Consider the following 288,358-nt stretch of genomic DNA (forward strand, 5'->3'; position numbering starts at 1 on the left):
TGGAAGTGGAGCTGTGGGTCAAACTGGAGAATTTCAGCTATGAGTAGAAAAACTAAGCAAGAGAATGAGGCCCTGAGTTGAAGCCCCAATGCCAGCACAAAAAATACAAAATTAAGATTAATAACAAATTTGCTCCCCAGAAGGTTTGCTAGTGTATTGTTCTCAATTTAAGAAATGGCTTTCTCTGTAACATAACAGGCATGAAAGACATTGATATTTATGGTGATAAATGGATGGTATCCTTACTTTATGCCTGTCTCTTATTATAAGTTGTATAAACTGTATTGACCTCTGAGAAAGTGGACCCATAGTGGAAGCTAACCTAGGTAACGAGATACTTGGTATTTCCATTTTCTAGACGCTATGTTAACACTACATGGATAATGTATCTAATTTTTCTGGCTTTAGCCATACTATATATACAAGTCATGCTGACTAAATGTTATACTTTTATTTTCTAGCTAAGATGGCTTCACTTATATAGAAATGGTACAGGGGGAAAAAAGATGAGTTAGTACCTCTTCTCAGTGGGGACCTGATAGTCCATTTCCTGTCCTTTCTAATCCTTCCTGCAAAACACATACTATATTAAAATTTAAAATCCTAACAGTTGTATTGTTCTTCCTCTAGCAATTTGCTTCTTCCCTTTGTCAGCTTAGTCACTGTGATTCTAGATTTTTCTCATTTGTAAAATAAAGAAATTATACCAAAGAATATTCAGGGTGTTTCTCACTGAAAACCCCAAAGAATTGCTTATACTTGTATTAAGATTGGGCAAATAGGCAAATATTTTAAGGATAAAAAGAATTGAGTTTGTTACTTTTTTAGGAAAACAAGGCAAAATAAGGAAAAGGAGGAAAGCAGAATGACTAAAGAAATTAACACAAATTAATAGTTTTAATATATGTACAAACAGATAGATGAAGTCCTAGAGATATGTGCATGCAAACATTTTTCCTAGCTCTATCTACTAAGGAGGCTAGAAAAAATGACAACCCAGTAGCAATTAACAAACCTATAGACCAGATATTGTTTCAAAATTTCAGTCTTACCTGATGTGGGAGAAAACATTTAAGATGAGCTTAGAAAGCCATGTGATACCAAAAAGATGTGAGTGTGTGTATGTGTGTGTGTGTGTGTGTAAAACAAAGTAACCAGATTGCCCAGAATACATAATCCAGGATGCCAGTGGCTCATACCTACAAATCTAGCTAGTCAGAAGGCTGAGATCTGAAGAACTCAGTTGAAAATAAGCCCAGGCAAGAAATATTATGAGATTCTTATTTCCAATTAACCACCAGAGGGTAGAAGTAGAAATGTGGTTCAAGTGGTAGCGTGCTAGCCTTGAGTGAAAAAACTAAGAGAGAGTGCCTAGGATGTGGAGTTATGCCTACTACTGGCACAAAGAAAACAAGAGAAGAAGGAAGAAGAGGAAGAAAAGGTGGGGAAGGGGGAGGAGAAGGGGAGGAGGAGGGGAGGAAGAAGACAAAGAGGAAAAGTGGGAGGAGGAGGGGGGAAGGCAAGGGAAGGGAAGAGAAGGAAGGGCGGGAAGGAGGGAGGGAGGGAGAAGGAAGGAAGGAAGGAAGGAAGGAAGGAAGGAAGCAAGGAAGGAAGGAAAGAAGGAAGTCAGGCAGGCAGGCAGGAAGGAAGGAAGGAAGGAAGTCAGGAAGGATGGAAGGAAGGAAGGAAGGAAGATGAGCCAGTAAGGAGGAGCTCTCACCCCATTGGCCAAAGCTGGGGAAAATGTGAGTGATGAATGAAGCACCAAATTGTAGCCCATTACATGAAATAGGCATCCATACATCCACATTTAATAAATAAATGGGAAGAAAAAATTGCTCTTCCTTAAGATAGAATCTCAATTAATAAATGTGAGAGAAGTGAGGGAGATAGAAAGTAACCTTAGGACAACCGAAGAACAATTTAAGAATTTGCTTACATTAGTGGCTAAACCTTAATAAGAAACTAAGATGTATGTTTGCATAGATTTAAAGTATCTCTACACAGAAGCTCATTAATTGAAGAATGAGAAACCCCAAGTTTATAATGGAGAACTTGAGTGACACCAATTTAACCAAATCATCAAGGTGAATATTAACCTGACACCTGAGCTTCTGGACCCAGTGCACTAGAAAGGATACAACATCACTTTATTCATTCCACAATTAGATGCTGATGAATTATCATATGAAGCTAAATAAGGAGCAGTCTATGAAAAGACTGAATGCCCACAGAGTCAAGGTGTGTCTGAGGATGTGAGGGTACAATTCAGAGACAGAACATCTATCAAAGATGTACGATGCCCTAAGTTCCAATCCCAGTACCACACTCACACAGAAAAGAGTCAAGCACATCAACTGTGACAAATTGAAAAAGATTCAGAAAGCATGATAATTAAAGCTGCTATGGTTCCAGGTTTGGAGCCTAGTGGAATAAACTGGTGACAAAATTCATGAAGTAATCAACTACACCATACCATCATTGACTTACTCTGACCAATAATTATACTATGGTTACATAAGACCTTTATATAAGGAGAAGCTGGGTAAAGGTATACAGGGACACTGAAGTATTTTTACAGTCCTTTTCTAAAAGCATATAGTTGTAATTGTAAGGTCCGCTCCTGGATGGTGAGCAGACTCCACCCTCCTCGCAGCAAAGTCTCCACCCAGTACCTGCGTTACCTAGGCAACTGGAACACCTGGAAGAGGTCACATCTGCATCCGCTGAGGTCACATCTGAATTTGATGTGGCCACACCTTTCTCCGCCCATACCCTACATAAGGCCTAGCCCAGGCCCAGACGCGCTCTTTTTTCTCGCTCTGTTCTTTTCTAGCTCTGGCTCTTCTTTTCTAGCTCTCTCTCTGCTCTAGCTCTTCCCTTTGTCTTTCCCAGCCACGTGGAGTGCCAACCTTGCCTGGTCCCAGCAGGTCTACTGGATAAACCTACCCCTTACCCGAATACCACGTGAGTGCTACTGTTCTTACCCCTCTCTCTGCTCTTTTCTAGCTCTTTCCTCTCTTTCCCAGCTCTCTCCTTCCCAGGCCTTTCCCAGCCACGTGGAGTGCCAACCTTGCCTGGTCCCAGCAGGTCTACTGAATAAACCTACCCCTTACCTGAATACCACGTGCGTGCTGGTGCAGTTCTTACTCGGACACCTCTTTTTAAAAACCTAACATAAATGGTGCCGTGACTCGGATAAAGGCTTATAGTCAGGAAAGCTGGGATTTCTGTTTTTTTCCTCTTTTTTCTTTTTTTGTTCTTCCCTTTTTGCTCTGAGGAATACCCGCAGTTCTGACGGCCTTTTGCGAACCAGTCTGTCTGCGGCGGAATCAGCGCATCGATACCATTGCTACAGTTTTTGCTACTGCAATGGTAAATGGTAATTTCAGGCTCTCTTTGCTCTCTCTCTGCCATTCATGTGCAACTTTCTACACTTTTTTTCTACAACTTTTTGGCTTGTGCCTTGAAGAGTGCGACGCAGGCTGGGTCCCAGGGACCGCCCTCTAGGTTCCCTCTCAAAGGCTAGCCAATGTAGGCTTAATCTATTCAGGCTTTCTTTGCATTTTTTCAGAAATTCGCCATCTTGAATTCGCCATCTTGGCCACGTGGTGGGTTAAGGGTTTGGCCCCATCTGGCCCTTAACCTTCCACTAAGTTTACTACTCCATCTATTCTAAGGTGCCTTGCTAACAAGTTGCTCTTTTCACAGGCCCTGGTAACAGAGGCCCAACCAGCTGAAATGCTTTGTTAGCAAAGATGTCTAAACGTTGTCGAAATTTTAGGTTTTAAGTTTTGCCTTTTTTGTTTTGTGTTGTGTATTCTACTACTGACTATGTGGTTCTAAAATACTGGGTATATCTGTGCTAAAATTCTCATCACATCTAATGAGTTTCATCATTTCAGAATATTTGTTGGCAATTCTTGATAAGAACCAGGTAAGCTCTACTTATTCTACTTGATCTCCTTGTTGCCTTAATTGGAAATAATAAAGGGCTTTTGTGGCAAAGATTTCAGTTCAAAGCCAGCTCGGGCTAAAAAATCTCTAAGACTCCGCCTCCCAGCTGAACTCTGCAAGTGGTACTATAACTCAAAGTGGTTCAGTGCTAGCCTTGAGCAGAAGTGCTCAGGGACAGTGCCCAGGCCTTGAGTTCAAACCTCCTTGAATATTAGTGGTACTATAACTCAAAGTGGTTCAGTGCTAGCCTTGAGCAGAAGTGCTCAGGGACAGTACCTAGGCCTTGAGTTCAAATCTTGAATACCAACTGGGACAAGCCATCCCAGCAATGAGCACCTAGACTCAGCCAGTCTGGGGAACAAGGGAACATGGAGAAGAGTAAGAGGAGATAATGTCACATCAGCTACTTTGTGCCTGCCCTTTCAAAATTAACCAGAGCCGGGAGGTCAGTGGAAGTAAGAAGCCTACCCAGCCAATGTCTATACCTGTGTAGCTATTAACTGAACAGGAATTTATATTCTTGCCTTTGTCCCCTGACTTCTCTACCTAGTCGCCAGATGTCAGAAGTATCTAGGGACATTTCTACCAACATTTTCAGCCCCAAGTCCTTCCTCTTGCCATTTATTTGCTGTTTAGTATTTTTTTTTCCAGCCCCTCAATGCTCATGAGACTTCTCCAGACTTCACCTAAGGACTCACGCCACCAAGGGACAGCTGCTGCTCACTGCCTTCTCTGGGAGGGGACCAAATTCCAGCCTTTTACCCCCATTGTCGACGCCCCTTGTCAGCAGGAAGTAGCCAGAGAGAATCCGCGCCCTATTTCATGATTATTAAAAGGCTGGAATGTAAGGTCCGCTCCTGGATGGTGAGCAGACTCCACCCTCCTCGCAGCAAAGTCTCCACCCAGTACCTGCGTTACCTAGGCAACTGGAACACCTGGAAGAGGTCACATCTGCATCCGCTGAGGTCACATCTGAATTTGATGTGGCCACACCTTTCTCCGCCCATACCCTACATAAGGCCTAGCCCAGGCCCAGACTCTCTCTTTTTTCTCGCTCTGTTCTTTTCTAGCTCTGGCTCTTCTTTTCTAGCTCTCTCTCTGCTCTAGCTCTTCCCTTTGTCTTTCCCAGCCACGTGGAGTGCCAACCTTGCCTGGTCCCAGCAGGTCTACTGGATAAACCTACCCCTTACCCGAATACCACGTGAGTGCTACTGTTCTTACCCCTCTCTCTGCTCTTTTCTAGCTCTTTCCTCTCTTTCCCAGCTCTCTCCTTCCCAGGCCTTTCCCAGCCACGTGGAGTGCCAACCTTGCCTGGTCCCAGCAGGTCTACTGAATAAACCTACCCCTTACCTGAATACCACGTGCGTGCTGGTGCAGTTCTTACTCGGACACCTCTTTTTAAAAACCTAACAGTAATAATTTACATGTTTTATTTATGAAAGTATGTATATATGTCAGTAGGTATGTATACATGTATTCGGATGTGTTATATAGCCTGGATTGGCATTGTAGTTGTGAACCTCCTTCCTCAGCCTCTCCAGTTCAGAGATTAAATGTTTCACCACCACACAAATTTATAGATTTTAAATGGTACTTATATTGACTAAGAAATAGTTATTGAATTACCTCTCTATGCCCGGCACCATGCTAAGAGACATTTAAAGCTTGAATACACACATTTCTAGTTTTTTAATACGTATACCTTAATCACAAATATTAAGACTAGAAATCTTACTTTTTCGAGAAATAGAGGTCAAACATTGCTATTTATAATGGTGGAATGACACCAAAAGTAATAATGAGTTAACATATTTCAAGTTAATCTATATATGCTATGCCTTTTCAGTGTAACAAATATCCCACAGAACTCTTTGGGACTTCATCAGTTAGTTATAAAGTGTACATGGAAGATAAAATACATACAAAAACCTAAAGGAATTTTGATAATGGACCTTCACAAGCATAACAATGTACTCTAAATCTGTAGTGAGTAAAATGGAATTAGAAAAGTATAAGAAGAAATCAATGGGACATGACAAAGAGCCATGCACATTCATCCATTGCTCATTGGCATTACAATGCCGCCTTATTTTACAATAAAAGTATAATTATCAAGTCTGCCTGATGTTCAATCAGCTCAATTGCTCCCTACAGGAGAGTCATAAATAACTAAATCATATCCATATGGACTCAGACAAATTACTTAGGTGGCTGAGATATCATTACTTTAAGCCACTGTGGTCTGGTGCCTGGATTCTTAATTGCCTCCAGACTGTCCTTGCTCCTTCCCCTTCACAAGTCCATAAAGCACATCGTAGAAAAACTGTTCCCTTCAAAGATCTCATCATGCCTCTCCTCTCATCAAAGGTCTTCAATAGCTCCCCCTTACACTAGAAGTAAATCCAGCTCCCAACTTGACCACAAGTTTCTGCATGATGAGGCTGCCCCAACCTCTCCAACTTCATCAGGAATCCCCTCACCCTAACACTCCGGATTCCCCAAAGACAGCAGTGTATTTTAAGACCAAGAGACTGAGTGCAGAAAGAGACAATAGCCAGACCATATTTAAAATAAAAATTCTTCCCTACTGCCTGAAGTAATTGCCTCAGGAAACCCACCTATGTCTAGAGTTACTGACTTAGAAAGCCAAGCTACTATCTACAAGTCAGACTTAAGAAAGCCCGCTCACTCTCTCTGGCAACTGATCTGATGATTCAGCAGCCAAAAAAGACCTCTCAATCAATGGGACAAAAACTGTCTAGGACTTGATTAATAATTGACAATGGCTCTAATTTTTGTCCCTACTTCCAACTAAGGACAAGCCATTGGAAGTAAAATACACATGCTAGCTAATCAAAGAGGGTGTTTTTTTTCTCCTAGTTAAGATTATCAATCAAGATATGAAAAACTAGACAGCAAGTCAGCTTCGTAGTTAGTATTAGAAATTCATTTAGGGGAATGTTGGTTTCAGCATCAAAGTGGTGAAGCCAAGCAGAAATTTGTGATAATTTGTCTCTAAATAACTAAGAGCCATAAGCCTGAAGAGAAAGCCATGAAATTGTATGAGATCAAGAGTGAGTACTGATAAAGGAGAGAGAGAGTTGAGATTTGAGCCTTGGCTATTCCAGTAGCAAGAGTTCAGAAGAAGAATAAGAGCCATCAAAGAAGGAGGGTTTGAAATCTGAGGATCTCCCTTCCAAGCCAGCCAGGGCAGAACAATCTGTGAGAATCTTATCTCCAATTAGGCCACCAAAGAGCCAGAAGTAGAAGTGTCGCTTGAGTGGTAGAAAAAAAAAAGCCAAATAAGAGTGTAAGGGCCTGAGTTCAAGCCACACTACAAACACACAAGAAAAAGAGGGTGGAAGGCAAAAATAAGATTGCGGAGTTCTGAGGTCAGATGCAGCGATGCATAACTGTAATTCCAGCTAGGTAGGAAGATCATATCGTCTAAAAGGGAACTAAAGGTGAATATGCCAGTGGTAGAGCCCTTGCTGAGTAAGGGCAAGGATGTGAGTTCAGTCCCCAGTATCACCAACAAAAATGTGTAATCCTGGATTGCAAGAGAGTAAAGTATATCAAGATGGAGGGGGTCCAGTGAAAATATGCTGGGATATCAAGGCAAACAAGTTCTGAGAAGTTTTCTCTGTGTGTACTTAATGTAGAGACCCCTGGTGACTTCAGTAAAGGGAATGTGGGTGTGGCAGCCTGGATGAATGGGTTAACGAAAAGCAACTGGAGGAGTAGAATGGAAAACAGAATATCAATAGCTCTTCCAAAGGATTCTGGTGCCAAAGGAGCAGAGAGTGGAATAATAGATGAGAGGAACGGTCCTCTTGTTCAGCAAGAGGAATTGCCTGGAAGTTGGGAGATGAGAAAGGAGTAAGGGAGAATTTGCTGGAGCTCATCCCAACAGACAGTGCCGGAGAGAAGGGTCATCACACACAAAACCTGGGCAAAGGGCAGCAGCCTCTGGGGTACTCTATATGAAGCTGCGAGGCTAAGGGCTGGTTAGCTTTATGGGCCAGGACAATCAGAAAACGGTGCTGTGTAGCTTATTCATGTGGTCAGAGATGTTCTCTGTGTGGTGGTTCCCTTCATGAGCTGGCTGAAAGCATGTACGTTTCTACCTAGGCTCCCCAAACAAAGACATCTCAGTGGCACACAAAGGACCGGGGCCTTCCCTGTGCTTAGCTTCTTACCTGCTCTTCCATTTTCATGCTTCCCAGCTCCTGCCCTCTGATACGATCTCAAATTCTGGGTTTTGTTTCCTGGACCCTTGGAATGTGCATTTGGATTATGGGTTTTAGGTTGAATTTCAGTCCTTCTGCCGAGGTCTTGTCTGTCTTGAGCTGAGTGTTTTTCTCTAATTCTAGCTCTTTGGGGCTCAGTCCTTAACCCTGCATGGAAGGCTAAAATCTAGATGTCAACCAGAGTTCTTACCTGGTATTCCATGAACAATCTCATGATTAACAGAGTTCAGGTTCTGGTAATTATAGGACCAAGGCCCCACTTCTTGTTGGTTGTTACCTGGGATCACACACAACAACTTGTGGCTGTCTGGCTTTCTGAGAATGGCCCTCATGTGCAAGCCAGCGTATCTATGGAATCTTTGTGTGTTCATTCTCTGCCTATGCCAATTTCCTAGCTCTTATTGCTCTGGGATAAAGCCTGTAGCAATTTCAAGAGTGGTCTTAAATGATCCAGTGATTATTAAGTAAGCTGTCTTAAGTCTGTGCTCTCATCTAGAGTGAAAGTAGACCAATTGGCTCAGATGGGATCAGCAGAAACCAGCCAAGAAATTTCCAGTAAATACATGGCTGGAGAATTTGAGCAAGATCCTAGTCCAAAAAGACTGTCTCAACGTCATCTGAAGAAAACAGGGAAAGAACATGATTTTTAACTAAGAAAGCTGGAGCCTAGTCAAGGTACCCCGTCTGGAAAGATGTGTTTGTTAAAGAAGTAGATGATCTGACTGGAGCTTCAGAAGGGGACAATTAATTAGTGTTATCCTAATAACTTTCAACTCAAGTGAGATAGGTCACCAGACTTAGCTACTGGAAGACAAAGATACGTTTTCCTGGTTTGTATTAATTTCTCTTAAAATTACCTCACTTTTCTTTCTAATTTCACGTACATGGAGGTAAGTTGTTTTCCGATTACTATCTCAACTTCGGCAATAGTACTTAGGATCTAGATTGCAGACAAGATATTAAACTGGAAATCTCATGTATGCATCAATCAAAAAGCTTGATTAATATTTGCTCAGAGAAATTAATTGATCACCAATGTACATACCTGGTCTTGGTCATGTCTTTTGAGTCCAGTCCTTAGATTTGCCAGATGTGAAAGGTATAGAAAGTAGATTTTGAGGTCAGGAATGGGAATGGGAACTACACCCAGGTACTGCCAGCTCAAAGGACATTTGCAGAGCAAGTTCTGCCCCTTTCTTCGTCATGTTGTTAATTGCAAACATCCCTGCAGGGGGAAGACATGAGGGCAGGACAAGAGAAGGAAGAACTAAGAATCATGGGTGGGCTTGATTAAAAGTACAATATAGTAAAGAAACATCACAGTGAACCCCACTGGTTTGTATTGATGTGTTGATAATTATAATACAAATCCTTAAGGGAAAAAAACTGTTTAAAAGTGGAATTATTAGCAAATAATGAACCATGACTTAAATTTACTTTTTTCCTAACCACACCAAGGTTCTGAAGGATCACTAAGCTTCTTGTCCGCCAATCTATAGGTAGAATACAACTCCTGGGGCTTCACTGGTCTGCACTGCTTGGGTAGTGGTGAACTTTATTTCTGGTTGATTTCATACAAGCAAGTGCTTCACTATCATACAGGTAGTAATGTGAAAGTTAGTGTTCATGGACAATCAGACCCGGACCTGAGCCCACTAAATCTTAACCCCTAGATCCCTCTGCTTTTCACCAATGTCTGTGATTTGTCTGGAATGTGATGTTCATTTTCAAGTTGGTTAGACATATCTTATACATGAACTATGGTGAAAGTGACTTCCAATTCTGCAATATCTTCGAAACATTCATCCTTAGAACCTCCCAAGGCAAACCCAGGTTTCTGCAAAGAAGCTCTATGCTCTTAATGTAGCCTACACTGTACCTGAGTTTGCCTGTATTCACACTGAACAGTGACATGTTGTCTCTCTCTCTGCTGCTCTGCTTGGGTCTTTATCAAATGCCCAAATAATGTCATCTGGCCCAGACAGCACACCAGGCAGCTGGAAATACTGAGAATATGACATCCCTGGGGTTTGTAGTAAGGGGAAAAAGGCCTTAGCTACTCTGGCCTTGTTCTCCCTTTTGCATTCTTTCCTAACTGTCACCCTCTCTTTCCCCATGTCCTCATTTGTATGTCCTGAGATGACTCAGGAAAGTACTTTCCCAAGTCTTTCTCTCCAGTCCACCAAGGAACCCAATCTAAGACAGTCAACAAACAGCAAAATGGAATTCTAATGGCAGCTACTCCTCAGTTTGTTCTTAATAGATTTACATCCTCAACCAAATGGCTATTGGAGGGTCAAGGAATACATCAACTTACCAGTGCCACATTGGGTAAATATGACTGCGCTAATTTACCAAGCACAGGAATTATCAAGCGCAGGAATTCAAAGGAAACTTGCTAGCCTCATTCTACAATCCCCTGGTTAAAAGGGAATGGGTACTGGATCATTTTATACAACAAACAGCATAAATTCATTTGGAACAGCAGTGTACATGTCATTGTGGGCTGTTTGAAGAATAAAGGCAAGCTGAGCCGATGTAAAAGGCAAGTCATTTCCTCTGTTTCTGAGGAAGCCACCTGTGGGTCTCTGTTTACTGGTGCTAAGCTTTGCCTTCCGAGCATGGTAAGTAGTTGTACAATGGGTCTCCATGTATTTCCCATTCATACCACTATTGAGATAAATGAAGCATTCAAGGGAAAATAAAACACTAAATGCATGTTACACATTGATTTTATGAAAGAAACATTGCACTTCATCCAAAGAGCAATAACCACGTTGAACTCATTATAAAATGATGAAAACATCATTTTGTCACAGTCCTAAGCAGCTGGTTCTAGTCTGAGTGATTAAGTGGAAGTTAATCAATCATAAACAATCAAGCAAAGGCCCTGTTGGACATTTCCTCTTAATGAGCAGTAGCCTGCAGTGTACCTAAAGAAACATGGCAGACTGACTTCACATAGCTTAAGAGGGAAGCAGCTTTTATGTTTCAGAAGTCCTGCCTGGAAACCATGCCAGGCACAGGAAGTTTGGCTCAAGAAACTCACAAGTGAAAAGCAAGGACACAAACCAAATACTGCACAATAAAATAATTCCAAAATGAAAATTAGGGCTTTCAATTTCTCAAACAGGTTTATTTCAGGGGGGAAATAAGAACAAAAGAAAGAAGACAAACACGATTAAAACAGAGGATAGTTCTAAGTGATAAACAAGGTTTTTTTGTAATGTCAAAATTGGTTGCAAAATTACCACCCTATCCTTTGTACTGAGAAATTTTGCTAAATCTCATCTTGTCAGAACAACAATGGAAGAAAAATAGACATGAGGGAGGAAGGCATGGGAGAAATCAAAGTTGAAATCAAAAAGTCAGATTATCTTCTCTCCCAATCAAAAGAAGGAAGCTTGAGAAAGGAGAGAGCTGGGAGCTTCTTAAGTTAGTTTGGAATGCTTCCATTGGAACAAAATCAGAACTCCTCATTCTGTTTGTCTACATTCTTATCTGTCTCTAGGTGTGTCAGTCTTATCTATTTTTAGAATAAAACATCCTGGAGGATACATGTTATGATTTATTTATGTGTCATACAATGAAATGGGAGGGGAAAAAATAGGAACGACTCTGAGTCTTGCTGTGAGTGTATTCAGGTAATTTTTTTTAACACCCTAAATGTGGTATTAGTGTTCTGTAAGAATGGAAATGGAACTTGAATGGCATCTTGAGGTCTCGAGAATGTCAGAACCTCCAGGAAAGCAGGAAAGGCCAGCAGAACTGCAGTCAGTTAGGGAGGAAACATTAGGGAAAAAACAAATATGCATACAGAAGATAGGCCAAATAGATAGATAGATATAGACAATGGATGTAAGAATGTGTGTATGAATGGATGAATAGATGGATGGATGGATAAATAAATACTGGGGTTATATTATTTCAGTATTAACATTTTAAAATTGTATATGTTAGTTTAAAGCAATATGAAAATATTCAAATACTTACATAGAGTGTGCGATTATATAATTAAACCTCTTTAGGATATAAAAGTATTATTTCAGCTTACTTGTTCTGTGTTCAGAGTAGTGCGTGAAGCCCTGGACATATAAAAATAGGAAGAAGGCTTTTTCACAGAAAGCTTACACTCCTGTAATATAGAAAGCATTTTTTTTTTGCAGAAAACAGTAAAGATAAAAAGATTGCTAATAAATCAAGATATGTGTTTCTCTATATACAGCTATATTATAGAAAAGTTGTAAAAATATAAATACCTATATCTTTATTTCAAACGCAAACATGCTTGTTTCAATAGTTATACTGCATGAACAAGGGAAAAACTTATCAACTACATCTCAGGGAATACATATGTATTTCTTAATTACATACTTTATGTTAAATTTTATATTTCTGGTCTATCAGAGGATAAGCTAACTGAGAGAAAGCTTTAGTCTCATCTTGAAGAATTTTTGTTGGCTTGTTAGCTTGGAGGATAAAAAACATTAAAGATACACCAAGAAAGCCAAGAAATAGTAGTTCATACATGTAATTCTAGCTACTCAGGAGACCATGTATATAATCAACTATTAAGCTTTTGTGACTATAATAAATACATGAGATAATCAACCTTTTTTAAGGCAAGGTTTATTTTTGACTCCAAGTTTGGAGGTTTTGGTGGATGATTGAGAGATTTCTTCACTTTGGGGTCTCTGATGATATTATACACTGGGGTGTGAGCTCTTGGCCAAGGAAACTGCTTGCTTCGTGGCAGCTAGGAGCCAAGGACAGAGGAAGGGACCAGGTTCCAAATCCTCTTCAAAGTTAGCGTCCCAAGTAACCTCATTTCTTGCCACTCAGCTGTACTTCCTAAAGCTTCTGTCACCTGCCAATAGTGCCAAGTGGAAGACAAGCTTTTAGCCCTTGTGCCTTTGGGAGATCTTGCAGATCCAAAGGATTGCCCACAATATGACCTAGAGATTAGAGAAGACACAAGAAGGAAATGAGATCTAGAATAACTCTTGGGTTTCTGGTCCAAGCTGCTTTGTGATTGTGGATCCCTTTGCTGAAGTGGGGATGCAAATGCCCTGCAAAGGGTAAGAACTAAGGAAGATAGCAGGGAGCTCACCGGGAGTTGTGAGTGACCATGATGAAGATGGCAATGGGGTGGAGTGAGTCTACACCTGACTTCTGATGTAAGTCATTTGAACAGCATCTGGGTTATTGTTATAAGAAGAGTTCCATGGAGGTGGTAGTTTACACCCTCAGAGTACACAGCAGCTGCTCTAGCTTCTGTGTGTTTGTCAAAGCTTGACTTCTCTGTGGTCAGAGCAGCACCTATTTAGTCCTCCTCCAACCATAGTTGATTTGCTGCCAGAGCTGAAGTAGACACTTAGTACTTGGTCTGTTTGTGGAGTTACTTTTAACTTGCTTCTTGGTAAATCTTTAATGTTCCTTTATCTCCAAGCTACCAAGCCAATAAAATTTGGATCTCTCAATATCAGCATCTATTCTTAGAGGCCCAAGGACCAGTCCCATCCACAGGAGCCATGTATGTTCCATGGGTTGAGAGTCATGAGTCACAAGGCTCAGCCTTCTTGCCTCCAGAAAGAGGAGGGTAGCCAATTATGTCCCAACTTCAGTTATTTCACAAGACTTAGATGACCAAGAGCTTCAACCTTTGAAAACCATGTCTTTATTACATGTTAATCCCGACTTTAGTGTTATTATAGAAGACAAGCATATTCAAATATAAAAGTTATTTTTTTACCTTCATTTCTGCCAAGAAGTTCTTCAAAGTAATGATTCTCTTGCCAAAATAAATCTGAAAAGAAATTGCAAATAAATTCTATACTAGCTTCATATTATGAGGGGCCTTGTATGCTTGTACGTAGTGGAGGCTGAACTAAGTTTAGAAAGTAAGAACAAACTTTAGAAGATTTTGAAGGAACAGGAATGGGGGTCTTCCTCATTCCCTGGCTCCCCTTTCTCTTCTCAACATAAAAGAAACTGACTCAGGACAATGCAGCTGAGAAAGAGACACCTATATTTCACTGAAAGTGGCTCCAAGGAGCCACTGGTTTCTGCAGAAAAGTCAAGAGAATGAACACTGCAGGCAGCAGTGAGATTAGCCAGAAGTTCTTTGCCATACCCACATCAGGTCATCCCCTGGCTGAATTGTGATTATCCTCTATCTCTGTGTTTCCTGCTGTTGGAGCCACTTGCCCTGAGCCCATCTCCTTCCTAGCTGATAGGTGATGTCTTGTTGTTCCCACTCAGCACAACTATAGACCTTTGGGAAGACTCCACGTTTCTCATCTGCATTGAATATCATTGGCTAGCCATCGCCAATACAATTTCTCACCATACAATAGTGTGGTCATCATCTGTAGCCATCTCTTCAGGGACACTTGCTCTATGTATTCCTCCAAGCCACCTAAAGGCCTAGCCCTTCTTACGTGCAATAGGCTTTGGTTGACTTGAATGTGATTGATGGAACTGAAGAAGGATAGCTTGATCAGCACTTTTCTTTCTTGGCCCATTTCCACATCACGCAGAGTGATAACCTCAGCATTTTCAGACCAGAAAGTATGGAAGACAATGAGACATTACAGAAGCATACCCCTGCTTTCTGACCTTTCATATTTGTGCTCCCAGTCTTGTAGGGAGCAAATAATACTATACTATCTACCAAATGGTATATAGTAGGAAAAAAATAAGAAAAAGGACCAGGAAAAGGAATGACTCACATATCCTTGAAAGGCTAAAGCTTATCACTAGCTACCCCTTCCCCCAGCTCATGCCCAACTTTTCCACCCAAAATTGCCTTTTGGTTTTTGCATGAGTCCCTTTCTCTCAAAGTTTCTCATGCAAGTATTGGAGTGGTCTACCCCTCTCTCTGATGACAGAATGTCAGCTCTGTTCAAGCCTTGACTAGCACAGGGATGAGTTAGGTTAACATACATCTCTCTTCCTTCAGTTCTGGTTCTATGATAATCTTTTCTTCTTGTCCTGAAATGTATTGCCTAAGCCTCCTTTATGTGACTATGTCAGCTTGTTTTTTGCTGAGGTACTGGTGATTGAATGAGTGTGTGTGTGTGTGTGTGTGTGTGTGTGTGTGTGTGTGTGTGTGTGTGTATCTATATATGTAATTGACTATTTTTTTCTCTTTTATTCTTTCCTTCTTTCTCCCTCTCTCTTTTTTTCTTTTTCTTTTTTTTGGTCAGTCATGGGGCTTGAACTCTGAGTCTGAGCGCTGTCCCTCAGCTCTTCAGCTCAAGGCTAGCACTCTACCACTTGAGCTACTGAGCCACTTCCGGTTTTCTGGTGATTTATTGGAGATAAGAGTTTCGTGGACTTTTCTTCCCAGGCTGGCTTTGAACAGTGATCCTCAGATCTCAGCCTCCTGAGTAGCTAGGATTATAGGGGTGAGCTACCAGCTCCGGACTCTTTCTTTTTTTGCCAGTCCTGGGCCTTTAACTCAGGGCCTGGACTCTGTCCCGGAGCCTCTCTGTGCTCAAGGCTAGAGCTCTTACCACTTAAGCCACAGCACCACTTCTGGTTTTTTCTGCTGAGCAATCGAACCCAGGGCTTCATGCATGCTATGCAAGCACTCTACCACTAAGACCCATGCCTAGCCTCAATTTAGCATCTTCTATATAAGCTTTTTCTTTTTTTTTCTTTTTTTAAAAAAAATTTTGTACCTGTACTGGGGCTTGAACTTAGAGATCAGGCACTCTCTTTTAGCCTTTTTGTTCAAGGTTGGTGCTACCAATTGAGCTACACCTCCACCGCTGACTTTTTTATTGTTATTCTAAAGGTGATGTACAGAGGGCTTTCCATTTCATAAGTCAGGTAATGAGTGCATTTCTTTTTGGACAATGTCACCCCTTTCTTCATTCTCTCCCAGTTTTCCCTCCTGTCTGCAGCCCAAAAGTTTTGTAGTTCATCTTCAACATAGTTTCTACTGAGTGCCACAGCTGTACCTCATTGCCCTATGTCCCTTGCTTTCTGTGCCCCACTCAAGCCTGCAAAGACAGATAAACAAACAAGACCAAAAGAAAATTAAAAAAAAAAAAACAAGAACCACCTCTTGTTTCCATTTCCTGGAATTCATTTTGATAAATATTATTTAATATGATCAGAGGCACAGACGCATTGTGCATTTATATCCCTCCCTGAGAGTATTCTCCTCTGGTCTCACTCTGCCTAGAGTCCTGTATTTCTGAATTGCTGCAGATCTAACTCTCACAGAATTTGTTGAGAAGGCTGGCTTTTTCAATAGCAATCCTCATATCATAGCCTTCTGAGTAGCTAGGATGACACACATAAACCCCTGGCACCAACTCTTTATGTCTTTTTTACTTCTAGTTTTATTGCTTTTTATTATATATTTTTTATTGTAAAGATGCTGTACCGAGGGGTTAGAGTTACATGAGCAAGGTAATGAGTCCATTTCCTGTCAAGCCTTGTTACCCCCTCCTTTGTTTTTAAACACTGGGTTCAAACACAAGTACTGCAGGATTTATCGATCATTTTATATATGCTGCTTGAGACGAAATGCAAATTAGTCATTTTTCAAGTTATTTTAAAATTCAAACTAAAGTATCTTAGCTCTTTCGTTGTTGTTGTTGGTGGTGGTGGTGGTCATGAGATTTGAACTCATGACCTGGATGCTGTCCCTGAGCTCTTTTGCTCAAAGATAGCACTCAATCACTTTGAGCCACAGCAGCACTTCTAGTTTTCTGATGGTTCATTAGAGATAAGAGTCTCATGGACTTTCCTGCCCTGGCTGAAGAGCTAGGATAAGTGTGAGCCACCAGTGCCCGGCTATCTTAGCATTTAAAAAGAAACAGATAGTTGTAAATAATTTTCATCCTTTTTGGTGCCAAAGGCCTCTGAAAATTCCAACACATTTTCCACAGACATATTTACATACAGGTTGGCTTTCTGTATCTTTTGATGAGCCAACTAAAGTTCAAAAAAAATGTAATTGCATCTGCTGAAAATATTCAATTTTCTTGTCATGATTCCCTAAATAGTAAAGTATAATAACTATTTACACAATGTTTGGGGAGAATTAGGTAGTACAAGTCATGCAAAGATGGTGTAAGGCCTCAGAGAAGATGTATGAAAGGCATCTGCAAATCCTATGCCATTTACACAAGGGACTGGAGATCCAAGCTTTTTGGTGTTTGCTGTGGATCCCGGAACCAGTCTCTGTGGACACCAAGGGCCAACTGTGATCACACTGGAGAAAGCAACTGCCTATGTTTTGTTGCTATGTTTTCTTCTGAATTATATTATCCATATCCAAAACTAAGATATTGACATGAATTGCTATTTTTTAATCTTTCTGACAAGAAATTTCCCGAATCATTATTTTAACTTGAAAGGCATACTGTGTTGTAATTGTTCATCATATTTGTGCTATTTAACTGAACAACATTATTCTTTATCATCTTGCTTTGTGTTTTTGGAAAGGATTTAGAAGCTTTCAGGCCTAGGACTCCTGACGTATAATGGATTCTTTCCAGTGTTTTGGGAGGAACCTTGGTGATGTGTTACTCTGGCCATGAAACTTGGAGGTATCACATGCATGAATTACATTGCATATATTTTTCATTCTCACTCTCAGTCTTTCTCCGTTGCACACAACTTCATGTTAAATAATATAAAAATTATGGGCAGTTAAAGAAGCTAAGGAAAGTTGAGCTCAAGTCTAGTACAATAAGTTTATCTGGATGAATGTATTTATGTAGTTTCTTCTCATTTCTGAGTACAGCTCAGGTGTTGCTAACATCTCTCTAGAAATGCCTTCCAGGAGTAGTACAATACACAGAGTGAGGAACGTGGCTACAAAAGTATAAGTAGAGGGTCTAGTTCTCATCAATGCATAGTCCTAACAGAATTCTTATGATAATGCATTTGTGACACTAAATAATGAAGAGAAAAAAAATTAAAAAAAGAAGAAAGGCCGGGTTAAGAGGCGGGACTCAGGAAGTAGCACACCAGCCAATGAGAGAAAGCAAGCATCAGATAGAGAGGTCTAATCGCCATCTGGGGAAATAAAAATAAAAAAAAAGAAAGAGGAGAAAGGTTGCTGGCAATAGAGGTCAGTACCAGATTGGTTGTTAGAATGTCCAATAATAAAAAAAAGTGTAATGTACATAATATCAAACATTAAGAAGTAAACTCTAAGAAAAAACTTAATACTACAAATATAATTCATTAAAAGAAAGATAAACATTAAATACAAGTAGGGAATAAACACTGGAACCATTCAATTTTCCAGTTAATGAAGAGGAAGTTATATTGTCAAATGGGAAGAGAAAATGACTTTTTTCCTTGCTAGTTTTCAGGAAATGCAAATGTCAAGGAAGAAAACATAATATTTCCATATCATTGAGCACAGTTAAAAGAATGAAGCCAATACCCAGGGTGTTTTAAGGCTAGACAATACAGAAGAGAACTTGAAATGCTCCAAGGTCTCCAATTGATACACGAAAGAAACTTATTAGAGGCTTCCTCAATTCGACAATGCTAAAAATCTGTGTGCTATCTTCCATTAGGAAGTGTGAAGCAATAAGAAACTTACTTTAGTCTATCCATTTTTTAATCAAAGATTCACTCATAGTACAAGGGAAGTTTCATTGTATTTCCATACATATAAACAATAGATCCAGATCAATCTCTCCCCCTCTCTCAATCTCTCCCATCCTACTTTCCCTCTTAAAATAATTCCACCGTGTTCCAATGCTCCAGTTCACATGCTAAAATAAGCCATGACCACCAAAATCATCCTTATTCATCCTCTTCCTTAACCCTCCATCTTGTACCCACAGCCCATACAAGCCTGTTTCTTAGTCTATCCACTTAAAGAAAGTTCTTTAATCAGACAGAAAGGATGTTTTATCTTTTTATTTTCTCCCTAGGGGGAGTCAACCATATAAACCATGTAGGAAATGTAGAATATGTTCTTATAAATCTTCATTGGGGGGATTTTGTGATGTCTATGGTGTTAACTGGCTTCATTTTCTATTCTAAACAGATACTTTGTGTCTAATTTTACATTCATATTTTGACATTGTATTTAATAACATTTATAAAATTTATTAAACTAGGTTTCCACAAAATCTGTATCCAAACATTCTCTCCTTCTTAAAGTCTTCTTGAGTCATGTTTCTAATATGATTCATTTTTTCATATTTGAAAGCTTTAATTGTATTTATGAATTAGGTGAAGAATTGCATTCTTGGAAGTGGGGCAGTTGTTTCAGTATTATTATTATATTAAGTAATATAATAAATGCTATAAATAATATTATTGATGTTATTATTATGTATTATTAAATAATTATATAATATACGCAATACTTTATTAAATAATACAGACAATATTGCTGACAAAAATCACTTGAGCATTTATGAAACTCTGGTTTCTTTCCTATCCTTCTAGAAGTTTTTATTTTCTGTTTCACAGATCTAGCTTTCCCAATACTACTGTTCTAATTATTATACTTTGAAAACCATTAGCGAAAATCTCTTCTCCTGTTAGTTTTAAAAATATTCTAGATTATTACAATCTATCCGTTTTAGTTGAACTTCAAAATTACACTGTTGAGGGGCTGGGAAGGTGGCTCAGTGGTAGAGCACTTGCCTTGCATGCTCGAGGCCCTGGGTTCGATTCCTCAACCCCACATAAGCAAAAAGAAAAAAGCCGGAAGTGGCTCTGTGGCTCAAGTGGTAGAGTGCTAGCCTTGAGCTGAAGAGCTGAGGGACAGCGCCCAGGCCCAGAGTTCAGGCCCCAGGACCGGACCAAAAAAAAAAAAAAATTACACTGTTGATTCTAGAATTTTGGTTGGTAATTTGCAATTAATTTAGAAAGAACTGATATTTTAATATTGAATCATTTTTCCTATAGCATTGTTTTTCTGTAATACTCTATGACCCTTGAAAAATATTTTTGTATGGATTTTTTTGCATTTCTAATTAAGTTTATAGATAGGAAGTTTGTTGTTGGAAAACTATCTTATAATATATGTGTGAGTTGTAAATGACCATTAATCTAACTTTCTTACCTAAAGAAAAATCCGATATTCCATTTTCCTTGAAATATTGTGAAACAAATTTAGCTTTTTCCGTTATATAACTGTTGACACCATATATGATTTTTTGTTTGGTTTTGGTTGTATTTGGGTTTGAAGCTGGTTTCATAACTAATCTTCTTGCATTTTCAGCTAGTGCTCTATGATTTGAATCATGTTTTCAGTCCTGTTTTTTTGCTGGTTAATCAGAGATGGAGTATCACAGACTTTTCTGTTCTGGCTTTGAACCGGAATCCTCCAAGTCTTAGACTCCTGAGCAGCTAGAATTACTAGCTTTTGTAAGCTAATGGCAATTCCATGAATGTCAAACTAAGCTGTATAATTAATTGATATAATAATGCTTTTAGAATGATTTAGACCTATTGCATTGACAGATTTATTTGTACTAAGTCAGACTTAATTCCAGAATAAATCCTTCTATGGTAGTAATTCATCGATCCAATAACACTTCTGGGTTGATTATTTTATTTAGGATTTTTTTTCATCCTCTACAATCATAAGTGAAATTTAGCTGAAGTTTTCTTTCATTGTGATAATTTTATCAGGTTTTTTGGTATGGGATTAAAATAAACTGGGAAGATTTCCATGTTTCTTTATACTCTGGGATATTTTAAATTGCAAAAGAAATCTATAATTTCAGAGTCTAAATTACATCCATAAAATCATCTGGCTTTGGCAAATTTTGAGGGGGGATAATTATCATCTTTTTCAATTTTATTCAGGGTGGATCTTCTACATATTGAGCCAATTGGGGTTATTTATATATTCTGTGCAGAACCATATATTTCATGGAGATACTTTAACTCAGTTGCATGAAGTTATATAGAGAAATGGCTTTGTTCTTGTATCTCACCAGCTAGGATAGGAGCTGCTTGAGTAAGTGAGTGTGTGTGTGTGTGTGTGTGTGTGTGTGTGTGTGTGTGTGTGTGTGTGTGTGTGTTATTTACTGGTGTTGGGGCTTAAACCCAGGCCCTGGGCACCTTTTCACTCAATGCTGATGTTCTATCACTTGAGCCATACCTCTACTTCTAGCTTTTTGTTGGCTAATAGGAGATAAGAATCTCATTGGGGTTTTTTGTTTGTTTTTGTTTGGTTTTGGTTTGGGGTTTGGGTTTTTTTATTATTTATTATTTTTATTTTTATTTTTTTGCCTTGGCTGGCTTCAAATCATGATCCTTAAGTCTCAGCCTAATTACAGTTGTGAGCCACTAATGTCCCACAAATGTTCATATATTTTCAATGAGTTTATAAGCCACTGGGACTATATATTGCAAGTTACAATGCAGATTATTATATTTTGTGCCCAAGCTTTTACAGAAACAAATTCTACAAGTGACACATATATTTTTCAGCAACAAAATTGTGTAATGATGGAAACATTGCTGAAGCCTAATTTTCAAAATTCTATCTCTGTAACATAAGCTTCATTCAAATCCAGTGGTTTTCTATTTCCTTCTAAAACATATATTCTTTATTTCCTAATACAGATTTTTGACCGCTGGGTTGGTGCCTTTGACAGTTACTCACAAAATGGTCAGTAACTGTAGATCTATGTGTCTAAAGGAAACATCCCAATTCACTGATAGCTTAAATATGTAAAGTCAAATTAGAAAAACTGAAACGATACTTCAGATTTAAAACAGATATTCTGTAAGAGGAAATACAATCTCCTATACTTCCTTGTTTTATTTTTGAAGTTGCATTTTGTTTTTATTTGCCACATATATGGGCACAGTGTACTATCTCAGTACTAGCATGTATTGTGTAATGATCCAGTCTGGGTAATTAGCATATACATCACCTCAAACATTCATCATTTCTTTGTGGTGAGAATATTCAAAACCTCTCTTGTAGTAACTCTGAAATGTACAATGCATGGCTAACTACAGTCACCCTGCTGTGTAACAGCACACCAGAACTAATTCCTCCTATCTGACTGCAGAGGTATGCCCTTTCCCATGGTCTCTCCATCCTCTTCCCCTCCTTGCCTTTCACTGACCCTTCCCAGACTGTCCGAACTTCTGAACGATCACTTCTTCTGTGGTGTCAGACTTCACAGGCTCTGCAAGTGCAAGAATAAAACCAAGGAGTAGTTCTCTTTCTATACCCAACTCATTTCACTTAGCACAAAGTCCTCTGTGCTCATTCATGTTGCCATAAATGGCAAGTATTTTTCCCTTTTAAATGAATGAAGAGTATTTCACTCTGTGTGTATATAGCTAAAAAAATTATCTATTTTCTCATTTGTGTATGAGCACACAGGTTGATTGTATATTTTGGTGACTGAAGAGTACTGAATGAGAATGCAGATAGTTCTTAGACACTGGTTTTCTTTCTTCTTGAGAAACATGCAGGAGTAGGATTACTTGAGGCATGCAGTAGTGGTACTGGTAGTTTTTTTTTTAAGGAATTTCCATTCTAACTATAGTAAATTATCCCCAACAACACTGTATGTCCTGACATTTCTCCTCTTATTTGAATCCCATAATTTTCACCAAGTTTGTAAATTTATAAATATTTAATTTGCCAAAGCTGTTAAATATAAAGTTGATGGTTTTTTTAAAAGTGAACTTTCATGCCATATTTGGCAATCGATTCTATCCACTATTCATTCTTAAAATGATGAATCTTTTATTGATCACTGAGAAATTGTTCTTTGTCCCTTTTGCTCCTTAGACTTTAATTTCTATTCCAATTCAGGTCTTCCTCCCCTCAGAATTAATTCTAGTCTAGATTTATTCATGGAACTCTATGTTAATGATCATTTTTTCTACAATAAAAATGCATATAAATTGAAAGTTTAATTTTTAATTACCTGTGAGCATAAGGCTCTTGGTGTTAATTGCCTCTTGGCTATAACAATCATTGTAATTGTTAGTAGTACATAATTAGTCACAACAACATATAACTGTATTACACCATTTCATAAATAATTATTAAACAAAACTTTTAAGTTATTGGAAATAAGGCTCATGAATGGAGGCACATTTTTAATGTTTCCATGGGTAATTATTATTCATGTTTGATTCAGACACAGCTCACATCAATTCTATTCATATATTTCATGCTCCTAGATATAGGTTCTGAGAAGGCTTATCTATGTAAATAGAAACAGAATGTTTTATAGCAATATTTTCTGGTCAGTATAACCACTTCTAGATCATGTGCCAAGATGCTAGCCAATGACAAAATTGGTTTTAATCATCCATCTTTGGACAGCTCTCATTTATTTTTTAATGTTGTTAAACAAAAGATTAGTATGTTTCCCAGTCATTAGAGTTCATTCATTTGGGTTTTATTGAGACTTATGAAATTGTTTTTTCATAAGCCTTTGCAAAATCTCAGTGACCCATAACACAAAGCTTTTGTTTCAGAGATATGACTGTGGTTTGAAAATACAATAGCAAATAGTTTTCTTCTTCACTCTTAGTGAATTGGGAAATATTTTGGTCTATATAGACTTAGTTAAATGCTACTTAGACCAATTATTTAAAATAATAAAATTTGGGATCTGGTGGAATGTTTGCCTAGCAAGTGCAAGGCCCTCAGTTCAAAACTTATTACTGCCAAGAACTAGTGGCTCGTGCCTAGCTACTCAGAAGGCTGAGATCTGAGGATCATAGTTTGAAGCCAGCCTGCATACACAAATCTAAGGGATTCTTATCTCTAATTAACCAACAAAAAGCTGGAAGTAAAGCTGTGGCTCAAGTGATATATCACCAGCCTTGAGGGAAAGCCAAGGCACAATGTCCAATCCCTGAGTTCAAGCTTCAGTAGTGGCACAAAACAAAACAGAAACCAGCACTATCAAATAGTAGTAGTAGTAGTAGTAGTAGTAGTAGTAGTAGTAGTAGTGGTGGTGGTGGTAGTAGTAGTAATGGAACCTTTACAATCCCCTGAAATAAAATGAAGTATTATCATAAGATTCCTTAGATACCTTTTGGTAAGAATATTAAAGATTTTTTTTTCAAAACTAGTCATCTTCAAACTGAATTAGGTAAACTTTCTTTTCGTTATTGTTGTCAGTTGTGGGGCTTGAAACCAGGGATAGCGCACTGTCCCTGAGCTTTTTCGCTCAAGGCCTGCACTCTACCACTTGAAGCCACAGCACCACTTGCAGTTTTCTGATAGTTAATTGGAGATAAGAGTCTCACAGACTTTCCTACTCGTTCTGGTTTTGAACAGTGATCTTCAAACCTCAGCTTCCTGAGCAAGTATGATTACAGGCATGAGCCACCAGCACCTGGCAGGTAAAGACTTTTTAAAAGGTATGTAAAGACTTTTATTTGGAAATGTGATTTGGATAATATAAAGGACTCGACATGCAGATGTTCTCCAGCTTCTAGTAAGATTGCATCCTGATCCTGTTTTTTCTTGTTTTTCCCCTAGCAGGCAGAAAAATAAACGGAAGCATGTTTGGTCCAGGCTTCAGGTCAATTCTGGTATGTTTCATGTGTATAATTTTGGAGTCAAAAGTGAAGTTGCAGGGGCACCCATAGTACATTCTTGGGTCGGAGGAAGAAGCAAACAGTGATCCTCAGTCTATGCCAAGGCACTTCTCCCCACATCTCATTGGCCAAAGAAAGTCAGACGACCAAGCTTAGGAGCCATGGGGCAGGATGAGTATACTTTCTATGAATGTGTGAGGGTTAGGGGAGTAAATGCTTCCTCAATCTATTGCACCATACCTACAGGCTCTTCTAACCAAGGCTGACCTAATGTCACAATGTCCATGTCTGCCCCTTCCAGGTCTCCCTCTGACTCCTATTTTCCTCCACCATGATGATTAAGTACTTCCATCCAACAGCAATCCTGAGTCATTCAACAAGGGCCACACTACCAAATCAACCTTCCCTGGTGATATAAGGGAGATTTTTTAAATGTACATTTTAACCCACAAAGATGCTGAGATAGTTTCATTCCCCGATAATCTCGAACAATGCAAAAAAATTTTTGGTCAAGTACTTTATTATCCTTTTGGGATTTAGTTATTTTTCCAATAGCATCTTGCTCTTTTTACCTGGAGCTCGGTTTCAACAGTAATCTTACTTGTAGATGCCTACATAGATCTGGGACCACAAGTGCACATGCCTACCATATTGATTGACATGGGAGTCTCACTAACTTTTTGTCCCCGTTGACCTTGAACCATAATCCTCTGGGACTCCACCTCCCAAGTAGCTAAGCTTATAGGCATGAGCCACTTTGCCAAGCTCTGTACCCCCAACCTTTTTTTTTTCTTTTTAAGTGGGACAAGGCCTATTTTGAAGAGAAAGAAAAACAAACAATAGCCAGGATTACACTAGGGAAGAGTAAGTTTTCCTCTTTATAATGATGAGACTTACAATTTCCCAACTTGACAATGGTATGACAGAAGTATGCATTTGGTAGATAATATATAATTTGGATACTGAATTTTTATCTTTGCCTGACTAGCAAGACAGACTCTGACATGTAGTTGGTTAGGTATGACAAATGCATTTTTATATAGTTATATGTATGATATTTTTGAATTACAATAGGATTTCTGGGGTTATAGCTCAGTGGTAGAGCACTTGCACCAGCATAAGCAAGGCCCTTGATCCATCTCAAGAACTGTCAAACAAAAAATATAATGAGTATTTGGGACTTTGCAATTAAAGAAACATCTGGGTGGCAGAGTTGAACTGTTCATCTTGAGTTCTTCCAACTATTTATGGTATTGTTTTGTTTTAACTATATAATCTTTAGAAAGAATCTACCTAACCTAGTTTGAAGATCACTAGTTTAGATAAAGATTAAATTCTTAGCCTGGAAACACCTAGGGAATGAATCTCTTGTTAAAAATAAAATCAGTGAGGGGCTGGGAAGGTGGCTCAGTGGTAGAGCGCTTGCCTTGAATGCCTGAGGCCCTGGGTTTGATTCCTCAGCACCACATAAGCAAAAAAAGCCAGAAGTGGCACTAAGGCTCAAGTGGTAGAGCGCTAGCCTTGAGCTGAAGAGCTGAGGAACAGCGCCCAGGTCCAGAGTTCAGGCCCCACGACTGGACCCCCCCCAAAAAAAAAATCAGTGATACTAAGGTATGGATAATGATAAGTGATAATGATAAAGATAAGGATAGCAAGACAGATATTCATGATAATTCCTGATATCTTGTCGGGGAACTGTAAAGATTCTATTATTTTAAATAAGCTGGGCCAGAGTTAGTAAGGCATTCATAATTCCAGTGAGATGTAAAGATGCTATTATTTTTAATAATCTCATCTGAATAGCATTAAGCTAAGTATGTATTGAACACAAATTTCCCAGCCAAGGAAAGTGAAGAAGAATCAGTAATGACCTATTTTCCCTTCTGCCTTACACAAAGGTCACAGGACAGGCCTATGAACCATGTGAGCACTCACTGAGACAGTAATAGGAATGAATATTTTCAGCTTTTCAAATAAAAAGTGATATGTCAATCATTTATTTATTTATAATTCCACTATGGATTATCCTTGACTCATTTCAGAGGAAAGGAAGAGACCATTGTCTTCTAAACTCCAATGAACTATTCTTGACCCTCCCACATCTGAAGTATTTATGGCTTCAATTTTGTTTCACTTAATTGAATTTGGCAGGTTATTTGTCAGTTTTATTGGGCCGTTGTGCTTATTAATTTCTTTATTCTTCTAATATTTACTAATAACATTAATTACTAGTAATTACTTCCTCTTCTTTTTCTTAGGTTTGCTTTGTTGTTATATTGTTTCTTCAGTGAAATACTTTCGCATCAGAATAATTGTTAGCTTTATTATTTCTAATTTAGTGATTTGAAAAGTATTTAATGTGATTGTGTGTGTATGGGAGAGAGAGAGTGCTGAGAGCAAAGTTTGAGCCCAGGCTCTTGCATTCGCACTCTAATTTTTCACTCGAGGATGGTTCTTTACCACTTGAGTCTGACTCCAGTTTAGCACTTTTGCTGATTAATTGGAAAGAGTCTTGGACACTGCTAATCAAGCTGGCGTTGAACTCAATCCTGGAACTTTTTAGCCTTCTGAGTAGCTACTAGCCCCCAGGTAAAATGATTTTTTTTTTTTTGGTGGTAAGGTATAAATGTACAGGGGATAAGCAATTATTTTACATACATACATACACACACAAACACACAAATACAGTAAAATTGCTAATCAATGTACTATCTCACTTACTTATTTGGGGGATATTTAAGCTCTCTCTTAGTCCTTGTCATCATTGTCACTATCTTATCAACTAGAGCCATCATGATTTTAGTAGTTCTCCAAAACTTGTTCAATGGGTAGCTGAAATTCTCCTCTGTGACCTAAGATGGTTATTTTTTCCCCTTAAGTATAGCTTTTGTTAGAGTGACATGTTTCCTTTATACCAGTGTCTGAATATATGCATATTTATTGACAGCTGTAACTGCATATCTGATTTCTTTCCTCACTCAATTCTTACTTAGACAGGTGTTTTATTATTTCCAAGTGGTTGGATTTAGTGAAGAGGGGGGTTTCTTATCACCTTTGTAAATCTTTGGCTGTGTTTATAGCACTGTGAGAAAAAAATATATATCCATATCTTTTTTTTGGTGGGGGGGGGTCCAGTCGTGGGGCCTGAACTCTGGGCCTGGGTGCTGTCCCTCAGCTCTTCAGCTCAAAGCACTCTACCACTTGAGCCACAACGCCACTTCTGGCTTTTTTCTTTTTGTTTATGTGGTGCTGAGGAATTGAACCCAGGGCCTCAGGCATGCAAGGCAAGCGCTCTACCACTGAGCCACCTTCCCAGCCCCTCCATATCTTTTCTATTTAAGGATTTCATTCATTTCCTTTCTCTGTATTTATTTGCTATATCTATTGTCATACGGTCCCTGGCTTTCAGGTTGAATTTCTAGTTTGTTTTTTCAGCAGGTTTAGATGTATCATAGTTCATCAAAATATTTGTATTATCTTTTAGTAGTCCTACAAAGGAATTGCCTTTCAACAATTCAGTTTAGGAATACAATGTGTCTTGATTAGTGTCACATCTTTCAACATCAGGAACAGTACAATTCTGAACTAAGGAGTGTCTTCTAACCTATACAAAATTATCTTCATGGTGACACAGAGCCTATCTTCTCTCAGGGTGGCCCTGAAGGAGTGTAAATTTAGGTGCATGGCCCCAGCAGCAGTGATGTCTAGGGAGCCTCTGTATCTTGGATCAATATGAGATGATCTCTTTACTATCACTCTGACTGACAAACCCAGAAAAGCCACAGTTATAGATGTTCTCTCCTGGGTTTCAAGTTATTAAAAGTCTATTGGTAACACATGTGATAGAATCCACATTTTAACCAGGTACCAATGCCCATGCCCATAATTCTAGTTGTTCAGTAGGCTAAGTTTTGAGGATTGAGGTTTGACACCAGCCCAGGCAGGAAAATCAAAGAGACACTTATTGCCAATGAACCAAATCACAACCAGAAGTGTTACTGTAGCACAACTGGTAGAGTGCCAGCCTTGAGCTAAAAGAAAACCTGAGACTCTGTTCAAGCCCCAGTACAGATACTTCCTGCTTCCCTTCCCCCAACCCCCTGCAAACTGACTATTCTAATTAGTTGTCTGACCCACTCTTTAATGGCATTTTCTCAGCTGGTCCTAGGACTGGAGTATCCTGGCCCTGGGAATGGCACCCTCTGCAATGCAGTCTATATGGAACAACACAGGGGTTACAGTTACATGGGTAAGGTAGTGAGTACATTTCCTATCAAGCATTGTTACCTCCTCTTTTGACTTTCCCCTAACACCCCTTCCCTCCCCATCTCCACAACTCCTCCCTCCCCACCCTGAAGTTGTAAAGTTCGTTTTCAACACAGTGTCTTGTACATCTCATTGTTACAATGGGTCAACCTGTATCTGTATTTCAGCATTTTGTTATTTCCTTTCCCTTCCCCAAATTAGAAAAATGTACAAGATACAGGGCATCAGAATCAAATCAAATACAGTGAAAATGGGTTATACCATGGAGGAAGAACATTCAGAAGAAACAAAAAAATCACATAGTACATTATAAATACATTAACAACAATAGCAAGAAAGAGAAAACCACTTGTGTCCTTATCTTGGGGTTCATTTCACTTAACATCATCTTATATGGTCATGTGTACATAGCTTTTGACCTTTTCTGCTTATCCTAGACATATACTAGTTATTGCAAATAAGGGAAACCATGGGACCTAGGTTTCTTTGGGCCTGGCTTACTTCACTTAATATAATTTTTTCCAAGTCTTCCCATCTCCTAACAAATGGGGTGGTGTCATTCTTTCTGATGGAGGCATAGAATTCCATTGTATATACATACCACATTTTCTTGATCCATTCATCTACTGAGGGTCATCTGGGTTGGTTCCATATCTTAGCCATGGTAAATAATGCTGCAGTAAACATAGTTGTGCTGGTAGCTTTAGTGTGGTCTTGTTTGTAAACATTTGGGTAAATGCCAAAAGTGGGATTGCTGGGTCATAGGGGAGCTCTATGTGGAGTCTTTTGAGGAACCTCCATACTGCTTTCCAAAGTGGTTGAACAAGTTTACACTCTTACCAACAATGCAGTAGGTGGAACACGAATATTTGAAGGTACTGTCATACTCCAGTTAGAATGTCTACTACCAAAAACAAAAACAGGCAACAAAAATACCCTGGCAAAGGATATTGAGGAAATGAAGCTTTTGCTCACTCTTGGTGAGTATATAAATGAGTGCAGCCACTATGGAAAGTGGAATGAAAGCCTCTCAAGAAGGGAATGTAAGCTGGTTCAAACACTCTGGAAAGCAGCATGGAGGTTCCTCAAAAGACTAAACATAGAACTTCCCTTGAGCATCCCACTCCTGGGCATTTACCCAAATGATCACAAATAAGGCCACACTAAAGCTACTAGCACAACTATGTTCATTGCAACATCATTTAAAAGACATGGAACCAACCCAGATGCCCCTCAATAGATGAAGGGTCAAGAAAATGTGTTTTATATATATATATATATATATATATATATATATATATAACATATATATATAGAGAGAGAGAGAGAGAGAGAATGGAATTCTATGCCTCCATCAGAAAGAATGACATCACTCCATTTGTTAGGAAATGGAAAGACTTGGAAAGCATTATATTACATGAAGACAGACAGACCCAAAGAGGGCTGGGAAGGTGGCTCAGTGGTAGAGTGCTTGCCTTGCATGCATGAGGCCCTGGGCTCGATTCCTCAGCACCACATAAACAGAAAAAGCCGGAAGTGGTGCTGTGGCTCAAGTGGTAGAGCGCTAACCTTGAGCTGAAGAGCTGAGCGTCAGCGTCCAGGCCCAGAGTTCAGGCCTCACGACCAGACCCCAATAAAAAAATTTAAAAAAAAATACAGACCCAAAGAAACATAGGCCCCATGGTTTCACCCATTTGTAATAATTAGTATGTGTATAGGACAGCATTAGCATAGGATCACAATAGCTTAATAGCTATGTACATATGACCATATAAAATGATGCTACTCACAATGAACTCCAAGATGTGTAAAAAGAGGTATTTTGTGGTTGTTGACCTTGTCATCAATGTATTGTATTGTTATTTCTTTCTACTTTATTTTTTTTCTTTTTCCCTTTGGCTTATCCCTGGTAGTCATTGTTTTGGATTCTGGTACTTTGCACTTTGTGTATGCGTTTTTCTGATTTGGGGAAAGGAAGGGGAATAATGAAGTGATAAAACAAGGACAAAGGGCGACCTAATGCAACAATGATTACTCACAAGGCACCAGTGTTGGAAATGAATGTTACACCTTCAGGAGGAGGGGGAGAAGGAGTGGGTAACAATGTTGGTTACAGTTACTTACGTAACTGTATAGCACCTTTACAGCAACATAAAAGGTAACTTAAAAAGAAGAAAGAAAGCTAAAAAGAAAAAAGAAACATAAAAATAAGTTTCCATAAAACCTAACAATTCAACTTCTGGGCATATGTCCTGTATATGTTTATTACCTGCTTGGTATTATTAAGACTTGATCAATTTAAACTTCATGTTCCTTTTTTTGTAATTATTGGAGTTTTTTCTTATGGGAAAGATTTTAATTGTGGATTCACTATCTTGAATAGAGAAGAGGACTTACATAGATGTGCTATTTCTTCTAATGCTCATATAATATTTTCTCTAGACATTTATCTATTTCATCTTGGTTTTCAAAAGTGTTGGGGTAATGTTTGTCCTAATGCTGTCATAACTGTAGTTATTTTACAGAGCTGAATTACACTGCCATGTTTTATGCTTGAGATTGGTTATGTCTGCATCTTTGTTTTATTCGTCATCAAAGAACTTACTTTTGACTTTGTTAACCTTTCTCATATGATAGTTTTCTGTGAATATCTGCTTTATCTTTTATTTCACTAATTTAAAAAGTAACTTAAGCAGGAGATATAGCAAAGTGGTAAAGCGCATGCGTGTCATGCACAAGGCCCTGGGATTGATCCCTAGCACCTCCACATTTTTTTCCCTGACTGTTACCTTTGCCAGGTACCACTAGGTCATGCCTGTAATTCTAGCTACTCTGCTGGAAGATCAGAGAACCTCTAAGCTAGGCACTAGTGACTCATACCTATAATCCTAGCTACTCAAGATTCTGAGATCTTAGGATTGCAGTTTGAAGCCAGCCCAGGCAGAAAAGTCCCCTTGGGAGTCTTATTTCCAATAAACCACTCAGAAAAAGCCAGAAGTAGCACTATGGTTCAAGTGGTAGAGCAATAGCCTTGAGCACAAAGAAGCACAAGGACAGCACCCAGGCCCTGAGTTCAAGCTCCAGGATGGGCAAAAATAAATACATAAATAGAAAAAGGAAAAAGAAAGTCTAGCCTTCTATGTAATCATCCACAGCAGGCTGTCACAGGATGTCACACTGAGAGCAGTGTTTCAGAAGAGAGCTAGGTCTGAATCCTGTTTGGACAGCAGGTGACCTAATCAAGAGAAGAAGGGAACCATTTCCTATTTATTTATTTACTGACTTGTTTTTATTCATATTTATTTTTATTAGCCCCATTAGTTATGGGAGGAAGATTCCATTGCTAATTTCCCCACATATTTACAATGTATTCCAATCAATCTCACCCCCCTCTATCACTGTCCCTTAATAAATTATTTATTGGTAAAGATATCAAAGACAGTATTATAGAATAATTATCATTACCAGTTTTCTAATGGAAGGTCACACATCATTTACTTGATTTATGATCCTAGTGAGATCAAAGGAATGCAAGAACATGAAACGCTCCAACCCAAAAAAAAAACAAAAACAAATATGATCAACTTTGAAGATAATAGTTTTTTGTGTTAACTCTCCTTAATGCTGCGTTATTTCTACAGTGCAACCCAGAAAGATGGTCTGCCAGGTAATGCTTTGGAGCCACTCATTTAACAAGTTTTATCAAGTGTCTAATATTTGTGAGTGATTATGAGAAGAATAGAGATAATCACAATAAATTAGAAATAGGAACTTTCTTCAAAGAATAAATAGACTAGTGGAGGAGTAAGACCAGGATGTTAGTGATGGTAATTCATCCTTCACAGTGATATTCACTGTGTTAAGGAGGGATTATGGGTAGGAGGAAGGCATCCCTTGTAAAGGATTCCCTATAATGACCCAAGGGCTTCCAGCTAAACCCCATCTTGTCAAAGGCTCATTACTTCACCATAGTGCTACCCTGGCCATTCAACATCCTAACAGACGGTTGATATCTTGTCAAGAATCGCACAGGAACTTGGCAGGCCAGGAATCAGCAATGATTCATCACAAGAGCCTCAGCTGATCTTCAAGAAAAGGTGGAATTTGGATAGGAGGGACTCTGATTGGGGCAGAGACAGACCACTTTTGGGCGCGCTCATGCATGTGTGCATGTGTGCATGTGGGGGGGGGGGCGGGGCGCACGCACACTGGTACTGGGGCTTACATTCAGGGCCTAGGCACTATTCCTTAGATTTTTTTGCTCAAAGCTGACACTCTACCACTTGAGCCACAGCTTATTTTGTGGCTTTTTTGCTGGTTCATTGGAGATAAGAATCTCAGAGACTTTTCTTGCCCATGCTGGTTTTGAACAGCAATCCTCAGCTCTCAGCCTCCTGAGAAGCTAGAAATACAGGCATGACACATCACCAGCCCTGGGGGTCTGAGGCCACTTTTAAGTGGTGACTTTAGCCCAGGCCCCGAATCAGTCAGCAGTCAACAGTAGTAGACAAAATGCAGTAAACCTTCCTTATTACAGGTTGGTTACAAGTCATTTTGACCAAGAACGGCCAAAATAATAATAATAAAATAAAAAGCCAAGAAAAAAATTTAGAACCTAAAACATTTAATTTCCACTATGTATCTCTTACTCAGCTGCTGGAAGAAATTCTCAGTATGCCCTGCAGGACCGACTGCTGTGTTTTCGATCTTTGTGTGATCTTCCAGATGTTTCTCTGCTATTAATAGCTTCTGTGAAAATAGTCCTCTCAAAAAATAAATGGTGCCCTCAGAAAGCAAGGTCATATTTACGTGATTAGTGAAAATGTGAGATCTGTTGAAAGGCAGAAGGTCTTTCGGAGAAGCTGTGTGGCCTTATAGAAAAATCACGCAGGCATCCGCAGTGCAGTGCTGAGCATGCGCAGATCTTCTTCAATGGCTGTCTCCTTAGCCCAAAAAGCCATGAACATCAATGGTCCACTGCACCATGCAGCTGGATACTAGCTACATAACACAGGAAATTCTCCCTGTCTAGATCTCCCTTTCCTCACCTGGGAAATACACACATTAAACTCCCTGGTCTCTAAGATTCTCCCTGACAGCTGTAAACTTCTGTAGAACTTGGAATAAAGCACTGTAGTGTTTGTAATTATTTTTTTAAAAAAAGAGTTGTAGGATTAATTTCATTTTCATGGCCTTTTGTGAGCCATATCCTTGCTTTATTTAACATCAGGTTCTTGTCTGAGAATGCAATAGTTAATGATAACACAAAAACTGCAGAAAAATATGGTTTATTTACAACTACACTCTTGACAGGAGCTCCCTGCGGGCCCTGGGGAAGAGAAACAGACTTTATGCGTTAGTAGCACATATAGAAGGAACGTGGAAGATGCACTAACTGGAGGACCTATGTGTTAGATGTGCCTTCAAAATGGGAACTAAATGCTCTAGGAGGTTGTGTTGTGCAATTGCAGGGCAGGGGGGTGGGGGTGGTATGATTTAAGGTAGAAGGACAAGGGAGGGGAAATAAAATAAAATAGGTTTTAAAATTACACAAGCTAGGGGCTGGGAAGGTGGCTAAGTGGTAGAGTGCTTGCCTAGCATGCATGAAGCCCTGGGTTTGATTCCTCAGTTCCACATACACAGAAGTGGCACTGTGGTTCAAGTGGTAGAGTGCTAGCCTTGAGCAAAAGAAGCTCAGGGACAGTACCCAGGCCCTGAGTTCAAGCCCCAGAACTGGAAAAAAAAGAAAGAAAGAAAGAAAATTACACAAGTAGTTCAGAGCTGTATTCCTAGCTACTCTGGAGGATCTGAGGATCACAGCTTGAAGCCAGTCTGGGTAGGAAAGTCTGTGAGACTTATCTCCAATGAACCACCAAAAAGCCAGAAGTGGAGCTGTGATTCCAATAGTAGAGTGCTAGCCTTGAGGAAAAAAGTTCATGGACTATGCCCAGACCCTAAATTCAAGCCCCAGTACTGGCATCTCTCTCCCCCCACACACCAAAAAAAAAACTCCAACAACCAAAGTGAAACTTTAAGTGTACAAATGAGAGAGAACAGAAAGAAAAATGGGAGAAATAACATCTTGGTTGGCATTGGCTAATAGTTTGGTTGTACTGAAAAAGGGGGAAGTTTGGGAATTTGTAAAACATCTTCATTTTTGCCTGGATAAAAAGAACATTAGAAAGACTCCACATAGAGCTCCCCAATGACCCAGCAATCCCACTTTTGGGCATTTACCCAAATGATCACAAACAAGGCCACACTAAAGCTACCAGCACAACTATGTTTATTGCAGCATTATTTACCATAGCTAAGACATGGAACCAACCCAGATGCCCCTCAGTAGATGAATGGATCAAGAAGATGTGGCATATATACACAATGGAATTCTATGCCTCCATCAGAAAGAATGACATTTCCCCATTTGTTAGGAAATGGAAAGGCTTGGAAAAAATTATATTAAGTGAAGTAAGCCAGGCCCAAAGAAACATAGGTCCCATGGTTTCCCTTATTTGCAATATCTAGTATAGGTATGAGTCAAGCGGAAAAAGTCAGATAATGTGATGTTAGGAAAACGAAACCTCAAATATGTATTTTAATGTTTTTGTTTCTTTCATGCATGTATTTCTAACGCATTTATAAGATTATTTCTTTGTTGCTTTGTATGTCCCTCCCCCACAGTGTAACCCCCGCTTTCACTATATTTGATGTCAGTATAACATGTGGAGGAGATGGGGACAAACAAGTCGTTTAAGGATTCAGGTGGACCTGTTGCAACAATGAGAAGTACAAAATGTCATGTCAAAACCAGCTTTACAATGTCGGTGGGGGGGGGGGGTGGGGGGGTATGATTGGGTGGGAGGGAGGGGGGAGGCTGGGAAGGGAGGTGAAGGGTAAACAAAGGAGGAGGCTGCAATGCTTGGTAAGAAATGTATGCATTATCCTGCCCATGTAATTGTAACCCCTCTGTACAGTATGTTCTCAAATAAAATAAAATAAAATTTAAAAAAAAAAAAAAAAAAAGAACATTAGAAAGAAGAGAAACATTTCTGAGATCAAACACACACAGAGGGAAAAAAAAATTAAAAATGTCAGGCAGAGTGGCTTAGCCATATAACTACAGCTATTTTAAAGCAGTGGTCAGGAGGACCACAGTTTGAGGATAGCCTGGGAGGGAAAACAAACAAACAAAAAGACGAGACTCCTACATGTGATGACACTCACCTGATATCACAGGTGAGTGATACCTGTGGGCATACCACCTATGTGGGATGTAGATCACCCTGCAAAAAGCAGAAGACCCTATTTGAAAAGCAAAGTTAAAATGGCTTGTAAGCATGGCTTAAGGAGTAGAGTATCTACCAAGTAAGCATGAGTTTCTTAGTTCAAACCCCAGTACAAACCAAAAAGATTTTAAGAAGGAAGAGAACCTTTGAAATTGCACTGAGTTAGAACCAAGGATAATTGCATTTATGATTTGATAATCTGCAGCAATAGTACTAAGCTATAAAAACACTGCTCTATAAAATCACAATTGCACAACCTGTCATTATTGTTCAGTACAAATAATTCTAAATCTTTAAAAGATCCTTTGGAGGTTATAATACTGGGGGTGGAACTCAAGTCCTCATGGTTATTAGACAGGTGTTCTTACCACTAACCTATACCCCAGCCCTACTTTTTAGTGAGTATTTTTGAGATATGATCTCGCTTCCTGCCCACATGCAGCCCTAGGTGCCATCCAGCTGTGTTGGTCTTCCACAAAGATAGAGTAATAGACACACACCACAGTGTGTGTCTCGAGAACTTTTCTGCCCAATATAACTTCAAACCATGATTCTCCCAATTTTGGCTTCCTGAATAACTAGAATTATAGGTGTGAGCCACTGGCACCCAGCTTTAAAAGTATTTTGATGATATTTTTGATATTTCTAAAAGTATAGCCTCAATATTTAAATTCAAAATGTTTATGATTTCTCTAAAGAAAACAACATAATGATCAGCATCATAACTTTCTCCAGAGATCATATCTAGTATATAAAATATCACCAAAGGCCATGTGTTTATTGAAATAAGAGTTTGATGTGATTTTACATGTTCTCACCCTGTTCTTTTAATAAACTGGCTGGTCTGTTACCAAAGAATCTCAAGTTTATGTCATTTTATATTAAAATGTGAATTCTCTGATATTTCTTATTTTTTCCCTCATTATCATGTCCCAGTATCCTGCAGGAGAAAAAAAAAAATTCTAACATCAGACATAGCGGAGGAATCTCTCATGTTTAGAAATTCGGTACGGGAAAAGAAATGGATTAAGGACAATAATCGGTTAAAAAAAAAAAAAAAGTCCCAGGTTGAATAACTTAGAATCTCACTCAGACACAAGCCACAAAGCAGATGGGCTTATTTTAAAGGGAAAAAAATTCAGACACGCAGTCTTCTCTCCTAAAGTATCTTTGCTGTGGCTGGTAGACAAGTACAGGTAATTACCTCCAGGTGTTTGCCTGCAGGAAGTTGCTGGAATTCCGTGCTGATGATAGCAGTTTCCTTAGCAGCAAAAAATCTAACCTGGGGCAACCTCATAGGCACGAGTATATTTGAGAATAACAATGCCAGCCAGCTGGAAGGCCCTTCAGTTGGGATCTTTAGACTGCCCAGTTTAACAGCCGGTGGAGACCCAAGAGTGAGCACATTTATCAACTCAATATGTATTCTAATCTTGCCCAATATAGTAACTCATATTTAATATGATAGAAATACTTATTTAAATGATCCAATTAACATAAACACTTGATTTTAAGGCATTCTGTATAGTAAGGAATTAATTTATTGTAGATTAAATTATAAACCTGCTTAACTATGAAATCTGTACCTAAATTCATTTTTGCACAGTGTATCCAAATAAAGTTGTCATGAAGTAAATTTTCAGAAAAAAAAATTGAAGTGTTAAAGATCTTTTCCCTGGCTTATAAAAAAAAAAGCTTTGAAAAATTCTATGATTTCTTTCTCCCAGAGGAAGCATAAATCATAAGCATAAGCATAATTACACTTTTCTTCATGTGAGGTCATAGTTAGAAATAAGGTATTGTAAAACATTGACCCCGATTTTTTTTCCATTGTGAATATAGACTCTAGGACATTTAATTTGAGATAGCAGGCTAGCTATCAACCTCTAGCTCACTTCTATCTCTCAAATGACGAAGAGTTTCTTGAAAGGCAAAAAACACCTAAGACAAATTAAGTAGGAGTGGAGAAAACAGCATCAAACGCTTGGAAGTAAAGCGTAGTTCCATGAACAGCTGAAAATTAGCCTGATTTCTTTTCCTTTTTTAAATTTTTTTGGTGGTGGCACTGGGGATTGAACTCAGGACCTTGTACTTGCTAGCCAAGTGCTTTCCCCATAGCTGGGATAACAGATCTACCCCACCATACCCTACTATTGGTTGAAATGGAGTCTCAAGAATTCCTTTTTACAGAAATGTACTCCTTATCTGACTTATGTAACTGTGACCCCTCTGTACATTACCTTTACAATAACAATAAAGAAATTAAATTTTTAAAAAGTAATTTCTTTTTGCCTGGGCTTGCCTCAAATTGTGATCCCCCTGATATTTGTCTCCCAGGTAGCTAGGATTACAGATTTGAGCCACCATAACTAGGTGCTATGGTTATCTTTGAGAAGTTCTTACTTTTTTCTAGAGCTAGCATGGACTTAAAGCCACCTTTTTGCTTCCTGACATAGCTGAGATGATATCACATCTTGCTTTTTCTGTTGAATTGAGTTGCATAAATATTTTTGCGTAGGTTATCATGGAACTGTGATACTCCTGGTCTCAGTACCACAGGTAGATGAAATGACAAGCATATGTCTTTGCTCCTGGGTATTGGTTGAGATGGAGGTCTTACAAACTTTGTCTAGACTGGCCTTGATCTACAATCTTCCTGATTTCTGCCTCCCAAGTAGCTAGGATTATAAGCATATTCATCAGTGACTGGACATTCTTTTGAAATTTAAGAACATTTGGATAAGGAAAGTTTACCATGAGTTTCTAAAACAGAATACATTTCACAAGAAGGATCTGCATTGGATGATATGAAATTTCATAGGGGCAGTATTAGAAGCTAGAGGAGCACAAATTAATCGCCAACAAAAATTATATAGACGGCTGGGAAGGTGGCTCAGTGGTAGAGTGCTTGCTTTGCATGTATGAGACCCTGGTTTCGACTCCTCAGTACCACATAAGCAGAAAAAGCCAGAAGTGGCTCTGCGGCTCAAGTGGTAGAGCGCTGCTAGCCTTGAGCTGAAGAGCTGAGGGACAGCACCCAGGCCCAGAGTTCAGGCCCTACGATCGACCCCACCAAAAAAAATATTCTATAGAAAAGTTCTATCCTAGAATTCTCTATCCTACTGAAGTATAAATTAAGCATAAAGACAGAATGAAGACACTCTTATATTTACAAAGTCTCAAACACTTTTGCTTTCCAGGAACCCCTTCCCAGAAATCCTTTTGAGAGCATGAGCACTCCTTGAATTGAGTGAATAAGCTCAGAAAGAGGAGAGCACAACATATGGGAAATCATAATCCCATCCAGAAAGAAAAACAGGAGAAGACACCCCCAGAGTGATAGTAAAAGGATTCCATGAAAAGAACTCAAAAGCTCTGACAGAGCCTGGTAGGGCAGCATTTGCTGTCATCCCAGTACTGGAGAGTCTGATGAAGGAGGATCTTGACTTTGAAGCCAGATTGGGCTACAGGGAAAGGCTGTGTTTTGGGAGAGAGGGAGAGAGAAAAATGGAGTGGGGCGAGAAATAAATAGTATTAATATATTCAAAACTTGAATATATTGATAACAAGTTGAATTTGTACGTATATATAAAAGCAACCAAATACACACTCTGAAACAATTACTTCCTTTAGGAAATTGCAAATAGGAAAAACACTCATATTTGACTACACAGTTAAAGTGTTCACTGCATTCCCCATAAAACCCCCAGCCAGGGTCATGAATTATCATGCACCTGGAAACTCAGGCTGTTGGCTTCATCAGAATTCCAACCTACATAGTACTGGTAGGAGGATGGGCAAGATAACCATGCATGTTGGAAATGAGGGAATGGTGTCAAAAGACAGCTAAAACTCCACGTTTCAGACTGAGAAGCCAACAGGTAATGTTGAAAATAGAAAGGACAAAAATTAGACACATACATAGGTCACTTTGAGATAAAAGTGTCAATATTTTAAAAATCATTTGCAAAACATGAGAAAGGTTTACATTTAAAGAATAGGAACAGATGAGAAGAGAGATATTCAGAGATAGGTTTCCAGAGCATTCCTTGCGTTGATCTAAGACTTTAAATTGTATCCTAAGGATAAGAGACATGTAAAGCACAGTTGATGGATGCTGACCTTCTCAGAAGTAACGCCATCTAAGCTGAACCAGTTCAGCTGAATACTCTTTCAGTTTAAATGCATTTACAAGAAAGTATTTGTGTTGGAAAGTTTAGAACAAAACAAGGGATTCCCTCTCAGATTCAATAGGGAGTGAAAGGCACAAAGGTGTGTAGTAAATGCAGAGAAAACTAGTGTTCTCTATCTTGGGGTGAAACTACACAGAGAAGACAATTTTTTTTAAATTGTGCACAACAGGAAATCAGAATCCATTACTTTCCTTAACATGCAAAGTTTCCTTTTTAGATTAGTTTCAGATTTACGGGAAGTTCCCACACACTCTCTTTTCTCCAGGTCCTATTTCTTCCTGTTATGAACACTTGTTGCATTGACATGACATGTTTTAGCAATTGAGAAACTAACATGGATCTGTTGTTATTAACTAACCTCTACAGTTTACACTAGTTTACTCCACCTTATAGAGTTCTATGGACCCCACTGATAAACTATTTACCTTTTGTTAAAAAGTTGAGATGTAGTTCACATGGTAGAAAAACTTGAACTTTCACAAAGCTAAGTGAGAACTCAAGGATCTGACTTCAAGCCCTATTACTCACACACACACACACACACACACACACACACACACACACACACACACACAAACAGTCAGTTCAATCATGTCATTTAGAAAAGAGTTTTTATTCCCAGGCAAGATGGCACATGCCTGTAATCCCAACTATTCAGGAGGTGGTGGAGATCAGCAAGACTGGACCAAGGTTTGAGGCCAGTGTAGGCAAAAAGTTAGCTACTCAGAAAGCCAAAAGTTAGAGGAACACAGTTTGAGTCTGGCAAAAGCTTAAGAACCAGCTTGAAAAAGTTAGTCAAAAAGGACTAAGACTTAAATGGTACAATGCCTGCCTAGGAAGCACCAACCCTCTGAATTCAAACACAGTATCACCAGAAAATAGTTCTAATTTATTAAATTGAGAAGCATTGGAATGCAAAAGATTAAATGTTAAACTTTGGATTTAGGATAGTGTTTCTAGCCTGGATTCAAAGAAATCACGAAGACTTTTTGGTGTTTTCAATGTTTTCCAATATACAATCTCTAATCATCTAAATATCCCTCAAAAAGTAATGTAAGATTTGTGTGGGGGGAGGGGTACTTAGACGTGTTCTGGCACTATGGCTTGCACTCAGGATCTCATGTTTCCATTCATCTTGCTTGCTCACAGCTGGTGCTCTACAATTTGAGTCATACCTCCAGTCTAGGTTTTCTAGTCCTGGGACTTGAATTCAGGACCTAAGTGCTGTCCTTGAGCTTTTGTATTCAAGGCTGGTGCTCTTCGACTTGAGCCACAGCTCCACTTCCGGCTTTTTTGGACATAATGAGTCTCCTTATCTTCCCTACCCAGGCTGGCTTTGATCCACGAGTCTCAGATCTCAGCCTCCTGAGTAGCTAGAATTACAGGTATGGGCCAACAGCATCTGGCTTGGTTTTGGTTTTGGTTTTTAAGCTAGCTAATTGGAGATGGAGTTTTGAGAGCTTTTCTGTGTGACTACTTTTGAAAAGTGATTCTCCAAATCTTAGCCTCTGTATAGCTAGGATTACAAATATGAGCCACTAGTACCTAATGATATGAACTTTTAAAAATTATATTTATTAAAATGCAGTAAAGTTTGAAGAAACTATAATACGATTCTTGTAGCCATGACAAAATTATATAATACAGAGAAAGGGGCAAATTGTCCACAGCAATTTGTTTTAAAGGGATAGTTTAGAGCAAATGCAAATGCATCAAGGTTGTTATCACAGATCAGAAAGAGCCCAGAATATGTCATTTAAAATTGGAACTGAAGATTGTAGAAGGTTTGTCTAGGTCAGAAATATGTGATTTTCAATATACCATCCCAAATAGGTCACAATGAAACAAGAAAGAAAAGATTAAAGGCAGTATAAAAAGATGAGACTCGTGATTCATTATTTTAGTATTACCCTGAGATTGATTAGAAAATTTGCTAGTCTTTAAAATAGTCTTTTACCTAGAACTGACTTCAGTGAGCAAGTCCAACATACTCCCTTTTCAGGTCAAAGCTAAAGTTCAAAGAGATTTCAATATCAACTACTCCTATTTCTCACCAATACTCCAAAATTAGATACAATAATCAATGGAATATGAATCTCATGTCTCTGGACTGATGGTTCATGTTCAACATGGATATTGGCTATTAATTAATTGCTAAGAAAGACCTATTGGGAGATGTCGCTCTAATGATGATCCAAGTTGTCTAGTCTCAGCATTTTAAAATGGAAAACAGAGTAATCAAAAGGACAGCACTTGAAGTGACATACTTTTTAAATTTATTGTTATTGTAAACATGATGTACAGAGAGGTTACAGTTACATGAGACAGGTAATGAGTACATTTCTTTTTAAATAATGTACCCCCTTTCCCTTGCTTTCTCCCAGTTTTTTACTGCCACAAGTTAAATAGTTGATTTTCAACAAAGTGTCCCACCCTTTCTATGCCCCCCCTTACCCTCCCAAAGACAGATAAAGGAACAAATACAGCAAACGGGAAGGAAAACAAAACCAGGAACAAAGAACAATTTTAAAACCCTCTTGATTAATTACTACTGTAGTTTAGACCTGGAATTTCCTCACATTCATACATATTAAACGATTTGGTCCTCAGCTTGGAGATATTGGAAGGTAGTAGAATCTTTAAGAGGTGGAGCCTAGTACTCTCCTCCTCCCCCTCCCCCTCCCTCCTCCTCCTTCTCCTCCTCCTCTTCCTCCTCTTCTTCTTCTTCTTCTCTTCTCCCCCCCAGCCCTCCTTCTAAACTGTCATGAGGCTAGCAGCTTGTTCCACTATATGTCCTTAACAATGATATTCTGCTTTGCCACAGGCCACAAACAACAGTGCCAATCAATCACAGTTGCAAAACTATGAGCCAAAAAGAATCTTACTCTTAACAAGCTAATTGTCTGACTCAAATATTTCTCTCCCTTTATGTCTCCTTTAGCAATGGATAGCCAACTCTAGATGTTAACCATGGGCCATTATTCAAGGAAATGAGATCTGTGGTCTATTAATAAATGCATCTATTTTTATTCTTTGTGAGAATTATGGGTAAATGGTACCTTCTACTATTCACTTTGATCTTGTACTGTGCTTGAGTTCCTACCAGCAAAGTGACAGTGTTGGACTAGCTCCCTACAGTCCATTCTAGATGAAAGAATCTACGGTTTGTTGGTTCTGCCTCAAAGATTAGCAGTAACAGTAACTGAACACTGACTAACACAAGCATTTTCTGAGAGGATGTCAGTTTTATATGAGCTTGTGGAATATGGAGGGAGGGGCGCACCTAGCTGGTTGCAGGAGCAGTGTGCTGACCATTTTGTGGAATGAAGGTATCACTAGAGAGGCAGCTGGAAGCTAAGGTTGGCAATGAACACTCGGATCACATTGAGGTGTGAATACCATCTAGAGAACATAGACTTTGTAGTTAGAGGGAAGTTTCTTGGTTTCCTCAGTAAGGGAGTTCCATGATCAAAGCATTACTTGAGGAGATAATTAGGGTGGTGTGTCTGATTAAAAGAAGCAAGGCATGTTTGGACTCTGAGCCCTCTTTACCAAGCTGATATCATGGGGGACAACTGCCTTCTCTCCTGATACTCTCAGATGCCAATATTGGCAACACTCAAGTTGCGACTGGAATAATCTACTATTGAGTCATTTTAATTAAATATATTAAAGAAGCACTTGCTCCTTGTTTGGTAATCTTCTGAAGACAAGTGAGAAAAATGTAAATATATCCTATTAGATCTGTGTGCCTGTGTTCTAAATGTGAGAACAAGGCAGGGGGTTGGGTTGAGAAAATGGTTGAGAGGGTGTTGGTTATGAGAAAAAAACTGAAGGGTGTAGAGAAATGTTGGAAATGATGTCACAGTTATGAAATGTTTGTGGCTATAAGGAAGTATTTCTGATTTTAAATAGTCTGAAGATTTATATTCAAAAAGTCAGGTGTAGGGGACAATATACTAGAAGAAAGTATACTTTTATTCATAGATATGTTTATATATTTAATACATATATTAATATACTTAATTTAATATGTAATATGCATAATATATCATAATATGCTCCTGTGTGTAAAAATAAGAATTCACTTCAAATTAAGGAACAAAACAAGAAAAAGAAAACAGAGCAGTAGAAAGATAACATAGCTGCAAGTATGGAACTAAATATTTTTGTAATAAAAAGGGATGCATGGGCTGGGGAGGTGTAGCTCAGTGAATGGTAGAGCTCATGCTTAATATACATGAGGTCCTAGATTTTTATTTTCAGCAAAATGAAAAATGAAGGGAAGGAGTGAAAGAGGGAGGAAAAAGACAAGGGAAAGGATATTAAAGACAGAATAAAAGAAACAAGAAAGGGGAAGATAATTAAATAAAGGAACTATTCCATGCACAGGTAGTGGAATGATAAAGGAAAGGAGGTACTCTGTTGGATATATTTAGAAGTAAGTATGTCCTTATTACTGTGAGTTCCCTAATACTCTAGTATATCAATCATAGGTGGCAATTTTTATTACACTGGGAATTTTACCATAGTAGAAAACATACACATGTCTTCCTTTCCCTAAGAAAACCTTTAGTTTAACCTAGAAGGATGATCTCTTTGGCTTAACTGCTACTCAATGGGTCGGTATTGCATGGCCATGTCTCAATATTGTCATTCACTTGAGATTACTAGGAAAAATCAAGAAGTCTCATGGAAAATTTAGTAGCAAGAAATTCACACTATTCAACATCTGTTAATATTTGTACATCATTCCAAATTTTCTTATTTTTACTTTTGCAGTATTAGGGATAGAACTCAGGGGACTTAGGCAGCCTAGGCAAGCATGTCCTAACTTCCTCAGACTGCCCATGGATTTGTGAAATCAGGCACAGTAAAATATTTCACCATCATTTGTTATAGAATACCAGCTTGTTCTTTTGTGGTTATGAGTCCTGAGCACCTATCATAGAATAACTTACAAATTTATAATGTAAACATACTCTTTTGTATAGTAGTGTGTTCAGGAAAAGGAAAAGTGTTGGGGGAGGACTTAAACTCAGGGCCTGAGCACTGTCCCTGAGCATTTTCCGATCAAGCCTAGCACTCTACCACTTGAGCCACAGCTCCAGGTCCAGCTTTTAGGTGGTTAACTAGAGATAAGAATTTTATGAACTTTCTTGCCTGGCTTGCTTCAAACTACAATCTCAGATCTCAGGCTCCTGAGTAGTTAGGATTATAGTCAAATACTTTTTCTAAAAAATAAAAAATGGAGATCTTAATAATATATCTCATTGATCTGAATTTTTTAAAGTTGTATATATGTTTTAATTGAGTTAAAAATGAATGCAAAATTATGTGTTGCTCAGAATTGTCATTGAGACAGTAGAAAAATATTTAGGAAGAAAATTCACAAGCCAACTAATTCTCCTTCCCCAAATTTAAAGAAAATGAAGTTTTTAGAATTATAAAAATAGGAGCAAAGGCCACTGTTAGACAACATCTGATTTACTTTTCTGGAAATCACTGTGTTTTGTTCCAAGGGGTGGACTATGGAACTTTGAGAGAACATGGTTACGAAACTGCTGTGTGATCATTGCCCAGGAAGTGGCAGGGACTGTTTTGACTCCTCTGTTACTATGTGAAGGATGGAATTTTGCAACCAGAAGGTTCCACAGCAGTTGGGAATGACAGTTGTATGAGTAGCAAGCCGAAGACAAATGTGTGTGTCCTGTTACTCCTGCTCTGAGCACTACATACCGTGACTGTGCCAAGATTTTCTGCTTGCATCAATATTTTTTATAATTACCAACCCTCGTGTGTGTAATCCATTAATAGCAATTAAAGAAAAAAAACTTACAGATAATATCTACAGTGTCTTTAGGTTAGGCAGCCATCTGGCTAGCTGACATGCAATGCACACACACACACACACACACACACACCAGCCTTAGTGAGATGCCATATTATAACACTTTGTCATTTTCAACTACCATAAATTAAGCTCTACCTCCTCTTGCAGAAATTGAAATCACTGAATTTTAGAAAGCATTTGAGATAGATAAAAGCTCACCAAGAGCTATCATTGTCCTGCTATAAGTTGCAGCTCGCTCTAGTTCTCCATTTTCTTGCTTGTCACTAGTGCATTAATACAACATCCATTTTCCTTAGCTTTTGTGAAGTCCACTCCCTCTTCTGCCTTTCCCAAGTTGGACTGACTTTTCTCTCTTGGGGTCTTGTATAATTGCTATCTGTATATATTTTGTCATAATAGGAGCTACCTTTAAGAGGATGCCATTCAATTCAAAATCACAAATTTATGGACAGAAAATTAACCAAAAGGGTGCAGAACAGTACAGTCTGGAGAATTTAGGAAAGGGGGTAGTGGATGTTTTAAGAAGTTATTTTTCTTTGTTTTGTTTTTCCAGAAATAATTCAGCAGAAAAATGTGATTCAATGAGCAGGCATCTGGGGAAAGTTTCTTAGAGCCCAACAACAACATATTTACAGAGACAGAAGCTGGTGAGTTTGGAATCTGGTAAGGTTTGGGGAAACAGAGATGTTAGTGTGAGAAATAAACATTGGGACTCTAACCAATGGGTGTATTCTTTTCCAGAGTAGTAACAGCATTACCACATACACTCTTGTTTTTCTATTCCTAAGAATATGCCTATTTGGGTTTTTTTTTCCACTCTCTTTAATTCAGCAACTGGAACAACTCAGAAAGAAATGGTAAAGAATGTGGGTTGAAGCACATTAGTTGATACAAAACTTTTGTTATACATCACTTTTCAAAGCCCTTACATTGTCATGTTTTTTTTTTTTTAATGTACATATACAGTATCTTTTCCTCCTTTCCAAACAAAGAACTGGTAAGCCACAAAACTTCTCTCAAAACTGCACGAGAAGAGCAAATGTGGTAACCCACGGTTGTAAGTAATCCCAGCACCTAGGAAGCAGTGGCGGAAGGATTATGAATTCAAGGCCAACCAGCGCTATAGCATGGAAACATGTCTCAAAATGCCAGAAACTACAACAACAATAAAAATTGGAGCAGAGGAGAAACTTTTTAAATACAATTATAAGTGAAGATTATTTGCAAGCAATAGGCAGTGGAGTTTCTTGTGGGAATGAGAGGAGGACACTGGGAGCTATAGGAAGAGGTAGAAAGGAAGGACTGAGCGCTCTCTAGTCATGCTCTGCCAGTAGTCAGCCAGTAAAGTCAGACAATGCACCTGAACAATCATACTTCCACTTTCCAGCCTATATACCCAGTAGATCCCTTTTAACTACCTTATATATCTTTGATTCCACAAATAAAAATAAAAAAAATATTGAAAGTAACATAAAACAAACACAAAGAAGATATTGAAAAGGAAGAAAACAAATGTTGACATAAAAGGCTGAGGAACTAATATGGAAGATGAGCAGCACTCAAACTCTTAACATTCAACTTAAAATTCAACACCGTTCTTGATGCTAGGGATACAATGAATCACAAAACAGTTGAGGATTGGGGAAATAATAAACATGGAAGCCACTAAGACAATTCTAGAATAGTCGGTTTTACAAAAGGAATTTTGGTGTTCTGAGACCCAGCATTAATGACAGGGAAGGGGATATGCACACTGTAGACAGGATACTATATGATTTTCATAGGTTCCGGAGAATGACATCCTCCATTCCTTATGCCTTTGTTGAAATGGTTTTAGTTACAGCACAGTAACTGTGTATCCCAAGATAGCTTTCCATAAGAGGTTTAATATCACTTTTCCAAAGACTAAAAGCAAAGGATTAGAGTTGTGGTTCAAGTGACAGAGCAGTTCAATGTCTAATGTCACCAAAGTAAAAGGCATTTCCCAGTTACTTGATGGCAATCATATCAGCCAATTGCATTGTTTAAGAAAAATATTTTGTTGTGTATATAAAAGTAATTTTCACAAATGACTCACTAGCCAATTCAGTATTATCTCTTTATGGGATAAATTCATAATGTTATCTATGACATTAACTGTAAACTCCATTGCAAATATATCGTTTGTAATTCGTGGGGAAAAAATGAGATTTCTTTTCGTAAAAGTTTTAAAGAGCAGAACACACAGCAGTTATTTAAAAAATATATATATTTAGGAGCAATTCTTCCTGGGTAGTAAGAGTGAGTAGAATAAAATCCCTTTGGACTACTCCTTACATTTTTCAAGCCCCTTTCTAGATTGTTATGATATCGTACATACTTAGTTCCATGTGAAGAGTTTTGGTTTCTATTGTGGACTTATTGTGATACTTCTATACTCATTCATACATTGAGAGCTAACCCTTAATGTAGCAGTATCTGGAGGAAAGGTCTTTAAGAGTAATTAGAGGCCAGGTGTCAGTGGCTCAAGCCTGTAATCCTAACTACAGGAGACTGAGAGCTGAGGGTCATGGGTTTCAAAGCCAACCTGGGCAGGGAAAACCCCTGAGACTTTTATCTGCCAAAACAAAGCCAGAAATAGACCTGTGGCTCAAGTGATAGAATGATAGCCTTGAGCAAATAAATTCAGGGACAGCACTCAGGCCCTGAGTTCAAGCCCCAGGACTGGCACACGCCAAAAAAGACAACCCCACACACATAAAATAAAAAAGAACAACATAAAACCCAAACCTAAAGAGACTAATAAGGTTAAAATTAGCATATATATATATTTATAAACTAATTCTACCTTCCACATAGGAGAGAAAAGTAAGCAGTTCAGGTGGGATGCAAGTGTACACAAAAGTATTAAATGAAATACGGTAGATTCATTCAGGGGAGGATTCAGAATAATTCTTTAGAAAGGCTAAGTGAAAGTTAAACAAAATAAATACCAAGAAATGGGTGTTTGAAAGGGGTGGAGTGAGGTCAAGGGGAGAAGAGTAGATGGTAGGTGGATGAATGACGAGAAGAAGGGGGAAGAATGTAGCCAAAACTAAATGCATATTCTACAAAATTAAGAAAAGTAAGGAGTAGGTTGGGAGGGATGGGTGAAAATGCTAAAAGGAATGACACTGATCAAGATGCATTGTATTTATAATCTGCTTGGTGAAATGGTAGCTCCTTTGGACAACTATTTAAAAGATAATTTATTCATTTATATAAGATAGAATGCTGATTTCATAGGTTAAGTCTTTATAAGAGACACACACAGAGATTCTTCCTCCTCAGGCTCCATACACAACACAACACTCAGAGGAAAAGTTACTTGGAAACTCACCCAGTGGGTGGATATCTGCAGACCAGGAAGAGTTAGCCCTAAGTAGAAACTGAATCTGCTGGAAACTTGATCTTGGGCTTCCAACTTCCAGGACTGTGAGGACATAAATGCAAAGTTCTTTAAGACACGGTGTTTTCTTACAACAGTTGGGGATGACTTAATAAAGTGTCTTAGGCTGCTGTATTTGCTTCCACAGTTTTAGATAATGGACAAGGTTGCATTAGTTTTGTAGAATGCTGCTCATTCCATTTCTAGTGTTCCTCAGTATGTTACATTATGGACATAGCAAAGTAGGAAATTCAATAGAACATCTGCATAGCAAGCATGAGGCCTTTAGTTCAAACTCCAGGACAAAAAACAAACAACAATGAAAGATCTTGAGACTCCATCTTGCCACTGGACATGGTGGCTAGTGACATGAAAACGCTTGAGTAGAATTGCAGACTAGGCTAACTGGAGCATAAAACAAGAATTATCTAAAAAATAACCAACCCCCAAATGACCTGACAGTGCCATCAGAAAAAATGTTTTAAAAAAATCTGCATGTTTCCCTTTTGTCTTTTCTCTTTTAACAGGTGGTGAACCAATATTAGCTATTTCATTGTTTTATCTGAAATGGCACTTTTCAGCAAAGTTAGAGCTTTGTCTCCCTTTAGTTATTATGTATCCTATAAGATTAACATTGGCAAAAGTGTGAAATGAAATCATTCTTCTTAACCTAAATTCACTTACTCTTCTCTCTGTAGGCATCATACCATCCTAACAGCTCCATTTTCATGACACAATCTTCCAAGTTCTCAAAAACTTGAAACTGCTGATTAAAAAACAAACTGGGAGCCAGGAGCTGGTGGCTCACACCTAACTATAATCCTAACTATTCAGGAGGCTGAGATCTGAGAGGTGCTGCTTGAAGCCAGCCCAGGCAGGAAAGCCCATGAGATTTTTAATCACCAATTAACTACAAAAAAAAGAAAGAAAGAAAGAAAGAAAAAAGCCAGAAGTTGGAGTTGAAGCTCCAGTGGTACAGTGCTAGCCTTGAGAAAAAAAAAAAAAAAAAAAAGCTAAATAACAGTGCCCAGGTCTCAAGTTCAAGCCCAGGACCAGCAAAAACAAAACAAAACAAAAACAACAACAACAACAACAAAAAACCCCAAAACAAACCAATATATTTCCATTTACCCTCTCTTTTCCACAACTGTTGAAGAGTTAAAACAAGTTATTTTAATCTGTTAAAAAGTCTAAACATCGGATCTGGTTTTCTATCATGGATTTACTATTTGACTAGCTTTATGACTTCTGGCAGATTAGCATTTTGGAACTGCTGAATAATTTTGGTCTCTGTATCTTAATGTGTAGGATGGGCTTGTGGTTGAGATGAAGAAAGTTCACAGAGATCATGCTGGCTATAAACTCTCAGCAATCCTTAATCATGACCAGCAGGCCTGTTACTACTACACTGCAGTTTTTGTATCCAGCTTCTATCTCTATTCTAAATCTATCAGCGATAATAACTTTCCTTTAAAAATAAAAAAAAAAAGACCATTCTCAGTCCAGATGTCTCCAAACCACTACCAACTGTTTGCATTATCATGTCTTAATCCCTTCCAAATGAAGAGTTGGCTCTTCTTTGGCTGTGTGGTGCCTGCCCATTCTGTCTTCAAAACTCATTTTCCCACAGAAAGGGACCCCGTTCAGGTGGATCTCTCTCATCTGGGTAAAATTAATAATAGCTTGCTTTTCACTTTCAGAATTGTCATAATTTGGGTGTTCCTTGTTTCACCTTTGCCTGGACTTTCTACTCTGGTCAGAAAAATCACCACACACAGTTCTCTTGTTCTTACCTTAAAGCTATTTTCCTCCTCTGGAATGCTGTTCTGGTACCACTGCCAAATCCCAAAGAACTTTCCTAAATCCTACTGAGAACTCACCCTCAGAAGGAACTCTGAGGACTCATCCAGACTCTGATAGTCCTGCCCTTCACAAAACCAGAAACTTCTCAACAAACACATAAATAATTCTGTATTACTTACATTAGCTCTGTTTATAAGTTGCTGCTTCTATCTCTCTCTTTTTTGCCCCTCTAGATATTTTTCCTTGTGTTTATGCTGTCTCCTTTAATTTGTAAACTCCCACAGACAAGGCCTGACAAGGCTACTGCTGTGGGTTTAAGGGTAAGGAGCTTTGTGTTTTTCGGTCAAAGTATCTTTTAGTAGTGCTTAGTTTGTGATGGTCCTGAGACTGTTAACATAAAAATATACCCAGCCTCTTCTAGTGTCCAGATGATAAAAATAAAGTCAACAGTCAAAAGCTTTCCATCATGCGAGTGGAGAGGTGTGCAGGTGGAGAAAGTAAGGAGTCCCAAGCACTCCAGTTTCTTCAAGGTTGCAGGGTTATCCCAGAAAACAAATAATATTTACTTTGCAGAAATGAGATCTAAAAACGGAACGGAGCCCCAGGAAACATTCAATGCCATCCGATTCCTCGTTTGTGTCAGGAGTCCAAGGACAACGAATCTAATTCAGGAGGTCTCTTTCCAAGTGTTTGAACAAAAAATGCACCGCAGGACCCCACTCTGCCAGGTGGATCTCTCTAGACGGTCGGATCTCTCCTTTCTGGGCAGGTAACAAAGGGCAGCGTTCCCCAGCCGCCGGGGTCAGGCGTGGGGATCCGTCACCTTGACCACCTGCTGCCCCGGCTGCCCGGGGCGGCCCCGGGCTCCGCGCTCCGGGGCTCGAAGCCCGCCCCGAGGTGTAGACCCACGGAGGCGGTGCACCAGATAACATCAAAGCCCCGGGCAGGGGCCAGAAAAGGGGGGGCAAAAGCAGCGAGAGAATGAAGCGCCTCCTCCGAGCATTTCCTCCCACGCCCACTTCCAACCGAGGAGGCTTTGCGTTTCTGCTTTTGTTGTTTTTAAAATTAAAAGTTAAACCCAGGAAGCTCTGGAGGCGACTTTGGCGTCGCAGTTCGGGTAAGTTCTTCTCCCCTCCCCCCCCCCCCCCCGGTTCTTTTGTCTGGCTCCAAGCTCGGGGAGCCCGGGCATGGCGGGGAGGGGGGCCGGAGTTGGCAGGGTGTGCGGGGAAGGTTTTGTCGCCGGGTCGCCGCGAGCACCAGGAGGAGGAGGAGGGGGTGGAGGAGGAGGAGGGGATCGGCGGCGGCGGACGGGAAAGCCCGGGCGCGCGGAGGGCGGAGGGGAGGGCCCGGCCGTGTGACCCGGCGGGCCGGCGGGGAGGAACCTCCGGGATCTCCGCGTGGCGACGGCGGTGCTGGTGGCGCTGCCTGGCCGCTCCCTGGGCGGAGGGCCGGGACCGCGGGGCCGCGCCAGGGGGGAGCCCGACCGGGGAAGGCCGGGCCCTGCGTGGGAACCCGGGAGAGGTGGGGCACGGGAGGGGGAATGAAGTGGGGATGGCGGGGGGACGCGGCTCGGGGGTGGGTTTGCGCGGTTCCCAAACTGCTCAGGAAAGTAGATGCTCGCACAGCTCCCCTCGAACCCCACTTCCTTCAAGGGGTGCATCATGGTTGCTCACTGAGCCGGTTTGGATGGAGAGAAATGGGCCCAAGAAGCCCCTCTGTCTTGGACAGTGGGCACCCCTACCCCATTGTTCCTAGATTTTTGACAGTTCCAGCTGCGTTTTATCATCCATGTTAATTCTCGGGCTCGGAAACCCACCTCTCATTCATTTATTTGATATATTTTGATGACCTGCATTGAATTGGCTACAATGTTTTGTGGCCAAACAGGACAGAAAGCATTTTATATTTTTATAACCTCGCTGCATTTCCTTGTATCCTCTTCATCTAGGAAGTCAGAATTGTAGGCAAAGAAAGTGCAGTTGGGAAATCATATAAACTTAACTGGGATTGTTCTGTATTCTATCAGTTTCAAAGAAAAGTTTCACGTCGTGCTTCTGGCCCAGAAAACACGTTGGAATGACAAAATACATCCATTACAATGAAAAAAAAACCCGCATGTGTATTTTGTTCAAAAGTGCATCGCAACCCTAATTCCTAAATTGGCGCTGTGTTGTTGGTAATATTAACGCAGTTACCCTTTTGCTTTTTTACTCCCCAAGTGTCAACACAAACTCATTTTCATGGCAGTCTATCCTGACAAATTATTAGCTATATTCTCACATTTAATGGCGTGTTTTTGGCTAAATGACCCTGTTGGGGAATTAGCCAACAGATAGATGAATTTCAACTGATTGGGTATCCCTTCATTTCCTAAAGGAGATGGTTATATATTTTTAAAAAATTAAAAATCGCAGTATTTCATTGTAAGGTTAGCACAGCATGCTAAACATTATAAAGATTGATGCTTTTTCCTCCTTCGACCAAATACACCCTCGTTTTGGTAACGCAAATTTTCCCCTTTGCATAACATTATTTTTGGCTCTAACTCCCCATTACTGAGTGTTCCATTTTTAATCAACCCCATTCTGGAGCTTTTGAGTTTTTCTTAGCTCCATTGAAACTAAAGGTAGGATTTCCTTAGGGGAATTCGGGGGCCAACCCTCTCTGGAGAGACCCCGACGTCTTTATACAAGCCCAAGGGAACAGAGTCATTCCTGTTTGCACAGATGGTCAGCTGCCTCGGTGGGCGTGTGGTCGGTCGTTTAGTGCTTCTCTTCCATAAAAGGGGAAAACGGTTTGGTTTTGATCAGTTTTTTTTTTTTTAGCATTAATTTCTTTGTTTTACCTTATTCCTCCCAAGTTAGAGGTAGCTCATTAAAGTTCTGTCTGCTATTTTGTTTTATTGAGCTTCAGTGATCCCTAAACGGATAAAGTTCTTTAGGGAGTCACCGAAAACCTTCCAGTCCCCTAAAACCTTCCAGTCCCCTCTTAATTCTTTTCAGTCGATTTGTCTAAAGCTTAGCGACTCTTAAGCTTGCTCCCCTGGCTTTCCAGCAGCCAAGGGGCAAACCCTAGCATATGGTAATTACCTCTACCCCTTTCTCCTCGCCCTGGCTTTCCGTAGGCCTAGTCTGCTGCCCAGCCCTGAACCCCTTTTTCGACCCCAACCAAGCTGTCAAGCGGGCAGGCAGGGGTTAATCGCGCTCCCAGCTTAGGCTCTGGGAAGCACCGGCCAGCTTTGGAGCGGCCTCTGGAATAACCTTGGCTTCCCTCGCTCTTTTAATAGAACATCCGCCACCAAAAAAGTGGTTTCAGTTCAGGGTTAGTAATAAGTCCCTTTCTACCCTCCAGACACCCCCCCCCTCCCAACACGCGTTTTTTTTTTTTAAAGTTGTTTTTCAGAGTTAATGAGTTTCAAGTTTCACAATGATTTTTTTTTCCCCCTTTCAATGCGTTGCTGAGGAAACCCCCTTGGGGTCCCCCCCCCTCCTCTTGTGGGCCTTCCCCCCTCCCCCCCCCTCCCCACCGGCCCGGGCGAGGGGCGGGGCTGGGAGACCCCATGACGTCACCGGGCCGGCCCACATCCTGCTTCAGAAAGTAAAGAGACGGTAAAGAGAAACTCCGGCCCCGCCCGGCCCCGCCCCTCTCCGCACGCCAACCGCCCTCAACTGCGCAGCCGGCGGGGCCTCCCCCGGGCCGCCCCACCTGCGGGGCCCGCCCGCCGCTCCCTCCCGGCGCCCTCCCCGGGGTCGGCCGGACCCCGAGCTGCGGTCTCCGCGTCTCTAACCGCCCCTCCCCCTCGGGCCGCGCCACCGCCTCCTTCCGCGTCCCCCCTGCTCGCGGAGCCCGGCGGGGCGGGGCGGGGCGGGGCGGGCGGCCCGGGCAAGGCGGGGTCCGGGGCAGCCCTGCCAGGGAGACCCGAGGCACCGGCTTCCTGCGATTGCAGGGCCGGCCCGGGCCACCTAGCCCGGCCCCTCAGCCTGGGCTTTGCGGGCGACTCCACGCTGGTCACTGGTGTCCCCCCCCCACCTCCGCCTACCCTGCCGCCCAGCTCGCCCCCCCCCCTCTTCGGGACGCCCCCCCTCCCCGCGCCCGCGTGTCGCAGCCTCCCCGCCTCCCGCCCCCGGGGATCCCCTGCCGCCCCGCCCACCCGCGGGAAAGCCTCCGACCTTCGGCCTCCCCCGCCCCCCGCGCCGCCGGCCCGCGCGCCTCCCGCCCGCCCCAAAGACGCTAAACGTGCCTTACTCTGCCCGGGGGGAGAGGTAAAGCCCGCGCCCCCACCCCGCCCGGGCCCCGAGGTCCGTCCCGCAGCCCCGCCGGGGTGCGCGCCCCGGCCCCCCCCCTCCCCGGGACGCCCCCTCCCGGGCCGGCGGGAGCCCTCGACCATGCCTCGGCCCCGGGCGCCGCGGAGCGCCGCCGCCTCCCCCGCCCGGCGCCCGCGGCCCCCGCCCGCGCGCCCCGCGCTCCCCCCCCCGCCCCCCGGCCCGCTCCCCTGTTTAATATTTCAGCGCCGGGCGGTGTGAGCGCCAGTCTCCAGCCTTGGCTGTGCCTGGTGCCGGAGAGGCGGCGGCGGCGGCGGGGTCGGGGCCGGAGCCCGGGGACCCGGGAAGCCGCGGCGGCTGCTGGAAAGAGGTTCTGTTTGTGTTTTGAGGTTGTCAAGTAGAGGCGGGGTGGGGGCGGGGGGCATCCCAGGCCCCGCCGCCGCCGCGGCACCGGGGGTCGCCGGAGATCCCGAGCCGCGGCTGCCGCCATCAGCAGCGCAGCTCCAGGGCCGGCTGCGGCGGCGGCGGCCGCGGCTCCGCCGGGCGGGCGTCCTGGCGGCAGGTTCGGCGCGGGCTCCGCGGCGCGGGCGCTGCAGCTGGGGAGGCGGCGCGGCGGAGCGGGTGTGTGTGTGTTGGCGGGGGGGGGGGGGGATTTGGGGGGGTGGTAAAGGGGAGGGTGAGGACCACCTCCCCCCTCGGCGTGCGGGGGGCGTGCGGGCGCGCGTGTGTGTGTGTGCAAACCGGCGACCTTGCAGAGGGGATGGCTGCGTGCGGGAGCCACTTGCCACTTCTGGGCGCCCTGGCTGCGCGCGGGCGGGCGGCCGGGGCCGCGGTCCTGGGAACCCAGCAGGTACCGAGGGATCCAGCCTGCCACACTCAGATGCGTGCTGCGGGGAGGATGGACGGGTGGCGAGGGAGACCAGGCCTCGGCTCCGCAACCTCCCGGCTTTGTGGCTTTTTTTTTTTTTCTTCTTCCTTCCTCCCTTTTGGTTCTTTGCTCCAAGTGCTTATTTACTCCTGACCACCTGGGTAGTTTCTTTCCGGGTTGCGAGTGTGCGCCAGCAGCTGTTGGGCCGGGGGTGGTGGGTGGGGGGACTGGGGTTTGCCTTGGAGGGGGGGTGAGGTCAGGTTGGGGAAAGGAGTTGGGTGGTTTGGAGAGGGGAGGGGGGGGCGTTTGCGGAGCTGGGGTGAGGAGGAGTCTCCCCTCATCTCGTCCTCCTCCTCCGCCTCCTCCCCTCTCTCCTCCTCTAGCTTCCCGCATCCACTCCGAGCTCCTTCCCGAGCTGGCACTTCCATCCCCCCCCTCCTTCTGGCATGCAAAGCGCTTTGTTCAGTGCAGCGTTGCAGAGGGGTTTTCCCAGGCTCCGCCCTCCACATTCATTCATGGTTTTTTTTTTTTCCTCCTTGCAACTGTCTTTCCGCTTTTTTGATCGTGTCCCTGGGTTTGCTCTATGTAGTATTTATTTCTTTCCCGTAAAGGAACCAGTGGATCGCGCGTCTTAGTCTGTAGTGCTGTTGTCTCTGAAAAATACCCACCTCTCTCCTCCCCCCCACATGGGCCTGAACGCGGGATGGACAGCTGAGGACAGCGGGTAGGCTGTGAGCGAGGTTGCAGAAAGCTGTTAGAGACTGGGAATTTGCATATTTTACATTTAGGCTCTGGATCCGGTGGCGGTCACATGGTTGGATTACAATCTGAGTTCACGCTTTAAAAACTTAGCCATGTCGTGGTGTGTCCCATTTAATAAAGCTTTAACCGGGAACGGAGCTAAGCATGCCTACGATTTATTTGGCTCTCGTGCCTCTGAATTCTCTGTGGAACCAGAACCTTCCTGAATCCAATGGTAGAGAGAATTTGAGGAGACCTATCTTTTATGGCTCGTTTAGTAAGATGCCACGTGAAATAAATGGCCCTGATGGTCACAATTCATACCCTTCGCTAGTGCAGTTAAAAATGGGGGACAGGGGGTAGCTTGTGCTATTCTACCAGAGAAACTACCAGGAGCAAAACACTTGAGGTTAATTGAGGCTCTTTCCCGTATTTCTTAGCTAAAAGGAAACCTTTCTCTTAAGAATATTAGCTACATTCTTTTCCACAGCGTTTAGTTAAGGGGAATGTGTCTATCAACATTGTTTGTGACAGGCAAAGTATTTACATTGTTGTTAGTTTTATAACAACCTTCTTAGGTGGATAATGTTTCCTACATTTACAGTTGGGAAATCGGATCTTAAGGGATGTTAAGTACCTTGACCTAGGCCACACAGTATGGGGTAAAGCCTGACCTTGACCCCAGTTTGGTTAGACTAAAGCATGTAGTCATGACTGGCTGTGCTAGGCCTCCTCTTGAAAAGCAAAACAAAAAGAAACAAAGTAGACATCGTCTCCTTTGAAGCAAAGAGCAACTGATCATGGAGTGCCATATTTTTTAGTTACTAATCTTAGGTTTCTTAAACTACTCGCCAAACTTTGGTCTCAGTTCTTGTTAGGGTTAAATTAGAGAATAAATAGTAGGTGCTTATTATTTGTACTGCAACAGATACAACAGCACGTTTAAAAAAAACATTCCTATCCCATTCTGTTGTGTGATTAAACACTGTTTTGGGTGTAGTATCCATATTTTCTTAATGGACTTTTCTTATCTACTTTGTTGCAGTAAGCTAAAACTAAAATTCTGGCTCTGGGATCCTTGGGAGAATCTAGTAGAATAAAGGATCACGGTGGCCACTTTGGGGGAGATAGGGGATTAAGGTTTTGATAATTATTTTTGCAGTACCTAGGGCTTTTTTTTTTCCCCTTTGAGTTTAGAGTCAAGCTATGCTAAACTTTAAATTTTGAAGTACTTTTTTCTCTTGATTGAAGGTGGTCAAATATGTTTCTTGTTTTCTTTATTGTTTCCTTTTTACAGCACATGGATTAACTGATGTACACTGAGTTTATGGAGCCATCTTTTCGTGACCTGCTCTTTCTAAGTTTTCTAAGAAGAAAAAGCTCCTGAGCCCAAAAAGATGCCTCGAACAAAACAGATCCATCCTAGAAATCTACGAGGTAAGGCCGTATGTCTTCAGTAAAAACAAGACATACAAAAAAGAAATCTTTTAATAAACTACAACTTTGAAGTCAGAAATGGTATGTTAGTTACTTACTGTTTGTTGGGGACTTGGCTTAAATGGTTGAGGATTTGCTTAAAATGAGCGATGTGTCCGCTTCAGCACTGCAACAGTCAAACATGGCTAGCTCGTTTTCTTCAGTTCCATTTGCCCTAGGCAGTTCTCGTCTCTCAGGAGATAAAAGTATATGTTAAAAGAATTAGTTGTGTTTGATGAAGTTAGAATCTTTCCCAACCCATCATTGGATATTGAAAGCTAAGAATAAATTTTTCTTAGCAAGAACCTTATTGGGATCAAGGAAATCTAAAATGAGTGGTTGATAACTTTTCCCAACTGGATCACCATGAACGTTATGTATGTGTTTCATTGCTCCTTCTTCCTTTAGACCTTTAAAAAATCAAACTCAGACCTCATGCATTCTAGGGAAGGGCTCTACTATTTAGCCACATCTCCTCCCCACCCATACTTTTTTTTTTTTTGAGATTTATTTATGTACTACTCTATAATTTAGATTAGTAAGATGAGTTATAGTTGATATTTACCTAGAAATTTACTTGCAGAACCTAGAAGAGACTAGCTTCTACATATATACATATAGGCATATAGTCGTACACATATGTATGCCTATATGTATATATGTGTATATATACAGACATACATATGCATATGTATATATGTATGTACATATATGTATATGTTATATATGTATGTACACGTATATACGCATATATGCATCCATGTCTATAGGTATACGTATATGTATGTATATGTACAGATATATGTATATACATACAATGCACATAGATTTCATACTAAGACTGTATTTTATCTTAACTGTAAACAGATACTTTAATATTAGGAAAGTAAGCATAATTTAGTTTATTGTGTTAGAAGATTTGTATTCTTGTAATGTGTTTTGCCCACTGGGAATAATAGCTATTTTTTACATTTAACTCAAGCAGATGAGAATGTACTAGTGTTAGTGAAAGAATTTTTAGTGGAATAAAGTATTTTACATAGTATAGTCTGAATCATTTAACAACAGAGCTACATAATGAGAAGGTACTGTTAGGGGCTTTCATTGCACAAACATACAATATATCTACATAAACCCAGATGGTCTAGCCTACCACACATTTAGCTGTATGGTCTAGCCTAGTGCCGCTAGGCTGTAGACCTGCTGTGTGTTACTATGCTAAACATGGAGGCATTTGTAACACATGGTAAGCATAATTGTATCCAGACACAGAAAAGGTAGAGTAAAAATGCAGTCTAAAAGATTAAAAATGGTATACTGTCCAGACACGTACTGTGAGTAGGAGTTGCAGTGCTGGAAGTTACTTTGGGTGAGTAGAGAAGTAGGGTAAATGAATGCCTAGGGCGTTGCTTCAGTGCTGCTGTCGGCTTCTCTAACAGCACTGCACACTGAGGCTACACTCATTTTATATAGTTTTTTTTTGTTTCCTTCAAGACTAAATTAACCTTGGCTGACTAAGGTTATGTTTTTTTTTACTTGATAAACTAAGCACAAAATTTAAGAACCTTTTTGACTCAGATAACGCTTAGCTTAAAATGAAAACCCATTGTCCTGCTCTACAGAAGTAGTTTTTATGTTCTTAATCTCTTTTTTTTTTTTTTTGGTCGGGTCGTGGGGCTTGAACTCTGGGTTTGGGCACTGTCCCTCAGCTCTTCAGCTCAAGGCAGCGCTCTACCACTTGAGCTACAGTGCCACTTCCGGTTTCCTAGAGGTTTATTGGAGATAAGAGTCTCACAGACTTTCCTGCCTGGGCTGGCCTTGAACCACAATTCTCAGATCTCAGCCTCCTGAGTAACTAGGATTACAGGCGTGAGCCACTGGCGCCCGGCTTATGTCCTTATTCTCTTAAGTCATGTTCTATTTTCCTTGTTAATTTTTTTTTTTTCTTAAACATTCAGAACCACACACATTAGCTTTGGCCTTGGGAGGATCAAGAGTTCAGGGTCCATCTTATACCTTCATATATTGTCCTGCTAGCAGCTGTTCAAGAACGGTGACATGCTGTTCCTTCTGGGAACAGCAGTGCTTTCCCCTGGAATCTGTTCTGAAGAACCCGCCTCTGCTTTTTCGAAGTTGGTTTTTTTCTCCCAGTTTGGGGGTTTGAAGTTAGGGCTTTACTCTTGATACTGGTGTTCGGCCATTGAGTCACACTTCTAGTCCTGGATTTTACTGATTATTTTTTATGATAAAGTCTTGTTTCCTGACCACGCATGTGCATAGACCACCCATTTTAGGCTTCCCATTGTAGCTAAGATCAGAAATGTGAAATGTCCTGTGAAATCTCATGTTCTGCCTGGGCTAGGTGGACTTTGCAGTTCTTCCCATCTTAGCCTCCCTCAGAGCTTGGGGTAACAGGTGTGCACCATGGCACTCAGCTATGGATTGAAAATGGGTCTGTCAAATTTTTCTTCTGAAATTGGCCTTGAACTTTCTTCGTCCTCCTGATGTTGGTATCTCAAGTAGCTTGGATTATAGGTGTGAGCCACTGGCATCAAGCTAATAGTTTATTTTTAAATAAGTACAGGGATTAAGCTCTGAAATAATGATGAAAAACTATAGCATAGTAAATAAGCCAGTACATGCTCATTTATTATCAGAATCTAGCATATTTCATACATTATTGTATGTTCTTTATGGTTACATTACTGGCAGTGTAGTGTTTGTTTCAGCCAACATTATCATACCCATGTGAATGATGCTTTGTGCTAAAGTGTTACTAGGCAATAGGAGCTTTTTAGCTTCATTAAATTATTTTTCATTTATTTATTGTTATTGTAAAGGTGGTATACAGAGGATTGCAGTTATATAAGTCAGATAAACTATATTTTGCTTGGACAGTGTCACTCTTCTCCCTCTCTCCCAGTTTTTCCCTCCCATCTCCACCCACAATTTGTAGAGTGCATTTTCAACATAGTGTCTAGTGAGCACCACAGCTACATTTGTTCACCCTTTGTCCTCTGTGTTCCCTCCCCCATTACCCTCCCAAAGACAGATAAATGAACACACAAGATAAACAAAAACAATGGCAAAGAACAAACACCTCTTATTTCCATTTCCTGGAGTTCATTTTGAAAAGTTATTTTATTGCGCCTATGTGATCCTTTCCAAAGAATATCGTCCTTTGGTCTCTGTGTGAATGCCTAGAGACCTGTATAATTTATCATGTCCCAGTGTATTTTTTTTCTTTTACCATCCAGTGTGTTTACTTGTAGTGTTAATGGTACATTAGTTAACACATATGAGGGAAATCATGCAACCTATGTTTCTTTGGGTCTGGCTTACTTTGATTAATAAATTTTTCCCCTTACAAATGGTATAATATCTTTCTTTCTGATGGATGAGTAGAATTCCATTGTATATATTTACCACATTTTTCTTGATCCACTGAGGGGCATCTGGGTTGATTCCATATCATGGCTATGGTAAACAGTGTTGCAAGGAACATGCTTGTGCTGGTAGCTTTACTGTGGCCTGGTTTGTATAATAAGACCACTGTCATATATGTGGATTATTGATTCCTGAAACCTAGTTATGCAGTGCATGACTGCATTTATTACCATTAGAGGAAGAAATACTTGAAGCACAATGCATACCTGTTAAGAAATAATTTAAAATCAAGTAGATTAGTTGAAAATGTTTCTTGGACAGATAAATCTGGCCAGATGTGATGCCATAAGGTGGCATTGGGAGATTTGGTCAGCTTCACAACCTGTTTGAATCTGGAAGCAGTGTTTGTTTCCCACCTAAAAAAAAAGCATTAGCTCTTGGTGACAGAGGTAAAGGCCTTGGGCCCAAATTGGAACTGCTGATTTTTTTTTACCAATGTTTAATGAGATGGGATTTAGAGAGAGAATATTCAGTGTAATATTTCGGTCTGATTTTTCAGTCATATCAAAAATGCCTGTCTCTGTCACTTAGAATATGAATTTAATAAAGAAGGGCCCTTTTCTCTCAGTGCCTACTGCTCAAGTGAGCATTTGTATCTCTATCCCTTCTTTTAAGGTTTCTTTATCTAGAGGGAGCACCCTGTTCTATTTTTCCTTGTCCTAGCTAGCTGATGGTGGCTCAGACATTCGCCAGTGTATATCAACAGTCCTAGAATCTTGATGTTTTAATTTAGGATTTATCAATTGTACAATGATGTAAAAGCAATACACATCCAGTAGATACTTCAGATTTAGACAATTTCCCAGGATAATGATTTTTTATCCTACCCAGTCTTTTTTTAAAATTTCCCTTTCATATTTATTTTTTGTTCATTTGTGAATAGACAAGTTTTTTTTACCCATAAGCTACACCCCCAGCCCCCCTTTCTTATTTTCTATCTTTTCATCCACTGTGCTGAAATTCTAATACATTTTACCAATTCTATTCCTATCCAGTCTTGATGCTGAGTGGGAGCAGGGAAGAAGTCCCTCAGCCTTTCATCATGAGAGCAACAGCTGACCTGCCCCTGTGTGCTGTGTTGCCAAGCTAGGATGGTTGTAGGTTAGGATTCAATTTAGGATGTTTTCACTTCAGAATAGACTAATGGGACATAAATCGTAAGTCAGGGTGCCATTCTCACATTGATCTGGAAATATTAGTTATTGCATCAAATAGTAAACATATATCCTATAAAATATTCTTTTCCAAAATTATGAGTTTTCTAAGAAGACCTGAAATATTTGGGTTCTAGTCCATTATAGTTGCCTAAGGTGGGCTCTTACTATTAAAGAAAGGTCAGAGTATATAAGTACATAGGCAGCAAGAGACACAAAGAAGCCATGTTGATAGGTCTTGAGGGAGGGGGCTTTCTGATGGGGCATAGGGTAGACTTCTGGAGGAGGTGATCTGAGCCATGTTAGTTCACTCAGCAGGCTAAATGAGAAGAACCTTCCAGTTCCAGCGGGGAAAGCACTAAGCTGGAGTGCCTTCAATGGACCAATTTCTCCCTACCTTCTGAAGTACACTAGGATGCTGTTCTTGGGAAGAGTTTGGGGTGAAAGCAGCCTAATCACAGCCTACTTATAAGCATATTTTATATCTCACTGTGACAGTTTGGATATTGAGCTTCTATGATCCTCTGTACCAGCTTACAGAGACATCTCTTATACAAAGTAGATATGGAATGAAGAGAAAGGAACTCACAACCAGACCAGGAGTCCCTGTCTAGCTAGGGTATGCTACTGCTGTCCATGTGACGTGATTGCTGAACTCACTTGGCTTCTTTGGAATACAATCTGTATTTGTCTTGAATTTGATATTCCATAGTAAAAGATTAACACCTTAAACAAATCTCAGATTATATGTGTATGATGCTTTCATGCCAGTTTTCACTGAGGTTAATGTGTTGTCATGGGTTTCCCCAGAGAAGTCTCTCTGGACTGCGATGAGATCAGTACCCAGGCATGAGCTCCCACACATGGCCCTGGGGCATTGGCAAGAGAGATGTGCTGTGTTGCTTGCTGATTTTTCATCTGGGGAAGGATCATCCCTCCCACCTTCATAGGTCTTTACTTGGACTCTTAGATAATGCAGTCGAGGGGATTATGGTCCAGTCTTCTTAAGAGAAAGGGCTTTCTTTTTTGGGGCCCAAACAGTCATTATCATGAGTATGTTTCAAAGCTTTGGAGAAAAGAAATGAGGTCCTTTTTTGTGTGTTTTTTTTTTTTTTAAATCTGGGCCAAAGGTTTCAAAGTTTCATCTACTTTAAGATTGGAAGTCATTGTAGGAAACACTAAGTCTTAACCTTTGCAAGATATTTTTTGAGATTTGGTGGCTGTTTTTTTTATGTGTATTGGCTGACTACATTTGGCTTTGAACACACTGCAAGAAAACCCTCTTCCTCCCCTATGAGCCCACTTACTATGGCGTGAGAGATGACCCATGGGGGTGATCAGGTTATGAGTACCAGTGGCACCTGACTTTATGGATGGCCACACATTACAAGATGGAGTTCAGCATTCCAAGTTTGGCAAGAGGGATGTTGCAGTTCAGCTTTCTTTTGTGTCTGATGAGTAGCCATTTGCCATTCCAAGAGTTCAGGAGGCAAATTCAGCCTTTCTGTGCCTTCTTTCTTTCTGGAACATACCTCTTACTCCTCACCTTCTTGTGTGGGAGTAGCTTTCCCAAAGACTTACTTATTTTTTTCTTCCCTTATCTCTTCTCCCTCCCTCTGCAAATCCACAGCAGGCCCCCATTGCTGTATGATGTGTGTCTTGTTGCACTTACGGTATTGCATCCTAATTGTTCTTCATGGGTCTATCATCTCTATCAACTATATCAGAAGACACTATTTTGGTCATCTGTGTTCAACAGAGGAATATTTGAATGTGTTCACTTTTTAGTAAACTGGAGGGTTAAGATGATTTGTACTCATGAAATTTATTATACTTTTGAAGCTTGGTAGGAAATGCTTCTTCTGATACTTGGAAGTTTCTGATTAAGAAACTTGTAGTAAAACAAAATTTTAATCAACTGAGCAGTTAACCAGGTTGAATTCTTTTTTTTTTTTTTTCCTTTTTGGTGAGTCATGGGTCTTGAACTCTGGGCCTGAGTGCTGTCCCTCAGCTCTTCAGCTCAAGGCTAGCACTCTACCACTTGAGCTACAGCGCCATTTCTGGTTTTCTGGTAGTTTATTGGAGATAAGAGTTTCACAGACTTTCTTGCCCGGGGGCTGGCTTTGAACCGTGATCCTCAGATCTCAGCCTCCTGAGTAGCTAGGATTACAGGTCTGAGCCACTGGTGCCTGGCTTAGGTTGAATTCTTAACTATGGGATTCATAAAATTTATGCATTTAGTATATTTAGTAGGCATGAAGCTGAAGAGTTTGGCCTCATGTTAGAACTGCCATGCTGTGTGGTCTTGGATGAACGTGGAATGACAGTTTCTTGCCTGTAAAGCCCAGATAGTGGGTATGAACAGATAGTACAGCAACTGCAGGCATTTGCCCAAATGATGGCCATGGGGAAAACACTCAGGACGAGCGCTGTTACTTCCCTCAAATTCTGCTCTTTGTGTCATACTCTGGTTGTACGTGCTTCACTCTTTATGTAGCACAGAGAAAGCAGAATTTCTGCTCATTTATTGGTTCTCCCACCCTCTTTTCTCGTCCCGGATCTGGAAGAGGGAGGTCAGGGCAGAAAATAATGTGGAAAGGAAAATCCATGCTCAGTGTGCCACCCCTTTGATTTTTCTATTGAACTTCATTCAGACTTTACCTTTTAAAAAAATTGTTATTTTTTGACATGTTAAATGAGGTTACATTGAACATCTGTCTTTTCCATCTAATTCTCAGGAAACTGATTGTGAGCTCTTCTGTTTTATTTTACTGAACTGTTGTAAAATATGTTGACTTCTTAGATCATTCAGGATCTAAGTAAAGTGTTCTATTTAAATTCTGAGTGGGTGTCTCTTCTTTTGTCCCCTGCCCCACTTCTAGGTGAGGCAAGGGAAACCCAATCTGATTTTCAGGATTTGTCTGACTGGGATGCTTTCATTTGCTTTCAGTTTATTGGATTTCTATAAAGTCTTCTACCATGAATATATAATCCATATACTTGTTCATATAGCAAGTATCTTTTTGAGCTTTTAAGAATATGTGCAATTTTGATGAATGTTGCGTGGAAGTCTAGCTGTTTTTACATTATGCTTCACATAGGAATCTTTGACCAGCCATCCCATGTTGACAGCTTTATGATTTGAGAGGTCAGAAATTTTGTAAGGAAAATAGCCCCATAGCTTATTTTTAAGAAGTTCTATAGATGACTATAGTTAAAAGGATATAAATAATAATTTAAAGAATAGATTTTTCTGATTCTGGTGGAAAAGCCATTGATGTTATAGCTGACATTATTTATGATGTTGGACTAGGATAAAAATTGAGAATAGATTTAAGAAGATAGCAAACCACTGGTTTTTTTTTTTTTGTAGATAATTACTTTTTAGCTCATGATGAGAGCTTATTTGATGCCTTTGGAATGCTTATTAACATTAGCAAAATACATTTTTCTCCTTGAAAGCAAATATAAAATATAATAATATGATTAACCAGAGTAATGATTTTATTTAGAACATCTTTGTACAAAATATGCTCTGATGGGGTATAATTTTATCTTGCTGTAGAGTACGAAAATGAATAATATGCATAAAACCTCCTATCATATACAAATATTTTTAACCTCCAGAGTTAGAATGTAGTAATTTGAACATGTCTGGGCTAAACTTGGTTCTTGTGTTATTTATAAAATGTTTTATGAATAAATTAAGTGCCTTTTTATTAATATTTAGTATTTTCCAAACATTTTTGTATTTTCAAACATTTTTGCAGTATTCTTCTGTGGACTAACTAGTGATACCATTCTGCATATTAATAGCAATGCTCTTTTGCATATTAATAAAAAACCAGTTATAAAACATGCCACTATGTTGCATTGTTCATTAAGCAGAAAAAGTTACAACCAAATGTGGTCTTTTTCACTTAGTATTCAAATTATTCTTATGAAGGAAATGCTTTTCTTTTTATTGCTTAAAATTATCTTCTTTTAAAAAAAATTATTGTTGCTTGGTAAGAAATGTACGCATTATCCTGCCCATGTAATTGTAACCCCTCTGTACAGTATGTTCACAAATAAAATAAAATTAAATTAAAAAAAATAAAAAAAATTATTGTAAAGATGCTGTACAGAGGGGTTACAGTTATGTGAGTAAGGTAATGAGTACATTTCTTGTCAAACATTATCCCCGCCTTTGTTTTTCTCCTACTATTGCTTCCCTCCCCCATTCCTCCCCTCCCCCCTTGCCAGAAGTTGTAAAGTTCATTTGCAACATAGTGTCTTGTGAGTATCATTGTTTCAATGGGTCATCCTGTGTCCTTGTTTCAGCATTTTGTTATTCCCCTTCCCCTCCCCAAATTAGATAAATATAGATACAAGATGCAGGGTACCAAAATCAAATACAGTGACAACAGGGGATATACCATAGGGGGAAGAACATACACATGATTTACTTTTTAAATGTATTTTTTAGTAGCATTATTGTGAAAAGTTTTGAGAAGGTCCTTAGAGATTTTCTATGACAAATTCATTCTAGAAAGTACTCAAAGATTCTACTGCTGTGCAAAATGTATTAAAAATACAAAACATCACAAAGTTGTTGGGATACCATCTAACTATAATTACTGTGTAATTAACTTCAAAGTCCCTGAGCATGATATGGAAACATAGTAGTATAACAGTTATACCTTTCTGATTGATACAAAGCAAAATTCTATGGTGCTTAGTTATTTCTTTGTCTCAATGGTTAGAGTATGAGTTTAACCAAAATACTAATATTTTTGAAGTATACTTACATTTACTTATTATCCAACCCTTCCAGATTTGCCAGTGTAACAAAAAATAAGACTTAATAGTTTCACTAGTCAAATAAAAGTAGGCTAAGCATACAATTAGGGCAGTGTGTGATCCGATAAAAATAAATGAAAAAGAAGGCTGACACATTGAGACCTGGAAGGTGGCTGCCCAGGGCCAGCAGGGCGCCAGGGCAAGCTCTGTGGTAGCCCCCATGTATCTCCTACCTGAGTTTTAGTGTGTATGTGTGGGAGAACTTTGGAGGTTGGTTGTTTCATTCAGCCTTCTTTACTGACGAAATAAAGGCGGATGGAGAATGTGTATGTGAAACTCTTGGAGCAGCTTATTTGTATCTTGATGGAGACAGCACATATGTAGTGTTTTTTCTAGCTTGTTTTTGTGTAGAAAAAAGATGATACTCTTTCTCAATCTCCAGCTTCAGGACTCAAGCAATTTTCCTGCCTCATCCCTGTTAGGAGAGATGATACCACCTTGCCTGATTTGAATATCTATCTATCTATCTATCTATCTATCTATCTATCTATCTATCTATCTATCTATCTATCTATCTATCTATCTATCTATCTATCTATCTATCTATCTATCTATCTATCTATCTATCTATCTATCTATCTATCTATCTATCTATCTATCTATCTATCTATCTATCTATCTATCTATCTATCTATCTATCTATCTATCTATCTATCTATCTATCTATCTATCTATCTATCTATCTATCTATCTATCTATCTATCTATCTATCTATCTATCTATCTATCTATCTATCTATCTATCTATTATTGCCAGTCCTGGGGCTTGAACTCAGGGCTTGGACACTGCCCCTGAGCTTCTTTGTGCTCAAGGCTAGTGCTCTACCAGTTGAGCCATATCTCTCCTTCTGGCTTTTTGGTGGTTAATTGCAGATAAGAGTCTCAGGGACTTTCCTGCTCAGACTGGCTTGGAGCCACGAACCTCAGATCTTGGCCTCCTGAGTAGTTAGGATTACTAGTGTGGAGCCACTGGTGTCTGCTTTTAGGTAGTTTTAATAAGTGTTAAGAAGATCTACCCTTTCATGGGCCCCTTTATCAGGCCGTACTCCGTGTTTTTTACATGTTTGATAATGAGACTATTACTGCAATTCCCATTTTGTACACAGGAGAGTGAAGTTCACAGACTGTGCCCACCCAGGGTCATACAGCTGCAGGCTCCAGCTCCCAGCCACCACGTTATGCTCACACTTGCTTGATAGCATTGAGGGCTGGGAGCTCTTTCGTCATAATCGAGGCTGCAAATGCTCCCCAGTTAAGAACAACACACATGGCTGAGGTGATTGAGTAGGTTACAATTAGAAGGATGTTTTTTTTTTCCCCCTCTTAAGTCTAAGAGTTGAAAATCTTTAGAGTTGTGTTTGTATATACCACTCCAAGTTGTATTTGCTAGCACAAACAGCCAAGGGAATTTCCAAGCTCTTCACAAAAATGCTCTGGTCCATTAAAGATGTTTGCTTACATGATTTGCTTAGTTAGGTGCAGTTGAAATGAAGATGTCTTATTTAAAATGGAGAAGAGTATACATTAAAGTAAGTCCTTGGTATCCATAGGAGTGCCATGGCAAACCTCTATTGAGGAAAACACAGATATGCACAGGACGCACTTGAATATTCCTTATAGTGGCCCCATTCTTTCTGCATAGCCCCCTTCTCCTCTCCCTCTCTCTTTCTCCCTCTCTTTCTGCTTTTCCCTCTCTCTCTCTCCCTTTCTCTTCGCCCTTTTCCCTCTCCTACCCCACCTCCTTTTTTCCCCCCTTTTTTTGCCTGGGTCAAGCTGGACCACATTTTCCCTATGTATGCTTCCCATGTGACTGGAATGACAGGTATACAATACTATACCTGGCTATTGGTTGAGATGGATTCACCAAGTTTTTGTTCAGGCTGGCCTCTCATTGTTACCCTTCTAATAATCTGTCTCCTGAGTAGTTGGTATCACAGGTATGAGCCACAGCGCCTGGGCTGAGCAGCGGTTTTGAGATGCATTTAAAAAGAAATTGTAAAAAAATGCATTGTTTTGATACTGGTAAAATGGGAAGGATCGTGTGGAAATGACCATTGGCCTAGTTTTCAATGAACTTTGAAACTTACAGGATCAGAAGGGAACATAAGACTTCTTAGATTTGATGCATATAGTTTGTGTTTGGAAATGATAAAATTACTAAGTTTTATATTGCTAGGTAGATGTAGTATTTAAAGAAGATATATCAGAGCCCAGGCACTACATTGTAAGAAACTTCAAATGAAAAGATCCCTTCTATGGATGGTCAGTATGATTTATTGACATCCAGGAAATAGAGTGACATGTAAAAAGAATTGTTTTCAATTTTTTTTCAGTTCAGAAAATAATCATGTATATAAAAAAGAAAATAAAAGAGTAATATTGATAACTTTAGTTTCTTTATGAACAGAACATACCGAGCTATTGCTCGGCTTGTAATTTACCCTTTATTCTAAATAGCTGTGCTTGTACGGCAGGGATCAGAAAAATAGTCTGTTGGCCAAATCCAGTCTCCTCCTGTTTCTATAAATAAAGTTTTATTGACTCATACCTATGTTCACTTTATATGTGGCTGTTTCCATGCAGCAGGGGTGAAGCTGAGTAGTTAAATATGGCTGACAGCTGAAAATATTTACTCTTCAAAATAGAGACTTGGCTTTTATTTATGAACCCTTTTATGCGGGGGAATAAATATGAATGCCCATCTTTCTATGGAGGATTGCTGTGGGAATGAATTATGGGGAAGCCTAGAGCCGCTGATTTAGTATGTTGAGAGTCTGCTGCCTGCTGGGTGTTTTCAGAAAATTCCCCCTTGTGTGGGAGCAAGGGGTTCTAAAGAGGAGAGAGAACTGCTCTTGATCTTCTGATGCCAAGATCATGGTCTCCACCCAAAAGGCTTTGCTTGCTGGTGAGTCAGCTCTTCTAGAGTACTGTCCTCCTACCTGTGTTGTCTTCATTGGTCATCTACATATTCAACTTAGTTGTACAAAAACACTGAAAGCGTGTATACGCATATTTTCAGCATGTACATCAAACACCCTGTAAAGACTTACTTTTCACCAAAGGGTAAAAAGAGTGTTTTCATTTCCTTCTCTCTCTCTCTCTGTCTCCTTAAGTGGGTTTGAATCAGAACCTTGTCCTTGCTACCACTTAAGCCACTCTTCCAATCCCTTTTGGTTTATTTTTCAGGTAGGGTTTCACACTTTCTGGTGCTGGCACTTGATTATAATCTTCCTGTCTTTGCCTCCCATGGCTGGGATTACAGGCATATGACCTACCACCCCCAGGTTGTTTCTTGAGATAGGCTCTCACTAACTTCTGCCTGCTCCAGTCTCAAACCATGATCCTTCTGTCTTCACCTCCCTCTAGAGGATCATAAGTGTGTATCTCCATGCCTGGCCCCCAAGCACTTTCTGAGAAGTGAACCCTAAGAGGAAGTTTTTCCTCTATGACTGAGAACTGGATTTTGAGCATGAGACCAGATCATATGTATAGTTGCTACCAGCACAGCAATTACTGTCTTTCTGTGGTTTTGAGGTAGTGAGATGGGAGTAAGTAGAGAAAATGATAGTTTTGTGTGCTTCATTTTGCCTAAGTTTAAGTATGTAGGTTTAAGGATAAGCTCAAATGAGTTTGTGATAACTATTTGAGTAATTTGATGAATGGCTTTGGAAAGCCATATGAATTCTCCTCAGACATGTTGAATCATCAGCCTCTTTATTTTCATACCTGCCAGGGTCAACATGGGGCTAAAAATAAAATGAGAATCGTTAATTTACCATGTTTCTCTTCTCAGCTACTGGAAGAGGTTTGATAGGAAGAAGATCTAGTTGTCATGGAGTACAAAGGACTACATTGCTCACTACTGCTCTGAAGCCCATGTCTGCCCTTGTGTGGCCCAGCTGTCTGTGATGTGATGGACATATTTGTAGAGTTTAGCAGCATGGCCCTGTTCTCTAGAAAATTTATAGTTGAGGACATAAAAGACCATAATGGCATACATGTGAAAGTCCGGGCAGCTGTGCAAATATTGATTGAGTGAACGTAGAAGTAAATATTTCACTAACATAACAGTAAACGGATTGCATACATTCTTTGGCTTTCTAGACATGGATAGTTTTAAGTTCATCTGCTCTGCGTTGATGGAATTAATGCCAGATACTCGATGAGTTACACATTCCTCATCCATATAGTACCTATAGAGGGGCTAGAGTTTGCATGAGGGATGTACTTCGTGATTGGCTCTTCCATGCAGTATCATTTCAGTCTCAGAGAGAAGCTACTGATTCACTCATATTACTGTATACTCTATTTCTTCCCAGCTTTATAAGACATAAAAAACAGGTAATAAAAGTCATTCAGTGTAAGTGGGCAATTCAGTGATGCTTGGTAAATTTACCGAGGTGGCCAGCTTTTTTTTTTTTTTTTTTGAGCCACAATCTAGTTTTAGAACGTGTCTCCATCCCTTGAATTGCCTTGAGCTGATTTGCAGTGAGTCCTAGCTCTCAACCCCAGCTAAGGCAACACTTGGTCTGCTTTCTGGCTTTTTTAGTGCCTTTTCTGGATATTCACTTACTGTTTTTCTCAGTGTGTTTGAGGCTCATCGATATTGTAGCATGTGTCAGGATCTTCATTACATCTTTTGGTAGTTTTCATCTTTGACTTTCTATTTACTGCTTCTTTCCACTCCCACCCTCCCCCCCCCCCCCCCAAACACAGTTCCAATTATATTTATGTAGCTAATGCTGACTAGTCACTTTTTTTTCCCTGCTTATGTGGTGCTGAGGAATTGAACCCAGGGCCTCATGCATGCAAGGCAAGCGCTCTACCACTGAGCCACCTCCCCAGCCCTTCATTACATCTTTTATATAACTATACCGCGTTGTCTTTGTCCGTTCCTGACTGGATGGGCATTGGAGTTGGGCAGTTTGAACGGTGTTGATCTGGGCAGATCTCTTCAAGTCTACAGTTGGGTGGAGCATTTGAAACCCCAGTTTTAGGTCTACTTAGTTGGTAATGTCTTTTTTTTTTTTTTTGTCGGTCATGGGGCTTGAAATCTGGGCCTGGGTGCTGTCCCTCAGCTCTTCAGCTCAAGGCTAGCCCTCTACCATTTGAGCCACAGTCCCACTTCCGGTTTTCTGAGTGGTTTATTGGAGATAAGAGTCTCATGGACTTTCCTGTCCAGGCTGGCTTTGAACTGTGATCCTCAGATCTCAGCCTCCTGAGGAGCTAGGATTACAGGCGTGAGCCACCAGTGCCTGGCAATGTCTATTTTATGTGATATTACCGGAGAGACTCCAGCTGTCTTAGGTGATTGTTTTCTGTACATTTCCTGACTTTCTTCTTTGAACTTGTTTTCTTCTTAATTTAATGGACCTATATTATATCTCTTATGGACAGTGCACTGTGGATGTGGTTATATGTAGTAGTGTTTAGGTCCATCATATTTATATAATTGTTGTTTGCATTCTTATCTGCCATTTTGCTATTTTCTAGTGACATCATGCTTTTTTCTTTGACCTCATTTATTGCCTTATTTTACTGTAAATTTTGACTTTTTAATTATTCTTTTGAATAATTTCCTACATATATGCCCTAGACTAGTAATAATTGCACTTGAGTAAATGACAGAGGCTTTGTTCCAGACCACCACCACCACTACCACCATCACCGTCACCGTCACCATCATCATCATCATTTGTGATAGAATCTTGCTCTGTGGTCCAGGTTGTCCTCTCAGCCCTAAAGTCCCGAGATTACAGATGTGCATCATGGTGCCAGGCTCTCTCCCTTGCTTTTATGTCATTTTTATTTATTTTTGATCCCTAAGTATTATAAAGCCAGTTATGCTTTATATGTTTTATATTTGTTCCTCAGACTGAGAAATTTCCATTAAGCCATCTTCAAGTATAATGATTCTTTCTGGTTTCAGCTCAGAGATGATTTTGATGTCCTCTGTTAGTTCTTTTATTTCCATTTGATTCTCTTCGTAATGATTTCTCTTTCTTGAGATTCTTTTACTTGCTATTATAAGTTCTGTTCCCCACCTTGTCCAGCCCCTGCAGGGCTGTAGATTGAACCCAGGGCTTCATACATGTTAGACATACTAGCTTGTCTAAGGAGCTTCATCTTCTTGTCTTTTTGTTTGTATTTTGTTTTTGAGATACAGTCATGCTCACTCTTCCCTGGATGGCCTTGAACTTGTGATCCTCCTGAGTGCAGCCTCCCAAGTAGCTGGAATTATAGGCATATGTCACCACACCTTTTTTTTTGTTTTAAGTAATTCTTTAATCATGTTCAGTTTTAAGTTTTTACCAATTAAATACAGCATCCAGGCTACCAGAGACAACTTTCATCATCTATTTTTTTTCTTCCTGAGCACAAGTCACCTTTCTTGTTTCTCTTCATCTCTTCAAATTTTTGTTGGATAGTCTACGTTTTAGGGAACAGATTATGGCAATTTGTGAGTCTTACTCTCTTGTGCATTTATTTTTGTTTCTTTAACGGCTTGTCTGGACCAAATATGAGGGCTGTTGCTGCTTCCATTATGTGGCTGTTCATGTCTCAGCTTAAGTTCTTTGTTTTTTTGTTTTACTTTATTTTTTTCTTTTAAAACCTGGCTTCCCAGAGGTTACCATATAGTTTCGTGTTCAGATAAAGATGAGTCTATAGAGATGCTACTCTTTTCTGATTGGTCTGTGTAGGCAGTGAGCACTTTCACATCTCCAGCTTGTACTTCATTGATCATGCTCCCAGTCCTAGACTGTCTGGCCCGGCAGTAGCAGTGGACTTGCTGGTTTGCCAGCCTGTCCTTCTCATTTGGCCTATGGCAGTGACTGAGCTGGGTGGGGTAAGGGGTCATGAACAGCCCCAGGGAAGAATGCTTAGAGCCTCCTGTTCTGCTGGCCTTCACTGAAGTTCCATACTTTCCATAAAGGGATTTCTCTCAGTGTATGAATGTCTTGAGTGCAGACACTGGTTGTTTTTGGCAATTTTGTATGGCTTCAGGATTATTCTAAGAAAAGGACTTGTGACTTCCATCACTGTCCTAGAGTATGAGAACATCAGTTTGCCCAATGCATTTTAATCTGCTACTTACTAAAGTTGGAGAAGCACATGAAGCTGCAGAAAATCTACTTGCCATAGAAAGATAAAAGCAATGTGAAAGATGTGAAGAGGTAACTGAATATAATAAGTGCGAATATACCACTCAATAAGTTTGTGGTCGGGTAGGGATAGAGTTTGGATAAATTTTTACCTCCAGGTCTTTTACTTTGTTATTTTGTTTGTTAAGTCTCTCCTTTATAACATATTCTTGATATTTTACACAGTAATTGAAACATACAATGTATTTTTCTCAGCGTATAGCCAAACATTCCTGATAGCCAAACATTCCCACTATTCTGTAGTAATTTCCTCTCTAAAGTCTAAATTTCCTGTGTAAGTGATGATGAAAGTTGATACCGATGCTTTATTTTGAGTGAACACGTGTATGATTGTCTGGAGGAAGGATCTTTGTGGGAAAGCACGTGTATGGAGAGTGAGTGTGATCAGGCCATATTTGGAAGGAAGAAACCAAAGCTTCTAAGAGGGATTATCAGAGTTTACAGAGAAGTGTCCTGGGGTCTTGTTGGACCACAGCCTGCTTTGCTCAACTGCATGCTCTGTCTCAGCTAAGTGAGTTAATATGGAGGAAATGGTAATGTTGGTTGCATAGTCTTCTGTCCTCTTATGAGAAGAACACACAAGCTTTAGAACTGAGAAGTTAATAATTCCTTTTTTCTTTCCTATTTTTCTCTTGTAGTGTACTTCTTTTTCCAGAACATTATATAATGATTTTTTAAAATGAAATTGTTATGATTAACATTCTGGACATTGGCTATTCCTTAGAAGTCTTTAATTTTCTTCTAAAGAATATGTTTGTTGCCGGTAGTGTCAGTCTGGTATAATGCATGAACATAAAGTACTTGGATAGGTGTAAATGTCACATTGTGGGAGGTAGACATTGAGAGAATCAGGATTCAGAGCTCACTAATCTTAACGTGAAAACAGGAAGTGTCTGGTTGTGGGTAAAGGTCATAAGGGTGTCAGTGGAATGGGTGGTGTCCTGCCTGGATGAGCTCTGATTTAGCAGCTCATATCTACCAGTCGTAGACATGATGCAGGTTTCATAAACATTGACAGGTCTATTAACACCTGAATTTGTTACAGAGGTCAGTGTAGCATTGCAGTATGTGTGTTATGTCTGGATCTTGTATCTCCATTGAACACTGATATAAAAGTGTCTTTTGAGTCAGGTACATAACAGATTTATAACAATGATGATTTTTATTTCTTTAAAACTCTTAACTTTATAATACTTTTGGCAATGAAATTACTGTCCATGAAAGAATGTTCAAATAATTGTATTAGATGAGGCAGAAGCTTGGACTTTTTAAAAAATCCTTTGTAGCAGTGACATTTTTTTCTGGTATACTTAGCAAATATTTGATAAGCAGCCCGGTAGGGCACTGTGTCTTGAGCCTGCCAAGCCCTGTGGAGGATACCAGAGTGAATGACTGGTATACCTCTTTTACCTCAGTGTCCTTGCAGCTCACTGGGACAGATAATCGCAACAATACGTTCAAATGATAAGTGCTCTGGAGTGATCAAACCTGCTGGGAGAGACTGGAGAGGAGTTCAGATTCCATGTGGACCTCCTTCCCAAGCCCAAGTAGTATTTGTACTTCCTATGTCTATATTGAACTAGTTCTCCAAGTCCCACTTCATAGCACCTGTGCATATGTTTGTAATTTCCCCTCATTGTGGCTATCAGAAAAACAGAAGAGTTCGGAGGGTGGCAGGTTTAGTTAAGGAGCTTTCCTTGGATGAGTGGGATAGCTTCTCAGCTTGTGAGCTGGACCCGGCTGTGGGATGCTGCTTGTAGCATCTGACATCCCACAAATACAAGATGGCAGTGAAAACATAACAGATAAAATAATGTGATAATCTGGGCCGACAACATGTTAGATTTCAGAAAAATACCATTTGTGTGAACCAAGTGCTTAGTACCAAATGTATGAAGAGCTACTGACACCTCATGGATGTGGATATTATTAATTTTTGTTACGGAAAATATGTATGCATATGTATCTAGCTTACGTATGGATTAGTCTTTACACATGGATCTAAGTTTGGCTAAAATTGATCACTGAGTTTAATCTGTGAAAGTGATAGCTCTCCATTGTATTCCCAAATTATTCAGTAGGTGTCCTGATTTGCTCCATACTTTTGTGACAGGCCTTCCTATAACGGAAAATAAGGAAACTTCTTTTTTTGTCAGTCATGGAGCTTGAACTCTGGGCCTGGGTGCTGTCCCTCAGCTCCTCAGCTCAAGGTGAACACTCTACCACTTGAGCCACAGCGCCACTTCTGGTTTTCTGAGTAGTTTATTGGAGATCAGAGTCTCACGGAATTTCCTGGCTGGGCTGGCTTTGAACTGGGATCCTCAGATCTTGGCCTCCTGAATAGCTAGGATTACAGGCGTGAGCCACTGGCGCTCAGCTGTAAGGAAACATTTTAAAAAGCATTAAAACAGCATTTTTCACCCAAATTTACATGTACTACTGCTTTGGGAAGAAATTACAGTTATACTTCTCTACTTTGGTAAGATATGAACAGCTCAAAGAAGTCAAGATTTGTTGATAGGTGATTCTAGATAAGTGGAATTTCAGTGAAAAATTACATATTTTACATTTTGCTCTTCACATGTCCCATTCTCTGGGCCTGAACAAATATCAGCATAGTTGGTGGTTTTTATAATCTTTTCAAAATGAATCTTAAATTCTAACATTTGCAATATTAGAATGATTTTTACTCCCACATAAACACACACATGTAAATAGTTGTTTTACACATGATGTTGGTATTAATGGAGCTGATGTGTGGAGGACATGCACCCTCAAGGTAACATAAATTTTACAGCATGGCCATACAGAGAGCTAAGATGTAGCCAGTAGGAAATGCAGAAGAATATCTTAGAGCTCTGGAGAGGTTGCATTCTCAGGTTTGGAGAATTAAGACTCAGAATTAAGAAGCATGCCAGATATAAAAGATTCAAAATATCAGTTTTGGAACTGGTAGATAAAAGTAACAATAAAAAGGTAGATTACTCTTCATATGTCATAAAAATTAATAGGTAAATGGACAAAGTGATTCATTAATATGGACAATTATTCTCCAATAAAATGTGGAAAAGATTTTTTTAATCAGTGCTTTTGATATTTCCAAGAAGTAACGAGCGCTGCTGAGGTTGTCAGGAAGCAGTGTGCTACTGTGTTAACATCATCATTAACGGCGAAATAGTAGAAGTGCCTTCAGTGCCCCTTCATCTAGACTAGCAAACCGATGTGCTTAGTAGACATAAATAACGAAGTTTTGAAATAATTTGGCAACTTGGAAAATGGATGTAGAAATATGCACACAATCATATGGTCTTTCTGGAAATCCTTCTGATAGGGTAGCAGCAGTGTAGAATTTTAAATTACTTCAGATATTGAACCTTCCCCTATGACTCTTGAGTTCTTCACATGATAGGGCGCCGTTGAAGGCTGGGTTGTTCAGCTCCTTTGGTGACCTCACAAGGTCACAAGGATGGACTGGATAAAGACACAGAGCTAGCAGCACACTTGAAGAGTAGCTTTCCAGTACAGAGTGTGAGACAGATGACTTGAGAATTAAAAGAGTTGGCCAGATTGTCTGGATAGGGCGATGTGCAACATAGGAGCGGCCAGCATGTTTTGGAGAACCTGCCTGTTTGCAAGGTGAATTTAAGTGAGGCAGTAGAGGAGGCAGGGTGGTTGTAAGGATTGAGTCTGGGGTAAGGTGGGGGCAGGTGGGTGGATGGAAGAGCACTACCTCCTTCCCACTTCCAAGGGTTTTCCCTCTTTCAGAGTACTGTGTGTGTGTGATTGATCTTGGTAGCCAGTTCCCATTCTCATAGTTGTTGAGCACTTTTTGTTGTCTGGCTATTTACTAAACATTAAATGAAGGGTAAAGAGTGAAATATTTGTGTTTGCTTGCTTGTGTATTTGCTATTGTGGGCATTCATATATTGATCAGTGATCATTGTCCTGAGACTGTGTAGTGAATTAGTGGCAAAAATTAGATTTTTCTGACTCCTGATCCGTATTCCTTGTTGCAGTTTTTTTTTTTTTTTTGATCGGTCGTGGGGCTTGAACTCTGGGCTTGGGCGCTGTCCTTGTGCTCTTCAGCTCAAGGTGAGCACTCTACCGCTTGAGCCACAGCGCCACTTCTGGTTTTCTAGTGGCTTATTGGAGATAAGAGTCTCCCGGACTTTCCCGCCTGGGCTGGCTTTGATCCTTAGATCTCAGCCTCCTGAGTAGCTAGCATTACAGGTGTGAGCCACTGGCGCCTGGCTGGCTTCTTGTTGCAATTTATTGCTGAGCTGAATATGATGGTAGATACAAACATGCATTTTAGGCTAATGTAGTTGTATTTGGTTGAAAAACAAACTTCATTGTCTGAAATGGATGGTAGCAATGATTGCTTTGGTCTTTTGTTGTTGAATATTCAAGATGAAGAATGAAGTCTTAAGTGATAAATTCCACTGCTTATTGTTTTTCTGCTTAAAAATATCCTGTGTAGGTGAAATTAAGGAACATGATATATCTCTTAGGTATTAATATTATGCATATTTAGTCATTTTAATGTTTTGATCTATGGATGTCCTTTGTGTGGAAGGCAGTAGTAATTAGCTTCTCTATTAGATCTTATTTAATGCTTTTATAAAAAAAGCACACATACCACCATTTCTTACATTACAAAAAACATTTGAGGGCTGTATTTTAGCATAATTATTTCTCTTTTTAATCTTGTGAATTTTATGCATTTAAAACATTCTGGAAAGGGTTCCATAGATTTTAATAGTCTGCAAAGGCATATATCACACACAGGGAAAGTTAAGAACCAATCTCTCTCCTCTCCTAGCTCCCAGGAAGGGATAAGTAAGAACCTTAGAAATTACCACATAGTTTTGAGTATCTGCTCCATCTCTGTTGAGCTCTTTGGAAGAGGTTCGCTTCTGAGTGTCACTCTCTGTATTATAACATGAACGAAGTGCATCTGCCATACATTTATGATGAAGAGAAAAGTAGACATTCTGTGTAATATACCTGGCAGAATAACTGATGTTGACTAGAAACAAGCATACGTTCTTGGGAAAATTACCTGCTAAGTCTTAGTCTTACCTAAGGTTGGAGATAAACTAATAGGATTTATTTTTCTGCACTAGATTTGAACTCAGGGCCTCATGTTTATTTGCTAGTCAGGCAGTCTACTGGTTGAGCTATGCACCCGTCTCTGTTTGCTTTCACTATTTATCTGATAGGTTCTTTTTTGGACTTATGCCTAGAAGGGACAAACAAAGCAGTATTTTGTTTATGCTTTGGACTGTAATCCTCCTATTTATACATCTCATATAGTTGGGATGACAAGTGTACACTACTACAACTAGCTTTATTTGTTGAAATGGGATGTTGCTAACTCTACTTGGGCCTTGAACCACAATTCTGCTGATCTCTGCAGGATACCGAGTAGCTGGGATAATAGATTTGTCTTTTTCTGCTACCACTAAACACAGAACCTATAATAATTTAAAATCCAGAATCCAGGACTGCCTTTTTCCGGTTGGAATGCTTGGCCAGCTAAGCTGGAGAAACATTGACAAATGTTTCCTCATCTGGCCCCCAAGGAAAGGAGGTAAAGACTTTTTTTTTTTAAACTGTTTAATGCATGATAGAGTATAGGTAGAATACCTTTTCAAAATTCTTGAGACCAGAAGTGTTTCAGATATCAGGTTTCCTGATTTTGAATGCTGGCAGGGACTTTACCTGCTGAGTATCCCTAATCTGATACCCGGCATTACTGGCATGTCCTTCGTTCTGGGCCACCTGGCATTTTCTCACCAGTTTCTTCCATTAAATGTTTGCTGGCCACTTTTAGTGTAAACCATTCAGTTTATCAAAGATCTGAATTACAATAAAAGCAATTTGCCTAATTATCTCAGAAGGCACTCAGAGCCATGTGGAAATTGTCTTGGTAAGCAGGCTTTCATTAGGGTTTAGAGTGTAGGAATCTTGCTTCAGTTCTAATTAAGAGTGTATATTGTGACTAGTAACCCTCATTCATGGTCTTTACTTCCAGCAGCTCCTTAACCTTGTTTATCCTGTTGGTGCCAAGTTGGTTAGAAGGTCATTGAATTGGTTTTGTGGGTAAAAGGGCCAGGATGTCCTGGTAGAGGAGGCTTTGATAAAAATAGTTAGTATACAGTAGGGATCTACATAGTAGAGAATACATGCTAAACTTTTATCTGGAAGGAATTCACTGGAGGGTGTCAGGTTGCTGGCATAAGTTCCCCCACAGGTGGGGTCTTGTTTAAAGATAGCAGCCAGGAACCCAGGGGAGCTATGTAGCCAGCTAATGTAAGGTCACTGCCCCAGACCAGCCTGGATCCTGGATGGCGCCTAGACAGGGAACATGAGACCTTTCTGAGATCTTGCAGTACGTACCTACCTGACCATTAACTGGCCAGAGGTTCTGCGGGGGCAATGATGGTGGGGTCTTTCAACCTCAGGACTAGCATAGCAGTGGATTCCGTAGCTACAGTGTGAGAGTTCTAATTCTGAGCTGCCTGTGGGATTTATGCCCCAAAATGGATGAGTGTTTGTTGATGGGCTTTCTATACTTGAATCTGCATGAAAAGTGTGTGTGTGTGTGTGTGTGTGCGTGCGTGCGTGCACGCGCGCGCGCACACACACACGCATGTGCCTGACTTTTGGAGAGGAAGAGCTGCTAGCTTTCACCAGAGTCCTAAGAAGACCTTTGATCCAAAGAGAATTAAGCAATACTGTATAATAAAGAGACTTTTTGTGTTTGAGTCTTTGCTTTTCCACCAGGTGGTGCAAATCTTTTATAATGTTCTCTCTAAAGATAAGAAAAAATTACAATTCATTCATTTTCCTTCTCTGAAGAGTTTAATTTTACCATCTTACACCAAAGATTCTTGATCTGATTGTTGATTTTGTTGTTGAGTAACGAAATACATGAATTCGTATGTCATTTAAAATATTTACTATAGGTCTAAATTATAGTTTTTTTCATGGCATTTTATTTTGTATCCTGTAGAAACTATACTGTGGAAAATAGGAATCTATTCAGTATACCAATATTTTGTGCTATTAATGGAGCTAGAAACATTCAATTTTGTCACTTTTCTCAATGCAGAGAAGTTGCATGATTTGAATTTCTGAGGAGGAGGGGTATGTCAACTTTCTAAATGTCTGGGGGTGTGGCCTTGGGGCCCAGGGTTCTGGGATCAGGTAACAGGAAGGAAGGCTGCTGGTCACCAGGCCTCTGGATGGATTCTTCAAGCTGTATACACTAGTCACATGAAGCGTAAGTGCTTCATGTCCAGGAAAAAGACCATAAACCTAGTTTCCAACTAGGAAGATTTTTATTTTGAACATATTGTTTGAGAATATTGGGGAAAATATACTTGCTGAATTCTTTAACTGTTATCAACCATTAGTTTATTTAAAAGATATATTACTTAAAATTTTCACAACTCACAGTTTCACAATCCACCTTGACAGTGTGAAAGATTGTTTATACCAATGGCTAGCTATTACAAACAGTTAAAATAGTTCAGGTCAAAAAACATAGGCTCGCAAAGGAGGTAGCAAGCAAGATCAATAGAAAGCCCATGGACTGGGAGAAGATCTTCACTAGCCATGCAACAGACAGGGGTCTCATATCTAAAATATACTTAGAACTCAAAAAATTAAATCCCCCAAAGAAACAACTGCCCAATTAATAAGTGGGCTAACGAGTTAAAGAGAGACTTCTCTGAAGAGGAAATAGAATGGCCAATAGACACATGAAGAAATGCTCAAGTTCTTTAGCCATAAAAGAAATGAGATTCCACCTTACCCCAGTTAGAATGGCTATACTCAAGAAATCTAATACCAACAGATGCTGGAAGGGATGTGGCCAAAAGGGAATCCTACTGCATTGTTGGTGGAACTGTAAACTTGTTCAACCACTTTGGAAAGTAGTATGGAGGTTCCTCAAAAGACTCCACATAGAGCTCCCCTATGACCCAGCAATCCCACTTTTAGGCATTACCCAAATAATCACAAACAAAGCCATACTAAAGCTGCCAGCACAACTATGTTTATCACAGCATTATTCACCATAGCTAAGATATGGAACCAATCCAGATGCCCCTCAGTAGATGAATGGATCAAGAAAATGTAGTATATATACACAATGGATTTCTATGCCTCCATCAGAAAGAATGACATTGCCCCATTTGTTAGGAAATGGAAAGACTTGGAAAAAATTATATTAAGTGAAGTAGGCCAGACTCAAAGAAACATAGGTCCTTTGGTTTCCCTTATTTGTAATAACTAGTATATGTCTAGGACAAGCAGAAAAGGTCAAAAGCTATGTACAGGCTGGGCACCGGTGGCTCACGCCTGTAATCCTAGCTACTCAGGAGGCTGAGATCTGAGGATCACAGTTCGAAGCCAGCCTGGGCAGGAAATTCCTTGAGACTCTTATCTCCAATAAACCACTAGAAAACCGGAAGTGGCGCTGTGGCCAAGCAGTAGAGTGCTAGCCTTGAGCTGAAGAGCGCAGGGACAGTGCCCAAGCCCAGAGTTCAAGCCCCACGACTGACAAAAAAAAAAAAAAAGCTATGTACATATGACCATATAACCTTATGCTAAGCAAAATGAACTCCAAGATAGGAACACAAGTGGTTTTATCTTTGTTGCTGTTCTTTTTAATGTACTTATAATGTACTATGTGACTTTTTCTTTTTGTTTCTTTCTATGTTCTTCCCCCATGGCACAGCCCCTGTTGTCACTGTATTTGATTCTGGTGTTCTGCATATTTTATATACATTTTTCTAATTTGGGGAGGGGAAGGGAAATAACAAAATGCTGAAATAAGGATACAGGATGACCCATTGTAACAATGAGATGTACAAGACAGTATGCTGAAAACGAACTTTACAACTTTGGTGGGGGTTGGAGAGGGGAGGGAGGAGTTGGGGAAGTGGGGAGGAAAGGGATGGAAGGGGAAACATATAGGAGGGTGTAACAATGGAAAAAAAAACACAGGTTTTGCTCTGTGTCTAGGGTTTTGAGAACTTATTAGGAAGGATCTTTTTTTGGATATTACTTGAAACCTTACTCTTTAGTTTGTTTTATCTCATAATGCTTCTGAGGAGTTTTCATTACTGTTTAAAGAAAAAAAAGCAACTATTGATTACATTTCTAACTAGTGAGAAGAACAAAGTACTAAGGAATAAGACTCTGTCAGGTGGGGTTGATCTTAGGAAAGTCACAGCCATGGGAATAGCTAAGATACTTCTCACCTACCAGGAATCATTTTTGTGCTCTGGAATAGTTTTTCCCTACAGCAAAAGCACGTCATAAGCTCTGCTGTGGTCCAGATCATTTCTTCATCTGTGGCTGGGCTGTAATAAAGTGAGTGGCTCTCCCCTGCCTTCACTGCTTACAAAGTGTGTTTGTGCGAAGGGCTGGAAGTTAAATACACTTTCCAGTTGTACCTTACTGAGTCAGGGATCAATTCTCTCCCAAACCTGGTGCTATTCTGAACAATTCCCTATGGGGAGACATTTTCTTGGGCCAGAGATTAGGCAGAAATGAGGGAATGCCTTCAATTTCACCTCAATTTCCATTGTCCCTTCTTTGGACTTGTGCCTAGAAGAGAAAAAAAACAAAGCAGGATTGTGTTTTCCTCTATTTTATCATAAAGCTGGTATTTTACTGAAGAACGAAATCATGAAAGCGGGAGAAAGGCTATGCTATGCCTTGCAGCAAACTACTGTAGAATATTGAAGGCAGGTTATCTAACATATTTCTGTATCATCTACATAAGAAATAACTCTAGGTGAAAATATAGGAACGGTAGAAAGTATTAGCCCAACTTTTCTTCATGTGCTGATTTGGGAGAGTTTCAAGGGGACAGCCTCCACGAGGAAGAAGGGAACTTTTACTTTATTTATTTGGAGAAAGGTTTTGATTTTTAGACTGTGGATCTGCAAGTTGGATATCTGTCTGTCCTTGTTCCCCCTCTCCACCCTCAGCTGTTAACAGATTCTGTATCTTTTCCCCTGGGGGGGGGGGAGGGGGAGAGAGAGAGAGAGAGAGAGAGAGAGAGAGAGAATGTAAAGATTGCTATTTTTTTGTTTTGCCAAAATGATGGGCTACTATATGTATACTTTCAGCTTCCCTCATCTCATATTAAGAGTTTATGTTGAGGTAGGCATGACAATATAGGCCTGTAATCCTAGCATTTGAGGTGGCAGGATCGAATTCAAGGCCAGCCTGAGCTGCACAGAACTTTGTAAGCAAGCAAGCAAACTACAGGTGTCTGATGTAGAGATCCTTACAGATTATTATATACAGATATTTAGTTATAGCATCTATAATACAAATTTACCATTTTTCCAATTTTCATTGATACATTTTTTTTGCTATTACAAGCCACTATAGTGAATATCCTTAGTATGTAACTTACTAATATTTTATAGAATCGATTCTCCAAATGTGAGTGAAAGCTCTCTGATCAAATTTAGTAGATTAGTTAGTTTCCTTTTTTCTTCCCTCCCTCCCTCCCTCCCTCCCTCCCTCCCTCCCTCCCTCCTTCCTTCTTTCCTTCCTTCCTTCTTTCCTTCCTTCCTTCCTTCCTTCCTTCCTTCCTTCCTTCCTTCCTTCCTTCCTTCCTTCCTTCCTCCATCCCTCCCTCCTTCCTTCCCTCCCTCCCTTTCTCCCTCTTTTTCCTTCCTGCTCTCCTTTTTCTTCCCTCTTTCCCCTTCCCTCTTCTTTCCTCCCTCTTTCCTCTCTTCCTTCCCCTTTCTCTTCCTTTTTTCCTCTCCCCCCCCCCCCCATCTTTTTCTTTCCTGGTACTGGGATTTGAATCCAGGGCTTCTGGCTCATTTGACTTCCTGTTCAGCTGGCACTGTGTCACGTGAGCCACACCTTCAGCCTTGTATTTTGCTGGTTATTTTGACTCTGGATCTTAGCCTCCTGAGTAGCTAAGGCATGAGAGCCACCTGCACCTAGCAGCAGCGTTAGTTTATCCATGAATTGTTAACAGCACTCTTCACCGCTCCCCCCCCCCCCCCCCCCCCAGCCATCTGAGACATGATGGATTTTATTTTTGGTTAATTGTGGTGGGTAAAAAATAGTGTCTTGTCACCTGTTCCTTCCAACCCTTGGCTCACTTTCTCTTGGTGCTTGTTCTGACTTTACATGTTTCTAGGAGGGCTTTTTCTTTGTGGTATTAATACTTCATTAGTTGACTTATTTCTAATGATTCTCCCAGTGTATATTTTAATTTCATTTAAGGTGCAGTTTATCATATGGAATACAAAACTTGTAAAGAGTTGAGATTGTCAGCGTTTCTCTTGTTCTAAGCCACAGTTATCTACATACTTTTCTTAAGTTTTTGCAAATATTTCCATTAGATGTAAATTTAGGCTATATTAAAGGCTTTCAAAAGTATGTTCATTTTTGAACTAGGTTCTTATGCAATTATATCATAGTTTAGCTTGCAGGGCTACATAAAATGGTTTACATAATAATGCCTTAAATTTACTAAAGTTGGAATTTACAGTTCAATAAAGTGAATACTGGGATGCTAAAACATGTTTTGTCAGGAAGTGGAGACCAGTACCTGTGTAAATGGAAAGAGTAAAGACGTGCATATAACAGTGATAATTCAATGTACAAATTTGAAAATCGAGCTGGGTTTGAGGGAGATGGGGAGAATGACAGAAGGGGTGACATTGATCAAGATACATTGTTCTCATAAACTGACAAGGTGAATTAAAACCCTTTGACTAGTTAGAGACCATAAAAATTAAAAATTTACTGTGATTAGTAATTTTTGAATTTAGATTTTAATCCATTTGCACTTATTTTTGTATATATTACTAGGTATACTCTATATTTCCTTCCTAGAAATAAAGCCAGTTTGCCAGGATTGTTTACTAAATGAACCACACTTTTATATAATTGCTATATAGTAACTTTTTTTTTTTTTTTTTGTCGGTCGTGGGGCTTGAACTCTGGGCCTGGGCGCTGTCCCTCAGCTCTTCAGCTCAAGGCAAGCGCTCTACTACTTGAGCTACAGCATGACTTCCGTAACTTTCTGTATATACTTTGACTATTAACTGATTCATTAATTTATTTATACCTATGATAATGTATCTTGTCAAGTGTAGCTTTTCACTGTTAGATCCCAAAAGGATAGGGTTGGCTTTATCATCTACCTAACATCTCTAAATGTTCTACTGTTTGACTCCAAAATCTACTTTTCCCCTATTTTTTTGAACTTAAACTGACGAATTGGGTAGATGTTTTGTATGATACTCGTATGTAAATATTTGTATGATAGTCACAATCTCATATGACAGTATTTCCTGTTTTTCTGGCTTGATTTAATCTCTGAGGTCAGCATAAAGGGCAGAAGTTGTCATTGAACCAAGTGCTGACCAGCACTCCCTTAATGGACTGTGAGTGGAAGTTGGAACATTTGTATTGAGAAACTGGCCTGGGCTTCCTGGGGTTCCTGTCTCTAAAGGCCAGTGTACTGCAGTCGTTATAGTGAAAGTTCCCAGGGGGCTTTGCTTCAGAATAATCTGAGGGCTGCTAGAAAAGCTTGGGCAATTGGAGGATAGGGGAACATGTAAGTGAATACAAGCCACCCCAGTCTTCACTTTTGCATACATTTGGAGTTTTCTAGAAAAAACATGAAACACTTTTTTCAGTATCCCACACGTTTATGCTGTATCCTGTGATAGCTCTGGCCCTGTTGAGACCACCAAGTTAGAACTGTGGATGGCAGCCAGGGGAAGTGGGATTCTGGCTTTCTGAGTGAGAAATTTAATTGGGTTTCCTTCCCCAGAACATTGTGAGAGGCTACGATTCCTATTTTACTATATGAGGTGGAAACTTTATGGATTTTTTTTATGGGATGGTCAAGATATTGACCAAATATATAATTTTTGTCTTAAGGGAACATACATTCCGGTTTCTAAACTATAAACCTTTCAGCTGAACTTTAAATAACAGAGTTTTAATTAGGGACTCAGGAGCCACCAGGAGCGCCCTGGGAAGCCTTGCTGCCACCCAGCCCAGCACTCTGTGAGTTCTCCTGAAGCTCATCCTTACCTCTGGGGATCCGCTCGCTGCTGTGCGGTGCTGTGCAGCTGCATGCTCTGCGCCCCCATTTCTTGCTTCCTTCCCAGAACACTAGCCTTGTGGCCTGGTACATATTTTGGAGTCTGCACTATGGTCCTTGTCTGTAATTTCTCTGCAGCATTGAGCTAAAGTTCACTTCTTCAGGTTTGTGTGTATTTCCACATTTTAGGGCTTCTATGACTATTTAGATAAGCTGTTTAATACACTAGTGAGATCATGGGGTGACAAAGCAGTGTGGATCTTGGCTTTCTCTTAGCACATTCCACTCTGTTCCTGATTCTGGTCATTGTGGGTGTGTTTGGTCAGAAGCTGGCCTGGTCTTGGAGAAAGCTTGTGGATCCCAATGCCTCCATCCTCACCCTCACAGAGATGGGAGACAGATGGGTTCTTGGGGATCCCCTGGGTTGCTATGTGGATGAAGAGGCAGGGTAGCATGCGCTGTGATAAGCGCTGGCTCAATCCTCCTGAAAAGAAGGTGGGCGTTTGGGATTTATGTTTACGTGTCAATTGTGTGTATAGTATCTTTAACATTTCTTGACTTGGACATGTTTGTAAAGGTGCTGTCAGAGAGGTAGCTCAGGGCCACCATGTTTCCAGTTGTAGAACTCTGTGAGTGGTGCTACTCAAGATTGTGCAGGGGCTGAGGGTTAGCCTAGAGCCATTCGTTTCTCCAGCTGTTTTGTGTTGAGGTGATGCCTCGTAATGACGTGTACCTGTGCATGGCAACAGGAATGCTTTTTAGTGACAATTATCTCGGAGGATATATTAGCATGGTTGTACCACATAAATACCTTTTATAACAAATCTCAACCACCCTTTATTATTAATAAAACTACTTTAGGAAATCATTGGTACAATGCCTGTTAAAATGTTCAATAGCTCGTCCATAGTGGTGCAGACAGGTCTAATAAAGATTTGATACTAATGAATCTATCCAAATCCTGGGAAGCTAGGCTTTATAATTGCCTTTCAGATGTACACGTTTGAAATTCACCAGCTAATTTGTATTTTTAATACTTGAAATTTCTTTTTACAAGTGAATGGGATTTTCAAAAGCATGTTAAATGTCTTTTGTGATATATCAAGGAAAAAAAGTGAAATATGTCTCTAATAGTTGTTAGGGGACATGGCCCATATTCAGTTCTCGTTTCAGGATTTATCTTGATTTTTTTCCCCTTATCGCCAGAAAGCCTTGTTGTTACTTTTGTTGTCCCCATTTTAGGAAGAGGAAAACTAAGGCATACAGGATTAAGTGGTAAATCACAGTCAGAGCAGTAATTGGAGATGGGATTCTGGTTCTGTAGCTTTCCAAAGCTTAGACTTCATTTTTCTTCTGCCACATTGGATAGCAGTTATTTCTTGCACAAAGAGTAATCTGTAAATAAATAAGAATGACACAATTCTGAAGCCCACAAGATGTAAATCTTGCAAAACTTAATTTTAAGGATGTGTTAGTGGCTAACAACCTTTGTACACTGATGAATCAGGATACTGAAAGGGTTTTTCAGTTTTAGACAATTGAGGGCTGTTTGCTAAAGTTATTGTTAATCATCAGGAAGTTGTACAAATGCCTAGCAGGTGCAATAGTAATTTTGGAATGCATTCTTGGGAACATGGAGGAAACCGGTCTGACTGCTCGTCTGTTCAATGGACAGAGCTGGGTGCTGTCACAGGAGCTGCCTGGTAATCCTGGTGCTGGGGACACAGGCTCACCGTGGCCCAGGCAGCCTGGGTAACTTGTCTAGATCACACAGCTACCAGTGCAGGGCAGTTACTTAAGAGCAGGACTTTTGTTACGAACAAATCTCACTGTGGGGTAGGGTTGACAGGAGAGAAGGTGATATTCCCTTCAGTTTCCACCCTTTAGTGTTTTAGGTAGTTGCACACAGGTTGGTTTCTGTGTTCCTAGTAAGCAGACTGTGATCCACTGGATGTTGTAAGAGCTCACTGCAGCCAAGAAAGTGCCCTGTTTTGAGTTGTGGCACTTGTTCATTCCGAGCAGTGACCCCCTTGCTTTTCACATCTAAGACTGAGCCAGGTTACCATTCTGGGTGAAGCTGGTCACCCTCCAACTCTCTATATGAACGTTGCAATTTTCAATATCTGTCACCCTCTTTCTCTGCTACCTATTTTTTTGTTTATAGGCATTTCCAGCCTTTTCAAGCCTTTTTAAGAAATCATCTCCATTTTGTCTAGTTCTGTGTCCCTTTTGACAAGTCTTGACTTGTGGGTGCCATGAGGTCTAGTAGTAAGAGCAAGTGGGCTGTCTTACGGCAGACTACAGGAAGAACTCTCAATTTTTTCCATGTAATAGCATATTCTTGGGGCTTGACAGCTAATATTTTAGATAAAGGGAGGAAATTAATGACTATGTTTTTGCTGTATTGAGAAAAGATAGCTTATATTTTTAATGCTATCTCTCTCCAAAATTTATTGGCCTTCCAACTAAAAATGCACATCATATAATATTACCTTAAAAAAAAGTAATCTAAGATGTTCCTTGGCTAGCTGTGGTAGCACATGCCTGTTCCCAGATACTGAAGAGATGGAAGTGGGCGGCTGTCATCTCAGGCTGGCCCAGGGCAAAAAAACTAAAGAAATGGGACTGGAAACATGAGGTAGAGCACTTGCTCTGCAATGCACAGATATTTACATACACATGAGGTCAGTTTGTGTGTGTGTGTGTGTGTGTGTGTGTGTGTGTGTGTGTGTGTGTGTGTGTGTGTGTGTGTTGGTACTGGGGCTTGAACTCAGGACCTTAAGTTCTTGATTAGCTTTTTGCTGAAACCTAGCATTCTATCCCTATTTCTCTATGCACTCTCTCTCTGTTTCTGGCTTTCTGCTGGTTAACTGGAGATAGAGTCTCATAGACTTTTCTACCCATGCTAACTTTAAACCACGATCCTCGAATCTCAGTCCCCGGAGTAGCTAGGATTACAGGAATAAACCACTAGTGCCCAGCTAAGTCAGTGATGCCTGGTTGCAGTCTTTTCTTTGCAAAGCAAATATATAAATGCTTGTTTTTTTGAAAGTTCCTTTCCAATGTGTTTGAAGAACTCTGGGAATTAAAACCAGATACTCTTCTTTTTTTTTTTTTTTAAACATTGGTGTTAGGGGAGTTCTCAGTCTTTTGCGCAGCTGATCTGCAAATATGTCAGAAACACTTTCTTCCTAGGTACCTGATTGCATCTGAGCACAGTGGTGAAGATGCCCTTTCTGCTTGGGAATATCTTTATTATTCTCCTGCCACTAAGTTGCACAATTCAAGCCAAATTTAAGCCTCACAGTGTTGATTGCGGTATTCCCTGAGCATACTAGTTGTTTCATGCATTTTAATGCAAACGTTAGTCAAAGAAAAGGTAAAGGTAGCTGTGTACCTTGCAGTATGAGATTTGAATTCTGAGTCTTTCTGGGTGTGGAGGAGCAAGCAGAAGTCAGGCTACAACCAATGCTGAGTGAGTGTGTGCCATGTTTGGAGCTGAATCTCTCAACCCATTTAGCAACTATAGTATTGACTATGAAGTTTGAAAAACATGGTTGAAATGTCTTTGGTATATGAAAGAGTAAGATGAATGGTCTTTATAATGGCAGGACTTACGTTTAAAGTGGAAGGTACTGTGGGCATACATCCCTTGTTGTGAGCTGCCAGGTTCCCCTTAAGGCATTCTATTTGTGCCCACTTTTCCTTCTTGTAGTCTCTTGGAGTGGTCAGCACTGCTCGGGAGCTTTCTGTGCTCCTCAACCCTTTGATGGTGGTAGACTGGGTTTCTGTGGTTGTTGGCATGTGTGTGAAGCTTTGCTGCAGTTAGAGACCAATGTGCCCATTGTTCTGCCTGAACCGATTACTTCTGGTTAAATAACTTATGTTGAAAATCCTAAAAGGGCTGTTAGATAGCTAACTTAATCCAGTTCTCTGCTCAGGAAACAACACAAATAACAGAGGGGATGTTTTCGTTGTTGTCGTCACTGTCTGCCTGCTCAGGTAATAAGTGATCTTTATGTGCTGATTTACAAATAATTCCTAGTTATTTAAAGACATTGTTTATAAATTTCCAATTAATAAGCTTGTACATTACTGTAAGTTTGAAGAGTTTAAATAAGCTTCCCTTTTCTTGTAAGTTCAACTTGGGATTTCAATAGTTTTTATTATGTAACAATGGGATCTTTCATTTGTGAAAATTTCCTTCCTGTTTAGAGAAGGAGAGTTGGAATTTGATGAGTCAGTGTATAATAATAAAACAAGGATGGAAGATCCATAAGGCACTCCCCGTAACAGTGGCTTGTACCTGGGGTGTGTTGGGCCTGTGGGTCTCTGTGGGGCCATTGGTCAGTAGGCACTTGGACATTGTCCATGTTGCTTCTGAGAGGACTGTAGCTCCTGTCTGAGCAGCTTGGCCTAGGCCTCTTGAAACGGTCCATACATGGACATAATTACTTCCCCAAGCAAACAGGAACCTGTCTACTGACACAATAGGACAGTTCCTTACTAGGAACCCAGGATTGAACATGGTCCATTGCAACTTTCCCATATACTCTTTGTGCCAGGGGCTAAGCCTTGACATCTGTAAGTAAGAAGAGCTGTCATTCCCACCGCACACAGTCTAAAACTTAAATACTGCCATTCCTGAAAACAGGCTGCTGAGGAGGCTCAGTCCGTGAATCTAATCCCGTCTCCTCCAGTCAGGAGATACCTTCTATGTGTGCAGGATAAACTGATGCTTTTGGCAGTTGAGCTCTGCTTGTTGGGCCCTGCTGGTCAGCATCACCACCGATGACATCCATTCTAGCCTCTGGTCAGGTAAGCTGTTGGCTCATCCAAAGAGGCTGTGCTCTCTCCTGCTTTTAAGTCTTTGTTCCCCTGTTTGTGCAGTGAAGTATATTTTTGCTCTGGTCCGGGGCCATTGAAATACCTTATCAAAAAAGGCCAAAATGCTGACAGATGGGTTCTGGGAACCAGTCTGGGCCAAACTGTGTTTAATGCTTCTGTTTTGCCTTTGTTTCTAGGCCTGTTCAGTGCACTGTGTACCACCACCTTCCCCTAACACACACATGCACAGAAAAGTGCACAGACATATTTAAAATAAAAGTCAGGATAACATCTAGATGAGTATCTGACCCATGTGCCACCTTTCTCTCAGGAGAATTTTGTTTTTAATGGCTCTTGGAATGAGAGTTACTTGGTTTGCTTTATCCTATGATCCAAACAGCACTTTCAGAATATCAACAACTATACCACTATCAAGATTTGTCTCTAATTGCTTTGTCCTGTCTGTGTCCCAGTAGAGATAGATAGTTGTATTTTTATTCTTTAATGTCATTTTCGTCTATTTATGTGGTTATAGCATAACAATACATAATGAAGTTGATTTGTTACATTTTACTTTTGGTTTTTAAGGATTTTTTTAAATTTTCAGTCTTGCAATCGCATAAGATATTTGTGTGGTTCCATAATATAATCTAGAAAAGAAAACACTGTTAAATAGTTTATCTTTGCTGGTTGTTCATGACTTACCCTTGAAATCCCAGCAACTCTGGGATCTGAGATCTTGAGGACTACATACAGTTTGAAGCCAGTCCAGGTAGAACAGTCTTAGAGACTCCATCTCCAAAGTAACCCAGAAAATACTGGGAATAGAGAGGTGTGGCTCAAGTGGTAAGAACACCAGCTGAGCAAATGGGAGGCCTTGAATTTAAACCCCAAAACTGGTCCCCCCCAAAAAGAAATCTAAAGTTCTGTCTCTAGCCTCTTTCCTTCATTAAATATCCATTTACACATATTATGGTTGCCTTTTAATTGCAGCCTTTACTGTGTGTGTTACTGTACATATGTGTGTGGTTTGTAGGTAAAATACAACATTTAAAACATGTGTAGATATGTATGATGATCATTTTTCTCTAGGAAGGAAGATAATAGTAGAGAGAAGATTATGGATGGATACAACTAACATTAGTGTTTTAAGTTGGACTAAAGTTTTGTTAATGGTTTTTTTTTTGTTTGTTTGCTTTTGTTTTTGGGGCTTGAACTCTGGGCCTAGGCACTGTCCCTGAGCCTCTCTGTGCTCAAAGCTAGTTCTCTAATAGTTGAGCCACAGCACCACTTCCAGTTGAGTGGTTAACTGGTAATAAGAGACTCAGGGGGACTTTTCTGCCTGGCTGGCTTTGAACCACAATCCTCAGCCTCCCGGGCAGCTAGTATTATAGGTGTTAGCCACCGCTGCCCAGTTTGTTAGTGTTTTTAACCTTCATAAACTATTTATTGATCAGCTCCTTTTAAAAAAAAGTTGGCTTCTTTTTCTGTACACATACTTGCCTATAATTCTATTTCAACAGTCTTGGGAGAGGACCTCTGTGGTTTTCTGACAAACTGTTTTTTCATATAAACTTGCCCAGATAAGTTCTAGGAGGAACTGGTGTCTCTGGTTTCAAAATGAGTTTGAACCCTGTGTTGGGGACTTTCCAGATGAGAGATGCATGTCATGTGTGTGGTTAGTCAGTGCACAGTCTGGGGGCTGCAACAGCTGTTGCTGGCTGCCGAAACACGCCTCTGGTTGAAAGCAGTTTTTGGAAAGGCATGACTGCCATTTGGGCAGAGCTGTAGATGAGTAAAAAATGTCTTGTAGTGGTGCTTGGGTGTCCATGCTGATGGTCAACGTGTGAGAGTTCTCTTACCTAGTTAACCTTTACCTAACAAGGCACATGTCTTTGTAATGAAATGCAGCTTCCTGCTAACACTCAAGGAAGGCAAATGAATGTTTCAAGGGCTACCCAGGGATGGCTTTGTGTAATCAAGTCAATGTCACATTTGCTGGTCTAGAGATTTAAGCATCATTACTAGAGATTATTAAAAATAAAAGCGGATGCTCAGAGGATATTGCCTATCATGCCTGAAACACCTATAATTAATGTCCATGAGGTGGACATTATTTGCTCAGGTAGAAGTCTGTATTTGTGAAGGATGCTAGTGTACATTGTATATTGTCTCCATGTCTGATATATTACATCATTTGTCTCAGGCATTAAAGCCATCCTGGGAGGCAGGGGTGTGTGTGTGTGTGTGTGTGTGTGTGTGTGTGTGTGTGTGTGTGTGTGTGTGTGTGTGTGTCTGTGTGTCTGTGTGTCTGTGGGTGTGTCTGTGTGTCTGTGTGTGTGTCTGTGTCTGTGTTATGAAAGAAGCTGAAATGTGAGTTCATTGCTTGCCTGCTATCACACAGCTAGCAAGTGATGAAACTAAACAACAGCCCTTCATTTGTCTGAAAGCAAAGGCCTACTTTTTCCAGTGTACTGTGTGGTTTGAACTTGCTTTTCCTGTCCTGAAATACATCCCAGAGGGTTCATTTCAGCAGAGTGAGACTAGGTAACTTGTGAACTGGAACTTATAATCCCTATAATAATTATTCCTGGGCTGCAACATATATATTGAGGTGGTTTTGAAATGCTACCCTCTGGGAACTTGTGCTCAGGAAGAAATTTCTTGGGGTAGAGATAAAGATTCCCATCACCCCAGCTTTTATTTTCATTGTTGGAAAAGTTGTGTAATTGGACCATTGCCTTTTCAATTCACAATTTTAATTTTCTCTCACATCAGAAGACTTTCTGTGTAGGTGTGTTTATTTACATGTTTTCGTATGGTATAGTTGCAGGATCAAGGTAGATAATTATAAATGTATTTTCATATGTTAGTGTCACATGTGTAGGAATGCTCTGTGACTTGTCTCATCAGGTTTTCCTTGTTCTTTAAAAATTGAGACATCCTCACCACCAGTTTACAGTTTAAAAGAAGAATTGAAGGGTCTTTTTGTTTTTTGTTTTTTGGGTTTTTTTTGTTGGTCTTGGGGCTTGAACTCTGGCATGGGGCACTGTCCCTCAGCTCTTGAGCTCAAGGCTAGTGCTCTGCCAATTGAACCACAGCGCCACTTCTGGTTTTCTGGTGGTTTATTGGAGATAAGAATTTTACGGACTTTCCTACCCAGGCTGGCTTTGAACCGGAATTCTTAGATCTCAGCCTCCTGAGTAGCTAGAATTGCAGGCGTGAGCCACCAGCGCCCAGCAAGTTCAGTTTTTTTTTTTTTTGGTAGTTAGAAGATAAAGTTTTCCAAAGGTAAAAATAAAGGCAGCAGTATAGAAATTGTTATGAACTATGGGAAAAAAAGATTATCATAAGAAAATACAAGTATTTATAGAATAACTAACTGTTACGATACAACATAAATAAGTACCTACAATTACTATAAAGCAGGAGACCAATAGACTATTCTAAGTACCTGCATGTTGGGGTGATGAGTTCTCAGACTCCACCAAGCCAGGTCAGGGTGGAATTCTGTTCTATGTATTGACTAAAGGTAGGGGTAATGTGGATGAGGGTTTTGGATGCTTGATCCAAGATGTACTTGGAGAGAGAAAAACATACCAATTTTCCATTTCCTCCTCTGAAAATAAATGATAGTCACAGTCCTGTTATATTGAGGCATTCAGTTCTTTTCCAGAATAGACACAGTTCAAATGAGCACCTTGGTCTTTGGTAGTATTGGGGTTTCAGCTCAGGGCCTTGTGCTTGCTAGGCACATGCTCCACCATCTGAGCCATGCCCCATTCTTAGGATGAGCAACTTGATGCATAGTACTTGCTGTATTTTTTTACCCCTTTGGCCAGTCCTACAGCTTGAACTCTAGGCCTGGGTGCTGTCCCTGAGCTCTTTTGCTCAAGGCTAGCACTCTACCACTTGAGCCACAACACCACTTCCAGCTTTTTCTGTGATTAATTAGAGATAAGAGTCTCACAGACTTTTCCTGCCTGGGCTGGCTTCCAATTGCGATCCTCAGATCTCATCCCCCTGAGTAGCTAGAATTACAGGTGTGAGCCACCAGTGCCCAGCTCCTTGTTGTACTTTTATGGCTATTATTTTTCCAATTAACACTGTCAGATGTAGGATCACAGAAAGGAAATGTCCATTTTCTTCATGTGGAAATATGCCTATAGCTTGTTAGTACCAGCAAAGTGGGCCAGCCTGCTTTTCTCCATTTCATCTAGAGTCTACTGCATTTGAAGGCTGACAGCTTTCAGGCTGTCAGAGCCCTCAGCAATAGATAACCAATATCACATGTACTTAATCTGTTAATTGTGCTCCCAGTCTGAAGTATTTAAGAGAATTATACTTAGTTCACTCATTTGCTTTAGGTTTGTATAATTGGATTAATTATGCTGTAGGAAGAACAATATATCACATTCTCTTACTTCCCTCCATAGATACACTTATAAGGGAACATATCTCTTGTTAATATATACCCATTGCAGAAAGATTAGAAGGTCTACTACTCACAAAAATATAGTTACTCAGTTATTTCATGAAGAGATGACTACTGCTAGAATTTTGATGTATCATTTAAGTGGAGTAATGTAGATGCATGTAAACACAAATATATACTTATTTACACTGTGTACATGCACATTTACACATGTATGAGCATATGCATGTCTAAATCTCACCTCATGACATGTGACACTGTGTCTTCTATGGTGCTTCTGGTTCGTACTGTCTCTCACTACCATTTCTCAGGATCAATAATTCCATGCAGATACCAGTTTCAGATGATGGCACTATTTTGCGTCACATGACTTGACCTAACATGTTCTGCTCTACATGTTATAAGTAGTTTGTTTCCGTCTTATGATTGTTGTGGAGTCTTTAGCTGTTTTTACTTTTCTACTCAACATGCGTGCTTTGATGAACTAGTGTTTTAAAAAAATAATAAAATGCCACTCTTCTTGTTCATTCAGAGTCTGAGCATTCGGGCTGGGGTGGGGTGTTATAGCAGATACACATGGGAAGCTGTGGGTTCAATTCCCAGCATTAGAAAAACAACAAAAGACCCAAGCATTTGGACTGAGAACCGAATTCAAAATTGATATATTCCTTTTTGTGTGTGTGTGTGTCAGTCATGGGGCTTGAACTCTGGGCTTGAGCTCTTCAGCTCAAGGGTAGCACTCTACCACTTGAGCCACAGTGCCACTTCTGGCCTTTTCTGAGTGGTTATTTGGAGATAAGAGTCTCACCAGTGTTGCTGCCTGGGCTGGCTTTGAACTGCGATTTTCAGATCTTCAGTCTCCTGAGTAGCTGGGATTACAGGCGTGAGACCAACGCCCAGCTGATATATTCCATTTTTATGTATATAGTGCTGGAGTTTTATTCTCTGCATTTAAAAAACTTAGAATGCCATTCTTACTAGCTACACTTTGAACTTTCATGTACTGCTGCAAGAAATGAAGACTGTCTCCATACTGCGGCCACTGCTCAGAACAGGGTAGAGATTCCTGCTCTTGTATTGCAGGCTGCCTAGTGGGAATGAAAAATATTCTGTAATTACATATGTTCTCCTGAAGTTAGATGTGCAGTGAACACTACAATCCAGAAGTTCCAGGGTGCTTGAGAAGTATACAAGTGTATACTTGAGAAGTCTAAACTGGAAAGAAAATTGTTTAATTAAGGCAATTTGCATTAATTTTATTGTCTATGGTAGCTTCTATATAAAATAGAAAGTCCGAGCTCTTTATCTGAGGAGTTACCACAGAGGATTCAACATAGGCACACTTGTGATTTTTCTTTTGCCAAATACAGTGTGGAGGACCAGTAATCACACTAATCCTTTGGGTTGGACATTTAATTTCTGACCTGGGATTTCTTTGAGTGAGCAAATTTCAGAGTATGAATTTGTATTTCTGCCAGCCCCTTGAATTTGAAGCAGGAAATTTCCTTGCCATAGTTAGAAAATCTTTCCCTTCTCACAAAGCAAGCTATACAAAATAGCAAACTGATGTCCACAAAGGTGCTTAGTCCATAAAAACTGTTTGAGAAGAGGCATCCTGTAAAACCTGTGCTGTTTATACAGCAAGCCAGAGAAACATAGAGGCAGGTTGTGCATCATTGTGGCGGTCGTGGATACTAGTGAATAGGTGGACTGTTGCTGGCTCCTTTTGTTGTATGTTTGATTGCTCAGCATTTTCGCACAAGTCTACATGGGATTAAGAAAGCAGGAGGCAGTTGTTCTGGGGGTCCACAAAAAATTTAACCTTTTCTGGTACACAGGAAGGGATAAAAGCAAAGATCAGAAAGGCTTAAAAGTAACATTTGAAGTGAGGGATCCACAATAAAATAGGTTGAAATACCTTCAGAATTTATTTGTAGGTGAAAAAAAGATAGATAACAGCTTTTAAATAATTGGGCAATTTGAGAAGAATTGAAGACGAAGGAAATACCTTAAATATTATTTAATATTCTGTCAGAAGAATTCAGTTGACAGAGTGTGATGGTCTTAAGCAACGAAAAATTACGATTTGGGGTTAATTTTAGCTATCCGGGAGGTAGAGATCCAGAAGATAGACATTTAAGGCCAGCCCACAGGATGACGAATGTCATGCACTTATCACTCCAGCTATGTGGGAAGGATTCGGGTCCAGGCTGGTTTCTGTAAAATGTGAGACTATTAGAAAAAATAATGAAAGCTAAAGGGTTTGAAAGCAAGGTTCAATGCAGGCACAAGGCTCTGAATTAAAACCTTGAACAAACAAAAGAAAAACACAAAAATACCCCTGATTCCTTCACCTAAATTCCTAGTTGTGAATATGTTTCTTTATATATATATACACTTTCTTTTTCTGTTGTTTTGTTTTGTGGTACATTTGAAAATATATTAAAGCTGTCAATTTTTGTAAGTTGACTTTATATTTGACCAATGTATTAAATATTATTCTTACCAGTTCAGTTGATTTTCTTAGATTTGTCTAATTAGATGGTAATATCAGCCGGAAATAAAATGATTTTCCTTTTTTATCTTAAAAAAATAACATATCATTTGCATTTTTTCCATATTTTAAAATGCATTATGAAGCACAGGTTGATTATTCCTTATCAAAAAGTGTTTTAGATTTTGGAATATTTGCATATATATAATGAGATATCTTGGGAATAGTACCCAAGTCTAAATATGAAATTTATTTATAGTTTATATGCAGTTTTACACATGATCTGAAGGTATTTTATTCAGTATTTTAGTTTCATGATATGAGATTTTCCCCCTTGTAGCATCATGAAAAATAAAGTCATTATTGTGGATTTTCTGATTTTGGGGTCAGGGAGTGCTCAGTATTTGATGTCATGGATACAATACTGATGTGAATGAAGATGCTTCTTAGAGTTCACAGTTAAATATAGTGATTGTACTTCTTGTGGATATTCTTTAAGTATTTTTGAAAACTGTATTTTAATCATGACTTTATGAGTATTTTCATAAGAATGGGTTGGGAATTTGTCAGTGTTTTCATTTGATATGTCTGAGTTGAATTGTAGAAATACCTTTCCTGATTGCAAGCTATTCTTAAATTCTAGAGATAGATACAGCTTGCTGATGATATTTGTGTATATTTTTGTTGCAGCTATATTTTAAATAGATACACACACATAGATATGCTATTATGATAATGAAATACAGATGCATTTAGAAATAATGCTTTTACATATTTTCATTATTGACAGATCCTAAGTCAAGATACTGACAACAGAGGTTCTGTCACCTGTGGGACTCTAGAATTCTCTGTTTAAAGAGATCCCACACTTGCTGTGGTTGGCTGTTCGTCATCAAGATACTTAAAACACATGTTTCCTCCTGGACCTCACCCTCTTCCCACTGCTTTGTCTTGAATCTGTGGTCTGGAAGACAATCTTGATGTTCATCTGCAGGTCCCACAGTCTCACATAGGAGGTTATCTTAGGTCTCCTTTGGACTTCTGTTGCCAAGACGTGCAATGATGACAGTTATGATATGATCTTGTAAGATAACTAGTTGTGGAACTTCATTGTATGTACTGACGAATACTCTGGGATGAGGCAGCGTGCTCAGGAGGGCTCTAGTGTGCACAAGACTCACTACTATGCTTTCTTCTCAAGTATTTGATATTACAGCTTTTTTTTAGATTAGAATGATGGCAGAAAATGTGATCATTTTTTTGTAAAGTGAGAACAGAGTTGCTATTTCTTCGTAACCCCTCATATCGATCAGTAATCATAATATAGTGATTATAAGATATGACAAATATTAAGTTGGGAGTTCATAAATCATTAAAGCTAGAATTGTGAATTGTCGTATCTTTTTAGTGTGGTAAGAAGAGTCTAGTGTGTCACACTGATCCATTAACTGCTTGCTTTAAATGTGCTTCCATGTCTTTAGGGAATGTGGGAATTGTTCCTCTCTTCTCTTAGAGTTTAGAAGACTGTATGTGTGGATTCTAGAAAGGAAGCCATTTTAAGTTTAAAAATGTTGCTGCGATGTAGAGGGTTTTGATCAGAGAGAATGAACCAGTGTTGATTTTTGCCAGAGGTTTGGAAAATGTGTAAAACTTGCCCTGGGTTCCATTCCTCAGTACCATATAAACAGAAAAAGCTGAAAGTGGAGCTGTGGCTCAAGTGGTAGAGTGCTAGCCTTGAGCAAAAGAAGCTCAGAGACAGTGCCCAGGCCTTGAGTTCAAGCCCCAGAACTGGCAAAAAAAAGTTTAAAAAGTATATTCTGCCTATCAGTGTCATATATAATGGTAATATCAGGTTTTCTGAAACAACATTAATGAGTCTTTTGTTCAGAGAAACAAATAGTCAAATAGTCAAGGTTAAAGAAAACAGTTGATTTCAATCTGATTTTAGGTTCCTCAAGTTGCCTGACACTTTTGAAGTTGGCTTATAAATAAAATTCTAGAATTAATGATCTTGTAGTTGTAAGGCACCTGGAGAACATTTGCTTAAAATAGTTTTGCCATTTCTGTATAAGTACCGCGCGCTAACCGATTGCGCCACTGGAGCTCCTAGTTTTGCCATTTCTAATGAAGCAAACATTGTTGTAAATGTTGGGGTTATAAAAATGAATTAAGCCAATTGCTGGTGGCTCACCCCTGTAATCCTAGCTACTCAGGAAGCTGAGATCTGAGGATTGCAATTCAAAGGCAGCCCGGGCAAGAAAGTCCATGAGACTCTTACCTCCAATAAACCACCAGAAAACCAGAAGTGGCTCTGTGGCTCAAGTGGTAGATGCTACCCTTGAGCTGAAGAGCTGAGGGACAGCTCCCAGGCCCAGAGTTCAAGACCCACAACTGACAAACAAACAAACAAAAAACCATAAGGAGGGGTGAAGATAAAAGTTCAAGGCTCTGAGTTCCATCACCAGTACCACAAACATACATACACACACACAGAAAAGATAAAATATAGCTCTTGTTCTTACTGTCTAGCCTGGGAGATAGAATCTGCACAAATACTTCACTTTAGATAATGAGTTCTGGAATGGAGCCCATAGGCAGAAGGTAGACATCCCCTGCTTTATAAATGTGCACTGTCAGACTGGAAAGGTGTACCTAGCCATGGGATGATGGTGGTTGTATTACCAGGACTAGACGCCGAGCATCAACACATGCCACAGTTGACTTGTTATCTTTCAGAAAGTAAGATTTTATCTAATATGTATGTGTATCTAGTGTGTTTAGTAGCTTTGTCCATACAGTTGGTGGCTGGTTGAATTACAGAGACATTTTTGTTTTGTTGTCCGACATTTTGGTAGAGTGACATGAGGCAGGGGTTTCATTAAACATTTAGAAGCATGGGGGCTGGGAAGGTGGCTCAGTGGTAGAGCGCTTGCCTTGCATGCCTGAGGCTCTGGGTTTGATTCCTCAGCACCACATAAGCAGAAAAAAAAAAAGCCGGAAGTGGCGCTGTGGCTCAAGAGGTAGAGCACTAGCCTTGAGCTGAAGAGCTGAGGGACAGCACCCAGGCCCAGAGTTCAGGCCCCACGACCAGACCCCAAATAAAAAACTAAACATTTAGAAGCAAAAGCAGTTCATTTGATAACTTACCATGTTTTTTAAAAATTATTTTTTAAGTAGTTGTACAAAAGGGGTTTCAATTCAGTGTATCAGTTTATGCATCTCCATCAACTTTTAATCTAATCCTGTAGTCTAAAATCCTCCACTCTGACCATGGGACCTAAGAGTAAAGGTTTAGATCATTTTACAGTGCTTAATCTGTTCCCTTGACCTATTTGGACAAGCTCCTAAGCGAGCCCCCTGATTTACCTTGGAACCTCCTCCCTCCCTCTGCCTTTCCTTCTGTACTATTTGCAGCTGCCATGCTTTCCTGCTGTGGACTGACACCTGGGCTGCTTATGGTACAATTCATGTACAATCTGTGCCACTCTTGAATGGCCTTCTGTAAAAATGCCTTGTGCCTGGCTCTTCTTAACATCAGGGTACCTAGTAAATCTAGATACTGAAGAAATGTTTGGTAAATAAAGTTGCCCTTTTATTTTTTAAAAAAATACTGTTATTATAAATGTGATGTACAGAGGGATTACAGTTGTGTAAGTCAGGTAAAGAGTGTCGTTCTTTTGAACAGTGTCACCCCCTCCCTCCCTTTCTCCCAGTTTTTCCCTCCCATTCTCCACCCACAAGTTGTATAGTTCATTTTCAATGTAGTGTCCAGTGAGTACCATTATAGAGCTACCCTTTTTCATATGATAATAAAGAAAAGTATACCTGCACCTTTGTGTTTTTTTTTAATTTACTGAATATTTTATTATGTTGTCTTCCAGGTTAATGGTTTTGGACTCCATTTATTTTCTCTTAGGAGAGTATGTCTGTAAGGGGATATTTAAACTACATATTTACATTACTCTGGTTACTAATGAGCACTTGATTGCTATTGGAATTCTTATTAGCCATACAGATTTTGATATTTTGTTGTACTATCTGGATTGCAACATATTTTAGAATGACATATGCATTGTATTTGCTTCTTTAAATATGTATGTAGTAAATGAAACTCCAAACAATTACAGGATGAATCTACTAACATTGAAGGTTAACTGTTTAGCTTTGGATTTAGTAGGATTGATTATTAAATGGATAAATGACTACTGGGTTCAAAAAACAAAAAAATTTTTTTTTAAACCCTGACTTTTCTAAACAAATAAGTATCTGAAAAGGAAACAATGTATAATTAGTATTGATTTTTCTGTTGGCAATGGTAATGGATTCTCTCCTCCCCTTCCCTCTCTCTCCTCCTTCCCCTCTCTCCATCTTTCACACCAGATTACAGAATAGCTAAAATCTTAAAGGACTCTTCTCTAAAAATCCCAGATACAAAGGGGGCTTGCTGAGACACTGGGTTGGTAGATGAAACTCATCAGCAAAATTATAATCATCTTTGGATCCTCAGTCAGGTTATGTAAGTGGTCACACCAATGGATTTTTAACTCTGATTTTCCTAAGTTGCTTTCCCAGCCATTAACCTGTAGGGAAGATGTTCTCCAAGGCAGAAGAAAGAATGCACTGCTGTTACTTTAAGAAGGAAATTAAGTAGGGAGGGAAAGCAGGCTGTTGTGACTGCTGACATTTGTGGCCTCCTTTCATTTGCGTAAGAGGTGGACTGGCTTCTCTGTGGCTGCGTTGCCATGGAGAGGGAGTGGGGGAGGACTCCAGGACCACAGCCTGAAAGCCAGGCCGAGGCAGCACAGATAATGGGGGATGGCTGACCTGCCATGGCTGGTAACGTGACTGTGCACATACCCGTGGGGGTGACGGATATGTTTGTGCAAGTGCCTGTGGATTCTCTATGTGAAGTGAAAGTATTGTAGTGTTGTATGCGATCACTTTTGCTGTGGTTTCCTACACTCAAATCAATTAAACCTATGTACACCCTGATTATAAAAATCTAACTACAATGGCATGTTTGTGTTTAGAATGGTTAACTAGCAAGGCAAATTAAATTGGGATGGGAATAACAGATTCCAAAAAGTATGATGTGGTAGGTTAAACTGTAACTAGAAACGAATGGGTTACTAACTGAAATAATTAGTGGGTGGGTGTTGCACAGCATTGTAGCAGCTAGTATCAGAGTAAATGAAACAATGAAAGTTGTAAGGTTTTGTTTCTGCATAATGTAGAAACAAATCAGTTGAGCGTTTCTAGATAAATCAGCTTGTATTTTAAGAAGTGAATTCTGAGAATTTTAATCATCACTATTAATAATTTTGTCAGACATACTTTTACATCAAATAGAAAATGGTTAATGACAGTAGTAATGTGGTCTGATCCTTTTATGGCTTTGTGGACACAGTGTCAAATTGAATGGGATGACTACATTAGTTTCATTTTTTTATTTTGTTATGGATATTATCATGATTGATGTTTTTGTTTAAAAACAAATCTGGTCATTTTAACTTAAACTCTGAGCTGTTGATGAGAAAAAAGTATTTCCTGTAAAATGTGTATTTCTTTGGAGGGAAATATTAAGTATTTATCAAATGTAAAGGAATTTGACTTGTTTTTCTAAAGACATCTAAATGAAAACTGAATATTAATATCTTTTATAGTAAAGAGTCAGCAGTGATGTAGAAGACTGCATTGTAAGGTAGCCATAGACATTTGACTACCTGAAGCGTGTGTGTGTGTGTGTGTGTGTGTGTGTGTGTGTGTGTGTGTGTGTGTATTTGGTTGGGGGTGTGGCGGGGTGCGTGCACGCACGTGTGATGCGCATGCGCCAGTGCCAACAAATGCTGGGACTTGAACTGAGGGTCTTGTGTTCTAGTTCAGCTTTCATGCTTTTTCTGTGATCTATCCCTTGAGCTACACCTCCACTTCCAGCTTTTTTTCTGGCTAATTGGAGATAAGAATCCTGGGTCTGAACTGAAATCCTCAGATTTCAGCCTTCATATTCTTACTTTAAGAATGATAACTAACTGTATCATCTAACTCACAAAGCAGTGCCAAATCAAGTATTAAGAAAAAAATAAAGTCCTGGTGTGGTGGCACACAGCTGTAACACTGGCACTCAGAAAGTTGAGATGAGTATGATGCATTTAAGGCCAGCTTGGGTCACACAGTAAGATAGTGTCTCAAAACAAAGTCTCAGAGAGAAAAGAGAATCACACAAACAACAATTTAAGGCCTAATCAAGACCACAAGGAAAATAGTAGTAAAATGAACACCACATTATATGGAATCAAGTTTTGTGCAAAGTCTTGGAAGTTGAGAAACTATTGATATTCTGGAATCATTGGCTGGCATTTCTGAGAATTGGGATTCAAGCTTCATCATGAAAAACTGGTGAGGCCTAGATAGATGTGGGGCCTGGGTAACAGGCTGTGATATAGATACCACTCGTGGACTTTATGATTTTAGTGGGTAGGGCAGACATGAAATGATAACTTGGTGGGATGTGCTTGTGGTGCATACTGCTGTGGACATGCTAGAGTGAGGACCAGGTTCAAGGGCATACGATTGTGAAGGTCACGCTTGGAAGGGGAGCACTTGCTAGGTGAGGCAGGATGCCTTTCTGATGGACGTGAAATATACAGAGACCTGCAAGATCACAGCTTCAGGCCGTCTGCCTGGGTTCAAACCATGTGCCATCCCTTGATTAGCTGGTTAGCCAATTATTCACCTAATCATTCAGGAAAAAAAAAATTTTTTTTTCACATTTTGGGTGCCAGTTTGCTTCTTTGGAAAATGAGGCATCCATCCTTCTTGGCTAGGTGGTAATTTTTGTGTTGTTTTTGTGATCAAAGGATTAAGTATATATACAGTCCTAAGAACAGGCCCATGGAGAATAAGTGCTTTTGCTGGTGTTGATGGATGATGTATGCTGCAGAGATCTCTGGAAGGCAGTGTTGCTCATTGGAGAGGGAGATTTTCAAAGGGAGGGAGGGATGCAGCTGCTGCTGCTAGTGTTTGTTACTGTCCATCTATCCTATTTCTTCCTTGTTCTCCTTCTCCCTCTTGTTCATTTTCCTCCTTCTGCTTGTTTAGTTATGATTGTTTGATTTTGGCAGTGCTAAGCATCAAATTCAGTTTCCTCCTTGGCAGGCAAGTGCTCTACCACTGAGCTATATATCAAACCATGAAAGAGGAGAAATCCTCCCCTACTCCCCCATTCCCAAACAAGCTCTTACTCTGTAGGCAGTCTAGACTTGACTTCATGTCAAGATGAGTAGTTCTCATGTATTTTAACAGGTAGCTTGTGCTGTTGTGCATGGATTAAGTTGCTTTGCTGGGGTACTTTACTTACATCTTAGGGACGTTAGGCAGTAGTGAATGGTGATTGCATCATGAACTTCCTGTTCTCCACAATATTTCATCCAAAAAGAGTGGCCAACCTTCCTCACTGGTTGTATATAGTGTATTTTCCTCATGAGTTGCCTAACTGGATTTTTGTGATGCATTTAGTCTCTAAAGCAAATAACAGTAGCTGATGCATGATCATTTTTTTCTGATGAAAGTCATTTTTGGTTTGACTGGTTCAGATGGATCCATATGTAAGAAAGCACAATTCTTTTTCTTTTAAGAAATAAATCTCTTTGTTTCCATTTCCTGGAGCTCATTTTGATAAATATTATTTTATATGATCAAAGACCCAGAGTGAAGGTACAATTCTAATTACTTTGTTTGTAGCCAGGAACCTTCAGTGCTAGATATGATATGATATTTTGTAAAGATTAGTCCATTAGCCGGGCACCAGTGGCTCACGCCTGTAATCCTAGCTACTCAGGAGGCTGAGATCTGGGGATTGCGGTTCAAAGCCAGCCCAGGCAGGAAAGACCGTGAGACTCTTATCTCCAATAAACCACTAGAAAACTGGAAGTGGCACTGTAGCTCAAGTGGTAAAGTGCTTGCCTTAAGCTGAAGAGCTGAGGGACAGTGCCCAGGCCCAGAGTTCAAGCCCCATGACCGACAAAAATTTAAAAAAAAAAAAAAAGATTAGTCCATTAAAAATTAGCTTGGGGAATTTATTTCTGACTGTGTTGACCTGCAATAAAAATCTGAGTTTTAAAATAATGATTATTAATGTCACCTATATTATGAATTATACGATTCAAGCTTCTGCTTGAATTTATATTTGAAATTTTAACATAGAAAATTAGTAACTGAAAATTACGTACTTTATTTGTATTTATCACGGAAACAGGAGCTTAATTTTTAAGATTTTTTTCTCTTTTGTCAGTGTATATTAATGTATACAGCTTTTGAATGGAAGTTTAGTCATATATTGGTTTATAGTTTAGAAAAGATAATGACTGTTTAAGAATTGTAGGCAACATTACACTTTTTGAGGTTGCTATTTTTTTAGGGTATGCTTTTCTTGTGATTATGGAATTTAGCTTCTTCCTTGCTTTTGAGTGGCTTTACCTTTGTGGATTAGTCAGGATTCACTGCGTTTGTCTGCTGCCAGTTCACGATTGTTGGAAGCCTCACCTGACTGCTGGATGTCCAGCTTTGTGTTCGGCACTGAGTTGAGCCACCCCTGCCTTGTCTCTGCCTTGGTGAGCCCACTGCTCACACTAACATGGGGGAAAGTGTAAAATGCTGGGTGCTGTGGGTATTAGTAGTACTAGTGGTCCCTCACTGTGTTTCAAAGATCTATAAATTGTTAGGATGTTTCGGTTTGATTCTAAGGCCCCACATAAAAGTCATTTTAGTAGCTGATGAATAAAACCTAAACCTGGTCTGTTGTTTTCACCTTATTTTTCTCCTTCTACCACCTACTTATAATGTTTCATATCCTCTTAATGTCTCATTCTTGTTGGTGAGGGGTTATCCTTGGAAGAAATGAAAATTGAGATGAAACGAGATGGAAAAACGACAGGTGTCTCTTTCCTTTTTTCCCTTCCCTCCTTCTCTCCCTTCCTCCTTTTTTCTTTTCCCTTCCCCCTCTTTTTCCTTCTACTGGGAATATAACCCATGCACTCACATGTGCTAGACAGCCCCTCTACATTTGAGCTGTACCCCCTACCTTGAGAACAGATCTTTCTGTGACTTTCGAATGTTTTGCCTAAGATTTTGCCTATAGTACATGATAGTAAGGAGTAAAGAAGAATATTTGTGGTACTTGGTATTTTTATGGCATCATTTCTATTTATTAAAGTTAAAATATCTTTAATTTGGAAGGGAGAAATAGACATTAAATAATTTGGAAGCATCAAATAATGTATAGTGAGGATATTGGGTCAAGAATCTGTGAGTATGTTTATTTATACATGCACACACATGCAATGTGCTTTCAGGCATGCATGTGAAGGTGTATATTCTTTTTGTTACATATGCATATTTATACAAGCAAAATACAGAGAAATATCTTCTCTAATATGAATAATTACAAATTGTAAGTTATCATTTATGAAAAGCTTTCAAAACTCTTGTAAGTGCTTATTTATTATTTATTTATTTTTGGTTGGTTGTGGGGCTTGAACTCTGGGCTTGGGTGCTGTCCCTCAGCTCTTCAGCTCAAGGCTTGAGTCAGTGCCACTTCTGGTTTTCTGAGTAGTTAATTGGAGATAAGGGTCTCACAGACTTTTCGTGCCTGGGCTGGCTTTGAACCCCAATCCTCAGATCTCAGCTTCCTGAGTAGCTAGGATGACAGGCGTGAATTACCAGTGCCTGGCTTTGTGCTTAGTTTTTAAAAAAATCATACCTACCCATATGAGTCTGTGCACTCCTGCACTGTACATCAGCTTTCAAATACAGAGGAAGAGAATCAACTAAGAACTTACTGAAAAGCACTTAAAACACACAAAGGACTTGCAAGAGTTTTGAAAGCTTTTCATCACTGATAACTTACAATTTGTAGTGTGTACTAGAAAATAGATTGGGAACAAACTGTTTTATATCTGTTCATATTGGTTCAAAATAACAATTTCAGCTTGGCATTGGTGGCTCATGTTTGTAAATCCCAGTTACTTGGTTTGTAGTGATCTAGAGGATTACAAGTTTGACATCCCAGATACATGGGAGGCTTAAAGTAGAAAAGTCATAGTTCAGGCTGGTCTAGGCATGAATGTAAACCTTATCCCAAAAAGTAACAGAAGCAAAGAAGAGTTGGGGGTGGGGCCTGGGTTAGAATGGAACAACAACTACCTAGCAAGCATGAGGTACTGAGCTCAAGTACCAGAACCGTCAAAATATTAGTGAAAATAAGTTACAATAATAATCATATTGTTTGTCTACATTTTAAGACTTAAGTGAAATAATTTAATGGTATTCTGTTTCAGGGTACAATTCAATTGTTGCTGCAGTTCCTAAACTTGAATAGTCAGGTGAAAGTCATGTGTGTATGTGTATGCGTGTATGTATGTGTGTGCTCATGTACGTGTGTGTGAATATATATGGCCTATTTGGGAGAGACTCTAGGTTAATTAAAGATTTCTTTTAATTTTGTTGTAAGGTGATGTACAGAGGAGTTACAGTTGCATTAGTAATGAATACATTTCTTCTCAAACATTGTTACCCCTTCCCTCATTTTTCTTCCAATTTTCCTTCCCCCTTACTACTCCCTGCCCAAGGTTGTAGAGTTCATTTCCAACTCAGTACTTTGTGAGTATTGCTGTCACATCGTTCACCTTTTGTCCTTTGTTTCACCATTTTTAACAGATTTATTTTGAAGGTCTGTTTTATACTTTTTTAAAATTAGCTAGTACTGATTTTAATTGAAAAAGTAATAAGTATAAAATTGGATGGAGATGTTCTAATTTAAAAATAAAAAGCACAGTCTATATAATTTTGCCATTTTAACAATTGTGTGCCTACCAGTGTCCAAAAAATACTCGTAAATGCGAAAACTAAAGGAAGACTAACATGGCAATAAGTTAACAGTGGTTCATTTGGATAGAAGTGACCTTCTTCCTGGATCATGAAGTAAAATCTCAATTAATTAATTTTTTAAAAAAAGACAGTAGAAAAAGTAGAATGAGATCTATCTTCCCCCAAGTCCTACCTGGGGGTGACTGTGAACCCCCGCAGCATAGACTTCTGTACCACTATGTGTTCATGTACATGTACACACTCATTTTTATGCTTTTACACAGTGCAAGTGTACTATATACCTCGTTTTTGAATTTTGCTCTTTTTAAAGATTTTATTATCTTTAAGTCGTGGTAGAGAGGAGGTACCATTTAACAAAGCAGTTTATGGAACTTGGTGGTGATGAGTGTTACCCCTCAACCATCTCACCCCTTTCGCTTTCCCCTTCCCTTACTTTTCTTAATTTTGTAGTGTATATACCATGAGTTCTTGACCACATTCTCCTTCCTCATCCCCCTTCATTTGTCTACCCCTCTCTTCCCTTGTTGTTTTTTAACTTTGTAACTTGGAAATCTTTCCAATACGGGAGTTCACAAAGGCAGCTTGTGACCTGAAAAGAAATGGAGAACACTAGATACCATATTCCTAGAAAAGATCCACAGCGTCAGTGTGCACAAACCTGACTCCTAGTGGTAGTTGAGAAATGCTTTCATTTCCTCCTGGCTCCTAGGGCTTCAAGGGAGTACCCTTTCCTGGCTGCCCACCACCTTCTGGCCTTGGGACCCTGCCTCACCCATTTCTCACCTGGTATTATCCTCACTGAGACTAGTAATAAGAGAATAACACTTTGGCAATCTTTGGTGTTTTACATTTCAGGTTGGACTCTATTTCTTTTTTAAAGCTTTTGATTATAGAAGTGTTAAGTTCTATGAGACAGACTTGTGTAATAAACCCTCACATACTTGTCAGCTGTGTTTAGTAATGAATGGTGATAGCAAGCCTGGTTGCATCTACTCTCCTGGCCACTTCTAGTCTCTTGCTGATGTAAAGCTCAACTCAGGTATATCATTGCAGCTTTCTTTATGTAAGCTCTGAAAGATAAAATGCATCATTGCATATAGTCACAGTTCCTCCTAGGGAATTCCTTGATATGTTCAAACAGCCCGCCGGCATTTCAGTTTCTAGTAGACTCCGAATACAAGTAAGTTCATGAAAATTATAGATTAACGTCTCCTTTTGGTTTTTAAATGCATTTCTTGTGTTTTTTCTTGTTTCTCTGCAAATTATTGGTTAAAGAAACTGGATTATTTGACCTAGAGTTTCTACTGTTAGTGTTTCTTTATTTTTTTCTTTGCAAGGCTTAATGCATACATAGATATATTTTATTATAATATTTTAGTTGGCTGCTTCAGTTTCTAGGTATTCTTTGGTTACAGTAGGATTATGCTTGGGCGGCATATATTTGTTGTCCAACTTATCTTTGCTTATGGCTTTGACTTGTGGAGTTACTAGTTAAACATAGGTTTGTAGAGTCAAATATATGATGTTTGTTGAGATAGAAATTCACAAGAAAATAATTCAAAATCAGATAAAACTGTCTGGGAGATGTTGTCTTTGTTTCTGTTTCTGTAACAGAATACCACAGACTGGGTAATTTATAAAGAACAGTAATTTGTTTCTGACAGTTGGGGAAAGTCTGGATCAGATGCTATGCTGGCCAGCACCTGGCATGGGCTTTTTTAGTGCATGTTAACACAGCACACAGGAAAATTAATGGGCAAGAGCAGGTTGAGTCCTCTGTCTTCATATGGCACAGAATCCTTTCCCCTTTTCGTTTCTTAGGGATGGGATGGAACATTTGTATGGTAGTATTCTGAGATCATGGAACATGATGCAATACTAGTTGGGTAAAGGAGCTGTGTCCTGCCTTTCTGTAGTATTTTCCCTCCAAGATAATCACTCATTGTGCAGAGGATTGCAGGAAGAGAAAAAGAGATGAGGAAAAGGCACACGTAGTATCAACCCTAGATTTTATCCGTATGGCAGAAGAGCAGGAAAAAAAAAATATTCCTACAAGCCCTTTCTGTGGTGAACTGCTCAGTTAGTTCACGACCTAAACACCTCCCATCAGGCCCCACCTCCCAGCCCTTTTGTCTTGGAGATTAAGTTCCTAACACATGAATTTTAGATGAGACAAAAGTGCTCAAAGAATAGACTGTATTGGGTCTGCTAAACTTGTGGTACTGGCTCCAGGAAGAAAAATCTTCACTTGCTTTTTAAATTAGAATGTAGTCAAATACCTGGTGTTACATGGAGAAAAGCCTTTTCAGAATTTCTGTGAGGTGAGCACCACAGGCTTGGAGTTGAGATTTTGCACCGAATGAATCATGCTGAAAGGATGCTGTGTGAACAAGGGACCCAAAACTAGAAGGACCTTTAAACCTCAACATACAGAGCTAAGAGAAGCTAGGTGCTTGTCTCCCTGACTTGTGGTTTTCTTCCTAGGTGAGCTAGCTACCGAAATCCCCATGTACTCAGGCCCAATTACAAATAAATTATGAAACAGAATTTCAGTTTCATTTCAGTGATACCAGGGTGCTCAGACCTTGGTAATAATGCCTTCTATTTAATTAGATGTCCAGGCTGGCCCTAGAATACAAAGGTATTTAACTTTCTTGTAACTGGTAATGTAGAGTTGACTGTTGCAATCGTGCCTGGTAATGTCCCATTGTGTCAGACAGAGGGACAGCATGGTGGAAGTTACAGCTCACAACATTAAGAGGGTGCGCTTGCGCCAGGGTGTCTAGGAGGTGATTGCCATCTATTCATGCCTCTTTCCTAGCAATCGATGGGGAAGTGAGAGCCTTCTGAACATGCCAGGGTTGGGAGGGGAGGAGCAGGCTGATGCAGTACCCAGAAACACAGTGGAGGGTCACCGGGTTTGTCCTAAGGTTTCTGTCTGCTGGGATTGTAAGAGATAACTGAAATACCTGAGCATTACTTACTTCATACCAACAATATATCCTGTTAGAGTTCTAGAAGAAGTATCCTCGCATCCTTCCCTCTCCAGGTCTTTGTGTTAATGAAGCCTTCTCTTTAACAATTCTCGTCATTTCCAATCTTCATCCTCTCCTTTTTCGCTTCTCGGAGATACGAATATTTGTATCATAATAATGTAAGGTCACAGAATATGATATAGTACGAGTTTGATAAAAGGGTTGTTGTCCCCTTGCTGTTGTATTCTCCCAGAGAGAGCCACTGATTCTGAAAGGGTCAAGGAAGAAGAGAGTATTGTTTTGATAAGAAGATGAGGAAGAGGCAGACGTGTCAGATGACTAGGGAGGCTGTCGTAAATATTAGCTGTCAGCTTAGTCCCCACAAGGGAATTGTGCATGTCTCTTGCCCTGGAAAAGGGATGTGAAAGGTGCTCTGGGAATCATTGACTTGACTAAAAGCACTGTTGCTTTAAAGCTTATGAAAGGGTGAGAGAATCATCCAGTTCTGTGTTCCTCCACTGTCTGTTTCTGTCTCTAGGATCTACTGCCCAAGCACCAGCAGACCAAACTTTTTCTAAAACAAGTCTGAACTGTGCCTTGTTCCAACAAAACAAAATCCCTGAAGTATCTAAATATGATTTACCCAGCCCATAGTACATTTAACATAGGTGGTGGTAGTCTGCAAACACATCCCCATCCCTGCTGGTGAGTGAGTAGAGGGGACTCGGGAGGAAGGGGAGAGCTGTTCCTGGGAGAACAGGAGGCCCCCAAACAGGCAGCATCTGCTGCAGACGTAGCCAGAGCTCACTACACGCTTTATAGTTTTTGCCCTAGGTGAATGCAAGGCCTTACATCTAAATCTTATTTTTCTTTTGGGAAATACAAGGACCTCTTTAAATTTACAAAGGAAAAATGGATGCATCGAATGGGTATTTCCTGATGTCTGGAAAGCTGGACCAGCATGTGGTATTTTTAGTCTCTGAGAGCCATATTTCCTGGGCCTTTCCCAACCCAGTCTGTACATCTTCATTCTTGCCTCCAAATTCTTGGCGTGGGAAGTGTATATGTACTCATGTCTATGTCTGTATATATTCAGGTTTGCAGGGACCCGTGTGTGTGTGTGTGTGTGTGTGTGTGTGTGTGTGTGTGTGTGTATGTGTGTGTTTATGTACATGTGCAGGTGTGCAGGGGCCCATACATGTGAAGGAACTGGCCTAATAGCCAAAGTCCAGAGCACCCTGGTGCTTAGCAGCTCAGGGTAAGGATGCTCTGTCTTCATATTCCTTTCCTTCCCACCACCGTTACTGTGGTGCTTTTGCTTCCCTTCTTCAAGAATGAGAAGAAGAAACCAATGTTGTCAGACTCTGATGATTATGTCTAGCTCACACCAATCAAAGTATTTTGTTGTGATTTTTACAAAACTGTGTTAGAAACATGTATTGCAAAGCTTGTGGGTTTTCACCGTCCTTACACAAGTTGATGAAGTTTAAATACCTAAGTATTTTTTAGACATTGAGGTTTGGGCTAGAAAATTATTTTGTAGTTTAGAACTACCATTGGTCATAATTATTTAGATTTATCTTGTAATATAATAGGAGTACATTGGCTTTGCACATTAGCAGTATAATTCAATTGGACACCCTTCAGCCCTGGAGTACACATTGAACTTTTTAATCCACTGACAGCAACTGCAGCCTCGATAAAGTAGGGGGATGCTGCCACCCCACCTGATAAATCATCCCTTTCTAGAGCCCACTGATAAGACTGTTTTCTTAGTTTACTCAATTTTGGATGCTGACCTGATAATACTTCTCATTTAGAGAACATTACTTCTCAGGTCCAGCTGCATGTTGGAATCACCCAGGGAACTTCTGAAAGTACTGATTTAATTAGTACAAGGTATAGCCCCAGTATCAAGATTTTTATAGGACTCTGACATTACATGACTCAACTGTGCAGCATGTGTGGGTTCTGCTGTTTTAGGGGCTTCTTAAAAGGTTGTGAGGGCAGGAGCTGGGCTAGCAGTGCTATGAGTCAACCTGGGCTGAGGGCTTGAGCAGCTGTCTAGAAAAAAAAAGAGTGTTTTGACTGGGCCTAACCTTTGTGACCTCAGAAATGGTGTAAAGTTTGGAGAAGACTTGGAGAAGTTGCTTTGATTTTTTTTTTTTTAAGTAGGAAGTGTGTCCTTATTGTGAAAGTTGCTGTTTGTTGTAGCGTCATACAGGAGTAAAAAGATATTAAAGTTTCTTGCCACACATGTTTGTAATCCCAGTACTTTGGAGGCTGAGATGGGAGGAATACACATTCAAGACCAGCCTGAGGGACATCATGAGACCTGTCTCAAACACAAATGACAACAGAAACAAAATAAGTTTCCATTACAATTAAAAATGCAGTTTCAGCATGGTATAGCCGCCACGGTTCTTAGCTGTACTGATCAAATCTGGTATGTGAAGCCAGATAATTGCACTTTATTATTAAGGACCTAGAAATTTTAGAGCTTTAGGTGGTTCAGTGTAACAGTTTCTTTGTTTATTTCTGTGTATCCTATTATATTCCTGGTCAGTTTTGATATCCAGATAGTCTTTGTAAAGAGGAAACATTGTATTTAAGTTGATTCACTTTATTTATTTATTTATTTATTTATTGTTGGTCATGGGGCTTGAACTCTGGGCCTGAGTGCTGTCCCTCAGCTCTTCAGCTCAAGGCAAGTGCTCTACCACTTGAGCTACGGTGCCACGTCCAGTTTTCTGGTGGTTTATTGGAGATAAGAGTTTCTCGGACTTTCCTGCCCAGGCTGGCTTTGAACCGAGATCCTCAGATCTCAGCCTCCTGCGTAGCTAGAATTACAGGCGTGAACCACCGGCGCCCAGCTGGATTCACCATTTTAAAAGCATAATGGAGTTTATTTTACTTTTCTCTTTGAACTATTTCATGTTTTTCTTCAATGGCATGGTGGAAACATGCTTGGCGAGAAGTATGGAGGAATATGTGTTCCAAAGGAAGGGCAGCAAGAAGTAGCATTTTATGTTTTAAACTCTAGTATATTTTGTTCTTAGTGTTTTCTCTGTTTCTTGACTCCTCATCAGATATGGATAGGCATGTTTCATGTCTAGTTACCTCTGTCTCTACCCATCCTGTCTCTAGCTACTCTGATTATTTTGATTTTTAAAATGAGCACACATTAATAATATAAGGGGACTTCATATCTGTATACAGTACACTTAGAGCAATTCATCACTTCTTTCATACTCTTCTGCCCTGTCTCCTTTGTTTAGTGTGTTTCATTATGCTCTGTGTGTGTGTGTGTGTGTGTGTGTGTGTGTGTGTGTGTGTGTGTGTGTGTGTGTGTGTGTGTGTGTGTGTGTGTGTGTGTGTGTTTGGACTTATTTCAGTCCTCCTTGCCCCTCAATATCCTTTTCTTTTCCTTTCTTCCTTCTGCTGTTCCTCTTTTACATTCATCTGTCATCTTCCTCTTAGATCTACATTGTCCAAATGAGTGAATGAGTCCAAATGAGTTGTTCAGCTTTTCTAAGTTGACTTATTGTGTTCAACATGATTATCTCCACTTCCATTTTTCTGCCAATGACTTCATTTAACTTTTTCTTTCCTTCTTTCCTTCCTCCCCTCTCTTCCCCTCCCCTCCCCTCCTTTCCCCTCCTCCCCTTCCTTTTTGGTATGTCATGGGGCTTGGACTCTGGGCCTGGGTGCTGTCCCTCAGCTCTTCAGCTCAAGGCCAGCACTCTACCATTTGAGCCACAGTGCCACTTCGGTTTTCTAGTGGCTTTTTCTGGAGACAAGAGTCTCATGGACTTTCCTGCCCAGGCTGGCTTTGAACCACGATCCTTAGATCTCAGCCTTCTTAGATCTCAGCCTCCTAAGTAGCTAGGATTATATGCGTGAGCCACCAGCGCCCAGCTCACTTAACTTTTCTTGAAAGCTGAGTAATATTCTGTGGTACACATGAATCATACCTCTTTATCCATTCATTAGTTATTGGACTCTGCAGCTGATCCCACAGTTTGGCTTTTATGAACAAAGTTGCAATAAATGTGAGTATGCAGGTGTCTCTCCTATTGATTGGTTTAGACTACTTCAGATATATGGCAAAGAGTTGTATGACAGGATTATAAAATAGGTCCACCTTTAATTTGTAGAATCTCCATAATGATTTCCATAACAGGTATATAGTACTAGTTTAAACTTACATTTTAGTATCTAAGGGTTCATTTTTCCCTGTCTCCTTACCAACATTTATCATTTGTTTCCTTGGTGATTGCCATTCTGACAGGGGTGAGACAGAGTAGTTTTGATTTTCATTTCCTTATGCCCAAGGATGTTGAACATTTCATGTATCTGTTAGCTATTTGTATTTCTTCTTCTGAGAACTGTTTATTCAATTCATCTAACCCACTTATTAATCTGATTTTTTTGGTTCTTTCACTGTTATTTTTTTGAGCTCTTTGTATATTCTTGGTATTAATCCTTTGTCTATTAAATACCTAGCAAGATTTTTCTACCATTCTGTGGTCATCTCTTGTTTCTGGTAATTGCTCCTTTTGATGTACAGAAAAAGAAACATCACCAGATGTAGTCCTATTTATCAATTTTTGCTCTTATTTCTTTGCAACTGCAGTCTTATTCAGAAAATAATTACCTATGTCTCTCTTTTCCAGGATTTTCCAGTGTTTTCCCATAGTAGTTTCCAAGATCTTTTATCCATGTGGAATTGAGTTTTGTTCAGTGAGAGAGATAGAGGTCTAATTTGAGGTTCCTGCATATAGGTGACACTATTTATTATTAAAGAGGTTGTTGTTCCTCTTATAATATATATATATATATATATATATATATATATATATATATATATATATATATATATATTGGCTGTGATTGTATGGGTTTATTTCTAGGTTTTCTTGTCAGTTCTATTGGTCTTCATGGCTGTTTTGTGTCAGTGCCATGCTGTTTTTGTTGCTGTTAGAAGTCTGATATTGTGACCTGTCTAGTGTTGCTTTATTTTTACTATCCATGGTCTTTTATGCTTTCATATGAGTTTTTTTTTTTATTTTTTTTATTTTTTATTTTTGCTTATGTGGTGCTGAGGAATCGAACCCAGGGCCTCTGGCATGCAAGGCAAGCGCTCTACCACTGAGCCAACTTCCCAGCCCCTCATATGAGTTTTATGATTGATGTTTCTATTTATGTAATGAACGGCATTGGGATTTTGATGGTAACTACATTGAATCTTTAAATGCCTTTAATAGTATAGCCATTTTCATGATACTAATTCTTCCGATCTATGAATATGGGAGGCCTTTCCATCTGTTTTTGTTTTCTTCACTTTCTTTCTTCAGGGCTTAAAGTTTTCATGTTAGGCATTTTTTAGCCCTTTAGCTGTTTATACCTGGAATATTTTGGATACCAATGATACTGTTTCCCCAACTTTTTTTCAGCCTATTTATTGTTTGTATATACAAAAGCTACTTATTTCTGTATGTTGTTTTTATGTCCTACTATTTACTGAAAGCTTTTATCAGCTCTAGGAGTTTTGGTAGCAGCATTGGGGGTCTTTTAAGTACAGGATCATATCATCTACAAATAAGGATAATTTGATTTCTTTACCTATTTGAATGCTTTGTATTTCTCTTATTGCTCTGGCTAAGAAAGTATTATATTGATAGAGTGGACACCCTGGTCTTTTTTCTGTTTTATCATTAAATATGATGTCTATTATACATTTGTGATACATAGCTTCAAAGTTCAAGGACATTCTTTCTATTCAGATTTTTTTTTTAATGTTGCAGAGGACTGAACTTGCATTTGCTAGGCAAGTACTTTCCCACTGAGCTAAATCTCTAATCTCTCTTCAGAGCTTTAATCAGGGCTTTTATTTTCAGGATGTTGAATTTTGTTAAAGTCCTTTTCTACATTGAGACAATCATGTGATTTTTTTTGTCCTTGATTCTGTTTATCCATATTATGTTTCTTGATTTATATATGTTGAAATGTACTTGTATCCTTGGAATGAGACAAAAGTATGGTTCAAAGGTATGGATAATCTTAGTAATGTGTTCTTGAATTTAGCTTGTATTTTACCGAGCCTATTTTAGTCTATGTTCATTTAAAGGGTTGCTTTATAATTTTATTTGTGTTTTTTCTCTGTCGGTGGTTTAGACTGGGGAAAGGTGGGCATTATAGAATGAAGCTGGTAGCAGTCCTTTCCTTTCTATCTCATAGAAAAGTTTGAGGACTATTGCCCTTCTTCTTTAACGGTCTGGTAAAAACGACAGTAAATCTATTTGGATTCTGGACTTTTCTTGATTGGGAGACTATATTACAACTTCAGTCTTACTGCTTGTTAGTGAGATCATTATATTGTTTAAGTGGTTTATAACCTTTTGGTTCAATTTTCTTTCCTTTTTTGTCAGTTGTGGGGCCTGAACTCCAAGCCTGGGTGCTGTCCCTGAGCTCTTCCGATTGAGCCATCGCACCACTTCTGGCTTTTTCTGTTTATGTGGTGCTGAGCAATCAAACCCCGGGCCTCATGCACGCAAGGCAAGCATTCTGTCACTGGGCACCCTTCCCAGCCCATTGGTTCAATTTTCTTAGGTCAAATGAATCTAGAAATTTATCCATATCTAAATTTCTAAGCTTGTTAGAATAATATAGATTTTCAAAGTATTCTGCCATGATCTTCTGTATTTCTTTGGTATTTATCCCTGATTTTATTGACTAGGGGGTCTCTTCCCTCCATCTTCTGGTCAGTTTGTATAATTGTTTATCTTTTCAGAGAACTAACTCTTTCATTGGTTCTTTTTATTAAAAATCTCCATTTAATCATGTAACTGTAAACCTCTGTATAGTATCTTTACAATAAAAAATTTAAAAAAATTCCATTTAATTAATTTTATTCCCAATCTTTATTATTTCTTTCTTCCCACTAATTTGACTTATTCTTTTTTGTCTACAAGGTCAAGGTGTACATCATTAAGCTATTTAGTTGACATCTCTTTTTTTTTTTGTAAACGTAGATGCTCACAGCTATAAACTTTCCTCTTAGCACAGCCTTCATTGTAGTTCTGAATTTTGTTAGGTTTTATTTTTATTTTCAATAGATTCTATGAACTGGTGGACTTCCTTCCTTCCTTCCTTCCTTCCTTCCTTCCTTCCTTCCTTCCTTCCTTCCTTCCTTCCTTCCTTCCTTCCTTCCTTCCTTCCTTCCTTCCTTCCTTCCTTCTTTCCTTCCTTCCTTTCTTTCTTTTTGTCAGTCATGGGGGCTGAACTTTGGGCCTGGACGTTGTCCCTCAGCTCTTCAGCTTAAGGTTAGTGCCCTACCACTTGAGCCACAGTGCCACTTCCGTGTTTTTGGGGGTGGGGGAGGGGGCTTGTTTTTTTTTTTTTTTTTTGCTTATTTGGTGCTGAGGAATCAAACTGAGGGCCTCATGCATGGGAGGCAAGCACTCTACCACTGAGCCAACTTCCCAGCCCCTCCCTTATTTCTGTAATAACTTGCTTTCACATGCTCTAGGAAGTACCCTCTGTAGCCTCTTTAGTTGCTCAATCCATAGAGACCACTGTTGTTCCATAAACCTGCAACATATGTTGATTTGATATTGGAACTCTTCTGTTGACAAAATCCAGTCTGATTCTCCTGATTTTTTTTTCCTAGTCAATTCTTTTAAAACAAAAACAAAAACCTATAAAATTTCTGTACTTGTTCCTTAAATGTTAGGCTATCTCTGCACTGGGCACCTGTGGCTCCTGCCTGTAACACTAGTTACTTAGGAGGAGATCTGAGGATCACAGTTCAAAGCCAGCCCAGACAGGAATATCTGTGAGACTTTATCTCAAATTAACTACCAGAATAGCCAGATGTGGAGCTGTGGCTCCAGTGGTAGAGCATTAGCCTTGAGCAAAAACGTTCAGGACAGTTCTCAGCCTCTTGAGTTCAAGCCTCATTACAGACACCAGAAGAAAAAAAGAAAACGTTAGGGCTGTCTCCCACCCAGCCAATGATTTGTAGCTGGAATATATGTGAATCATCAAAACCACTGGTTAAAGCTTTGGAAATTTACCTGGAATGCCCATCTTGTAGTATCTGATTCAGTAGGTCTTCTAGAACCATGTGAGATAATGGTTCTATAATAGCCTATTAGTTTATGTAACCATTTATTATATCTATACAAATATTCATTATATCCCAAGTACAATCCATTATTTAGTGTTCTTTTTATCACCAAACACTTGGTAAATAGCATTTGTTCCTCTGCTTTCATAGTTCCAGAATTGGTTTCTATAGGATGAATTTTTCTTTTAAAGATCTTGTGGTCAAATTATAGAAAAATGAGATTGTTTCTTTCTTCATCTCTGGCATGGTTTGAATTGCCAGTTATGTAAGGAACTGGCCTTCTAGCCAGACCTACAATCTGTAGGGTTTTTTGTTTGTTTGTTTGTTGGTCATGGGACTTGAACTCAGCTTGGGCGCTATCCATCAGCTCTTCAGCTCAAGGCAAGCGCTCTACCGCTTACGCCACCCACGTTGCCACTTCCGGTTTTCTAGTAGATTATTGGAGGTAAGAGTCTCACAGACTTTCCTGCCTTCCTGCTGGGGCTGGCTTTGAACCATGATCCTCAGATCTCAGCCTCCTGAGTAGCTAGGATTACAGGTATGAGTCATGGGTGCCGGCTATCTCTAGGTTTAAAATCCAAAATCCTTTGAGTTCTTAACAGACTCTTTCCTGATTCTTTGAATTTCTCTGACCTGAATTTTTCCCACCCAGGGTTACAGTCACACACTTACCACAGTGAAAGTTTGCTGGTAGGCATCTCCATGATCCAGCATCTTTCATCTTTGGTATACCTGAGGCTGTCACACAGAGGCTAATCTATATATTCTGAATTGAATGATCCATATGTTACAGGGTAAATCTTTATCAGATATATTTCAGGGAGTATTTGCATTTACATTGCAGGTTGGATATTCCTATTCCAAAATCCAAAATGCTAAATTTGAAAACTTTTCAACATTTCATACCATGAAACAGTTTGGATTTTTGGATTAACCTTATTGGGTTCTCATGTTTTAGAAAGAGGGTCCTGAAGCTTTCCATGTGATCTAAAATTTGAATTTTAGGATCTGTAGCTACTGTTCTCCTAAAAATAATTTAGCATGTTGGTAGCATCTATTTCCTGTTTAATTTAAATATATTAAGATACTGATCACTATAAATAATTTAGTAGGTAGGGTAAAAAATATTAGTGTACTATTCTCAGGCATCGTTTTATTTTGGCCTTCTGCTCTATGGGCCCTTAGGCATGTGTGTGTTTGTGTGTGTATGTGTATGTCTGTATGTCTGTCTCTGCACATAGTAAATTTTTATCTTTATGGAACAATATACTTAGAATAATGCTTTTTTGTTTTTGGTCAGTTGTGGGGCTTGAACTCAGGGCCTGTGTACTATTGCTGAGGGTTTTTTTGCCCAAGTCTTCCTGCTCAGTCTGGCTTCAAACTGTGATCCTCAGATCTCAGCTTCCTCAGTAGCTAGGATGATAGTCGTGAGCCACCAGTGTCCAGCTAATGCTTTCTTTTCGTTTTGTTTCATTTCATTTTTTTTTATATAACATGAAAAACCTTAAGCCTATTTCATGAAGAAGTCTTTGGAAAATATTTTTCAGTGTCAAATGATACTGTATTGTATGAAAGTATTTAATTCTTCAACCAGTCTCCTAGTGTTTTACAGGTACAATTTCCCCATGTCATTGTTAACATAGGTGCTACAATAAATACTGCAGCAGCATCTCCTATGTTAGTCTACTGAGAGTGAAGGGTCTAGCAATCTAAGCCTCTGTGCCCTCTATGGAATAAGATACAATGTGATGAGGAAAGCAAGCTAACAGATGCACTGTGGAGCATCAGCAAGGCACACTGCTCTGAACAAGAGAAAGGGGGCTGGGGAGTGACCAGGGTAGGCTCCCTGAAGCTATGGGCAGGAAGGTCATCATGGGTATTGGTTTTTGTTTTTGTTTCAGGGTACTTATTCACAAGGCTTGGTTACTATAATGAAGAATATCTTGCCTTAATCGGTATTAGGGGTTTTGTTTTTAGATGTGATTTAATCAAGTATAGTTTGGATGTTGTTTTATTATCTTTCTCCCCTCTTCTGTCTTACTATTACAAAGTCTATTGCAGGTTGAACATCCCTAATCCAAATACCCCAAATCATAAAGACTCCAAAATCTGAATCTTTCTAAGCACAGCTATGATCTTGCAGTTGTAAAAATCCACATTTGATCTGATGGAATAGGTCTTAGACAGCTCAGGTGTACTAAAATTACTGTTAAAGATGACTTTCAGGCTGTGTGCAAAGTATGTGTGAAGTATCAACAAAGATTGTATTCAGACTTGGGTGAGATTTTTAAGATATGCTATTACATTTATGCAAAATCTGAAAATATCTGAAATGCAAAACTAATAGTTTTAGGCATTTTTAGCGTAAGAGATGTTCAACTTGTAACTTGCTTCTGAATATTGAAATAAGCTTTCATTCTTACTTAAGGCACTACTGGGGTATGATTTTTTTTGTGAATATGTAAATTCACTTCCTAATATAGATTGTTAAATACATACACAGCACCTGTCTGTAGTGTTAGTTTTCTGCCCCTTTGGTCAGATTTTGGTACCAACTAACAATGAAGTAATTTAGAACACCTTCTGTGTTTACTGTTCAGCAGTTCAGAAAATGCTTTATTATTTAAAACTTGAAAGATTCTGATAGTAAAACTAGGCCTAGAACCTTATAAAGGCCTATTGTGGGTAACTCTATGCAGTTTCCTACATATAATTCATGATAATTATCCTGTTCAGGATGCCCTCTTTGGGGATCAATTTAAGTAATTGTGTGTTTTTCTAGAAGTTTTACTCATTCATTACAGTTTTCAGATGTTCTAACCCAGAATTGAGCTTTTGGCTTTTTTCCTTCATTTTAGATCTGAACTATTACTAGTCTATACTTTTCAACATTTTCCTAAGGTGTCACTTGTAAAGACATGGGTAGTCTCAGGGGTAGTAGAAGTATAGAACTTGCTGGTTCAAATTGGGTGCTTGTAACGGTAGGTTTACTTGGGTGATTTAGTAGACTGGGAATAATCTCCATAAAGAAGAAGATTAATAAATGCTTGCTAGCACTGGATCTCTTTTTAGACTATGCCATTGTCATATTTGGTGTCACTGAAATAGCCCTGGCAGATAGAAGTGAGAGTAAGGAGGGTGCACTGTCATATAATGTGGGGGAAGTGGGTGTTAGGCTTTATTTAATAGTAAAAATAGTACTCACATATGGTGATGGTTTTCTCAATCAGATGGCATCTCTTTCAGAAAACAAAGATGCCTTTTACAGTTTATTAGGCTCTACTTGGTAACGTTTTATTAATCTGTGTGTAGAGTGAAGTGATGCACATGGGTACCAGATCCAAGGCTGTAGTGTCTAGCAGCGCAGTGAGAGAAGATACCCTGGCAGAAATGTGGACAGACATAAATCTTCTGTAAACCAAACTTTTCATTTGTTTCAGAATATGTGGTTTTTGTGAAATTGTTAACCCAGATCATATGGAGGGGAGTGTATTTTCAGAATCTTAAGTTTTCTTGCCCTTTGTTCATTCCCTGCCCCATTAAGACAGGTCTTCTGTGGAGGGATGTTATTGCCCTGTTACCTTCAGGGCAAGATGTATGCAAAGGGTGTGTCCAAAGTTGCTCCTCATGTCATGATCTTCAAGTGACAGGTTCACAGTCCTGCAGTGGGCCTTGAAATTAGTATTGTTGGTAAGGGACATTGATTTTCCTTTTTAATAGAGGAAGATACAAAGTAGTATAGGTTGGTTTGTTTCTGAGCTGATTAACACACTTACTACTTATATTTGCGTGTATGGCGTGGAATGTGAATATGTGTTTCTAGCCCAGTATTACAGTGGAAAAAAATCTCAGTCCATATTTCCTTAAATATCAGTACATTGTTTTGTATTCACCCATTAAGAGCATATGAAATTGGTCACTTTCTCTGAAATTTTGGAGACTGTTTTAAAAACATATCGTATTTACCAGAATTATAAAACACAGGTTAACTATAAACAGAACTTGAATAGAAGCAAATGCTTTTATAATGGCTATGATAAGCTCGCTAATTGGTGGTTGTGTTCACCTATTGAACTGGAGCATCAGGTAAAAGCATTTGAATAGATGCTTATTACACACAAATGCAAAAGGTGTTCCAAACTAGTTGTCACATTTATATACTGTCATAATCAAGACCAGGGTAATATAGCTGAAAAATTTTAAAACAGAGACTTCCATTTTGTTTTCAAATGGAAACCAAGGCTATTTTCTGCATTAAAAAAAAATTGTGAAAATACGTTACCAGAGGGGTTACAATTACAAGGTAATGAATACATTTCTTATCACGCATTGTTGCCTCTTCCTTTGTTTCCCCTTCCCATCCCTTCCCATCTTCCCTCACAACCCCATCCCTCCCCCCTTTCTCCCCCCCCCCAAAGTTGTAAAGTTCATTTTTTGACATAATGTCTTATACATCTCATTGTTGCAATGGGTCCACCTGTATCCCTATTTAAACAATTTGTTTTTTCCCTTCCCCTCCACAAATTATACCAACATCAAATACAGTGAAAACAGGGGTTATACTGTGGGGGACATACAAAGCAACAAAGAAATCATCTTATAAATATGTTAGAAACAATTGCAAGACAGAAAAAAAAAACATTTGAATCCTTATCATGGGGTTCATTTCATCTAACATCAACTTATCTGACCATTTCTGCTTGTCTCAGACATATGCTAGTTATTGCAAATAAGGGAAACCATGGGACCTAGGTTTCTTTGGGCCTGGCTTACTTCACTTAATATAATTTTTTCCAAGTCTTTCCATTTCCTAACAGATGGAGCAATGTCATTCTTTCTATTGGAGGCATAGAATTCCATTTCTTGATCCATTCATCTACTGAGGGGCATCTGGGTTGGTTCCATATCTTAGCTATGGTAAATAATGCTTCAGTAAACATAGTCGAACTGGTAGCTTTAGTATGGTCTTGTTTGTGCTCATTTGGGTAAATGCCCAAAAGTGGGATTGCTGGGTCATAGGGGAGCTCTATGTGGAGTCTTTTGAGGAACCTCCACACTGCTTTCCAAATTGGTTGAACAAGTTTACACTCCCACCAACAATGCAGTAAGGTTCCCTTCTGTCCACATCCCCTCCAGCATCTGTTGTTATTAGAGTTCTTGATTATAGCCATTCTAACTGGGGTGAGGTGGTATCTCAATGTTGTTTTGATTTGCATTTCTTTTATGGCTAGGGAGGATGAACATTTCTTCATGTGTCTATTGGCCATCCTTCTTTCCTCTTCAGAGAAGTTTCTCTTTAAGTCTTTAGCCCACTTATTTATTGAGCAGTTGTTTCTTTGAGGATTTGTTGTTGGGGGATTTAATTTTTTGAGTTCCAGGTATATTTTAGATATGAGACCCTTGTCCGTTGTATGGCTAGTGAAGATCTTCTCCCAATCCGTGGGCTTTCTATTGATCTTTCGAGCTTTGTCCTTTGCCATGCAGAAGCTCTGCAATTTCATGCAATCGCATTTGTCCAACCTTTCTTTGATTAGTTGTGTTTCTGGGTCTCTATTAAAATTTCGGCCTGTGCCAAGGAGACCTAGGGTTTCTCCTATTCCATCCTGTAATGTTTTCAGAGTGTCTGATTTGACTTCTGCATTTTAATATATTTTTATTATTTATTGTAAAGGTTATATACAGAGGGGTTACTGTTATATGTCAGATAAAGAGGACATTTTTTTTTGAACAATGTCACGCCTTCCCTGACTCCCTCCCCATTTTTCTCTCCTGTCTCCACCCACAGTTATGTAGTTCATCTTCAACATTGTATCTAGTATCACTGCTGCATTTTTTCACCCTTTATACCATCATTTCTGTGCCCTCCCTCCTACCTTCTAAAGACAGGTAAAGGAACAAATTGGAACAAAGGAGACAAAAGGAAAAGAAAAGAAAAACAGCAACAAAGAATAAAAACTTCTTGTTTCCATTTTCTGGAGTTCATTTTGATAAATATTATTTTAGCACCTAGCTATTGGCCATTAGTTTTTTGCTATAATGGCTATAGAATATGACCAACGTTAGCATAATGATAATTGATTCCCTAGATATTTGTTAAATCCTGAGCTTTTGTTGCTTTGAACTATAAGTGATCCTATTAAAATAGACCTGCCTTTATTATAAATAGCAAATTAGGTGTGCATAAAACACACCTTAAACTACTGTAAATATATATTGTATGCATATTTATTATTTATGATTAAGTTCAGATGGACTGTTAGAAATAACAGTGGTTGGTAATAAAACTACTTCTCAAGGACTATATATTTAAATTATATTATTTGTTTATTTACAGTTTGAATGTCTACAGTGTACTTAAGTGTATTTTATTTGTTAAGAAGTAGCCCATTACTTGCATTCATGTAGTTTCCATTCATGCCTTAGCTCTTTCTTTCATTGAAATAAAGGTCCTGCTGAATACTGGGGTCATTTCTGCAGTTTTTGCACTGATTTCTAATTTTATGTATTTTTAACTGGTACATAAAATTATATGTTTACTGGCCAACATGATGTTTAAGTAAATGTATACATTCTGTAAAGTTTAAATCAGGATAAAACAATCTACTCTTAACAGTTATAGTTTCTTGATGGTAAAAGTTCAGATCACTTTTTGATTCCTTTCTTATTGGTGCTTTGAATGGAACCCTGGGGCCCTGTGTACGCTAAGCACACTATACCATCCTTTTATGTTCCCAGCCCCCAGCTTCTGCATGTCACGTGAGTTTGAAAGGCCCATGATGGGGTTTATTGAGAGTAGGATGCTTTTTTGGAACTTGAACCTTCCCTGACCAGGGGCAGTAAAGTTTAATACTATACTGGGGACAGTATCTGGGACTACATGGAGATAATTGGAAGGCAGAGACTGATAGTGTACATTACTGATGAAACATCTAAACAATGCTTTCATTGGATATCTGACATATAATGTTATCTAAAATGTTATATGCACCAAATGTTATTTGTTCACTTCTGTACCAAGTAGTACCCTGTGGATTTTCTACTTTCCATCATTATAATAAATGCTCAATGCGTTTTATTAAAGTTGAAATTGGTTACTGTTGTCATCACACACCTGTGTAATATATATCAATAAAATTATATATATCATAAATATATCTGTGTGTATTATGTACATATACACACTCAAAAAATTCAACTTGATTGCTACCAAAATAGAACATGGGCATATTTACAAGATCCAATTGTGCCTAAAGCCACAGATTGAATAACAGCCTTCCTGCCACACTCTTTCAAGACATCTCACCCAACTCTGGTTTTACTTCTGGGATACACCATTTCTTCACAGCTATGTGCAGCTGAAGCTGTTCTGCATTCAGTTTGATATATTGTCTGCTGATGCCATGATCTGCACTATCACTTCAAAGGTGCTCTGTGCTGTTACCAAAGGACAGACCTTATTTTCTTCATGCTACTCTGCAGCTCATCATTTCCTGTATTTTTCCATCTATTTCTGTCTTCTACGGTTGCCTCACATCTTAGTATTTGTTCATTAGTTTCTGTTACTCTAATGATATGCCTCTGATGGGTTTCTTCTTGAAGGAAGGAAGTTTATTTAATCCATAGTTTTTGAGGCCAACAGTCCAATATTACAGTGCTGGCTCTGGTGAGAGTCCTCAGGCTGTGTTACCACGTTGTAGATGACACCAGGGTGGAGTCATGTGAATGAGCGCAATCATGTGGCAAGACCAGAAGCCTGCAAAGCTGATAAGTAGCCAGTTGAACTCAAGTCCCATAAGAATAATCTTAATCTCTTCTGGGGATAGTGTCCCTCGAAATGACCTAAGGATTCCATTCGTTTACCCCTTTCCTAGCTTTTGCTAGCTTCCGGGACCTGGCTTATTTTAGTTGAACCTCATGGGACACCCTTCAACCAACCATATCTAAACCATAGCACCTTCTATGAACTTGTGTGGTCTTGTTGCTAATCTAGTAAGCATTTATTATATTTCTAAAAAATTCTCTTTTGAGTATTTCACTTGTAAGAAAAATAGTACTTTTAGATATTCTTCTTAGACAACAGAACATTTATAGCTGTAGTTGTGAATTTAAAGTATAAGTATTTGCATTATGAAAACAGTTCACATTGGTCCATGTGGCTAAGAAGTTGTTAAAATTATCAATTTAAAGGGGAATCCTTGTTTGAACTATTTACACATATTTGTTTCATGAATGTGTTCATTCAGTGAGCGTTTACTATTTTATATCTGTCACTACTTATAAAGGAGTTGTGTTACTACATTCTTTATTTGTAATGACTGGTTGATTTATAATTTTTTCTCCTTTTTCCTCAGACAAAATTGAAGAAGCACAAAAAGAACTTAATGGTGCAGAAGCTTCTAAAAAAGGTAAATTAAAATCAACTCCAATATAGATTGTATTCTTGTTAGAGGTGACCATATCAATAGCTCATAATTGTGGGCTAACATAATCAATGTAAACATATCACAAAATTAGAAATTGGTAATTCCTGATTACTTTGGACTAAATGGTACCCACAATCTTATGGACTTTGCTTTATGAAATATTTTAGCTGTGAAGCATACTGATATGCTTACATGCTGCTAGTAGGAGTGGGAAAGCCATAGCAGCTCTGGGAAGTCCTATCCAATGATCTTCCCTGTAGCAGTCCAGTATGGTACAGGTGTTGCTTCACACATGTGTGCCCTGCGATGGTCACAGTGTTTTCTGTAATGAACAAAGCCTGCAACAATCAGAACAATACCAAGCAGTGAGAATTGTCAAATAAATTTTAGTAAATCTGTGTTTGGGGATATTATGCAATTTTAATAAAAATAGTCATTATTTCAGTTGGTGGTGATGACTGATTGTTAAATAATAAAATGAAAGGGGGGGAGGAAGGATGGAAAGGGATGGGAAGGGAAAACAAAGGAGGAAGCTACAATGCTTGATAAGAAATGTACTCATTATCTTGCCCATGTAATTGTAACCCCTCTGTACAGTATTTTCACAATAAAAAAAAGGAAAAAAATAATAAAATGAACTTACAATGTAACATGTAAAATATCATCCTGTTGTCTTCATTAAGACAAATGAAGTCAAGTACATACCTCTATATGTGTGTGTGCCTACATGTTCATCTGCGTGCATGGGACTGCGCAGAGCTTGAGAGGATTTAATTGCCTTTGCATTTACAAGATTGGAAGCAAGGTAGTGTGTTGCTTTGTATTGACTCATTAATTTCACAATGATATATTTTGTAAAAACTTAAAATGTAATAGGCAAATTTGGATGCAGATCAGCATGGAGAAGGCAGGTAGTGGAGAGGAGATGGTAGGCTGTCTGTTAATAAGTCAAATTATTTCTCTTCTAGCTTAGTGAAGAAGAAAAGTGCTCATTTATTTTTCATGATCTATTATTTATTTTTCCTTGTTACGTCTTCTATTTGTAGTGAACATTTAATGATAATTTAGTTAAACAAACCTCCAATAAAGAAGCTTTTTCAAAATTTGTTTTTCTATACTGGTTACTATGTTTAGGGATAATAAAATCTTGCTTATCCCAGTTCTCTCTCATTGGATGGACTCCCAAGATTGCTTGGAGTTGGTGTTCCTATCTGTGCAGTGATGCACAGCAGAGAGCCTTGAAGTGTCTTCAACCTCTCTCCCTATCAGATCTGAGCCTTCAGGAACATTGCTTCAGAACAGCCATGCTAGAGAAGGTGGAGATGTCAGCATGACGTCCCGTGGTGAAGCCGCCTGAGCATTCTCTCCCCACTTGTCCACACTGCCGTGGCCTTGACGCTTGGAGACGCTGGGGCTGGAGAGCCCTTGCTTTTTACACTTCCATTGTCACAGCTCTTTTCACATCTTGTAAGGGTTTAGAGCCGCTTCGAGTAGCAGAATAAATGTAGCTCGTCTCTCTTCTTTCTTTCTTACTCCAATGGCAGAAAGTTTTCACAAAAGTGAACAGAATGCCTGATAGGAAGGAGGAAATGGAACAAAGGTTCTAGAGAAAGACCTTGGGTAATGAGCTTCAACATAATTGAGTGGGCTCCAGTTGGCAGGCTGCATGAGCTCAGACCGAGGGTGAATACCAAGTGGGCATTGTTCTGAGCCTGTCACTGCAGAGAATTAGTATTTGGCTTTCGTTTTTAACACAGAAGCTCTGGGCAAGTTAAAAATAAAACAGTTTTTCTTCCAGGTAAATGTAAGGAATAATATCAATTCCTCTTTCTCAACACAAGGAAAAAAGTCTTTGAATAAAAGAAGTATTGAGGTTTCTGAAATCTTTTCTTAACCAAGTGACCTATTTTTCTTAAAGGAAACTCATTTCATCTATTTAAGAATGAATGTATAAGGAAAATGCAGGATCATTTGTTGTTTTTGGAGCATGATTTACAGCTCATGTTTTCTATTTCTTGCATTCTTTGGGGATATGCTTTACCATGAAAGTTTGGGTGAATTTGTTTGCATTTTAGGCTTAATGCTGCAAATGATTATAAGGCTTTGTCTCCATTGGAGATTTTATGATCCTTAAGTTAGTAGAGACTCTTTCTCCCCATTTCCTTTTTATAGTTATTAGTACAAGTAACTACTTTATTCTCAAAACTATCTACCAGATCAATAAGCTCTTAAAAAGGTGAAACACTTCTTCATTGATAGATTAAAAGAGATACTTCCCCTGTTTGTTAATATTAGAGAGATAAATCTGCTAGTATAATATACTAACATAGAAATTGACTTTGCCAATCATACAAAATATGATAAAGAAGTGTACTAGATTAAATTAATGCACCGATTTTAACCCTTTCCTCTGCTTGTGAATGAAAATCAGTCAATTTTAATTGGATTTATTTTTATTTTAATCACTTCAGTGTTAAACTTAAGCATGCATGTTCACACAATTCTCCAAAGTTCTATTGTGTTCTCTCTTACAGTGCTGTCTACTTATTCTTAACATTTTCTGTACTTGACACCATTTTTTAAATTATTGATCAAGATTTAACTGTTAGTGATTGTCATAGACATGGTAACAGAATATGAATAAAATAAACTAGACAGAAATAAATAGATCAATTGAGAGATATACAGGTGTTTGAGTAAGCGTCATTTTTCTTTGACATTTATAATGTTTGACACTTAAATTAATACATATAACATATTTAATTATAAAGCATAACAATAATGTAATCTTGGATGCCAACATCCAGTTCAAATGCGAAGACATTGCCAGTGCTATTCTACCCAGCAAATGATTGTTTTAGTTTCTTTGCAACATCTCCTCAGAATAAGTGTTAACTGTCCTCAATGCATTTAAAGCTAATTATGTTGCATAATAACTATGCCTGAACAAGGTGAGTTTTTTATTGTTTGTTTTGTGTCTGGATTTTTTCCCCAGCTACAATCACTTTTAAAGTATGAACATAATATTTTATCCATTCCAACAAGTCATTTGTTTTACCATACCCAATTTAAACAGCTATGACTAGTCTTCAGTCTCCCCCCCCCAATATAAATTGCTTATTTTTTATTAAGTAATTGTGCAAAGGGGTCTCAATTCTGTGTCTAATAGAAAATGGAAAGATGTCATATGTAGTCTTCCCTAGAGATTCCCACTCAGCCTTCCTCCTGAGAGTCTTCCTGTCATCAAAACTACTTCTTTTCAAGAAATCTAATAATAACAGATGCTGGAGAGGGTGTGGCCAAAAGGGAACCCTACTGCACTGTTGGTGGGAATGTAAACTTTTTCAACCACTCTAGAAAGCAGTATGGAGTTTGCTCAGAAGACTACACATAAAGCTTTCCTATGACCCAGCAATCCCACTTCTGGGCATTTACCCCAGTGATCACAAACAAGGCCATACTAAAGCTACCAGCAAAACTATGTTATTCATTGGGAAGTTTTTAGTGTGTGAATTCTCCTTTTCTCTACTTCATTATATTAACTTGCCATATATAAAGAGGTTTATTTAATGTGATATATTGTTGCATAGTATAAACACAATGTGTAATATAATCTATAGCTGTACAGTAATGAAAATCTGCAAGTTATTAGAGGACTTTTTCTAATATTTGTAGTTTTTAGTTTCTAGTTTTTAGAATCAGTCTTCTTAAACTTTGTAGACTATTGTTTAGGATTAGGGTGGGTACACTGACCAACTTCACAGTTTTTAGGTTTCCTTTCCATAAAGAAATAGTTTTGAGGGCTGGGAAGGTGGCTCAGTGGTAGAGCGCTTGCCTTGCATGCATGAGGCCCTTGGTTCGATTCCTCAGCACCCCATAAGCAGAAAAAAGCCGGAAGTGGCACTGTAGCTCAAGTGGTAGAGCACTAGTCTTGAGCTGAAGTGCTGAGGGGCAGCGCCCATACCAGAGTTTAGTGACTGACAAAAAAAATAGTTTTGATGATCATATTTTCCTCAGTATGTTATCAGTTTCCCCATATAGACTATCTGTATATATTTCTGGGTTTGTTTCTTCAAATTGTATTCATTTATTAATTTTTTTTTTTTTGGTCGGTCGTGAGGCTTGAACTCTGGGCCTGGGCGCTGTCCCTCAGCTCTTCAGCTCAAGGCGAGCGCTGTACCACTTGAGCTACAACGCCACTTCCGGTTTTTCTGGTGGTTTATTGGAGATAGGAGTCTCACGGTCTCTCCTGCCTGGGCTGGCTTTGAACCGCGATCCTCAGATCTCAGCCTCCTGAGTAGCTAGGATTACAGGCGTGAGCCACCAGCGCCCGGCTTCATTTATTAATTTTTATTCATCTCATTGAGGTTCCTTACCTCTGGTACTAGGATATAGCTCCAGGTCTGTACATCATTGAGCTTTATTTCTTTGTAAAAATTGCTTCCTAGCGCTTGTTGGCAAATAAAACTGAAATATAATTTTGTGGATTGATCTTTTATCTAACCATCCAGCTGAATTCTTACATGCTCTGATCATTTGTCCACTGGCAATTACTTGTCATACCAGTTGGATTAATTAAAGCTTTGTTTCTTGCTTTTGAAATCAGAGCTTCTTTTATTTTGATTGTCTAACTTGGCTCTAATAAAATAAGCCATCAGAAAACACTAATGTTGGCATTTTTGCCTTGTGCTTGATTTTAAAGGAAATGCTTCTAATATTCACTATTAAAATGTGCGCTGAATTTTTTGTGGGAAGAGGTCAGTGTATTTTTTAACTGCTTACTGGGATTGTCTCAAATTTTTATTTGTTGATATAAAGAAAATCTATGGGAGCAGGTGCTGTTGGATCACACCTATGATCTTAATCTTCACTGCTCAGGAGACTGAGATCTGAGATCTAGGTTTGAAACCAGCCTAGGTAGACAAATCCAAGAAACTCTTACCTTTAATCAACCAAAGATTAGAAATAGAAATGTGGTTCAAATGGTTGAATACCACCCTTAACTGAAAAAGCCAAGGAAGAGGGCCCTGAATTTAGACAGACAGAAGGAAAGAATCAATGAATAAAAGGAGGAAAGGAAGGGAGGGAAGCAGGGACAAAAGAAGGGAGAAAGGGAAAGAAAAAAGAAAATATTTTTTTAAATCCATAGTTTTTATTCTTTCACTTTAATGTTTAAACTGACTTGGGATGAATTGATAATACTAATTTGTTCATTATGTTTAGCTTTGATTTGATTTTTTAAATATTAAAGAGTTGAATGTTCACACTCAGACACACTGGTCTATAATTTCATTTTTATTTTTTAATAATTTCCCCTGACAATTTAAAGTCACATTAATTTAGTAAAATAACTTGGGGACCGTATTTTCTGCTTGGCATGGTGATATTTGGGGTTGGAGGTTACTCTTAAAGCATGTTCTGATTTTTAGGAGGAGGTAGAGGGTATTTAGTGATATGTATACACATCACACCTCACTGCTTTCTCTTTTTTGTTTTGGCAGAAATTTGTATGTTTTACCCTCCTTTTATTTTTTAATGTTTTATTGTTATTGTAAGGAGATGTACAGAGAGGTTACAGTTACATAAATCAGTCAAAGAGTACATTTCTTTTTGACATTGTCACTACTTCCAATGCTTTCTCCCAGTTTTTCCCTCCATTCTCTCCCTCCACCCCCAACAAGTTGTATAGTTTTATTTTCAGCAGAGTATCTAATGAGTATTAACTTCTGCATTGATTCTACTCTTTTCTTTTAACTGTGCCAATTTCTCATATTTTTAATATGCTCCTATATGCTTTATAGTTTTATCAACTTTTGTTTTTATTGTATTTTTAGCATCTGGTTTCTTTTGGGATTATTTTGTTATTCAAAGTTTTAAATGAAAAAATGGACTCATTTTAAATCTTTGTTGTTTTCTATTGGAACCACTAAAGCTCTTAATTTTTTATCAGAGTATTGTTTTAGTTATAATACAATTTTATCTTTGCTTTTGAATCTGTAACTTCACAGGTTACTTTCCTTTTTGAAAATTTATATCCATTGTGTATCTCTTCACTTCTGAGTGCTGTCCATTTTGTCTTGAAAATCTACCTCTGAGTTTGGCATCCTTTGTCTCCTGTTACTCCCTTGGTCTCCTGCGACTCCCATTTGTGTTGTCTCTTCTGACTTATCCTTTAGTTCACGACCATTTTTTGATGGTTCTAATTTGAATTTAGATTGGTTCAGTGAGTCCTGAGTGTTATTGTAATTTTCTTTTTTCATTACTGAGGTTTTTACTCAAGAACTCCCACTCTCCTCATGTTCCACCACTTGAGCTGTCTCTAGCCTGGCCTTTTCTGGTTGTAGTAGAGTCTCATGGACTTTTCTGGCTGGGCTACCTTGAACCACTATCTTCTAGAACTCGGCCTCTTGAGTAGTAGGATTTCAGGTGTGAACCACTGGTGCCTGGTTATGTATTTTTTTTTAATTCTGTAATTCACATTTGGTTCTTCATATTATATTTCTTTTTATACTTGCAGTTCTCTTGGTATTTTTAGAACTCTTGTCTTAGAGTAAAATCAGCACATTAATTTTAAAGTCTTCGCATATTCCAACATATTGGACCTCTTTAAATATGGTTATGATATTCTGTGTGTTAAATTTCTTTCTCAGATGACTGGTTATCTTTGGATGTTTGTTGTACATTTTATTTCAGAAGACGACAGAGAGTTTTGAAGCCTAAATTTAAACCTTCACTCTGAGAAGATTTTCCTTTGCCTCTGCCGGTCTTTTAGAACTAACAAGCTAAGATCATCTTAATCAAGTTTGTGACTCGTGACTTTTCAAGTCCCATATAATTGCCTTGCCATTCACGCCAAGCTTGGTCTACCCACACAGTTCTCCCTTATCGCCAGGATGAAGCCTGTTGTGAGGCCAGGTGCAGACATACCGGGTTTCATGTGAACTTCATGTTCCCCATGCCCTGGGCTCTGCCATTTGCTCCCCTACTTCCTTTAGTTGTCAGCCTGCTCTGACCTGCTATCTATCACCTCTATGCTCAGGAAAACCTTCCCTGGACAACAAGGAGCCCACAGGTTTTTCTCACCTTTTTGGACTTTTTGCCCAATTACTTTTCACTAACTTTTCAATGCTTCAATACCTACAAACTGATACTATTTATATTTTGTTAGCTAATCTGTTGTCCTCTGAGGAAGTCTGAGTTAATTATTTAATTCTCCATTACCAAATCTCTCTTATAAAAGTCATTTTCTTCCTTCCTTTCTTTTCTGAGCTAAGGTCTTGCTGTGTAGCCCAGGTGGCTCTGAACTCCCAGTTTTCTTAACTCAGCCTCATGAGTACTCTACCCCTAGCTTATGAAAGTTCTTTATATATTACTTTTTGTGTTTGGGTACATTCCTCAGTTTGTATTTACGTGTGTGTGTGTGTGTGTGTGTGTGTGTGTGTGTGTATGCTAGTTCTTGGACTTGGGCTGTCTCCCTGAGCTGTTTTGCTCAAGGCTTTTATACAGCTCTACTTGTCTTTTTTTTTTTTTCTTAACAGTTAATTGGAGATGTGAATATCACAGTTTCTGCCTGGGCTGACTTTGAATTATGATCCTCAGATCTCAGCTTCCTGAGTAGTTATATTTATTTTTTCACAAATTCACACACACACATATACATTCACACTCACATGTGTTCATATAGCATATCTTTTGTTTGCTTGTTTTACTTTGAGAGTATTTCCAGTCTAAGCAGAATGAGCTAAGTGCTGATCCAGTTTTATAGTTCTTGATTATGTTGTATCTTTTAACTCTGTTGCTCCATGAGATGCACTTATGATATGCTTTTTAAAAAATCATGTATGAAACCTGAATCACATATTCAAATAAACTGAGATCCTTTCTCCTACATTTTGAGATGTTGAAATTTTTCATATACTAAGTCATTATTAGGTTTAGTTTTAACTGTTGCTCTATTTGAGAAAATACTGGTTTAGGCATTTAGTATATTTTCATGAAGTTGTCTTAAGTATTTTTTAGACTTTTATTGACTTTGAATGCTTATTCTCCCAAATGAAAATTTTGAGTAATGTCAAAATTCTAAAAAAGCAAAATTGTCACTGGTTGAAATTTTGTAAAATGGGGAAACTTGAAAAGAATTTAGTTGACATCTTCAAAGTTCTTTCCAGGAGCTTGGTGTGATTCTTCATTTTGTAAGCCTTTATTTTTAAATATACTAAAAATATTTTCATTTTTCATGTTTTTAATCTTTTGTGCTGACATTATTACTAGGAATTTTTGTTTCAATTTCTGTGATAAATGTGTTTTCATTGTACTTTTTAATTATTTTGCTGTAATGGAAAAGATGTGTTGGAGCTCTTGTTAGGTGTTAGATTTTCAGTTATTTCTTTCGATCTCTCTAGGAGGCCACCATGGGAAACCAATGCTGGTTCCTTTTGCCATCGTTTGCGCCTCATTTTGTAAAACTCTTTAACCACCTGATGGCTTAGAGAAATGATGTTAAACAGCAGTGATTTCTGCAAGCGTCGTCTTGTCCCAGATGTCAGAGGTTTTACTAGTGTATGGAGTATTAAATGAAACAGTTTTCTACTCGCTAATTTTGTTTTGATTTTTCTAATTTTCTTTGTGACTTCCTTTTTGAACTTTGGCTATTTAGAATTTCATGATACTTGGGGATTTTCAAGATGCCTTCTTCTATGTATTACTGCTTTAACCTTGTGGTCAGAGGACATACTTAATTTGTTCTCTCTGCTGAGCAGCATACTTGGCCTCATAGCTGCTGGTATTAGTTTCTATGGTGTGTATTTTGCTATTTCACATTTATTTTATTTAAAATGCTAGGAACTGAGCCTAAGGCCTACTCTACCACTGAGCCCCACCCCTACCCAGACATGACAATTTAAACCAACACTTCTTTCTGTTTTGTTCTGTGGGTTAGAATCCTGGTGTCTCACTGAACTATGATCAAGTTACAAGAGAGCTTCATGTCTCTCTGCAGGCTCTAAAGAAGAACTTGTTTCCTTGTTTCCTCATTTAGGTCAATGGCAGAACTACATTCTCTGGTTCTAGTTCCTCCTGTCCTTGTTAACCGTGAGTTTAGGACCACTCTCAGTTTCCAGAGGCTTTGAATTGCAGCTACTTTTCCCCACTTTAATTTTCATTTTTGTTTGTTGGTTGGTTGACTAGCTGAATTGATTGCTGCTGGGGATTGAACGCATGTGTCAGTTCTGTACACTCTATGACAAAATACCTGAGATGGAGGATGTAAAAGCAAATTTAATCTCCTCTCCATTTCAGAGGTTTGAGTCCATGGTAGAATGGCTCCCTTGCTGTTGCCTGCGGTGAGCCAGAACATCATGGACTGGGGCATGGGAGCCCATGGCAGAAGAGGGTGCCCACAGCACAGCCCCCAGAAAGCAAAGAGTGAGAGCACATGGGTACCCCCCAGAGGGCCAAGGACAAGCTATGTGCCTTCTAATGTATGGCCCCAGTGGTCTACTTCCTCCAACTAGGTCTCACCTTCCAGACTTTCCATCACCTCACAATAATGCCATCAAATTATGAACCATCAGTAGGTTCTTATCCTTGATACTTATAGTCTAATCACTTCCCAAAGCCTCATTTCACCTCTCCACATTGCTGCCTTGGGGACTATGCCTTCAATATAGAGATTTCAAGGGACGTTCCATACCAACCCTGTAACACGTCCTGTGTCATTGAGTCACACCGCCCCCCCCCCCCCACCCCCCCCCCCCGCCACTCCCAGACTCCTACCATCTTTAAAGCCAGCGATGGTGAGTTGAGTTTCTCCCTTCCAATCTCTCTCCTACTCTTCTATTTTTTGGTGTCTGTAACTTCAACCAGATTCTCCACTTTTTTTTGGCGGGGGGGGGGGGGGGGGGTCCGGTTGTGGAGCCTAAACTCTGGGCCTGGGCGCTGTCCCTCAGCTCTTCAGCTCAAGGCTAGTGCTCTACCACTTGAGCCACAGCACCACTTCCGGCTTTTTTCTTTTTACTTCTGTGGTGCTGAGGAATCGAACCCAGGGCCTCATGCATGCAAGGTAAGCGCTCTACCACTGAGCCACCTTCCCAGCCCCAGATTCTTCACTTTTAAGGGACTCTGATAAAATGGGATGGTCTTCTCATCCACCTTATCACAATCTGCAAAGTGCCCTATTCCAGGAAAGAGACCTGCTCAGAAGGGCACCATGTTGCCTTCTATACTGCCTCTCATACCATTCAGCTTTACATTGTGGTATCTTTGAAATATTGAATTCTTTTTAGAACTCTTTAAGTGATAAAATATTTTTAAATCTTTTTAGAATTTTCTTCTATTGTTGCCCTTTTCAGAGTTCATGGGTATGTGTAGATCCAAATTAAAGTTATCACATTGCAGTACAGGTCTACTTTGATGAATATTTTCAGTATTTTTTTCTGAAAAAGATTTGTTTTTATTTATTTCATTTTTACAGGGGGAGTCCTAGTAATTGACTTTTAATTTCTGACTTTGAAGGCTAAATTATTTCTTAATGTGTAATTCTGGGTTGATAGGGCCCTCCTCTCTTCGGTAGAGTAAAATGGAATAGGGGAGAGAGTTTCCTCTCTCTATTGTAGGGTACAAATGGAATATAGGGAGGTGGGGTAGAATTGTTAACCCTATACCTTTGCCATGTTAAGATCTTTTAATTATAGGTCAGCAAAGGTGGGATAAATTGAATGTGGCTCCTTTTTTTGCCTAACTGCTTAATTGCAGTTTCTTCTGTTTTGTATTCAAGGCCAAGAGGTACCTGCTTTTGTAATATATTTCCAACTATATCTCCTATTCCACTAATATATGCATAGCAAGGCTCCGCTAATGTTTTCTGTGCATGTCTCTTGCACTTTTTCTGCATATCTTGTTCATGATCTTTTTGTTATCTTTCAGTAGTTAAAGGATTCCAATTCAGCATGTCAGTTTATGAGTACAATGCTTCTTGATTAATGTCACCCCTTTTATCAGTCTGCCTTTTGGGCCCTTACACTCTTTCACCTTCCTCCTTCCCCTTGTCTGAAATGACTTTGACCACTGGACCTCACCTCACGGCACTGTGGCTCAGAGATAATGATGTCTTTGTCACCCCTGTCACCACCACACCCAGTGACCTCTTGTTTTCATCCTGAGCATCTAGATGCAGTATTTAACACTAGTGGCCACACCTTCGTCTTTAAAATTCTCCAAACAGTGAATTCATGGACACTCACTGTGACAGGTTTTATCAGATCTTTTCAGTTATTTCTTTGTTCCCATGTCTGTCTCACCCTTAAGTGTAGTTACCGAGACTTCTTATGTCAGAACTCTTTTCTCTCCTTAGTTTATATATTCTCTTTATATAGTTTTACAAAACAATTCTCATTGGGTCTTTACCAAGTCCCAGACTCTCTAGGAAAGAAAAGAATACTCATGTATACTTCATGTTTTAGATCACCATGTAATCTTGGTAACTATTTTAAAGGTTCTATAATGGTATGTTAAGTGGCGATTCCATAATTAGCTTGACCATTTTTCTGTTCGAGTTCTTGTCTTGGAATTCCAGCTACAGTTTACAATTCTATACATGTTGATAGAGTTTGAAGTTTGGTGGGATGGTAAGGGAAGGGACATTTTTCCCTGTTCGATTAGTTCAGAACTGCCCCATGAAGAGAAGAAGACTCAGCAGAATCAGTGGCAGAGCTTTCACACTTTCTTGTTTTGAACCAGCTAAGCAGCCCACTGCCACTACCCAAGTTCTAGGAAGCTTGTTAACTGTGGTACAAATGGCTGGAAAAGCCTCCGAAATGTTCCCCTCCCCTCCCTCTACCACATCCATTGGTTCCCTGACCCAACCAGCTCTTATAGAGGAGAGGTGGTTCTTGTGTCCCTAAGGCCCAGAAATAGACTAAGGGTTTTCATGCTCTTATGTGTCTATGTAAGTATGAAGAATAGAGTGACCATTTATCAAAGCAGGCTTTTAAACACACCATGAACCTGTAGTTCTCCATACCTACTACCTACTGAGGAAAGTCTCTTCCTGTCTTAGGTAGCAGCTCAGGTTTTCTTCTGAGAAACTTGCTTATGGCATTAATTCTCTAGAAGTTATCCTGAGAATCAGCTGCTTGTTTTATTCTAAATTCTTGTGCTACTCTTCTCTAAAAAAACGTAAGAGCCCAAGGCAGAGCATCTGGGTACATGAATTCCTGTTTTCCCTACCTGAATATATCCAACAGTGTGCTATCTGTGGTCTGCTCTAGTCCTGAGCCCTTTCTCCTCCCTAACAGAGGGTGACCCTGGCTGTTCATGAAGCCCAGTGAGTCTGTGATTGTTATGGGAACAACACTGATGTATTTGGTCCCTGACGGGGTGTGATTTCTGTCTGCTAACTACCTGGTTTTCAGCCATTTCTAGTAGCATATTGGTGAATTAGAGAACATAATTTGCAGCTATTAGCTGACTCCTGCTTTAAATACTTTCCATTCTTCCTATTCTGAAGGTGCATTCTCCCCATCTAAGATGAGAAGGTTCTATTTCATCCCAAATGTGCACGAAGAACATACAAAGTCAGTAGGGGTAAAACAAAGAAATAAGGAAACACTATGTCTGAAATGATAGGGTGGTAAGTAGAAAACAGGTTTTTCTTTTAATAAGTTTTTTATTGGAAAATACCATACAGAGGGGGTTACAATTACATGAGCAAGGTAATGAGTACATTTCTTATCAAGCATTGTTGCCTACTCCTTTGTTTTGTTTTGGTTTTTGGGGCGAGGGTCCAGTCGTGAGGCCTGAACTCTGGGCCTGGGCACTGTCCCTCTGCTCTTCAGCTCAAGGCTAGCGCTGTACCACTTGAGCCACAGCGCCACTTCCGGCTTTCTTCTCAGGCATGCAAGGCAAGCGCTCTACCACTGAGCCACCTTCCCAGCCCCGAAAACAGAGTCTTGGTAGTATGGTCTTATCCCTTAGCAAGGAGAGTGAACCATGATAAGGTGAGAAGAACCAACATATTCCTAGGACTCAAAAACAGCTCGAGAAAGTTCTCAGTTGAGTACTACTGTCATTCTTCCTGATCCCAGGAAGAAGAGCCTTGAGAGTGTGAAAGATAGAACAAGACCAATATCAGGAAGATACTATCTCAGAAACAAAAGTGTTTTCAAGCACAGAACTTAATGCTATAACAAATTTACTTTTTAAATAAAAAGCTCAGACTTAGAGACAATAAAATGAGATAAAATAGGAAATGGGAAATTAAGGGCATAAGAATGAGAACAAAACAACCCCAGTCCAAAAAAATAAATTTAAAATTATAAAGACACAGTGACCTAAAAATTTAATTACTGGCATAGGGAAAGTCATTAGAAATTATAAGAAAACAAAGGAAAGACAAAATAAATACACACACAGGGGGAAAAGGCAGAAAGAAACCGGTGAAAGTATCTTAAATCAACTTATGACTCATCCAAGAAGCACATAATTGATTTTCTTAAGGAAAAAAAAAACCTATGCTAAAGAAAAAAATATATTGAAAACATAGAAGAAAAGTTTTCTCAAGCTAAGTTGCTAGAAGGAAATAGCATAGGCAGCATTTTGAAAGAGAAGAATAGTACTTCTTACAAGGAAATATGGAACTAGAGTAAGTTTAGTAATTCTGTTATTTCCCTTCAACTTTCACTTTTTTTTTTTTTTTTCCTTGGGAAAAGGTCTTGACTTGAAATCTTTCTGACACAGCCTCCCAAGTACCAGGGTTACTGGTATGTGCCCCTACACCTATGTTTTATTTTAAGTACAAAGCTAAGTTATATTCTTTTTGTTTAAAGCATTTAAAATATTACTAGCTGTTCCACACATAGGATATGTTTTGACTTTTCTTTGGAGTATAAGGCACAGTTTTGAAATCTGAAAATCTTGATCTAAAAATAAAAGGTTTTCAAAAAGTATGTGAATCAATAAAAGTCATCCCCCCAGCCAGAACTCTGATCTGACAGGTTCCACCTGGCATTGACCCACCCATGACCCAACGTACTCCTGTAGGTATCAGTGTAGCACCTCCACAAGCGGCCCCTCCAGTTAGTTTCTCATCTTTGAAGTTACTTCACAGAGTAGTGTTTTTCACTTTAGGACTACCCATCTCCCAGCTTTTGGGAAGTAAGTGGGGAGATTATTCATTTTCAGTAGTAATACTCATTTTTCATCTTTTTTTTCCCTGGTAGCATTAATGAGAGGCATAAAGCACATCATTGACTTCATTATGCACATCCTAAGGAGAAAAAGCCACTGGGGAAATGTTATTTCACAAAACAGTAGACTGAAGAAAAAAAGATTTGCTCAACATTATTTTTAAAGACTTAACAGTACTGATCCCTGTTCCTGTTGTTTTCAGCTGAAGTATGTTGATCCTGAAATTCCCCCCTTCCCTCCCTACACATGTACATACACATATACATGCATACATCTTTCTATATTCTTGATTCTGAGTAATTTTAGCTACCTTGGAAGAGTATATTTTCTTAATTAAACTAATATATGAGAGCATATAAGTGGATTTTACTTCAGGATTTGAATAATTTTATGCATTTCTTCATCCTTGATAAATGCAAAATAGTCTTAATAGTACAGACACTTTGACCTACTAGGAATTTTAAATAGGTACAACAGCTATTTGAAAATAATGGAGGATTAAAGTATTTGATCTTTCTATAAATAAGTAATAGATGGTTGCATACATTTTGTTTATATGTCCAAGGAGTCAACAAATGAAAATTAAACGATAACAATTAATTATTGCTCAAAAGATAATATTGACCAAGGTTGTGGTTAGCTGATGCCCACAATTCAATTAAATGCTCATTTATTTCCAACACAGGAATGACATTAATGCCAAAGGAACCAAGCCAGCGTCTATTTTTATTCAGTATGAAGGTGGTATTTTATGTTGCTTGTAACTAAGAGACATTTCAGCCTTATGATTTAAAAAAAAAAAAAAAAAACGCTCTTTGTAAGGCACCACAAAGAGTCAATTATTGGAATTTTGTAATTCTCTGTCCCTTGATATACTTGCTGTGATACAGTACTTCCTGATTCTCCCAACCAAAGTATCATGAGTATTCCAGGACTGTTCACTCTAAAACTTACTCCAAATGAAGTCCCTTTTTCTCGAAAGAATATCAGCATTATATATTTAAACTCAGTGAAGAGTTTGTTTTAAAGATTCTTAATGTTCTAGACAACAGCTCAGCAGGAAAAGGTTAAATCTCTTTCTTTGTTGTCCAGCCTTTGGCAGGGAAGGGAGGGGCGGAGGATGGGCGGGTGTTCAGTTGTGCAAGGTCTGGGTCCATGACCTGCCTACTTCTAGAATGGAACGTGGTGTTCTAGAAAGATCTCCATGTGATTGTTTGGATAGATTTTGATTGTGTGCCTTCAAAATTGCTGTAATTTAGACTGTAGTTTTATTAAAAATAGACTTTACTAAGACTGCCATATTTAACTGTGGTAGAATCCTCATGACAGTTTTCTTAATTTGTTCTTTTAAAGAATTGTTTTGTATATAATTTTATCAATGAGTTTCTTTTTCTTTTTCCAACAGAAATTCTAGAGGCTGGTGTTAAAGGAGCTTCAGAATCCCTTAAAGGTGTGAAACGGAAAAAGCTTGTCACTGAGAATCACCTGAAGAAAATACCAAAATCCCCCCTAAGAAATCCTCTTCAGGCCAAACATAAACAGAACACAGAGGACTCTTCTTTCACTGTTCCTCAGAGTGCTTCAGAGTCTCACAGGAGGCATGGCTATATTCCTGCAAAAACTGGGAAGCAATTTGCCAAACAGAATGGAGAGACACCTGGGATAGCTGCCGAGGCCTCAAAATCGGAAGACTCTATCTCCCCCAAAAAGCCCTTGTTCCTGCAGCACCCTTCAGAGCTGCGGAGATGGAGGTCAGAAGGCTCCGACCCCGCTGGGCTCAGTGTCCTTCATGACAACCAGGACTCGCCTGGCAAACCCAGGACTGACAACAGTGAATGTATCCCTCCTCATGGAAGTACCGCGCCCCCCTCCCCCCCCTTGTATACAAATACCGCCTTTGATGTCTTACTGAAAGCAATGGAGCCAGAACTGAGTACCTTGTCACAAAAGGGCTCATCTTGTGCAATTAAGACAGAAAAACTGAGACCAAATAAAACTGTACGATCCCCTCCTAAGTTAAAAAACACGTCTGTGGATGCCCCAACTCAGCCTACGGAAGACTCGGTGGCAGAATCACAGAGATCACCTTGTACCTCATCCACTGTACATGGGGCTGCTGCCCGGAAGAATGAGCAAGCATCGGTTCAGCCCGTCTCTCACTCATATAACCCATACGGACACTTGGTTTCCAAACCTAACCAACACAGTCAGCAGCTTCCATGTCAAGCAGGCTTCACAGCATCGCTGGCAAATCTGCAAACTCAAGACATCACCAGACTTGAACAGGTTTATGATACAGCAGTCACATCCACCACAGGTCTCACTTCACCTTCCAACAGAACTCAGGTTACTCTTCCAAACCAGCAAGTGGATTCTGCTTTACCTTTGTCCATAAGTCCAGCCAATCCCACCCAGTCTCCCCCCATGCCAATAAATAATTCAACTCACGTTGCCTCTGTAGTCAATCAAAGCGTAGAACAAATGTGCAATCTTCTTCTGAGAGATCAGAAGCCAAAAAAACAAGGAAAATATATCTGTGAGTATTGCAATAGAGCTTGTGCAAAGCCTAGTGTGCTTTTAAAGCACATCCGCTCCCACACTGGAGAGCGGCCCTACCCTTGTGTCACTTGTGGATTCTCATTTAAGACTAAAAGTAATCTGTACAAGCACAAAAAATCCCACGCACATACTATCAAACTGGGTCTTGTGTTACAACCAGATGCTGGTGGTTTGTTCTTATCCCAAGAATCTCCCAAAGCACTTAGCGTGCACTCAGACGTAGAAGACAGTGGGGAGAGTGATGAGGAGGGCCCTGCCGATGGGAGACTGAATGACCCTGGCACCATGGAGCTACAGCCTGGGCAAATAATGAAGAAGACATCAAATTCTGAAGCTCTCCCCAAACCGGGTTCCATTTCAGGCAATCCAGATCATGTGGCAGGTGACTTTTTGCCACAGGACAGACCTTCAGAATCACAAGGCCTGACAGAGTTACCAAAAGTTGTGGTGCATCCTGTCAGCATGTCCCCATTAAGAACTGACAGTCCCAAGGTGATCAATCCCAAGTCTGAACTTCCTAATGCTCAAAGACAGAAGGACCTGGTCCAGGTCACAAGTGTATTGACACACCCAGCCAGTGTGTCCTCCCTAGAGACTGAGGAGAAGTCTCATCAGAAAGGTGACCCGAGTCTACCAGAAGGGAAACAAGATTGCCATGGAGGGACTGTCCATGCCCAGCTACAAAGGCAGCAGGCAACTGATTACTCCCAAGAGCAGCAAGGAAAACTCCTAAGTCCTCGGAGTTTAGGAAGTACAGATTCTGGCTACTTTTCACGATCAGAAAGTGCTGATCAAGCAGTGAGTCCACCAACTCCTTTTGCCAGAACTTTCTTACCCACAGAACCAGACTCAACTAAGAATAACGGACCCCCTGCCCCTCGAATCAGTGCACCAGCACCCCCTGCCTTGCCATTGGGGGAGAAGCCATTGCTCTTAGCAGGCCAGATGCCCCCACCCTTGGCGACAAAAACCCTGGAGGAGAGGATCTCAAAGCTTATCTCTGACAATGAAGCCTTGGTAGATGATAAACAACTGGACAGTGTAAAGCCACGGAGAACCTCTCTGTCCAGACGAGGAAGCATCGATTCCCCCAAATCATACATATTTAAAGATTCGTTCCAGTTTGACCTGAAACCAATGGGGCGGAGGACAAGTTCAAGCTCTGATATACCAAAGTCCCCATTCACCCCCACTGAGAAGTCCAAACAAGTGTTCCTCCTGTCGGTCCCTTCCCTCGACTGCCTGCCTATCACAAGAAGTAACTCCATGCCTACCACAGGATATTCAGCAGTCCCTGCAAATATAATTCCTCCCCCTCACCCGCTAAGAGGAAGCCAGTCATTTGATGACAAAATTGGCACTTTGTATGATGATGTCTTCGTATCAGGACCCAACACATCAGTGCCCCCAAGTGGTCATCCCCGGCCGCTGGTCAGGCAGGCAGCAGTGGAAGACTCTTCAGCCAATGAGAATCATGTTGTTGGCCCTGGACAGTCCTTGGATGAGGGCTGTCAAGGCTGCCCCACCGCCAGCGAGCCCGCAGCAGCCCGGAGCAAGGCTGTGGCCCCCGGCTCTCAGCTGGAAAAAAAGAAATCCCATCAGGGGCGAGGGACCATGTTTGAGTGTGAAACCTGTAGAAACAGGTACAGGAAACTGGAGAATTTCGAAAACCATAAGAAATTTTACTGTTCAGAATTACATGGGCCCAAAACCAAGGTAACCGCGAGAGAGCCCGAGCAGAGCCCTGTGCCTGGCGGGCCACAGCCCCAGGTTCTGCACTACAGAGTTGCTGGCTCGACGGGCGTGTGGGAGCAGACACCCCAGATAAGGAAAAGGAGGAAAATGAAAAGCGCTGGGGATGATGAGGAGCTTCAGCCCAATGAGAGCGGACCGTCTCCAAAGAGCTCTGAAGCCCTCCAGCCTCAGAATGCCCTGGGTCTCACCCCAGGCCTGTCAAAACACGGGCCTGCCATGACCGGAGAGCAACTCAGGAGCACACAGCTGAACACCTCCCAGGTTCAGCTCACCACCCAGGCCCTTGAGCAGGCTCTAGACCCAAAGCTGTCCACCATCATGGAGCAGCCAATGACGTCAGCTGCCGTGGACAAGGTGGAGGTGAAGAGACAAGGGACCGGCATCTCCGTCATCCAGCACACCAACTCCCTGAGCAGACCCAACTCCTTTGACAAGCTGGAACCATTGGAAACTGGCTCCATGGTTCCTTTCCAAGAGCTGAGTAGAGCTGGGAAACCTGGCTCTCTGAAAGTGAGGGGGATCCCCCCAGAGGAAGCTCATCCTTCTCGAGACACGTCACATCCTCACCAGCCTGCTTCATCAGACACACTCAGGGGAGAGCTGCAGGAAAGCTCCAGAAAGACTGCAAGTGAGCGACACGTGTTGGGACAGCCCTCGAGACTTGTCCGGCAACATAATATCCAAGTTCCAGAAATTCTGGTCACCGAGGAGCCAGATCGGGACCTGGACACTCAGTGTCATGATGAAGAAAAATCTGAGAAGTTCAGTTGGCCTCAGCGCAGTGAAACTTTGTCCAAGTTGCCAACAGAGAAACTGCCACCCAAGAAGAAGAGGCTCCGTCTGGCCGAGATAGAGCATTCCTCCACCGAGTCAAGTTTCGACTCTACTCTCTCCCGGAGTCTAAGCAGGGAGAGCAGCTTATCACACGCTTCAAGTTTCTCAGCCTCCTTAGACTTAGAAGACGTTTCTAAAACGGAGGCCACCCCCAAAATCGATTTTCCAAATAAAGCAGAGTTTCTTTTGATTCCACCTGGCTCAAATACACTGAATGTCCCTGGAAGTCACCGGGAGATGAGGCGGGCTGCATCAGAACAGATCAATTATATGCCGACGCTGATGGAGGTCTCTGATTTCAGAAGTAAGTCATTCGACTGTGGGAGTGTGACCCTAGCCCCTTCAACACTGCTTGTGGAGTCCCAGCCTTCCACTTCCCCTTCTGTGGCTGGGGTCCCTGGACATGTGCCTCTCTTAGAAAGAAGGCGGGGCCCGCTGATCCGGCAGATATCTTTAAACATTGCACCAGAGGGTCAGCTTTCTCCTGTCAACCTACCATCCTTCCAAAACCTTGCCCTTCCCAATGTGACTGGGGTGCCCTGTCAAGGTCTGCCCCTCCCTAACACTTCTTCGGCTGAGTTCCCCACTAATACTCTGCACTCCCAGATTCAGGCTGAGGATCTGCCGGCACACACATTGAATTCTAACTCGACTGCCATCTTTCCAGTTCAGCAGCTTTTTAGTATCAATGTGCTAAATCAGACCCATGTACCCCTTAGCCAGCAACACACACAGTTACCTCCACCAGTGTTTGCAAAAGAGGACAAAACGGACGTGTATCCCACCATACACGTGTCTTCTACCAGCAAGGACTGCTTTGCTCCCAAGTACCAACTTCAGTGTCAGGCTTTCACTTCAGGCCAGGCTTCTTGTTCTAATCCTACACATCCTTTGCCTAGTCAAGTTCTTCCAGATGCAGATGGAGCAGATCAGGGCACAACTTCAGTTGCATTACCAGCCAAGCTGGTAGATCCCATGTCTAAGGGAAGCTCGTTGCTATCCCTGGAGCTTGGGCCGCTGGGCAATCAGGTGCAGAAGGCACCATCATCCTTCATGCTGCCTGTACATCTGCAGAGTCACATCCCTACATACTGCTTTGCCACCCTTACATCTCTGCCACAAATCCTGGTGACGCAAGATCTGTCCAACACATCCGTTTGCCAGACGAACCAAAGTATCGTGCCAATCAGTGAAGAACTGAATTCCATGCCAAAATCACAAAAGGATCACCAAAACGCTTTGCCAAACCCAGAGAAAGACCTTGTTTGCAAAAATGTTTTCTCAGAAATTGGCCAACAGTCTTCTCTCTCAGAATCCTTGCCTCTAACTCAGAAAATGTCTGTTGGTAGACTTTCTCCCCAACCAGAATCTTCAGCCTCAAGCAAAAGGATGCTTTCTCCAGCAAACAGTTTAGACATTGCTATGGAAAAGCACCAGAAGCGGGCTAAAGATGAAAATGGAGCTGTTTGTGCCACAGATGTTATTTCCCCAGAGCCACTGAGTTCAAGAGTAAGTGAGGGCAATAAACCGAAGAAACCAGTGTTGGTGCGACAGCTTTGCACTACAGAGCCCTTTGAAGGAATGATATCAGAACAGGATGGGTTCTCTCAGTCTGAAACTAGTACCGAATCTGCTAATTTGGCAGAGGTTTTTCCAGCTGATAAATTGTCATCAGGACATGCCAAGATTGTAATCAGAGAATCCACCAATGAATTGCAAGAATTTGAAAACATCAAATCATCCACATCATTAAGTCTTCCAGATCAGAATCCTGTCCCTCCAGAAAACACCCACCACGTTTCTCCTTTGAAATCTGTCGATAGTAATCAAGAAAGGGCACCTTCAGGGGTTATAAATCAAGGGGACAAGGTGAGCATTTTAGGGCAAAATAAACTACCTGTCACCACTCTTCCATTGCCCAGCACAGGGGACACCCAGCAGCTGCCTCTCCCTAGCCTGAAGACTGCCACCAGCTTCACATGGTGTTATCTGCTAAGACAGAAGGCACTGCCTTTGCCCCAGAAGGACCAGAAAACTTCAGCCTATACTGACTGGACAGTAAGCTCCAATAACCCAAACCCACTTGGTTTGCCCACAAAAGTTGCTCTTTCTCTCCTTCATTCGAAACAGAAGACTGGCAAATCACTATATTGTCAGGCAATAACCACCCATCCCAAATCAGATTTATTGGTCTATTCAAGCAAGTGGAAAAGCAACTTAAATAAGGTACTTGAAATATAATGTGTTTTAAAATATTGTATGTGCAAATTAACTTAAATGTGTCTTGTTACCTTTAAACATTTTGCTTTAGAAGTATTTCAGTCTGAATGACAAATCATACTCTGTGTGTATAATTTATTAGGAAGGCAGGGGGTGTATTTACTCCCAAGAGTGAGTTATATAATAAGAATCGGAATTCCTTGCTGGGATTCACTCCCTCTGGACATATTTTAGAAATGTTACCTTCCTGTGAGCACTGTTTGCTTGTTTTTGTCTACTGTCTATGGTCTCTATTTAATGATACTATGATCCTTCTCCTAAGATGTTACATGAGAGAAGATTGTGGTTCTGCTGTGTCCTTGTTAGTGCAGGGAAATAGAGGTATGGAGAAGAGGTGGTCTTATTTTCATAGCTACAGTCAGAGAGCCAGTCACACTGGCCTGTGCCTACTGAGTGCTCTTGTCTTGGCCATGCTCATCCTAGCTTTTCTAGAGGATCTCTGCAAAACATTAGAACTACAGAGAAGAGTCACAAAAGGACTCATGACTTGATAAGTTGATCTGGTCAAGATTTATAGTATAGTTTAAGGTCATAAAAAGATAATTTTAATTTATAGAATTCACCTTACTATAATTATTGGCTTTATAAAATGGGAAAAACCAGTTAAGTGATTAAAAATAGAGGTATTGTGTTGGACTCTGGACGTCTAGAAGTACAGAGTAAATCTTGGGCCTCTGTAGGTCTAAGAAAATCTCTAACATTACTGGTAGACAGAGACATTTGTGGGTCCAGGAAGATAACTGTATAGCCATTATGGGGCTGGAACTCAGGGCCAGGGCACTGTCCCTAAGCTTTTCAGCTCAAGGCAAGTGCCCTACCACTTTGAGCCACAGCTCCACTTCTGGTTTTCTGGTGGTTAATTGGAAATAGAAATCTCACAGACTTTCCTGCCTTGGGCTGGCTTCAAACTGTGATCCACAGATCACAGCCTCCTGAGTAGCTAGGATTACAGGTGTGCCACCAATAATTTTTGGAGGGGTTGGGAGGTTGTGGGGCCTGAACTCTGGCCCTGGGTGCTGTCCCTCAGCTTTTCAGATCAAGGCTCTACCACTTGAGCCACAGTGCCACTTCTGGCATTTTCTTCTTATGTGGTGCTGAGAAATCAAACCCAGGGCCTCATGCATCCAAGGCAAGCACTCTACCACTGAGCCACCTTCCCGCCTATTTTTTGTAATTGAATAGACGACTAAATGACAGGAACATAGAAGAATCTTGAGTCATATAAAATACTACCAAGAGTCTGCAATGGCCTGATGGTTTTGTAAGCTTAAAACAGTATGACACTTTAAGTTGAAAGTGTAGATGAAACTCCAAACATATATATGTTGAAGGAAATCACTCAGACATTTGGGAGATTTATGTTTGATGTACTCTGACTCTAAATCTCCTCAATCAGAATCTTAGATGAAGTCTAATCATGACAATGTAAGCAAAGATTTATGTATATTCCTGTTGCACCATGAAAATGGTTCTTTTAGGCTGGGTATGGAACTCAAGTACAGCTTGTGTTTGAGTTCAACAGGTATGAGATCCTGAGTTCAATAACCAGAGCGCACACATACACATATACATGTGTGCTGTCGTTAAATACCAAGTATCTTGGAAGAGATGTATGGAAATACATGACTAGATTTGGGTCTCAAGAGTTTCAGGGAGAGAGGTCAAATGAATGCTCACTGGAGAAAGGAGTCTGTCAGCCAGTAGCTACGGAGTTGACTCTTATTCACAACAGAACATGAGCACATTTATGCTTCAAAAAATTGAAAAGAATGGCCAGATGTTCTAAGTAAAAGGAGAAGGAGAAACAAGGTATCAGCAACATAGGATACCATGGAGTAGCCAACCACATCAAGACTAAGAATATGATCATGACTTTGACATTTAACTCAATGATTATTTTGGCATAAAGGAGCTGTATTTCATAGCAGGAAACTGAGTTAAATATCAAGGATGACTTGATGTTGGAAGAAGATAAGGAATGAAATCAGGGAAAAATATGTGCATGATTATACCAAAAGAGATGATGAGTTCTTTTCCATCTTCAGCTCATATTCTCTTATGAAAAATATTTGAATTGTAGCAAAGGTAATTATGCATAAGAAAGAGTAAGTCCATTAAGCAAAGTTTGCGGCCTCCCAACCAGGACTTTTATTTGATATGTCAGGGACAATAGTGGGTAGGAAGAGATCAAGAAAAGGAAGTTTGAATCTGTTATTGCTTCGGGATTCATTTCATTAAATTAACTGTCTTCTCTGCAGTCTGCCATATTTTAATTTCCAATAAAACATTAGCATATTTGTGTTTTCAGTTTTATTAAATTAGTTCTTCTTTTTCCTTTTCAGAGAGCATTAGGTAATCAAAAGTCCACAATAGTTGAATTCAGCAATAAAGATGCCTCTGAAATTAACAATGAGCAAGATAAAGAAAATTCCTTAATCAAAAGTGAACCAAGAAGAATTAAAATATTTGATGGAGGGCAAGTACAAATTTTATTCTTAAATGTACATTTAAACTTACCTTTTAAATGTACATTTGCTTTCCTGGGAATGAAGACTTGTCAGTGCCAATTTTATGTAATGGTTGTAAAGTCTATCAGCTTACTAACAGAAATCTGTAAGGCAAAATACTTGTTATTAATTGATTATATAAGTAATTCCATTTTGATGGGAAAAAATTGTACCTAGGAAAGTCTGAAAGATAGCTAAAAACTAAGTTTTCAGAGTGAGCCCCTGGGTTTCCTGTTGATTTATGATAAGGAATAGCTTGGGGAAAAAAATCTGTTCTACAAGAGATGCATTTATTGCCTATATGCTATCCTTTTGCATTTAGTTCTGAGAAAAACAGTTTGTGAAAGCAAATTACAGTTATGGTGAAGCTCGGAAATACTTAAATACTTAACAGCTGTAGTGAATAAACTTAATAATGAAGAAAACTTTTAAACTAGTGTCTTAGAACAAAAGAAGAAAGTTTTAAATTAAACATCCTATTGAATAAGTTTAATTGGAATGTTAGAACATTAAGTGCTGATATGGAAAAGTGGTTTATTCTATTCTCTGTGTGTAAAGTTTTTGTAGATTGGGTATAAAAGTTGTATGTCATTGCTTTCAGTTGAATTTTATTATTTTCTCAAAGATATACTATCCAATATTCTTACTCATTTTTATCTTTAAATTAGTTATAAATCAAATGAAGAATATGTGTATGTTCGAGGCAGGGGAAGAGGAAAGTACATTTGTGAAGAATGTGGAATACGTTGTAAGAAGCCTAGCATGTTAAAAAAACATATCCGAACTCACACAGATGTTCGCCCCTACCACTGCACTTACTGTAACTTCTCCTTTAAGACAAAAGGTATGATATATACACAGGGCTGTGTGTTTCCTTGGGGAGATTTTACATATTCACTGGCCCAGAATGGAATAAATCCCATCCTGTCATTGTTCTGTTTTTATTTCTTTTTGTGATTCTAGACCTTTGGGAGAAAGAGGTTAATTATACATTATTAGAATATATAATACATGTAACATTTTAAAAGGAGCAGTTATGCCCTTTCTTGCTATTTTACTTCCCCAAATATAGTTGTATAACATGATGACTAAAATGTTTTCAAAAATATTTACTTTGTGGTTGAAAAAGAGAAGTTTTCATGACTCCTGCATAATTTATTTGGGTTTTAAAAGATTAAAGCGAGATTAAAAATAATAATTACAGTAAACTTTTATAATCATCACATGTTTTACCTATTTTTATCTATTTTTTTTACCCATTTCTGTTTTAATCATGCATTTTTTCTACCCAGAGAGTTAAATTTCAGCTTTAGAAAACTAATAACCCTTCTACTACTTAATGTTTAAAAGAGGTCTCTGAACTAGTCATTAAAAATACATTTAGCATCCTTTCTGTGTTCTTTCTGTTTTTATTGAAATCATAAACCTTTATTATAAATTCTATCCTGCACAAGTTTCTCACCATACATAATGAATGTTACTGTATAGTGCTTACCTCCTCCATTAGACTCTCTGTTCATGAATCACACTATATAGCAGTTTAAAATTTCTAAAGATTTGAATTTTGTATACTATGTCTAGGTTTCTCTTTAACAAAGCAGTATAATCATAGAAATGCCTGACTGGAAATGTCTATAAAAAAGAATCATATTTTTTAAATTTTATTTTATTGTAAAGATGCTGAACAAAAGAGTTACAGTTATATGAGTAAGGCAATGAGTACATTACTTGTCGGTCATTGTTACCCCTTCCCTTGTTTTTGTCCCACTTTCCCTCCACCCCCCCCCCCCACCTCCCATACTCCTCTCCACCCTCCCACCCCTGAAGTTCGTTTCTGATAATATTGTCTTGTGGGTATCGTTGTTGCAATGGGTGATCCTGTGTCCTTGTTTCAGCGTTTTGTTATTCCCCTTCCCCTCCCCAGGTTAGACAATTGTATATACAAGATGCAGAGCACCAAAATCAAGTACACTGACAACAGGGGATATACCATAGGGGGAAGAACATACAAAGGAAACAAAAAAAAATCACATAGGACATTTAAAATAGCATCAACAAAGACAGACTTCTTGTGTCCAGATCTTGGGGTTCATTTCATTTAGTATCTTCTTATATGGTCATATATATGTAACTTTTGAGCTTTTCAGCTCATCTGATAAGATTATCCTATACGTATACTAATTATTGCAAATAAAGGAAACCATGGGACCTAAATTTCTTTGGGACTATCTTACTTGACTTAATATGATTTTTTTTCCAAGTATTTCCATTTCCTAACAAATGGGGTGGTGCCATTCGTTCTGATGGAAGCAAAGAATTCCATTGTATATATTTACTATATTTTCTTGATCCACTCATCTACTGAGGGGCATTTAAGTTGGTTCCATATCTTAGCTATGGTGAATAATGCTATGAAGAATAATAATTTTTATAAAAACTATTTTTATTCTGAGTTACCATTTGCTTTTTTCTTTTGTTTTCTTCAGTTTTTTTTTTTATTTGACTTGCTCTTTAGCAAAATTTGCCACATTTTTGGCTATATGTTAACATTGAAGAAAGTTGTAATGAAAGAACTAAATATCTTCAAACTTCCTCTCTTCAAATGTCAGTGATATCTTTTTTTTTTTTTTGTCGGTAGTGGGGCCTGAACTCTGGGCCTGGGCTCTGTCCCTCAGTTCTTCAGCTCAAGGCTAGTGCTCTATCAGTTGAGCCTCAGCGCCAGTTCCAGCTTTTTCTGCTTATGTGGTGCTGAGGAATTGAACCCAGGGCCTCATGCATGCAAGGCAACCACTCTACCACTGAGCCACCTTTCCAGCCCAAATGTCAGTGATATCTGAGAAAAAAAATTATAGGAAGTGCTCTTCAGATAGCTTTGAATATTTCTGAAAAGTTTTAAGAAGTCAGAGGAGTTGGAAGAACAGTCACTTGGTAATTCTTTGATATTGATGTAGCATCACCTTGGAGACAGACTTCCCTATTTACTTCCCTAGTTTTCAGGGCAGCCTCTGGCAGTAACTAAAACCCAGTTTATTGATGGGTTTTCATCCTGTGATTTAAGAAGCATGTGTTAATTTCCACTATCAGACCAGGAGCATGTTTAAGGGGTTAACATTAATAATCAAAGATTACCTAGTACAGAATGATACTGCCAAACACAAGATAATCGAGGTACAATATTAAAGGAGTATTTTTCACTGGAAGGCAGAAACGGAAATGGCATTTTAGAAATCCTATACATAAAACAAGGGCAAGCAAGAAAGCAACAAGTGGGAAACCAAGTGAAAATTCAGAGGTGTTTTGTTTTGTTCTGGCAGGGAAAGATACTTAGTCCCCCGGTATTGACTTGAGCGCAATAAAGAATGTCATGCAGAATTTTAGAAGAATGTTTAAGCCACGGGCAGTACAGAAAGGGGCATTGTTAGTGGTTTTCATGACCTGTATTTCTTTAGTATGCTGGAGCAATGAACTCCAACAACTTTTCTGTTTTGTCCGATCAACCATTTGGAATTAGATGGTAAATATTTATTTCAGTAAGGCTATCTAGTTAGAGACTGGTCAATAAAATATCTTAAATTCATTATTGCCCTTTTCTCAGCATACTTCCTTTCTGAACTCTTCCTTTTGTCAGTCTACAAAAAGCAGATTCCAGAGTGCCTTTTAAAGGTAGTCAAAAATATGATTTTTTTTGTTTACTTAGGTGAAAGATGTTGCCCAACTCTCATCCTATTGTCTATCTAGTCTATTTCTTATTAATGTGTTGTAGTTAACAAGGAATATAGCAGTGCCACCGCATACTACATAAATACGTGTGCAAAGATAACATGATGCTATCAAAACAGTAATTTCTACCATGGAAAGTTGATGTTTCTGATGGCGATTCTTAGGGATCTTTAATCATTTGTGTTATTTATTTCACTAATACAATTTCAAAATGCTTTTACTTTTATGATATTGCTTTAAAGATTATAAGAGAAAAAATATGCAATGAACTTTCATCTTTGCAGAATATAGTCATATATACATAAAGTATGACTATATATGACTGCATATATATGACTACATATATATTACAGAAATTCAGAAAGAAGTACCCCATGCTTTCTGAGTGACTTAGATATTTTAATATATCTGGAAATTTATCTATTAACATATTAATACAGAAGTCTATAACATTGGAAGGGGATATTTATACTTTAAAATTATTTTCATAGTAAAATGTAAATTTTATTTTTACTTTTTAGGAAATTGATGAATATGAGCTCAAGTTATGAGCGAGGTTATGTATTAGAAACTTACATTCGTAAATTTTTTAAATTACAATTACACATTAACTTCTTAAAAATGGAAAATCTGTTACGGCTGTCTACAAAACAAAATCATTCTGAAAGAATATTAGTAGACCTTATAATTTGTTTTGTAATATTATTACACTGAAAGCATTTTGACTTACAAGTGGGAATCTCAGGTACATTAGAGTGCTGAACCCTTTTTACTACTTTGTAATATGAAGACTTTGAAGATCATACAGAGAAGAGATTATAATTAACATCTGTATACCTATCATCCTTGGTAACTTGACATTTGGCCAATCAGCTTTATATCTTGCCCTAAGAAAGTAAGATATAGTGTACATGCCAGTCATTGACAGTAAGCCAGGTGATACCCCCCAAATAACAGAAGTCAGAGTTTTGAGGGTGTTAGACATTCATGCAACTTTTTAACTTGAGATTAAACATTTAGCTTTGAGATCCTATGGGCTGCAAAATCATACAATCTAGAATTAATAATAGAAGTATGGCCACTTTTATAGTCTTGGTGTGTTTTTCAAGAAATGGCATCTTCATAACTGGGCTACTCTAAGCCCCAAATTTTTACCAATGACTCAGACAGTTTTAGGTCTTTTAAAGGCTCTTCTCCTATACTAATTTGTCTCTTGTATCAAATTCAGTATTTAGACTAAGGTAGACTATGCCCTTGTTGGCAGTGTGTTTGTGTGTGATCTATATACTCAAGGAGCTTGATATGCCTGGGGGAATCTGAGCTCTCCCTTCCACTCATGGTCAGTTGGTGCCAGTGTGCTCCTGGGCGTGCCCAGGGTGCACACAGAGATCCATATTAACATCTCCGCAGATACTACTAGGAGACGTCTAGTCTATATGTGAAGTGAAATGAATTTGGGAAATCCTTTTTCCTGTTCCACACACACAGAAGTACTGTTCATAATAGTTTGTCATAGTTGAGCTCAAAGTGTAAAATAAGACACCAGAAATAAAGAGAAATGTACAGCTACCATGATAAGCACATGCTTAGAAAGTTTAAAGTCTGTAAGGAAATCAAGGGCCAGTTTATGCCTACATACCTAGGATGGTTTTGGTTTTTTTTGTTAGTTGATGTTTTTGAGACACAGTCTATATATACTCAGTATTCTCTTGTTCATTGACTTTAGGCCAGGGGAAAAATAAACTGCCTGCTTAATAACAAAACCCTATACCAATGTGTGCAAAACAAGCAAATAAACAAAAACAAAAGTTATCTGAAACCAGCAAAACTGTTAAGGCACCAGGATAAAGCAACTGAATACCCACTGTAAGGTATTTCTACAGTGCATGGCCCATAAGACTCCTTGGGAAATAAATCTTGCTGAAGATTAGCTTCCAGTTAAAACTAAAAACTGCAAGGAAATTAATCACTCTAAGAGAAAGCCAACAGACAACTAGAGGAAGATTCGCACCTCACGAACTCGATCACAGTATAATCCGAACAGACTACACTTTCCATGTGTGTATACATAAGAAATAAGGAATGGTGAAAACAAGCCATATGCAGAATTAGACACTGTCAAATTTGTAAAAGGTTAAATTTGTAAAAGGTCACTATTTCTAACAAATAGCAAAGTTATTACAACTGATTCTTACCAGTATTTTTTTAAAATCCAAACGTTTGTCTTTGGAGTTGTTTAAATTTTCCATTGTTGACAAAATGTTACCTAAGCTTAATGGACATTCTTTTACCTTAAGGAAATCTGACAAAACACATGAAGTCCAAGGCACATAGCAAGAAATGTGTGGATTTAGGTGTCTCGGTGGCTTTAATAGATGAACAGGACACAGAAGAATCAGGTAAGGCTTTGTACCAGATTTTTCGTAAATGCTATTTGCAATATCCTGGGTTTTTGCATCCACGCACTCTATCCCCACTGGTACTGCTTAATTCCTGTTTCCATTACTCCTCATTTATATGGGTGACAAACTCTCCCCTTCAGTTTTCCCATCTCAGTTTTTTTTCTTCCCTCATTTTATCTGTCCACACTGATGTTAATCTTTCTGACACACGTGTCTCATCACCCTGCACTTCTGACTAAAGTTTTTCATCGGTTCCCATTGCCTCCAAATAAATAATCAGAATCCTTTATAACTTGCTGCCTACCTGCTTCTTCATGCTTTCCATCTCTCTCTCTAGCCCACACTTATGCTTGAATTTCCTGGTATGTGACATCGATCTCATTCTCCACAGCCTCTCCCTCACAGCCTCTCTTTTACCTGTCCTTGTTCTTCATGTGTGTCTTCCCCGTCTGACCTGGTCACAATCCCTCCACCCCCTCTCTGAAGCCTCCTCTGATTTTCCCTTGAGGGAAGCATTTTCCCTCATTAAGACTCCGTAGTGCTTTCATGTGTCTTCTCTGAAAGACTTCAAACCCTATTTTAGTACATGGCCTCAAACCTCAAATGTCCAATGAGACATGTGGAATATGATGTGCTTGCCTCTCAGAAACAATTATTACTTTGGAAAAGTTAACTGGCTGAATTTTCTCTTTTTTTTGTAAACAATGTTAACAAATGTAAGTATTTATCTCTGATCAATGTGGAGGCGAAATAAATTTGGTCATCTGATCTAACTAATCAGAAAGTTGAAATATCCTTTAACCCCAAGAACAATCAGCAGAAGAGAAAAAATCTTTATAAGAGAAAAAAAGTATCCTACTGATTTTTATTAAAAGACTCTAGATACTTCTTGCTACCTTTTTACTTAATTTGTATTAGCTTGCTATGCAGAAGATATCCAAAAGAAAGCGATAAGGACACCATTGAAAACACAGGTTGAAGTGTCAACTTGTTTTGTCCCACAGCCTCTAGTAACACAGTAAATGAATCCACCTGAATTGATTTCTCAGCGTGGAAGAGAAGTGACTCCTAAGTTAGATAGTGAGAGCAATTCAGATGTAAGAAGCTAGAGAAAGTATATAAGACTTTTAGCACTGACCAGAACAGGTTACAATATGAAACTGGTGTCTGAAAAATGTGAAACTGTAAAAAATGGTGCTATAACAATCTGTATTTAATGTCACTGAGTCTTAGGAACATTGACTAGCATGTGTAGAATCCTCAATACTGTTAAGGTAAAGTAGTACTTCATCCTAAATTTGCAGAGAAGCAAATACACTTTGAACTAACTAGCATGCAGTGTTTTGATTGACAGTTGACTGACTGACTTAAATATATGTCCACTCAGGTTTGTATTTTTGGTAATACTCGAAAATCAGTGCAAGATGATCTGGGGTTATAAGTCAAAGTTGATAGCCTGGCTCCAGATTAAGATCAGACATTCTGGTAAAACAAGGTTCTTATACCTTTTTGTTTTGTTTTGTTTTCAGTTTAAGTTACTGTATTTATGGAAAGTGTGATCAGTTTCTTCCAGAGATTTTAATTGAATATAGTAAAGCGTAATATCCAAGTGCTAAATCTTTACTAAATGCCATGTCATAAGAGACTTAAAAATTGTCATTGCTATGCCAACAAAACATATTCCTCTCCTTTATTACAAGTTTGCAGTGTAGGTGTAAATATAGTAAGCTGTGGTTTTAGACAAGTGCTGGTGTTCTTTTATTCTCTTTTATGCTTTAGAAAATACTGTAAAGACTTCTTTACATACAAGAAGAGTATAGAGGATTTCAGTGCATGTATATTCATGTGTTCATACCAGCTGATAGTTATAAATATTTTGTCATATTTGCTTCAAGTCCTTGTCAAAAACTCAGTGCATTACACACACACACACACACACACACACACACACACACACACGCACACACACACACACACACACACACACACTGCACCTCAGAGGCACTTAGGGGTCCCCCTTCAGCCCATGTAATTTAAATGTATGTGTCTGTGGACACTGTTGTTTTGTTTTTTTTTTTAAGTTTGCATAAACAGAGCCACTTAGTATGTAGATCCATAGAAACTTGATTTCACTTTTTATATTCTTTTTCTAGAAGTGGTTTGCTGCTTGCCATCTCATTGCCAGAATTTAAGTTTTGGCCAATTTGGTGGGTGCTAATTGTTATTTGTATCTGTATTTCTGTAGCTACTTTCTTTCAGAAGGACTTTTGTTCCCTCAAATTGATGATAGTTAGAGATGGGATAGAAGATAGATGGTTAGCCGTTTTTCAGATGGCCCATGTTTGGGGAATGGGGAGCCCAGATACCTGTAGAATGATGTCGGGTGTGGAATGGAGGCATGTGTTTTGAAGGTCCGGCATGTCTGGAAGGTGTGCTGGTTTTGAGCTTATGTCTCTCTCTGGCTCCACCATCACCTCAGCCTTGACACATGAGCCCAGGCTGTGGTCTGTGTTCCTGCCGTGTATCCCAGTCTTCAGAGAGAGAACTCCATTTAAGTACACAGAGTCTCCCCCCGCCCTTGCCCCCACTCCAGGCTTGCCTACTCACCATCTCTGCTTGGCCGTCTAAAACTGACTTTCAAGGTTGGCATGCCCTGAACTCCTGCTTCACCCCTTATCTCTGTCTTCTCCCAAAGTACCAGCTGATTGGCCCAAAGTCTTGTTGCCCGCCTTACGTATCAGTAAGCTATCTCAGATCTTCCTTCAGAATGCCATTAGAAGCCTACCCCTGCCCCAGGCAGAGCTCCCATTGTCTCTAGTTAGTTTCCAGTAGCTCCTGACTGGGAACCCTGGGTTCAGCACTGACCCATTGCTACTGTTAACAACACAGCAGCCACAGTAATCATTCAGCGGTTCTATCAGTTCTTTGCACCCACCTTGCTGGTACTTTCTTGTCTCTCAGGCCCTGGCCCATCACACTCCAGCTCTCTTGGCTCCTCACCCTTCTACCACCATTTCATCTTCCCACCACCATCACTCCACTCAGCCACCCTGCAAGCCCAGCCCTGCTTCCCATGATTCAGAAACCCCCTCCAACCACCATAGGATTCATGGCTTACGCCTGCAGCTCTGCTCAAAGGACCCCTTCACAGGGCAGCTGGCCCGAACTACGTCCCAGTATACTGAAGAAAGAAGCACTCTACTCTCTTACGGCCAATGCTACTCATGTCCCTTATTCTGTTTGATGTACCCTCATTACATAGATTTTTACCCACTCTGTGTGTATGTATGTGTGTGTTCACTGCCACTTATTCTCGTTCAAACAAGTAGAATATAAATTATGTAAAGGTGGATTTTTTTTGTGGTTGATCATTCTTTTTAGCATTGTATCTAGCAAATAATCAGTAGTGAACTGTTATTGATGGGATGAATGCAAGGAAAAAATGCCATATAAGACTTAAGGAAATAATTTAATACTAGTGTTCTTAGAAACTGATTTATTGATTTCTCATTACATTTCTTTAAAATTGGATGGTGGCTACAATACACTAACACCTTCCCCTGTAAGTAGTGGTTGTGTTGTAGATATTATAGTAGTGTTTGTCTTCATAGATATTAACATCATGATGATGTTTGTTTATTAATTTGTTGTTTATTGACCAGTAGGTCAGAAGACCAGAAGATGGCTTGCCTATTCCATTTTCTCATCTTTGATGATAATCTCTCCAGATTGATTAAAGACTTGGCTATTTTTCAGAAATTCCAGAGAAGAAAAGTTTATTCTCTTTTTGATCGATTAACATGTTTCTTTTACACATAGACAAGTTTTGGGTCTGTGCACGCTTTTATACCTGATGATTTTATTTTTCTCAAATGTTCAGAGCCATGGAGACAAGAGATCACAGTGCTCTTCATCTTCAACCCTGGAACTTTAATTTGTTGTTGCTGTCATTTTATTTCATAGTGGGAATTTACATTTTAAAAAATGGCTCAAATATAGATGATTTCATTAAGTGCACAATCCCACAGTAATGATCATTTAAAGTATAACTGGATTTACTTCAGAGCAGACTCTGTCTGGATCGGTCAATATTTCCATACACAAAGCACCCGGGGCTCCATGAGCTCTCATTCCCCACCAGGTGGAGTTTAGCCATTTGATTGTGATGTCTGATACAATTTTCTCTTCTGACAGCTAGTTTTGCAGGTATGTGTATAAATGTATAAAGACTCCTTTGGAAATTTGCTCTTTTTTTCCCTTTATAATAAATTCTGTTCTGACCCAGAATTGCTGTGTTTATAAACTTTTCCCACACAGTAGACTGTAGTGAAAGGTAATAATACCTTGACTTTAATGTCTCTGGGTTTATTTTAAAATCTTGCTCTGTAAACTCCATAAGGCTGTCATTAACAGTGAATAATTTAGTGTTTTCTTTTACTATCAAATTTATGTCCTGAAGAAAAGTTATGAATTGTTAGCTATATTTAAAGAGTATATGAAGTGCTGACTTAAAAAATGTAAAGATGAATACATATTTTAGGTGCTATAGTTTTAAGTTTTGAAGCACACCTCTACTGGTAGAGTCAAAAAGGAGCCCAAAGTGGTCAGTGCCCAGTGGTTTTAAATGCTTGCTTCCCCTGGCATACTGGCATTTCTCCTCTGTCCTGGTCACTGGGGATAACCTCCCCCCCACCCCCACCCAGCAGCCACAGGACCCTCTTGGTCATATCATGGCTTTCTAAACAAGTCCAAATCTCTTTAAATATATTCATATTTAGTTATTTCTTGATGTCTGTCTCGTTTTGTTTTTCACCAAAGTATTCTCTAGCTTTCCATCAACTTCACGTTAGTCTCTTTCCAGCATTACTTTCCATCTTCGCGTTTTCTAAGCACCTTGAATCTGTTCTCTCTTCTGCCAGTGGCATTGCCCATAGGTCATTCATCAGCTTAAAGTGCACGTGCCCAGTTGAGTGCCGATAGATGTGTGTGGGCATGGTGATGAGGGATGGAGACACATCTTTTCCTGCTTCCTTTGGCAAATGGGGCTCCGTGGCTACCTGTCATCCTGTAGCAGATGAATTCTGGTTCTTACTGTCAATGGAGTTAAGCTAGGGACACTGGAAGACATGTATTTTAAGTCTAGCAGAGAGAATTACAAATTTTTGGAAGCCAGCCATTGAAAGTTGGACATTTGGTATTAACAAGTTTCCACTTAGTATAAAATTAGCAGCTCAAGCTGTAATTATAGTATGTGCTCCTGAAAAGTGAAATCCGTCCAACTCCACTGTGCAGTCCCTTGTATTCCTGCCATACAAAATTATAGAGCCTCCGGAATTTTGTCCTTGTGTTCTCAGTGTATTAGGGAATCCATTTTAGCTTCTACCTTTTGTGTCAGAAATCATATAGCTAGCTATTGTCACTTCATCCTTTGACGCACAGAATGCTTTCATCAGGATTCTGGGCTTCCGTGCAACGAATGTGAATGTGAACTCTCAACTCCAAATAAAACATGGTTTGACCATTTAATAAGGTGAAAGGCAGCGAGAACACCATTTGTGTTGCTGGTTTGATTTGGTTTGGTTTGGTTTTGTGTATTCCAGGCTAACTGAAGGCTCTCCATTCTCCTCCTTTATCCTCCTAAGTGCTGGTATTACCGGTGTGCACTGATCAAGTTCGAAACATCATTCTTGTTAAGAGTTTAAGGGCTATAAAACTGACTGTCTGAAAAGATAGTGTTTGTATCAGAAATTTTAAAGCCTGTGTCTGTTTACTTCTAAAATAATTTTAAGTAAATTTTCTAAAAAGTACTAGCAAAATGAAATCTATGGGATATACCAAGACTGGGATTCTTAGAGAAAACATTTCTGATGCCTTTTAAGAAAAATTTCCAGTGCAATATGAAACTGCAATTAGCCTTAAGGGTTTGTACGTAAAGCAGTTGCTGATAACATTGATGAGATACACAGGACAGTCTAGTTGATTGCCTAAAAGTAACAATTAGTTTCTGGACTGCTGAGCTCATAAAGCTTGATTTTATATAAACAAGACTGTAATACTTGATTTAAAAAAAAATAGTGCTCAGGTTGCTGTTGTTTATTTGGCTTTCAAAGTATAATTTCCAAATGTGAGGAAAAGGTTAAAGCAGACCAACTGTTAACAGCAGAGGCCCGTGAGAGTGAGCCTCAGGCTGCCTTGTGTGGAGGAGCCCGAGGTCCAGGCCTTCTTCCCTGACTGCGGCTCCAGCTCTTCCAGCAGGTGTCACTGTCTGTCAGCCATGGAAGGGCAGGCTGCAGTCCATCCCAGTGTTCTTCACATACCATGACAAAATTGCAGGAGACATTTACTTTGGGAAGAAAATGTTGCATCCATGTTCTTTTTCCTTCATGAGCTGAGATGCATTAAAGGAGGAACTTTTTGTGTGGACACAAAGTTCTACTGAGTATTGGAAACATTTAGAATGAGCAGGGTGTGTCTCGGGAGACCTAAATCAAATGGAACTTTGATGGGCCATTTATTTACAAATTTGCTAAGCAGATATGAGATTTGTTTTTCTGTTCTGCAGTCTGTGATAGCTACAGGGGGGTCTTCGACACATCACAAAAAGAACAGTTGCAGCCAGGCACTGATGGCTCAGGCCTGTAATCCTAACTACTTTGGGAGGCTGAACACCGGAGAATCAATGGGCTGAGGCCAACCTGGCAGAAAAGTTCATGAGAGCCATTCTTATCCCATAGCTGAACACCAGTGGGGCGCGCATGCCTGCCACCCTATGCTACTTGGGAAGATGAGATTCAGAGGACCATTGGTCTAGGCCACATTGGCAGAAAAGCCTGGGAGACTCCATATCAAGGGAAGAAGCTGGGTGTGATGGCATGTGCTTGTCACCCCAGCTAGAAGAGAAAGCCTGCAGTGTGAGGATCATAGCCACCAGGCAGCAAATGAAACCTTATTCAAAAAATGACTAGTGAAAAGCTGGGCTGAAGTGGTGCCCAGCACTAGCGAACACAAGGTCCTGAGTTCAAATCCCTGTATTGCCAGGACACGAACAGCTGCATTATAGGAAGAAGTCATTGTGTCCTACTGAAATAATTAATAAAAACTTAGATTCAAGTCCCATCTTTATTGTTTTCAAGCCCTACAGGTTTTCTAACTTGCTTGTAGAAGGTAGGTCCAATACCATGAGGTTGTCATTTGTTTTAAATGTGGAAACATAGTAGTCAGTTAAGATTTTCTAAGAAGGGCCAGATGTGTTGTTTGTCACTGTCTGTCACTAGGCTTTGTAATTGGAACACAGTAGACGTGTGCCACCCATCTTGTCTTTGTTATTGTTTGCAGAACATCAGCCCATTTGAGAAATAGGTACTGATCCAGTACTCATTTGTAGTTTCCGAACTGTTGAGTGGTTGTCCCTTCAGGAACTTCTGGCACAGTGCATTCAGGAAAGGATTCCATTCTCTCCTTGTCCCTGAGAGGGAAACCTACCGAAGGATCTCAGTCCCTCCTTCCACCTCTCCACATTCTGTCCACAAGAAAAGCTACCTTGTGACTGCTACTAATCCTGACCTGATATTTGGGTGACCAAGGCAAAATCAGATTGGTGGAGCCAAATAGTTGAAGAATTGGAGAGTATTCTTTTTCAAATTGTTTATATGTACTTTATAAACTGAAATAGAACTCAAGATAATTCTTGAAAATAACTATACATGTATGAATTTTTAAGTATAACCCCGAAACTTGAATAGATTGAGAAAATACAAGATATTTGCAAAATAAGTTCAGTTATTAGCTTGTGTTCTTTTTGGGGATTGCTTTTTGTATATTCTGTTGGTAATTAGATAATTAGATGAAGTCTTTAATATCTGTACCTATAAACACTAAATGCATGCATATTTATAATAAGCTCACCTAATGACTATAATTCATTGTTGACCTTTCTGTCATTCTGTAGTTAGATTTTTCTAAACATAACTGAATGTGAAATATTTAGTGTAGACTAACATGGGTTTAATTCTCAGCTCTGACACTTGTGAGTTGTGGGCTCAACACTTAAAAAGCAATTAACTGCATTTAAAATTTTTTTAAATAACTTGTTCCATTCTGAACAAGTCAGATCCTTAATGGGCCCCCGTTCCCACTGTGGTCCAGTGGTGCTGATTTATCTGGAGTGCTGAGGCAGGTTCTCCGGGGGGCAGATGCCAGGAAGCAGAACAGAACCATCTTGTCATGGATATACACTTGAAACAAAATACAGAAATTGATATGAGAAAGCTCTTAGGTGGTAAAAACGTAAAATGTGGATCTAGGTTAGACAGATAGAGACATCTCCTGAGGTTCTAACTTAAGCAGTAGAAGGGTTGGAATTGATTTTGAGAATTGATAATTTCCTAATAAACACTAGTTAAAACGCAGCTCAGAGAAATCTTGCTTGAGGATAACGCACAGGTGAATGCCCACAAGTTTCGGAGTGGATACATTTTATTTATTCAGCAGAGGAAAATCAAGACATGGAGCTCTGGGAGAAATGTGTTTTAATAGGCTTTTTCAAGAGATCATTTTCATGATACGAAAAAATTGCTGAACCTAGAACAGGGACTTTGTGAGAACTCTGCCCAGCTGTCCCCTGCTAGCTTCCTATGTAGCCTTAGGTAAGGTCACGAGTCAACACTAAGCCAGTAACTTCACTCAGCCAGTCCTTCCCATTCTCCAGCTGTCCACTGAGGTGACGTACCGCACCCTTCCCTTCTGTATCCCTATCCCACAATTAGCGACTCTCTACTATCCTTCTTCTACTATCCTACTATGCCGCACCCCTCTCTGTCCGGCTCCCATGCCATCTAGTCTCCACATCTCTGCCTCCTGAGCTCTGCTCCTCAGCCTTCTCCGTCAAGACCAAAGCTATTGATTGGTTGTTTGAGGCTCTGCTGTGTTGACTATTGGTCTGGCTGTGTGTCATCGGGAAGGAAGCCTGAGGGTAATGCGTATCACTTTATAGGCACGTGACCTTCCCATGCACACATCACACTGACCTTCGGAGCACCGTCCAGCGCAGGACGCTGCTCTATAAACTGAGTATTTTCCCTTTGTAAATATTAAGTATTTTTGTGGAAATACTCTGAGATCCTATAAATATCCTGTTGTATATTCATGGCTCTCGTCGGTGATAAGCACACTGATTCATTAGAGTTTTCTGTGAGGAAAAGTTAGCTCTTCTCCATGCATTCACTGATTCATGCAATCATTCGTTCGTGGATAATTCATACAAACTCAAAGACATATGTTTTGGGCCTCAGATTCTAACCCAATACTACTGTGATCGTTTGCCTCACATAGGTTCTAACATTGAATACAGACACAGAAAGTTCATTGAAGAAAACGCCTGACTTTCTAAAGTGTCTTTGCTTTCTAAGAAAACGAGTATCTAATTTTCTGATGTTTCCAGCAAATGGTAAAAATTTAAAACCAAGTCACATGAGTGAAAATTTTGAGACTGTTACCGGGGCCGTTCTAAATCTTCTTGATAAGCCCAGTCTCGCGTGGCGCTGTGATGACCTTAACAGTGGCTTTCAATGATGCCTGTCATCATGAAACAGGTCAAATCATATCTAGAAAAAAATTGACAGGAATGTTTCATGTTTCTCCTATCCTAAAGGAAAATGAAACAGAAGGCTTAAATAGTAGGAGAATAGTACTGGTCAGAGAATACAAATATAAAGGAAGTGATTTTGCACATAGATCAAATGCCATTAACTTTTTCATTTTAGTTCAACTGAAGGAATATACCAAAAAAAAGTAGCTGAATTAATTTTGTTAATTTCTTGCCCCATTTGCAGTTTCAGCTGCAATGTTGGGGACTTTCCCTTGCCAGTTTTCTTTTTCTGTTCCACCCTTTTTTGTGCATGTTCCATGACAAACCTCCTCTCCAGGTTGTGCTCCTCATAAGCCTGCAGGGCCTCTCCCTGAGCTCCTGGTGGCTCTGTGGATCTCCCCTGTCTTATATTCCTCACAGTGTTGCCTGGTTTCTAAACATAAAACATTGTAGAACATCGTATAACAAAGCCTCTTGGTTGTTTTATTAGATGAGAAACAGAAATTCGGTTATGAACGCTCTGGATGTGATCTTGAAGACTCTGATGGCCCGGATGAGGATGATAATGATAATGAAGAGGATGACGAAGACAGCCAGGCAGAATCTGTCCTGTCTGCCACACCCTCGGTCACGGCCAGCCCACAGCATCTTCCATCGAGGAGTGGCCTTCAGGATGCCGGGAGTGTGGACGAGGACCTCAGGATTAGCGAATGCTTCTCTGGGTCTCACACAGACCCGATGGATGTTCTGCCTAGAGCATTGCTCACCAAGATGACCGTGCTGAGCACAGTGCAGTCAGAGCATAGCAGGAAGACAAACGCACCGGCAACAGCCAGGCAGCAGGCTGCCAAAGATGAGGAGGAGATGGCTCCTTCCAGAGATGATTCCAGGTCACCCAGAAGCCCCTGTTATCAGATGTTTGTGGACTACCCCGAGTCTGAAGTTGTGAGCGGCTCTGTGGCAGGAAAGGCTGTCACTCCAACACAGGTAGATGATTGCTGGTGGTTCTTTTCTCCTTTTATATGTGGAGCCTAATGGCTTTAAAAAAAAAATTACACACCTACCCAATTCATTGATGGCCAAACTGGCTTATGCTATGATGTTACTACTGGCACTAATGACCAAAAGTCTCTTATGTTTGTTGGAGCCTGGCTAAGTGTGTGAACAGGAATCCACGTTACAAATCTGTAAAAGTAGCAAATGACTCTTGAAAAATAAACCCTCTTATTATTATCTGCTTTTTGACAATCAAACCTCAGATATGTGTGTGCCAATTTCTAACATATACTCTGGTACCTGCTTATCTCAGGGTCTTTGCTGAATTGTTTCTCAGATGGTGTTGACATGGTGGTGGGTTTGCAATGCATCATGTAAATGCAAAAGTTTTGTGATTGCCCTCATTGGCCAAACAGCTGCCTGTTTCCATGACAAATTTAACATGACCCCAAAAAGTTTGAAGAAGTTCACATTGCTTGGAGGAGCAAATTATAGTGACAGCGTGGGAAACCACCTACCAGGAACTCTTGATGGCCAGCCATAGGCTGTGGGAGGCCCGGGAAGTGTACAGTGAGAGGCCCTATTATTCCTGGCTTCCCCATCGCCAGCAAGGAATTCTGGGAGGAACATATTCTTCTCCCTCCTCACTGATTTGTGTTGAGTAGTTTCATAGGACTTTTCTAAATTGGAAAGGTTTTTATTTGCTAGCTAACACTGAAGAAAAAGAAAAGAAAGCCAGTCACTGGTGGCTCACTTCTGTAATCCTAGCTACTCAGGAGTCTTAAGATCTGAGGATCAGAGTTTGAAGCTAGCCTGGGCAGAGTTTGAAGCTAGCCTGGGCAGGAAAGTCAGTGAGACTCTTATCTCCAATAAGTACCCAGAAAAAGCTGGAAATGGTGCTGTGGCTCAAGTGGTAGAGCACTAACCTTGAGCAAAAAACCCAGGCCCAGAGTTCAAACTCCAGGACATGCCAAAAAAAAAAAGAAAGAAAAAGAAAAAAATATATATATAAGCTTAGATTTCTCTACTCCAGATGAAATCAGTATAATTTAGGTAAATTCTATACATATTTTAGTATAAAATGTGGTGATGTTTAGGAAAGTTCCATGCAAGATGTGTTCCACTTTTTTTACTGGAAAAGGAAGAAATTTAACAATACAACAGAGGGTTGTTTTTTTTTCTAATTGGAAATGTATTTCTAAATCAAAACATAATGAAACGAAGTTGCTGCAAATGACATGTGTTTTTACCTCCTTTTGAAGAAGAGACTGAGCAGTAACCTTTTACCTCAGCGATTTGGGATACTCTTCCAGGCCAGGCTCATTTTCCTCTCTTGTCTTTTAGGACATGCCATTGGTAAGACTTTCTCCTGCCACAGTGGAGCTCAGCCCGCAGCCCGCAGCCAGCATTGCAATCTCTCCTGCCTTACCTCATCCTGACACTCAAGACCAGAAGCAGCAGACCACCCCTCACCCACCTCCAGGCCTGCCTTCTCCCCAGACACACTTGTTCAGCCACCTCCCCCTGCATTCCCAGCAGCAATCAAGGACTCCGTACAACATGGTTCCAGTGGGGGGGATCCACGTGGTGCCCGCTGGCCTCACCTACTCCACCTTTGTACCCATTCAGGCCGGGCCCGTGCAGCTCACCATCCCTGCCGTCAGCGTCATTCACAGGACCACAGGCACTCCTGGGGACACCATCACGGAAGTGGCCGGTACGACAAATCCTCCTGGAGTACCTGAATTGAGCAGTGTTGTGCCATGTTTTCCCATTGGCCAAATCCGTGTGCCGGGCCTTCAGAACCTAGCAACCTCCAGCCTGCAGTCCCTCACCTCACTAAGCATGGAAACCGTCAATATTGTAGGTCTCGCCAACACCAACATCACCCCACAGGTCCACTCCCCAGGACTTGCTCTCAACGCCGTGGGACTGCAGGTGTTGACTGCGAACCCTCCTTCCCAAAGCAGTCCTGCCCCTCCAGCGCACATTCCTGGGCTCCAGATCCTGAACATAGCCTTGCCAACCCTGATTCCCTCAGTCGGCCAGGTAACCGTGGAAGCCTCCGGAGCTTCTGAAGTTCCAGCTGCCCACAGCAAAGCAGCCGAGATGCAGCCCAAGCAGACGCCTGCAGCCAGTTTAAGCCAGGTCAGCAGGACTGAGTCTCCTCGGGGGTCAGCTAAAGTCCTGCAGGAAAATGCAAAGAAAGTCCTGGGTCCATCGGCCCCTGCAGGTGACCAAGCAAGGCTCGATGGCGCAAGTAAAGCGGACTCTGAGAGGGCCATCCTGGGGAACCACACCAAGCCCACGCCCGAGCTCACGTCCTTGCCTGTGCCAGGGGCACTGCAGAAGGCTCAAGCCCTGGGAAAGCCGTCGGGGCTGCGCACTCTCTCTCCAGACAGGCAGGTTCACAGGCCTCCAGCCCCACCCAGCAGGCCGCCCGCGGTGCACTTCAGCGACGTGAGCAGCGATGAAGACGAGGACAGGCTCGTGATCGCAACCTAGTGGTTTATTTTTTATCTTTTATCATTTTTTTTAAAAAAAAATAACACTTAAAGGTTTCTTTTTAAAACCCTCTTTTCCTTAAAGCACATTTTTCTGACATGAACTCATGACTAATCTTTGTGCAATCATGAACTTTTGACCAATAATTGTTTTTGTGTCAGCTCCAGCCGTTTTTGTATATGTTGTATAGACAATTGTGCCTTTTAGGAGTTTTACGTTTAGACACTGTACAGATTGTTGAATATCTATATGCATAAAAATGTTATATATGTATATGAAAACCAGGTAGTTATTTGTGTTTAGTAAGAAGAACCAGTCAAATAAATCAAATGATTAAATTATATGTTGCACTGTTAAATATAAATTTTTATGGCCGTGGGGCAGTTTCTGTGTATAAATTAGTATGTAAACCCCATATTTATTGTATTCATGTTAGTCTTTGCAAATGGATCTGTCCTCCTCCTTGTGTAAGACAGTAACTTTACACTTCAGGCAGATTTTCTGTGTAATGAAATGTTTCAGTAAAATATTGTTTACTGACTTTACCCGTGCTTGAGTTGTGCCATCATTTTACCATCAGTAGATTAGCAGTCTCCTTTCAGAATAATAAGCACAGGTTGTGTGCCTTCCCTATCCCACCCTTAGCTTTGAGAAACAGGAAGTGTAGTCCTTTCTCTACCCTGTGTTGGATGACTGCAGCCCAGCAACGAAGAGACCAGTTTTTCTTAGCTGTGAGAAAGAAGTTTGCAACCATGCACTTGGTAGGTGATTGGATATTTCGGAACACTTTGTATAAATACATACAACAGCTGAAATGAGCAAAGTTCCTAAATATAGATATGAAAGTTCCTGATACACAAACTAAGGAGAGGATGGTCTTGAGAGCTTGGTATGCTTGAGATTCACAGAGCCCTAGGCTGGACATTAACCAGGGCTCTTGCTTTTTGGTCTTAACCTGTTTCACAGAAAGCTCTACACAGCTCTAAACCCTAGAGAGCCAAGATTTATGGAAGGACCAGATACAGTCTGGGAGGTTTGCTGTCACTCTTGCAGAAAAGTGGCAGGAAGTAAGGTGCAAGTATTTCTACCCCCTCTATTTGCATTACCACCCAAGGATTACAGATGCTAGGTTTGTGAAAATCACTTTTTGTTGGAATTTGAATAGCACACAATTATCACAATGTGGTGGTATTTCTAAAGGCCTGCTTCCTACATATTTGGCCCTGGATTAAATATTCTGTGATGTTTGGATGTTTTCTTAAAAGTTTTATAATTCTCTAAGATAACTTAATCATACTGTGTACCTTGAACATTTCAAGATCCACTACATTATGTATATACCATTGATATTAGTGATTTTTATGATTTAAGGTTGCTTTTCAAGTATTTTCCTAGTACAGAGTAGTACAGAGTCATTGGCTAGAATGGTTCAATTTAAGATTTTCCAACTTCACAGTAGGAGGAAGCGATCTGTAATACAAAGATATTAGTTGGGATTTGGACCTTTTCCCAGGCTGGTGTTAGGCTGGAGACTGGGCTGCAATGGTAAGGGCTGCAGCAGCCAGCAGCCCTGCATTACTAAGGGCAAACTACTGACACTACAGCATGCTGTGTTGGCTAAATAAGGACACTTGAAAGGTTGGGTACAGTAAGTGCATTTTTGACTTAGCAACATTTTCAGCCTGTAATGGTTTTTCAGGATGTAACCTCACATAAGTGAAGGATCGTCTATCTGTATCTGAAATGTATGCTTGAGTGCCCAAAACACAGGGAATAGAATTTTTCCAGTAATTTTTCCCAAGGTGCACTGTCTAAATTTCCCAAGTGAAAATGATTTGCAAATAATGTAATTCAGAGAGCTGCTGAGACTTCATTTTGTGCTTTTATGCAAGACCAGGTCATCTACAGAACTAAGGGGCAATGGCATAGCTGTTTTCTTTGGTAAGATAAATTATTGATAGGAAAGTGAAGGCCTACTATGGGACTGGGGATTATAGCCCAGTAGAAGAGTATTTACATAGTAGCATGCATGAAGCTCTGGGTTCAAGACACTGCTGAAAGTAATAATATACTATTAATACTAATACTAGTACTAGTACTAATAAAAACAACATAAAACAACTTTTAATATCTTTTCATATGAGTCGACCACTATGCCCCAAACAGAAGTGTTGGGAAAAAATAGCTAAAGAGCTGAAGGTCATTTCTCTAACTTCCAAAAATGAGCATGTATGTGTTATGAACATTTACTATAAGTTAACATAAGCCAAGAGCATTCAAGTAACGCATTTTCATTTCTGAAACTTAGGCCACAGGGATAATTACTTCTTTCAGAAAGATAATTAACAGATGATACTTAATGAAGAGATTTTGGTTCTCGTTTTATCTTTTTTTTTTCATAACACAGCCATGATTTTCCTATCACAGAAACTGTATAAATAACACTTTTTCTCATTAATCCCTGACCTAAATTTTAAATGATGCCATTTACTAAGGATTATGGTATATGATCATTATTCTGACTGGAAGACTCAAATATCTTTCTCGATGTGTGCTCAGATCACACTGTAGCTTCAGTCCACTCATTTTTTTGTGTGTGCTTTCCCCCTGCTTTCCGTTTAGTTTTACATTTTAAGAATGAGTTTAAGCAACACCAAAAAAAGTTGACTTTCACTAATTTTGTTATAAGGCCGTTTGTAAACTCTTACGTTTGCTACATCTTAGTATGGGAATCTTTCTTCAATTTCCCATGACCTGAAAGCATTATTTAATATTTAGACAGACAGATTCGCAATGTTATAGTGACAATAATTTCCTAATGTCATAAAAATAGAGAAACTATATTTAGAGCAAGAATAACACCATGCTTTATAAAATCTAAAATCATGAAGTACTATACGTAAAAGTCCTGATTTTTAGTCTTTGTACATAAGCTTGATAGAGATCCTGCGTGCACATAGATCTGTGTTAGTACTGTAGACACATCTGCTCTTGGCTGTTTCTTGTCTTCTGAGGTTTCCTGAGGCTTGGGTCAGAGGACTCTCACATCTGCAAAACTGAGTAATGATGCAAGTCACAGCCAACTCAATACCACACAACATGCAAAGGAAATTAGAAGATACACTTTCCAAGCTAAGGGGCATACCAGTGTTTAAGTCAGTATATAAACTAGAGAATCTTAAGAGTAATCAGTATCTATCTTAGAAATCATAGACTATAAACTTGAGAGTTGAAAGTTTTTGGCTTACATAATAAAGGAACATCTTCCATTTATAAGGGATTGCTGTATTTTTTTCTTTTTTTATTGTGAAAATACTGTACAGAGGGGTTACAATTACATGGGCATGATAATGAGTACATTTCTTATCAAGCATTGTTGCCTCCTCCTTTGTTCCCCCCCCCTCGGCCACCAAAGTTGTAAAGTTCGTTTTTCTACATAACGTCTTGTACATCTCATTGTTGCAATGGGTCCACCTGTATCCCTATTTAAACAATTTGGTTTTTCCCTTCCCCTCAACAAATTATACCAACATCAAATACAGTGAAAATGGGGTTTTTTTTTTGTCCTCCCTCCCTCCTGTCCTCCCTCCCTCCCTCACTCCTGTCCTCCCTCCCTCCCTCCTGTCCTCCCTCCCTCCCTCCCTCCCTTCCTTCCTTCCTTCCTTCCTTCCTTCCTTCCTTCCTTCCTTCCTTCCTTCCTTCCTTCCTTCCTTCCTTCCTTCCTACCTTCCTTCTTCTCTTTTTTCATTCTTTCTCTTCTCTCTTTCTTCTTCTTTTTTCATTATTTTGTGCGGGTACTGGGGCTTGAACTCAGGGTCTCACACTGTGTGTCCCTTAGCTTTTTCACTCAAGGTTAGCACCCAACTACTTAAGCCACACCTCCACTTCTGACTTTTTGCTGGTTAATTGGAGATACGAATCTCACAGACCTGCCTGTCGGGGCTGCCTTTAATTGTGATCCTCAGATCTTAGTCTCTTGAGTATTAAGGATTTATAGGCATGAGCAATAGGCACTGTATACATTGCTCTTTTTTTGTGTATGTGATGATCCTGATGAGCTATTTTTGCTCAAAGCTAGTGCTCTACCACTTCAGCCACAGATCCACCTTTAACTTTTTGGGTAGTTAATTGGAGGTGTGAGTCTTAAGAACTTTCCTGCCTGGGCTGGCTTCAAACAGCAATCATCAGATCTCAACCTCCTGAGTAGCTAGGTGTGAGCTACAGATGCCTGGCTTAGTGCTCTTTTAATTTGGTAGATTCAATATATTTACTGGAGAGATGTATTGCTGACCCAAAGGAGGAAGATCAACATCCAAAGAGATCCCACCCCTTGGAGTGATCTGCTGGATAGAAGGCAGAATTTAACGGGAAAACAAAGCTCTGGGAGGTTGAAAATGTGACTGTGCTAAATTAATAGGGTAGCAGTTTCATGTATACCGAGTCCAATAGGTATCATTTTCATCTTCCTCCTCCACAAGGAAAAACATCATCTTGAGGAAATTAAAGATACATTATTCAGTCACAGGTAAAAGAGAGCCAGTCTCCCATAATCCCAGTCCTTCGAGTCTCTTGTTATGGTTGGAATATGACATGTCCCCCTCAGATTCCTTGTTGAATGCTTCATCTTCAGCTGATAGCTATTTTGGGAGGTTCTAGAAACTTTAGGAGGTGGGTATCTGGGCCCAGGCCCTTCCTCACCCTCTGCCTCTCACCCACCACAATTAAACAATAACTTCCTTCTCCACAGGCTCCCACCACCATGATGTTCCTTGACCACAGACTCATTATTGCTTCACTAATAGACACAAGTGCTATGGACTGAGATTCCTCTGAAACCATGAACTGAAATAAATCCCTCCGTCCTTTAAGTTATCCTGTCAAGAATTTTGTCACAGTGAGATAAAAAGTTACACATCTCCTCAGCTGAGATGTTTGTACTCTGACCTTGAACCAGATACAGACAAACACATTTCATGAGATCACTAAGGTCTAGAGGCCAAACTCAGAGTGGCCTTGATTAGAGGCCTAAAGGCAGGACAATGTGGAGGGAGCTTATGACACGCAAGAAACTCAGGAGAGTCTCAGCAAAAAAAATGCAGAAGTTATCTTCTTAGTGGGGAGAGAGAGTCAAAGATTATGAAAGAAGACCTGGGCTATTGGGAGGGGAAGTCCATGTCCTCATTAGCTTTTTTGTAAAAGCAGGTAGAAACTGGCAGGAATTCACAGCTCACAGGCAAAACTTCTTATTTGCATAATAACCAGACATGGGTATGGAAGACTGTGGGATTAAAAATTCTAGTGTTATTCACGTCAGTCCTTTGAGATGCATCAGAATCAGCCAAGAGAGGAAAGGCATTCCTTCCCCTTCCTTGATTCTGAAGGGAGTTTGGAAAACCACTGGCCAGAGCTGGGATTCTGAGGACTATGTACTCTGAGGAGACATGGGAAACTGAGAAGAGCCCCTAAAGGGATCCATGAACCTCCTGTATTATAATATGAGGGATAAAGGAAAGACGTTTCGCCCAAAGTCATGAATCAGGTTTTGTTTGTTGTGTACTTCCCGCCATTCTGACATAATTAAATGATTTAATGCCTTGCTAACATTTCCAATTGCTTTTGTTTGATCTCCGTGAACTCTAGGTTGTCTTTCTCCATCATGCCCTAGTATACATTAGATACCAAGCATTTGCATCATACACTGAGGAATTATTCTTTTAGGTGCTGCACTATTTCTACTGGAGGTGAGAATCACACTTGAGATGGTGGACTATTGAACTTAATGACTCTGGAAGAGCTTTTTATTTTTTCCCTATTATCTAGGCCATCTACCTCTTGATTTAGATCAATATTGTGATCCCTCAAACTAGATGGGAAAATTTCTTAGCTTAAAGAGATGATTATAACTTTGAGAGGGGGAGGAGTTGAGGTGGTGAGGAGGAAAGGGATGGTAGGGGAAGAATAAAGGAGGAAGTAACAATGCTCAATAGGAAATGTACTCATTACCTTACTTATGTAACTGTAACCCTTCTATACTGTATTTTTATAAAAATATATACAAAAAGCTAGTTTTAATATTAAGTACATTAATGTGTTCTACTAGCCGTAAATGGCGAGTCTATATGCAAGTAGATCATGCTTCATTCACACAATAGACAAGGATTTTATGATCAAGTTAAGCATTATATCAAGTATTATATCGTAGTGTTTTTTGTGTGTGTGCATGCACATGCACATGTGTGTGTGTGCATATGTGTGTGCACATACAGGTGCATACTACTACTGGGGCTTTAACTCGGTGCCTTGTATTCTTCCTTAGTTTTTTCCTCAAGGTTGGTACTATACCACTCAAGTTACCACTTCTTGATTTATTTATTGGAATTATTCTTTATTTATTGGAATTGGATCTCTTATTTGTCTACCTGGGCTGCCCCTATCTCAGCCTCCTGAGTAGCTAAAATTACAAGTGTGCGCCACTGGTGCCTGGCTCAGAATGCAGTATTTTATATTTCAACAACAACAGAAAATACTGCATGATGTTAACCCCATTTTATGGTTGAGAAAATTGATTAAGGAAAAAGAGCTAGCTAAGTTCTGAGGCGGGATTGTAAAACTAGGTCTGTTTTTCCTACTGTTCTTGCTGCCTCTGGGGAATGAATTGCAACTCTTGGTTTGAATTACATTCATTTCTAAGTCTAAGTCTACTTAGTATTCAGAAAATATTCCGTGAATATTTTCTGAAATGAATATGTCCAGTGTCATGGATATTTGTGTAGATAATAGATATTTATAACCTTTTTCTATGTACTTTCTTAGAGTTGATATAATAGGAGCCATCAAAATATTTAGTGAAAAAATCACTTAATTTAAATTGCAGGAGACAAAAGGTACTTTAAATTGACAATTCTAATCAAACATAAAATGTGAATTTCAAAGTATATTAGGTTTCAATTATTAATCATCATTCCAAAAAATGTCTTTGTTATATATCATGATTATAAAAGTTAGATTGACTGTTGTTGTGGATTCATATTCCCTTGGTTTGGATACAGTTCAATCACAATATATAATAATAATGACCTTGAGTTTGACTTCTTCAGAAATAATTCCAAAAAGAAATGGAGTAATTTTCCATTGCTTTTGACTGACAGGTTAATGATTTAAACAGATTTCTCCTATGAGAGGCGGCATTATCAAATTGTGCTGCTTTTGTATGTGTGGATATGACTATAATGAAAAGGAAATAAATGTATTTACAATTCCTATTTGCAAAAACAGCAAGGTAAAATATTCGATCTGCTTAGCAAATGGTTCCATATCTCAATCATCAGTGAATAGTGGGACTACTCCAACTATTCCATTTATTCTTCCTCTAATTCTCTTAATTCGCATTCTGAAAATGTGGAAGGGAATAATTACACTTTTCTTTTGTGTTTTCCACACATGTATGGATTCTAAATGAGATATTTCATGAAGATCAGTAAAACATGTGTTACGCTGTTGCTTTTGCCTCAAACAAGACATCTTTATTCATTTTCAGTTACTTGAAAGACTGTTTAGTTATTTACTGAGGAATGTTACCAAATGGACCTAAAGGAAAGCAGGGAGGGTGAAAGACACCCAGGCTTTACATTCCCAAAGGGCAGTCATGGGAAGCAAAGCCAGCTTTGAGATCAGTCAATTAGCCAGGCATGCTTGGCTTTCTTTGCTAATAGCAAAGCTCATGTTTGCCCCAGGGGGTCAAATGTTAAGACAGGTTTTAAGTCAGTGTTTGTACCCTTTGATACTTTTGGATTTAGATATTTTGGAACCCCTTTATCCATTAGACAGCATATTCTTTGAAAGTATTTTACAATTTCATGCAAAGAGTCTGCTTGTATATAAGCACTCAGGTGCAATCATAATCATTGTTGATTGGGAAAAAAATGTATCCAATCTTCATTAAAAGTAGAGTAACTGTCTGTTGAAATAACTTGCATTGTTTCACGGTCTGCAAAGGTTGGCACCCTTTTAATTCATTCGGATTACAATTTGAATGATGGGATAAATTTTAATAGAATAATTGTATATATATATATATATATATATATATATATATTACATATATCCATCTATATGTTACTTTAAAAAGAAATTCTGACCTACATGATTAGAGACTTCTTTTCACTAATGGCATCATAATAGGCTGTTCTTGGTCTCAGCCTCTGGTGGAAATCATGTGAAATATTTAGTGCCTGGTACATGAGCCCTCCCTCTTTGATGCTTAAGCAGCCCAGTGCCTCAGGTCAGAGCTCTGAAGTTTCTTAAATAGAGATAAAGATCAGAACCAACACTGGCCCCCAGGGACCTCTCTTGGAAAAAAAAAATGTTCTGTTTGTTTTGTTTTGTAACTAAACAAATTCCTCCACCTCTTTGTTGTCATATTTTTCTAAATCCTTCAAAAACATAGAGAAAGAAGGATTTGAAAGACATCAGACTGAGGAGTCAAAACATGGGACCTTTCTACTCTAGGTCAGTTCTGTGTGCTTTACAATTTCAACTGAAATACATCAAATATTTCCATGACAGATGCCCTCTTGTTTCCCAGTCAGTTAAGCCTCGTTGGCATTGTGTATCTTTGCTATTTAAGTAACTACCTCTTCCAACATGGAACATACAGGTTGAATGTATTGATACATAATTTGCAACATAATTTGTAAATGAAAGATTTGAAAAGCCTGTGTATTTCATTAATCCAGTGAAGTGTTAGGAGCCCTAACCATCTGATGGCCTCAGTGTGAGTCCATTTCAGCTCAGTCTCTGCTTAAGGTTTACCTCAGTGACTGTAGATGGCATTGCTAACTCTTATGACATCTCACAAGTTTATGAGTGCATAGATTTTGGACAAGGACAATGCATTTACACAGAAATATCTCATTGCAGTGACATCATTAGGTATAGTGTGATATTCTATGGTATATTGGTTTGTCAAAAAATCATAATTTTGATCCTTTTAAATACTGCATAAGAATTAAATAATACAGTGCATAAGAATAGATCACTTAAATTCAAATCCCAGGTAGACAAATGGTTAGCTAATTGTCTAAATTATTTTCTGAGCATTGGATTATCTGTTAGTTGGGGCAAAGTGCCTCGACCTCAGAGGGCTTTGGAGAAGACTAAAGCAGATGGAAAACAATTCCTAGGTCAACAAATGTTAGCAGCAATTATGAGTTTGTTGATGATTTTGAATATGTTGCAACAGAAAAGATACAAACTTTTTTATTCAACAAATACTTACAAGGTATCTGCCACATGTAAGATCACACTCAATCTTTTTCTGAGACTGAATGTATTTTTTAAAAGTTTTAAAATTATATAGTAGGTTTTTGTTGTTGTTGTCATTGTGGTTTGTTTGTGCTGGTCCTAGGGCTTGAACTCAGGACCTAGGTGCTGTTCCTGAGCCTTTTTGCTCAAGGCTAGCACTCTACCACTTGAGCCACACAGCTCCACTTCATTAATTAGAGATACGTTTCCTGGATTTTCTTGCCCCAGCTAGCTTCAAACTGTCATCCTCAGATCTCAGCCTCCTGAGTAGTTAGGATTATAGACGTGAGTCACCACCACCCCTGGTTTAAAAATGCTGTTGTGTTGTGTTTTATATTAAATATTTCCTGAGTGGGCTTGGCAGGAAAAGCAGACAAGGCAGAAGAAAAATGATTAAATGAAACAGGTTGTCTCTAATGTGAAGGACTCTGCCTAAAAATTCCAGAATGAAGGATTCCCACGTGGTGTCTGCAGCTGACAGAGAATAAAGGATCTCAGTAGGTGGAAAGTGTAATTTAGAAGACAGGCATGCATTTCCCAGGTTTTTCTGTGTTTGATTTTGTTCTTGGAGGAAGCTACTTCTCTCTCACATTGCCCAGGCCTGCTCAGTAACCATCCTTAGGCTCCCTGTCCCCCAAAGACTCAGGGGGGCAAATTCAGTGTACACTGTATTTCTGGATAAGTTAGAACTGAGGCTACTTATCATCTGAAAATTTCAGGTTACTCCCAACTGGGATAGAAGGATCACTGGATTAAACTGCTCAGCAAGAATTATAAAGAGTTTGTTAGTTAAAAGTGAATATAGTTTCAGTCTAGATAATTTTGTTTTTCAAGGATGTATGTGTATGTGCACACACGCGTGTGTGTGTGTGTGTGTGTGTGTGTGTGTGTGTGTGTGTGTGGAGACAGAGACAGCACAGTACTGGGTCTTGTACTCAGGGCCTGAGTGCTGTCCCTTTGCTTTTTTACTCAAGGATGGTACTCTATCACTTGAGCCATACCTCCACTTCTGGCTTTTTGGGGTTAATTGTAGATAAGAATCTCATAGACTTTTGTTCCTGGGTTGGATTTGAACAAGAATTCTCAGATATCAGCCTCCTGAGTAGCTAAGATTACAGGCATAAGATACCAGCATCGGCTCTTAGTGTGCCTTTAGGAATCATAATTTTAAGTGTAAAAGGAAAACTCAAGCGAACATCTTCCATTTTTTTTAATAGACAAAGAATGTGAGATTCAAAGAGAATAAACTCTTCATGTCCATCCTTTAGAAAAGATATGGATGGCAAAGAGTCACACTGACGGTGGCTCACAGTGTCGACCCACATTATTCCCTTCCTCTAGCACCAGCTTCCAAACTGGAGGGAGTCACTGAATCACATTTTGCCTCCATCTCATCATCTATAAAATGGGTATAATATTAATGCTTCTGTGTAATATCAAAAATAATGATCGGAACCATTTTCAAAGTAAAGATTCTAAACTTTTTCTAAAATATATTTTATTGTCTTTAAGTGGTTGCATATGCATTCAACAAAGCAATATACAAATACAGTGCATCATGATCAATGTCATCTCTTTCCTCCTCCCCTATTCCTCCCAACCCTACCCTGTCCCTCAACAGTCTTAATTTTGTAAGACATGCATTATATTTTATGAGTAACTTCTTCCCCCACCCCCTTTCTTCTCTTCATCCAACTATGAATTCAGAGAATTAAGAAAAAAAAATCTTTAAGTCTAGAAGCCTTAGTGGCATGTGTTTATGAGATCCACAGAAGTACTTTTAGCAAAATATAGAAATAGTTGTCATTAAAAAGATTAACTGGATCCAGGCACTGGTGGCTCACGCCTGTAATCCTAGCTACTCAGGAGGCTGAGATCTGAGGCTCGTGGTTCAAAGCCAGCCCAGGCAGGAAAGACCGTGAGACTCCTATCTCCAATAAACCACCAGAAAACCGGAAGTGGCGCTGTAGTTCAAGTGGTACAGTGCTCGCCTTGAGCTGAAGAGCTGAGAGACAGCACCCAGGCCCAGAGTTCAAGGCCCATGACCAACAAAAAAAAAAAGATTAACTGGGCTGGGAAGGTGGCTCAGTGGTAAAGTACTTGCCTCGAATGCATGAGGCCCTGGGTTTGATTTCTCAGCACCACATAAGCAGAAAAAGCAGGAAGTGGCACTATGGTTCAAAGTGATAGAGCGCTAATCTTGAGCTGAAGAGCTGAGGGACAGTGCCCAGGCCCAGAGTTCAAGCTCCACCATCAGCAAAAAAAAAAAAAAAAAAAAAGATTATAACTTTTCTATCTTCTGTAATTAACATTTTTTAGTCACCCAAGCTATGCTTAAGTTTAAGTAAGAGACATTGTCATATCTCTTGAATATAAGGGACTTGAGGATTTAAAGAGAGCTTGGGGAAATTGTTTGATAATCCCAAATATAGCAAAAGGAAAGATGAAACTTCTTATTTTTAGGTACTCTAGTACTTGATACAGGTCTCCAGTAGTGTTTACTTTTGTTATTTTTGAGACATTGTCTTGCATTTTGCTCAGGCTGGCCGGGACCCACTTCTCACTCTAACTGGGATGAGTAAAACATACCACCATGCCCAGCGTTTTGTTGGTTGAGATAGGATCTCATGAGTTTTTTGCTGGGGCTGTCATAAACCATGATCCTCCCAATATCAGCCTCTTAAGTATCCAGTATGGATACAACTTTTTTTTTTTTTGGGGGGGGGGTCCGGTTGTGGGGCCTGAACTCTGGGCCTGGGCTCTGTTCCTCAGCTCTTCAGCTCAAGGCTAGAGCTCTACCACTTGAGCCACAGGGCCACTTCCAGCTTTCTTCTTTTTGCTTATGTGGTGCTGAGGAATCAAACCCAGGGCCTCAGGCATGCAAGGCAAGGGCTCTACCACTGAGCCACCTTCCCAGCCCTGGATACAACTTTTAATGTAAGAGTGTTGATTTGTTTCATTGGTGTCTTTGAATTTGTTAATCTCCTACAAGAGCTACTACTTGTTGGACTTTTGTTTGTGTGTTTACATAAGTAAAATTTAATTTCTGCATTTTACTAGTGTTAAGTAGTAGTAGTACTGTTTATTTCTATAACAGGATTTTTGCTTTTAACCATATTCTTTTTTTTCTATCACCAGGCTCATCATGAAGGTGAAGATATTCATTTTAAATTAAAATAAATTCAGATGTTTTCCTGGCCTATACATTTATAAGGATTCACAAACTGGAATGTTCATTGATTGAGAATAGAATCCTTTATTCTTCTAAACTGTAATTATATGCATTCAATATTTTAGAGGAAAAAATGCTGTTTATGCAAGGCTTTAATCATCACCTAGAGACATGTTCTAATTGTCAGCTTCTTCAAAAATACTATTGTGTTTAAATTTCTTAATAAGCAATTATAAATAGATGTTTTCATATGAAGACTGAGAACAATATCTACTGTTTCCTATATTTCATTAAATACCATATAATTTCCTTTCATCAAAATCTTCACACAAATATTGAAATACCATGGAGCCATCCTCTGGGCTTACATCTAAATGAGAAAAGTCAAAGAAGTCTTTTTCTTCAAGATTACTTTAGATCTAATTCTGCAATGTTGGGAATTGACCTAAGAGATTAATATTCAAGAACACCAACATAGCCAGTACTGGTATCTCAGGCCTATAATCCTAGCTACTCAGGAACCTGAGATCTGAGGATCAAGGTTCAAAGCCAGCCAGGGCAAGAAAATACAGGAGACTCATCTCCAAAACACAGAAAAAAAGAAAGAAAGCCAGAAGTGGAGCTGTGTCTCAAATGGTAGAGTGCTAGCCTTGAGCAAAAAAGCTCAGGGAAATTTCCCAGGCCCTAAATTCAAGTCCCAGAACTGTCACAAAAAACACAAACAAAAAAATCCCCACCCAAAACTAACAAAAATAACATGAACATCTCTTTATTTCCATTTGCAGCAAAATGTCTTCTATAAATGCTGTTCAATGCTTAGTAGGCTAGAGAGACTATTTCAAGTACAGGTATGATGACGCTTGATTTCATTGGGATAGACAAAGCTATGTAACATGCATGGCAGTTTGGCCAAGTTCAAAGGCCACCAAAGACAAGTTAAAGTAAAAGCTGATGCTCTGAACATGCTTAGCTTGATTCCTGGCCCTCATCCAACCTGATATTACAGAGAAGATATCTTGGTTCAGAGAAGTATTTGGGGATTCCCAAGAGACTCTTGGGCCACTAGCAACACACTCCATTGCCAAACCAATGACATAAATTCTCTGGGTTCAAACATGAGTGTTATCTTGAATGCTGTTGTTCTGATGAATGTGTACCAAGATTTAAATGCTTATCTGTCACAGTATAAATCTGCTGCTTCTCATGTCATAAAACATGAAGCTAACATCTGATGTATTTTTTTTCTTTGATATCAATAAGGCATTTGGTGGTAGAAACAAGTAATGCTACTTTTTTATCTGCTGAAAAGAATGGGCTCTGGTATCTCTCCAAGCTACTGAAGAGGCCTGAGATTTGAGGATGTCAGTGGTTCAAAGCTAGCCCAGGCAGGAAAAATCTGTGAGGCTATTATCTCCAGCTAACCATCAAAAAGCCAGACATGGAACTGTGGTTCAAGTAGAATACCGACTCTGAGTGAAAAAGCTAATGGGACAGTGCCCAGGCCCTGAGATCAAGCCCCAGTACTGATACAAATAACATGAAAGGAATGAAGTTATAATCAGAGCCATAAAGCAAAAAACAATGGAATATTTTGCACTACCCTCACAGAACCCTCTGATTTTCTGGATATTTAAATGCATTTATTGTGTGGCTGATTCTTCCAAATAAGTTCCTAAGTTTTGAAAGTTACACAAGTCTTGACATTGTGTCCGAAGTTTCCAGTACTTATGTACTAACAATAAAAACAAACAAACAAAAACCCTAAAAACAAAGATATAAGCTGAGGGAACTCAATTGAAGATGTTGATTAAAGTAGATATCAAGAAATCAGATATAGGAACTTGTCATGTGGAGAAGCAAAAGAAAAAACAATTCACACATATCAGTGCCTTTGTTTTCTTAAAAGAAACATTTCCCTTTTATTCAAAGAAACAGAAAAGGAAGAGCAAATACAAAAGGTAAATGGGCAGATCTCACTCCGAAATTGCTTCTTTGCTGCATGCTGAGGGCTGGGTGACAAAAGAAGCTCAATCTGCTTCTGTGCATAGATCATAAAGCTAGCAGGACTGCTGGTAAATGGGAGCTGCTGGTCACGTGATCTAGGAAGACAGAAATCAGACTTCACAGGTTTCAAATGAATTTGACACTTTGGTTCAGGAATAAAGAAAAACGCCAGCTTCTTCAGCAAGGAGAGATGACAGAACATTTGCTTGACTCTCACCAGGAGGTGCATTATGTGGGTTCTTCTGGAACTCACCATCTACTGTTGTTGTTTGTTTTTGTTTTTGTTTTGCTAGTATTAGGGCTTGAACTCAGGGCCCTGGCATTGTCCCTGAGTTTTTGTGCTCAAGGCTAGCTCTCTACCACTCGAGGCCACAGCTCTACTTCTGGCTTTTGCTCGGTAACTGGCAATAAGAGCCTCTTGGACTTTCCTGCCCAGGCTGACTTTGAACCACAATCCTCAAATCCATCCTCCTGAGTGGCTAGGATAATAGGGAACAGCCACTAGTGCTAGCTTCCATTCACTGTTTCTTGATGCATTACCTCTGATCACTCACTTCTTCCTTCCGACACAATAACATGCCATGCCTGCCCCTGTGAGAAGAAAAGAAGCAACTCAGTGTACTCAGATTGTGAAATCAGCAGCACTGAGCCTGCACACCCAGGAGATGTCTGGGTCAGTATCAGTATTTCTTTGTGGTTACTAATGGGATGACACTATATGCAGGTTTATGCCAGGATGGGGTGATAGCTCAGTGAGTGACCGTCCCCAGTGACTCAAAAAGGACACATAACTTTGCCACTGAAAAGAGTCTTGATTATTTAAGCTGGAACACAAAATAATACCTAAGACCAACCATTCTGTAGGACAGCATTGTTCACAGGAGACTGGAAGTGACAAAGATGTTTAAAGGAGAAGACTAAAATCTAAAAAAAAAAAGTACTCTCCACTAGAATGGCCAGAAAAAGTAATTCCTACCAAAAGAAGTTTAAATAGGGATACAGGTGGACCCATTGCAGCAATTAGATGTACAAGTAGTTATGTCGAAAACTAACTTTACAACTTTGGTGTGAGGGCGGGGGTGGAGCTGGGGGTGGGGGGGGGGTGGGGGTTGGAGGGGTGGGGGGGCGGGGAGAGGATGGGAAGGGATGGGAAAGGGAAACAAAGGAGGAGGCAACAATGCTTGATAAGAAATGTACTCATTTTCTTGCCCATGTAATTGTAATCCCTCTGTACTGTATTTTCACAATAAAAAAAGAAACATTAAAAAAAAGAAGTGTCTAAGAAAATGTTAAGGCAGAATGAACTGAGAAACTGGAAGAGCATACCACCTCTGCTGTAATCCTCTTGAAAGGCAGGAAAACATGAGAAGAAATGAATCTACCAATGTGAGTAAAAAAAATAAAGCTACTGTTTTTACTGGACTGGGTATCCTCTGCAGAGTTAATCAGATACGCTATTAAACACTCTGAGAGGCTTGTGCACATGTGTGTAATGAGAGAGAGAGAGAGAGAGAGAGAGAGAGAGAGAGAGAGGGAGGGAGGGAGAGAGAGAGAGAGAGAGAGAGAGGACTTAGAGAGGCCTACTTCTTTTCTGCAGAGCAAACTCTGGCTTCAGCACCCTCTTGTGTTTGTTAAATATTCTGTGCAAATGTCTGCATTGCAAATCACATCACGAAGTTCCTGAAATGTTCTGTAGTCTTTCAGCTTAAAAAAAAATCCCTTATTTTTTAGATGCTGAATTTAATGGATAACTCAGTCTTAATCATCTAACTTAATCTTGTCTTGCTGATACCGGAATCCAGATATCTTAGCTCCTAATCTTTTTGCCATATTTCATGTTTTTTCAAACTTTATCATATAATCATTTAATTGATGGATATAGTTAGATAGAAATCAAAACTATATCTTCATAATTTTAATCCTTAAAATTAGAGAAAGAAAACAAGGGATGGAATTTATGCTTATATGTGTCCATATAAAGAGAATATGATATTTGGAAATATACATAACTAATGAAACTAAAATGGAAAGATTTTAAGGCAGGTGCTGGTGGTTCACCCCTAATCCTAGCTACTCAGAAGGCTGAAATCTGAGTGAGGATCCTGGGTCAAAGTCATCACCGGCAGAAATGTTAGTGAAGCTTTTCCGTCCAATTAAAACACCAGAAATCCATACATGGAGGTGTGGCTCAAATGGTAGTAAGTCAGCCTTGAGTGAAAACCTTAAGCAGGAGCTCAAAGCCCTGAGTTCAAGCCCCAGTACTAACACAAAAAGAAAAAAAATATTTCAGATAATGTTAGGAAACTGCAATGACAGGGATCCCAGACAAAAACCACATTACGAATGTGAATGCACTTATGGATAGAAAGATAAATGCATGGCAGAAGGAAGATTTCTGGGGACGTAAAAGCCATTTGTCAGATTTCAAAAGATTCTTTGTTACCTACTTATAATTATAATATCATTGCAATAAATACAAATTTGGACTTCATTCTATTACCCCAGAATCACACACAAGAACAGTGTACTGCAATCTGTATTCACTGTCATCCTTTCATTGGCATTCACAAACAATTTCATTTTGGTAGAAGATATTTGCATTTTAATTTTGTTAAGATCAGGATAATGAGGCTATTGATGCTTTCTCCCACTTTCCTCTGTATTAGCCTCTTCAACTTTAGTCTCGTCAGCTTGAGCCTCAGACTTGTCACCACAGATGGAATTATTTTAGGTGTTTTCTGTTTCTATAATGCAGTTAGGAGAGGACAAAAGGTCACTTCCTACTCATTTTAAATCACACTAATACAACAAAAATGTATGTGTGTGACTATTTTATTGCCCCTTACAGGAATAGGCTCAGGTAGAAAATGATATGAATTTTATTATTTTATCACAACATAAAAAACACCCTGGGGAAGTTGTTATCTACTTAAAAAATGAAAAGCGATGGAAATCTTGAAACGTTCTTATGAAATTTCAGGCTGAAATTTAATGCACATATATAGACATGCATATTTTATATATGATGTACATAGATGTTTGTGTATATAAATATTATATAAATATATTTATATTTATATTATATAAATATTATATTTATATTATATAAATATTACAGAATATACATATTACAGAGGTAAAATTTCTGAAATGAAAATTTTATTATTAAAAAAGAGAGACTTTCATTAAAAAGAGAGGCTTCTAGTTATGTAGATGACTAAGAAACAGTTGCTGGATTTAACCATTCCACATTGGATACTAGACCAAGTTCAGTACCCAGATGCTCAGTAGAAATGATAGAGACGCCACACATAATCCCAATGTAAAGTGAGCAACAGATTCAGGCGGACATTTTAAAAGTATATGCATAGATGAAGGGCTAATAAGCCTGTGAATTTTAACTCTGTGTCAATATATTCAAGAGGGACAAGTGAGTTAATCATATCACTGGAGTGGCTGTCCTAAGAAATCAGACACCACCAAGTGTTGAGAAGGATGTGGAGGAACCAACATCTCCACTCATATTTCTGGGAGAAAATGGTTGAGAAACTGTGGGAAACATTCGGCCGGTGTCTCAAAATGATAGATATGTACTTACTCAATTTAGCACAACCAATTCTAGACAGCTGTCTACCCCAGAGAATTATAAACATTTATGCAGAGAAAGATATGTACTTGAATGTTATTAGGAGCATTCTTTTTCATAGTGTAAAAAAGTAATAACCTAAATATCTAAAAACTGCAGGTTGGACAGACAAAATGGGTGGATCCCACAAGGAAATTTTATACTTAGCAACTGAAAGAAAGATATGAATGAAATGAATGGCTACAAATATATTACGCTAAAAAATAAGGTAAATGAAAGAAAGTACAAAAGGCTATTTCATTTATTTGCAATGTCTAACCAAGATAAACTTATAGTGAAATTCCATGGTGGAAAATAAACACTAACATTAATTGTAACCAGCACACAAAGAGCAATTTTTTGGGGATGATGGACAATTTTCTTAAACACAGTTGGGGTAATATTGATACAGTTTCATAATGCTATGAATTTACCAAAAGTTATAGAATTTATAGATATAACTTTTCAAAGTAGTTAAGCACCACAGGGGATAAAAAATATTTGAAGTCACAGTTTTCAGACAGTGTACTAACCATAAAGTAGTGTTATTGAAAAAATGCCTAAAACCAAACTAATGTGCAGGTGAATTAACTGCCTGCAGGAATAAAACTCAACACTGTCTGAAGGAGGACAAAATACAGATTCTCAAAAGCCTAGTAACTATAACATACAACATGAGATAAAAAGTTACTATGTGTACAAATAAACAAGAAAATGTAACTAATTACCAAGAGAAAATAAAGTCAAACCAAAGAAAAAGACCTGAGATAATCCAGATGTTAGAATCATAAAATTACACTTTCTAAGAGTTTTTATTTAAAAAAAAAAAACACATAAAACAACTCTGGGAGCCTGTGCTAATGGCTCATGCCTTTAATCCTAGCTACTTAGAAGGCTGAGATTAGAGGACTGAAGTTCAAAGCCAGCCCTGGCCAAAAAAGTCAGTGAGACTCTTATCTGCAATTAACCACTAAAACCAGAAGTGGAGCTGTGACTCAAGTGGTAGGGTGCTAACCTTGAGCAAAAAAGTAAGGGAAAAATGTCCAAGTCCTGACTTCAAGCCCCAGGACTGGCACACACACACACACACACACACACACACCACACACACACACACACACACACACACACACACACACACACACACACCACACCTACCAAAAACCAAACCAATACACAACAGAAAACTTTGGAAGACACATTTAAGCCACAGCTGCCCTTCTGAATATGTCCTTGCTTTCTGCCAGCAATTCTCTTCTCCCACTACACTGACATTTCCTATTCTCTGTTCTCTTGACTCTGGTGCTCACTTATTAGAAGTGTTATGGCACCCGATACCTTCATTCTAATGTATCACAGGCAATAACTTTTTATTTATCTGGTTTTTATCTAGTGTCTTCCCTGCTCCTTGAGACTATAAACTTGAGTCAACATTTCTATTTTATTCTCTGGTCAACCTCTACTATAGTGCCTAACATTATAACTACATTGGAATGCAAACATCCCTTAGACAAATTAATCCACCCAGCTAGCACCCCAAAGTTATGTAACAACTTTACAGAATAAATGTCTTACTGATTGATATATAGTGTAAAGCCATGGCCCATAACATTAAAATTTTGAACTACCAGGATGCTCCAAATTTTCTTCTGTTTTTATGCAGATCTTCCTTGCATAATTCATACACTCACTTATCTTGGCAATGAAAATCAGAAAAACTAGCTCAGTAGGGAAAAACACACAGGAAAACTATGACAGTAGTTTTCTAAAATTCTCAAGAGATGAAATTTTCAAAATAGCATTTCCCATTACAAACTGAGTGACTGATAGGTAACCCAGTACATGCAAAACTCTTGTTTAGGAGCAATTTTACTTCATCAACATTCGGTTCATGGAAACATCTTTTCATTGTGAAGCAACCTAAGGAGGAACCAATAAAATACATATACAAGTGGACAGTCAACATCATCTGAGCTAATCAACATATAATGTATCACTAGAGTTCCATTTTACTAATAATACCAATGCAAAGATGTTGTATGAGTCCAGATTTTGTTGCTTAAACAAAATACCCAAGGGTAGGTAGTTCATAAAACTCAAGAGGTTTATTTGACTCCAGAAATTTCTAGTGGCTAGAAGGTCAAACAGCAGTGGTTCCCTCCAGGACTGCAGCATTAGCCCCTTTTAGGGGTGATGTTCCAGTGAGCTAATCATTTCCTACCAGGTCACTGAGCTTATGCCAAGTGAATCTATGAAGAAATCCTCACATCATGCTACACCACAGCCAGGGAACAAGTACCTTGCACCGTTGACAATGCTTCCCTAATCATCATCTTATGGAGGAACACTCCAGTGCCACTGTAGAGTGTTTTTAGGTTCTTGCTTTGGGAAGATAGTAAAATGCTAAACCTGGCAAACTTAAGATGTTATTCTCTTTCAGCCTTTGGTTTGTAAATGGGGAAACTGAGGCTGTCAAGCATGACACATGTGCTCAGGTGTTAAGAACATCTAGAGACTAGACTAGATCAAGATCCTGGCCCTTGCTTTTCATTTTCTAAGATTTTATACCCTATTGGAAGCATGACCATACAGATATCATATTTTATTTCATAAACTTATCTATTTATTTTGAGCACAGTGCTGGAGATTGAACACCCTGGTGTCCCTCAGGTTAGGTGAATGCTCTACCGCTTTGTTCCACCCCCACATCCAATATCCTTCCTGGGCCACCAGACAATGACTGACTATGGTTCTACAATACCTTCATGCTACACAAAGGCTTTGTAAAATGTTATAAGGTGGGCACCAGTGGCTCACACCTGCAATCCTACCTACTCAGGAGGCTGAGAGGTGAGGATTGAGGTTCAAAGCCAGCTGTGGCAGGAAAGTTGGTGAGATCCTTATCTGGGATTAACCATACAAAAAACTGGAAGTAGAACAGTGGCTGTATTGGTAGAGCATTAGCCTTAAGCAAAAAAGCTCAGGGACAGTGCCTAGTCCATGAATTCAAGCCCTACAACCAGCATACACACAAAAAACTAAAGCTACTTATGTTTTTAAAAAGTTGCATTGTTTTGGAGCTGGGAAGGTAGCTCAGTGGTAGAGTGCTTGCCTTGCATGCATGAGGTCCGGGGTTTGATTCCTCAGCACCACATAAGCAGAAAAAGCCAGAAGTGGCACTGTGACTCAAGTGGTAGAGTGCTAGCCTTGAGCTGAAGAGCTGAGGGACAGCGCCCAAAGTTGCATTGTTTTGTAAGCAACTTGCAACATCATTTCTTAAAACACTGAATCTGATACAATCCAAAAGATCATCAGTATCTCATCACCCAAATCTAATAATTAGTTTCTTTCATCTTTGCATACTTTTTCAGTAGCTTTCTTTGATTTTCTTGCTTCATTGAAGTGTGTGCATGTGTGCTTTTGTGTGTGTGTGTGTTTGTGCATTCATGTGTGTGTAAACTTTCCATTACTGCAACAAAATACTTGAGATGATCAATTTACAAAAATGAAACATTTGGCCAGGTACTGAGGACTCACACTTGTGATCATAGCTACTCAGGAATCTGAGGTATGGATTATGGTCCAATGCCAGCCTGGTAGAACATTCCGTAAGATTCCATATCCAACTAACCAACAAATAAAGTTGGACTTCAAGCACCAACTTTGGTAGAGCATTCACTGAGTAAACAAGGTGAGCAAGAGCTTAATGAATAACATTCAAGCCCTGAAACTGGAAACTTAAAAGATGAAAGACTTGTTTTGGTTCACAGTTGGTGAGAGTTCAGTCTGTGTGGGAGTTGTTAGCATTACCCCCACCTTTGGTCCTCAGACCTGAGCTCCTCCCTGCCCTGGATTTCCCACCCTACAGCTGGCCACTCCCTCTCTCCACCCAGACCCACACCTGCACGCACTTCTGCCCTAACACCTCCCCCACCCCCCCCTCCGAGACCCACCCGCAAGTTGGATGGGGCAGAAGCTATGATGTCCCTAATAACCCTGATGTTTCTGTGCTGCCTGCCTCTGCGTGGTCCCCTGGAAGGGTCCTGAAGGATCCTTTCAGGGTGAGGCAGTGTACCATGGTGTGAAAAGTGTGGTGGAACTGCTTACCTTGATGCAAAGAAAACAATAAAAGAGAAGTCCTGCTGAGAGCAAGCCCCCATTCACTTAATTTGCTCTCCTTAGGCTCTACCTCTTAAAGGTTCTAACACCTCAATTACCTCTAAGCTGAGAATTCAGCCTCTGTGGGCCTTTGGGATATTTATCGCCCAAATTCTATATGCTTTCCACTTCATATACCATTCTTATATTTTTGATATTGTGGATAGTTTTCATACTAAACAAGTAGAATATATATTCTATTTAGAACAAAAAGAATAAATCCCTTCAACATTTCTGACTTCTATTGTCAAAGCATAAATTTTCAAAAGTTGTGATGCTATCACTAACACTGTCTATGTGAAATACAGTTCTCAAACTTTTGCTTTCTTTGGGTGTTGCCATTATAAGAGATTTGCTAACTTATTAGACTTAGAAAACTCCCAATTGTTAGGAGATCAAACATCTTCCAATTTGTTTGTTTGCTGGCTATCCTTTGAGGCTAGATTAATCTATTGTGATTTTCTATGACAAACAATTTCACCAGAGATGAAAAGCAATGGGAAGTAGAAGCATTTAGTGACCCCCTACTATGGTCTAAGTATTTCAAGTGATATTGTCAGGCACATTAGCATAAATGCAGGAAGAAGAAAAGAAGCAAAAGTCTCCAGGATTGAGCTCTTATTAAGATAGAACCTGCTTTAAACTGGCTCAGTTTTAAAATTAAAAAGGTAAGGGAAATGTTATCCATTGCCATATTGTTTACAAATCAAATGCTTTGATGAAAAATAACTAATTTAATACTAAAGGAGACAGCGGATAGCAGGCCCAGCTCCTGTTTGTTTGGTGTTGAGCTTGTTTAGTAAGCTGCCAGTAGGTGGTTTGGCTATGGAGCACTTGACCTAAGGCTGGGATGAACGGAATCTATTTGCCCATTCTCCTAAATACTTCTAAAGAATGAGTATGGGACAGGACCTTCTTTGGTAGCCATTGACATTTACATTTTTCTAGTACCGCCAGTCCTGTTCCTCTATCTCATTACTATGGACTTTCTACATTCTATCTTTCCAATTGAAGGTAAGTTACATTGGCATGGGTTTGGCATTCGTTGTTGGCATGACTTCCTGCTCCAGATCCTGCCTCCATTATTACCCCCATTTACCAACCAGTTATAGCTCTGAATTTCAATTCAGAGGATGAGGAAGAGGAGAAGGAGTCTTCTCCCTATCAGTCTTAGAATCCTTTTCCCAGATTCCCCAGAGGAATTGCCTCATGCTAATAGTTTATCTCAAATGGCACGTATTTATTTCTTTTAATTAAGATTTACTTAGCTGACAAAAAAATAACTATTGCATTTAAGACTGATGTAATGTGTCTTCGATGCATGAACTGAACTCATAATGAGGGAATTTTTAAAAAATGTAAACATATTATTTGTACTCAGTAATGTCAATTTCAGAAAGATGGAGATAGTGAGCAAATCGCCTTCCAGTTCAGGCTAGTGAATCTAGAAGTAGTCATGTGAGGCAATGAGATCCCCAGGAAAGAGTAGTGAAGTCACTCCTGAAGAGGAATGAGCTTACAGTCTAGAAGAATAACCACAGATAATTGTAGAAATAAACAGGGACGTGAGAATTCCAAGCAGCAGTGCCCACAGTATAAATGCCAAGAAGGCTGATAGTGTGAGAGACCTTGAACTGCTGAGAAAAGTATGAAGGAGAAAGGAAACAAGGGAAGTGGGAAGGTAGGTTGAATTGGGTCATAAAAGACTGTCAACTTTCTTCTTAAAGCTGCGGGGAGCCAAAGAAGGAGCCAAAGGGAGCAAGGTGGTCTGGAATGGGGTCTGATTTATGTGGTTACTTCTGGTAGCCATGGAGGAGTAAGATGGCAAGGAAAAGAAATGAGGACGACTAATGGGGTAGTAGTGACATAAGCACATGGAGGTCACGTCTGAATAGAGCTTCCAAAATTAGAGCTATTTAGAAGGTGAAATGGAAGGAGTTTATGACTACTTAGATACCAAAGGAGAAAGAGGAAGGAGGCGCTTGAGCCTTTTGAGTTTGGGGCTTGGGCAACTGGAGTGGAACAGGGTGCCACGTACCAAGAATACTCAAGAAGGATCATTGGGTCCTCTAATGGAAATGGTGAGAAAAGTGCTTTGGTCACTCATAGTTGTTTGGAAGAACTTAGAGCCCTAGAGGAAGAAGCTGGGCTGGAGATCATAACTTCTGTGGAAGTCAGCAGTGTGGATGTCCTGGCTGAAATCCAAGATTTTGGTGCAGTTACCTTGGTCTTCAAAGGATTTGCATAAATTTCACCTGGAATCCACTCACCAGAACTATGACATAAACAATGACATGAACTCTCCCAGAAGATGATAAGTAACTGTTGACTGCAGATTCCTCCCCTACAAGAGAATCTTGTATCATTTGAGACATAGGGGCAAGGGATTTAGGTATTCTTTTAGCTTATACTATGAGGTACACCAAACATAAGGGTTATTTTTGAAAAGGCAATACAGCATAGAAAGATTATAGGCTAGATTTCTATATCAGAGAGACCTGGATTGGCCTGTCCTTTGACCTTCAGTTCACTCACCTGTAAGAAGAGGCTAAAAATACCTCTTCTTGGTGGTATTATATTATGTGAGAGACAGCATAGTGCTGAGTGCTCTGTGCAAGTTTTCAGCAAGGGGTAGAAATCAGTGAATGCTTGTTCTTTCCTATCTTTAGAGGTGCACATTTAATAGCAACCACTCAAAAAATCATTTTTTTTGTAAAATCTAAATGAAGTCAATAAGCCAATGCAAATACATTTCTGTTTTGTTCATTGTAATGACTGTCACTTAATTTTTATTTTTTTTTTGGTGCTGGTCCTGGAGCTTGAACTCAGGGCCTAGGTGTTGTCCCTGAACTCTGCTGCTCAAAGCTAGCATTCTATTGCTTGAGCCACATCTTCATGTTCAGTTTTTTGTTTTTTGTTTTTTTTTGTTTTTGTTTTTGTTTTTTTGGTGTTTAATTTGAGATAAGAGTCTCGTGGACTTTCTTCCCCACGTTAGCTTCAAACCTCAATCTTCAGATATCAGCTTTCTGAGTAGCTACAATTATAGGCATGAGCCACTGGCACCCAGCATATCAGTCTATTTTGAAATAAATAGTCCAGTCCTTACATATAGTGAGACCAGTTGGATAAACTGAGTCAGTGTATTTGGGGGAAAACATAAACACTATATATATACTGGATGCATGTGACTCTCCTGCTGGATTTTCTAGTGCAGAACCCAACCTTTGCTGGCCTAAAGCCAAGCTTGACTTGTGTCACCGCCACTCCCAGTAAGTGCTGGCCTGGTTGATGGGACACAGAAACCTATTCTTTCTTCAGTATACAGAGAGTAGACATGACAGCCGAATTTGAAGCTGAGAATGATTTGGATACAGTTTGACTGTATCTCCCAGGGATTCGTGTGTTGAAATTTAATTCCCACTGTGAGGGATGAAGAGGGTGGAAACTTAATCTGACTAGGGTATTGAGAGGTGTGGTCTTGGGTGACTGATGGTTAGGATGAGATAAAGTTATTAGTTTGGAGCTGCCATGAGTGAATCCTAGTAGCCATGTAATGAACACCTGGTACCTCCTCAGCTTCTACGGGTAAGATGAAATCCCTCGACCTTGGGCCTCTAGAAGCATGAGCCAAAACAAACCTCTTTGCTCTAGTGTCCTCTTACTATCCTACTTTTTGTTATATTTTGTTCATTTAAAGGCTATTTTGTTGATATTTTGTTATAGTAATGAAACAAGAGATGAATATAAATCTTAAATCCAATTTTGGAGTCTGTGATTAGAATAAGAAATAAGAGAAGAGGAATGCTGTAAAGATGAAGGTCAAGATTCCAGGAGAATTAAATGAGACCACAGAAATGATGTGAGGGGAAGGCAAAGTCTCAGATCTAAGGTAACTCTGTTATATATCCAGCATCCATTTCCACTGGGCATGGCAGACCCATTTAAAGAGCTGCACAGCTGTGCTTCTCAAATGCTCTATTAAGCATCCCCTAAGCCAAAGAGAATAAACAGGCAGCTCCAAATAGTCTGCTCTGTAACTGGAATATATTTGAAATCTGTTTTATTTTAAAAATTCAGTGCATGCTTGGATTCTATTTTATAATATCATTATTGTTTTAATGACTCTTTCAAAAAGTCACCGTATCACACGAGCCCTCCAGAAAAGTGGTTTGCGTTCACTCATGACCTTTTGTAATTTGGGGGCTACAACTTTACCTAGTTCAGCCTTAACCCAGATGGAAAGGTCTGAGCTGAGAGATTTGTGATTCAATTACTTGATATTCCTGGGGGAGGGATGGAAGTCTAACGGATCAATACACTGTGGTTCACAGATAGAAGGCTTCTCCTATTGTTACATCATTCAAAGCATTTTCTAGCATGTACTTTTTCAGAAGCTTATTTCTATTCATTTAACATCAAACATTTTGAACATACATATAAAGCATAGCCTGTTGTACCAAAAAATAGCAAGATGGATCAATTTGGATTTCACACACATCATTTCAATCTTCACCAACAGCTTGGGGAGAAATGCCAAATAAATTTCTCTAATAATCCATTTTTATTTGTCTGTTTTGACCTTAATATTGTACTTGAAATGATATTCATCAGAATTTTGATCTTACTAGGGCTATTTGAAAAGAATGCTTAGACAGAGAGCTAAAAAAATCACTCATAAGCTTCTAATATGAGCGATTACTTTTAAAACTATTTTCCTAGTTGCTCATTCTAATATGATTTGGATAAAGTTTTTTATAGGTTGGTTAGCTTTCCAGCTGTATACGGGATATCTCATGACTATCCCACTAAGATAAATTTTGATTGACTTGTAAGACGAAAGGAAATGGGAAGAAATGCAGATCTAATTGTGTTCTTCTCTCACAAGAATGGTTCTCTGTGCATTTAAGAAATTCTTATTATTATTATTATTAGTAGTAGTATTTTACAACCTAGTGATTGGGAAAGATATGCCATTCTGAATCTATGTTTTCTAACTTCCCAGGAGTAAAAAAAATATTTTTGAAGCCACTTTAAGGGACACATTTTTTTATTTTGTATTTTCCATCACAAGATATGTATTTTGAGGTGTGTATTTTCTTTCACAATTTGAAGAGCACATATGTAATTTTCCTTTTATGTTTTCAATAAAGCAAAGTCATCAGTTGTTTTAGATAGTATAAGTTCTTCATCTTCTTGATATTGGGTTTAGGCCATCCTGGATCATGCTTCCTCTTCCAGAACCTCCAGGTCTGCAGAACACGTTGCAGATAAATTTTTATTAGGTACGTAAAGAAGTAGGTGTAAATCTAGAAAATACAAGTGTACTTTAATGTACAATTTTAAAACGCAACCCAGAGAAAATAAAGGCACTACCACTTACATCTAATATTATGTATATTGGCCCTTCCTTGTCTTTTCTTGACCCTTTCTTTGTGGCAGGAAGCTAAATCAAGGTCAGAAAAGTTACAGTCATGAGGGACTTAACTGGAAATCAGAATTCTTCCTCCTTCAGCTTCTGGAAGTATAAATAATCATGGGCCTACCGCTTCAAACCTACATAGTGAGCAGAAATATAGAGAATGCACTCGTCAACCATACCCAAAGAACTCCGAACTGCATTCTCCAATGGTGAATGAAGGTCAGGGTCAGCCATTATTCATGTCAATGTGTTTCATTACTTTGTGTCTAAGTCTACACTAAATCACCCAAGAAGTCTCTCCCTCTTGCCCTGAAGATGATGAGAAAAAGAAGCCCGTGAAACTTTGTCACCAAGAGGAGCACTTTGACAGCTGAGAGTAGCCTTGTACAGCTGTGGTTTCATGGTTGCTGTCAAAAAGGAGTTGTGGCAACTTTGGATGATGATAAGGACATTCACAGCAGAATGCTGCAACACCATTTCCCATTAACTGCCGCTCTAGTCTCTCAATGGGCAACCAGGAAGAAGCAGCAATTTTTATTGTCATAGGCATCCCAGCCTGCACTTGGCCCATTTTTTTCTTTTAAATATTTGAAGTTGTCAAGCCAACATGCACTTGCTAGGGATGAGCTTGCCTCTGCTGGCCTTTCAATGTGGTCATCTATTATTACAGAGGTGACCATGTCACCCAGAGTTGCTGGTGAGCTATTGTTTTTCCCTTTGCTGAGAACAGCAGGAAGAGACAGAAAAGCCCTCCAGGAAATAATTGATTTGTGCTTTTGTGAGGCAATGAGAAAATGAATTGGCATCATTCTGAGAAGCTGCACAACATCACTGAAGATAGAAAATGTCTCCGAAGGTCATGTCTGCCTAAAAGTTTCGCTCCGGTCTTGGTACAATCATGGCTTAAAATGGGGAGTTCAGGGGTTCAGAGAAAATTCTTCCCCCTTTCAAAAAAAAAAAGAGTGGAGAATTGAGCAATTCAAGAGAGCTTTCCATGCAACAACATGCTGACAGACTCAGCTGAGCCTGCTTTGTCATCTAGCTACCAGTCAGAGAGCTCCACACAGGCCCCACCTCGATTTGTGTCGCCAGCAATTTAGTACATTGTCCAGCACATACCAGGTATTTGAACTTCCTCCCAATCTTTTCTTATTCCTTTTCAACCCTTTACCTTCTGTTGCAGGCTGCTTCAGGCTGTTATAACTAAATACATGAGGCTGGGAACATTATAAGAATTTTACTGAGAGCTGGGCACCCGTGGCTCACTCCTGTAATCCTAGCTACTCAGGAGGCTGAGATCTCAGGATCGCAGTTCAAAGCCAGCCCAGGCAGGAAAGTCTGGACTCTTATCTCCAATAAACCACTAGAAAACTGGAAGTGGTGCTGTGGCTCAAGTGGTAGAGCGCTTGCCTTGAGCTGAGGAGCGCAGGGACAGCGCCCCGGCCCAGAGTTCAAGCCCCACGACCAACAACAACAAAAAAAGAGAATTTTATTGAACGCAGTTTTGCTGGCAGACAGCTCAAGGTTAGGCTACTTTATCTGGCCAGCCTCTGGTGAGGGCCTTCTAGGGGGCTTCATAGCATGCTGGAGAAAGTGGGAAAGGAAGCAATCATGTGAAGAAGAGGCCAAACATGGGCATGTCCTGCCTTATGATAGCCCATCTCTCAGCAACTAAGACATTCTTGGGAAATAGATATTAGTCCCTTCCATGGAGGCCATCCTGCATCATTTAATCAGCTCCCTCTAGCTCTTACTTCTTGAGGGTGTGTGTATGTGTGTGTGTGTGTGTGTGTGTGTTTGAGAAAGAGAAAGAGAAAGAGAGAAAGAGTTGGTACTGGAGCTTAAAGTTAAGGCCTATGCACTGTCCCTTAGTTTTTTCCACCCAAGGTTGGTGCTCTACCACTTGAGCCATAGCTCCACTCTGACTTTTTGGTGGTTATTTAGATGTGTGAGTGTCACAGACTTTCCTTATTGTGGTGGCTTTGAAGCATGATTCTCTGATTCCAGCCTTCTGAGTAGCTAAAATTACAGGCATGAGCATCAGTGCCAGGCGACTTCACATTTCCTAAAGATTTCACATTCTCAGTGCTGGTACATTGAGGACCAAGATTCCAGCACATGAGCTTTGAAGGGACAAACCGCATTTAAGCACAGTCTCCTCCTTTTGTTCTCTATCTTCATTTGTCTGCTTTCCTTGGTTCTCACCCACTGAATGTTTCTTGTATACCAAACTCTCAGCTTAAGCATGATTTGGAAAGCCCAATGCATAGTGAATTTCCACATCATGCATCCTTCTAAATATACTAATAATAATAATATAATATCCTTCTGTGGAGGTGATTTTGTTCTTGACCCATTTTTCTGTGCTACTTTCAAAAAGCTCTGGTTTTGGCATTGAAAATACCACATTCAATATTGATAGATAGATGACCTATAGATCAAAAGCCAGTCATCTAATTAGTTAATTTATCTATCCATTTGCAAAGATTTATTGATTACCTGTCATGTGCTAAGCTCTAGGATTAGAAGTGAATAAACAGGCACAAACTCAAGAAGCACCTTGGCCTGAGGTCTGACTTGTATTGTTCATGTATTTCATAGAGCTCCTAGCGGGAAGCCCTATGCACAGAAAGATTACACATCCACGACATCAGATAGTCATGAGTAAGACAAAAACCAAATGAAATGATGTGAGGGATGCCAGCTGGGGAAGTGGGTACCCTTTAAACAAAGAAGTGCCATGGGGACAATAGAAACAAGGCAAAAGCATGGCAACCAAAGGTAACTGAATGTGCAAAACCCGGAGGGAGAGAGTGCCTACAAGGTCTAGAGCTATAGTCTGCTCACAGCACTGTGATGGGGTTGTGTGATAGGAAATGAGGCCACGGAGCTGCCCTGTGGAAGAGTCAGACCTTCCACAGTGTTATAAATCCATAATTCAATTTCCAGTGATGACATGGAATTAGTCTATGCCCGGTCCAAGGGACTGGGCTCTATGTAGTCTGTGCTGCCTAAACCCCTTGGCCAGGGGTAGATGGGAAGGTGTCACACATCATTTACAATGACAGGTGATTGTGAAGGTGAATGATTACCCACGTCTCCATGGGTGCTCATTTCCTCCTCTAATTAACCTGTCACCACCTGCTACTAAACCTAGGGGGTTGCCAACGTTGATCAAGTGAAATGTGAGGAAATTGGATCTTATGGGGGAAATGTCACATCAAAGTATCAGCAGCATTTAAAAAAAAAATCTGTTCAGATTCTGCTGACTTCTTAAATCAGACAAATCATCCTGACGAGCTGAGATTGCTGGCACCTGGAGAGGTTGGTAAAGCACCTCATTCTCTGATTGTCTGTTGTGTGCTTACATTTCAATTCCAGACCTTAATTCTGGCAAGTGATTTCCAGGGCAGCCACCATGGGTGGAAGCTGGAAGCTGGATTTAACCCCATTCAGCCATCTTTTATAAAGACCTTGTCAGAAACAACATGTTTACTCTTATTCCAAAGGTTTGTGTAGTGTGCTGACATGTCAAGCTCAGTAAAGGTTATTTTCATGATGACACTTAACATTTTACTTCAACCTTGACTTCTGTCCCTAGTATTCTTTAAGTTCCTTGTGCTAATAATGGACGAAGGGCCTACTTACCCTTGAGTCCATGCAGCCTGTATTTGAAACATCTCCCTGTTATTCCTATGACTCAGCCCCAGAAGTTGATGGATCTAATACTTAGAAGGCTAAGTGGTTGAACAACATCCCAATTCTTTTGAAAAGAAGAATCTGTATATAAGGATTGTGTGTGTGTGTGTGTGTGTGTGTGTGTGTGTGTATGTGTTGGAGGGGGTAATCTCGTCATTACTGTGATAAAATACCCAAGATATCAATTTATTTATTTATTTTTGAGCGCCTCTTCTTTATACTTTTATTCTTGAAGGTGCACATTTTTTTGCCTCCTCCTTTGTTTTTCCCCTACCATGCCTTCCCTCCCACCTCCATAACTACACTACATGCCCCCTGCCTAAATTGTAAAGTTTGCTTTTCAACATAGTGTCTTGTACATCTCATTGTTGCAATGGGTCCACCTGTATCCCTATTTAACCATGTTGTTTTTTCCTTTCCCCTCCCCAAATTATACCAACATCAAATACAGTGAAAACAGGGGTTATACCGTGGTGGAGAGACATACAAAGCAACAAAAAAAAAATCACATGGTACCTTATGAACATGTTAGAAACAATAGCAAGAAAGAAAAAAACCACTTGTGTCCCTGCCAAGATAGCAACTTATAACCAGTGATATTTTGGTTCATAGTTTAGAGGTTTAGTTCATTGTTGGTTGCTACCTGGTCTCTGGATCTTTGTGGCTATGGATGGATAAGTCAGGGAGCTTTGATGGAGCTTTCATGGCAACTAAAAAACAAAGAAAGGGGAGAGAAGGGGCTCCTTCAAGGCCATACACCCCAGTGACTTGATTTCCTTTTAATACACTCCACTTCCTAAAGGTCTCCTAAAAGTCAGGTGGGTCTTGGGAATAGTTCAGATCCAAACTACAACAGAACCTTCTTCTGAATATACAACTATATATATAACTACATATATATATAACACTATATAATACCATATATAACTATATATAACATTTTTAGAAGGTACCTCCTTTTATACATTTATTTTTGAATTTTATTTTTATTATTAAGTAGTTGTTCAAAGGAGCTGTCATTCATCAAAAAGCAGCTTATGAATACAATGTATCTTTTTTTAATGTTTTTATTGTAAAAACAGTGTACAGAGGGGTTACAGTTACATGAGTAAGGTAATGAGTACATTTCCTATGGAGAATTGTTACCTCCTCCTTCGTTTATCTCCTACCATCCCTTCCCCCCCAACTCCTCCCTCTCCCCACCAAGTTGTAAAGTTCATTTTCAACATAGTGTCTTGTACATCTCATTGTTACAATGGGTGAACTTGTATCCTTATTTCAGCATTTTGTTATTTCCCTTCCCCTCTGGAAAAATGTGAATACAATATATCTTGACCAGTCACCCCTTTAAACATTCTCACACATTTTCCCCCTACCTATCCCTTTCTTCGCTCTTTGTAATTTTGTAGGATACACTGGAATCTTTAAATACCTTCTTAAAAATATAATTTTCATAAATGTACCTACTTCATCTGTTAAGGAGCAATTGTTGATTACCTGAGAGCAAAAGAAAGTAGGATTGGTAAAACTTTGCTGGTTCTCCATTTCCATGTTTCATTCTGGAGCAGGGAACTTTTTCTTACCAAGGGCCATTTGAATATTTATTACATCATTTGTGGGCCATCACAATAATATCATAGAGGTGGATAAACCCAGACAGTTGACATGAAGCATACAAGAAGCTGTCTAACTGTCATGTATCAAATGATTTTGAGGACCTTATACAGGCTATGGGCCAGATATTCCCAGCCACTTATAATAAATGGATGCTTTAAAGAGGGAAAGCTTTACCTTCCTTTTAGCAATTTCCTGGAAGAAAAGGTGATGATGCTAGTGAAAATAAATTTTTATATAATGCTTGCTAGGAACAGTCACTATTCTAAACACACACATAAACTTTTTAAAAGCCTCCTGTCAACCTAAGAAGCAGGCAAATCTATCCTTATATTACCAGACAAGGAAACAAGGCAAAGAGGAGGGTAACTCGCTTGTTCAAGGTCACATGGGGTTGGGAAGGGGTAGAACCTGTGGACATGGAGAAGCTGGTGTGGAGTATAAAAAATATATGCGTTTTTTAACCACAAGGAAAAAAAACCCCGCATTTCCTTGTTTTACTTTGTTTCCTCTAAGGCATGCATGTGGGGAGGTTGGGTATGAGGAAGAATCCAAAGACAATTTATAAAAAGAGAGCTGCATGGGAGGAGTTGATGAGAATTGAACTTTCATGTAGAATTTAAGATTGTCCTGTGACTCTTAATTGGACCAAACACTTGGGAAACGGAAGGGAAGGTCTACAACAAAGGTTAAGTGTGCTCCTTCCTTCCTTCCTTTTTTCTTTCCTTCCTTCCTTCGTTCCTTCGTTCCTTGCTTCCTTCCTTCCTTCCTTCCTTGCTTCTTTCCTTCCTTCCTTCCTTGCTTCCTCCCTTCTTCCTTCCCTTCCCTTCCCTTCTTCCTTTCTCTTTCCTTCCCTTTCTCTCCTTCATCCTTCCTTTTTCCCTTCCTCTTCTTCTCTCAATGCCTCATCCCCCTTCCTCTGCTTTAGTTTTTTTCCTCTTTCATTCTTTCCTACTGAGTTACTGAGGAATGAACCCAGGGACCTCAATGTTGCTGGCCTTTTGATCTGTTAGAATTAAGTCACTTTTTCTTGTACCTGAAATCCTATAATTAAAGTAAAATATTCTCAAAATTGTTCTAAAACACAAGAGAGGCTAAATGAAACATGGAATCAGAACACTACTATCATTATGAAGAGTTAGACAGATGGAGGTAAGTTACCAGTGTGTCAAATGATTGTGTAGACCAACAGAATTGACTTACTTCTTAAAAATCTAAGCAAATCAATGAAGTTTACTGTGACTTGATCGAACAACTAAACTCACATGAAAATACAAAAGTAGTTGAACTTCATTAACATTTCTTCACCACCAAAATTTTGTTAACTGCAAGGACAAGATAAAACCACTCATAGATTGGAGAATTATGACTATGAAGGTCACTGAATGATTGTGTCATCCTTAGAATCATGGAGGGTTCATTGCAAGATCCCTGCAGACACCAAAATCTAAGGGGGGTAAAGTATCTAAATAGTCACATGTCACAACGCAAAGTATCATTTACCAATCAAGCATGTATATGACTGCAGTTCATGTGATCACAATGGAGGAGGAAATGCCAATGGCCTTGGCGATGGCCTAGCTGTGTGACGGCACAAAACAATGGGCTCCTCACATGTGGGTGGTGATTCCACTGCAAACACTCCTATGTGTTGCCAGTCCTATAACAGCAGAGCACACCCAGTCATAAAGTTCGACAATGACAATAAATGTCAATGGTACTGGTTTATGCACTTACTGTACTCTTATCATTAGAGTGTACACTTTCTACTTACATATGAAAAGTTTACTGTATAATGGTATGCTATGGCAGGAAAGCAGCGAATGTTTACAGCCAAGAGAGAGGAGTGTTGGTACAGGCCTTTAATCCCAGCTATTTGGTGAAGGTAGGAGGATTGTGGTTGGAGGCTGGTCTGGGCAAAAGGTTAAGAATAGCTCAAAAACAAACTAAGCCTGGCACCTGTGGCTACGTCTGTAATCCAAGTACTCAGGAGACTAAGATCTGAGGATCTCTAAGCCAGCTGGGCAGGAAAGTCCATGAAACTCATAGCTCCAATTAATTAACCACCAAAACCAAAAGTGGAGCTATTGCTCAAGTGGTTGAGAACTAGCCCTGAGCAAACTGTAAGGATAGAACCTAGGCCCTGAGTTCAAGCCCCAAGTTCAAGCAAGAAAAACAAACAAAAGCAAAAACAAAAAAAAAAGCCCTACACTAAAAGTTAAAGGATTGGGGCTAGACTTATAACTCAAGTGGTAGAACACTTGTTTGCCTACCAAGAGAGAGTGAGTCTCTGAGTTTAATCCCGAGCAGCAAAGCAAAGCAAAACTAAACAAATCAAAATAAGGCAGAGAGGGTGACCGACTTAGACCACTTAGGTTTGTGTAAGTGCACTGTGACATATTTACACAACAGATTTATCTAAAACTGAAAAGGCAGTTTTTAGTATATGTTTCATCCTGGTTATTAAACAATGTATAATTTACTTTAAATCACCTCTAACTTATTGATAACATTGAATCCATCCAACACATATTATATCAATTGCTGTAGCACTGCATTGTATTTAGGGCCTATTGACAAGCAAACAACAAACACCCAGTACATACTCAACACAGACATGATTTATTTTCAAATGGTTTAAACCCAAGTTTAAAGTACAGGATCTGATTGCTCATTTTCTACTTTCAGAACTGTAGAATGACTTCTGCTTTTTGGAAGACTTCCACCCCTTAGATATTTTTTTCCCTGTTCATTCCAAGGTGATCTCTTCACCCCTAGTTCACTTTTCTCAAAATGGTCTTGTCTGGCAAGTCTCTCAGGATGCTGCCTAACTTTTATCTTTTGCAAAGACAGAAGTACTTGGAAATGACTTTCTTTCTCAAGATCCTCCATTTTGATGTTTACGGCATGATCCGTGTCTTTTCTTATCTGGTTCCTGCAGGGGAAATTTTGGTCTTTTTGACACCTGTGTTTTATAGTAAGTGTATCAAAAGAAGTAGACTATAATCCTGCATTATTTTGCTATATTTATCCGGAAACTTCTCTCAACCATCTTTAATGTTAGTATGCTATGTACAATAAAAGTTTATAATAGCAGAGATTATGACTCATAACGTTTATTCCCTGCACATACAGGTTTATTATTAATGTAGCCACTATACTCTGCCCTATGCTGTGAAACCCTCTTCATGCATCTGGGCCATGTGCTCTGTATTTCAATTCCCTATGCTGTTCAATAGTAGTGTAAACAGTTACTTTTAAAATTTAATGTACTTCATGGCTAATCGGCCTTATAGACTTTGGCAACTTCTAAGTAAAGCTCAATTTGGAAGATTTTAAAAGTCTTGTTATTTTAAATGTTTTCTGTTAATTAATTTTTCTTTCCTGCGATTTTAGTAGTATCAATTACTGTACAAGGTAATTTCATTTGGATATGTACATATATGTGTACCACGTGCCTTGATTAGACTCACCCTCTGCCACTCTTTCACTCATTCCCTCCTTTCTTCCCAAATCAATCTCAACAAGCTTCTTTGCTCCATTTTCACACATGTACATAAAGTATTTTGGCCACATGCACCCTCCTTCATCTTTCCTTCTACTTACATCCACACCCAGAAAGGCTCTAATTTACATTCGTGTCGTGCATTCTTGTAAAGTGTATGTTACTTGTTCAGAGTTTCACCATGGTATTTCACATATAGATGAATGAGTAATGCAGTCAGATTGCCCCTCACTCTCCCTCAGACTCCCCATCCTCACTACCTCCTATTATTCTACAGCTTCCCTGAGTTTCATTTTGCTTCAAGGGGTTAAGAACTGGAACCACACTGGCTACACTCTGTCACACATTGCCTCTTACCCCAGAGAAGAGATCTGCTGCCCCATCTACAGTACTGAGGCGCCTGGAAGTAGAGCTTTGTACATTTCCCAGGTGACTTCCCTGTGTGATGGCACAAGAATTACCTGTATATTTGGTGCTGAGTTCCAGAGTAGATGGACATGGATATGCTTGCCATTTGGTCCTAGTAATGTAAATGAGAGGGACAGAGCTTCAGAAAAGAAATGTTTCTTGATTTAAGAGAAACTTCACATTTGAAAGAAATGTAAAACCGGGCTTTGGGTGAAGAAAAGTCGTTCATTATTTAGCTCCTTATGAAATTTTCTTTTGGTATAATGTGCCTTTTTATAATGTATTCTTCACAAATGTCACCTTACCCAGCCACTCACCCAACTATCTGAGGGTTTGCTGGCTTGCAAACAACCATAATTGGAGAATATGATTTAGCCTCCCGTTCCCTGGGAGAGAAGAGACATTTGGAATAGTTCTGAGTTGGTGAGTGGTGTTCAATGAGCAGGTAAAAAAATGCATTTCCAAGCCTGCAATAGAGTAATGATTCACCTTTAATGGCATCGCTGCAAAGAGCCATGCTGTCCAGGTGGAGTTCTTTTACACTGATGTCTTGTTATAGCAGCAGGAGTCAGAACATCTGACATAGTGCATGTGTGCAATTGCCAAGTGTCACTCAGGAAGGCAAAGAAGAGGCTGTCTATGACCTTCAGGTAGAAGGAGGTGGGCGTACCTCTCTCCCGGCCTGCCTGGGTCTCTGTCCAATGGTGAGGTACTCAGTGTTGCAAGAACTTCTCCTTAGGTTATCATCGCCCTATGAACATGGCTTATGGCTAGATTTATAAACAGTCACTAAGAATCACAGTTGCACTGAAAGGAATGATTGATTTACACAAGTGCGGGTGTATTTAAGCCACCCCGGTATATGCCTTAGGGAGTTTCCAGTGATCTCTAGTCAGGCAAGTCTAGGCTCACACGGATCTTGCTCTTGGTTGTCTCTAACCATGTGTGGGCAACATAAGCATGCGCCTCTGCAGTTTACTGCAGTAATAAAACACAGCCTTGGCATTGGAGCTGGCTCCAGATCCAGTGCCAGGCCTCCTCCTCTCTTGGCAGAGGTGGCCTCCCCCTCTGCAGAGCCTCACCACCAGAGAGGAATTTTGCAACTCAGCAGGGGAGGGCAGTCAAATCCTAGGCAAAGGAATTCAATGGTTTCTGGAAAACGCTTCTCCTGATTCCCCAGGGGAGGTGTCTTTCTTCCTTCTGGGGAGGAAGGACATGACCTTTGGCATTGCAACTGCAGCTTGGTGGTCATGTTCAAGGGCCCAGGGGCCAGACAGAAGCTGACCTGGAGTGCAAACCTGGACATATCATGGGCTGACACAACCTGCACTCAATTGCCTCTTTCTAAACTTCTTGTTAGGAAAGAATATCCTAAGCTCCTTTTAGTCTGACATTTTGTTTCTTTTTCTTTTTCACCTTTTCACTCTTTTTTCTTCAAGTTCTGTCCCCTCCCCCTGCCCTCCAGGAGATATGCATGCAAATACACCAGACATGAAGAAAAAAAGACAGAATTGTCCAAAACTTTAAAAAAATTAAAAAGAGGTCTCTTCTTTCCATATTTTGGAGTTCATTTCAATATATACATATGCATATATAATTATAATTGTATATATATATATATATATATATATTTTAAGAGGCTTATAGGCAATGGCCCTTCATGTTTCTCTCCTAAGAGTATCCTTTTTGATATCACTGTGTGTGACTTCCTCTCTTTCTTACCCATTCCTCTAAAGCAAATGTTCAAGTAACTGCCTTTGAAAGTTCCCTACACTTTCCCTTGGTGGATGTAGCCAACTGGCATGAGTGAAGATGGTCTTTCCCAGGATGCCTTGTAACTGGATTCTGGAAGCAGATGAGGTCTTCCCAGGAAATGCACTTGTAGGAGATGACTGTGAGGTATGTTACTTGGACAGAGAGAGGTAGATAGAGGAGTTATTTGACTGGCTGAGTTCCTGGCAGAACAGGTGAGATTCTCACCTTGACAAAGGCAGAGGCCCCTATGTGACCTGCTTTTGCCTTATAGTCTAGAGTGGTAACTGAGGAAAGGACCTAGGTATTGTTTCTTTAAGCTTTTGTAGAACTAGAGCTACTTTTTATATACCTGTGTTACAGTTTATGTCTTATCTGGCCCATAAGCTCATGTTTTAAAGGCTTGGTCAACCAATGGGGTTATTGGGAACTAGTGGATCTTATAAGGTCCTGGTAGAAAGAAATGAGGTCACTGGGGATGTACCCTGGATGTGGCATTGGGGTTTGACCCTCCTCTACTCTCTTGGCTTACCAGTTGCCAGGGGACTAGATAAGATCCACCATGATGTTCTAAACTTATCACAGGCCCAAAATGATAAGGCCAAGAGGCAATGGTCTGGAAACTCTGAACCGAAATAAACCTTTCCCCTTTTCATGTTAATATCTCAGGCATTCTGTTATAGCAATGGGAGGCCGACTAGTATACTATACTTGTTTCTGCTTTAATTATCTAGAGTAAGTCTCATTGCCCCTAATTAAGATCTCCGACTCTTAGAGAAATGCTCACCACAATTTGTCTTTATATATTCATTTATACATTTGCTCATTCCCTGGTATCTCCAAATAGACTCTCTATTCTTGACACTGAGCATAGGCTGTGATACACGTGTGAGCCCAATGTTCTATATATCCATAAATGGGAATGAAAAGTGGCAATAAACATTGAACATTAAATTCTTAAATAATTAGCCGGGCGCCAGTTGCTCATGCCTGTAATCCTAGCTACTCAGGAGGTTGAAATATGAGGATCGTGGTTCAAAGCCAGCCTGGGCAGGAAACATAGTGAGACTTCTATCTCCACTTAAAACCACCAAAAAACCAGAAGTGGTGCTATAGCTCAAGTGGTAGAGCACTCATCTTGAGCTGAAGAACTGAGGGACAGCACCCAGACCCAGAGTTCAAGCCCTATGACCGACAAAAAAAAAAAACTAAAAAAATTAAGTTCCAAAGTTCCATTTTTGATATTTAATATTCTGATGATTATCTAAGAAGCCAGAGGCAATATATGTAATGAATAAAAATATTTTTATTATCTTTATGTAGTTGTGCAAAGTGTTGCCGTTCAACAAAGCAGTTTATAAAGACAGTATATCTTGATCAATGTCACTTCTTTCAATATGCTCACTCATCCCTTCCAACTCACCCCTTCACTCACTTTCATTAATTTCATAGGACTTGCACTGAATTGTTTTCTATTTAACAAAGCAGTTTATGTAGATAATGCATCTTGATCTGTCACCCTTCATCATTTTCACCCCCCTTCAACCCATCCCTTTCCTTATTTTTCTTCATTTTGTAATATATACAATGAATTCTTGACTCCATGCTCCTTCCTTTCTCCTCTGCATTTATCTACCCCTCTTCCCTTGGCCCTGCTCCTCCTCTAAGTATCCATTTAATGGTACTTATTTTGTTAAGATTTGACTTTTTTTAGAAGAATTATGCTATTTGAGCTCTCCACTAAGTATATTTTAGTTAACTTATTTAACCACTTGCATACTACCCATCATTGTATTCATTTGTAGATTTATAGACATTCTAGCTACCGCAAATGGGGGAAATTATGCAACCTTTGTTTCCCTGGGTCTGGCTTACTTCACTTAATATAACTTTTCAAGTCTTTCTACTTCCTTATGAGTGATCTATCATTTTTTCTAACAAATAAGTAAAATTTCATTATGTATAAATACCACATTTTTTGATCCATTCATCCACTGAGGAACATCTAGGCTGATTCCATATCTTGGCTATGGTAAATAGTGCTGCAATGAACATGCTTGTTCTGATGGCTTTACAGTAGCCTTGTGTGTACTCTATTAGATAAACATCCAAGAATGGAATTGCTGGGTCATAGGGAAGTTCCATGTTTAGTTTGTTGAGGAACCTCCATATTGCTTTCCAGAGTGATTGAAAAAACTTCCATTCCCACCAACCATGTTGAGTTCCCTTTTGGCAACATCCTTGCCTACATTTGTAATTGTTAGTTTTCTTGATATTGGCCAATGTAACTAGAGTAAAGTGGAATCTCAGTGTTGTTTTGATTTGCATTTCCTTTATGGCCAGAGCCATACACATTTCATGGGTCTACTGGCAATTTTTACTTCTTCATTTGAGAAATCTCTTTAAGTCATTAGCCCAGTTATTGAACTAACTTTGGCAAAGTAGCAGGGTATAAAATCGACCCACAAAAATCAATATCTTTTTTGTATGCCAATAATGAGAAGATTGAGATTGATATGGGAAAAGCAACCCTATTTGTAATAGCCTCAATAAAACAAAATACCTAGGACTTAACTTACCCAAAGATGTGAAGGACCTCTTTGGTGAAAACTTTAAAATTAGAAATTAAAGAACATTTAAGGAAGTGGAAAGTTCCATATTCCTGGATTGGAAGAATTAACTTTGCAAAAATGGCAATACTGCTCCAAACATTTTACAAATTCAATGCAATATCCATTAAAATCCCAACTCTTCTTTTTCTTTTTCTTTTTTGTTTTGGTCCTGGAGCTTAAACTCAGAACCTAGGCACTGTCTCTGAGTTTCTTTGGCTCAAGGCTAGTACTCTACCACTTGAGCCACAGTGCCACCCCTGGCCTTTTCTGAGTAGTTTATTGGAGATAAGAGTCTGGTGGGCTTTCCTGCCTGGTCTGGCTATGAACTTTGATCCTTAAATCTCAGCCTCCTGAGTAGCCAGGATTACAGGCATGAGTCACCAGCTCTAGGACCAACTGTATTCTTCAATGAGATAGAGCTATTAAAAAACAACATTATATGGAATAACCTAAGATCCCCAAAAGCAAAAACAATCCTTAGCAGGAAGAACAGTGTCAGAGGAATAACCATACTGAACTTCAAACTGTATTACAAAGCCATAGTAATGAAAACTGCATGGTTCTAGCACAAACATAGGACTGAGAACCAATGTAATACATTTTTTACTTGCTTAACTCACCCTGAAATCATAGCCAAACTAGAAAAATCAAAAATACTGAGATGAATTCCAACTGCTATGACATGGTGTAATAGTCTTAACCCTTGTTTATATTTCTCAGGAAACGTAATTTTTCCTTAAGGAAGATCGTAAAATCTTTCCTGCAGATTCCAAGAGGACACATGCTGCCCTGTGATGCTGGATGCATCAGAATACCGAGGAGCTCTCCACTGAGACCAGCCTCACACTCTCCCCTGGTGATTCTGAGATTCTGAGATGAGGACATGAATTCTGGCTTGACTAATCACTGTGCAACTGCATCTATCACAGTGCCTAGTGTGAGCAAGCGCGCGCGCACACGCGCACACACACACACACACACACACACACACACACACACACACACACACACACACATACCTACCTGTTACTCCGAGACCATACTCCCTAGAGATCTGGGAATCTATGCATCATATCTGGGGACACAAAGCATTAACTACCATCCCTCATGAATGAAAATGAATTCCAGACAAGAGACAGGAACAGACACCAGTCATAGAATAGGCAGATGACATTGAGAACCTAGGTAGGATTCTGAGGCTGTGGACATTTGAGAACTAGGGGAGGGGTGAGAGAGGAAGAAGTTAGGAAACATAATAAAGAGCTAGCCTTGTCATTCTATCGTAACTTTGACTCAAGACTTCAAAACTTCCCAAAGTCACTTTCATTTTGAAATGGTTTAACCCAAGCTTGCCTTCAGGACCAATGCTTTTTAATTTAAAAATGTTGTTTGTGGTGAGATGATTTTAAAATCTCCGCTTAACAATTTTTCAATGTAAGATAAATGATTACTTGAGTCACCATGTGGTGCATTAGATCTTTAAAATACCCCTCTTGTTGAATGGAAAGGGTAAATTTTAAGTATTCTCACAAACACACACACACACACACACATACACACACACACATGATTAGCAGGTGGCGTGATATGTATGTTCAATGTATATATTTATCAAACTATCACATCATACATTTACAATCATTGATAAATAAAATGAAATTTAATAAAAATGTATTCTTCTTTTGTTTTTTTTCGAGTCCTGGGGCTTGAACTCAAGGCTTGGGTACTATCCCTGAGCTTCTTTGTGCTCAAGGCTAACACTCTACCACTTGAGCCACAGCACCACTTTCAGCTTTTTCTGTTTATGTGGTACTGAGGTATCAAACCCAGGGCTTCATGCATGCTACGCAAGCACTCTACCCCATTCCCACATAGCCACATTCCCAGCCCTAAAAGTGTATTCTTTATAATAATTGAGTTATATGAAAGGGTTTGTGTGCTTTGTGTAAGTTTTGCCACACAAAGTTAATATGGAGGGCACTGAGTTCACACAGCAATGCTGGGCCTTGTGTTCCTCCTACTTTTGAGAACTACCTGAAATCCCTTTTACAGAACACAGTGCCTTTTCTGCTGAATAATGAAAAGAAGGCTGGGAACCCCTCTTTATCTGGGGAGAGTTTGTTCTGAGGGGGCTCCTAGAAAGGTATAAGTTGGGATTGACCAGCCATAAACTTGTTAGAAAGGAAAAGCACTGAACAGTGGGAGACTTAGCGCCCTGAGATGAGGGAGGGATAGGACTGTGCTATTCTAAAATCAAATACCTGTTTTTTTTTTTTTTTTTTTTTTTACCTCTGCTCTGGAACTTTCTATCTATTCATGGACAAATGCAATAGTAGACACAGGTCTCCAAAAACCTATTTTCTCAGAGTAGCAAATGCACAGCCTTTTAGAAACTGCTTCTGAGATGGTAATATAGGTATAATTTATCAAGTATGTATTAAGTCTATTTTGCAAGCTCTGACGCTGTAGCTCAGAAAAACTATGATTTAGAGTTTAAGAAGTCTACAGCTCAGTAAGCATTTACAAAAGAACCTGAGGATTGTGGCTTTTGTTCTGGTTTGACACATTCTTCCACAGAATCCCATCATTCCCTCCTAACTACTATCAGACATTTTCTGTGCAGTCATTTATTTAATGCCTGACTCCTGTCACATTGTTAGTTCCAGGACAAAAGATCACCCCACACTGTCAGGCCCAGCACAAATACAGACAGTCTCCAATTTAGCATGGCTTATTTGACATTTCTTATAACTTTAAGATGGTGACTATGTAGTTGGCATTCTGCTGAACATACATAGGACTTTAAATTTAGATCTTTTCCTGGCCAGTGATATGTGGTCCAGTGAGCCCTGAGCTCACGAGGATAAACAACTTGTCCTCTTAAGTGTGCTGTGTGGCTAAGCCAAGATGAGGTTAGTTGTATCCAATGCCTTTTTGATTTATAGCATTCTCAGTTTATGATGGGAAGGGAAGCGTAAAGCCCCATGGGAAGTTGAGCAACACCTCACCTCTCAATGCTCGAGCAACCAGGTAAACGGATGGAGACTGGAAGAGAGGCACACGTGGATGGGTGTGTGCTCTTGTGTATATTGCCATTTTGGATAAGTTACAAAAGGTGCCTCTTGTCTGGGATGATCAGGCAGAGCAAGGAGACCTCTCCCCCAGAGGATTGGGTCTCTCCACTGTGCACATGGGGGCTAGACTCAATGTCTAGCTGAGGCCCTTGTCCACCTGCATATCCAAGGTTGGTAGCCCTAGCAAGAAGGGAGAGGGCGTAGCCTTCGTGCAGAGCTACCTTGCGAAGCAGGAGCTAACTCACACACGATTTTTATGGCAACTTATGGACTTTGACATTTATTCCTTGGGCAATGATGCCCTTCTAAGCAAATTTAACCTGGGAGTGACTCTAACTGAAGGTTATTTAACAGATATGTCATAAGGTCCTGCTCCTCGAACATCTTGTGAAATTCTATTCTAGGAGTACATAAAGAAAGCAGTAGAGGGCTGGAAAGGTGGCTCAGTGGTAGAGTGCTTGCCTCACATGCAGAGTCCTGGGTTCGATCCCTCGGCACCACATAAACAGCAAAAGCTGGAAGTGGAGCTATGGTTCAAGTGGTAGAACACTATCCTTGAGCTGAAGAGCTGAGGAACAGCACCTAGGCCCAGAGTTCAGGCCCCACAACTGACCAAAAAAAAGAAAAAGAAAAAAAAAAGAAAGCAATAGAGGCATCTTTCCTGCCTAGATGGAGGGTGAAAAAAAAAGTTGGGATGTAGAAGGGGGGAGAGGGGAAAGTGATGAAGGCAGGTAAGAGGCAAGAAGGCCACAAAAGAGGCTGGAACAAGAGGCAGAACATTTTTTTTTTCTGGTCCTGGGGCCTGAACTCTGGGCCTGGGCACTGCCCCTCAGCTCTTCAGCTCAAGGCTATTGCTCTACCACTTGAGCCACAGCGTCACTTCTGACTTTTTTCTGCTTATGTGGTGCTGAGGAATTGAACCCAGGGCCTCATGCATGCAAGGCAAGCGCTCTACCACTGAGTTACCTTCCCAGCCCAAGAGGCAGAGCATTTTATCTATTTTATTTTTACTTTATTGTCAAGGTGATGTACAGAGGAGTTACAGGTACATATGTAAGGTAATGAGTCCATTTCTTGTTGAATGTTGTTACCCCTTCCCTCATTTTTCTCCCACCTTCCCTCCCTGAGGCACATCATTTTAAACAACTCTGCAAGGAAGACAAGTTAATCTGTTTCCTCGAGGATGAAAGGTAGGGTAAGGAGATTGACAAACTTGCCCCAAACCACATAGTGCCAAATTCATTTGTATGGGATTCCCAGCCACACACATGCTATGGAGAAAAGCACACGTTTCGATATTCCTATCTAATACTGAACCTGAATACAGAAAAGAGAAATCACTACTATCTCACACACACACACACACACACACACACACACACACACACACACACACACACACACACACACACACTTTTCCTTAATCCCCATGCATTTACATTTAGTGAAATAAAACCTGTCGACCCTTCTTTTCCAGGAAACACAGCCTGGAGAATATGGGGTCAGAACATGGCTAGTGGCTTAGCTTTAATTCCTTTATGGGTTGATTTAGGCCAGCCAGTTCCATCCTGAGAAAACATGCCATAACCGCAGACCTCACCCCCAAGCTGGGCAGGAACCCTTACAGAAATGGACCCCATTTGTGAGGTCCCAGAGCTTTCAAAAGCTACCATGAGAAACTGTTTTGGTCACTCCTGAATTCAGGATGGAGATTTTTGCAAATGATTGTCAGTGATCTCTTCTTTATTTATGGAAGCAGTGCAAACTTCATATTCTTGTTTCATGACCTACACCAAGAAAATCCTCCCCACATCCAAACACATTCACATCTGCTCCACTGAAAAAGTGTATCTGCTTGTCCCATGCTCACTTAAATGGAGATAATGAAGACATGTCTCCTCTCTAAACTCAGTGAACCCTGTTTCTCTTAGTCCTCATCCTGCTTTCTCTATTTATAGAATGTTCAGTCTCTGCTCTGAGGACAAAGTTGTTTCTCCTCCTTAAAAGTGAAGTACTTCCACTTCTTAAAATAAAAAAAGAAACGGGCATATGCATTTTAGGAAAGAAAAGAGCTACCAATGGTAATTACACTCCTTATTCATGAATTTTCTTCTTTTTCTCTTACTTCTTCCTCTTCTACTCTCTTCTCCTTTCCTTGTTCCTCTTCCTCTTCTGCTTCTCCTCTTTCCCCTCCTCTTCCTCTATCTGTCTCTCCTCCTCCTTTTCCTCTTCCTATCTGCCTCCTCTGTTTTCTTATTTTCTGGAGAAACATTTACCACTCCAGACTTTTCTTAGACTTGTTATATTCTTTAAGGTTGCTGCGAACGTTGAGTTAGTGAATTCTGAACTGTATTTCTCTTGCTGCAAATCCAGGTTTAGATTCCTGTGAACCTCTGATTATACCACTGCTACCAAACCATCTATGTATAGCCCTGTGCGCGCGCTCTCTCTCACTCTCTCTCTCTGCTAATTTTAAAGATACCTTACATGTTGCTGGCTTGTTAACTTTGAACTACAGCCAAGCCCTGTCATTGAGGCCTGAGAAATCTTGTCTACACATGTATTTTTCCCCTATGATACATTATACACTTGCTGCCCTTATTAGACAGTCTTCACACTATACTGAAGGTCATTTTAAAGAGAAAAATAATCACCAAAAAAAATCCTACAAAGAATGTAGTTTGAAATAGACAAAAAAAGGATATGTTCAGGGTGTACCAAGACAGAACACTGCTTTTTTTTTCACCTCAGCAGGGAACATGCGAGTTGGCACCATTCTGAGAAAGAGTGAAACACTTTTCGAGATTTAGAGTTTTAAACATGATTTGCACACGGCATAGAACCAAAGCAGCAGTCAGCTGACAATGAGATAGAAAAATAAAATTCCTTGCTTGTCCCTCATTGGTTGGCAGCTCTCTTCATGTGTAGAACTACTCCCCATCACAAGCAAGCTTTGTCACCACTAAGTATAATTACATACTATTAAAAATAGATCTATAAGCAGTCGACGGGCCAGGAGATTGAACAGCCTAGAACCGGCTGGTGAATCTCAGCCTTGCAACCCAGGCTTTCCTGTCTCTACCATAGTGCTGACTTCCTGTTCACTGTGAGTGATTGAAGATCTCTGACATAAGGGCTCCTGGGAGCCACACATTCCTCTTTGCTTGCCACATTAGTTGTGAAGATCAATGAGCCATCAAAACTCCAATTCAATTAATCAAAAGTCAGATCCAAACTAAATAGAAGAGGATTAAAGCATGAGTTTAAAGGAATGAGAAAAATCTGAATCTGACAGAAAAGGAAAGCTAGTAAAATCTCTTCAAGACACATTTTATTGTTGCTCCCAGGTGAATTCATTGCTCCATCGACTGTTGAAAGTTATTTTCCCTCCTCTGCTAGAACTTAAAGTATATAGCTTGACCGATGGGTTCTTCCAGGGTCGGACTCTGAACAGTAGCAAAGTGAAAACATGTCAGTGGCTTCCTAAGACAACCGAGATGAAAGAAAACACCTGGTATCACAGATTTGTAGGTTTGTGCTATACATTGTGCTATTGATTAAACAGAAGAGGGATGGGTAAACTTTAATGGTACTTTGCTTTCTTCGGATATTATTTTCTGATTTATTCTTTTTGTTCTTATCAAATGTACCACTAAAGAGACATATTAATGATGACTTCTTTTAGATAACTTTTTTTTTTTTTTTTTTGTCGGTCGTGGGGCTTGAACTCTGGGCCTGGGCGCTGTCCCTCAGCTCTTCAGCTCAAGGCGAGCACTCTACCACTTGAGCTACAGCGCCACTTCCGGTTTTCTGGTGGTTTATTCGAGATCGGAGTCTCACGGTCTCTCCTGCCCGGGCTGGCTTTGAACCGCGATCCTCAGATCTCAGCCTCCTGAGTAGCTAGGATTACAGGCGTGAGCCACCAGCGCCCGGCTTAGATAACTTTTAATCTCTCATATAAATATGATGCATTCAGGAATGAATGTATGAACAAATCACCTCTTACTTTACTGGGTCTTTGAACTCTGGGTCTTATGCTTGCTGGAAGGTGCTCTACCACTTAAACCATTCAATTAATCCTTTTTTTCTTCAGTTTTTTTAAAAAAAATAAGGTCTTGTGTTTTTTGCCTAGGGCTAGCCTCTGACTATGACCCTACTACCTACACCTCATGCATAGCTGGCATTAGACTTGGCATTAGCCAAGTCCAGGTTTTGTTGTTGTTGTTGTTGAAGTAGCTGCTGTAGAAACAGGGGTTTCCATAACTTTTTGCCTGGGCTAGTTTTAAAACAAGTTCTGCCTTTGAAGTAAGTAAGGATTCCTGCTCTACCCCTATCACAGCTAGCTCCTCCTAGTGATTTTTTTAAAGGAGGTAAATACTATTGTCAGAATTTCATGGCTACCACCTGGCCAAATAAGTTGAAAAACAAAAACTCAGAGCTCAAATCCATAAAGAGGTCTGCATTAAACAAAAGAAAGAGTCAGATACCAATCCTTTCCTTGAGATAGCTTGTCTCAGCTGTTTTTAATGTAACCTTTTAGCAGATAACCTATATTGTATACATTATAATTACCTAAATTATATACCCATAGATAACTTTTTGCAATATAATCCTCAGCTCTACCATACCTATTCCTGATTAGGTTAGATGGCCTGATGAGAAGTTGCAGTCTATTTTTAGAATAGAGCTCCTTTTTGTTTTATCAGATCATAAAATGTCTAGTATCAAATAAATCAGAGTTATCTGATTCCACATCATAAAACTCAAAGAAGCTGAGTCAGATTATTTCTAAAGACCAAACGTGTTCTTCCAAATTCAGTGATTTCAGAAAGAATGTCTTCTTTCAAATCTCTTGTTTCCTCAGAGCCAAGCAGCCTGTGTGGCAAGATCTCCCTCATCCCCTCTGTCAGCCTCTAAGTGTGGTTCGTGTTTTCATCAACAGAAAAAAAATGTGTGTTTCTTGATGAAAATAAAATTATGAAGACAGAGTTGATCCTAATTGATTCTTTCACTCAAAAGATTAATAGACTAAAGGAAAATGCTGTAAGATCAGAATTCCTGGTGTAGTTTAACCACAGCTATTGAGTCATGCCTGAAATTTGTTTTTAGTTTCTTTTTTTTTTTTTTAATTTTTATGAAAGGCTGCTGGGCACGGCCTTAGAGAATAGGGAGAATAAACAGAATGTTCTTGGAAAGACTACCGGCAAACGTTCTTCTCTTTTTCTCCATCCTCATTAGTAGAGAGAGTGAGGGCAGGTCATTTTCAGAAGGATTAAAAGGTCAGAGAAGTCGGTGAAGGGAAGTCTACACAGACTTTAGAAAGCTATTATCAGAGGATTGGCTAGAAAACAATCTGGGAGCTAATCCTTTGGTTAGAACTGCAGAAAACTTGACAGATCTGGGAAGGCTCTTTTTTTCTTCTCATTATAGCAGTCTTACACACACACACACACACACACACACACACACACACACACACACACACACACACACACACACTCTCAATTTGCCTTCATGTTATCCTAGGGCATGAGTTTTCTCTCCAGTTCTCTTCTTTTTCTCTTTTGTAGTATCTGTCGCTAAAATTGCTGTTCCAAGTCTGTTTTTATCCTGACTTTCTCTGATCTCAAAAAACTGGCTTTGTCTGGGATTCCCATAAATTCTTTCTCATCCCCCCCACCTCCAAAAAAGCCCAAACTTTTATTCAAGCAGAAAGTCTTCAGAGGGAAAACAAGACCAGGTTGTAGAATGTGAATATTCAAAAAGATCTTAGAAGTAGTGATTTATATATATATATATAATATATATATTATATATATATTATATAATATATATATTATATATATATATATATATATATATATATATATATATATTGAAACAGGATCTTGTTATTTAGCTCAACCTGGCCTTAATCTATATAATCCTTCTATCAGCCCCCTGGCGCTGGCATGGTAGATGTGTGCCCCTTCCTCCTCCCATTTACTTTGCTGCCTTCTTTATCTACTACTTGCAAATGACCAGAATTCAGGGAATTGCTGAAAGTCACATGGCCAGGTAGTGACTGAGCCAGGATTGGAACTCAGGGCTCCTCATTGCTGATAATGGCTGCAAAGTTCTTTGGACATCATAATCTAACTCTATGAGTCTAATATTGTGGTGGTGTTAGTACAGTTGCACAGTTAGTACAGTGTCTAGGGGATTGGTTCTAGGATGGGTACAGACACTCAAATCCACAGGTGCCTATGCATCTTACAAAATGCTATGGTAACTGCATAGACCCCATACATATTCCTGTACACTTTAAATCTTTTCTAGAATATTTATAACACATGCATTGAGAAAAAAGTTGTTACTCCCCATTAGTTAGGTAATAACAACGAGAAAGTAGTCTGGGCAGGTTTGAGACATAGACACGATTATTCTGTCAGTACTCAGATTTGAGGTTAGAGCGTCATGCTTGCTAGGCAGGAACTCTACCACTTGAGCCATCTGGGCAGCCTTTGGCTTTATTTTTCAAGTAGGATCTTGGCATTTTTACCTGAGCCTGTCTGGACCACGATCCTCCTACGTATGCCTTCCTCATCATGGGAATGCTTACACTGGCCTCAAACCATGATCCTTCTAATCTCTACTTCTTCAGTGGCTGGCTTATGGGTGTGTGCCATCATGCCTGGCCACCGGCAATTTTTACAAACTAGCTTTGATCCACAGTTGGCTGAATGTGTAGAGCCATGAATATGGGGGGTTGTTGGTATGAAGCTGGCTCAGAGAGATCTGCCAGCACACAGGCTAGCATGAGGAAGATGGATGGGACGAACATGTGCTTTCCAAACTGAGCCCCATGACATCTGCTCATGGCTGGCTGGCAACACCAGTCATGGAACTACAAAGGGGAAGCAGGCTTTGCACCCCCTTAGGGCCAGCGTCACAAGGGTACCCCTCCCTTGTGCTTCAGCTTTGCTTTCTTTGAACCAGGAGACTAAACAACACAGAAATGGAGGGAAACCCTCACTGTGCAAATATAGGTTTCACAGGGAGTTATATAATACCACAGAAAAAGGAACTGATCGAAGGCTTCTGCACTGTTGAGACTCTTTACCAACCTCCTCCCGTCCTTCCATGATGTGGTCCTCTCTGTCAGTGGTCACCGAATGGTCAGGAGCCCATTCTGATGGGTTGGGAAGTTGGGGTGTGATTTTGATGTTGAATATACTTTGCTAGACACAGTTTGCAATTGGAAAAGCTTTCAGATATCAAACTTTAGAATGAAGCACCACCTTGTGGTCTGATGTATTTATTAAAGAGAGTAGAAACTGGAAATGCTCCCTCAGCTGGCCATGGAGAAGCCATAAGCTGAGAACTGACTGACTGGAGAAGCAAGAGCCCTGCAGGGTCCCTGCTGCTTCTTTGGGGTTCTTAGATCCATTGATAATGGCCTGCCTTTTCTCAGAGTGACTCCTCTGAGTCTACTGTGTAGTAGCACACGATAACCCGGTTAATCCTTTCAAAACCATAGGGAAATGGGTTTTATTTAGCCTTAAAGGTAAGGAAACTGCAGCTGAGATCACTTAGTGGTCTAATGGCATTTAATGGCAGCATGTAGATTAGAAGTCAAGTCTTTCTGAAATAAAGTGTCCGCTCATAATCACTGCCCTGCTAGCCCTTGAGCCCAAGATCAAGACCAGGGTCTACTTCAGGCTCTATTGGAGGATTTGGGCTCTGGGCTCCACACCAAACCAGAGCTGCTAGGCTTCTATCTGGAACTGCTACTCGGGTCTCTGGTAGTTACCTGTTTTGCAAAGTCACCCTGATCAGGTAGTTTCTTCCATTAGAACCTGTCCACTTTCTAAGACAGTCAGAAGTTTGGGAATTAGATTTGGTTTGTGTAGATGTACTAGAGAGCTAGTGACACAATCCCAAATCATTTGGTGAAAAAAAAAAAAAACTAGGAAGACATATTAAATAAATATTTGTTTGGACAAATGACTGTAGAGCCTTCTTGAATCCTGACATATTATTTAAAAGGTAACTGTTTTATTATGTACGTTGTTTTAAAAGACTGGTTAGAGAATCTATATGACCAGTCTGCAAAGTGATAGTGATGTAAATAAACCAGTGTTGGAAGGGAAACCTAGTTCTCCTTCTGTTGCATTGACATTGTAAATACCCTTGGGTGGGGTTCTTCTTTGTATTTGGGCCTCCATCTTCTCCTGTGGAGACTCAGGGGTTGGGTTTCTCTGAAAGGTGGGTGTTTCTAAAGTAGAGTACAAAGCAACCATATGGAAAATATGAGTCAAGAACCTTACTTAGCTGTCTCTGTTTCCTGAGAAAGTCCATTCTGCCCAGGCTTCCTTCCTATTCTCAACCGAATCTGCTGCTAATTTTGGTAACACAACAACTTGCACACAGTCATGTTTGATAACATTTTCAAGTAACAATGACTGGAGGGAATATGAATCTCTGTTTTTCCAATGGGGGAAAAAAATCCACATGCCCCCTGAACTCCCTATCCCCTCTCCATAACTGAGAGGGAATGTGAGGAGTATTTTAAAGCACTATAAAAAGCTCTGGGTTGTCTTCCCTTAGAGGGTTAATATGTAACACCAACCGCATCTATGTGTATTCTCAAAATGTCTCCAGTTCTAGTTCCTTCTTGTGGTCCACTTAGCTTCTTACTCAAATATTGAGTTGATGATCTATTTGTTTAACATGTAACCTACACTACCATAAACTCAAGAACAGACCTGTCCCACAAAACTCACCACAACATTGAAAATATTATTTGAGCTCTATGGTAGTCACAGGTAGCAAATGGGAATTTAGAATGTGCCTTGTTAAAAAACAAACAAACTAGGATGGCTATATCGTTGCATTCTATTTTCACTCATTTCATTTTCAATTTATATTAAAGGCTCACGTGGCTAGTGTCCACCATATTGGACAGCAAAGTAATCAACACTCATTACACAATTGTTTAGTTGTAGTTGCTGTGGTTTCTCTACGTCATAATACATAAAATGATTATCCTTAGCAGCAGTTTAAAAGCGATCTTTCACTCTGTTTTTCTTCTAACTCAATTCAAAAAAGAAATGAATGTTTTATCAGCCTTTGCGAAATGTATTTGGGCTTTAGGATGAGTGTATTTTTTCTTAGTTGATTGTACTTTGAATGGTAAGAGAAGAATCCTTGTTTTTTTCCATAGGAAGGAGAGTTAATCCTTAACGACAAGTAAAAAAAAAAAAAGAGGAGTTTCTCACTCTTGGATTTTTCCAAATGATGGTATATGTGAAGATTCACCTTAAATTCTTCTCAGTTAATAAATATTTTTTCAGTTAATTAATATTTTTATGTCAAACATTTAATAGTAAAAAAACACCATCTCTCCTTAAAAGTAGGGCTATTTCTATAAATGTCTTTTTCATATAATACTTGACATAAAAGATTAAATTGCTGGAGACCCTGAAAATATTCTGAATGCTTTATTCTACAACTTCTGCTGTCAGTGAATTGAATTAACATTCAGATATTAGGCTGATATATCTTAATTGGAATGAAGTTGAATTAACATTATCCCTACTTATCTCAGAATAAAAGCTCTTATCCTTAAGGAATATAAAAAGCTTTTCAAGTAGGCTGCAATCCTTAGAAAGTGACACCTATGCTTTAAAAGAAAGCTTTACAAAATGGCAAACAGCTTTGATAAACAGGCAGATGCTTGCACAGGTAAGCATAGAACTATCTTTCCGAATTTGTGTGTGAAATCAAGCGAACGAGAGATTCTGGCTTCCACAGGGAGTGGGATGCACCTCTTAGGTATTTTGTTACAATATCTACAGAGTCTTTTTAGTCAGGTGCTCCCTGTGATACTACTAGCTGTGCCGGGCCTCTGCTTTGTATCCATATACCATGTTATCTTACAAGACAAGAGCTCCTGTGGAAGAATACCTCTGCTTTTTACTCTTCACCTACTTCCTCTACATTTTTTTGTCTATAGTTTGCTCTGCATAAAATCATCTCCACTCCAAAAAGTGACTTACAACCTCCAAAGTGAATTTCCTGAGAAAGAGCATTTCCCAAAGGCTAGAATTCAAGCTCTGGCCTTTATTTTATTTTATTTTTAAAGAAAACAAAATAAAAACCAACAAACATATAAAACAAATAAACAAACAAAATTCCCAAAGCACTGGGAAATCAAAGTAAGTCAGTGCTTGGCTTTTCTTGTGATTGGATTTCGGAGGAGTTGGGGCTGCGGGGGATACAGAGGCGCCACTGTAGTGTAATGACACATCTGTGCTGTGACAAAACCAGTCTGTGTCAAAGTAGACTCATTCCTCAAGTCCTGTGTCACATGGAGGAAGTAGAGGCCTCTCTGCTCACTCAACTCCCACTCAAGTATCTGAAGCTGAGGGGACAGTCAGCCCCATGGGACAGAAAGTGCCAGAAACTCCGTGACCTCCAGGCCATGAGGGGAGGTTGGTCAAGATACGAGTTGTCAAACATTTTTTCATAATTAACCAATGCAGTCCTCAAACTGGGAAGTGTACTCATGAAAGGAGAGCAAGCCAAACCTTCCTAGAATTTGTGGTTCACGAAGCTATGATTAAATAGGGATGTTGCACTCTTGCTAGGAAGAAACACTGAGAATTATTCTGCTCTGATCAGTTTACAGCCTTCATGTGAGAATAGCACCTTTATTTGAAAACAACAGCAACAAAATTAATATGTGTCAGTCCATTTTTTGTTGTTATAACAAAATGCCAGGACCTGAGAATATATAAACGCCAGAGATTTATTTGGTTCAAAATATGAAAGTCCCAAATCCTTTTCTTTGGCCCCTGGTGATGGCTTTATGACTGGAAGAACATGTGGGAAGAGTCTCACAATAAGACAGGAAGCCAGGGAGAGGAAATACAAGTCTCACTCGTTTAAAATACTTTATTATTATTATTATTTTGGTGGGAACCGCAAAAACTACCGTAATCCCTTTGTGAGGCCAGTCTACCCAGAGATCTAATCACCTCCCATCAGTTCTCCATCCCTTAAAGTTCCCATCTCCTTTCAGTGTCACCCCCACCAAAGACCAACTCTCCAAACACTTGAACCTTTGGAAGGTACTTTCAATCCATATCCAAACCAATGCAAAGAGGAAAAGGGTGGAATAGGTTGGACCCAAGTACAATCCGCGACAAAGCATCCCCTCTAGTTCCATGTGGCAAAAAGTTTCTCAGTTCCCCAATGAAGATGAATTAAGATGGCTTGAGACCCATATTGCATATTAGTTCCAGACTGATTGTTAAATATATTCAGTGACATGGCCAATTGTTTAAAAACTATGTATAATATAGATTGGGTGGGTTTTGGACTTTTTCAAGTGATCTTTTGGTAACTAGGATGAAATTCTAGCCTGTAAAAATTGGACAGGGACTTGACAAAAATATCTAAGTCATTATATGCTGGCCAAAGAATCACAATTCTGGATTTGGTTACAGTTCTGGAAACTAGGTTCACAGGGGAGCAACGAGGACCTACAGCCAACCATAAACACAGACGCCCTTCCTCATACACAGAATGAAGGTTGCTCAGATAGCGGGACATCATTTTTCCTTTTTTCTTTCTGTGTATTGGTATTTGATCATTTTTCTAAGTGGGATAAAGATTTGGTTGTGTTTTATCATGCTCCAGTAATACTCTTGACTGTGTTGAATCAGTAACTTGAATATTTCATAATCCTTCCCCTTCCAAGATCATGAATAGCCACACTGAAGTCCAAGGATGACCACAAAGTATTACCCTCAAATTTTGAATTCAAAGTAAAATGGATGAATTTGGTCACCAGCAAGAAATAAAGGATTTGTATCCTGACTCCTTTTCTGTATATGATACTAAGAATGCAGATGTGATGGATGGTGTTGGATCCCATGGAGCATCACAGCAGAAAACACTGAATGCCTGATCATGATGCTTCCCTCAGGCTGGCCTGGGTTCACCCACTTGCCCATGAGTGTGCAAACTTCCATAAAGTTAAAAACCACCTCGATTCTGAATTTTCCATCAAACCCAATCTCAACTGCTCTAGGAAGGTATTTTCACTGTGGAAAATTTAGGATGAACATTTATAAGCAGGTACTTTAATGTGTTGTGGTGAGAGAGACAATTCAAGGCAGTGACCCCAAAGAGTCTATAGATCTAGAAGTTGCCTTACAAAAAGTATTTTCAAAAAAGGATGGCTCTACATTTTCACTTGATAAGAATGCTCCTTGCGGGGCTGGGAAGGTGGCTCAGTGGTAGAGTGCTTGCCTTGCATGCATGAGGCCCTGGGTTCGATTCCTCAGCACCACATAAGCAGAAAAAAAAAAGCCAGAAGTGGCACTGTGGCTCAAGTGGTAGAGCACTAGCCTTGAGCTGAAGGGACAGCGCCCTAGGCCAGAGTTCAGGCCCACGACCGGAACCCCCCCCCCCCCCAAAAAAAAAAAAAAAAAAAGAATGTTCCTTATCCTATAGGAAGTGGTGCAAAGATATAATTGCTCACCTACTTCGTTCAGAAATGAAATGCAGTTTAGAAAGGAAACCAGTTTTTTCCTCTCTTGCTCATTTCCATAGGACATGAGCAATACTTCCTTGGATACTCAACTGTTATTTCCATTTTCTTGCTTCCTCAAGTGTTGTTTTGAACAACTTCTGCAATTGCATCAAATTGCGAACTTTTGCCAATTGCATTTACTACATACATAAACCCAATATACCACAAAAAGCAGAGGTGTGGCAGTATGGATTTCTCATGAAGAGCCCCATCTGTGCTCTATAAAGACATGGTATTCCTATCTTTACTGCTTTTCCATAAAAGGATTGAGAGAAGGAAGTTCAACCACAGCCCTATTAGGTAACCTACTATGAATTAATACAACTTATCTGGAATGAGGAAGGAAAACATTTATCTTTGAAAGAATTTCCTCAACAGCATATTTGTCTTTGTTGTGAAGAAAGTTGTCCCTGAAACATCAATTGAGACAGGACATTCCTTGCCCATCGATTCCAAAGCCTTTCTGGAGAGGGGCTGGGGAAGTTTGTAAGGCATTGAAGGGATTGTGTAATAGGTGGTATCTTTGATCCGTCCTCAGTGGGTGAATTCTAAATCAGAGAATGGGAAAGGCCATGTAGAAAGTGGTGAAGACCTTTCACACGACCTAAATCTGACTGTGAATACTGAGGCTAGACCAGGAGGTGATGTAGTAAATAGATGAGAAGGCATGCGCTGTATCCATTCCAATTCTGTTTATTCTTTCCTGTGCAGCTTTGAGTAAGTTATTTTAACTGTCTCTATCTCAATCACTGTATCTATAAGATGGAGCCATGTATGAGTGACCCATATGTGGGTTGTTGTCATACACTTGAGTGTGTGGTCTATATTGCAAATTGTAAGTACTAAGACATACCATATATGGTGTTAAATAGCAGCCAGCAAGATGCACGTGAAACATACCTTTTCATTTCTCTATTCTTCTTGATGCTCTGTGTATAATATTTCCTCTGGTTATAATTGCCCTTATTAGCTATCATTATCTGTGGGATGGTTACTTCTATCCTCCCAGGCCGACTTCAGGGACTTGCCATGCCTCTGAAAGTGTTTGCTCTTCCACCTGGCTTGATGAGCATTCACAATCATGGAAATATGTTCATTTTTGTAATTATTCCTATCTTTGCTAAGAGAATATGAACTCTAAGAGGCTCTGGATCAGTCATCTCCTGGTCTATAGTGACTTTTGTTAGAGTAAACATTCAATAAGTGTCTGCTGGATGAACATAGACACAAATAAAATGAGTATAAGGAGAATTTCCCTTTCTGATGGTTTTATAAACTTGTTTCCCTTATCTTTGCATCTCTCAGAGTCTAACACAACACCTGGCAAAGGCACTCAGTGTACTTGTCACGCAAGTGGGTAAATTATATGATAATGATTTTATTTGTTCACTGAAATGCAACATTCTGATTTGAGTATAGATATCATGATCTCTTTGGGTAGGATTCTGTTGCATACAAAGTGATTGATAAGAATAGTGTCTTGATTCCCTCTCTCAACTGAGAAAACATTCGCTTATTGTGATGGAAGTATTATCTTTTTGATGCTAGGAGTCATCTCTCCATAGACTATAAACTAAGACTCAATGGACAGGGATTATGAAATATTGTAGTCTCAGAATTTTTTCATGCTCTCAAATGTCCTTGAGGATCCTACAAGCCTTTGTTCATGTGAATTATATTTACTACTTCAGAAGATAAAACTGAAAAGTTTAAAACACTTATTTTATAAAGGAACAGTGTTAATACATGTATTAAATAAAAGAACTATTTTGTGAAATTATGTTTTCCTGAATCTTTTCACAAAATCTTCCAAATATTGACTACATAATACTCTCTTTCAAATAACATTTTATTTTTTGTGCTAGTCTTGCAGCTTGAACTCAGGTTCTAGGCATTGTCCCTGAGCTCAAAGATAGTGCTCTATCACTTGAGCCACAGCTCCACTTCTGGCTTTTTTAGTGTTTAACTGAAGATAAGAATCTCATAAACTTTCCTGACCACTCTGGCTTCGAACTGCAATCTTCAATTCTTAGCCTCTTGAGTTGCTAGGATTGCACGGCTGAACCACCAGTGGCTAGCTCAAATAACATTTGTTAATATCATTGATCTTTTTTTTCTTTGAAGAAAGTTCTTCAAAGCACCAAGAATTTTCCTAGATCTCCATTACCAGGTATAAATTTTCCAAAATTTTAAATTTTGCTTGAAATATCAATTTACTCTTTTTTCTTTCTTTCTTTCTTTTTTTGGGGGTCCAGTTGTGGGGCCTGAACTCTGGGCCTGGGCGCTGTCCCTCAGCTCTTCAGCTTAAGGCTAGCACTCTACCACTTGAGCCACAGCACCACTTCTGGCTTTTTTCTTTTTGCTTATGTGGTGCTGAGGAATCGAACCCAGGGCCTTAGGCATGCAAGGCAAGCACTCTACCACTGAGCCACCTTCCCAGCCCTACTCTTTTTCTTAAGTTACAAAAATTAATTTTTATTTGTTTGTTTGTATGCAGGTACTAGGGCTTGATTGTAGGACCTGGGCACTGTCTCTTAGTATTCTGTTAAAGGCTGGCACTGTACTGTTCTGTACCACTAGAGCCACAGTTCCACTTCCAGTATTTTGCTGGTTGAGTGGAAAAAGTCTCATGGACTTCCCTGTGTAGGCTGATTTTGAATGGAGATTCTCAGACCTCAATCTCCTGAGTGGCTAGGATTAAAAGCATAAGCCACCAGAGCCTGGCTCAGTTTGTTTTTAGCAACAAGTAATAGCTATCACGTTCCTTGAAGTGACAAGTTCACTATCTCTGTCTCTGTCTCTTTCTCTCTGTGCTGGTCCTGGGGTTTAAACTCAGGGCCTGGGTGTTGTCCCTAAGCTTCTTTTCTTCAAGGCCAGCTCTACCATTTGAGCCAGAGCTTCTCTTTTGGCTGTGTGTGTGTGTGTGTGTGTGTGTGTGTGTGTGTGTATTAATTGGAGACAACGGTCTCAAGTGTGTGGCGATTAATTGGAGACAATGGTTTCAAGGTTGCCTTCCCAAGCCGGCTTTGAACTGCAATCCTCAAATCTAAGCCTCCCTGGTAGCTAGAATTACACATATGAGCCACCAGCCAACAAGCTGTCTTCATTCAATCTCAAGCAAAAAAAAATCTGCTACAGAACCAATTTTACATAACAATGGTTTCCTGTCCATTATTTTATGCATTTATTTATTTTTGTCAGTCGTGGGGCTTGAACTATGGGCCTGGGCACTCTCCCTCAGTTCTTCAGTCAAGGCTAGCTCTCTACCACTTGAGCCACAGCACCACTTCTGGTTTTCTGGTGTTTTACTGGAGATAAGAATTTCACAGCTTTTCTTGCCCAGGCTGGCTTTGAACCGTGATCCTCAAATCTCAGCCTCCTGAGTAGCTAAGATTACAGGCGTGAGTCACTGGTACCCAGCTTCTCTCTATTATTTTAAAAGGTATTCCTTGAAAAGAAAAAAAAAAGGAGAAAGGGCTATTTTAGCTTATAACTCAAAACAACTGTGTTAACATTAGAGAATATCATAGATGCTTTATGCACACTTTCCATTGCATCATTATAGAAGATTGAGATATTGCATAGTAATATGAGCTTTACTAAAGCAAATAGGATACTGGAATGGTTTTCACCTCTATTTTTATGCCAGTGTATGATGGTGAAAACTGTTGTCTCTCAGGTGCCACTTGGAGCCCCGGTCTTGGTCAGTAGCAAGGACCTAGCTGTTTAGACTACTTACACATATACAATATAATTGCAAAAGTCACCACAGAGGAAACAAGGCAGACAAAACTTTAGCATACTACTTTTTAAACTGTTTCGGCTCCATGGACCTTGCAGACGGACCTCAGATGACATTTGGAAACCTGCTCTGGTCAGGTGTCCTAAAACTAAATTAAAGATTCATGGTTAACCCATGGATGACAATGACAACAGTATACATTCCTTTAATTTAGCATCCTTTCATATCATCCTGATCATAGCAAAAACAAATATGCCCAGAGCCAAGTGTTATAAAAGTTAGGGGTAACTGATTTAGATCAATGCACAAGAAGTGTTTTACCAATAATTATTCATGTGATAAAAGAGGTCTCAAAAATGTCTTTAAAAAACTCACATCCCATTATATTAAGTGAATTAAGTCAGGCACAAAGAAACATAGGTCCCATGGTTTCCCTTATTTGCAATAACTAGTATATATCTGAGACAAGCAGAAAAGGTCAGATAAGATGATATTAAGCAAAATGAACTCCAAGATAAGGACACAGTGGTTTTTTTTCTTTCTTGCTATTGTTTCTAACGTATTTATAAGTTACCACATGATTTTTTTTGTTGCTTTGTATGTCCCTCCCCCACGATATAACCCCTGTTTTCACTGTATTTGATGTTGGTATAATTTGGGAAGCGGAAGGGAAAAAACACGTTGTTTAAATAGGGATACAGGTGGACCCATTGCAACAATGAGATGTACAAGATGCTATGTAGAAAAACAAACTTTACAATTTAGGTGGGGGGGGTATAGAGGGGGGAGAGGGGAGAATGTAGTCATGGAGATGGGAGGGAAGAGATGGTAGGGGAAAAACAAAGGAGGGGGCAACAATGCTGGATAAGAAATGTACTCATTACCTTGTTCATGTAATTGTAACCCCTCTGTGCAGTATTTTCACAATAAAAAAACTTATTAAAAAAACTCACATTCCATAACCTGGTTGACCCATTGTAACAATGAGATATATAAGACACTATGTTGACAAGGAACTTTATAACTTGGGGGGAGGGAAAGGGAGGAGTTGAGGAACTGGGAAAGGAAGGGATGGTAGGGGAAAAACAAATGCTTGATAGGAAATGTAATCATTACCTTACTCATGTAACTCCTCTGTACAGTATCTTTACAATAAAAAATATATATTAAAAAAAACCTCACGGGGCTGGTAAGGTGGCTCAGTGGTAGAGCGCTTGCCTTGCATGCATGAGGCCCTGGGTTCGATTCCTCAGTACCACATAAGCAAAAAGAAATAAGCCAGAAGTGACGCTGTGGCTCAAGTGGTAGAGCGCTAGCCTTGAGCTGAAGAGCTGAGGGACAGCACCCAGGCCCAGAGTTCAGGCCCCACAACCAGACCCGCCCCCGCAAAAAAACCCTCACATCCCCCCAAAAAATTCAGAATTTAAGAAGTTGCAACATGACTGAATACAGAATGCACTTGGATGGTCTTGCAGCAGTTTTCTGTTCCCCCTTAAAGATTTATCATGTAGGTGGGAGGGAAGGGATTGGTATGGGAAAAAGAAAGGAGGAGGCAACAATGTTGGTTAAGAAATGTACTCATTACCTTGCTCATGTAACTGTAACCCCTCTGTACAATATTTTCACAATAAAGAACTTATTTAAAAGAGATTTATCATGTATTATATTATTTTATCATTTTGCTATTGCCTGGAACCTAACTCCATTTTACTTGAGGAGAAAGTGGCTGGTTGCACCCATAACCACCCAGGTAATCGATGAAGGAACTCAAGTTCCTTCCTTCGTTGCTGATTTTTCTTCTTTTTCTTTTTCTTCACATTACATTGTTTGACTGCTTGGACCAGAGAGTCCTCAGCCAACGTGTCCCATTTTAACAGAAAGAGATTCCAGTGAACCCTATAACTCTGGAAATTCCTCATGCACAGTTTTCCAGATAAATCTGTAGGGAAAGGGAGAGGTTGTAAGGTTTTCCAGCTTTCATTTCTGCTGATATGCGGAAGTTCAAGGAAAGGAAGAAATTGCTCTAACCCAGGTCATGTCACTTGCTAATTTTAGAATTCCAGATTCCAGATGACACAGCATTGGTGGTTCATGTTCTGGAGACTCTCATTCTGAAAGTACTCATACATTTTTCCTTCCCCTTTGGACCCAGAGGGGAAATTTAGCCAAGAACTCTGTGGCCATTGGCCTGTTGTGAGAGGAGCTATCCTTTGGAGATTTCAACAGAATGTGTTGAAGGGGAAGAGGCTGTGGGTGGGGAATGGATAACCAGCTAAAGACTAGGGGAATGTGATCCTCTTGTTTTGCTGATGTACAAGCAGTGTCAAGATGTCCTCTCCTTTATTTATTAGCCTCTTAGCAGGTAACTGAATCTTCTTTGCATGTCACCAGTGAGTAACTGGCATAACAAGGCTGTATTTATTTGGCCTTCCCCAAAGTAGAAGACGATCCTTAAAGAGGCACATATTTCTCCTATTCTGGGCAAACAAGCAAAATGTCTTCCCCTCTTTTTAACCAGAGGATCGTTTTTTTAAGGTGCTTCCCTTAAAGTACCCTATTATTTCCTTTTGTTATTCCCATCATACCTTCTGCTTTTAAAATCCTCAACCAGGATCTAAATGAAAGGCACAGGTGATGTGATTTTTGAATGAAGCTAACCAAGTAGCCTGGTGAGCAGGAGGTGGTATCGGAGGTCTCCTTCTATACCCCACGTCTCAGGACCAAAGAGAGACAAGGACACAAGCAAGGACACTGCCAGCTATGATCACTTCTTAATGTTTGAGAATTTTTGCCTGGGTGGAAGAAAGCAATTTGTTGAGGCATTTCGATGACATTGTCCTTGTGTGCCAAGCATATCAATCACTTCAAAAGTTTTGGAGCCTTCAGTGAGGTCCTGGGCATGCACATACAAGCAGATGACATTTGTAACCCTGCAGTTTGGGGCTAATGGAAATGCCAAGGCTGAACATTGGACTTAATATCCCGTTCTTCTGATATTTCCCTCCCTTCCTAATCCCTCTTTTCTCAGTCTCTATGTCTCTCTCTCTCTCTTTATGTTACTCCCCCTTCTCTGTCTGTCTCTGTCTTCTGTCTTTTTTTCTCTCTCTCTTCTAATCCTGTTCTTCATTTAGAAGGGTGAACACTTTGGGATGAAAACTCTTGTGAACTCGGTGGCAGGAAAGAGTCCTGGATTAAAAGTCTTGGGCTCTGGTATACTGGTGTCTATTAACGTGGACAAATCCACTAACCTTTCTCTGTGTCATATGCTACTAGAAGCCATAGTTTTTTGCAAGGCATATGATGAAGGTCCATGGGTTTCTATTGCATCAGGTTTATTGAAACAAGGCTTCCAACGTGTGTTCTGTCAGATTGACTTTGCTCCTATCCTCGTTCTTGTTACTTGAATATAGCAGAGCTGAAGAGCTGAGGGACAGCACCCAGGCCCAGAACTGGAAACACAGATGTAACATATTCAGCTTTCAAGTATGAAAGCTGATTTCAGGGATTCAGGATTCATCCTAAACTCTATTTTTTCTTTTTTCTTGGTCATGATGCCTGAACTCTCAGCCTGGACGCTGTCCCTCAGCTCTTCAGCTCAAGGCTTGTGCTCTACCACTCGAGCCACAGTGCCATTTTTTCTGCTTATGTGGTGCTGAGGAATCGAACCCAAGGCCTCGTGCATGCAAGGCAAGTACTCTACCACTGAGCCACCTTCCCAGCCCAACTCTATTTTTGTTTAAGATTGGTGCTATACTCTTTACATCATTTAGCATATATTTCCAAATGCTTAGACATTGGATCCGGAAAAATAAATCTATTATAGTCCTTTTTCTTAGAGTTTTTGTACCTGGCTCTCAGTTTCTAACAACTTAGCTTAATGCTGCTCAGCCATGGACCACATCTGGAGTAGCAAGGACCTACTGCACCCTGTGTTACACTGAAAGATAATACATTATATTTTCTCTAAGAAGAAACAGGATAGAAGATTCAGTTACTGCTTTGTGTTGCAGTATATAGAAACCCCTTTGTGAAGATGATGGAAAAACTTGCACTTTGAAAAACAAGACTGTCAGAAATGCAGAACAAGTAGAAAGTGGTTGGCACGAATGTAGGGTTGATAAACAGTGGTTGGTTGATTTCTAGACAGGAGATCTTCAGAGATGTATGGGAAGCATCCTCTAGTGATAGGAAATGGTAACAACCAGATTTAGGGGGATTGAGAACTCTGTGTCTTTGTGAGATAAGACCCACTGGATGGTGACAGAGCCAGTGAGAAAGCAGGGCTCACCTACAAGTAGCAACAGAGCACCTTTGTAAATAGTCACGCATGTGATGTAAGCAATTGCTGTAGGATATGTAAGAAGATTTTTTTTTCCCATCCTTTTATGACCGTTTACCTCCTGGAGCGAAGGAAAGGAATTGAGGAATTTGGCAAGACCTGGGAAAGCTAGAATACTTATTTGCAAGGCTTGGTAAGTATGTGGGTGTGCCATTGTTTATTTCATTGAGATTTATGACAAGCAAATTCCTATTGCTGATTATACCTTCTTGGCCCACTTGGGGTTAGTTTTAGGGTTACTTAGATCCTACCTCTCTCTCCCAGACACCAGACACTGCCAGGCCCAGACTCACCTGTGGGTGCAACAAGGAAATCCCCAGAGGTCAAGGGAAGGCTGAAACTCCTGCTTGAAGCAATCTTTTGTACTTTCAGGGTATGTGGAAATGTACTTACACGCACACATATGTGTGTATGTATATTAGGTAAGTGGTTCTTACCAAAATTTATGAGAATTTTCCACATTTAGAAAAGGAGATTGAACTACCAATTACTGAGCCAATTCCTTCAGAAGTATGCTAAACAACAACAATAACAACAAAAAAAAACCATTGTTCTTTCACTGTGGGAAATCACATGTGGTCACATTTGTTGTGAATGGCCTGCCTTGGGTAAAGGTCCTGCTTAAATTGTTTTTTTTCTAATTTTAGTTGTTCTTTTTCTCAGTGTTTGCCAATATTAGAGTTTGAACTCAGGGCCTTGTACTCTCAGTGGGCTTTTTGCTCAATGCTAGCACTCTACCACTTGAGCCAGACCTTCACTTCTTGCTTGTCACTGGTTCATTAGAAATGAGTCTCACAGGATGGGAAGGGGAAACAAAGGAGGAGGCAACAATGCTTGATAAGAAATGTACTCATTACCTTGCCCATGTAATTGTAACCCCTCTATATGGTATTTTCACAATTAAAAAAAAGAAATGAGTCTTATAGACTTCTCTGGCTGGCTTGGAATCATGATCTCAGCTCTCAACCTCCTGAGTAGCTAAGATTACAGGCGTGAGCCACCAATTGCTCAGCTTTTATTTGTTGTTAGTTTAGTTTAGTTTTTTCTTTTCTTTTTAACATCTGACTTGATAAACAAGGTGTTGTCTTTCATTCTTGCTATGGCTAAAAGAAGCTAAATGTTTTGCAGAATAATTGTGTCGAAGGAGGTAACCTCAGGGTCAATTTAGTTAAACTATTTGCTGAAATCATTCAAAATTTCTGACCCTCTTGACATTTTCTATGACTAGATATTTTAAAGGTTGCTAGAAGTTTTTTGTGTTCCATGGACAAATCTTTGGGTGAGGTTGAGAGTTAAAAAGTTTCTTGTTAACCTTGGCAAATGCTTATTCATACAAATTTTATAGCTATTTAAAAGGAAAAGGTATTCCAAGTTCCAAGCTAGAACTAGGAATTAAGAACACATTTAGTAATCCCCCTTTATCCAACTTTCTTTCTTGGTTAAATCACAAGCTACTTGTTTTTTAAGTACTCTTTTAAAAGGTTTCTTTCAAGACACACCTCTAGAAGATAGACATTGAAGGATGTGGTTAATTGCCTACTTTGGTAATGATATCAGAGGTGCCTTAAGCAAAAAATCATATTTTCTCTTAGTTCTGAAGACTGGGAAGTACAAGATCACATCACTGAGATCTAGGGAGGTCTTTTATGTTACATCATTTCATGGTGAAGATAATGAGAATGAGAGAAAAGTAGTGAGAAAGGACTAAATTTATTTTTCATATGAATCCAGTCCCAGCTAGGTATGGTATATACCTTCACTTCCAAAAAAAAACTAGGATGACAGGTACACACAGGACCACCAAACCAAACCATTGGTTGAGAAGGAATGTCATGAACTTTTTTGTCTGGGCTGACCTCAAACCACAATTCTCTCTATCTCATCCTCCCAAGAATCTAGACTTACAGGCATGAGCAACTAGTACCTAGGATTATCACAGATTTTAATAAAAAAGATTGGAATATTGTATAAAAATATAGGCAAGATGACTAAAAGAAGAATAAAGTCCTTTCCATTATATAGAAGTGAGAGTATAAAGTTTGGAAGTTTTACAGATAAGGGCACACACAAAAAAATAAAAGGATAGATAATTACTATTTCCTAGACAAAATAGGAGTCAAAGGAGGCAGCATTAATTGGCAGACAATAAGAAAAATTTACAGTATAAAAGTCTGCATATCTAAGGTCTATATTCTTGTTCTTCAGAATCGTTTATACTCCCTCACTCAGGATATTGTTTTATAACCCCCAAAAGCACACTTAAAATCTGGTCATCCTTCTTTAGTCCTCATTCTCTTTCTCACCCACACATCCCATCCATTGCTACTATGTTTTTTCCCCCTACTTCCTATGTATGTCTTAATCATGTTGTTCCTTATATCCGCACTGATGCCTGGCTCATTTAGGATACCATTCTCTCTCACCTGTGCTTCTATTGTAGTCCTTTAATTGGTTCCCTGTCCTGTCTCATTTTCATTGAATTTATTTTCCACCATAAGATCAAAGTAACCCTTTAAAATAACAAGCAGATTATGTCATTACTCTGCAGTAAAACATCTTTGGCATCTCTTCACCCAAACTCTTTAATGGTACCTTTTATAGTTTGATTGTTGATGATCTTTCCAGACTGGTATGTATCTTGTTGCTTTTTATATCTAACCATGTGAACAGTTTCATTACCCAAATACTAGGTCAGGCTCTTTCTCCACTGTATGATGATAGCCTCTCTTCTCCTTCTATCTTCCTTTGTCTGGCCAATTCCTACTCTGAGCTTAGAAATCACTTCGTGCAAGCCTTTCTTGACACCCTGCTCTACCTCATCTGGCAGAATTCCAATAGGCCCTTGAACTTCCCCTCTCATAGACCCTTCCTACTTACTGTAATTACCACTGTCATACAAATGAGATTACAAACCCTGTAGAGCTCTAGATCATACTCTCACACAAAGATCCTCTAAGGAGTCTAAGGAGATTTTTTTATTATTAAATAAAATTTTTTCAAGAAGTTAGAATTTAAACTAATAATTTAGAAGGCAGACAAATAAAATAAGCCAAATGATAGTTACCAAAGGACTCAACCAAAATAAAGCAAAACAATCAATCAAAAAGCAGAAAAATATCACCTTTTGAAAGGAAACACACACATAGTATAGTACACAAATCTGTGGCACATATAATCAAATGAAAAAAGCAACACACACTTTTGAAAAACTTGGTATGAGAAAGCACAAAGGATCCCAAATATGTTTAAAATTACAATCATCATTTGCAGTAACTTTGAGAAATGACACTGTCCTGAAAAAACATAAATGACTAAAAGTGTCTTACTAATTAAGAAGCCTGAAATTCCAATGTTGGAATAATGGGAAAAATGTTTCAAATAATCACCTCAAATGAAATAAAAGGATAGGAAGCTTGAGAGTTCTACAGCTTTAATTTTTTTTCAAGATGTAGCTAATTTCTTTTACATAGATCTTCTATAGAATAAGACAAAACAATCCGTTTAATTTAATCTATGAAAGTTAAATAATTCTTCTTTAAAGAGCAAAATAAATGACCCCAAATTTCTTAATTCAATGGAATCTTATCTTTACATGGATATGTAGATATCCTTCAAATAATTGCAATCCAAGTATACAGCTTTTTAATAAATGACTACATCCAAGTTGGATTAGTCCTAGAATTCAAGAACAGCTTAATGAGGGAAATAGGTTAGCATAGTAAATCATTACATCTATGAAGGAAAAAATATGCAGCTCACAAAATCATTTGAATACCATGTTGAATAATAATGCTTAGAAAAATGAACCTGAAAAGGACACTTATTAAAATGACTAATGAATATCTAATGCATAAACTACAGAAATCCTCTCTCTCACTACAACTAGGACCAAGATCAGAAATTCTAATATTATCACTAGTATTATTAAGAATGTTCTGGACAGTGGATGTTAGTAGATAAGCTGGGATGTTTCACCGCTAAGCCAATTCATCTTCTCCATCAAGATGCTTTTCTAACCAGAGTTGCTTGGCTCACTCCTAAAATGTGGTGTTTGGCACCCTCATTCAAGTGTGTGTATACTTGATCCATAATAGATCACCAAGCTCATTAACACAGGAAAGCAGGAAGAGATGAAGCTCTGGGGTGAGGCCCAGTCCCTGAGTGAATCCTGCTGGGACCAGGAAAAGCTGAAGTCTCTCCAGGAGGCTGAGAAATGACAGAAGACTGCCAGCTTTTCCCTGGGAACTTCAGCATACCTCAGAAATACTGGCTTAGTATGTGGCATGGCTATTTATACTTTGAATCAACAAAGATTTATTAAAAATAATAAATACTAATAGGAATATAGCAGAGGAGGCAGGATGCAGAGTTACAGTGGTCCCTCTTCTTGAGGTCAGCAGGGTAAAACATTTGCAACACTTCATCTTAACAGAACAAACTAGAGCAAGTCATGGTTCATATCTGTAATCCCAGCTATACAAGAAGTGTAAGTAGATTCATGGTCCAGGTTAATCCAGGGCAAAAATATAGGAGACTCTGCCCCCCAAAATAAATAAAGCAAATAGGGTTGGAAGTATTACTTAAGTAGTAGAGTGCCTACCTAGCAAACAGAAGGCCCTGAGTTTAAAACTCATTACTGCCTAATTAATTAACTATAACAATACAGGACTGAACCAAGAGTATTTCAGAGTCTATGTAAAATATTTTCATACTCTGTAAGGATGTATTAAAAGCAGAATATCAGGAATTTCATAAGGAGTAAAAAATTCTCACAAACAGCAACTATCTCAATAATTATTATTGATGTAAGAAAGAGAATGAAAAAAAGAAAACTATAAAGAAAGAGTGAAAAAATAAAACCCTACATTATGCTGCTAACTTAAAGCACACTAATGCTCGAGGAAGACAATCTCTGAGTCTTCCAGGCTAAGTATTTACCACACATCTAGAATCCAGAATGCTAGGGATCAGCAAAAAATGAAAATCTATTCAGCTTGCACAATCTATGAAAAGTTTCTTTCCTGTTTGCACATTATGAAAAATGTTTTTCTCCAATTCAGTTTTACTATGCCCATGAAGTTACTGGGAGCAGAAATAAGAAACAGTCAAGCGGCCCTGGGTTTGAACTCCAGCAAAAACAAGTATGTCTTTGACTTCGTTAACAAGTTTCTTGCTGGTTTCCAGTTGTTGTTTTTAATGTACAATGTGATTTCTTTTTTCTTTTGTGTTTTTTTCCCCCTATGGTTTATCCCCTTGTGTCACTATATTAGTTTTTGGTACCCTGGTTATTGTAGATTCATTTATCTAAATTAGGGAAGGGAAGGGGAACAACAAAATGGTGAGACAAACGACAAAGAGGGAACCAAAGAAACAGTGATCTTCATAAGATAATATGTTTGAAATGATTTGTATAACTTGTAGAGGGGGCTAGAGGGAGGAAAAGTGGGAGAAAAATGAGGGAGGGTAACAAGTTCGACAAGGAATGTACTCACTACCTTACTCATGGAACTGCAGCCCTTCTGTACATCACTTTGACAATAAACTTTTTAGGGTAATATCTACATTTTCTTTTCTTCTAATTTTATTGTAAAGATGTCGTACAGAGGGATTACAGTTACATGAGTAAGGTAACGAATACATTTCTTGTTGAACTTTGTCACCACCCCCCCTTTGTTGTTCTCCTACTATCCTTTCCTTCCCCTACCTCCCTCACTTTTAAAAAAAGTTTCTTGCCAGACTTCGGTATCTCACACCTGTAATCTTAGCTACTCAGGAAGCTGAGATCTGAGGATCATGGTTCAAAGCCAGACTGAGCAAGAAAGTTTGTGAGACTCTTATCTTCCATTAACCACTAAAAAACTGGAAGTGGTACTGTGGCCAGCACTCGCCTTGAGCAAAAGAGCTCAGGAACAGTACCCAGGCCCTGTGTTCAAGCGCTACAACTGACAAAAATAAATAAATAACGAGAAAACATCAAACAGCTTGTTGTTGCTATAGATTGAACTGGGAATGCCCTTCAAAGGCCCACATGTCAAAGGCTTGGTTCCCCATCCATGACATTATTGGGAGTTGGTGGAAATGTTTAAGAAACGGGACCAGATGTGAGGTCTTGGGTCCCTGGGATTGTGTCTTTCAAGGTGATCATGGGAACTAATATTTTTCCTGGATGCCAGGAGGTGAGTGTTTCCTTTATCATGTTTTTTCATGATGCACTGCCTTACCAAAAGTCCAAAGTTCCAGAGAGAGAGAGTTCACCTTTTTCCTCTTCTTGACGATCGCAGGTATTTTATTACATTAAGGGAAAACTGACTCATATACTTGTATTAAATGTATTCAATCATTTATTGTCATTGAGCAAGTGGATTCCACCTGTTATCCTTGTAAGTTGAATAGCAAGGTGAGGAAAGTATGCTAACGTAGCCAAGTTTCTCTTGTACTTGATCAATGAAAGATTTAGGGGCACAAGCTGACAAAAAAAATTTCCCTTGAAAAGAAAGACAGCAGGGTTCTTTGATTCTTATTATTTGGTCAAAGATGAACCAGAAGAGATTTTGAGACAGGCTTGCCATAGTTTACAAAGGTAGAAAGCCACTCTTCCATGTAAAAAGGTTAGCCGGGCAACATAAAGTCTCAGTGCTGTGTAGTCCATGGAAAGCTCCCCACCCAACAGGGCATGCTATTCACCAATATTTTTTTTCTGCTCTGTAGAGTGAGTGCACATTGCTAAGCATTATTTTCTTCTTTTTTAAAAAATTAAAGCAATGGGAACTTACTATGTCTTTAAGTACTATCTGCATTATAATGTAATATTCAATGAAATCATGTGATTTTTCTGAAACCTAGAAAGGTATATCAAAAACAAGATCGAAAGTCAGAAACAGAGCCAGGCACAGGTGGCTTATGCCTGTAACCCTAGCTACTTGGAAGTCTGAGACGCAAGGATCGTGAGACTCTTATTTCTAATTAAACACCCAAAAGCGAGAAGTCAAGCTGTAGCTCAAGCAGTAGAATGCAAGCCTTGAGTACAAACTCAGAGTCAAGGCCCAAGTTCAAGCCCAAGTACTGCTGCTCACGTGCGTGCGCTTGCACACACACACACACACACACACACACACACACACACGCACGCACACATACACATCAGAAATAGATGCTTAATCATATGGGAAAGAGTGGAATTTGTTGTGAATACCATAAAGAAAATGAGATCTGTGGGGGAGAATAACCATTCATGCACTATTAATTGAATTAGTAACTAAGATGAGCTTATAGTAGTCAGGTAGCAATGTGTGCTTATTATGTAGAGATCCTATAAGACTCTAAGATAAAATGTAAAACTTAAAGTAAAATAACAAATTGTCACCTTCAGAAATAAAGATCTTCTCCTGGTTTAATGACATGTGTGACTTTCTCTGGAGACGCTGGGCGGCAGCACAGCAGTAGCTGTAGTCAGCCATACGATCACAAGTGCTGTCAACCAGTGCTTCAGTCTACAGTGCCGATTAATCAAAAGAGATATGAAGGCTACATTATAGAGCAGGCTTTGTGTTTTGCTTCGCTACTTGTTAATTTGAGTGTTCTGAGCATATTGAAAGTAGGCTAGGCTATGTGTATGATATAACCATTTTTTTTTCTTTTTGGACAGAGTCATGCTATGTAGCCGGGACTGGCCTTGCTTCCTGCCCCTACCCTCCCAAATGCTGAGATTATAAACATCCACCACCACACTCAGCTTTTAAATGCCCCTCTGATTTATTTGTCACTTACAATGGATTTACTAAGATGTAACCCACTCACAAAATCAAAGAGCATTTGTAGTCTAGATTTATTAAGAGTCGTTGGTAGAACACTTTCAGAAATCTTGAGAGAAGCAGTCATCTTCCCACAGCTAAACCTGGGATATATATATATATATATAAAATAAATATTTAAGCTAGCCATGTGAATGTTTTAAGTATAAGAACCACATTACACACACTGGATGGAACAAAGTTTGCTTTCAAAGTGATTTGCAGTTCAAAAGGTACAAGTTTGCACCCCACAACATCCCAAGTTCTGAATTATGACCACAATATGCTGCCTACCCTGGCCACTTCCAGTAGCATTCATGCTTATGATAGCTTCAGTGCCTTTAGTTTTAAATACAAGGATTGTAGTGATACTCCAAGGAAAGAGAGCGAGGACAGCTATGAATGAATGGGTACCAGGACTTAGGTGTGTACATAAAACAAATGGGGTACGCTTTTGGGAAAAGGATGAAGGGTCACAGGACATTGTCTAGTGTGAGTGTCACCCTCATGCTAAGATGACAAGCAAAGACAGTATGGGGGAAGGAATAGACTCACCTTCAAAATTCCAAGGGATGTTAGGTCATCGGGGGAAATCCAGATTTCATCCGAGATGAAGCACAGGAGGATATTGAGAACAAGTTTCCAAGTTTCAGGAAGTTTCTTGCAAGAGAACAGGGGTTCCAAGTGCAAGAGCAGAGGGATGTACACAAAGAGAGGCTGCTGTGAATGACACAAAGAGCTAAAGGCAAGGGTGGGCCACCAGGACATGGCCCTAGATACGCAGAGGATGAGAAATCATGAGTTGAAGGGCAGAGAAGAAGGACCAGGGCAGATCCAATGGGACCTCATTGTCCGCCTCCGAATTTCAGCTAAACTTTTGGAATGAAGTTGGGAAAGGGCCTCTGCACACTATTGCTTAATTACCTTGGGTCCGCCTAATTGCCTTAGGCTCATCAGGATTCTTGTGGTTGATTTCATGCACAAATCATGTTGGGGAAACCCTGTGGCTGAGTAATTCCAAAGCCTGCTTTGAACGCCTGCTCTGCAAGAGAATGAAGTCGTAGAGAGGATGGGTTTAAGAATATTTGTTAAGCAAGGTAAAGCAAAGACAAGAGAGGAGCAGACATCAGGTATTAGTTGAAGATATTTGGGCCAGACTGGATGCTCTGTGTGGGAGCATTTGGCACTGGAAGATATTTGGAGCTTAAGGTTTGACTCTGTGAAACAAGGCATGGATTTGGCTCTTTGGCAGAATAGAATTCACTCCTACATTGACACAGAAGTCTTCCAGAAATGGTTGTACCTTTGGACTGCTGAAAGGGATGTGGGTGAATTAGTGAAGGAAGACAAAAGAGGAAAAGAAATGATGCTTTATAAGTGGACACACAAAAGTTTCATCTAGCCAGGCTAGATCATGGCTCATGCTTATAGTTCTATTGAGGAGGATGAGATGGGAGGATGATAGTATGAAGGCAGACTGGACAGATAAGTCTATGAGACTGTTATATCCAATTAATCAAGAAAAAGCCAGAAGTGGAGCAGTGGCTGGTAGAGTACCAGCCTTGAGTGAAAAAGCCAAGTAAGAGTAAAAGACTCTGAGTTCCAGCCTCAATACCAACACACACACATACACACACACACACACACACACACACACACACACACACACACACACACACACACACACACACACACACACACACACACTTCATTTAGCTACCAAAGAGTTCTATTTCCTTCCAACTCCCTAGTCAGATGTTTTGTTTCTAACCCAAAGCATTATTCAATATGGTGGTGTTGGGAAATAAAAGTGTTTTCATGCTTCTGGGTAGTTATGAGAAGGCAATGCATACTGCTTAGAGTAGCAGATATAAGGTGGCTCAAATTTTTGAGAAATGTTCCATGTAGTCCATTAGAATGGAGAATGTCTTACACCATCTGACAAAGAAGATTTAGAGATTCTTTTTGGGTGGGTGGAGTGGAACTCTAGGCCTTGTGTTTACTGGATATGCTTGCTCAACTGGTCCTCTACCACATGCGCCATACCTCCATCCCAGTTTTTGGTGGTTATTTTGGAAATAAAGTCTCTGAACCAGCCCAGGTTGGTAAAAAACTTCAGTCTTCCAGTTGTCTGTTTCCTGAGTAGCTAGGATTACAAGTATGAGCCACTGGCACTTGGCTAGATTCATTCTTAAAAGGGATCATGACCTCATTCCAGATTTCTAAGCAGTTACAGTTTGAGTTTCTAGATTTAACCTGCTAAATATACCAAACCCCTAGATTTAGGGGATACAGTTTGACCAGTTTTCAAAAATATCTTATTCTGAGACATATGCCATATCTACATACCAACCAAAGCTAGGAGAAGCAATATCTCTGATGAATTAGCACAAAAATTGATTTGAAAGAAGGTACAAATGCACGTTGTTGATGGGCAACAGAATCACACCCATATCTGGTTGTTGCTTTTGCCTTCATCCAGGATCCTTTGCACTCCCAGAACAACCTCATTTTTCATCCCCTTGACATTATCCAGCCCTGACTCCACATTTGCAGGAAGACTTCTATCTCCCTAATATACTTTTTTGGACTTCCATTGTCAGTTCTCACAGGAAAACCTGTCACCACCATAAATCAACCTGAATGTTATTGATACTTGGCCTGAAGTTATGCAAACACTATAAGATCTTGGAAGAGAGGTTAAATGGACTATTCTGGCCATCTTTCATGAGCACTACTGGCTCCTTGCATTTCTCTATAGTGTTTTCCTTCTCAAAGCAGTATCTTAACTTCAGTATAATCATTCCTCTACCCATTTCCAGTCTCTTGGGGAAAAAGGAATGTGTTTATTGAAATGGTCTCTCTGAACTTACTTGCACATTCAATAATAGCTCTGTTGCTTTAATTTCTGAAGAGAATGGAGATGATAGGGATGTTATAGGTCCAGCTTTCTTTAATGTTGGGCTTGAGCTTCTGAATGACTTTGACATTTCATTAAAAGGCTTAATGTTATTCCCATAAAGAAAGAAAATGTCATTTTACCAGTGCAACCCATGTAACTGTTTTACCTGTAACACTCATAAAATTCTAATGAGTAAAGAATGAAGAGTGGTTCCTGATAAGCTCTAATAACAGTGCTAACATTCTCTTCTTTTCCTATGAATTGATTTTTGCCCAGCAAGATCATATGGCTGTAATGACAGACAAACCCCAGGCTCTAGCACTTAGAATAGTACAATTAGAACCATAGGCTCATGTTGACTTGGGTTTTGATCTAGAACAACTTGGACCTAAATCTATGGCTCCAATAATTGTAACCAGTATAAAGTTTCTTCGCCTCTCCAAGATTTCTGGTGTATAACTGATTACTGGAGATTGGACAACGTGAATTAAAATAATGGTCCTGAAGGCAATTAGGAAGATTTTGTGTTAGTCAGCCTCTGTCACTGAAGCAAAATGCCTGAGATGATCAACATTTAAAGTGAAAGGTTTATTTTGGCACACAATTTCAACCCATGCTCAGTTGGCTATATGCTCTTGGGCTTGTGGTAAGGCCAATATATCATTGGGGGAGTACATCATGGGGGAAGATGTTCTTCTCATGGCAGTCAGAAAGCAGAAACAGAGAGAAGAAAAGGTCAGAGTTCCAGCACCTCTTCAAGGACATAACCTCAAAGTCATAGTAGACCATAGTGGTCTACTCCCAGTAGACCTCCACCTTTTAAGGTGTCCACCAGCTCCTAATGGATGGCATTAGTATGGGCCTCTGAGAGACACTTCATCCAAATAAAACTATTTATACAGAGGGAAATATTGTTTGAACTTTCTGTTGACTTAAGTGAGCAGATAGGAAGGGAGAGAATTGAAGACTGTATTTTAGACAAAAGACAAAGCATAAGAGGGTCCACAGAGATTAAAGAGGAGGAGAACCAGAGAAGATGAGCCACAGAGTAGAGTTTGCAGAAAGGAAACAAGGACTGAGTATCAACTGCCAACATGTTAAAATTCTGTGTGTGTGTGTGTGTGTGTGTGTGTGTGTGTGTGTGTGTGTGTTAATGCACACACATGCAAGTGTGCCAGTACTTGGATTTGAACTCAAGGTCTGAGCACTGTCCTTTAGCTTTTTCTTTCAAGTTGGTACTCTCCCATTGAGCAACAGCTCCATTTCTGGCCTTCTGCTGGTTAATTGGTGATAAGAGTCTCACAGACTTTCCCTGCCTGGGCTCGATGTAATTGTGATCCTCAGATTTCAGCTTCCTGAGAAGCTAGAATGATAGGTGTGAGTCATTAGTGCTTGGCCAGTAAGTATCTTTTTGGCATCATTTATGGAGAATTCAATATCTTAGAGTTCAGATTCCTCAATTGGGCATTTTCCTTATGAATCATGTTCTCAAGTTGACTGCTTCTCTAACTAATTATTTTACGACAAAGTCCAATACATAGAAAACAAGGAGCAAATAAAGGCCTATTCCACATAGCCTGATTATAACTGCAGAGGACTTGCAGGGTCAGAAGTAACTGTGGGATAAAGTGAGCAGTAGATTCCAAGGAGGAGGCCTAGTTTCCTAAGTGCCCATAGCAATGGGCAATTTTGATGTGAGGTCTGAGTAGGATGTAGACATCTTTGTACTAGACCTACCAGCTGTTAAGCAAGGTACCCATAATGTCATAATGTCTGAAAATGTTCAGTGAGTTTAAAATGAGAACCTGTTGTTAGGGGCAGAACTGTGTTCACCTCAAATACATATATTGAAACACTGTCAGTCATTTAGAAGGGGAAGGTATTTGAGACAGGATCTTTAGAGAGGTGATTTAAGTTAAAATAGCATTACTAAGATGCTATTTTAATGTTTTCATAAAAAGAGAAAATTAGGAAACTGACACACACCAGACATGAACATGCAGAAAGAGATAACCATAGAAATCAGAGGGGGATGGGAGCCATCTACAAGCCAAGAAAAGAGGTTTCCTAAAAATAAATAACCCTGCTACTACCTTGATCTTGGACATATAACCTCCAGAATTCTGGGAAAACATACTTCTGTCATGTAATAAATCACTCAGTGCACATTTCTGTCATGTAAATCACTCAATCTATAGTATCTTGGTATCTTGATCTTGTTCCACTGACCCTTCAGATGTCCATGAGAACTTAGTTGTAATTGTTACCTCTTCTCAGGGTAACAGCGCATAATTCTTAAAAATTCTAAATGACTCAAGCTAGAGGGAGAGGAGAAATAAAAGTTGGACAGAGAGTATAAGTGGATGGGGAACAGAAACCAAAATCTACACACGAAAAATATAATTGAGATGGTGCAAGGCTACCATGAAACAAGATTGAAGGAACCCTCCCATTCTTTCCAGTGACTCAGAGAGTGCTCACGACCTGACCACATCTTTCCCTAGAGAACCCATTAGTATGTGAAGAGGAGGCTGAAACCTGGATCACCATATTGTTTCATTGCTTCAGATACAGGGCCAGAGAGTGAGGCAGATGTGATGAGATAGAGAAAATAGAATCTGGGTGTTGGCCAGAGAAAAAGGAGTTTATTGGAAGAGCTTGGGGAAGGGACAATTAATCTTGTGCCTCCCTCTGGCATTTTCACATATGTAAAAAATAAGTTGGGACAAACATTAAGGAGGAAAAAAGACCTAATTATTATTGAGTCATACTCGTTGGAATTTGTGTCATAGACAGTTTTCGAAAGGGAAAAGAAATAGAGAAGTTAGCCCTCAGATCTCTCTAATTTAAATGCCAGCTGTGGCAAAAGGAATTTGAGAGCACAGGGAAAGGATAGGTGTGAAGAGAGCTTAGAGGGGAAAAGTACAATGGGAGCACTGCTTAGTAAAATCCTGGATTGCTTTCATGAGCTAATGGATATCCAGAAAGTAAACTCATAGCCCATCCTTCCCAAATCTCTGAGTCTAGTGTTCAACATATTGGCAGGTTTAGTGAGAAGACGCTACAGGTTTGTAAGCACCACCGCCAGGATACATGGGTTTAATTGGGCATCCAAGGAAGACACTTAAGTAGTCAGAGAAGGCATACTTCGAAAAATACTGATTACAAGGGCTGGGAAGGTGGCTTAGTGGTAGAGCGCTTGCCTTGCATGCTCGAGGCCCTGGGTTCAATTCCTCAGCACCACATAAGCAAAAAGAAAAAAACCGGAAGTGGCGCTGTGGCTCAAGTGGTAGAGCACTAGCCTTGAGCTGAAGAGCTGAGGGACAGTGCCCAGGCCCAGAGTTCAGGCCCCACGACTGGACCCTCCCCTCCCCCCCCCCCAAAAAAGAAAAATACTGATTACAAGTGGGGCTAGACAGCTCAATCAATGGATGAAAGTGTTTTCTACATTTGTGTAGGTGTGTTCCATAAGAGAGTGTATTCATTCATGAGATTTCAGATAGGGACATACAGCAATATTTGTGGCAGACATTTTCAGTAGTAGATAGGGTATTAGAATGTCTTTATAGAATTTAAAAGTGTCTCTGCTTTAATAGTGCAAACCATTATATATGAATCATAAGTCACTTGAATGATTTCAATGAAGATAATTTAAGACAACATCAAATTCAGTGGTAACTTTTTTTCTATAAAGGTAGGTGTTTAAACATCTGTAAGAGGTGCTGTCAATAAGTGGTACTGTTTCTTAAATGACTGTTTATTAGCAAATTGCCTGATTCTAACAATATAAATTTCAGGGGTCTGAATTAACATGCTAACTCATCAGTCTCAAGCAGCAGTCTCGGCGGCCTTCTGTGGTTCAAGTAATGTGCTTGCGCTACTCTGAGTTTCTGTTACAGATGCCATGCCGATCAGGTAATTGGGAAATCAGAAATATGAAGAAAGTCTCTGGGCATGAAAAAAATGGAATTGTAAAAAGCAAATCATCAACTATAATGGGAAGTAGGAAGTAGTAAATCAATAAAAGAGTTCATCCGTGGTTGGGGGAGGGGGAGGGTGGAGGTTCTTCTCCAGTTCATCTGGAAGATATTTCATCTGTTATGTTAGCATGGTCTGCACACCACACACACACACACACACACACACACACACACACACATCCCTGCTTTTTAGAGCAATTATTTGGCACATTTTCTGAGACTAAATTATTTATCATTTGCCCAATGAGTTACGAGTTAGTTATATTCTTGAAGATTTATTGGTCCAGCAAAGTTAGTTTGAGATGCAACTAATTCTAAAGAAATTCGTTTAAATAGAGATAATTACTAACATTTGGAGGGTCATGAGGCAGTTAGCGCCTCAAGACCATTTCAGTGAAATGCTCTGATCCTCAGCGGAAAGCATGGTAGAGTTAGAATGTAGGTTGGACATCAGTATGAACACATCAGGGATATTTTATTATCATGGAAGTCCTCACCAAACAAAGATAGAGTCATGGTGGAAAAGTATGACAATGTATTCTGAAAATACTTGTTTTTATCATACCCCAAATTCTCGTTTGTGTTTTTCCTCCAACTAGAATAGAAAAGGTGAGAATAGGGACTCCATGTTGAGAAATATATGACCAGCTTCAGGACACTGATCCCTAGTAAGTCTCCATGAATACTATCAAAGTAATCTGAAATTAACTACATACCTACTCTGGGCTTCTAAGTCTTGTCTTACAGGGTTTTCATCAGATATCCCATTGACTAAAAAGAGGCTAGGCAGATCTAGGAATGGGTAGAAATGCATTTTTTAATCTGTGGAAATTGAACTAAGAGACTATTTCAGGATAAATCATTAGAATCCAGGCCTTCTAATTTAATTCTTTTTTAAATTTACCTTGGATTTAAGGAGTGATTCTGGTTCTTTTGCAGGAGAATTAGCTGCTGTTGGAACTCTTGTTGAAACTGTCTTTCTGCTAAGTCTCTTTCTCACTTCTCTTCTCTCTCTCTCTCTCTCTCTCATTCTTTCTTTCTCTCTCTCTGTCTCTCTGTCTCTTTCTCTCTCCATCGCTCTCTCCTTCCCTCTCAAGATCCATGATGGGAACTAGTGGACTTCCTTCCAGATCTCATTGTTTAGGGTTGTATCAAGACATCATCATCATGCAGCTTCAAAGACTTTTATCCCAAGAGCACCTCCACTGGTACCCAGGGGTTTCCCCACAGGACTTTTAGTCAAACGTCACATGACTCATGGCTGCTAGAAGTTCTGCTCCAGCCCCGTGTGCATGCTTCCTCCTGTCACATAGGAAGACAGAAAGTACTGCCTTGATGAATCATTTTTGGCTCAAATTTCGCTCTTCCCCCTCAGGAGGCTGGAGAGGGATGGGATACAGTCTTGGCACCAGTCCCTGAAGGGAGAGACTTGGTCTGGCTGCATAAATTTCTTTTGTTATAAAATCCTGATTAAAATAGACGTCTTTGCTTGACATATCAGATCTCTAATGTAACTAAAATTTACTTTTCCTCTAACCTGGAACTTGACCATTTAGATTACTTTGAATGTAACAGTTTTTATATATTTATATAACGCTTATAGCATAAACTTGCTATTAGTGTAATATTTATATTTACATATGTATTGTATAAATGTTAAATTTGTCATTCCCTTTGTAGTAAGATATAGGACAAACATTTTCAGCTAAAATAAATGGGTGCTATTTTTGGAACAGTTACTGGGGCTATTTAATGGATAGAGGGCTTGGATCTAAGTTTCCCCTCTTAATTATTTGGTCAGATTGTAAAGTGAGGACTTTAAGAGGCAATGTGTGAGAAGAGGCCTTTGGGACTGTTGATACAAACCTTGGATAGGATGTTATATGTATAGTGTGAACGTGGTTTGATTTAAATGTTTTACTGAGTACTTCCGAAAAAGTAAGTCACCATGCAGAAGCTGGGAAAACAAAGATAAATGCATTCCTTTGCACCAAGGAATTTACAGTCTGGAAGGTGAGGCAGGTGAATAACTGCTGGTCATAATCAGGTGTAATTAGTGTTGTGCAAGGAGTCTGCAGGCAGTTATTGTGCGGGAGGAACTTAGGAGGGGCACCTAGCCTTTGTTTTAGTCAGAAGATAACATGGCTTATAATAGGACAGGATAGACTTGGCATATATGTGGATTGAGGGGCTTTAGGGAGACATTCTCAGAGAAGTGACATCCACCCTTTAGGTTTTCAAAGATCAGTACAGGGCCAGCAGGACTGCAGGCAGAGGGGAAAACAGGCAGGAGCTCCCAGAGGCTAGAGAAAGTGGGACAAGTTCAAGGTCACTGCTTATACACATAAAACTAGGAAGCAAGGGCATTTTAAAGATTCATCTGAATGATGCTGAGAAATAGGTGAAGGATTGAAATAAAGGAGAAAGAGATTTGCATTTTATAAGTACAAATCTGTCAGTTTATGGTAAATGATTATTTTTGTTTGCTTGCTTTTTTGAGTTTTTCATAATAAAATGAAGGGTTGGGTTTTGTAATAGATGGAGATTTCTGGGGTCATTTGAGTATACTGTTGTTGGTCTGATTAATTCTCTTTCTACCCAAACTTCTGTTGGAATCTCTAGTAAGGTATAAAGTTAGTTGACTTAAGTTCATTGGCTTGCAATGCAGTGTGCATGGGGTTATAGGAAAATGAGGCAGGGGCCAGGGAAGCAGCTGAGAGGCTGTCTGGTAGCTCAAGGAAAGGAATTGCCACAACTAGGAAGGAACCAAAGAACAGACAAAGGCATTAAGGGTTGCCTTGTGGATTTCTGGCTTGGATAGCTAACTCAATAGTGGTAAAACAATAACTCACAGGTACTAAGCATCCACTGTGGGTTCATACTGCTCTATAAGCTTTACAAATAGCAACTCGTTCAGCTCCCACAGCCATGAAATGACGTCAGAACTTCGCTTTCCACACTTTCCAGACAAGGAAATAGAAACCCAAGGATAAGTACCTTCTCCAAGTTTACACAACTAGTAACAAACAGATGTGGAGGCCATCTACTTATGAAAGTCTTGAAGACCCCACCCCTCACAAACAAATTAGGATAGAATTACCCAGGGGTATTGGTTTGGTAAAGAAAGAAGGCAGAACTCCTGTAGGAATTTCCCACATTTCAGGAGTGAATCTGTGGAGCAGATGGAGCTGGATTAACCTGCTAGGTTTGAGGCCTCAGGAAACAATGTCAGGACACAGGCCAAAACCTCCAGAAGGGGACAGCACCTATCCTTTCCAGGAAATGGAACCTGAGGAAGGCAGAGCTGGGGTATGCTGGAGTCCTGGATACTGACCCTTGTCCATGATTCCATGGCCCCTTTGTGAATAAGGCAGTAGTTGCAGGTCAAGACTATGAGTTTGATTTTTGTTGTTGGACTATTGGTCATATGGAATGAAGAGGAATGAGGGAGTAAGACTTGGTTATGAATCAAAAGTCAGGTTATATGCTTATCTTAATGCTGGTTGTAAGTCTGTGAAATCTTTTCCTGAAACATTTAATGAGTTAGAAATTCACTTTGTTGGAATGATTCCTCTCCTTTCTCTCTACTAAGAACTAGCCAGCAAGTATGAAGAAGAAGAAGTGGAAACCTCAATGAAGTCTGAAACTATTGCAATGAGCCTGGGCCACCTAAAGCTCAGGAAGTTTGTAGACAACTCTTCTTACTTACAGTAATTACCAGGACACCTATCTGAATATTTTCCCAGGTTAAAATCCAGAGGCCTTCTCAGAGGCCTTTGCTTTCCTCAGGCTAGTCCATAGCAAGCGACTTTCTGTCCATGCACTGAACTACTGTCAGTCATAGTTCATGTCATGGAAGACGTTATAATCCTGACTTTCTGTCCATGCACTGAACTACTGTCAGTCATAGTTCATGTCACGGAAGATGTTATAATCCTGTTGTCTCATCCCAATGACTTTGCTAGGGGGTGTTGGTAGTATAGTGGTGAGCATAGCTGCCTTCCAATGACTTTGCTAGGGGGCGTTGGTAGTATAGTGGTGAGCATAGCTGCCTTCCAATGACTTTGCTAGGGGGCGTTGGTAGTATAGTGGTGAGCATAGCTGCCTTCCAATGACTTTGCTAGGGGGCGTTGGTAGTATAGTGGTGAGCATAGCTGCCTTCCAATGACTTTGCTAGGGTAGCTGTTGGTGCTCCTCCAGGGTCTTTAGGCTCTGGTATCTGACCACTTTCCCTTCTTAAATTAGTCTCACCGGAAATGCCATTTCCCCCTTTTTAAAAAGTATTGTTTTCAGTAAATCAGAGTGTCAATTTGATGGGGCCATTTGTGTGCATAATGCATCTTGATCATATCCCATACGTTTTCTTTTCCTTCAAAACAGATGGAACCGAAAGAGTGTCTCCATTTAAAATCTTCCTGCAAAAGCCAACTTTATAAAATTTATCACCTGGCTTAGGCTTTGAAAGTACAACCACCTTTCCTCCTGAATCTTTATCTTTTTATTTTCTCCCTTTCTCTGGCAGTGTATGTGGTTGAACTCCCAATATGGTTATCATAAAACCATCGTAGTTATAAAACCTGCTTATATAGCCCTTAGCATAACCTGTCAGTTTTTATTTGCCTGTTTTCATGTTTGGCTGGGTCTCCCATTACCTTAAAGATCTAAGGAGAAAAGAATCAAGTCTTGTTTTTATTCACCATGGAAAATCCTACTTGAATATCAAGTTCAGGGTTTCTTGTCTTTCTTTTTCTTTTTTCTTTTTTTTTGTCAGTCAGAGGGCTTGAACCCTGGGCCTGGGTGCTGTCCCTGAGCTCTTCAGTTCAAGGCAAGCTCTCTACCACTTGAGCCACAGCACCACTTCCGGCTTTCTGGTGATTGATTGGAGGTAAGAGTCTCATGGACTTTCCTGCCTGGGCTGGCTTTGAACTGCAGTCCTCAGATCTCAGTATGAGCCACTAGCCCAGGTAAATGTTTCTTTTCTACAATGGTGCTGGTACCAGAAGCAGAGAGTTGAGCTTTGACCACCACATGAGGATCCCGGGGAAAGGAGATGGAAATGTGAGAAATCCATCCCCTTCTGAAGCTATCTAGAGAATGGAATCTTAAATGGATAGTTTGAGGAATGGAATCTAGGGCTGTAAAGGGGAGAAGAGCTGGGAACTAGAAGGTATAGTGCTGGAATGGAGGATGATGGAGCCTATAAACCATGGCAGGAGCTAAAGGAAGTTCTGACACAAATGGGAACCTGAATGGAAGGGGTCAAGTTACAGAGAGAGTAATGTAAGGGTTTGCTTAGGGTACATTTGCTGTATCTGGGTATCTAGGGACAGATGGTCTTTCTCTATAAGAACCCCATATTCTATGCACATTTATATCTTCAACAAGATATCATTAAGAATATTTGAACTGGTCAGAACAAAAGCTCTTGTAAGTCTGGATTTCACATCTGAAATCTCAGGCACTCAGGAGGTAGAGACTGGAAGATCACAACTATGAGGCCAGCCAGTGCAGAGAGACAATCTCAAAAGCAAAAGGGCTGAAGGTATGGCTCAAATGACAGAGCACTTGCCTAGCAAGTGTAAGGCTCTGGGTTAAATCCCTGATTCCAAAAATATGGTGACAACTATCTAGTGAAATGAAAATGTTCATGACTTTGAATGAAACACTGGCTTATTATTCCTTTCAAGAAGGAAATTATAGAAGGAAGACAGACAGGAGGAAGAAAACGGGAGATAAGGATGGAAGGGGTGACGTAAGCCAAGATGCATTGTACTTATAACCTGACTTATGATATTGTAACCTCTTCGTACAGCTACTAAATAGTAATAAAATTTTTAAAAATTAAATAGAAAGAAGACAGACATGTACCACAGATTCTTAGGAAAGAGATTTAAAAAAATGTATACCTACTGATACTGTAAAAATCAGTGTTCAAAATGGGAAATAAAATTGTGACACTAAGTATGACAATAAGCAATCCAATTAAAAACAGGTTTAAACTGTAATACTAGCTAATCAGGAGGCTGAGATCTGAAGAATTGAAGTTTAGAGTCAGAAATAGTGGAAAAGTCCACAAGATTCCATCTCCATTTGATGAGCAGAGTGCTGGGCTAGAGGCATGCTTTGAGTGGTAGTAGTCCTAGGTAAGAACAAGGAAGTCCAATGTGTTCAATTCCTAGTATCAGCACACAAAACCGTTAATGAAGGGAAAAAAAGCCACAATCTGTGTAACTGCATAGGGAAATGTCTTTTTAGAACTTACTTATGTAGAAAATCTACATAAATCATGTAAGGAGTGAAATGTAACTAAGGACAGATGTGAAGATGGCTTTAAGCTATCTCTGAATAAATACTTGTACAACAAGAGAGGAGAAAAGGAAAGCTAGTTTCTAGTATAGGCTGAAGCTTTCAAGAATAAATAAATAGAATAAGGACAAGTAGGTTTATTTTATTTTTTTAAATCCATATTCCTAGTGAAAATAAGCAGGACTAGCCTTGTTGTTTACAGGATTGATATAACTTTCAATCCTGTAAAATTTTAAGGCCAGGAGAGAAAATTCCTTCCTTTTCATTGTGTAATAACTTGGCTTTATTGACAGAATAACCTTTGGTTAATAACAAGATTATGTCACACGACGAACATTTATAGGCACTGCTTTATTTAACTATTTTCTTCTAATTTTTTTTTGTTGTTGTAATTGCTGTTGTTGGTCCTAGGGCTTGAACTCTGGACCTGGACATTGACCCTGAGCTTTCTTTCCCAAGGCTAGTGCTCGACCACTTTGAGCCACAGCTTCACTTTCAGTTTTCTGGTGGATAATTGGAGATAAAGAGTCTCACGGACTTTCCTGCCCAGGCTGGCTTTGATCACCCAAGTGATTCTCAGATCTCAGCCTCTTGTGTAGCTAGGATTACAGGCGTAAGCCACCGGCATCCAGCAATGTTTTAATAAATTAGAAAAACTTAAATTCTTTCTTCTCTACCTTCTTTGTTAAGGTATTTTAATGTCTTGTATATTATGATCTAATTGAAATTTCTAATAGCAAATTCAGTTCTTTATGAAAAATTATAGGTGATTGAAGTAGAGGACTTACTTCTCATATAGCTATTTTCCTTTTAAGGTAAATTATAAAATACAGACACAAGCAGTGTAATGGCGTCTCAGTTAATGACAGACCCTACAAAATCATGGTGTAGGGCATATAGCCAGATGGAAGATATGCTAGCCTATCTACCTCTGTGACAGAATTACAGAATGACATATTTCTTGGAATCTCCTGTGAAGGTACATGTGAATATACATATTCTTCACGGCTCATTTCACAGTTCAACTTCTACATTTTCATCGAGAAGTAGGTAGATCTATGTACTCAATCCCATATCCATATCTCCTTTCTGATGACCTCACCTTTTTCTTCCTTTTTCAAACACCTCTATGGATTGCCTTTTGTGTTTGTGTTTTGGACTTTTAAAAGTAACAAGCTATGCTATTGATTAGGATTCTGATACTAAGTGGTTTTTCTAGTCAATCTCCAATAATACAACTGATGTAAAGCTATTCCTACAACGCTCTCCTTTATACTTATATATTCTGCATTGAATGACATCGTTCTTGTACCTTATTTGCTGGATCCCTGAGTTCAACAAACTTCACTAGTTAACTTTTCCAATTGATATGGTAGTCTCCATCCTTTGATATATAATCTCAACTGAACACTTTCATTTAAGCATCTTCAGTTAAGTAACAGGTGATCACACCTGCTTTCATAATAGGAACAAGGAGAGACAGAGAAGAAGATGGGAGAAGGAAAAGGTAAGATAGGAATATTGGGTTCCTTGTCTGTGTGAGTAAAAAGTTGTTTTTTAAAAAAACAAATTTGCTTATGAGTAGACATTACTTCCTGTTAAGTTGGGTAATCTACATTTGGACAATATCATTATTAGAGTTTTGCTCTCCTCAGAATTGAGTGTTTTCATCGTTTGGCATCCTAGTAAAATTATAAATTGCTCACTTCCTCTAGTTAAATTCTATTTCTTTTATATGTTATTTTTCCTCTGGTTTCTAAGGTGTTGAGTAGTGTCTACTCCAAAGATGACTTCACTTTACAGATCCTATGCTGGCTAGAAGGAATCAATGACCCTGGAAAATCCCTAAGACTTTATTATAGTGGTCATTACTTATACTTTTGTATTTAGGGCTTTATGCAAATGCCATACAATCTTTAATTTGAAGAAAGTATAGGACACTATCCATTTGACTATATATTTGATTAAAATAACAAAAATAAGTATAATTGGGAAGTACAAGGTATTTATTTCTGGCCAGCTGTTGAGAATAAGAAAAACTCCACATCTAGTTTAATAATGTATAGAAGAAAACGCTTACCTATCAACGTGAGAAGCTATGGTTTGGGTGGGAGTCTGTGTGCATTGGGGAAATCTGTGTGTTGTCATCATGAGGAGGAGAGAATGGGAGAGAGTTAGGGGAAATGAAGCTGCTGGTACAGGGACCTGGTCATTAGTCCAAAAAAGATAGTTTCTCCAAGATAATGTACAAAAATAGAATGGATGTTGGGGGAGAAAGAACAGCCAGAAAGAAACAAGGCTATAAAGATGTTTTATCTAGAAATGTTAGTCCTCCCTGACTAATCTTGAAACAAGTTTGAAAGAAAACAATCTAAATAAGCAACATTTCAGCGCATGGGGTCCTCCCTACTTTGTAGCAAAGGTCTGTGCTTTAGGCGAACAGTTCACACTCAAAGCTCTCTAAAACTGTTTTCCTTGCTTCTCTCACATTCCAAGGGGTCCAGGGCTCCTTTCTCTTCTCTTTCCTCTCCTCTTGCTCTTCTTCCTTCTTGCTCTCCTCCGCCACTTCCCCTGTCTTTTTAAAGTAACTACAATGGCCCAATGTTTAGCTACGTATTCTTTATTTTCTTCATTTCATACCATTTTTTCTTTCCCCTACATTTCTTTAAAATAAATGGGCATACGAAGGTCCTAACAAAAACAGTATCATTACCTTTCATTCTTTGCTCTCGGAGGGGTCTTATGTAGGAAAGCTATGCATTCAATGGTCTTTTAGTTGCTGTCAGTAAAACAAAAGCAAAAACAAAAACCAACAAAACTCCACTGAAAGAAACAGCAATAATCAATAAATATTTAATAACATCAACACAAAGCATGCAGTTTTTAAGATTTACCAAAAAAAAAAAAAAAACAAAGGCGCCAGTTTCAAGAAAAAAATATTTTTTTTCCTTTTTATCTTCCTTAGGGTTTTTTTTTAATTGTAAAGGTGATGTACAGAGGGGTTACTGTTACATTAGTCAGGTAATGTGAGTACATTTCCTTTTGAACAATGCCACCCACTCCCTCATTCTCTCCCAGGTTTTCCCCTCTTGGCTCCCTTTCCCCCCTCCTCCCTAGCCTAGTTGTATGGTTCGTTTCCAACCTAGTGTCTAGAGGGATTCATTGAATTGGTTCACCCTTTATCCCACCATTTCTGTGCTTTTCCTTCCCCTCATCAAATCAGATAAATGTATATATAAGACAAAGGGTACAGAAATTTAAAAAATAGCAGCAAAAGGGAATAAACTGAAGGAAGAAGGAAAGAAAACAAAAGAGCGTCCAACAGTACAATGTAAAACCTCTTGTTTTCATTTCTTGGAGTTCATTTCGCTAAGCATCATTTTATATGATCATAACCACCCACAAAGGGTTTTTTTCCCCATATAAAGACTAAATTAAAAAAGTAGAAATGTCAAATCAAACAAAACTCATAGTGTTAAATATATTTTGGGACTTGTGGCATTACATTTGCATTTTTAAATGAATCCAAATGTCCTTGTAGGAAAGTAATTCACTTTTCCCCCATTTTTTTTCTATAATGGCAATCAGTAAGAAATATTTGTTCTTCTCCACATTTGGAAAACTGTGATCATTTGAAGGGAAATTTACCAATTTACAAGTTTGAATTACATGTACGTAAAGGTAGGTAGAAATAAAGTAAATAGTGCATTTTTAGCAAATCTTTTCTTATGAAAGGAAGAGATAAATAAAAAAAAAAATAATGAGAGCCAGAGAACTTACCTAAAACTCTATAGCAATTATTCTATTTCCCTGACAATAAGTGAGTCCAAACAGATTTGAAAAATATTCCAATAATTCAAACTGTTTGGTATTTTTAATATAAACATAGTCCAGACTTAACAGTGACATCTTCCACACAATGAACTGTCAAAATCAGTTGAGTTTAAGCACTGGGAAGCAATTCCTCATAAAACTGTGGTTTTTCTATACCATCTTCTTTTTGCTTTAGTGCCCCAATGGTTATCCTGAGGCCTAGAGCATCACAGGGCCAACATTGTCCTCTATAGATAATCTACATCCTGCTGTCATGTTGCAGGAGTATAGGATTTAGTGATTCACCTCAAAATATTTCCCTCATCACCAGATATCTGTTCTCACTGAAGCTGCAACCCCAAGAATCAAAAGTTCTCATTAAAATTCTCTGTCCATTGGCCAGCACCTAAATCCTCTTACTTCTAAAGATCTATTCCCCTCCCTCCCCTTTGCCATGTTTCTTCACCCGTGGTAGATTTTAGTAATCAACTGTCTGTCTGTGACTATAAAAAAAATGACTAATTTTATCTTTACATTGGAACAGGTAAAATCCCTGCAACTTCTTTGGGCATCAAGTAGTCACTCAATAAACATATATTCCCATGAAGTTTGGGAAATTGAATTAAAGCAGCTTTCCAATTTCAAATTTTTAATATGAAGTGAATTAATATGAAAATGAATTCATTTCTTGTTACTATCATAGAATGACTCTTGACATTTTAGTTGGATAACAAAGACTTTTCACTGCACAAAATTTGAGAAAGACGAAAGACCTCTTGCTTTTTTTTTTTGCCACTGCACATAAACTTGCAAATAAACTTAAAAAAATGTACAGTCATTAATAAAATGGCCTCATTAGTGAAAGGATTCTGACAGGAGTGGAGTTAGCCAGAGACATGCTCTTAAATGCCACCCAGTGTGTGAAGCAAGCTTGGAAGGTGCTGTCTTATGTGCATGCCACCTGACCTTCAGCATCAATTTCTCTTGCCATCTCGACTTGTTTCATTTTCTATTGCTATAACACAAAACCTGAGAGTGGGATGATGTAGAAAGAATAATGGCTTATTTGGGCTCAAGGTCCTGAAGAGGTGAAGTTCAAGCGCACGGTGCCAGCATACACTGGGCTGGGTTTCCGAGAAAAGCTATATGTGCCTTCACCTCAGCAGAAAGTAGAAGAGCAAGTGGACAAAAAATGAGATAAAACTCCAATGAGTCTTTCTTTACAGCAACTTGCTGACACTCCTGGGAGAAAGGCATTCATCGTGCGAGCACGTACACACAGTGTGCTTCTGTGTGTGTGTGTGTTACAAGGACCCTGCTAGTCAAGCACTCTTAACACTTGAGTTATGACTCTCCAGTGTTCTATATTTTAATTATTTTTAAACGCTCCTGCTTTTCACTTAAGTAGCGGTGTTACATGCATGTAACACCATAGCCAATCTGCAAAAAACAATCATTCCTCTTTATGACCTACTCATATATAAAAGCCCCACCTCCCAATACCACTACAATGGGAGTTAATTTCCCCTAGAAGTTCAGAATGGGCAAGCCATGTTCCAACCGCAGCATACCACATGAGGTGATTGTGTATGTATGAACATTTGCATTTCTGATAGCTTAATGAACATATGATAATTAAAGGTTTAGCATGTATTCAACCATGATTTCATTTATATATGTTATTGCTTAGGGTTGTAGTGATACAAATCTTTCTCTAAATTATTCAAGTGAAAAAACCCCACAAGACTATTGAAAAAACACTATTAAAATTATACAAGAGCATATACTATGGCAAACATTGTGAAAGAGGTTTATGAATGAGCTTTTGAGAAATGCTACATTACAGAACTGGACCTAGTCTTTGTTGTTATTGTTGTTGTTATTTATTTTTGGTGCCTAGGAGCTTTTTTGCTTACAGCTACTGCTCTACTACTGGAACCCGAGCTCCATTTCAATTTTTTTTTTTAGTAGTTCATTAGAGATCAGAGTCTCACAGATTTTTCCTGACTGGGATGGCTTTGAGCTGAGATCCTCAGATCTTAGCCTCTTAAGTAGCTAGGATTTCAGGCATGAACCACTAGTGCCCAGATTGGCCCTAGTCTTTTAAGCTACATGTATACTCCACATCAATAATCTTTTAAAATACTTGGCATTATCTATCCTGACCATAGCCACATCTACCATTATGATTTAGGCTATCCAAAGATAACTGTGCTGCTCATGTCTTCTAGGTGTGTACAATGTGTGATGGGCCTAGTAATGAGAACTTCACAAGAGTGCTAGACAAAGTAAGAATGTAAAACAGTCACCCACACAGCCCAGCCAGGCCTGGTGGGGGGGGGGGTGGTCAGCTTCAGCTTGACTACAATAAGCTGGTTAGCTTTGCTTTTTTTCTTTGTTTCCATTGTCAGCAACCTCATAGCTGTTTTCTTCCTTGAGCAAAAAAAAAAAAAAAGCAACATCTCACAACAAATTTATTGGCTTGGCAAAGCTGCAAGATTTATTACGCAAAAGTTAAGAGAAGAGGGCTAAAAACAGTACATTTTGCTACTGTGTAATATCTGTATTTGGAGCTCAGGGTGTTTTATTTATAGATAGCTATTGATACATAGCCAGAGATACAGAAAGAAATACATTTAAGAAATAACGTTAGCGAGGTTTCCAGCATCTAAGTATAATTCTAAAAGCAAGAGTAAGAGCAAGAAAAGAAACAGCAAACTGTTCTTTTTTTGGGGGGTGGGGGGGTGGAGAAACCTTCTTTATCTCTTCTCTTCCTACTGTCCCTTCCTTCTGAGGATGATTGGCCCCCTGAAGAGCCTTTTTCTTCTTTGGGAGGAAGGATGGGAGAACAAGGAAAACACCTTCATAGAAGCTCTTCATACTTCTTTTTCTTTTTCCTTTTCTTTCTTTCTTTCTTTTTTTTCAGTAGTAGGGCTTGAACTCAGGGTCTGGGTGGTGTCCCTGAACTCTTTTGCTCAAGGCTAGTGCCTTGAGCCACAGCTCCTCTTCTAGTTTTTGAGTGGTTTATCGAGAATAAGAGTCTCACTGTGACTTTTCAGCCCAGGCTGGTTTCCAACAGTGATCCTCAGATCTCAGCCTCCTAAGTAGCTAGGATTACAGGTGTGAGCTACCAGTGCCTGACTTCCATATTTATTTCTTTATCCAGCTTTTGGACCTTCTCTTCTGCTACTTCCCTGTCTAATAAAGCCTTAATTAAGGTGCCAGGGGGAGTTTGTAAAACTGGTTTGTTGGGGTTCTTTTCCCCTCCCCTTGGTTCTTGGGAAGATTTCATTGTGGGACGCTGCGGAACACCACAGCTGCCTTCTCTGGGTATCTAGAAGGAAAGAGGGCTGACAGAAGTGGTATTGATGAGAGCCAGAGATTCTACCAAGGCACTAAAAGAGGAGACCAGGAATCACACACACACACACACACACACACACACACACACACACACACACACACACACACACACACACACACACACACACACACACACACACACCCCTACCTTGAAAAAAATCAGGATGCAAAAACCAGGGCAGTTATTTTAACTTGGAGAGATAAATCGTTCCCAAATCTGAAATCCTGGGTTTGTATTTGAGATTTCCTTTCACTGAGTTGGGGGAGCGGGGAGGAAAGGGGGAACAGGGGAGGGCAGATCACTGCCCAGGTTTGAATTTCTCTTCCTGAATCCATTCCCAGGATGACATCTTGGAGGAAAGAGGAGGTGGGAAGGTGCGTGGGCCGTTTCCTTGTGCTTCACCTCTTCACCTGATGGCTGGTGCTTAGGTCACCTGTGGGTTAAGATGGGGGGCGGGGAGGGCAGGCAGCGGCCCCATCCCAACTGGAAGATGGCCCAAGCTTGGACACAGAAAGATACTTGAGCAGGGAGGAGGTCGTTTCCAGGGAGGGCCTGGGGCCACACGGGCCCTGACAGTGTTTGGTCAAACCTGGCAGAAGGTTTTTAAGGAAACAAGGTGTGGAGAGGGATAGGGAGGTACCCTTCAATACACATTTCCTAGTCACCTTTTTCCCTGGGAGTGGGGGGGGGGGCGCAGAAGTTGACAAGCTTGGAGCTTGTGAATGTGACATCAACTCTTTTCAAGGCCTCTGCCAGAGCTGGGGCGGGCAAAGCTAGCTTCCTGCTTGGGCCCAGTTCTGGGGGGAGCTGTGGCCTCCCTGGGCCCCAGGGTTGGGCTGAGGTAAGCAAGGCGGAGGCTGAGAGCTTTGGGCAGAGGCGCTGGGCATCATCCCCAGGTATCTCCGTGCGTGCACGTGGGTGTGGGAAGGGAGGCTTCCTGCCTTTTCCCTCTCCAGCTCTTACTGCAGAAGCTTTTTCAGGGACTAGATCTTGGGGACTTGACCCTGCCATTGTGGCTCACTGACTGGCATCTCCAGGGAGGTCCAGGGGGTTCTAAAAATGTTGCAAGTCCACAGCTTCTGTGTTAGGATAAAGCCTGTCCTTTAGATTCTAGAAATGAAGAAACTGTGCGGTGGGATCCTCCTGTGTTGTTGGAATCCTCCCCCCCCCCCCCCCCATCCACACACACATCACCTTACACACACACACACCAGAAAACCTGAGCAAAATAAGAATTGGAAGAAATCTTGGCCTAAACTCAGCTTTTCCCAGCGCAGGGAAGAGAACTGTCGGTCTCTCCGGGGCGGGCTGGGAAGATGGTGATGTCGCTGTGCATTCTGATTCCCCTCCCCCCTTCGTTTCTCGCCTGAAAAGTGGGGCTCGTTGAAGTAGTCAGAAACGTGTTCTATGTGTGTTTGGCTTTATTCATTAAGGCGTGTTGTCACTTGTACATTAACTGTGCTGTGGGCACCTGAGGGGGGGGGTTATTTCAAGGTTAGATAGACAGGAAATTGTTTGGAAAATGTAAACACATTATTAAATGTGAGGTATTATCTGATCCTATTATTCACATGACCATTTCCGTCTTCCCAACACTGTCCACACTGTGTATTCACATAGCGCTGTATCAGAACACCCTTTTGCCCTGAAAGAGGAAGCCAACAGGTGGTTGGGGGATGGTGATGGATTCCCTTAGGGAATTTGTGCCCATGTCAGGGGGGCAGTGGAGTCATCTGAAATAGTTGGATTTTCTATGTTACAGGCTTGTTCCCTTCCCTCCCTCATTTCTGGTCACCAGTTCTTTCCTCCATGGTTTCAAAATTCAAGGCTTTTACTTTTTTTGGCCTAATAAATAAACATCAGCCCCTGTAGCTCTCCATCTCCCCCTGGTGTTCCTCTCCTGTCATTTCTTTAAAATCTTGGTATTGACAATGGGCCCATGGCCAGGGCAGAGGGGGTTCATATAAGAAGTGTGTGTGTGTGTGTGTGTGTGTGTGTGTGTGTGTGTGTGTGTGTGTGTGTTTGGGGGGGGGGTCTCTTCTAATCAGGGATACTGAGGGAGGCCGGACAGATCTGAGTATATGCCTGATAGATTGCTAGGCTTTCTTCTTCGTTTCCATTCCTGCCAATTCCCTCCCTGATCTCTCTCAGGGTAGATGCAAAAAAAACTTTAGGAAAAAAGAGAAAAAAAGAAAAAGAAAAAGCCTGGGAGGGGGAGAGGGCCTTGAAGTTAAAAATGCATTGATGGGCCAAAATAGTTTGGGAGGGGGAATAAAAAGGGAGAGGGTCCTCTTGCTTGATCAAGACTAAGAAATCAGACAGACGTAAAAGGAAAAAGAAGCAAACAACAATGAAAAAAAAATCCCCTGCACACAATACAATCTATTGAAACTGTAGCTCATACTTTTCATACCAATGGTATGACTTTTTTTTTTTTTCTTTTCCTTCTGGAGAGCCTCTTCTGATTCTTGAACTCGGGCTGGCAGCTTTTGGAAGGGGAAGTAGACTCCAGCACTGCACGGGCAGGTTTACTAAAGGTCTTTAATGGGTATTTTCTTTCTCATAGCCCTGCCCCCTGAATTGTCAGACGGCGGGCGTCTGCCTCTGAAGTTAGCAGTGATTTCCTTTTGAGCCTAGCCTTATCTCCGGCTGCACGTTGCCTTTTGGTGACTAATAGCACAATAACATTGTCTAGGGCTGGAATAAAGTTGGACCTGTTTACCCCCACTCTATAGGGGTTCAATATAAAAAGCCAGCGGAGCGCTGTCCAAGTCAGACGCGCTTCTCCAACTGCGCCAGGGCGAGCGCTCCGGGTCCGTGGCTGCCTCTCCGCACCGCGCCGCGTGCGCGCGCTCGCTCGCAGCCGGCTCTCAGCTCTTGCCGCCGGCCCTCCCCGGGCAGAAAGCGCTCTTTCTCCTCTGAGAAGACACTTAGACGGAAGGCTTTTACCCTGTGATCGCAACAACCACCAGCGCTTGGAGCAAACGGACGCTGTTTTCTTCATTTTCTTTTGGGTTCAGAGTGTGATCCTTCTTGATTTTTTCCCCCAGCATGGATTGTTTCTCCATGATTTTCCCTCTGCTGTTTCTGGCTGTCCACGGAGCTCCAGACACAGGTAGGCACGGCTTGATTTGGAAAGCTCTTTTCTGATTCATCTTCTGGATTTTTCTTTTTCTTTATAAATTAGTGTAGCTGAGATAGAGAGCGCCTGGCAAGTATTGCTCAAATCTACTGAGTGTTCCGGTGGAAAAAAAAATAAAATAAAATTCTTCGACTGGATACAATTGACTGCAATTAAATACAAGGGAGATTTAAAATAACTTTTTATCACTATCGTTATCCTTACTATTATTCCAGGATGCATTTCCTTGGTTTAAAAAATAACTCAAGAAGGATATAAGGCAGCTATAACTTAGTTTACAATACGTGTATTCATACAGGTAATGCGGTAACATGGTGCACTTGGAAACTTTTATCTTATTCAAACACTGCTTTAATTGTGTGCTAACGTGTAAAATATTGAAACATTTTAGCTCAAAGCCAAGGAATTTTATCCAGGTCATTAAAGTGATACAGGAACAGTAGACTCACCTGCAAAATGCATGTTGTAGATATATATATATATATAAACCCCAGGCAGTTTCAGGGCGAAGCAGATGTTTTCTTTAAAATTTGTCATTATTGACTTTGGGTTTCATTTGGCAGATTTTTGGCAGTCAAAGCAGTGCGATCTTTATTTTTCAGTTGTAGTCACCTGTCCTGGGAGGGGAGCTGGCTGCTTACGGATTTAGATAGCATGTGTGCATCTGCCTACTGCCTTGCCTCCCCTTCCTTCCAGGGTCAACGCTCTTCCTTTGTCCTTCCTTGACCCTGACCAAAGAGAAAGGATGCCAAAAGAATGAAGATCCTGGAATGTGTCTAATCATTTGAAATGTCCCAAATCGGGCAGATAGGCTGTATTGGTAACTAGTCAATGGCAAGACACAGCTGTATCAGGGCTGAGGGACAGGGGTACTCCCCTCCCCCCCACCACACACACATTATGCTGCTCTAAGGTCTCTGAATTCACACTTCATGGAGTCCTAACTGGGTGGCTCCGGTTGTTTCTCAGCATCTCCAGTGGTTTCTGTGGAGTCTCCCACCAGAGATGCATCTCCTAGTTACTTTCTCTTTCCCCTGCTGGTCATTCCCTGGTGCTCTGCCTTCTACATGATTTGCAGAGGGGGTGTGTGTGTGTGTGTCTTTTGGGGCACTCTGTGTCTGGCATGAGGTGTGCAGCGAAGAGCATCCCCTCAAGCAGGATGGAATGGAAGTGTCTCCCATTCTAGGAATGGGCAGTATCAGTTATTAATCTGTAGTCATTCACTGATTTGAACCCACTGTGGGTTAGGTGGCCCTACTAAGTGTCCAGCAGAAGTGGCCTCAGCTCTCCAAAAGGCAGCATTTCCACGCATGTCCTTGAAGAGGGGCTGCTAAGACCTTTTTGAGGGGTTTGTCTCTTCTGCATTTGTATAACCTCCCTACAGGTGGAGAAGCCAGCCAGGGGAAAGGTGAAGCCCTGTTAAGGAGAAAAATAAATAAATAGCCCTTTCCTTCTGTTTGCATTGCTTGCCAAGGGCAGCTTCACGCTTCACGCTTTGAACTGACGGCTCTGCTAGATTTGGATGGATATTCTGTGATCCGGTATGTCTCTGAGGGGGCATCACACACTGACTGACCGGTGCTTTCTCTCCGCAGGGGCCTTGGGGACTGAGCTTAGCACTGGAGCACCGAGCAGAGGGGAGAAGCCCCCTCCCAGTGAGCCCTGGCGGCCCCGCAGATCCAAACGCTGCTCCTGCTCTTCCCTCATGGATAAGGAGTGTGTCTACTTCTGCCATTTGGACATCATCTGGGTCAACACTCCTGAGTGAGTCTCTAGAGGGCATCATAACTCTATAGTCATTCATCAGCTGAGCAGTTCCTAGAGCTCTTGTTTTGGGGAGCTTCTGTCTTGGATTCTGATGGTAGCTCTTCTGACAACAGAATAGCACCTTAGTAGGGTACTTGGGCTGCATTGTTTGCTTCTTAGCAGTTAAGAAGAGGGTTTTCTGATGTCTGTAGCTCACACTACTTAATCATTATGGGGTAGATGGAAGAAGCTGAGGGCAAGCTGAAGCTATGCATGCTTGGCAGGGTGCTTTCATGGTGCGATCTTACTAGGTTCTCAGGAAATAAATTACCCAAGTCTCATGCAGGTGGAGAGGTAGAAAAGATCACAGGCAGTCATAAGCCAATCCCTTTGTTTTATCTATAGAAAAATTAAAGCCCATAATGTTGAACTCTGTCCTGCAGGAATGATTTCCTGGTATAACTGAACAGGATTCTAGATCTCTTTTTTTCTCACTTTTTCTCTTTAGAAAACCCAATTTCAAGACAGAAATATAAATATAAAGTCTATAGATTTCTCTTTTGACAAATATAGGCAATTTTTTTCTCTTTTGCTCCAAGCACTAGATCCTCCATTAATATTTGTCATAAGCAAGGATATTGTGCTTACCATGTTCACTATGACAAAAGACCAAAATCCAAACAAAAGTACATCAAACCTAAATACCATGAGCCTAATAGTACTTTGAAAGATAATACTTCCCAAAAGACTTTATTATTATTTTTTTCCTGAAAGTTGTGGGGCTTGAACTCAGGGCCTAGGCTTTGTTCCTGAGCTCTTTTGTTCAAGGCTAGCACTCTACCACTTTGAGCCACAGCTCTACTTCCAGGTTTTGAGTGGTTAATTGGAGATAAGAGTCACTTACGGACTTTTCTGCCAAGTGTTGGCTGTGAACTTCGATCCTCTGATGCCAGCCTCCTGAGTAGCTAGGATTATAGATGTGAGCCATCAGCACCCAGCTGACTTTATTCTTTATGCCATATTGTGAATTATTGGGCAGGCTTTTGGCCACAAGTCCTTCCATAGCAATATGATTTCATCAATCCATGGAGGAAATGTGAAAATATTGGTTTTTCCCGGCAAGCTCTTTTAGCATTATCATTTATGATTAGAATTGAAAATAGGTTTGAAAAAAATGTTCTGAGTCATGGTTTCACATTAAAGTATATCTATTCTCTGACCTTTGGTTTAAGTAGCTGTTAGCCAACTAGCACATTAGAAGGAAGAAAATGCAAAACACACACTAAAATAGAGAAGTAATTATTTTGGACAAAAAATATTGCTAGGTGATTAAACTTTGTTAATGATTGCTATGGAATGAAATTTCATTGCAGAGAAACTTGATTTCTTCCCTAATGGGTACACCCATTGAAGGCTTTTGATAGGGACGTGTTGCTGATTACAGCCACACTTACTGCCTTAAGTTATGCTCTCAACAGATTTGTGACTAGCTCCTTGTATACCCGGTAGCATGAACTAGCCCCAAAGAATGTATCATTTGGAAGATTATTTATGGTAATAATTTGTATTCCTATCTCTCTACAATAGGCATGTTGTTCCCTATGGACTTGGAAGCCCTTCCAGGTCTAAGCGATCCTTGAAGGATTTATTCCCTATGAAGGCAGCAGACCACCTGAACAGATGCCAATGTGCTAACCAAAAAGACAAGAAGTGCTGGAATTTTTGCCAAGCAGGAAAAGAACTCAGGTGAGTCAAAACACCTTTGCTTTTCAGTCCATAGTACAGACACCTCACCTCCTTCTTCTTAGGAAGATATGTCCTGGCTTTGGAGAGGAAGAGAGAGAGAATCTAGGCAGAGACATTGACAGTTCAAGTGAATCTCAAACGATCATTGATGGAAATTTTTTCCTTGTGTTTTAACAGAGTACAAGACAGTACACAGAAAGACTGGAGTAACCACAAGAAAGGAAAAGGGTGTTCCAAACTGGGAAAGAAGTGTATCCATCAGCAGTTGGTAGAAGGAAGAAAAATGAGAAGGTATGAGGTCTTTCTTTTATGACCACACGTGCTAATGACTTAATCCCTTGGAACGTCCTATGGAAGCTGGAAAAGGCTTAGAATAAAATGACAAAGGAGATCTTAATGGTGTGTAGATTGAACAGAGCAAGGGAATCCCTCCCAAATACATTCTTGCAGGCCTTGAATGCCCACTTCTGCCCACTATGCTTCAGCCAACACTAGTCAGTCTATAGGCAGATTTTTTCCAAACAAAAATCCATAGATAGCTGTGTCATTTGGTCATCTTCAGTCTTTCCCTCTCTGTATCCAAGCGCTTCACATGTTCCTTGTAAAATTAAAACTCGTTTCAGGAAGAGAACATTTGTTTTCTTTAAACTCAAAATGTCAGGCACAGTTGAGTTCTTCAAAAAAAAGTAGCAGTTATTCAAACGACTGAAGGGAAAATCTAATCCATTCGGTAGGGTTGGTGAGAATCAGGATATGCTATTTTTTGGGTTTATTCCTACCATTACTTTTTAAATAGGGAAATTCATTTGGGGAGAGCCAATGCCATTCCAAAAGGCTGTCTAGTTTCCAAACCCTGCCCAGTGGCTCTGAGCAGCTTTGTGGCACAGCTCCTCCCAAATCTTAAGCTTTTGGAAACCCACAGGCTGGAGGGAGGAACCCTATGTTCAGATGTGTTACATGTCCTACATTTCCCTGTCATGGTCTAGGGAAACTGTTCCAAGAAACAGTCGTTCTGTGATCAGTATTCTGAGCCCAAGCTTGGCAGTCCTAAAGAACTCCTGAGTTGTTTACTACTCATTTGTGGGACAACGTTAGATATTCTTTGCTCACACCTGTCTCAGGTGTTTTTGAGCCACACTAGGAATGCTCCTTTCTTAGGTCACAGTTGCTGAAATGAACTGGAATTATCATTGTTTCTATTCCTTTTTATTATGTCATTTATTAATGTTACTCTTCTTCTTTCTTTCTTTCTCTTGGAAAGGAAGGGAAAAAAAATCAAACCAAACCCAAACAAAAACATTAGACCTGCAGAAACCTACAATAAAAAAAACACACCCTCAAAGTATGTTCTTTGGGCCTACCTATAGGCATCCTGTCTTCATTTCCATGTCCAATTTGTTACCTTACGTTTCTTATGTGACTTAGAAAATGTGCAAGTGGGCTGAGCTTGTCTGTAATGGTGAAGATTGGAGCTATAAAAGATACTAGAACATCTCCATTTTATTAAAAATATATTTAGTGTCAATTTCCTCTACACAGAACCCTATGATCCCTCTCCCCTATCCTAAGTATAAGGGGCAGGCTTTTTTTTTTCCACAGTAGTATTCATACCTCTTGATGTTTTTATCATACAGTAGCATGCTATTGTGGTCAGCAGTAAAAGTTCAGAAACCAGATTTAGAAATGTTTATGCCAGTTTCTATTTTAGGTGTTTCTTTAGCTGAGGAGTCATGTCTTGACCTTTTAAAAAAAATAATCTTTGTTCTCTCTTGTCTTGTTTCTAATAGGTTGGAGTCCATCAGCAACAGCATCAAAGCATCTTTTCGTGTTGCAAAGTTGAAAGCCCAGCTCTACAGAGAGCAGAGAGTGACCCACAACCGAACACACTGATGATAGATCACCTGCCGGAGGAAGCTGTCACCGCCATATAGAGAGCCTGTGGTCAACTCGGCACCGGATCCAGATCCATGCTGGCTGGAATCAGAGCAAGAGAACAGTCCCTGCTTGCTCTAGACTGGCCAAGGACTAATATCCTTGTTCAAAACATTCCAGAAAGGGTCCAGGAGTTTCCCCTTCCCCCCTGCAACATGTCTCCATTTGCTTCCAATGCTTTTGTCTCTTCTTGCTCTTTGGAAATGACAATGGACCTCTCAGAGCACAGAGACACACAATGACATTCGAATTAGGGTGGCACCCTCCAGAGGGAGGAAGGAGATTCCACACCAGGGTGGAGTTTCTGAAGAAAGTCCTAAGGGAGTGTTTGTGTCTGACTCAGGCGCCTGGCACATTTCAGGGAGAAACTCCAAAGTCCACGCAAAGATTTTTCTAAGGAATGCACAAATTGAAAACATACTCGAAGGACAAACATTTGAGTTTTTTTTTTAAAAAAAAGACATTTTCGTTTTTAAGTTGTAAAATACAAAACTGAAAGAGCTTCTTACTACTGTCAATCGGGATGTGTTTCATGAGTCTACCTCACCTGTAATTGCACTCTGGCAGAAGTTTTCTCACCTTTAGTTATTGTTTCCTCAAATGCTTTCTCCTTCTGCCACCCCCCCACTCCCAGCCAGCCCCATACTAAATCCTAGTCTGGTAGAAGTCTGGACCAAGGTGTCAGTGGTTGATAAAAACATTTTACACTCATCTACTGGCTCTGATCCATAAGAAACAAGATTATTGAATCAGAACGTTCCCTTTTCTTGAGTTTTTGGAAGCGCAATGGTAATAAGGTTGTTTATGAAAGATACTGACAGTTGGTTATGCTTTAAAGCAGTAAAGTTATGTTCTTTTATGTCACCGGCAAATGGAAGAGGTTAGATTGAATTTTGATGTACTTATTTTTTTATAGATATTTATATTCAAACAATTTATTCCTTATATTTACCATGTTGAATATATGACTGGGCAGGCCATATTGGTCTATGTATTTTTTTTTAAAGAATCTATTTCTGAATGAAATTGAGAACATGCTTTGTTTTGCCTGTCAAGGTAATGGTGTTAGAAAATAAATATTTTCCCTACTATAACTGATGTGTCTGATCATTTCTAGAATTCCTAAGGAGTAGGCCAATGGGTGGGGGGAATCCTTAAAGATATCTTCATAGAAAGGAGACAATTAGAAGGAAAAATTGTGAAGTTAAACAAGCACTTGATCTACATCTTCAAAGTTGCTTTTAGAGTGCAGTAAAGACAAAACCAAAGACCATCTTTAACTCCTGTCTTGGATAGCAGCCTCTTGCTTCCCTTTTACCTGGGAAAAACAAAACAAAACAAAACAAAAAAACAAAAATAAACCTCTCCAGGGATTTCATCCATTAACTTCTGCTGAGGCTATTAGGCGGGATCCAACAGTTTAAGTTGATGGTATGCTGAGAGATGCTTTCTCTGTATTAATGGGCTGAAGGAAGTAATGGAAAGAAGACCCCCTACCCCGAAAAGTACCTAATTATACATAATTGCACACCAGGGTTGCTGTCAGAGAAAAGCTGGTCAGCCCAGTGCAAGCACAGGCTCCCCATAGCTTTTTATTTGCTCGGATTAAGTATTTTATTTATTAAGGAACATTGAGTACCATTTCTCTTTCATAACCTAGGGCTGGCTACGTGCCCACAGAGGACTGCAGGTGCTGACTCTCCACCACCTGCCTTATAGTACTACCCTCATCGCTACTTTGCCTTGTCTGGCCTGGTCAACCATTGGCACTAGTATAACAGTATGGTCATTAGCAACAAAAGCTCATAGGAACTTGATCAGCCTTTGAGAATCTTCACCATTCTTCTCTAATAGAAGCTGAAAAAATGTCTTGCATTCAACAAGCATTAGCTCATGGTAATCATTGTTGTCCTAACATTGACACATGGGGGAGGGGGAATATGACATAACAGTCTTCAATCATGCATAGTTAGTACCCCAGGCAGAGTGCATCTGTACTAGAATGCTTTTTATCTTCTGCTTTTAAGTTATTTTTTTTGGGTCCGGTCGTGGGGCCTGAACTCTGGGCCTGGGCGCTGTCCCTCAGCTCTTCAGCTCAAGGCTAGCGCTCTACCACTTGAGCCACAGCGCCACTTCTGGCTTTTTTCTTTTTGCTTATGTGGTGCTGAGGAATCGAACCCAGGGCCTCAGGCATGCAAGGCAAGCGCTCTCCCACTGAGCCACCTTCCCAGCCCCTTTTAAATTATTTTTTAAAGAACATTCTATTGTCTTTGGAGAATTTCTTATAAAACTCACTTTACCTAACGAGCTGTTCCGCAGTGTAGAGTTCTTAAGGTTATAAAGTGTTTCTCACATTGACAAGGTGCTTGGCCTGAACTTGGTTACCATTTTACACATGAGCTAACTATTCAATCCCCTGGCATGAGGAATTTCCCCATCTGTTCAACAAGGGAGTGAGGAAACTTTTTTTTTTCCCTAATAGTTCCAAGAAAAAGTCTGAGACTGCATGAAGATGTTGAAGTGGTACAAAGAAAATGAAGGTCTGAGCATAGAAAATGTGGGTCTAATATATTCAAGAGAAAAATGGGGTTGGAGAAGCTAAGGAAGAAAAAAAAATGATTCAAAGAACAACACAGCGAAGAAGAAGAGTGCAAAGAGGGGTTTATTTTTGAATCAATTAAACTTTTTAAGTCCTTTTCTCTCGTAAGTCCTGCTTCAGTTACTGGGAAGAAAGACAAAGAGCAGCTAGCTTCTCTTGAGCATGAAGATTAGTAGTAAGTAAAGTTGGGAAGTTCCTGTCTTTCAAATGTATGGAGAGATGTTTCAGCAGTACTCAAGATCCATGCAAGTTTGAGGGATGAAAAGATGGGAAAGACAGTCACATTTTTTGTGGTTTTCCATCGGAAACATGTTCTGGAAACTCATTTAGGACAGATTTCTTTTTTCACATTATGACCTAGTAGAGCTTTGAAGTCAGGACTCCAGTGACCACCAGATCCTGGACTGAGAGTGCTCACCTTTGGTAGGGGGAGTGGGGAGAGGATCTGCTAATGTGTACTCCCTTTTCCACTAAGAATTGAATTCTTTTGTGGCAGAAATCATAGCCTTAAACCCACCTGTGCTTCCCTGGAACAAAATTCAGAAAACTACACAAACTAGAGTTCCCTCGAAGATTCTGAGCACATTGATGAAGAGCAACTCTGTCTTCCTGGATGAAAAAGCCAAGGCTCAGAGAGGGAAGAGACTTAGCTAGCATTACATTGTAGCATCTCTGGAGTCTGAGCCCTGGAGCTCCACAGATGTGTTATTTCACCCAAGGCTAGTGGAAACAGATGTCTAAACAAAACATGGCAGAGTGGTCAGGGTGGTGACAAAAATCACTCTATGAAAACGTTGATTCCTTCTTTTTCTTTTAATTTTTTTTGCTTGAATTCTGGGCTTGGGTGCTGTCCCTGAGCTTTTTTTTTTTTTTTTTTTTTTTTTTTTTTTTCCTCAAGGCTCACACTCTACCATTTGTTTTCTGTGTTTAATTGGAGATGAGTCTCATGGACTTACCTGTCTAGGTTGGCTTCTAACTGCAATGCCTCAGATCCCAGCCTCCTGAGTAGTTTAGGAGTACAGGTGTGAGCCACTAGTGCCTAGCTTGAAAAGCATTGCCTCTTATTCTCACTGAGAAATTAAAGGGAAGAAACAGCACGAAGGCACAGTGGAGTGGTGTCGCTCTAGCCTCGCATGCATAGGAACCTAGGTTTAATCCCTAGTACCAACCCCCTCCAAGAGAAAGAAACAGGGGAAGACTTAGAGGGTCATACAAATCTCATCACATCAATAAAAGAAATTTCTAAAGGCAAAATCCAGTTTTCCTAGGAACCACTAATATTGTTATTTTTAAATTTAATTATCAAATGATTCTTATAGAAGGGTTCACTTTTTTCCACTCTGAATGCAAGATAATAGTTTTTAGTTTCTATGTCTAGTCTTGAAAATGCATATTTCTAAAACATATTTTCATTGTGTACAACACATTGGTTTTATCCTACAATCTCAATGGAGTTCATCCCGTCCTTGCTTTCACTCACAATTTTACTCATAATTATTGAGATGCTGAGTCTGAGGCTCAGGATGAATCTACTGCTCTGAGGGAACATTCTTTTTGCTCCCATGTCTTTGTGAATAAGAAAAAACTATTATCTTTGTATAGAATTTGTTTTCCCAAAGCATTGTCACATTCTATCCTCCATGACCCCCTCCTTTGACAATCCATCAAGAAGTTGGAATCATCTTATATGCCAATATGGCAGCCAAGGAGACAGATATATTGAAAGAATGAGTGACCTGACCAGAGTCCTGTATTAAGCAAATAGCAATACTGGATCTCAGCCCTGCGCTTTATTATTTTTATTTTCTGTCTACATTTCCAGAGGATGAGGGGATAGCCTTACCACTGTAGCTAGGAGAAAGGTAAGTTATTTCCATTTGTGAGTGAGCTGTGAGGGGAATTAACTTTTTTATTATTCTCCCAGGAAGATTAACATTACACATGGACTGTGAGCCCTCGTTAGGAACATTTCAGTTTTCAGTTTTGTGACATTTTCTTTCTCTCTCTCTTTCTCTTTCTTTCTTTCTTTCTTGCTTGCTTGCTTGCTTGCTTGCTTTCTTGATTTTCTTTCTTTCTTTTCCTTCCTTCCTTCCTTCCTTCCTTCCTTCCTTCCTTCCTTCCTTCCTTCCTTCCTTCCTTCCTTCCTTCCTTCCTTCCTTTCTTTTCCTTCCTTCCTTCCTTTCTTTTCCTTCTTTCCTTTCTTTTCCTTCCTTCCTTCCTTTCTTTTCCTTCCTTCCTTCCTTTCTTTTCCTTCTTTCCTTTCTTTTCCTTCCTTCCTTCCTTCCTTCCTCCCTCCCTCCCTCCCTCCCTTCTTTCCTTCCTTCCTTCCTTCCTTCCTTCCTTCCTTCCTTCCTTCCTTCCTTCCTCCCTTCCTTCCTTCCTTCTTTCTTTCTTTCTTTCCTTTCTTTCTTGCCAAGTCACCTTCCTTGTGTCAGTGGATGATTGTTAGAACACTTGCTGTAGTGTGAGATGCCTGCCTCCAACCCTGGTTCTGTAGAGAGCTTCAGTTGACAACTCCTGGCCATGGGAGCCCAGCATATGGGAAGCAATTATGATGTGGAACATGTTGGAGGAGATCATCAAATTATCTCAAATCCTAGGCAATAATCAGAGACAAAACCAGGACTTAGGTCATTGGATAATAAAAAAGAGACAGGACCAGGTCTTGGGGACATGGATGTTGACAATGATAGGTCCTACATATGATAGGATGCCCACAGTTAGGAGAGAATCATGAGGAAGCTGACATGACATTTTCCTAGCTCAGAATCGTCTGTGTTCAGGTATCCTGTTTTTGTCTTTTCTATTAGAAGTAATCCCAGGCTCCTTCTGCCAGATTGCTGTGGAAATATCAAGGGATTACACACTGTTCACCTATATCCCTCATCTGTTGGAACAGTTGGGGAAGAACTGTGGGGCAGGCTCCTGGTAAACTTGGTTGGACCAAGTCTTAAGCTTCCTTCAGATGTCTTGGAAGGAAGTCCTGTCATCTGGGGAAGGAGCAAGATGCCAGGGTTGGCTTTCTAGATTCTTGCTTACTCACTGGCTAGTCACTAGCAAGGATGACATTCATGTCAATATTTCACAAACTGCCATGGTCTACTTGGCATGTCCCTGTGTATGTCAGAAACAGATAAATTAAGTTGCTTGCTGCTTGTGAAATTTATTCTCTTTTCAGCCTTACTGAGTGCAATGACACTTTCTTTTGGCTTTCAAGAAATTTAGGGTCAAATCATTTGTCTACGAATCATTGTTGTCCTGCTGTGTTGATGTTCCTCTCCCTATATATGGTCCCCTTTCACTCTGGGCTTTTTGGGTACAAATGAGGATATTTTAAGATGCTCTGTGGAGATTTTTGGTGTGGCAATTTTATGTTTATTAAGCTCAAGGTGGGTCTTAGACCAGGGCTTAGTAAGGTCTACATTTGTTTTAGGAAAAGTCACAAAGAAAGAGTTGCCTGAAGGTTGAGTCTTGTTCATTCATCATAATCTTCCCCAAATGCTTCCATTTTAATTTCAAAAAATGCAAGATAGAAAGAACTGAAAACAATCTACACTTCTCAGGAAGCTATTAAAACAAGGGTCATGAGAGAAACACCACATGAGAAGAGAGGTTGGAAACATTTGAATTCAACGTTAGACATGCTGTTTTAATGTTTCTTTTATTATAGGTATCCTCAAACATATCCCACAGTTGTAAGAACAGTATAATAAGGCTAATATCCCATCATATAGTTTTAACAGGTGTTGGGATATGATTACTGTCATTTTATCTCTACCTACATCCTGCCCTTCCTCCCTGCATTACTTTGAAGCCAATCCCAGGTCTCATTATCATCTTACCTGTAAATATTTTAGTGTAGACAAAATGACATGCTTTATTCAACCAACTAAAATGTTGAGATAGTCCATAGGATATATAGATCTAGAGCTTAGAGAGAATGAAAAAGAAATTAATGTTCCCAGGCTATGTGGAACTCATAAGGCAAATGTATATGGTAACTGACCTTACATAGTGCTTAACTGTTAGATGATCTTTGAGATTTTTGTATGAATCAACTAATTTCACCTTTTATGTCACTCTATGAGGTGGATAGTTTTATTAACTCAATTTTATAGATGAAGAAACTCTGAATCTAAACTCTTTGAGATTGAGTGGTAACTTATTCAAAATTGGGCAGTTATTTAAGAGGTAGAAACGTATGAGAAAGGGGCCTTGGCCCTTAACTAAGCAAGATCCCACTCAAGACACTTAAAACTCAATCAAAGGTATGGAGGAATCTAGGTAAAATGTTTTGTCTACAGATGATTTGATAAGAAGAACATAACCTAACATGTTCGTATGATTGACTCATAGAAAGGTAAACAGATATCCAGATTGTTAAGTGGTGATTTACCTGCTAGAATTCATGAGGGATAATTAATTAAACAATAGTAAAAAAAATCTTAAAGAAACAGAACTAAACTAAGTAAAATAAATGTGTCGTATTTACAAATTGTGTTGATTTTTCTATTTAGGTATCCAACTAACACCAAGAAAGAATGATAAAAATTCTAAAGGAATAAGTCAATAGAACAGAAACCTTATTCTTAATGGCATATTCTTAATTGGCAGAGTGAGAAATGATTTTAAAAATAAAAAAGAGCTGGGTACTAATGGCTCATGCCTGTAATTCTAGCTACATAGGTAGCTAAGATCTGAGGATTGTGGTTTGAAGCCATCCAGGGCAGGGAAATCTATAAGACTCTTTTCTCCAATTATTGACCCAAAAGACAGAAGTAGAGCTGTAGCTCAAATGGTATAGTGCTAGCCTTGAGCAAAAAAAGCTCAGGGGCAGTGCCCAGGCCCAGAGTACAAGTCCTAGGACTGACATATACATAAATACGTAAATACATAAATATATAAATACAAAAATAAATGAAGTAGTCCCAATAAGACTTAAATAAAATTTGAAATCACAACCCTTTTTGGCTAATATCAAAAAATAATTTTACTGAGAACTTGTGGTTAACTAAATGTGAAACGATGTAATAGCCAAACTCTTTTTATCAGTTTCCTAGGCTTTGCCACATGGTCACAATTCACCTCACCACAGTTAGAATGGCCATTATCAAGAAAACCAATAACAACAGATCTGGTGGGTATGTGATCAAAAGGGAATGCTACTACACTGTTGGTGGTAATGTAAACTCATTCAACCACTCTGGAAATCAGTATGGAGGTTCATCAAAAGACTAAATATAGAGCTTCCCTATGACCCAGCAATCCACTCCTGGGCATTTACCCAACTGGCTACAAACTAGGAGACACTAAAACCTCCAGCACAACCATGCTCATTGAAGTATTGTTTACCATAGCTAAGATATGGAATGAACCCAGATGGATGAATGGATCAAGAAAATGTGGTATATATACACAATGGAATTCTATGCTTCTATCAGAAAGAATGACATTACCCCATTCATAAGGAAATGAAAGACTTCAAAAAACATTGTATTAAGTGAAGTAAGCCAGATCCAAAGAAAAAAAGTGTCTTTTACTTAAAGCCAATTTAGTTAAAGCCAACTTAGTTCTTAAAAGTTCTTGGTTCTGATTAAAAGAACATCATTCTCAAAAAGTGATATTCCAGGAAAATCTTTGGTTGCATAACCAGCATTTTTTGATTATGTCATGATAACAAGAAGGGCAGAGTCTTATTGACTTAGGCAAAGAATTAAAGTATCATAAAAAATACTCATCATGTGAGTTTCTTAATTCTGGAGGAGTCAGGAATAGAAAATAAGATATTACAACCTTTTCTTTTCAGTGTATAAAAGCAGAGACTTGACTTATGGACAGTATATCACAAAAGAGAAAAAGCAAAGGCTTCCATATAAAGATTCAGAAAATAGAGTGTTAGAATATGTAGATTCTAAACAAAAACCTAAATCATTTTTCATCAGTTCACCCATTCCTATGAAATTAATTCTTGTTCCACTGTCTTGAGTTAGCAGTGTCATGAATCCATCTGGTTCTCTGCAAGAGCTCTGAACAATCTTGACTCAGCACCCCTGGTATGTTCTCAATACTTAAATGACATAATCAGAAGCCTGTACCCCAAAGTTTTTGGCACTGTCTTTTTCTACAGGGATCTTCAGGCGCCTGTAATTGGAAATATCCAAATATTCCCTGGGTATTACGACATTTGATTAAGATAAAATGATTTGTTACTGAGAAATGACATCTAAAGAGATTAAAGTATAAGGCAAGAGATTATATTTCAAATAATTTAAAAATACTTTTAGCTTCTTTTCTTTTTTTATTATTGTGAAAGTACTGTACAGAGAGGTTACAATTACATGGGCAAGGTAATGAGTACATTTCTTACCAAGCATTGTTGCCTCCTCCTTTGTTTCCCCTTCCCATCCCTTCCCATCTCACCTCAACCCCCATCCCGGTACCCATCCCGGCACCAAAGTTTGTTCGTTTTTCGACATAATGTCTAGTACATCTCATTGTTGCAATGGGTCCACTTATTTAAGCAATGTATTTTTTCTCTTCCCTTCCACAAAGTGTACCAACATCAAATACAGTGAAAGCAGGGGTTATACAGTGGGGGAAGGACATACAAAGCAACAAAGAAATCATCTTATAAATATATTAGAAACAATCACAAGAAAGAAAAAACATTTGAATCCTTATCTTGGGATTCATTTCGCCTAACATCAACTTATCTGACCATTTCTGCTTGTCTCAGACATATACTACTTATTACAAATAAGGGAAACCATGGGACCTATATTTCTTTGCACCTGGCTTATTTATTTTTTTCCAAGTCTTTCTATTTCCTAACAAATGGGGCAATGTCATTCTTTCTGATGGAGGCATAGAATTCCATTGTGTATATATACCACATTTTCTTGATCCATTCATCTACTGAGGGCATCTGGGTTGGTTCCATATCTTAGCTATGGTAAATAATGCTGTAATAAACATAGTTGTGCTGGTAGCTTTAGTATGGTCTTGTTTTAAAGAAATGCAAACGAAAACAACTTTTAGCTTCTTTTTTTTTTCTAAATTATCAAGTATGTTCTGGAGCCTGAATGATTATTTCATATTTAAAACCCAATCACTAATACGATAGCATTAAGAAATGAGGCCTTAGGAAAATGATTAGGTTGTGTGTGTGTGTGTGTGTGTGTGTGTGTGTGTGTGTGTGTGTGTGTGGTATAGTCATAAAGGAGATTAATGTCTTTATAAGGGACCCCAGAACATCGCCTTTCCTCTTCCATCAGGATGCTGTGGAGATTCAATGAGAATGTACCACCTATGAATCAGAAGGCATGTCTCTTGTTTCACACTGATTCCTCTCTTATCCTGCTCTTAAAGCTTCCAGGACTGTAAGAAATGCATGCTCTTATTTAAAATCACCCAGTGTATGATAATTTTGTTATAAGAGTTTCTTAATTTGTAAGAAACTCTGTGTAAGTCTTAGTTTATTCTGGTAAGGAACAAACACTTCATTATATAGGCATTTACACACACACACACACACACACACACAGACACACACAAAGGAATAGACTTTTATAAACTTTTTAAAGAGAAAATATACCAAAAATAATTTTAACAAATGAAAACCAAATTCTAGATTTCTAAACTTTATTAAAGTAATTTATTAACTAGATTTGTCTGTAACAAATAAATGTTTCCTTCTAAGATGTCTGTACAGTGTTCTATACCCATATGATTTCTTGTAGTGTGATATTTTTAAAGTACCAGACCTTCATTAATACATATATCTTGATTTGACCACAAAAATGAAGTGAGATTGTATAAAATTTTGTTTGCATAGCAATTCATATTTAGTATTCTATCTTTATAGAAATGATTAAGACCTCTTGTGAATATTTGTTAGCCCAATTTATTATCAGTCCACTGTTTTAAGTTTCCTAAGGAATTTATTAGTTCACACTGGTCCACTGCAAAGTACAATTCCTACTGAAACAAAATTCATCAGAATAATGATTCAATTTCTTTTAGCCCAGGAATGATGTCCCTATCACCTGGAACATTTAGCAGTTTGCTTAGTAAATAAATCCGTACGTGTTTATAAAGATCATTTGCATGTAGGATGAGCATATACTTATGTTATTATTTAGCACTCATAGCCGAGAGAAAACATGGATTTAGAGGGAGCTAAAATTATTGAAGTAATCTTGTTTGCCAAAGATGTACCTAAATTATGTCAACTTGAATTCTTAAGCGGTTTCCTGAATTAGCTTCTTTAACAAAACTACCCCCTTCTCACACACACAACTGAGAGTATTAGAAGTCAATTAAAAAAAATTCTGCAAACTTGAGGGATAGTCTATGTAAGTGAGCACTTATCTCTCGGCCAATTAGACTAGAGATATTATTATTTGAAAGGTTTAGCAATCTAGTTTTTTAATACCATGAAGACATAGAAAAAATTATACAGTCATACAATGAGAGGTATAAGCATTTCTAAATTATATACCTATATGCAACAGCATATATATATAGAGAGAAAACACACATAAGTAGAAGGCTTATAGTTTCAAAATTAAGATTTCAGACATTTGTCTAGCATTAACCCAGAAATATAAAACTTGCTAGTCCAGAATTTGAGCTTCCTGGTTACAATCCCACCACGTGATAGGTGTTTGTATTTTTATATGACAGATGAATAGACAGAGATCAGGAAGGTAAACAGCCTTCCTGTTAGATAAAAGTCATCTGAGGGTTAGAATGGTGAAATGAAACCAGGTATGTCTGAACCCAATCAAATAAATGTTTAATTGATGGAAGTCAAACAAATGGAAAGAAGAGACTTATGCCAAATTTGCTGTTACCTTTTACCCAGTTGAGTCCATGTTCTTTATACAGAGATCATTAAATGACCAGACATGCAACCAAAGGAAGACATTTCTGGGAATCAAGCCAATGATTATAAAGATGAAATCAAATCTTTATGGAGCTACCAATGGACAAAAGTTGAGTGGACAGGAGCTGGACATATCATTAGGATCCCAGATCTCCAGTTAGGAGTACATAGAATCAATATTCCCTTGGAGTAATGAGTCTAATCTATTCAAATCACTGCACCCAGTGGAAAAAGCTCTTGTTTCTAGGGGGAACAATGGAACCCAGGTCAGCACAATTGTGTTAAGGAAAGTTCCTCTAGACATACCTGAATTCAAATCTTGAGCCCATCACATAGGTGATATTTGGAAGCTATTTTACCTTCCTGAATCTTTCCTTTATTCATCTATAGCTTAGAAAAGTAACACCTATTGCACAGTGTGATTATAAAGATTTAAACATTCCATATGGGGTGCTGGTGGCTCACTGATAATCCGAGCTACCTAGGAGGCTGAATTCTGAGGATCATGATTAGAAGCCAGCCTAGGCAGAAAAGTTAGTGAGAATCTTGCCTCCAATTAACCAGCAAAAACTTTCAGATGTAGAGGTGTGGCTCAAGTGGTAGAATACCAGTTGAACAAAAACAAAAACTAAGGGTAAGTGCCCTGGTCATGAGTTCAAGCCTCACTACCAGCACAAAAGAAAAGCATTCCATGTAAAATTCTAGAAAACAACCTTCTATGCATCACAGAAATCATGGTATGTCATGCTTCCAATTTACTTTTTCTATTTTATCTTCCTCTGGCACTTCTACTTTCATCTGTACTATGGTAGGCTAACATTTCTTAAATATTGTGTATAACAGAGGTCCATAAAATATTGATCAATTGAAGAGTTCTGGAGCATGAACTTCAGAAATTACGATCCAGTAATAATGGGACTCATGACTCTTAGGTAGTATCCACATGGGTCAGACATTTCTGTCTTTAAGTTATAATCGAAAAGCAAAACTGCGATGTCAGCTGCTCCTTACCTTGGCTGTGACTTTCCACT

At 39.7% G+C, this 288,358-nt stretch overlaps 2 protein-coding genes across 3 annotated transcripts; both read left to right on the top strand.

Annotated features, from left to right (window-relative positions):
- The first annotated feature begins 52,580 nt into the window (after nt 1-52,580).
- On the top strand, nt 52,581-174,142 carry Hivep1 (HIVEP zinc finger 1). 2 transcript variants are annotated; one of them, XM_042678537.1, is made up of 9 exons: nt 52,581-52,668; nt 58,720-58,859; nt 130,712-130,765; nt 146,373-152,341; nt 154,738-154,871; nt 155,571-155,746; nt 160,920-161,021; nt 171,101-171,597; nt 172,951-174,142. In XM_042678537.1, exons 2-9 carry the CDS (start codon nt 58,820-58,822, stop codon nt 174,109-174,111), a joined length of 8,133 nt encoding a protein of 2,710 aa, XP_042534471.1. In that variant the 5' UTR covers nt 52,581-52,668; nt 58,720-58,819; the 3' UTR covers nt 174,112-174,142. The 2 variants fall into 2 exon arrangements, with proteins under 2 accessions (XP_042534471.1, XP_042534472.1); XM_042678538.1 differs by lacking the exon at nt 52,581-52,668 and having other exon boundaries at nt 58,627-58,859.
- A 95,830-nt stretch (nt 174,143-269,972) lies between these two features.
- On the top strand, nt 269,973-276,918 carry Edn1 (endothelin 1). The gene is made up of 5 exons (XM_042678539.1): nt 269,973-270,390; nt 272,013-272,181; nt 273,751-273,909; nt 274,087-274,200; nt 275,697-276,918. The coding sequence occupies exons 1-5, from the start codon at nt 270,327-270,329 to the stop codon at nt 275,797-275,799; spliced, it is 609 nt and encodes a 202-aa protein (XP_042534473.1). The 5' UTR covers nt 269,973-270,326; the 3' UTR covers nt 275,800-276,918.
- Nucleotides 276,919-288,358: the final 11,440 nt, after the last annotated feature.

This window comes from Dipodomys spectabilis, unplaced genomic scaffold (assembly GCF_019054845.1).
Source record: "Dipodomys spectabilis isolate Male_0828 unplaced genomic scaffold, ASM1905484v1 ptg000045l, whole genome shotgun sequence".
Lineage (NCBI taxonomy): Eukaryota > Metazoa > Chordata > Mammalia > Rodentia > Heteromyidae > Dipodomys > Dipodomys spectabilis.

Coding starts and splice junctions, on each gene's coding strand:
- Edn1 (XM_042678539.1), top strand. CDS start 270,327: ATGGATTGTTTCTCCATGATTTTCCCTCTGCTGTTTCTGGCTGTCCAC. Junction 273,910..274,086: donor CAAGCAGGAAAAGAACTCAG/GTGAGTCAAAAC, acceptor GTGTTTTAACAG/AGTACAAGACAGTACACAGA. Junction 274,201..275,696: donor GAAGGAAGAAAAATGAGAAG/GTATGAGGTCTT, acceptor TGTTTCTAATAG/GTTGGAGTCCATCAGCAACA.
- Hivep1 (XM_042678537.1), top strand. CDS start 58,820: ATGCCTCGAACAAAACAGATCCATCCTAGAAATCTACGAG. Junction 58,860..130,711: donor CCATCCTAGAAATCTACGAG/GTAAGGCCGTAT, acceptor CTTTTTCCTCAG/ACAAAATTGAAGAAGCACAA. Junction 161,022..171,100: donor ACAGGACACAGAAGAATCAG/GTAAGGCTTTGT, acceptor TTGTTTTATTAG/ATGAGAAACAGAAATTCGGT.